Here is a 288,358-nt window from a genome sequence, read left to right as displayed (position 1 = left end):
GATTTTGAGCAGGGATACATTTCGTTGTTACAATGTATGAACCAAAGATTATATGTATGCACCAAATGGCATAATGGGTGAGCTGGCTGGATTTTCCCACCTCTGGGCCATGACCCAGACACATCAGACAGTGCGATGGCAACTGCCTACAATGTACTGGACAGCTTGGTTATGTAATTTAAAAGCCTGTTCAGGTTAATAAGAGGCTTGCTGGAAATTTTCAGTGTATCTGTCAGCCCCCACAGCATAGAGCCAAAGACACAGCAGACTGGGATGCAGCACCTGAGGATTGATTTGATGTCAACATATCTACTCGGCCACAGCTGGAGTATTGATTGAGCTCTACGAGCTGCACACATTTCTTATTAAAAAGCTTGTAAAGTGCAGAGATTACCTCTTCTCTCCCTTACTTGCAATGGCAGCTGCAATTCCTTTAGAGCCCACCAATTGGTGCCCACCAATCATCCCTAATCAACTGGCAAGCATGCTGACTGGTCACCATCTGTACCTTTGAATGTTGTGTCAGGTTTTTCAGATATGGTGCACGGATAATATCTAAATTTCAGCCTGAAGTCAGGATAACAACTCCAAAGGAAATTTCAACTGAAACTTTGGCATAAAGTTCAAACAATAATTTGAACTAAAAAACAGGATTCCAGTGTAAGGTAAAATAATACTGAAAACAGAGCCTTTTTAAAAACTAATGAAGTGATTTGAAATAGACATGCCTAATAATGGATGAAAGTGCCCAATATTGAAATTAAACATAGCTTACCAACTCTCTAAATTTAACTCAAGTAACAGGATGTACTAAATGAACAAAAAGGCAATGATTTCTCAGAGGAAAAATATCTCAAAGTTATTTGACAATACAAAGCAGTCCTTGCCTCCCCTCTTTTTCTCATTGGAGATTTCCCAGCGATGCAGTGGAGAGCTTTTTGTGATCTGGACCAGTCCTAACTTCCCATCACATGTTCCATACAGTAGGTCTTCTCCCATGTCCCCTAAGCATATTGAATAATTAGACAAATTGCAATTAACTGACCTTACACTAGATCACAATATCTACAAATAAAACATGTCTTTTCAATGAAACAATCAAAAGAGATGCTGTTGGAAAAAAGTGCATGTCAACTATTCTGGTCAAACAAGATGAGGTGAGCAATGATCATGCTACTACAAGGACTTATCATTGCTTGCCAATTTGATTTTTCCCCCCTATTTTCTTCAGAAAAACAGTTTACTGCTGATATTTATCACTTTACTTGAAGATTAAATGGTAACTAAAGCAACAGGAAGACAAATCATTTGCGCCCACACGGTATTCACATTGCTTTATTGCCAGCATGAATTTGGGAATTCTGTATTTAGTAACATTCAATACTGGAAATTACACAAATGCAAGTTGCTTCCTTACAGCATTACTTAGTTGAATGTGCTGTAGGGAAATATTATGGCTAAGATCATGGTTTTGCCTGTCCTCTCTTGTTAGCAAAGCAAAAGGATTTTGATAATAAAATGTGAATGATGAAGATGGTGCTGTAGCAGCACCATACACTGAATTTGCATGAAAACAAGCTGCCATCATTTCCTGCAACATGAAGTGTTTTGGAAATGATCATTTTACTCCGGATCATAGTTGATCTTTCAATGTACGACCAATTGTTGTTAAATAAATCACAGTAATAATCCTACATACAACACCAACTTCATACTTGCCTCCATTTCCATTGTGTAATGTTAGGACTTTAGGTGCTCCAGGAACCTCCACTTCGTACGACAGATCAGATCCCTGGTTAAAACACAGCAAAGCTGTCAAATATGCTAAACATGATATAAACAGAGACAACTTTAAATGTCAGAAATGCACCAACTTATATTTCCACTGACCAATTAAAAAAAAATTAATATGCCAATGTTTAAGAGGCAAAGAGATTAAAAACCTATTACTGGAAGATACTTAAATGAATCACTGGGCCATTAAGGTTTACATCACAAGGCCATTCAACCCATCATCTCTGAACATGATTTTTTTTTAAGTAACCTAAAACTAATCCTACAAACAAACCTTTTGCTATTTTCCAACTTCTTCCTCAACTCAAATATTCAGGGTTACTCCAGCTATTTTTCCCATTATGACTTATTCATTATTCATCCACATCCAAGCTAAGATCCTATCACTTACTTTAAACTATAGCGTTATGTAAAAGTCTTTAAACCAAATTTCTACAACAATAGTGTCACTCATTTCTACATTAACAATCTTATTTTACTCAGCTCAGACAGCCTGTTCATATACTGGAACATAATTTCTCTCTCTCTCTCTGCAGCTCAATAGCAATGAATCCATGAAGCTCTTTTGGCCATATCCAATTATGAATCCATTATATTTCACACTATTTACACTCTCATTACTAACTCATTAATTGACAAACAAATCATATCTTAACTTGTTTCTTCAAAGCCTAGTTCTCCGTTTTCCATGTTAAATTTGACTGTCCATCTCTATCTCGTTTATCATTCTGTGTTCATTGACAGAGGGAAGATCTGTGAGAATATCCTGCTGCGCCCAGAACTACAGATCTCTCAATATAGCAGACATAAAGAGCCTCTCATTCACAAAGGCATGCTAAACAATTGGTCATCATTTACAATCAATAGTTAAACAATATCAGAACTTAACTCATTATATTTTCCCAACTAGTCGCCTCAATTTTTTTTTCTAAATTTATGCAATATGTTTCACATCAAAACCAATGATCTTCCCAAATGTAATTTGTTGGTAAATAGTCAAAAAGTATACAATAACAAATCTGTTGCTTTACCTTCAAAACTCTGAGCACGCGATCTTGGCAGGCTAGTATTGGTGTAATGTGACCAATTTTTTCCACTGGTAAGCAGATTATATCATTGATCTTGTCACTGGAAAGGTAATAGTCCTGATCTTTACAGTCACAGTAGTGATTATAGATATAGTTTGCACACAAGAAAAGGTCTGCACCAGACACGTACCTATAAGGAATCAATATTCAGTGAGAATTTTCTGAATATATATGATGTAAGTGAAAAGGCTATTCAAAAACTCACAAGTACATTTTCAATGGAAATAATTAGAGAAAACATCATATTATGCTGCAAACTGGCAGCCTTTTGACTGGCCAGACGATAGTGTTGACCACCACAGCGCAAACTGTGTTCAGCATCAATTGGAGTGGTACTTGATCCCCACATGGAAGTTTGTACTGCATTTGCTTGGCAAAGATGCTGAAGAGTTTGCTGGTCTGCTTCTCTGAGCCTTTTCCTTAGTTGGTTTGAATTAACTTGGGATGCTGGTATCCCGTCACTAAGTCACCCTTTACTTACATGTGGAAAGTCCTTGATCCAGTTTCCTCAGAGCGACAGGATGTTTGATACTCCTATTTTTAATATGTCAGCCAGGGCTTCCTGATTGGACCAGATTAACAGCCCCAGTCAAGAAGCTCATATTGTAAGAAGTCCACCTGGCTGACCTTGTAACAATCACTACAGTTGATTTTTCAATTTCTACTTCTTCATCCAATTTCCCTCAAAATATTGTCCACCAGTCACAACTATCAGTGACGGTCTTCCAGTTGTCAGGTCAATGTCACCATATGGGGCAGAAGCAGGGACCTGAGTTCGATTCCATCCTCAGGCGACTGTCTGTGTGGGGTTTGCATGTTCTCCCCGTGTTTATGTGGAATTCCAGTGGGTGTTCTGGTTTCCTCCCACAGTCCAAAGATATGCAGGTTAGGTGGATTGGCCATACTACATTGATTTGATTTATTACTGTCATGTGTACTGAGGTACAGTGAAAAGTATTGTCTTATGTGCTTTACAGGCAAATTGTACTACACAAGTGCATCAGAGTAACAGAACAGTATACAGGATACAGGGTTACAACTGCCAAGAAGGTGCAGAGAGAGATCAACAGTAACATTTAAGAAGTCCATTCAAAAGTCTGAAACCTGCAAGGAAAAAGCTGTTCTTGAATCTGTTCATAAGTGTTTTCAACCTTTTATAAATCTGCCCAATGGGAGAGGGTGGACGAGAGTGGAAGAGGGTATATCCAGTGTGGGAGGGGTCTTTGATTATGTTGGTTGCTTTCCTGATTCAGCAGGAAGTACAGATGAAGTCAATGGACGGAGGCTGGTTTGCGTGATGGACTGGGCTGTGTTCACAACTCTCTATAGTTTCAAAGAAGAAAATATACAGCCCAGGAACAGGCCCTTCAGCCCTCCAAGCCTGTGCTGATCCAAATCCACTGTGTAAATCTATTGCCCAATTCCTAAAGATCTGTATCCCTCTGCTCCCCACCTACTCATGCATCTACCTAAACGCACCTTAAATGAAACTACCGTGCCTGCCTCTACCACCTCTGCTGGCAACTTGTTCCAGGCACCTACCACCCTCTGTATAAAGTACTTGCCGCATGTATCCCCCTTAAACCTTTCACCTCTCACCTTGAGCACGTGACCTCTCATTATTGAATTCCTTACCTAGGAAAAAGCTTATCTCTATCCACCCCGTCTATACCCTTCATGATTTTGTAGATTTCAATCACATCCCTGCTCAATCTCTATTTTTCGAATGAAAACAATCCTAACCTCTCTTCATAGCTACAACCTTGCATACCAGGCAACATCCTCATAAACCTTCTCTGCACCCTCTCCAAAGTATCCACATCCTTTTGGTAATGAGGTGACCAGAACTGTACACAGTATTCTAAATGTGGCCGAACCAAAGTAATGTACAATTTTAACATGACCTGCCAGCTCTTATTACTCAATACCACAACCGATGAAGGCAAGCATACCATATGCCTTCTTGACCACTCCATCCGCCTATGCGGCCACTTTCAGGTTACAATGGATCTGAACTCCCAGATCTCTCTGCTCATCAACTTTTTCCAAGGCTCTTCCATTTACAGTACAGTTCGCTCTAGTATTAGATCTTCCAAAATGCATCACCTCACATTTGCCTGGATTGAACTCCATCTGCCACTTCTCCGTCCAACTCTCCAGTCTATCTATATTCTCCTGTATTCTTTGATTCAAGATGGAGGATGGGGACAATTTCTGGCTGTAACAGCTGATCCTTTTTTTTTTTGAGGCATTTTAGGTGCTGGAGGTGATTTCCTCGAATTCCAGGAGGAGTAAATACTGTTTCATATGCTGTTGCATTGTTTTGAAACTTTGGGAAAAAAAAAGTCAAAACAACAGCATTTTTAAACGGGAGCAGAGCAGACAAAGGAAGCACATGGTGAGGCCATTGCAGGAGAGATAGAGAGCGAGAGAGAGAGAAACCTGCACACTTACTGTCTTTGTTGTTTGAATTCATGTATCACTGGACATCGGAGGGCATCTGGGAAAATTAACAAACAGCGAAATTCACAACTAATCTTGGAGGAACCTGTTTGGGTGAAGTTCACAGCACAGAATCAGATAAGTTAACCGTTGTTTTGAAGTGTGGCCTACAGAGAATTGGGAGTAGTGAGTAGAGTGGTTCTTTCTTGATTATATGTTTTTGGAGATATGTCTCTTGATTAAACTTAAAATATAAGTCACAACTATTAATTTAACCTGGTGCAGTGTTTGCAGAGGAATAAGACGGTGTTATTTTCTGGGTCTGTAGATTGTGAAGGAGCAAAAATGGCCTTTAATAGAGTGATATGTACTTCTTGTCGGATGTGGGAGTTTAAAAAGAGTTTAAGGGTTACTGCGGAATATATCTGCCATAAATGCTGTTAGCTACAAATCTTACCAGATCGAATGGATCGGTTGGAGAGGAAGTTAGAAGCAATGAGGAATTTACAACAGCAACATTGTGTGATGGATGGCAGTTATAGAAAGGGGGAAAGTCTCAGATACAGTCACATAGAAGGGTTAACTCCACGAAAGGTAAGAGAGATAGGCGGCTAATGCAGGAGTCTTTTGCAGATATACCCATTTCAAACAAGTATGCTGTTTTGGAAAATGTAGGGGGTGATGGATTCTCAGGGGAACGTAGCACGAACAGCCAAGTTTCTGGTATTGAGACTTGTTCTAATGCATTGAGGGATACGCTGGGTTCAAGAGATCAATTGTGTTAGGGGATTCTCTAGTCCGAGGTACAGAGACATTTCTGTGGCCAGCAGCGAAAAAGCGGAATGGTGTGTTGCTTACCTGGTGCCAGGATCAAGGATGTCTCAGAGAGGGTGCAGAAGGTTCTCAAGGGGGAGAGGGGCCAGGAAGAGGTCATTGTCCACATTGGAACCAATGACATTGGAAGGGAAAAGGTTGAGATTCTGAAGGGAGATTACAGAGAGTTAGCAGGAATTTAAAAAGGAGGTCCTCGAGAGTAGTAATAGCATTACAGCTGTGTTGAGGGAGGGTATTCCCGGAAATACATCCAGGGAAGTTATTTGGGTGGAACTGAGAAATAAGAAAGCAAATATCACATTATTGGAATTGTATTATAGACCCCCTAATAGTCAGAGTAAAATTGAGAAACAAACTTGTAAGGAGATCTCAGCTATCTGTAAGAATAATAGAGTGGTTATGGTAGGGGATTTTAACTTTCCAAACATAGACTGGGACTGCTATAGTGTTAAAGGTTTAGATGGAGAGGAATTTGGAGATGGAGAGTGTGTACAAGACAATTTTCAGATTCAGCATGTGGATGTACTTACGAGAGAAGGTGCAAAACTTAACCTACTCTTGGGAAATAAGGCAGGGCAGGTGACTGAGGTGTCATTGGGGGAGCACTTTGGGGCCAGCAACCATAATTCTATTGGATTTAAAATAATGATGGAAAAGGATAGACCAGACCTAAAAGTTGAAGTTCTAAATTGGAGAAAGGCCAATCTTGGCGGTATTAGGCAAGAATTTTCGAAAGCTGATTGGGGACAGATGTTCGAAGGTAAAAGACGACTGAAAAATGGGAAGCTTTCAGAAATGAATAACGAGAATCCAGAGAAAGTATATTCCTGTTCGGGTGAAAGGGAAGGCTGGTAGGTATAGGGAATGCTGGATGACTAAAGAAATTGGGGATTTGGTTAAGAAAAAGAAGGAAGCATATGTAAGGTATAGACAGGATAGATCGAGTGAATCCTTAGAAGAGTATAAAGAAAGTAGGAGTATACTTAAGAGGGAAGTCAGGAGGGCAAAACGGGGACATGAGATAGCTTTGGCAAATGGAATTAAGGAGAGTCCAAAGAGTTTTTACAAATACATGAAGGACAAAAGGGTAACTAGGGAGACAATAGGGCCCCTAAAAGATCAGCAAGACAGTCTTTGTGTCACGTTGCAGAAAATGGGGGAGATACTAAATGAGTATTTTGCATCAGTATTTATTGTGGAAAAGGATATGGATGATATAGACTGTAGGGAAATAGATGGTGACATCTTACAAAATATCCATATTACAGAGAAGGAAGTGCTGGATGTCTTGAAACGGGAAAAGGTAGATAAATCCCCGCGACCTGATCAGATGTTCCTTAGAATTCTGTGGGAAGCTAGAGAAGTGATTATTGGGCCTCTTGCTGAGATATTTGTATCATCAATAGTCACAGGTGAGGTACCGGAAGACTGGAGGTTGGCTAACGTGGTGCCACTGTTTAAGAAGGGTGGTAAGGACAAGCCAAGGAACTATAGACCAGTAAGCCTGACGTCGGTGGTGGGTAAGTTGTTGGAGGGAATCCTGAAGGACAGGATGTACATGTATTTGGAAAGGCAAGGACTGATTTGGGATAGTCAACATGGCTTTGTGCGTGGGAAATCATGTCTCACAAACTTGATTTGAGTTTTTTGAAGAAGTAACAAAGAGGATTGATGAGGGCAGAGCAGTAGATGTGACCTATATGGACTTCAGTAAGGCGTTCGACAAGGTTCCCCATGGGAGACTGATTAGCAAGGTTAGATCTCATGGAATACAGGGAGAATTAGCCATTTGGATACAGAACTGGCTCAAAGGTAGAAGACAGAGGGTGGCAGTGGAGGGTTGTTTTTCAGACTGGAGGCCTGTGACCAGTGGAGTGCCACAAGGATTGGTGCTGGGTCCTCTATTTTTTTGTCATTTACATAAATGATTTGCATGTGAGCAGAAGACGTAGAGTTAGTAAGTTTGCAGGTGACACCAAAATTGGAGGTATAGTGGACAGCGAAGAAGGTTACCTCAGATTACAACAGGATCTTGACCAGGTGGTCCAATGGGCTGAGAAGTGGCAGATGGAGTTTAATTCAGATATATGCGAGGTGCTGCATTTTGAGAAAGCAAATCTTTGCAGGACTTATACACTTAATGGTAAGGTCCTAGGGAGTGTTGCTGAACAAAGAGAACTTGGAGTGCAGGTTCATTGTTCCTTGAAAGTGGTGTCGCAGGTAGATAGGATAGTGAAGGCGGCATTTGGTATGCTTTCCTCTATTGGTCAGAATATTGAGTACAGAAGTTGGGAGGTCATGTTGCGGCTGTACAGGACACTGGTTAGGCCACTGTTGGAATATTGTATGCAATTCTGGTCTCCTGCCTATCGGAAAGATGTTGTGAAACTTGAAAGTGTTCAGAAAACATTCACAAGGATGTTGCCAGGGTTGGATGATTTGAGCTATAGGGAGAGGCTGAACAGGCTGGGGCTGTTTTCCCTGGAGCGTCGGAGGTTAAGGGGTGACCTTATAGAGGTTTATAAAATTATGAGGAGCATGGATATGGTAAATAGGCAAAGTCTTTTCCCTGGGGTCGGGGTGTCCAGAACTAGAGGGCATAGGTTCAGGGTGAGAGGGGAAAGATATTAAAGAGAACTACGGGGCAACTGTTTCACACAGAGAGTGGTACGTGTATGGAATGAGCCGCCAGAGGAAGTCGTGGCGGCTGGTACAATTGCAACATTTAAGAGGCATTTGGATGGGTATATGAATAGGAAGGGTTTGGAGGGATATGGGTCAGGTGCTGGCAGGTGGGACTAGATTGGGTTGGGATATCTGGTCAGCATGGACGGGTTGGACTGAAGGGTCTGTTTCCATGCTGTATATCTCTATGACTCTATCTATGACTATGACAGTCCCCTATGCTTTCTAATACTCCACCAATCTTCGTATCATCTGCAAACTTACTGATCAGACCAACAATGCCCACTTCCAGACTATTTATGTATATCACAAATAACAGTGGCCCCAGCACTGAGCCTTGTGGAACACCGCTGGTCACCTTTCTCCATTTTGAGAAACTCCTTTCAACTACCACTCTGTCTCCTGTTGCTTAACCAGTTCTTTATCCACCTAGCTAGAACACCCTGCAAAATGTGACTTCACTTTCTCTATTAGTTTACTATGGGGAACCTTATCAAATGCCTTACTAAAGTCCATGTATATGACATCTACAGCCCTTCCTTCATCTATCAACTTGGTCACTTCCTCAAAAATCTCTATTAAAGGCACGATCTACCCTGCACAAAACCATGTTGCCTACCACTAATAAGCCCATTCTTTTCCAAATATAAATAGATTTTATCCCTCAGTACCTCTCTAGCAACTTTCCCACCACTGATGTCAGGCTCACTGGTCTGTAGTTACCTGGAATATCCCTACTACCCTTCTTGTACGGGGGGGGGGGGGGGGGGGTGGAACAATATTAGCAACCCTCCAGTCTTCCGGCACTTCACCTGTGCTTAAGGATGCTACAAAGATATCTGTCAGGAACCCAGCTATTTCTTCTCTCACCTTCTTCAGCAACCTGGGATAGATCCCATCTGGTCCTAGAGATTTGTCCACCTTAATATCCATTAGCCTACCCAACACATCTTCCCTCCTTATGTGAACGTGATCCAGAGTAAACAAATTTCAATCCCTAATCTCAACATTCATCATGTCCCCCTCCTCAGTGAACACTGATGCAGAGTCACCTATTTTCTCAGGTTCAACACACAACCTTCCTTCCTTATCCTTTAGTGGACTACCTCTTTCTCTTGTTACCTTCTTGTTTCTTATATACGAATAAAAGGCCTTGAGATTCTCCACAATTCTGCTCAGTAAAGTTATTTCATGACCCCTTTTAGCCCACTTGATTCCTTGTTTAAGATTGATTGTACTCTCCCGATATTCCTGCAAGGCCCATTTGTTCTTAGCTGCCTGTACCTTATGTACGCTTCCTTTTTCCTCTTGGCTAGTTGTATGATTTCTCCTGTCATCCACGGTTCACCAGTCTTGCCTTTCCTACCCTTTGTTTTCAAAGGGACATGCCTACCCTGCACTATCTTCAACCTATCTTTGAAAGCCTCCCACATATCAAATGTGGACTTCCCTTTAAGTAGCTGCTCCCAATCCACATTTCCCAGTTCCTGCAGAATTTATTTATAATTGGCCTTGGCCCAGTTTAGTGCTCTTCCCTTAGGACCACTCTCATCTTTGTCTACGAGTATTCTAAAACTTACAGAATTGTGGTCACTATTCCCAAAGAAATCTCCCACTGCAACTTCTACCACCTGTCCTGGCTCATTCCCCAACACCAGGTGTAAATTGGCCCCTTCCTTCATTGGACTATTGATATAGAACATAGAACATAGAACATAGAACAATACAGCGCAGTACAGGCCCTTCGGCCCTCGATGTTGCGCCGATCAAAGCCCACCTAACCTACACTAACCCACTATCCTCCATATACCTATCCAATGCCCGCTTAAATACCCATAAAGAGGGAGAGTCCACTACTGCTACTGGCAGGGCATTCCATGATCCTACGACTCGCTGAGTGAAGAACCTACCCCTAACATCAGTCCTATATCTACCCCCCCTTAATTTAAAGCTATGCCCCCTTGTAATAGCTGACTCCATATGTGGAAAAAGGTTCTCACTGTCAACCCTATCTAACCCCCTAATCATCTTGTACACCTCTATCAAATCACCCCTAAACCTTCTTTTCTCCAAAGAAAACAACCCCAAGTGCCTCAGCCTTTCAAACTACTCTAGAAAACATTTCTAGATGCTCCTTACAAATTCTTCGCCATCCACGCCTCTGACACGAAGTGTATCCCAGTCAATATTGGGAAAATTAAAATTTTCCATCACCACCATCCAGTTGCCTCTACATCTTTCCATATTCTGTTTACCATGCTCACTGTTGGGAGGCCTGTCGTATAGCCCTAACAACATAACTGCACCCTTCTTATTTCTCAGCTTTACCCATTATGCCTCACTGCTCAAGTGTTCCATAGTGTCCTCCTTTAGCATAGCCATGATATCATCCCTAACTAGCAATGCAACTCCTCCCCCTTTTTACATCCCTCCCTGTCCTGTCTGAAGCGTTTATATCCTGGAACATTTAGTTGCCAATCATGCCCTTTGTTCAACCAAGTCTCTGTGATCGTAATAACGTCATATTCCCAGGCACCAATCTAAGCCCTAAGTTCATCTGCCTTACCCACTATACTCACTGCATTAAAAAGTATATGCACTTCAGGCCGTCAGTTCTTTTGTATTCATCTGCTCTCTGCCTACTCATCCCCTTGGCAATGCTAACTTTATGAGCCTTACAGTTTCTAGTTTCCACCTCACTGTCTAAAAGTCTTCTCTTCTGGTTCCCAGCCCCTTGCCATATTAGTTTAAAACCTCCTGTGGTCTTGGGAAGAGCAGTTGCCATACCAAACTGTGATACATCCAGATAGGATGTTTTCTGTTGTGCATCTATAATGATTTGTAAGAGTCTTTATGGATGTGCCAAATTTCCCTAGCCCCCTAAAGAGATGTGGAAAGTTCCAAGCCTGGAAAGCTCTTTCCGTAGAGGGTGGTGGATGTCTGGAATGTGTTGCCAGCAGAGGTGGTAGAGGCAGGCATGAAAGCGTCATTTAAAATGTAACTAGAAGATACATGAATGGGCATGGAGGAAAGAGATACAGATCCTTAGAAAGTAGGCAACAGGTTTAGATAGAGGATCTGGGTGGACATAGGCTTGGAGGGCTAAAGGGCCTGTATTTTGCTTCGTTAGGCGTTGTTGTGCTTTCTTCACTATCATGTCAACCTGGATGGATCAGGGCAGATTGTTGGTGATTGACACCCCCAGGACCTTGACGCTGTTGACCATAGGGTGGCACGGTGGCTCAGTGATTAACATTACTGCCTCACAGCACCAGGGTCCCAGGTTCAATTCCAGTGTTGGGTGACCGTCTGTGTGGAGTTTGCACATTCTCCCCATGTCCGCGTGGGTTTCCTCCGGGTGCTCCGGTTTCCTCCCACAGTCCAAAGATGTGTAGGTCAGGTGAATTGACCATGCTAAATTGTTCATAGTGTGAGGTGCATCAATCAGAGGGAAATGGGTCTGGGTGGGTTACTCTTCAGAGGGTCGGTGTGGACTTGTTGGGCCGAAGGGCTTGTTTCCACACTGTAGGGAATCTAATCTAATCTAATCTCCACCTCAGCACCACTGATGCAGACAGAGCATAAGATCCACCCTGCTTCCTGAAGTCAATGACTAGCTCCTTCATTTTGCTAAAATTGATGGAAAGATTGTAGTCTTTACACCACACTGCTAAGGACTCAATGTCTTTGCCCTGTAGTGTCCAGGATGTGCAGGCTAGCTGGATTAGACCTGGTAAATGTGGGGTTATGAGGAAGTAGGGTGTGGGGCTAGGTCTGGGTGGGATGCTGTTCAGAGAGTAGATCAGACTCAATAGTCAAATGGCCTCTTTCCGCACTGTAGGGATTCTAAGAATAGAATGGTCTCGTAATTTCAAGTTTGTAAGGTCTGGCTCTAACTTTTAGATAATTTTCATTAATTCTCCCTTCCCTCGACCCACCATGACCTCACCCTAAACTCCTCAGCCAACAGAAAAAGAAATGTGTCTGTCTCATGTCTATCCCCCAAAAATCTTGTAAACTTCAATAAAAGCATTCCTTAAATCTTCTAAATTTCAGGGAATCAACCCTAGATTGTATAATATCCCCCATGAATGCATTCCTTCTGGAGTCTAGATATAAAACTAAAAATCCACACTGCAGTTCTTGCAAAGCCAACATATCCTTCTGAGGGTGTTGTGCCCAGTATTACTCAGTTCTCCAAGTGTGGTCACAGGACTTTGTATAGCTGAAGCATGACTTCTATGCCCTTGTAGTCTTGATTTCCCCATGCGAAGATCAGAATTCCAATAATTTTCCAAACCTGTTCATGATGTGAAGGCAGCATGGTGGCTCAGTGTTTAGCACTGCTGCCCCACAGTACCAGGGACCCAGGTTCAATTCGAGCTATGCTAAATTGCCTGGTAATGTCCAAGGATGTGCAGTTTAGGTGGGTTAGCCATGATAAATGCAGGATTACACAGTTGGGGTGTGGGGATGGGTTTGGATAGGGTGCTTTTTGGAGGGTCAGAGCAGATCCAGTGGGCCAAATGGCCTCTTTCTGCACTGTAGAGATTCTATATCTCACTTATAAGTGTCCTTGCAGCAGAGGTATCGATGCCTAAGAGATTGGGAGCTGCTGGTCAGTTTGCTGCACAGAAGGTCTGGGTATACAACTACATCCATTTTATGAATATGGCTGATCCATCACAGACTTAGTTGGCTTAGCAATGAGCCTATACTGATGAGAGTTAACATGCTCCTGAACCTCCAAGTTGGTGACCTTATTGTGCCAAAAGATGCTGAAGTTACATCAAAGATAGTGAAGGTGGAAACTGTTCTACCTTTTCTTGTGACCTAATGTATACCATTCAGGTCTCATTACTGCTGAGGATTGACAGACAAGCAACTCAGTATCATCTGTCAGGTCGCAGATGTTCCATACACTTACTCAGCTTGGACTTAACAGTTGCAGATTTTGTGGTGGAAGTGTTGATTCAGTGTTAAACGACAACCTGTGATGACTGTAGAGCCTAAATATGCAAAGTTATCAACAAACACCATCATAACATTACAAAGTCAGGAGGCACTGGCTTAAAAGGCTCTTCTGCATGCATTTTTAAGAGTTCTGCTCCCTCTAAAACTTTCACACTATGACTAAACAGGTAATGCTGGAGAAGTTGAAATGCCCTACTCGTCATTACCCTATTACACTTCTCTGAAATACCGATAAGTGGGCATTTTTTAATACATACATTTATTAGAAATTTACATTTGAAAGTACACAAGCAAATCGTGGTTGTAAGATAAATATTCTATTACTCTTCTACCAAAATACAAATTTGAACTAAACCTGGCAAGTTGCTTTCCTGAGAAGCAACATATTGTGGAGATTTTCTTGGTTGAAGTATTGCAGTGGAGGGAAAAAGCACATTTTCCATTAACACTTGGGCACTGATCAGAGAAATGCTGTGTGAAACAGTAAGCAGCAAATCTGAAGGAAGGGCTTATTCCTGAATAAATAAAATGACAACTCAGATGACTTACATAGCTCGAATAATCTCGGTTAGGTTAGTTTCAAATGAAAGGAACTGCTTCCCCTTCTTAGTGAAGCCTCGCACTTCTGAACCGACACTTATAAAGATTTTCTCCTGTGGAGTACCAATGGCTCCTCCGAGCTCCAATCTGGAAACTTTATGTCCTGGCAAGGTCTTGAACACTGGCTGCATAACGAGAATAGAAATTACTTTTGCAGCTTACATTGAACCATATTAGCATATATTTGAGAATACAGTTGAAACAAAATTTACACTATAAATTGTTATTTCAGTGATACTATCCACAGTGAAAACACACTCGAAAATATGGCCTTCAAGAGCAATCAAATTACAGGGTATGCCGCTGAGTACAATCACTCATCAGGTTGAACTGAAGAAACGTTATTATTGTGTACAATTGAAGGAACTCAATATCAGAGGCTTTCATATTTCATCCAAAGCTGACTTCACTGATCCCTAATAACCAAAATGAAAGAATAATGGTCATGATTCAAACATCAACTAAATTGTCATAATCAGTTGCAATGGAGGGAATAAAAATCCCCCAAAAGATGTTGTTTTTTTTGAGACAGGTCAACGTTAAAGCATTGTATGTTTGAGTCCTGACCCAAACCACCAACCTCTAAATTTAAGGGAGACAGGTTGGCAATGTCAACATGGATACAAGTCAGCATTTTAAGCTTACCCTACCTGGCTTTATTTCTTCAGTCTTGGGAAAGCTACCAGCTGAAATGAGGCATAAGACTACTAATTCAGGACACAGGAAATTTCATTTCGTTTAAATGTTACATACAAGGTGTCTGCCTAACTAACCTTGAAAAGCAGCATCCCACCTCCCCCAACACAGACATTGTTCCAACCTTCAGCTCTAATCACCAGCAAAGCTCGTACTTTCCCATTTCTCCCATCAGAGATATGAACTGCCTTCCTCTCTCAAGGGCTCTAACCTCTGTACTCTCCCACTGTAGCCACCAACCCCTCCCCAGGGCTTCAATACTTAGCACACACGTCTAAAGATTCATAATAACCTCCCAATCACTCCTGACCAGTTAGATTTTCAATCTTACTCCAAAACTTTCCACGTCTCACCTCCTCAGTGTAATGTTGAAACATTAAATGGGAATCTCTCCCTGGACATTAATGCAATATTAAAGGGTTAAACTGCACTGTCTTTGGGTGGGGATGACAATCATGAATGAATGCGGATGACTATCCATTGTAATTTACATTTAATTTAGACAGTCATTTGCTATTACTCCCCTGCTATTGTCAAGTTAAACTATAATTCAATCTTGGCGAAAGTGAGGACTGAGATGCTGGAGATTAGAGTCAAGATTAGAGTCGTGCTAGAAAAGCACAGCAGGTCAGGCAGCAAAGCGAGGAGCAGGAAAATCGATGCTTCGGGCAGGAGTCATTCATCCCGATGAAGGGTTCCTGCCCAAAATGTTGATTTTCCTACTCCTTAGATGCTGCATGACCTGCTATAATTCAATCTCTTCCATTCAGAAATGCTTTCTGGCCAGTGGTATGTCACATCCGTATTGTCTTGGAGAATCACCAAGTCAGGAAATCATCTGCATAATAATTCCCCAGGATCAGGACATTAGCACTTGCATTATCTCAGAGGATGATCTCATCCTGCCATTGCACCTGGGGTAATATTTGACTGTGAGTGACTGGGAGGGGTTGTCATGAGAGGCATTTCATTGTGGGGGTAGTGGCCAGAGCATCTGTAGGCACGGCCAACTGACCTGTATAAAGGAGTTGTACTGTCTTTGTTCAGGGCCACACTTTGATTCAACCTCACACACCTACGGGGTTGGGGGGGCCAAAGGGGGTCACCTAGCTTGTACAAGCTTTCATAAACTTTAACTGTTTGCAGAGGTTGGTGTATGCAAATTGCATCTCATGCGTGAAACCTCAGGAAAAGAACCTAACACCAGGCCACCAGTTTCTCCAAAACACCTCCAGTCTCCAAGCATAAACAACACATTGTGGCAGAGGCATACAAGATCACAGCATCTCCTCTGACTGCTCCTCATTCCAATTAAAGTCGAGCCTGACGATTGTAAGTGGAGATTGTTACCTAGGCACTGTTTCAGGAGGCAGTCACAACCCTTAGATTAACTGCCTCAAATTCAGTCAGTCGTAAGGGACAGGACAATGTTACTTTGTGTGAGGCAGGGAGAGGAATCCAGAAGGTAATGCTGCAGGAGCCTCAGGCCTTGAGCTGTAGAAAAACTTGGACTGGAAGGAGAAAGATCCAGTTTCTCGGTCCTTGTAGGTACCAGCGATACAGATAGAATGAGGAATGAGGCTCTGCTGAGGAAATAAGAACACTAGAGGCTACATTAAAAAGCAGAACGAGAAAGGTAATAATCTCCAGACTACTACCTGAGCCACGAGTAGGAAAATTCAATTAGACAACAAAATTAAAAGCATTAATGCACAAAACATTTGGAGGAAGATAGGCAAACATACACCTCAAATCAAAGTAAAAGAATATGATTTCAAAGCCATTTCGGATACATGGTTACAAGGAGATCAAAACTGAGACATTCAGGGATATTTGATCTTTCAGAGAGACAGGAGGGATGGGACATGGTGGCTAGCACTGTTAATACGAAATGAAAGGAGGATCTTGAGAGAGACAATCTAGGCTCAGATGATGTAGAAACCATTTAGGTGGAAGCAAAAATAAACAGCAAAAGAAAGAAAACATTGGTAGCAGTAGTGTACAGTCCCTCAAACAGTAGGCACTATAGAAAAGGCTATAAATCAACAAATAATAGGAGCATGTAAAAATAATGCAGCAGTCATTATGGTGACTTTAATCCTCATGTTGTTTGGATTTATCAAATTGAGAAGATAGCTACAGCAACAAATTCATAGAACACATTAAGAATAGTTTCCTAAAGCAATACACCATGGAACCAACCAGGGAACAGGTTATCTTGGAGATGCGAATGCAGAATGAGGCAGGTTTAATAAGTCATCTTAGAGTAAAAAGATCCCCAAGGATGTGGTAATCACAGCATGAAAGTTTCAATATTCAGTTTGAGAGTGAGAAACTTAGGTTGGAAGCAACTATGTATAACTTAAATAAATGGAATTACAATAAGGATAGAATTGACTAAAGTGGCCTGGACTGATTAGCATGAATGGCAGTAAGTAAGCAGTTCGAGACAAAAAAAAACTGCAGATGCTGGAATCCAAAATAGACAGGCAGGAGGCTGGAAGAACACAGCAAGCCAGGCAGCATCAGGAGGTTTCAGGTGTAAGCCTTCTTCAGGACTGGGAGGGTAGGGGTGGGTGTGGGGGGAACTGCAGATAAGTGGGGTGGTGGGAGCAGGGTAGTGAAGTGGGGATAGGTGAAGACAGGTAGAGGGTACAACCTGGTTGGTCAATGGGAGGAATTGATCCGGTTGGTGGCAGGGGGCAGTGGAAGGGATGAGGAGGGGCTGGGAAGAGATTCAGGGGATGGGAAGGGAGGTTATTTGAAAATGGAGAACTCAATGTTGAGTCCTCCAGGTTGTAGGCTGCTCAGGCAGAAGATGAGGTGTTGTTCCTCCAGTTTGCAGTGTGGTTCATTGTGGCAGTGAAGGCAGCCAAGGATGGTCATGTCAGAAAGGGAGTGGTTAGGGGAATTGAAATGAGCGGTGACTGGAGCCCGGCTGTGATTCTCAGCAAACCATTCCCTAAGTTTACGTTCGCTCTCCCCAGTGTAAAGAAGACCACATCAGGAGCACCTGATGCAGTAAACTAGGTTGGAAGAGAGGTAGGTGAACCTCTTCTCACATGGATAGAGGTGAGGGGGGTGGTGTGCTAGCAGGTTTTGCATCTTTTCCAGTTGCAGAGAAAGGTACCTGTGGGTTCGGGGAGGGGTCGGTAGGAAGAGTGACGCAAATAAGGACCATCGAAGAGAACAGTCCTTGCGGAAGGCAGATAGGGATGGGGAGGGGAAGATGTTCTTCACTGTGTTATCAACATGCTTTTCCTCCCTCTGTCATCCAGGCAGCCCTCCGTCGCACCACCTCCATCCCCTGTTCCACTGCTCAAAATCCCTCCCCTCCCAACGCAATAAAGACAGAGTCTCCCTTGTCCTCACCTACCCCGCCACCAGTCTCCGCATCTAATGCATCATCCTTAAACGCTTCTGCCAACTCCAAGTAAAGTTAGTGAGTTACTTGTCACATGCAACTGAACATCAAAGCAAGGTTAGATTCTTTCTTGTTGGAAATGGTCATTCCCTGACACTTGTCAGTATGACTGCTACTTGCCAATTACCAGTTCATTGCTAGAATGATGTCCAACCAGGTCTTGCTGCATTTGCATATGGGCTGTTTCAGTATCTGAGGAATTGCAAATGGCACTGACATTCCCAATTCTGATCTTACGATGGAGTGAAGGTCATTAATAAAACAGCTGAAGATTATTGGGACTAAGGCACTAACCTGACAAACTAGGGGCTCTTGTGGTGCAGTAGTACTGTCTTGTTCCTTTGTGGCAGGCATCTGGTTCAAGTTCCATCTGCTCCAGAAGATTATAATAACATCTGAACAGTTTGATTGAGAATATTTTCCCTAAGGACCTCGTGCAGTGATGTCCTGGGGCTAAGATTATTGACTTCTAACAATCTCAACCACCTTCCTTTGTTCTAGGTATAACTCCAACCAGCAGTGTTTTCCCCTTGATTCCCACTGAATCCAGGTTTGTAGCAGAGAAGACTAAAAAGAGATTTGTTTGAAGCAAATAAAATCACAAAGGCTTTAGATAAAGCCAGTTTACTGTGCTTGCAGGTTTAATATCTAGACAGCACAGATAAAGGGAATTCAAAACAGAACCAGAAGCAACATATTTGTAATGACAGTTTAAGATTTGAAACATATTGACTGATGGTTGGTGGATACAGATTCAAAATTGGTTTCCAGAACAAACCAGACAGAGAAAGACAGAGAAATACCAAAAGAACAATGAAACAAATTGGAATGTTCTTCAAGACAGCCAATGCAGATTCAAATGAAATGGGATCACTGTACTAGTTTAATTTTGTGTAAAGGCAACTTTTGAGTTTACAGAACTTTACTGTATTTCCAATTTTTTGGTTTTCTATTACCAAGTTTTAAAAAAAAGATATTATATTTTATTCAGTCAGACTATATTTTGGAAGAATGTAATACTTGGCACTGGCACAAATGTGCATTCTACATAACATTTTAAGTCACAGTCATGAGTTGATACTTACAACTGCTTCTCCCTTTTTAATCCCAAAACATGTAACTACTCCATCATGATCTGCAATGACAACCTAAAAGTTCATAAGATAAAAATATTTAAAACATCAAAATTAAATCATATATGTTCAGTTTAGAAAAACAGTGCAGATTTTTAAAAACTTTACTCAGAAAATGTGAAATCAACTGGCGAGGTGAGCACTTATTGTCCATCACAAGTTGTCCTGTGGTGGTGATGATGAGCTGCCTTCTTGAACAGCTGAAGTCCTTGGTTTGTGAAGGAACTCTGCAATCCCACAGTGCTATAAGGAAGGGAGTTCTGGGATTTTGATGCAGCGACAGTGACTGAATGGCATTATGATTCTTAAGTCAGGTTGGTGCCTGGCTTGGAATGGAACTTGCAAATGGCAGCGTTCCTATGCATCTGCTGTTCCTGTTCCCAAAGGGTAGTAGTTGCTCTGCTGGAAGGGGCTTCAAAGAAGCCAGAGTGAGTTGCAGCAATGCATCTTGAATACGATACATGCTGCTGCCACTGTGTCAGCGGTTGAAGGTGGTGGATGGGAGTACCTATCAAGCAGGCAACTTAAGTGCTGTTGGAGCTACATTCAACCAATCAGTGGACAGTATTCCAGTAGACTCGTGCCTCAGAGATTGCAAATAGACACTGTGAAAACAAGTTCTGCTCTTGTGAACACAGGATTTATATGGCTAGACCAGTTTAGTTTCAGGTCAATAGTTACCCCAAGATGTTGATGGTAGCTGACAGTCATGAAGTCATTGAATACCAATAGGAGATGGTTTCTTGTTAGAGATGATCATTTCATTTCATAACATGTGTAACATGTTACCACTCATCAGTTTAAGCCCAGATCATGTCCAGGTCTTGTTGCATTTGGACATAGACTGTTTCAATATCTGAGGAGTTGTGAATAGTGCTAAATATTGTGCAGTCATCAGCAACATCCCAATTTTTGACATTATGATGGCAAGAAGTTTGTTGATATAGCTGAAGATCGTTGGAACTAGAACATTAACCTGAGGAACTAGGGGCTCTGGTGTTACAGAGGCTCTGTCTCTACCTCTCTGCCAAGAGATCTGGAATCAAATGCCACTTGCTCGAGAGGTGTGTAATAACATCTCTGAACAAGCTGATTGGAAAATATATTGCAGCTTAGGACCTCTGACTATTGCTTGCCGATATAAAATTAAAATGTCAGCTTCCAGTAAAGTACTTTCTAATAATGTCACAACATGCAATAAATAAATCCCTGCTGAGAAAGCTACATGATGCTAAGTCAAGGATAGGACATTCCTTTTCTTTTTCCCACACTTTTGCCTGGAACTGGAAAAACAGGTTATCATCTTCATATGTTAACTTAATGTGAACTTACCTTTTGGATTGCTCTGCGTCCTGATGTCGGTAGCAGCCTCATGGTCTTTTGGGAAGTCACTCCTACCTAGGATGAAAAGAAAGAAAAGCAATTTACAACACCATCACAACAAACCAGCATTGATTATTCTAGTCCCTGAACATGTACCTTACTATAACAGTACCAAAATTGGTGTGATTGTAACACTCTACTTAGGTCTCACAAGCCCATGAGAGATACAGAAGTCTTGATATCCCAGTCTTGTTCATTCAACTAAAAAGACTCACCCTTTATTAGGTCATACTAATTTCTGAACAAATTCCAAACTTTTTGCATCTTCATTGAATCTTTATGTTATATATTATTCCTCATGGGAAGAACTTTTTGACAAATACCCATTGCTGAGTTATCACCACAGTATTTACAACTTTTGGAGGTACAAAGTTACAATGGCCCATTTTTGAGATAGGATTTTTGACTGCCAGTGGAAAAATGTCTTTGTTAATACGTGTAGGTGGCTGATTTAATCACAACGTTGAAAACATAACAGCAGTATCAAATTTATATCAACTTAATGTTCTCAAATAGACACAATAATATGACAGAAATCAACTAGGAGAAAGTGAGGTCTGCAGATGCTGGAGGTCAGAGTCAAGAGTGTGTTGCTAGAAAAGCACAGCAGGTCAGCGAGCATCCGAGGAGCAGGAGAATCAATGTTTCGGGCCAGAGCCCTTCATCGGGAATGAGACTGGGAGCCTTGGGGTGGAGTGATAAGAGGGAGGGGGTGGGGGTGGGGCTGGGGAGAAGGTAGCTGAGAGTGCAATTGGTGGACGGAGGTGGGGGTGGTAATAGGTCGGAGACGAGGTTGGAGCGGATAGGTGGGAAGGAAGATTGACAGGTGGGACAGGTCACAAGGACGGTGCTGAGCTGGAAGGTTGGAATTGGGGTAAGGCGGGGGAAGGGGAAATGAAGAAACTGGAGAAGTCCACATTGATGCCCTGGGGTTGAAGGGTCCCATGGCGGAACATAAGGCATTCTTCCTCCAGGCGTCAGGCGATGAGGGAGTGGCGATGGAGGAGGCCCAGGACCAACTGTTTGCTCCCAATGCAGTCTCCTCTACATTGGACGCCTTCTTGCAGAGCACTTTAGAGAACATCTCCGGGACACCTGCACCAATCAACCCCACCGTCCCATGGCGCAACATTTCAACTCCCTCTCCCACTATGCAGAGGATACGCAGATCCTGGGCCTCCTCCATTGCCACTCCGGATGCTGCCTGACCTGCTGTGCTTTTCCAGCAGCGCACACTCGACAATAATAGGGCAAGTATACAATAAACGATTGTTAAGTTCAACAATCATATCTCTGAGCAATGGTCAACAAATATTGCTCAGGAACAGGAACTTCCACTTCCTTCCCAAGTCAGTGAGCTAATTCCAGTGACCTTGTCATCTACCTGCTCACGCAAACTGAAGATAAACTTTGGGAGCAGTATATTACATGGAACTCTTTTGCCCAAAGTAACTGGAGTCATGTTTTGGAGAAGCCGGTGTTGGACTGGGTTGTACAAAGTTAAAATTCACCTAACACCAGGTTATAACTGGAGTTCGCTTCATACAGACTTGTTAACCATTGGAGAACTGAAGTTCCAAACTTGAAGTTAATGTGTTGACAAAATCTTCAATTCTCATGAAATGCAGCTCCTGTTTGGGAATATCTTTATTAACTAATATCGTTACAATATCTTTACTAACGCCCCCAGCCCAAAACGGCGAAGGTATTCCCCATCTACCAGATTTAAAAAGCCATGAACGCCTGTGATATTCCAGCCCGGGTAATAACTGATTCACGTCTCCCACCTGCAGGTAGTCGACGCGGTTTAAATTTAACTCCATGGCCGCAGGAAGCTCTTATTCTGTGGAAGATTTCTGAGGCGAGGGCAGAGTCGGACTTTAAAAACGGTCAGGGACCAAGCGGCGGGAAGGAGAGTGAACGTCGCACACGGCCATCAAACTGGGCGAGAATCAGTCACCGACCGCCATCGGGTAAAGTAACTGCCCAGTCTGAACCGAATCCACATCAAGGGCCCAGCTCACTCACTCATCCCGTTACTATGGTGATCAGAGGCATCTCAGACACCGCACATCATTGGTGGCCGGTTATCGCACAGGCATTTAAACTCGCCGCTGATTGGCGGAGCTCTGCCCCTTCACTGAAGGGGATGCAGAGAGTTCCAGGTTGATGCCTCAGACTCAGGATTCCCTATTTTTTTTAAAAAAATACATTTCCATTTACTGTGTATTTTTGTTTTCATGACCACCAGATATCTCAAAATACTTTACAACCAATGAAGTACTTTTTGAAGTTCTGTCAGTGTTGCAATGTAGGAAACATAGAAGCCCAGTTTTCATCTTAAGATGCAAAAGTTCATTTGGGCAGAAGGCAGTTTGTTTTGGTCATCTCTTGTGAACCGAAACCTGTGTGCCAAACCACTCCACATAGCTCTACCTCATCCAACCCGAATACACAGAGAAAGTAGGGCTGAAAATGTGTTGCTGGAAAACCGCAGCAAGTCAGGCAGCATCCAAGAAACAGGCGAATCGACGTTTCGGGCATAAGCCCTTCAGGAATTCCCGTTGATTCTCCTGTTTCTTGGATGCTGCCTGACCTGCTGCGCTTTTCCAGCAACACATTTTCAGCCCTGATCTCCAGCATCTGCAGTCCTCACTTTCTCCACACAGAGAAAGTAGGCCTTCTGCAGTTAAACATGATTTGGAGATGCCGGTGTTGGACTGGGGTGTACAAAGTTAAAAATCACACAACACTAGGTTATAGTCCAACAGGTTTAATTGGAAGCACTAGCTTTTGGAGCGCTGCTCTTTCATTGGGTGGTTGATGAAGGAGCAGCACTTTAAAAGCTAATGCTTCCAATTAAACCTGTTGAACTACAACCTACTGTTGTGTGATTTTTAACTTTGCAGTTAAGCAGGTTGTGAATTTAGATTTTGTTTTGGTGCAGCCTTTAGAACAGGGCTCTCCAAGCGTTGTCTCAAGATGACCCCATTTTAAACCCTCTATGTATGACCCTTGTCTGGGGGTTACTTCCAGTTCCTTGGGCAGGGAGGTAGGTTGTGGAGAAGAAGTTTACAAGAATTGTAAGGAGATAAAACGCCCACAATTTGATCAGCATTTTATTTTGCAACAATCACACTTCAGATCTGTTTGACCACATGCATTAACCAGAAAAGTCTGAAGAATTCGTTATTTTAAAGATCAACTTATTCAGACATGTTCTGACACACCTCTTGGGTTGAGTCGGTCTTGAGCCTAGACTTTCTTGTCGAGAGGTACACGACAGCCATTATCACTGCTTTGTAAAATTCCTAAGTCTGAGAAGATATAGGGGCCTTTCAGCCTTTAGCATATAGTTCAAGCTCCATTCTGCCTTGGCGTTTATAACACAAACATTTTAGAAACCTGAGATGGAAAATATTGAAGAGCTGTGGTTACACTACTACCATATTAAATGGGTTGGATTTCCAACAGATCTAGCAATTCAGAACTGGTATTTATTGGAGTTGCCAACAGCTATCATCATCAGAATTGTGTTCAATCACAATCTATAACCTTATGGACTAAGACTTATCCACATTCTAGCATAACCATTAAGCGAAAAGTGCAAGACGACATGCAAGGAGTAGCATCTGGCATATCTAAAATTGAGCTTTCAGCCTGAGGAAGTTAAAATATATGCAAAACAGCAGAAGCAGCTGCAGTAGACCAAAGTTGTTCCCACAAACAGATCTAAAGTCTGCATTCCTGCTATTATTCCAGCTCTGAATAGTCAACAATTAAAGAACTAAAAAGAGAAGAAAGCTTCACAAGTACCCCCATCCTCAGTGTTGGAAGAGCCAGTGCAAAAGACAAGGCTGAATCATTTCCATCCATATTTGTCCAGCAGTGTCGATTGGATGGTCTATCTCAGTTCTTTCCAAGATCTTCATCATCACAAATACCAGCCTTCAGCTAAATTGATTCACTCAGTGACAGCTTTCGTCACCTTCCTGATGATCAAAGACAGATCAGGAAAGTAATTGGCCAGACTAGATTTGTCCTTTTTTTTCCCAATAGGTCAAAAGATATCCTAGTTAGGTGGATTGGCTGTGTTAAATTGCCCATATATAGTGTTCAGAAATAAACTGTTTGACAAAATGGAAATCCTAAAATCTTGGACTTGATTCTTCAGGGTCATCTAGTATTTGAGATATAGTACGAGTCATGTTCAATACAGATGTGAGTATAACCTAAACAGTATAGTATGCTGTCAGTATCAAGGAGGCAGCAATAGGACATGTAGACAATTACAATATAATAGAGCAGAGCCAACAAGATTTTGTGCATGGGATAGCATTGTTGGCAATTTTTAAAATTATTTGAAGATGTAACATGCAGGGTGGATAAAAGGGTATCATTAGATGTAATGTACTTAAATTTCCAAAAGGCATTTGACAAGTATTACACAAGGTAAAGGTTTTGTGGGTGATATATCAACATGGAATGAGGACTGGTTAACCAAAAAGAAAGTTTGGATAAATCGATTATTTTTAGGTTGGTAAACAGTAACTAGTGAAGTGCCATGGATCACTTCTGGGATCTTAACTACTTCATGAGTTACTATTTACCAACCTAAAAAGACTTAAAATACTGAATAATTAAAGGAATTAAATGTTCACACTGAAGCAAAATCCTCAACAATGTTATACAAAATGGAAATAAAAGTTTTATTTTGAAAAAAAATGGGACTCAGTTTGATGAACATTAATTTGATATTTGTGGCAGTAGAAACTTTACAGTTAGAGGGTCACAGAATTCAGCACATATCCAATATATAGTATGATTGCTTCAAAAGGATTTTGCTAAGTTAGCTTACCATAAATCAGTGTTACAGTAACTTAAATGTCAAAGCTGCACAAGGACTGTAGGTTTCATATCTCATATTGCAGAATATCACAATTATTATTACATTAAAATTAAACTTATTGCATTACTGTTTGATTTGAAGCAAAATAGCTAAACATTCTTTTCCCAACTTTTCAAAATGGAAGATAATTTTAAATAAACACAAAGTGGTGCAGTTTTTTCGAGCAAATATTTATTCACAAGGCATATTTTCTTCAATACAAATCATATTTAATGCAATTGTAGTTCACTGTGGTGCTGGTAAAGTTCAACCTGCATTATTTCATCCAAGTTAGCTTCCATCCTTCAAATTAATCCATTTCTTATTGGTCCAAACCTTTACACTGTAAAATAAGATGCATGAAATAAATTATATTTACAAATTGTAATTACATAGTTCCACAATATTGCTGTTCTTTATTAATCAAGTTGTCTTTGCAAGGGCAAGTCAGGAGTCTATCTGATGACAGTGTTCACCGCTGAATTTCATGGTATGGTTAGAAAAAGCCAGACACACTTCTATAAAACCTCTCCGTCAAGTCACAACAGTCCTGATTGTGTTGCTTTACAGAGTTCCTTTTCAACCAACAAACTATTACTACCCTGGGTCACAGTTGGACACCTTACCAGGTCACATGACCAACATTTCTTTTTTCAAGAAAATTACAGGTACAGAGGAACCTCAATTATCTGCATTTTTGATTATCCAAACAAGATCGCAAGGTTACGAAGCATAGTTTACCCATGCAATCCGGCATTCAATTAACCGAACGAAATATTCACCGCCCATGGCCTTCAGACAATTGAGGTTCCTTTGTAATCCCTTTACAATTTCCACAAACTAGGCAAAAACGAGGACTGCAAATGCTGGAGATTAGAGTTGAGAGTGGGGTACAGGCAAAGCACAGGTCAGGCAGCATCTGAGAAGCAAGAGAGTCAATGCTTCAGGCAAAAGCCCTTCATCAGGAATGCTGCTGAAGGGCAATTACCACAAACTGTTATACTTCATTTCCAAACATTCATAAAAACAAAATTACAGACTCCACAGACCTTAAGGAAATTGCAATGAACATAACTACAGGAGGTGAAAAGGATCTTGTTGAATGACTATTTTATTTTAAGGAATCACAGTCAAATAGATTAAAATCAATTAAGCTATGCATTACATATATAATACCATTTTCCACCACTATATTAAATGAAGTCCTTTTAATTCTAACTATGTAGTTCATTACCTATTGCAGTGTTGTGGCTATTCCAGCTTTTTGGGGTTATTTACAGCAACATAATGATATAAGACAACAAGGAGGAAAAGGGATACCCCCAACATATTGGCAAAGATTGCCAACTGCACATCTGTGATCATCCTGCAAAATAAAAAGACAATTACATTATAAATCAAGTCTAAGAATACAAAGCTTAAAGATAGCTCCTCTTCTGAGATTAATATATTGGTGTCAAAAAATTATTTCCACCAAATCTTTTCTGCCAATTAGATCATAAGCCATCGACATGTCAACTTCATTCATCCATCATCTTTTGCTCCACACAAGTATTTCATGGATTAAATTGTTTAAGAATTTACAAGGATGTTGCCAGGATTGGAGGATTTGAGCCTTAGGAAGATGCTGAATAGGCTGGGGCTGCTTTCACTGGAGCATCGGAGGCTGAGGGGTGACCTGATAGAGGTGAATAAAATCATGAGGGGCTTGGATAGGACAAAGAGACAAGGTCTTTTCCCTGGGGCGGGGGAGTCCAGAACTAGTGGGCATAGGTTCAGGGTGAGAAGGGAAAGATATAAAAGAGACCTAAGGGGCAACTTTTTCACACAGACAGTGGTATGTGAATGGAATGAGCTGCCAGAGGAAGTGGTGGAGGCTAGTACGATTGCAACATTTAAAAGGCATCTGGATGGATGTATAAATAGGAAGGGTTTAGTGGGATATGGGCCAAGTGGAACTAGATTAGGTTAAGATATCTGGTTGGCATGGACAAATTGGACCAAAGGGTCTGCTTCTGTGCTGTACATCTCTATGACTCTAATTGGCCCAGACATTTGAGTGAAGTGTTCCAAACCTCCATCACCTTTAGTGCTTTCTGATTTCACTCCCAATTGGTGTTCTTCCTATTTTAAAAATTATACCTCCCTGATGTTGTTTTGCCCACCAGAGGAAATACGTGATGTCAGTTAATCAAATCTTTTCATCAATATGCCACAGAACACAAATCAGGTTAATACATCCCGTGTTCATAGTTTATGACTAAACTCTTCGTTTTGGTGAATCTATAATAGACACCCTTCCAAAAGTCACATTAAGATACAATATCCCAAATTGAATGCAATACTCCAGATGGCATCTGCACAAGATTCTATACAACTCAAACATAAGCACATCTCAAACAGAAAAAATAGAAACTGCAGGAGAAACTCAGCAGGTTTGGCAGCATCTGTGAAGAGAAAACAGAGTTAATGTTTTTAGTGCAACAACCATCATCCAGATGGTTATATGAATAGGAAGGTTTTAGAGGGATATGGGCGAAATGCTGGAAAATGAGACTAGATTAATTTAGGATATCTGGTCAGCATGGACAAGTTGGACCAAAGGATGTGTTTTTGTGCTGTACATCTCTATGACTCTTCTTCAATAGACAATAGGTGCAGGAGTTGGCCATTCTGCTCTTCATGCCTGCACCACCATTCAATATGGTCATGACTGATCATCCTTAATCAGTATCCTGTTCCTGCCTTATCTCTATAACCTTCGAGGAGAAAGTGAGGGCTGCAGATGCTGGAGATCAGAGCTGAAAATGTGTTGCTGGAAAAGCGCAGGTCAGGCAGCATCTAAGGAACAGGAGAATCGACGAAGGGCTGATGCCCGAAACGTCAATTCTCCTTATCTCTATAACCCTTGATTCCACTATCCTTCAGGACTCTATCCAACTCTTTCTTAAATGAATCCAGAGACTGGGCCTCCACTGCGCTCTGGGGCAGAGCATTCCACACAGCCAACACTCTCTGGGTGAAGAAGTTTCTCCTTATCTCTGTCCTAAATGGTTTACCCTGTATTTTTAAGCTGTGTCCTCTGGTTCGGCACTCACCCATCAGCGGAAACATGTTTCCTGCCTCTAGAGTGTCCAATCCTTTAATAATCTTATATGTCTCAATCAGATCCCCTATCAGTCTTCTAAACTCAAGGGTATACAAGCCCAGTCGCTCCAGTCTTTCAGCATAAGTTAGTCCCGCCATTCCAGGAATTGACCTCGTGAACTTACACTGCACTCCCTCAATAGCCAGAATGTCTTTCCTCAAATTTAGAGACCAGAACTGCACACAATACTCCAGGTGTGGTCTCACCAGGGCCCAACGTCTTTGCTTCTATACTCAATCCCTCTTGTTATGAAGTCCAGCATGCTATTAGTCTTCTTCACTACCTGCTGTACCTGCATGCTTACCTTCATTGACTGGTGTACAAGAACACTCAGATCTCTCTGTACTGCCCCTTTACCTAAATTGATTCCATTTAGGTAGTAATCTGCCTTCCTGTTCTTGCCACCAAAGTGGGTAACAAAGTGGATACATTTATCCACATTAAACTGCATCTGCCATGCATCTGACCACACACCTAACTTGTCCAGGTCACCCTGTAATCTCCTAACATCCTCCTCACATTTCACCCTGCCACCCAGCTTAGTATCATCAGCAAATTTGCTAATGTTATTACTAATACCATGTTCTATATCATTAATATATATTGTAAAAAGCTGCAGTCCCAGCACTGGTCCCTGCGGTACCCCACTGGTCACTGCCTGCCATTCCAAAATGGAGCCATTTAGCAGTACTCCTTGTTTCCTGTCAGCCAACCAACTTTCAATCCAAGTTAGTACTTTGCCCCCAATTCAGAACTGGTAGCAGTTAGGAAAGGATGGTATTTATGCTGATGACAGGTAGGGGTGAGTGGATAGGTTGAGCATGAGCATAGAAGAGGAGAAACAAAAAAGTTAGGTAGATAGATTAAGATAGTAAGCCAGAGAAAAAAAGGATCTAGACAGGAGATAACAGGACTTTGAGGGTGAAATTGTTTGGCTGCACTTAAAGTAACCCACATGACAAAAACCTGTGGTGTGATGGTGGATAATCGACATGGAAGGAGGTGTTCATACTCTAAAATTATTAAAGTCAATATTGGGCAGTGAAAGCTGTAATATTAACCAGTAGAAGATGAAGCGTTTCTGTTTGCATCAAGTCTCGCAGAAGCACTGTGGCAGGCCTGACACAAATATTGAGAAGGGAACACAGTGGTGTATTGAAGTAGTAAACAAGTGAAAACTCAAGGTCATTTTTAGAGACAGAGTATAGTAATTCCATAATTCAACCAACCAGTCTGTGTCTCAGCTCCCTAATGTAGCGAATGTAGTGAAGACAGTAGACTAAATTGAGTGAATTGCAAGTAAGTCACTGCTTCACCTGGAAGATGTGTCTGGGGCCTCAGTTAGTGAGGAAGAAAGAGCTAGAATGTGGATAAAAAGTGGAGCTGGAAAAAGCACAGCCGGTCAAGCAGCAGAGGAGAAGGGGAAAATGAACATTTCAGGTCAGAACCTTTCAGGTCAGAATCTTTCATCCAGACATATCTACTCTGACTCTCCAGCAAATGCAGTTCTCACTATCTCTAGGTGAAAACAGGCAAGTGTTGCACCTTCTGCAATTACATAGGAAGTGCTACAGCTGTGAGAGGTGGTTTTGGGAGTAGTGGAGGAATGGACCAGGATGTCCCAGAGGGAACAATTCCAGCAGAATGCTGACAGGGAGATGAGGGGAGAGGAATTCTGGATTAGTGGTGCTGGAAGAACACAGCAGTTCAGGCAGTATCCGAGGAGCAGTAAAATTGACGTTTCGGGCAAAGTGTTGGAGGTGGCAGAAATGGCAGTCAATCATCCTTTGCAAGCAAATGCTAATGGGTGACAGGTGAGGACCAGAGAACCTTATCACTGCTGTGGAAGGGAAGGGGAGAAATGGGTCAGACACAACTCAGGCCCCGTCTACCACAGTGGCAGGGATTCCTTGCTTTTGAAAAAAAAAGCAGACTTTTCCAAGGCTTCCCAGAAAACCGAGAGAGTTGGTGGGCTTCTTTAATTTCTTCACTCTTATAGATTATCCGCACAGGGGGAAAAAAAAACACAATGAAGAACTTGCAAAATTATCAAGATTCAGTCTCTGAGCTCCACTGTTACAAATCTTAACAGCTCAAGTTAAACACAAACCTCATTCGGACAGTTTTTATTATTGATTATACGGTGAGCTACATATTTACACTGTCCATGGAGTGTTGGGGCAGCACTTCATAGTAGACCCTGACACCAATGTCAAGTGAGTAACAACCTGCTCACCGCCCAGGGAAACAGCAGCAGCTCCTATCAGCCCCAGTATTTACCCAGAGCACAGGGAAACTGTAACCACACACCAGCCGCTTCTCACAGTTTTATTACAAAAACATATTTAATTCAACTTGACACATCTCCTTCAATAACTACAACAATAAAAAGAGACCACACTCACCTCCCAGATGACTTTATAAATTAGATCACACCTCGGCCACGTCTCCCTCTCCCAACAGCAGCACGGCCGGTCGCTACGTGATGACACAAGCACGTTCGGCCACGTCTCCCACTCTCAGCAGCACGGCCGGACGCTACGTGATGACACAAGCACGTTCGGCCACGTCTCCCACTCTCAGTAGCACGGCCGGACGCTACGTGATGACACAAGCACGTTCGGCCACGTCTCCCACTCTCAGCAGCACGGCCGGACGCTACGTGATGACACAAGCACGTTCGGCCACGTCTCCCACTCTCAGCAGCACGGCCGGACGCTACGTGATGACACAAGCACGTTCGGCCACGTCTCCCACTCTCAGCAGCACGGCCGGACGCTACGTGATGACACAAGCACGTTCGGCCACGTGACTCGGATCACACGTCAGAGGCCTCCGCCCACCATCGGGAGGTCAGGTCATAAACAGAATGGTAACGGGGCGGGAGTAAACATACAATCAATTACGAGAGCAAAATCACTGTTAGTTTTATAAATTAAGGTCATCTGCTTATAACCGATTGAACCAAATCTATCTTAAGTTCTTAGAAATTAAAAATGATCAAATTCATTTTAAATAACTGTCAGCATTCTGATTATACAATGATATAAGGCTTCTGACAGTAAGTGTGCCTGTCACTTGCATTGGTGGTTCAGTGGTAGAATTCTCGCCTGCCACGCGGGAGGCCCGGGTTCGATTCCCGGCCAATGCAGACTCATTTTATCAGGTGTAGTTAAGAATATATTTCAAATGTAATAATACAGTCTGCACACTGAAATATACCCAGTAATATAATCTACTGTCAATATTATTAAGTCACAGAATAAAACTGCATTTTTGCTTTTTCATTTTCCCAGACCCTGAACACTTCAAACATTCAGTTTTACTCTACTACAAATATATACTCAGAGAAGAAGAAACATGCCCAAGTTCATAGACTATATAGTAAAGCTCAAGGTAAAACAAATAGCTGCTGATGCTGAAGATCCCAAACAAACAATAACAGAAATTACTGGAGAAACTCAGTGGGTTTAGCAGCATCTGTGGAGGGAAAATAAAGTTAATGTTTCAAATCCAGTGACCCTTCTTCTAAACAGATATGTTTTCAAGATAACAAACTTACTTCAGTATTCAACCACACAGGATAATTGTACTTACCCTGATCAATTATACTGTCTAGAATTAATAATTGTGGGTTGAAGATTGGTTAGTTTACAGGGTTTGAGATTAGGGAAAGGAAGTCATTTCCATGTTGGCAGCTTGTAACTCATTAGAGATGGAATTAGAGATGGTATCTGAATAATTCAAAATGTATGTCAATGACAGAAGTGTAAGTTATGAAGACGACATAAGGAATCTGCAAAGAGACATGGATAGTAGGCAAAACAAAAATGTTAGATAGAAAATGTCTATTTATTCAGTTTTAGCAGGATTTGAAATAAGTCCACAGAAGCCACTATCCTCTCAACAAATCACCCTTTATTTAAACATGAGCAATTCTTCATACTGCCTCATTCACTGTCAGTGTCTCTGACACTCAAAAGTTTTTAATGTCAAGATTAGAGTGGTGCTGGCAAAGCACAGCAGGTCAGGCAGCATTCGAGGAGCAGGAAAATCAACGTTTCGGGATGAAGGGCTTTTGCCCAAAACATTGATTCTCCTGCTCCTTGGATGTTGCCTGACCTGCTGTGCTTTTCCAGTGCCACTCTAATCTTGACTCTGATCTCCAGCATCTGCAGTCCTCATTTTCACCTTTTTTAATGTCAGCCAGGGCTCCCTGTCTGGAAGGTTTAACAGCTCTAAGTCAGAGAATTCATATTCTATGATGTCCAACTGGTCAACCTTGTTATATTCACTACAGATTAGTGGTAAAGCACTCCATTGTTTAAATGAAGAGAAATTTCACAGTTTATGGTACCAAGGGGTCTGCTATATGAATCACACAATGTTGTTATACAGGTACAGCAAGTAGTTAGGAAGTCAAATGGAATATTGTCATTTGTTGCAAGTGGAATGAAATATAAAAATGGGGAATTTCTGCTACAGTTGCACGGAGCTTTGGTGAGACCACATTTAGGGTATGGTGTCCACTCTTAGTCTCCTCAATTAGGAAAGAACATAATTGAAATAAAAACAGAAGAGTCAACTGTCTCTTGGGGTTTTGTTATGAGAAAAGGTTGGATAGATTGACCCAGTATCCATTGGAGTCGAGAAGATTGATTTGGGGTCTTATTGAAATATCAGATCCTGTGTAAATTTGACAATACAAATGTTATAAGAGAAAGAAGAAATAAAAGACAGATGAAAAATCTTCCATTTGACATGGAGATGAGGAGAAGTATTTTTCTCCAGTGACTCATTAACCTGTGAAATTTTCTTCTTTATAAAGCAGGGGATAGGGTCATTGAATATTTTTAAGATATATGAATAGGAAGAGTTTAGAGGGATATGGGCTAAGTGCTGGCAAATGGGACTAGATTAATTTAGGATATCTGGTCATCATGGACAGGTTGGACCGAAGGGTCTGTTTCCATGCTGTACATCTCTATGACTCTATAAAACTGTTAGATGGATTCTTGATTGACAAGGGTATATTGGCGAGGCAAAAAATAGTGTTAAGGCCACAATCAAATTAACCATGGTCCTATCAAATGGCAGAGATGGCTAGAAGGACTGAAACTACTCCTGCCAGTAATTCATGACTTTGTATCCATGCATAACTCAGTGCTTAAGTAGATAATCCATCTTTACACTCAACATTTTAGTATATCTACAGTGAATGATGTGATAAGCAACATTTTAATGGAGCTTTTCTTTAGCTTTTATCTATTCATTACAATGTTTTGCCACCAAAGCTTTAAATGAATCACTTGTGAAGAGAAAAGTAACAATACCAATACATTAACAAGACTCTGCTTCTTGAGAGCAAGACTAGTACATATGATTAGGAATAGCTATGCAAGTAAACAATTGTTATAAGTGAACAACTTATCTATCATAAGAAGAATTTGGGATTTGGGAAAGTTGTGGATTTGGTAGTTGATGCATGGTAGAAAGTAAATTGGTAGCATATTTTTGCAATTTTACATGTACAGCTACTTTCATTCAATATTGCTGCATATGGTAAACAAAGCATTAAGTTTTCAATATAAATAGGCTAAAATTTTACACCACTTTAATTGGAATATTTTTCTAATTTACAGTTGGGTTGCACTCATTAAATTCAGTATCAAATTTCTCTCAATCTGGAAACATCTGCTTCATCTAATTATTATACTTATCTTGCATAAAAATAACAAGCTGGTAGCAGAGCTGCAAAGTAGAGTGATATGATGTGAACCTTGCCACAGTACATTATCAATCTCAGTGGTGTCATCAGGAGAGGAGTGGTTCAGCAAGTTATGTTTTCCCACAGGAGTAAGTGTAATTTGGAAGGTTCAGCCTACACCAACCTGCTAGACCTCCTCTAATTACTTCAGCAAACAGCCTGGAGCAGGTTAACTGCCTGCCTCACCATCATCAATTTTATCCAGAAGTCAGAAATTTAAAAACAGTCGAAACAAAATATCTTGCACAAAATAGCAAACATACAAATAAATGGTTCCATGTAGAAACATATGCCTGTTCAGACAATGTGGATCAATTGTTAAAACTACATGTGCAATTTACACTGAAATAAAACTTTAAAAAACCTTAACTTAGAGTGGTGCTGGAAAAGTATAGAGATAAATAAGTTTAAAAAGAATTAAATTCCCAGTGACCAACTGAACAAAAATCACGTGATTTCAAAACTTAAGATTATTGTAGCAAATAAACTAAAATCAACATAGCTAAATATTATTTAGTTGACAACTAACACTCTAAACTATAGAAAGGATAACTCTTACAAACCATTATTACAGTTAGGTGAGAATTAGTACAACTACCCACAACAGAATTTGTTAAAAAGAATCAGAGTGGAGTCGTAATGGAGTGTGCTAGACAGGATAATGAAGAAGGTGTTTTGTAAGCTTGCCTTTATTGATTGATGTTTTGACTATAGGAGTTGGGAGATCATGTTGCAACTTTGGTTAGGCCACTTTTGGAATTACTGTGTTCAATTGGTCTCCCAGCTACAGGAAAGATGTTGTGAAACTTGAAAGGGTTCAGAAAAGATTTACAAGCATGTTACCAGGTTGGAGGATGTTGGAGGGTTTGAGTGGTAGGGAGGTGAGAATAGGTTGGGACTATTTTCCCTTGAACGTGGAGGCTGAAAGGTGACCTTATACAAGTTTATAAAATCATGAGAGGCATTGGATAGGGTGAATAGCCAAGGTCTTTTCTCCAGGGTATACGCCTCCAAAATGAGAGTGCAAAGGTTTAAGGTGAGGGACGAAAGACTTAGAAGGTACTGAAGAGCAACCTTTTCAAGCAAAGGATGCTGCCTGTGTCAAATGAACTGCCAGGGGAAGTGGTGGAGGCTGGTACAATTACAACATTTGAAAGGCATTTTGATGGGTATATGAATAGGAAAGGTTTAGAGGGATATGGGCCAAATGGGATCAGATTAATTTAGGATATATGGTCAGCATGGATGAGTTGGGCTGAAGCGTCTGTTTCTTTGCTTCTTTCTTTTTGTTCTTTGTTCGATGACTCTATAGCTATATTTAACTGCTTCAGTGCAAGAATATAATATGAAAGTTCCACACAGAAAGGTTTTCCTCAAAGTTTTAAAAGAACAGAAAATAACATTTATTGCGCCTAACTTCTGATCAAATAAAATAATAAAAAAAGCTCCAGATCTCATTCAAACATACATACAAGAGTTCACACACAAATATACACACTCACAAATCCACAAGTTAAAGTTAGCTACAAAGTGGGAATGTTGTTTAAGAGCAAAAAAGGCAACTGTATATGGTTCCTGTCGATTGAAGACTTAGATGGTTTTATCCTGGACTTTTCTGGACTTTTTTTAAGACAGTTTAAGGATATTGATTAACAATTTCAGTTCTTTTTCTTTTGGAATGAAGAGCTGCTTGGTAAATATTTTTAAAAGCTGCCTATAACTCTATTTTGACTATTTGATGAGGAATTTTTCAGGATGGCTGGACAGATAAAGTGTGCAAACTCAGGGTCTTTCTGATTTTACTTTGAGCAGCTTGGAAGATGCAGTATCTTAAAGCACAAAAAGGACTTGTATGCTCATTGTGTAATTCTGTATTTCAAACTGGCCAGTTACCTAAACAGGGTCATAGCAACCTGATTCTTGGCCCCTTGTTTTAAAATGCTTAGATTAGATTAGATTAGATTACTTACAGTGTGGAAACAGGCCCTTCGGCCCAACAAGTCCACACCACCCCGCCGAAGCGCAACCCACCCATACCCCTACATCTACCCCTTACCTAACACTACGGGCAATTTAGCATGGCCAATTCACCTGACCTGCACATCTTTGGAGTGTGGGAGGAAACCGGAGCACCCGGAGGAAACCCACGCAGACACGGGGAGAATGTGCAAACTCCACACAGTCAGTCGCCTGAGGCAGGAATTGAACCCAGGTCTCTGGCTTGTAACCAGTGGAGTTCCCTCTTCACCCAGGATTCGCTGTCAAAACTATTGAGTGTGATGGCTTCATCCATACACTGCTGAATGCCCAGGTTATGACTGGATATTTTGTGAATGGCTCAGGAGATGGGTCCACTCATCTCCGTTGATTTTCTCTGCTGGAGTCCTTTTGGCAGCACCACCTTTTGCTCAAAGTCTTGCAATTTGTTGGCCACAGCTATGTAAATGTTTGGCCATTGGACTTGGTTCAAGTCACTTGAAATGCTGTTATGTAGCAACATAGAAGATAGGAGCAGGAGGAGACCCTTTGAGCCTGCTCCACCATTCATCACAATCATGGCTGATCATCCAACTCAATATTTTTGGATTAGTGGTGCTGGAAGAGCACAGCAGTTCAGGCAGCATCCGAGGAGCCGCGAAATCGACGTTTCGGGCAAAAGCCCTTCATCAGGAATAAAGGCAGTGAGCCTGAAGCTTGGAGAGATAAGCTAGAGGAGGGTGGGGGTGGGGAGAGAGTAGCATGGAGTGCAGTGGGAGAGGGACTCCCTGAGATTTTTGTAGAGCGAGGAGGAAAACTACTTCAAGGCAGGCATCCTTGCAAGAGGATTCACAGTAGGGTTAAAATCAACGAGGTAAAAACAATGACTGCAGATGCTGGAAACCAGATTTTGGATTAGTGGTGCTGGAAGAGCACAGCAGTTCAGGCAGCATCCGAGGAGCAGCAAAATCGATATTTCGGGCAAAAGCCCTTCATCAGGAATAAAGGCAGAGAGCCTGAAGCGTGGAGAGATAAGCTAGATGAGGGTGGGGGTGGCCTAATCCTGCTTCCCCCCATAATCTTTGATGCCATTCGCTCCAAGTGCTATATCTAGCCACTTCTTGAATGCATTCAATGCTTTGGCAGCAACTACTTCCTGTGGCAATGAATTCCATAGGCTCACCACCCTTTGGGTGAAGAAATAGGGCAGCATGGTGGCTCAGTGGTTAGCACTGCTGCCTCACAGCAACTGTCTGTATGGAGTTTGCACATTCTCCCCATGTCTGCCTCCCACAATCCAAAAAATATGCAGGTTAGGTGAACTAGCCATGCTAAATTCCCCATAGTGTTCAGGGATGTGTAGGTTAGGTGCATTAGTCATGGATAAATGTAGACTAATGGGGAATGGGTTTGGGTGGGATACTTTCAGCGGGTCAGTGTGAGTTTGTTGGGCTGAAGGGCCTGTTTCCACACTGTGGGGATTCTATGAATTCTATAATACTGTGGCTATAATGTCAGGCCAGAGGCTAGGATGGGGTCTCTGCAACAAGTAGCTCACCTCCTGACTCCCAAAACCTGTTCATCATTAGATTAGATTAGATTAGATTAGATTACTTACAGTGTGGAAATATGCCCTTCGGCCCAACAAGTCCACACCGCCCCGCCGAAGCGCAAGCCACCCATACCCCTACATTTACCCCTTACCTAACATTACGGGCAATTTAGCATGGCCAATCACCTGGCTTGCACATCTTTGGACTGTGGGAGGAAACCAGAGCACCTGGAGGAAACCCACGCAGACAAGGGGAGAACGTGCAAACTCCACACAGTCAGTCGCCTGAGGCGGGAATTCATCTACAAAGCTCAATACAATTTAGTTTCGACAATACTCAAGATGTTTGGAAGAGTCCTAGAATTATACAGCATGGAAGCAAACCTTTTGGTCCAGTTCATCTATGCCAACTAGATATCCTAAACTGATCTAGTCCCATTTGCCAGCATTTGGCCCATATCCCTCTAATCCCTTCCAATTCATGTACCCATCCAGATGCTTTTTAAATGTTGTAATTGTATCAGCCTCCCACCTCCTCTGGCAACTCGTTCCATACATACACCACCCTCTATATGAAAAAGTTGCCCCTCAAGTCCCTTTTAAATCTTTCCTACTCATTTTAAACCTATGTCCTCCAGCTTCGGAATCTCCTGCTCTGAGAAAAAGATCTTGTCTGTTTATCCTATCCATGCCCTTCGTGATTTTATAAACCTCTATAAGGTCACCCCTCAGCCTCTGACATTCCAAGGAAAATATCCCCAGCCTATTCAGCCTCTACCTATAGCTCAAACCCTCCAACCCTGGCAATATCCTTGTACAGTGTGTTCTGGTATAACATGACAGTTGTGTTCCTCTGCAGCCTCGTACTATAGAAAATCGCACAATGGAAGACCTCCATAGAAAATTGCGCTGTAGAAGATCGCGGAGAAAATCACTATACCCATTCAGTGGAAAGTTCACATAATGCAAACAGCGTAATCAATTCATTGATTATATTATAACCAATTTGTATTAACGCAGTACACGTTTTACCAGAACAACTTGTATTCGTTCCTGAACCCTTTGAATTTTAACAACATCTTTCCTGTAGCAGGGAGACCCCACCACCTTAAATCATTCACCCAGTGCCATCAACACATTGGTTGCAGTGGGTACTGTATACAAGATAGACTGCAACAAACCATTAATGTTCCTTTGACAGCTTTCCAAACCTATGACACCCAGCATCTGTAAGAACAAGGGCAGCAGGTACATGGAAATACCACCATCCATAAGTTCCCCTCCATCCTGACTTTTTAATCATATCACTATTCATTGAATTGTTACTGAGTCAAAATCCTGGAATTACCTTGATAACTTCATTATTGCTGTATATCCTCCAAATGGACTGCAGCACTTCAAGAAAATTACCCACCATTACCTTTACAAAGGAAATTAAGGATAAACAACTGATTTTGGTCTTATGAGCAACACTGATATCTCATGAAAGCGTAAAGCAAAATCGCAAAACTTCCTAGCCTGTGTATATCAGCGATAGACTGGATAAATCTGCTGAGCTACTGACAAGCTGTTCACCAGTAAACAGTGATGTATTAAATCTCAATGCTTTACATTTTCTCTATGTGATCACATCATAAATATTGAAATCAAAGGATACTGTTATATTGCCATCTGTTCAAGAATCCAAAATTAAAGCAATGTTTTAGCATATCATAAATCATATCATGAAAGTACGTGCTAAAATTTTCAAGGAAGGAACTGTTCAATTAAAGAAATACAAAATTTATGAAAAAATGGCAAATCTTTTTTGTATCTGGAGATGTAATTTACAATTAGCCATGTCATGATATTAATTCATATCTTTATGACAGTTATTTTTAAGCAACTGATAATAGGATTTTCCGATTCTATAAGACTTATATCTTAATCATCCAGTTGTACATGACTCCACCTTGATCTCTGCCACTTTAGACCCTGCCAGCCACAGTATCTGTCTGCAACAACTGTCGCATAGTACAATATAATGATTCCACTCTAGTCCATCCAATTATAGTCACTGCACCCTCAGCAATTGGCCTTCCTTTTATTTCTGCACCGTTATGTTCAGTGTCCTTGACTCGTCCTTTTTTTGCATCCACATGGGCAATGATGCCCAACTCCCAGAATCACTGATGTTTACTGTAAGGAGTGGGATGAAATGATCTCCACTTGCTTGGATGAGTGTATTCCAACAACATTCAAGAAGTTTGACACCATCTAGGCACCATATCCACAAATATTCACTGCTGTCACCACTGCTGCTCAGTGTGTAACACATACAAAATGCATTGCACTAACTCACTAAGGCTCATCCAACACTACCTTCCAGCAAACCCACACTCTCTCTCACCTCGAAGGGCAAAGGCAGCATGGACATGAGATAACCAGCATCTGCACTTTCCCTTCCAAACCAGTTGCCATCCTGACTAGAAAATATATCAACATTCCTTCAGTGTCGTTCGGTTAAAACCAGGTATTTCCTTCCTACTGGCATTGTTGGGGTACATACACTAAATGGACTCAGGAGTTTACCCCCAGTTCACCACTACCTTCTCAAGGGCAGTTAAGGATGGAAAAGAAGTGCCGATCCAGCAAGCAAAGCCCACATCCCAGGAATAAATGATAAAAATTAAATGATTTGCATTGGAATTAGTGACATCCAAATTTGCAGATTATACTAAAATAGAAAGCCGTCTAATAATTCTGAGGGATAAAGGAAGCAAGAAGAGAATATTGGTACGATGCTAACATAGTGGCTGCTGGAATACTTTGGAGTGGGTACCAAGATCCATAAAATAGTACAACAAGCTTGTATCAACTTTTTAAAAGATATACAATTGGCCTTTTGCCCTAATTCTTTCCCCATATTCCTGCATTTTGTTTCTCCTTCAAATATTTAATCAATTCCCTTTTGAAAATTACAAACGAATCTGTTTTCATCTTCCTATCAGACAGTGCATTTGAAATTCCTCATTGCATAAAAATGAATTTTCTCAACAATGTTGAGCAATAGAGAGGTTACCACTGATTCATAGGAATCCTGCCTAGTTGAAAATACAGAAAGAAGTATTGAAAAGTTAGCCTGTTTGGAATAGACAATTAGAAATTTCTTTTTCCAAAGAAAAGCTTTCCATTCTGGAGCCTGCAAATATAGGTGAGGTGACTTGATAGTACTTAAAATTTGAAGTAATGGGACAGAGTAGATAGAAACAGATTGTTTCAAGTGAGAGGTCAAAAGCAAAGACACATTAGGACAACTCTATGACCCTCCACAACGCATTTGAAGGCAGGGGATAGGTAAACTATAGATAAAGACCAGCCGACCTCCTTCCTACTCTTAAATATAAGGGGTTAGTGAAGCATCAAGCAGCTGACTGCCCTTGGACCTATTGAGACCCTTGATTCTGCCTATGCCAGAATAATGTGTAGAAAGGAGATGGCCACTCCATCAAATTTGAAAGAACAGGTGAAGGTGGGAATGAAGGAACGGTATCTCCTTTGGGAAAATCTCTGTCATCAGGAGAACTCGCCTTGTGTACCTCCCAAACATCATCCTCTAAAACCTGAATCTCCTCATTCCCCTCACTAGGTCCTGAAACCCACCCTGACCAAAATCCTTGGTTTTACCTTTAAATTTGGGAGACTTCTTCCTTATTTATGGAATGGCCCTTGGTCCCAGTAATGGCCACTATTTGCTTCTGATGTGGCTGGAATTACAAGGTCTGCTAGTCAAATAACTTGAGATGGAACTTCCTGTTCCTGAGGGACATAAGTGACACCCACAAGTAATTGTGCAATCGCCAGTGTATTGGCACAGCAGGTCAGCCAGACCTGCTAACAAGTGATAACTAACTCTTAAACCAGAGGATGTGGGGAATAGATTGCCCCTATGACATTCACTCCATAGATAGAAAAATAAATGTAAAATATTTAGGACAGATTGAGGGAGAAATCTTTTCTCCACACAGGTTTTGTGTTTAGTAAGAGTATGATGTTGCACAGGAGCAACAGTCTGGAGCAAAGTTTTATTTAAAGTGTTGAATCATTGCATCTTTATAACAATTTATGATGATACTTCCAATACAGTCATGTAGCATGGCAACAGACCCTTCAGTCCAACCTGCCCATGACAACCAAGTTTCCAGAACTAAACCAGTCTGACTTCTTGTGTTTGGCTCCTATCTCCCTAAACCTTTCCTATTCATGTTCCTGTCCAAATACCTTTTAAATATTGTAACTGTTCCTACATCTACTACTTTTTCTGGCAATTCATTCCAGGTATGAACCTGCCTCTGTGCGAAAATGTTGCCCCTTAGGTCCCTTTTAAATCTTTCTCTTCTCACCTTAAAAATATGGTCTCTACTTTTGGACCACCCTACCCTAGGGAAAAGACCTTTGATATTCACCTTATCAATGCCCCTCATGATTTTATAAATGTCTTTAAGGTCACCCGTCAACCTCCTGTACTCCAGTGAAAGAAGTCCCAGCCTTTTGAGCCCCTCCTTAAACAGTCCAGTCCTGACAACATTCTTGTAAATCTTTTCTGAACCCTTTCCAATTTAGTTATTTACTTCCTACAGCAGGGTGACCAGATCTATACACAATACCTCAAAAGTGACCTCACCAACTTCCTGTACAACCTCAACATGATGTCCAACGATGACATGATGCTTTTCGCATCAGAGAGCGGCGGGAGCTGGGCGGAAGTGAAGGCAGAGCGCAAAGCCGGTCGGGAAGGTAAGTGATTGTTATTAGAGTGGGTGTGTTCTAGGCCCCAAAGTAGGGCCTCCCTCCCTCCCTCCTCCTCTAACCTAAATTAAAAGTCCACAGACTTGCCCCAAAAAGAGGGTCCAAGGAAGTTCCTGTGGATTGAAGAGTGAGGCTTTAGCTCAGGAGTCTTTGACAAGGAGGTTGAGTGAAGTAATTACGCCACAGTTGAAGAGGGTGAAGACATGACTGCCAAGCTGGCTCAGTGTGCTACATGCTTGATTTGGGAGGTCAATGACTCTGGTGTGTCTGGCTTGTATAAGTGTGGAAAGTGTGTGCACTTTCAGCTACTGACAGACATATTGCAGCACTGATGATGAAAGAACTTGAGGACCTGAGGCTCATCCGAGAGAACGAGACCTTTCTGGACAAGACCTTCAGCGAGGTTATTACACCAACTGTACCAGAAGAGAGCAGAAGAGAGCAGACGATGAGGAAGGCAGAGAGGAGACAGATGCAAGAGACCCCGGGGGAAGTACCTGTCAGGAACAAGTCGAATCTTTTGGAAACAGTAGAGACAGATGACACTGCCAGTCCGCAAGGCGGCCAGATCTGTCAATCAAAGGTTGGCGTGGAGACAGAGCGGAAGAGTCGGACGTCGCACAGAGCCGTGGTAATAGGGGACTCCATAGTGAGAAGAACTGACCGGGGTTTTTGTGGCAGCAGACGGGACTTAAGGATGGTGTGTTGCCTTCCTGGCGCCAGGGTTAAAGACATCACAGACAGAGTGCAGGAAATTCTCAAGGACGAAAGTGAAGAGCCAGGGGTGGTGGTACATGTCGGCACAAATGATGGCGGGAAGAAGAGGTGGAACATACTACAGCGGGACTTCGGAGAACTAGGAAGAAGGCTGAAAAGCAGGACGTCCAGGGTGGTTATCTCCAGTTTGCTTCCAGTTCCTCGGGCTGGTGAGGCCAGAAACAGGGAGATAATGGACTTGAACGTGTGGCTGGGGAACTGGAGCAGGAAGCAAGGATTTAAATTCTTGGATCACTGGGGTATGTTTTGTAGTGAGCATAAATTCTACAAGAGAGATGGTTTGCACCATAATAGGTTAGGGACCAGTTTTCTGGCAGGCAGGTTTGCTACTGCAACACAGCCATGTTTAAACTAAGTAGCGGGGGCGGGGGGGGGGGGGGTCAAACTGCATGTTTAAGAAGGAATTTGGAGGGAAAGTTAGAACAAGGGAAGTCAAGAAAGACAACTGTATCAATGAGGCAGAAAACTCAGAAAGGGATCATGCTGTAAGGTTGAGTGAAATAGGAGTTGATGGGAAGGGTGAGGGCAGTAACAAATTAAAAATACTATATGAATGCACGAAGCATTAGAAATAAGATGGATGAGCTTGAGGCTCTTTTGGAATTTGGCAGATACGATATTGTGGGGATAACTGAGACATGGCTTCAAGTGGACAGGGCCTGGGAAATGAATATTCAAGGCTACACGTGCTATCGTAAGGACAGACTGATGGGCAGAGGGGGTGGGGTGGCCATGTTGGTAAGGGATGATATTCAGTCCCTTGCGCAGGGGGACCTGGAATCAGGGGATGTAGAGTCAGTGTGGATAAAGCTGAGAAATACTAAGGGTAAAAAGACCCTCTTGGGAGTTATCTGCAGGCCCCCAAACAGTAGTCTGGATGTCGGATGTAAGTTAAATCAGGAGCTGAAATTGGCCTGTTGCAAAGATGTTACTACAGTTGTTATGGGGGATTTTAACATGCAGATAGACTGGGAGAAACAGGATGGTATTGGACCTCAAGAAAGAGACTTTGTGGAGTGCCTCAGAGATGGATTCTTAGAACAGCTGGTGCTGGAGCCGACCAGGGAGAAGGCAATTCTGGATCTGGTATTGTGCAACGAACCAGAATTGATCAGGGACCTCAAAATGAAGGAGCCATTGGGAAGTAGTGACCATAATAAAATAAGCTTCAATCTGCAATTTGAGAGGGAGAGGGTACAATCGGAAGTGACAATATTTCAGTTGAATAAAGGGAACTATGGAGCTTTTGGGAGGAGCTGGCCAAAGTTCAATGGTGCAATATCTTAGCAGGGATGACAGTGGAGGAACAATGGCGAATATTTCTGTGTATAATGCAGAAGTTGCAGGATCAGTTCATTCCAAAAAGGAAGAAAGATCCTAGGAGGAGGCATGGGTGGCCATGGCTGAAGAGGGAAGTTAAGAAACATATAAAGTTAAAAGAGAAAAAGTATAACATAGCAAAGATAAGTGGGAAAACCGAGGACTGGGAAGCTTTTAAAGAAGGAAATGAGGTAAGAAGGAAATACGCAGAGAAAAAATGAGGTACGAAGGTAAACTGGCCAAAAATATAAAGGAGGATAGTAAAAGTTTTTTTAGGTATGTGCAAGGCAAAAAAATGGTTAAGACTAAAATTGGGCCCTTGAAGACAGAAACAGGGGAATATATTACGGGGAACAAAGAAATGGCAGAAGAATTGAATGGGTACTTCAGATCTGTGTTCACTGGGGAAGACACGAGCAATCTCCCTGAGGTAACAGTGGCTGAAGGACCTGAACTTAAGGGAATTTATTTTTGCCAGGATTTGGTGTTGGAGAGACTGTTAGGTCTGAAGGTTGATAAGTCCCCGGGGTCTAATGGTCTACATCCCTGGGTACTGAAGGAAGTGGCTTGAGAAATCGTGGATGCGTTGGTGATTATTTTCCAGAGTTCGATAGATTAGGGATCAGTTCCTGAGGATTGGAGGGTGGCTAATGTTATACCATTTTTTAAGAAAGGTGGGAGAGAGAAAGCAGGAAATTATGGACCAGTTAGTCTGACCTCAGTTGTGGGAAAGATGCTGGAGTCTATTATAAAGGATGAAATTACGACACATCTGGATAGTAGTAACAGGATAGGTCAGAGTCAGCATGGATTTATGAAGGGGAAATCATGCTTGACTATTCTTCTGGAATTTTTTGAGGATGTAACTCTGAAGATGGCCGAGGGAGATCCAGTAGATGTAGTGTACCTGGACTTTCAGAAAGCTTTTGATAAAGTCCCACATAGGAGGTTAGTGAGCAAAATTAGGGCGCATGGTATTGGGGGCAAAGTACTAACTTGGATTGAAAGTTGGTTGGCTGATAGGAAACAAAGAGTAGTGATAAACGGCTCCATTTCGGAATGGCAGGCAGTGACCAGTGGGATACTGCAGGGATCAGTACTGGGACCGCAGCTTTTTACAATATATATTAATGATATAGAAGATGGTATTAGTAATAACATTAACAAATTTGCTGATGATACTAAGCTGGGTGGCAGGGTGAAATGTGAGGAGGATATTAAGAGATTACAGGGTGACCTGGACAAGTTAGGTGAGTGGTCAGATGCATGGCAGATGCAGTTTAATGTGGATAAATGTATGGTTATCCACTTTGGTGGCAAGAACAGGAAGGCAGATTACTACCTCAATGGAATCAATTTAGGTAAAGGGGCAGTACAGAGAGATCTGGGTGTTCTTGTACACCAGTCAATGAAGGTAAGCATGCAGGTACAGCAGGTAGTGAAGAAGGCTAATAGCATGCTGAACTTCATAACAAGAGGGAATGAGTATAGAAGCAAAGAGGTTCTTCTCCAGCTGTACAGGGCCCTGGTGAGACCACACCTGGAGTACTGTGTGCAGTTCTGGTCTCCAAATTTGAGGAAAGACATTCTGGCTATTGAGGGAGTACAGCGTAGGTTCACGAGGTCAATTCCTGGAATGACGGGATTACCTTACACTGAAAGACTGGAGCGACTGGGCTTGTATACCCTTGAGTTAAGAAGACTGAGAGGGGATCTGATTGAGACATATAAGATTATTAAAGGATTGGACACTCCGGAGGCAGGAAACATGTTTCCGCTGATGGGTGAGTGCCAAACCAGAGGAAACAGCTTAAAAATACAGGGTAGACCATTTAGGACAGAGATGAGGAGAAACTTCTTCACCCAGAGAGTGGTGGCTGTGTGGAATGCTCTGCCCCAGAGGGCAGTGGAGGCCCAGTCTCTGGATTCATTTAAAAAAGAGTTGGATAGAGCTCTCAAAAATTGTGGAATCAAGGGTTATGGAGATAAGGCAGGAACAGGATACTGATTAAGGATGATCAGCCATGATCATATTGAATGTTGGTAAGGCTCGAAGGGCAGAATGGCCTACTCCTGCACCTATTGTCTATTGTCTATTGTCAATTCATATATTCAGTGTTGCTAATGGTGTGTCTTGGGTTAGTACAATCTGAGTTTGATAACTCATAGAATCATTGAAGCCCTATAGTGTGGAAGCAGACCTTTGGCCCATCGAGTCCATGCTGACCTCCTGTAACCCTGCATTTCCAATAGCTAATTCACTTAGCTCATACAGCCCAGGACACTATGAGTAATTTAGCATGGACAATCCACCTAACTGTAACTTAACTTCACAGAAAAACAATTATTTTTCGCACTAATGCAACTATTTCACTCCCATTTGTTTCATTATGTTTCACTAGCCCAGTAGGGCACCATAATTACAGTATTAAACTTACTTTGACTGGCTTCCCTGTGAATGGTTCAATCTTTGGGCTTAATTTTTATCTTTGAGATGACGTGGAGGTGCTGGTGTTGGATTGGGGTGGGCAAGCTCCAGGTAAGTACTGGACGACAAAGGGTACCCTATCAGTGTGCTCTGACGAGGAGGAAAGCGACGGACACCTTAAGGTGTTGAAGGACGCCTTCAGAAGAATGTAATACGACGCTCAACTCATCGATTGCCAGTGCCAATGTGCCACAGCAAAAAAACCGCAACAACCTTCTTTTGTCCTGTTTTGATGGCATCACCTTCATAGATTGTTATGACCTTTTCGCCTTCATTAGTTTCTACAGTTTTGGTGAAAAGTTACATTCTCAAGTGAGAAAAACGTTTTGCGATTTACATATGAAAAAACTGAAACCAACATGGTCATTCTAAAAGATGAGAGACTTAACAAACAATCCAAGTCTTTTTCAATATATAATTTCAGTAACATCACATTGTCAACTCTTGCTATAAATTCTGTGTCTTACAATCTTATTCTTCACAACCACCTGATGAAGGAGCAGTGCTCTGAAAGCTAGTGTTTCTAAATAAACCTGTTGGATTGTAACCTGGTGTTGTGTGAGTTTTAACTCTCTCTCAAGCACATAGACACACACACACACACACATCTGTGGGGTGAATCATTTCATCCAAGATGTGGGTTTATTTGCAGGTACATTCTATTTTGTTCAAAAAACGCAATTAGTACTCACAGTCAGTTAACGTGGCATTTCACAAATTCCCGTTTTCAGAACAAGACCAGCCTGATTTAAAACTTGGACACAGACTCTGAAGGCCTCACACCTACAATGCAGTGTCTGACTTGACATGTCACATTTTGTATCTCTGCCTGACTGAAGTTTGGAAAGTTAGGCAACACTGATAAAACCTTTAATTATCTCGGGGCAGTGACTTGTAACAGATTCTGAATTCGCATCTTAGTCAATCAAAACTTGCATTTCCTTTCTAACAGAGTTCTCGAACAGCCATTTTAGGTTTGTTCACTGCATTACACCAGTTGTATGATGCTTTGATCTCTCTGCTTATAGGGAACATTGCTCTGAAAGCTTATGATCTCAAATAAACCTATTGGACTATAACCTAGTGTTGTATGATTTTTGACTTCATCTTTGGGATGGAATAAGGGGTCAGGAGTTTTTCCCAACATTGCATCCTGCCTCCAACCCGATGGTACCCACCAATGTCATTTTGATCCCGGAGATGCAGGTTCTATTCAAAGGTAGACATGGAATGTGAAGATTCTGGATTAGTGGTGCTTGAAGAGCACAGCAATTCAGGCAGCATCCAAGTAGCTTCGAAATCGACATTTCGGGCAAGGGCTTTTGCCCGAAACGTCGATTTCGAAGCTACTTGGATGCTGCCTGAACTGCTGTGCTCTTCCAGCACCACTAATCCAGAATCTGGTTTCCAGCATCTGCAGTCATTGTTTTTACCTCATGGAATGTGAAGACTCTAGTGTCTTAGTTATATTGCATTATGTTTTTCTCTCTCTCCATAGCTGCCACTGACCTGCTGAATCTTTCCAATGTTTTGTTTCTGTTTTTATTTCAGCTTTCCAACATCTGTAATGTTTTGGTTTTGATACTTAAATTTTTGGATTCAATCATATAACTCTCCCAGAGCGGAGAGTGGCAGGCAGATTGGAAGTAGAAGACCTGGCCACCTCTGGAGTATCCTGAGAGGAGATATCTGGAAGGACTGTTTGTGGCTGCCTCATGGCACCGCCCGATCTCCTTGTGAAAAAGAGGCGCTTGCAGTGCAGTCAAGATCCCTTGTTCATTTTTTACTTTCTGTGGAAAGGAGCTGTAACTGAAATGACATGGCACAGTCAGAGGCTCTGAGGCGTTTCACCTGCACAGTGCTACGCTAATCATCATGGCATGGCTTCCTATGTTAAAGATGCTATATAAATGCAGTTGTTGTTGTATGATTGCTATATTGTCTCTGCCCTTTATATATTGAGCTGTTCCTTTCACATTATTATCCCCTCTGTATCCCAACATGCTGCTTCCAATCCCCACAATTGAGTTCCCCAGCTTTCCTCCTGCAGCAGTGGATCCTAATAACACACCCTTGCCTTTTAATTAACACACCCCCAAGACTGACTCTGGCCCAGCTCCTTGTCTGACTTAGACAACCTCAAATGCCGACTGACCAGATCTCTAACCGCTCTCTGTGCAGCTCCCTGGCTGTCTTCCTGCAACTCCCCTTACTGGTAGCACTGGACCCAGAGATCTGACTATGGCCCAATTCTGGACTATAGTTGTACCGCCTCTGACCCTGACTGGCCCGACTGGCAGTGCCCATGCCCTTGGATTGACATTGATGGCTGCTGGGACCCCCTGCCTTAACTTGACTGAGGATTACTCCTCCCAGATTTTGAGACATGGCCATTTTGTGGAAACATATGCAATTGTGCACATTGAGTGAGCCAGTAAAGATTCTTGAGATGCACCCTGATCCAATCCAGGGGATGGGCTCCTGTCTCCAACCATAAAGTCTTCTAATCGCAGCATTCCGAAGATAATGCCCGGACACTCCAAGTGCAACATTGAAGTGTAGAACTGTACGTAAGTGGATTGAAGATGTTCCATGATAATGTGGTGGCTTTGGAGGCCAAAGTCCATGGATGGGGGTGTGCCGAGTCCCTGCCATGGAGCAGGTCTGAGATATTGGTGTGTGCTGTCCCAGATGAAGGCCTGGAGGAGCAAGAAACAAACTGGAAATGCTAGATAACAGGTCAGACTTCCACACTGAGAATTGTCACCATCTGGTTTCTATTTGGCAGTTAAGAAGATGGGGCACTGCCTATTACAGAGGTAAGATCAAGTAATAATCAGATGCTAATGTATACAATACTAATCAGCAGTGAGAATCTCATCCCATCATTCAACTTGGTTGGAAATGGAACCTTTTGCTCTTAATGTTGAAAAGCTCCTCGGTAACCATCTCACACAATTTTTCTAACTTACTCTCCAATGTTCTCATCATTCAGGGGCTGAGAAGATTCTGCCCATAATCCTATTTGAAAGGTTCATGCATCTGTCAAAATAAAACTACATTCCCCTTGATGTGGAGGTGTTGGTGTTGGTGTTGGACTGGGTTGGACATGATCAAAAATCACTGACACCAGGTCATAGTCCAATGGGTTTATTTGAAAACACTAGCTTTCAGAGCACTGCTCTTTCATCAGATGTTACTGAGAGAGGAAGACCCTAGATATACAACGTTGGCCGAGGTCACATGAGCACATGGCGGGTGATGTCCCCACATGTAATGGTAGTATCTGTGTCATTGCTCTGACATGTCTTGCAGAGGCTGCCCTGACAGGGTTGTGATGAAGGGCTTTTGCCCAAAACGTTGATTTTCCTGCTCCTCGGATGCTGCCTGACCTCCTGTGCTTTTCCTGACATTCTTGACTCTAATCTCCAGCATCTGCAGTGTTTGTTCACTTTCGTCCAGGGTTGTATGGTGTTGTGTTTGATACTGTTGTGAAGGCTGGGTATTTTGCTGCAAACAATAGTCTGTTTAAGGTTTGGCAGTTGTTTGAAGGCAAGACATGGAAGCATAGGGAAGATCTTGGCAAGCTGCTCATCATCATCAATGATGTGTTACAGGCTGAAAGGAACATGGTCTAGTCTTTCTGCTCCCAGGAAGTACTGGATGATGAAGAGTACTCTATCGGCTGTATCCCATGTCTGTCTTTTAAGTATGTCATTACAGTTTTTCGCTATGGTTTGTTGGAACTGGCAATCGATGACTTGAACATCGTATTCTGTTCTTATGAGGGTGTCCTTCAACACCTTCAGGTGTCCATTACGTTCCTCCTCATCTGAACAGATCCTGTGTATGCATTGCGCTTGTCCATAGGGGATGGCTTTTTTAATATGTTTATGGCGGAAGCTTGAGAAGTGCAGCATCTTAAAGTTATCCCTGGCCTTGCGGTAGAGTGAGGTATTGAGGTGTCCGTCCCTTGACGGAGGTGTGTGTGTCCAGGAATGAGACTGATTCCAAAGAATAGTCCATAGTAAGTCTGATGGTGGGATGAAATGTATTGATAGCGCTATGTAATTGTTTCAGTGGTTCCTCGCCATGAGTCCAAAGGAAGAAAAAGTCACTAATGTACCTGGTGTACAGCATTGGTCAGAGGTTCTGTGCAGCAAAGAAGTCTTGATTGAGTTTGTGCATGAAAATAGTGGCATATTGGGCACAAATGTGGTCCCCATGGCTGTTTTGTGTGTCTGGATGAAGAACTGGTTGTCAAAGGTGAAGACATTGTGGTCAAGAATGAAGTGGATGAATTGTAGGATGGTGTTTGGAGATTGGCAGCTGTTGGTATTGAGTACTGAGGCTGTTGCAGAAATGTCATCATTGTGGGGGACGCTGGCGTAGAGTGCCAAAATGTCCATTGTGACAAGGAATGTACCTGGTTTGATTAGTGTGTGGGTGTTGAGTTTCTTTAAGAAATCAGTAATGTGATGACAGAAGCTGGGGATTCCCTATACAATGGGCTTTAAGCTGCCCTCGACGAGGTTCTCACACAGGATTCCTTTGCCTGATACGATAAGACAACCAGGTATATTGGCTTCATGAATCTTTGGAAGGCAGTAGAAATCCCCTACAGGAGAAATATGTGGGATGAAAGAGTGTAGGGTACTCTGAAAGATTGGATCAAAAGTCTTGATCAGTCTGTTGAGGTCATGGGTGTGTTCTTTGGTTGGATCAGCAGGTAGTTTCCTGTAGTGTTCCTGGTTGTTCATTTGTCGGTGTGCTTCTTTGCAGAAGTCCATTCTATTCTGTAGGGCAATGGGTTCTCCTTTCTCAGCTGGCTTGATGACAATGTTGTGATTGGTCTTGAGAACATGGATGGCGTTACGTTGTGCTTGGGTGACAATTTTCATGGCCTTGTGAGAGCAGCTGATGAATCTGGTGTTTGCACGTTTCCTGACAGTTTGACTGAACATATCAAGCCCAGGACAACAGCCCTCTGGAGGGATTCAAATTGACTTTTTCTTTAGCAGCTCCACCGTGGATCTCACTGTCAACTGTTCCAGTTCATTGGTTGGCCCATTGGACTCACTGCTGATATCTTGGAAGTATGCCCAGAGACTCAATCATCCGGTGAATTCCTCTGTGTCTACCGTCAAACCAATGGGGCTGATTTTGTTCAAAAAGCACACAATTTGGAGACAGTCGGTCAATGTGGCATTTTATAAACTCCTATCTTGGAAATAAAATCAGTCTGAATCCAGGTTAAGACACCAAACAAGGTCTCATGCAGAAAATATTTTGTCTGACTGGAGGTGTCAACTGCATTATATTTTCTTTTATTTTTCTTATACCCCCACACTCCCGCCTAACTGCGGTAGTGCTTATTTTTTTCCCCAGCACCCATGGTGTGTGTGCGTGCAGATGTGAGACACAGTGAAAGACACAAAGTGCACAAATCTTTATTCAATTGCCACCACCAGGGAGATAGGAAAACACCCGAGTGGCCACTGACAAGCACTACCCTTCACATCAAAGGGCAATGCTGTGTGATCAAAACAGTGAAGGGGAGGGCAGGGACTTAATCAAAATAGAGTTGGAGGGGGAAATAACGCACTTCACTCCCTGCGGCGCCCACCTCTCCCTGAACAACTCCAGGGTGTTGGTGGAGACCTCGTGCTCCTTCTCCAAGGACACCCAGGCTCTAACGTAACCACGGAAGAGGGGCAGGCAGTCGGTCCTAACGACCCCCTCCACGACCCGCTGCCTGGACCTGTTGATGGCCAGTTTGGCCAGGCCCAGGAGCAGACCCACGAGGAGGTCTTCAGACCTGCCCTCCCTCCTCCATATCGGGTGCTCAAAGATAAGGAGTGTGGGACTGAAGTCCAACCAAAAGCAGAGGAGGAGGTTTTTGAGAAAATCAAAAAGGGAGTGCAAACGCCCACACCCAATATACACATGGTCCACGGACTCCACAGCACCACATAACAAGCAGTTGGGCTGGGAGTCTGTGAACCACCGCAATCTGCGGTTGCAGGGGACAACTGCATTATATTGATAACATCTTAAATTATCTTGGGGCAGTGACTTGAAAGAAATTCTGGGATTTGCATATTAATCAATCAGAACCTGCACTCCAAAAGCTAGTGTGTTCAAATAAACCCGTTGGACTCTACCTGGTGTGACGTGATTTGCATTGCCAGCAAACACAGGTGAGCAAAATCCACTAGTGGCTTACGTAGCAGTGAAGCTTCGTTAATGGGGTTCCCCATGGGAGATTGGTTGGCAAGGTTAGATCTCATGGAATACTGGGAGAAATAACCGTTTAGATACAGAACTGGCTCAAAGGTAGAAGACAGAGGGTGGTGGTGGAGGGTTGATTTTCAGACTGGAGGCCTGTGACCAGTGCAGTGCCACAAGGATCAGTGCTGGGATCTCTACTTTTCGTCATTTATGTACAGGGGAACCTCGATTATCTGAACGAGATGGGCAGACGCTATTTCGGTTAATCGATTAAATGCCTTTCTTCTGGGGCTCAGAGTTTTTAAAGTCTACTCCCCGCTCAGGAGACTGCAGCAGCAGCACGCGAACTCCCGCCCTGTCCAACACCACCCCCCACCCCATCCAACACCACCCCCCACCTCATCCAACACCACCCCCCAACCCCATCCAACACTACCCCCCAACCCCATCCAACACTACCCCCCGCCCTGTCCAACACCATCCCCCACCCCATCCAACACCACCCCCACCTCATCCAACACCACCCCCCAACCCCATCCAACACTACCCCCCGCCCTGTCCAACACCATCCCCCACCCCATCCAACACCACCCCCCACCCCATCCAACACCACCCCCCACCCCATCCAACACCACCCCCCCACCCCATCCAACACCACCCCCCCACCCCATCTAACACCACCCCCCAACCCCATCCAACACCACCCCCCACCCCATCCAACACCACCCCCACCCCATCCAACACCACCCCCCACCTCATCCAACACCACCCCCCAACCCATCCAACACCACCCCCCACCCCATCCAACACTGCCCCCCACCCCATCCAACACTACACCCCCCACCCCATCCAACACCACCCCCCACCCCATCCAACACCACCCCCCAACCCATCCAACACCACCCCCCACCCCATCCAACACTACACCCCCCACCCCATCCAACACCACCCTCCACCCCATCCAACACTGCCCCCCACCCCATCCAACACTACACCCCCCACCACATCCAACACTACCCCCGCCCCATCCAACACCACCCCCCCGCCCCATCCAACACCACCCCCCACCACATCCAACACCACCCCCCGCCCTGTCCAACACCACCCCCCACCCCATCCAACACCACCCCCCGCCCCATCCAACACTGCCCCCCACCCCATCCAACACCACCCCCCACCACATCCAACACCACCCCCCGCCCTGTCCAACACCACCCCCCACCCCATCCAACACCACCCCCCACCCCATCCAACACTGCCCCCCCCACCCCATCCAACACTACCCCCCGCCCTGTCCAACACCACCCCCCACCCCATCCAACACCGCCCCCACCTCATCCAACACTACCCCCCAACCCCATCCAACACCGCCCCCACCTCATCCAACACTACCCCCACCCCATCCAACACCACCCCCCACCCCATCCAACACCACCCCCCAACCCATCCAACACCACCCCCCACCCCATCCAACACTACACCCCCCGCCCCATCCAACACCGCCCCCACCTCATCCAACACTACCCCCTGCCCTGTCCAACACCACCCCCCAACCCCATCCAACACCACCCCCCACCCCATCCAACACCGCCCCCACCTCATCCAACACTACCCCCCGCCCCATCCAACACCGCCCCCACCTCATCCAACACTACCCCCTGCCCTGTCCAACACCACCCCCCAACCCCATCCAACACCACCCCCCACCCCATCCAACACCGCCCCCACCTCATCCAACACTACCCCCCGCCCCATCCAACACCGCCCCCACCTCATCCAACACTACCCCCTGCCCTGTCCAACACCACCCCCCAGCCCCATCCAACACCACCCCCCAACCCCATCCAACGCCACCCCCCAACCCCATCCAACACCACCCCCCACCCCATCCAACACTGCCCCCCCCACCACATCCAACACTGCCCCCCCCACCCCATCCAACACTACCCCCCGCCCTGTCCAACACCACCCCCCACCCCATCCAACACTGCCCCCCCCACCACATCCAACAAAACCCCCCACCCCATCCAACACCACCCCCCACCCCATCCAACACTGCCCCCCACCCCATCCAACACTACCCCCCACCCCATCCAACACCACCCCCCACCCCATCCAACACTGCCCCCCCACCACATCCAACACTACCTCCCGCCCTGTCCAACACCACCATCCCACCCCGTCCAATACCACCCCTCCGTCCCATCCAACACCACCCCCCAACCCCATCCAACACCACCCCCCAACCCCATCCAACACCACCCCCCAACCCCGTCCAATACCACCCCCCAACCCCATCCAACACCACCCCCCACTTCATCCAACACCACCCCCCACCTCATCCAACACTACCCCCCAACCCCATCCAACACCACCCCCACCCCATCCAACACCACCCCCCCAACCCCATCCAACACCACCCCCCACCCCATCCAACACCACCCCCCAACCCATCCAACACCACCCCCCACCCCATCCAACACTGCCCCCCACCCCATCCAACACTACACCCCCCACCCCATCCAACACCACCCCCCACCCCATCCAACACCGCCCCCACCTCATCCAACACTACCCCCCGCCCCATCCAACACCGCCCCCACCTCATCCAACACCACCCCCCACCCCATCCAACACCACCCCCCACCCCATCCAACACTGCCCCCCCACCACATCCAACACTGCCCCCCCCACCCCATCCAACACTACCCCCCGCCCTGTCCAACACCACCCCCCACCCCATCCAACACTGCCCCCCCACCACATCCAACAAAACCCCCCACCCCATCCAACACCACCCCCCACCCCATCCAACACTGCCCCCCACCCCATCCAACACTACCCCCCACCCCATCCAACACCACCCCCCACCCCATCCAACACTGCCCCCCCACCACATCCAACACTACCTCCCGCCCTGTCCAACACCACCATCCCACCCCGTCCAATACCACCCCTCCGTCCCATCCAACACCACCCCCCAACCCCATCCAACACCACCCCCGAACCCCGTCCAATACCACCCCCCCACCCCATCCAACACCACCCCCCAACCCCATCCAACACCACCCCCACCCCATCCAACACCACCCCCCCAACCCCATCCAACACCACCCCCCACCCCATCCAACACCACCCCCCAACCCATCCAACACCACCCCCCACCCCATCCAACACTACACCCCCCACCCCATCCAACACCACCCCCCACCCCATCCAACACCACCCCCCAACCCATCCAACACCACCCCCCACCCCATCCAACACTACACCCCCCACCCCATCCAACACCACCCTCCACCCCATCCAACACTGCCCCCCACCCCATCCAACACTACACCCCCCACCACATCCAACACTACCCCCGCCCCATCCAACACCACCCCCCCGCCCCATCCAACACCACCCCCCACCACATCCAACACCACCCCCCGCCCTGTCCAAGACCACCCCCCACCCCATCCAACACCACCCCCCGCCCCATCCAACACTGCCCCCCACCCCATCCAACACCACCCCCCACCACATCCAACACCACCCCCCGCCCTGTCCAACACCACCCCCCACCCCATCCAACACCACCCCCCACCCCATCCAACACTGCCCCCCCCACCACATCCAACACCACCCCCCAACCCCATCCAACACCACCCCCCACCCCATCCAACACTACCCCCCGCCCTGTCCAACACTACCCCCCGCCCTGTCCAACACCACCCCCCACCCCATCCAACACCGCCCCCACCTCATCCAACACTACCCCCCGCCCCATCCAACACCGCCCCCACCTCATCCAACACTACCCCCTGCCCTGTCCAACACCACCCCCCAACCCCATCCAACACCACCCCCCACCCCATCCAACACCGCCCCCACCTCATCCAACACTACCCCCCGCCCCATCCAACACCGCCCCCACCTCATCCAACACTACCCCCTGCCCTGTCCAACACCACCCCCCAACCCCATCCAACACCACCCCCCACCCCATCCAACACCGCCCCCACCTCATCCAACACTACCCCCCGCCCCATCCAACACCGCCCCCACCTCATCCAACACTACCCCCTGCCCTGTCCAACACCACCCCCCAACCCCATCCAACACCACCCCCCAACCCCATCCAACGCCACCCCCCAACCCCATCCAACACCACCCCCCACCCCATCCAACACTGCCCCCCCCACCACATCCAACACTGCCCACCCCACCCCATCCAACACTACCCCCCGCCCTGTCCAACACCACCCCCCACCCCATCCAACACTGCCCCCCCCACCACATCCAACAAAACCCCCCACCCCATCCAACACCACCCCCCACCCCATCCAACACTGCCCCCCACCCCATCCAACACTACCCCCCACCCCATCCAACACCACCCCCCACCCCATCCAACACTGCCCCCCCACCACATCCAACACTACCTCCCGCCCTGTCCAACACCACCATCCCACCCCGTCCAATACCACCCCTCCGTCCCATCCAACACCACCCCCCAACCCCATCCAACACCACCCCCCAACCCCGTCCAATACCACCCCCCCACCCCATCCAACACCACCCCCCACTTCATCCAACACCACCCCCCACCTCATCCAACACTACCCCCCAACCCCATCCAACACCACCCCCCACCCCATCCAACACCACCCCCCGCCCTGTCCAACACCACCCCCCACCCCATCCAACACTACACCCCCCACCACATCCAACACTACCCCCCGCCCCATCCAACACTACCCCCCAACCCCATCCAACACCACCCCCCACCCCATCCAACACCACCCCCCACCCCATCCAACACCACCCCCCGCCCTGTCCAACACCACCCCCCACCCCATCCAACACTACACCCCCCACCACATCCAACACTACCCCCCGCCCCATCCAACACTACCCCCCAACCCCATCCAACACCACCCCGCACCCCATCCAACACTGCCCCCCCCACCCCATCCAACACTGTCCCCCACCACATCCAACACTGCCCCCCCACCACATCCAACACTACCTCCCGCCCTGTCCAACACCACCACCCAACCCCATCCAACACCACACCCCCAGCCGATCCAACACTGCCCTCCCCACCCATCCAACACCCCTGCCCCGTCCAACATCACCACCCACCCCCCCAACACCGCCCCCCCACCCCATCCAACACCACGCCCCCCACCCCGTCCAATACCACCCCCACCCCATCCAACACCACCCCCCGCCCCGCCCCGCCCAACAACACCCCCCCACCTAGTCCAACACCAACTCCCGCCCCGTTCAACACCGCCCCCCCCACCCCGTCCAACACCGTGGCCCCACCCCATCCAACACCACCCCCCCCACCCCATCCAACACTGCCCCACCCCATCCAACACTGTCCCCCACTCCCGCCCAACACTGCCCCACCCCGTCCAAAACTGCCCCCCCCACCCCATTCAAAACCACCCCCCACCCGATCCAACACCGCCCCCCCCACCCCATCCAACACCACCCCCCTGCCCCGTCCAACACCGCTCCCCCACCCCATCCAACACCACCCCCTGTCCCATCCAACACCACCCCCACCCTGTCCAACACCGCCCCCACACCCCATCCAACACCGCTCTCCCACTCCGTCGAATACCGCCCCCCCCACCCCATCCAACACCGCACCCCCGCCCTGTCTAACAGCAACCCCCCCACCCATTCCAACACTGCCCTCAGTCCCCGCACACCGTCCAAAACCACCCCCCCCACCCCATCCAACACTGCCCCCCACCCCATCCAACACTGCGCTCCCGCCCCGTCCAACACCACCCCCCCACCCCATCCAACACTGCCCCCCGCCCCGTCCAACACCGCCCCCCACCCCATCCAACACTGCCCCCCACCCCATCCAACACTGCGCTCCCGCCCCGTCCAACACCACCCCCCCACCCCATCCAACACTGCCCCCCGCCCCGTCCAACACCACCCCCCCACCCCATCCAACACCACCCCCCCACCCCATCCAACACCGCCCCCCACCCCGTCCAACACTGCGCTCCCGCCCCGTCCAACACCACCCCCCCACCCCATCCAACACTGTGCCCCCACCCCATCCAACACAACCCCCCACTCAGTCCAACACTGTGCCCCGCCCCGTCCAACACCGTGTCCCCACCCCATCCAACACCGCCCCCCACCCCGTCAAACACCACCACCCCACCACATCCAACACTGCCACCCACCCCATCCAACACCACCCCCCCTGCCCCATCCAACACCGCCCCCCCCACCCCATCCAACACCACCCCCTGCCCCGTCCAACACCACCCCCCCACCCCATCCAACACTGTGCCCCCACCCCATCCAACACAACCCCCCACTCAGTCCAACACTGCGCTCCCGCCCCGTCCAACACCACCCCCCCACCCCATCCAACACTGCCCCCCGCCCCGTCCAACACCACCCCCCCACCCCATCCAACACTGTGCCCCCACCCCATCCAACACCGCCCCCCACCCCGTCCAACACCACCACCCCACCACATCCAACACTGCCACCCGCCCCATCCAACACCACCCCCCTGCCCCATCCAACACCGCCCCCCCCACCCCATCCAACACCACCCCCTGCCCCGTCCAACACTACACCCCCACCCAGTCCAACACCACTCCCTGCCACGTACAACACCACCTGCCTGCCCCGCCCAACACCACCATCCCACCTCATCCAACACCGCCCCCCCACACCATCCAACACAGCGCCCCCCGCCCTGTCCAACACTGCCCCCCGCCCCGTCCAACACCACCTTCCGCCAACTCCCCGTCCAACACTACCGCCCCGCCCCATTAAACACCAGCTTCCGCCCCGTCCAACACTGCCCATTGCCCCATCCAACATTCCCCTCCGCCCCGTCCAACACTGCCCATTGCCCCATCCAACATTCCCCTCCGCCCCGTCCAACACTGCCCCTGCGCCATCCAACACTGCCCCTGCCTCTTGCCCCATCGAACACCACCCTCCGCCCCGTCCAACACCACCTTCCGCCAACTCCCCGTCCAACACTACCGCCCCGCCCCATTAAACACCAGCTTCCGCCCCGTCCAACACTGCCCCTGCGCCATCCAACATTCCCCTCCGCGCCATCCAACACTGCCCCTGCCTCTTGCCCCATCGAACACCACCCTCCGCCCCGTCCAACACCACCCTCCGCTCAGTCCAACACCGCCCCCACCCCGTCCAACACTGCGCTCCCGCCCCGTCCAACACCAACCCCCCACCCCATCCAACACTGTGCCCCCACCCCATCCAACACTACCCCCACTCCGTCCAACATTGTGCCCCGCCCCGTCCAACACTACCACCCCACCCCATCCAACACCGCCCCCCTCCCCATCCAACACCACCCCTCTGCCCCATCCAACACCACGCCCTCACCCCATCCAACACCACCCCCTGCCCCGTCCAACACCACCTGCCCGCGCCTTCCAACACCACCCCCCACCTCATCCAACACTGTGCCCCCACCCCATCCAACACCACCCCCCGCCTCGTCCAACACCGCCCCGCCCCCGCCCCGTCCAACACTGCCCTATCCCATCGAACACTGCCCCCCTGCACCCGCCCCGTCCAACACTGCTCCGCCCCGTTCAAAACTGCCCTCCGCACACCCATCCAACACTGCCCCCGCCTCCTGCCCCATCGAACACCACCCTCCTCCCCGTCCAACACTGCCCCCCGCCCCGTCCAACACCACTCTACTCTCCGCCCTGTCCAACACTGCCCCCATCCCGTCCAACACCACCCTCCTCCCCGTCCAACACTGCCCCCATCCCGTCCAACACCACCCTCCGCCCTGTCCAACACTGCCCGCGTCCTGTCCAACAGCACCCTCTGCCCCGTCCAATACTGCCCCCCGCCCCGTCCAACACCACCCTCCGCCCCGTTCAACATTACCCTCCGCCCCGTCCAACACTGCCCCCCACCCTGTCCAATGCCACCCTCCGCCCCATCCAACACCACCCTCCGCCCCGTCCAAAAGCGCCCTCCACCCCATCTAACACCAACCTCCTACCCCATCCAACACTGCACCCCCGCCTCGTCCAACACCGACCCCGCCCCTTCCAACACCGCCCCCCACCCCATCCAACACCGCCCCCATCCCGTCCAACACTGTGCCCCCACCCCATCGAACACCACCCCCTCCCTGTCCAACACCGCTCCCCCACCCCATCCAACAGCACTCTCCCACCCTATCCACCACCCCCCCACCCTGTCCAAGACTGCCCCCCCATCCATCCAACACCGCCCCCCAGCCCATCCAACCCCGCCCTGTCCAACACCGCCCCCCCACCCCATCCAACACCACCCCCACACCCCATCCATCACCGCCCCCGCCCCGTCCAGCACCGCACCCCCACCCCATCCAACATCCTCCCACCCCATCCAACACCGTGCCCCCGCCCCGTCCTACACCGCACCCCCCACCCGATCCAACACCACCCACCGCCCCATCCAAAACCACCCCCACCCAATCCAACACCGCCCCACACCCCATCCAAAACCACCCCCACCCCATCCAACACTGCCTTCCACCCCATCCAACAACACCCCCCGCACCTTCCAACACCGACACCCCACCCCATCTAACACCACCCCCCCGCTGTGTCCAACACCGCTCCCCGCCCCCGCCCCGTTCAACACTGCCCCCCACCCCCCCGCCCCGTCCAACATTGCCCCACCACATCCAACACTGCCCCACCCCATTCAAAACTGCCGTCCGCACCCCCTGTCCAACACTGCCCCCCCGCCCCATCCAACACCACTCTCTGCCCCGTCCAACACTGCCCCCAGCCCCATCCTGTCCAACACCGCCCCCCCACCCTGCCCAACACCGTCCCCCCACCCCATCCAACACCACCCTCCGCCCCGTCCAACACCGTCCCCCCACCCCATCCAACACCGCCGCCGCCCCATCCAACACCACCCCCAACCCCATCCAACATCACGCCCCCACCCCGTCCAATAACGCACCCCCACCCCATCCAACACCACCCCCTGCCCCGTCCAACACTACACCCCCACCCAGTCCAACACCACTCCCTGCCATGTCCAACACCACCTGCCCGTGCCATCCAACACCACCCCCACCTCATCCAATACCAACCCCCCGCCTCATCCAACACCACCCCCTGCCCTGTCCAACACCACCACTCCACCCCATCCAACACCGCCCCCCCCACACCATCCAACACAGCGCCCCCGCCCTGTCCAACACCACCTCCACCCAATCCAACACCAGCCTCCGCCCAGTCCAACACCACCCTCCGCCTTGTCCAAACCCACCCTCCGTACCGTCCAACACCACCCCCCTGCCCCGTCCAACACCATGCCCCCACCCAATCCAACACCGCCCCACACCCCATCCAAAACCACCCCCACCCCATCCAACACTGCCTTCCACCCCATCCAACACCGCCCTCCGCCCAGTCCAACACCACCCTCCACCCTGTCCAACACCACCCTCCGCCCCATCCAACACCACCCTCCGCACTGTCCAACACTGCCCTCCACCCCGTCCAACACTACCCCCACTCCATCCAACGCCACCCTCCGCCCTGTCCAACATCACCCTCCTCCCTGTCCAACACCACCTTCCGCACTGTCCAACACCGCCCCCCCACCCGTCCAACATCACCCTCCGCCCCGTCCAACACCACCCTCCGCCCCATCTAACACACCCTCCGCCCAGTCCAACACCACCCTCCACCCTGTCCAACACCACCCTCCACCCTGTCCAACACCACCCTCCGCCCCATCCAACACCGCCCTCCACCCTGTCCAACACTACCCCCACTCCATCCAACGCCACCCTCCGCCCTGTCCAACATCACCCTCCTCCCTGTCCAACACCACCTCCCGCACTGTCCAACACCACCCCCCCACCCGTCCAACATCACCCTCCGCCCCGTCCAACACCACCCTCCGCCCCATCTAACACACCCTCCGCCCTGTCCAACACCGCCCCCCACCCGTCCAACACCGCCCTCTGCCCTGTCCAACACCATCCCCCCCACCCATCCAACACCGCCCCCACCCAGTCCAACACCACCCTCTGCCCCTTCCAACACTGTCCTGCCCAACCCAAAACCACCCCCCCGCTCATCCATGTCCAACACCATGCCCTCCCCACCCATGCGCCATACCCCCTCACACCCCCACCCGTCCACCCCTGCCCCCTCTCCGGGGCAGCCAGACTGTGCAACAACTACAAGGCTGCTGCCTTTGTGTCTCCAAATAGCGCACACACAGCCACAACCACACGCACAAGTTTTCATTGCAATCTTTTGACATGTTCCACATTTGCTCTGTTCAGGACAATGTTGGAGAGATTATCGGGGGAAGTGGGAGGGGGTTTAGGGTACATGCCTGTGTAGAACTCCAGGGAAAGTGTGGGGGGAGGGGCAGAGAAAGAGAGAGAGAGAGAGACATAGAGAGAGAGAGGGTGGGAGGTCAGTCATATGGAGATGATGCCTGTTTAGTCACTGTAAACAAAAGACACAATCACTGCTGGAAACAAGTCTTTGATGTAACGTTTCTATCGGGACCTTGAGATCTCCTTCAGATAATCTGATTTTCGGATAACTGGTATTTGGATAATTGAAGTTCCTCTGTAAATGATTTGGATGTGAGCAGAGGAGGTATAGTTAGTAAGTTTGCAGATTACACCAAAATTGGAAGTATAGTGGGCAGCGAAGAAGGTTACCTCAGAGTACAATGGGATCTTGATAAAATGGGTAAAAACAATGACTGCAGATGCTGGAAATCAGATTCTGGATTAGTGTTGCTGGAAGAGCACAGCAGTTCAGGCAGCATCCGAGGAGCAGTAAAATCGATATTTAAAGGGCTTCTGCCCGAAATGTCGATTTTACTGCTCCTCGGATGCTGCCTGAACTGCTGTGCTCTTCCAGCACCACTAATCCAGAATCTTGATAAAATGGGCTAATGGGCCAAGGAGTGGCAGATATAGTTTAATGTAGATAAATGCGAGGTGCTGCATTTTGGGAAAGCAAATCTTAGCAGGACTTATACATTTAATAGTAGGGTCCTGGGGAGTGTTGCTGAACAAAGAGACCTTGGAGTGCAGGTTCATTGTTCCTTGAAAGCAGAGTCGCAGGTAGATAGGTTAGTGAAGAAGGCATTTGGTATGCTTTCCTTTATTGGTCAGAGTATTGAGTACAGGAATTGGGAGGTCATGTTGCAGCTGTACAGGATATTGGTTAGGCCACTGTTGGAATATTGCATGCAATTCTGGTCTCCCTCCTATCAGAAGATATTGTGAAACTTGAAAGAGTTCAGAAAAGATTTTTAAAATGTTGCCAGGGTTTGTGGATTTGAACTATGGGGGGGAGGTTGAACAGGCTGGGGTTGTTTTCCCTGGAGCTTTGGAGGCTGAGGGGTGACCTTATAGAGGTTTATAAGATCATGAGGGGTATGGATAGGATAAATAGACAAGGTATTTTCCCTGAGTTGGGGGAGTCCAGAACTAGAGGGCATAGCTTTAGGGTGAGAGGGGACAGATATAAAAGAGACCTAAGGGGCAACCTTTTCATGCAGAGGGTAGTGCATGTATGGAATGAGCTGCTAGAGGAAGTAGTGGAGGCTGGTATAATTACATTTGGCTGGGCATATGAATAGCAAGGGTTTTGAGGGATATGGGCCAAGTGTTGGCAAATGGGACTAGATTAGATTAGGATATCTGGTCGGCGTGGACAAGTTGGACCAAAGAGTCTGTTTCTATGCTGTCCATCTCTATGACTCTATGACATTCCATTTATCAACTGTATCGACAAATCATGCTGAGCACAATGTCAGAGAACCTTTTCAGCCAGAAGCTCAGCAATTTATCAAATCTTTATATTAGGTAAACAGATGTCCAAGATGAACTTCGAAGAAAATGTAGAAGAGAAATAAATTGCAATTGTGGAAATTTCACACAATCAAACTTCAATGGTATACAATGGAGGATGGGAAAAATTTCTGGCTGTAAGAGCCGCTCCTTTTTTTGAGGTATTTTAGGTGCTGGAGGTGATTTCCTCGAATTCCAGGAGCAGTAATTACTGTTTTATATGTTGTTGCATTGTTTTGAAACTTTAGCATTTTTAAAAGGGAGAAGAGCAGACAATAGGAAACACATGGTGAGGACAGTGCAGGAGAGAGAGAGAGAGAGAGAGAGAGAACCTGAACAGTTACTGCCTTTGCTGTTTGATTTCATGTACGCTGGACATCGGAGTGCATCTGGGAAAATTAACAAAGTGAAATTCACAACTAATCTTGGAGCAACTGTTGGGCAAAGTTCACAGCCCAGAATCAGATAAGTTAAGCATTGCTTTAAGTGTGTCCAACAGAAAGGCTGCAGTAGTGAGTAGAGTGGGTTCTTTCTTGATTATATGTTTTTGGAGATATGTCTCTTGATTAAACTTAAAATATAAGCCATAGCTACTAATTTAACCTGGGGCAGTGTATGTAGAGGAACAAGACGGTGTTATTTTCTGGGTCTGTAGATTGTGAAGGAGCAAAATGGCCTTTGCAGCAATATTTCTTCTTGTCAGATGTGGGGGTTTAAAGAGATTTTAAGGGTTACTGCGGATTATATCTGCCATAAATGCTGTTTGATGCGAATCTTATCAGATCGAGTGGATCGGTTGGAGAGACAGATAGAAGCGATGAGGAATTTGTAACAGCAACAGTATGTGATGGATGTCAGTTATAGGAAGGGGGGAAAGTCTCAGATATAATCACATAGATGGGTTAACTCCAGGAAGGGTAAGAGAGGTAGGCAGCTAGTGCAGGAGTCTTTTGTGGATAGACCCATTTCAAACAGGTATGCTGTTTTGGAAAATATAAGGGGTGATGGATTCTCAGGGGAATGTAGCATGAACAGGCAAGTTTCTGGTATTGAGACTGGCTCTAATGCAACGAGGGGTACGTTGGCTTCCAAGAGATCGATTGTGTTGGGGGACTCTGTAGTCCGAGGTACAGACAGATGTTTCTGTGGCCAGCAGAGAAAAAGCAGAATGGTGTGTTGTTTCCCTGATGCCAGGATTAAAATTGTCACAGAGAGGGTGCAGAATGTTCTCATGGGGGAGACGGGCCAGCAGGAAGTCATTGTCCACATTGGAACCAACGACATTGGAAGGGAAAAGGTTGAGAGTCTGAAGGGAGATTACAGAGAGTTAGGCAGAAATTTAAAAAGGAGGTCCTCAAGGGTAGTAATATCTGGATTACTTCCAGTGCTATGAGCTAGTGAGGGCAGGAATAGGAGGATAGAGCAGATGAATGCATGGCTGAGGAGCTGGTGTATGGGAGAAGGATTAACACTTATGGATCATTGGAATCTCTTTTTGGGTAGAAGTGACCTGTACAAGAAGGACGGATTGCACCTAAATTGAAAGGAGACTAATATACTGACAGGGAAATTTGCTAGAACTGCTTGGGAGGATTTAAACTAGTAAGGTGGGGGGGGGGGGGGGGGGGGGGGGAGGGGGGGGAGGGGGGAGGGGAGGGGGCCGGGGGGCAGTGGTGGGACCCAGGGAGATAGTGAGGAAAGAGATCGGTCTGAGATGGGTACAGCTGAGAACAGAAGTGAGTCAAACAGTCAGGGCAGGCAGGGACAAGATAGAACTAATAAATTAAACTGCATTTATTTCAATGCAAGGGGCCTAACAGGGAAGGCAGATGAACTCAGGGCATGGTTAGCAACATGGGAATGGGATATCATAGCAGTTACAGAAACATGGCTCAGGGATGGGCAGGACTGGCAGCTTAATGTTCCAGGATACAAATGCTATAGGAAGGATAGAAAGGGACGCAAGAGGGGAGGGGGAGTGGCATTTTTGATAAGGGACAGCATTACAGCTGTGCTGAGGGAGGATATTCCCGGAAATACATCCAGGGAAGTTATTTGGGTGAAACTGAGAAATAAGAAAGGGATTATCACATTATTGGGATTGTTTTATAGACCCCCCAATAGTCAGAGGGAAATTGAGAAACAAACTTGTAAGGAGATCTCAGCTATCTGTAAGAATAATAGGGTGGTTATGGTAGGGGATTTTAACTTTCCAAACATAGACTGGGACTGCTATAGTGTTAACGGTATAGATGGAGAGGAATTTGTTAAGTGTGTACAAGACAATTTTCTGATTCAGTATGTGGATGTACCTACTAGAGAAGGTGCAAAACTTGACCTACTCTTGGGAAATAAGGCAGGGCAGGTGACTGAGGTGTCAGTGGGGGAGCACTTTGGGGCCAGCAACCATAATTCTATTTGTTTTAAAATAGTGATGAAAAAGGATAGACCAGATCTAAAAGTTGAAGTTCTACATTGGAGAAAGGCCAATTTTGACAGTATTAGGCAAGAACTTCTGAAAGCTGATTAGAGGCAGATGTTCGCAGGTAAAGGGACGGCTGGAAAATGGGAAGCCTTCAGAAATAAGATAACAAGATTCCAGAGAAAGAATATTCCTGTCAAGGTGAAAGGGAAGGCTGGTAGGTATAGGGAATGCTGAATGACTAAAGAAATTGAGGGTTTGGTTAAGAAAAAGAAGGAAGCATATGTAAGGTATAGACAGGGTAGATAGAGTGAATCCTTAGAAGAGTATGAAGAAAGTAGGAGTATACTTAAGAGGGAAATCAGGAGGGCAAAACAGGGACATGAGATAGCTTTGGCAAATAGAAGTAAGGAGAATCCAAAGGGTTTTTACAAATATATTAAGGACAAAAGGGTAACTAGGGACAGAATAGGGCCCCTCAAAGATCAGCAAGGCGGCCTTTGTGTGGAGCCACAGAAAATGGGGGAGATACTAAATGAATGTTTTGCATCAGTATTTACTGAGGAAAAGGATATGGAAGATATAGACTGTAGGGAAATAGATGGTGACATCTTGCAAAATATCCATATTACAGAGGAGGAAGTGCTGGATGTCTTGAAACGGTTAAAGGTGGATAAATCCACAGGACCTGATGAGGTAGATAGATAGAAGATAGAATAGATAGAAAAATACAGCGCAGTACAGGCCCTTCAGCCCTCGATGTTGCGCCGACCGAAGCCTACCTAACCTACACTAGCCCAATAACCTCCATATGCTTGTCCAATGCCCGCTTAAATGACCATAAAGAGGGAGAGTCCACCACTGCTACTGGCAAGGCATTCCATAAACTCACAACCCGCTGAGTAAAAAATCTACCCCTAACATCTGTCCTATACCTACCACCCCTTAATTTAAAGCTGTGTCCCCTAGTAACAGCTAACTCCATACGCGGAAAAAGGTTCTCACTGTCAACCCTATCTAAACCCCTAATCATCTTGTACACCTCTATCAAATCTCCCCTAAACCTTCTTTTCTCCAATGAGTACCCTAGAACTCTGTGGGCAGCTAGAGAAGTGATTGCTGGGCCTCTTGCTGAGATATTTGTATCATCGATAGTCACAGGTGAGGTACTGGAAGACTGGAGGTTGGCAAACGTGGTGGCACTGTTTAAGAAGGGCGGTAAAGACAAGCCAGAGAACTATCGACCGGTGAGCCTGACCTTGGTGGTGGCAAGTTGTTGGAGGGAATCCTAAGGGACAGGATGTACATGTATTTGGAAAGGCAAGGACTGATTTGGGATAGTCAACATGGCTTTGTGCATGGGCAATCATGTCTCACAAACTTGATTGAGTTTTTTTGAAGAAGTAACAAAGAAGATTGATGAGGGTAGAGCAGTAGATGTGATCTATATGGACTTCAGGAATGCGTTCGACAAGGTTCCCCATGGGAGACTGATTAGCAAGGTTAGATCTCATGGAATACAGGGAGAACTAGCCATTTGGATACAGAACTGGCTCAAAGGTAGAAGACAGAGGGTGGTGGTGGAGGGTTGTTTTTCAGACTGGAGGCCTGTGACCAGTGGAGTGCCACAAGGATCGGTGCTGGGCCCTCTACTTTTTGACATTTACATAAATGATTTGGATGCGAGCATAAGAGGTACAGTTAGTAAGTTTGCAGATGACACCAAAATTGAAGGTGTAGTGGACAGTGAAGAGGGTTACCTCAGATTACAACAGGATCTGGACCAGATGAGCCAATGGGTTGAGAAGTGGCAGATGGAGTTTAATTCAGATAAATGCGAGGTGCTGCATTTTGGGAAAGCAAATCTTAGCAGGACTTATACACTTAATGATAAGGTCCTAGGGAGTGTTGCTGAACAAAGAGACCTTGGAGTGCAGGTTCATAGCTCCTTGAAAGTGGAGTCGCAGGTAGGTAGGAAAGTGAAGAAGGCGTTTAGTATGCGTTCCTTTATTGGTCAGAGTATTGAATACAGGAGTGGGGAGGTCATGTTGCAGCTGCACAGGACATTGGTAAGGCCACTGCTGAAATATTGGGTGCAATTCAGGTCTCCTTCCTATCAGAAAGATTTTGTGAAACTTGAAAGGGTTCAGAAAAGATTTACAAGGATGTTGCCAGGGTTGGAGGATCTGAGCTACAGGGAGAGGCTGAACAGGCTGGGGCTGTTTTCCCTGGAGTGTCGGAGGCTGAGGGGTGACCTTATAGATGTTTACAAAATTATGAGGGGCATGGATAGGATAAATAGACAAATTTTTTTCCCTGGGGTTGGGGAGTCCAGAACTGAAGGGCATAGGTTAAGGATGAGAGTGGAAAGATATAAAAGAGACCTAAGGGGCAATGTTTTCACGCAGAGGGTGGTACGTGTATAGAATGAGCTGCCAGAGGATGTGGTGGAGGCTGGTACAATTGCAACATTTAAGAGGCATTTGGATGGGTATATGAATAGGAAGGGTTTGGAGGGATATGGGCCGGGTGCTGGCAGGTGGGACTAGATTGGGTTGGGATATCTGGTCGGTTGGACCGAAGGGTCTGTTTCCATGCTGTACATCTCTATGACTCTATGACTCTAATTCAGAAGAGTACTTTATCCAGTGGATAATGTATAACAATTAATCTCAAGACTTTTCAAATTCACAAAGCCTGTTCTTTTCTTTGACAGCTTGCCAGTTTTCAGAAGCAACAACCCGGCAAACACACTATTTAATTTCAAACCAAATTCCACAGTGGTGACGAGGGTAGCTTGCAGCATCTCAGGCTGTTCCCCTATCACACACCAATGAAAGTTACCAATGCCAAGAATGAGGTCAGGAATCTCAGATTTGGATGTGAACCAGCATTTTTGAAGTCCATTCAATGCACTTCTACCTACATATTTTATAAAATCATTAAAATAAATGTGTCACTGTCATAATTGATAACACTGTGCAAGAGGAATAGTTTTATTTCAGTAGGACTTCCTTTTTTCTGGTCAGTCCTTTATGGCAGATTATTTTCCTATTTTCAGTCATTACAATAATGACTGTCACTGGAATTTGTTTCCACCATCTGTTCAGCGTTAACTTTAATTTAATGGACAATTAGATAGGTTAAATAATAGGTTAATAAATATCAAATCTGTTACTGACCTTTAACATTTTTGAAGCATTTCCTAATGTCATTAATGCCAAATTTATGAGGTAAATCTCAATTGTAGAAGATAGCTAGTGTGCTGTGAATAGCTGAAGTAAATACAAAATGTACATCCAATAACTGCTTTGGAAATTGAGAAACAGTTTTTTCTCCTTTGTTGTCAATCCAGTTCATTGATATTTTCCTCATATTTTTACATATTGTCAAGAGCATTTGACTGATTATGAACTGCAAGGAAACTGAGTTCTGTAACACAAGAGATATCCATTGTATCCATAGCTGACCACAAGAGGGAAGATGGGTATGCGTGATAGCCACACTGCCACCAGAAGCATGCTGGAACAGACCATCAGCATCTTTAAACAATGATTCCTGATGATGTTTGTCAGTGTTCCTCTTGGTGTTCTGTTTAAAATGGTGTCTCATAATCTATTATATAAATCGAATTTAAGATAGCTGCCATGTTAAATTTGATGAATCACTGTTCCACAAAGTGAAGCAAATTTAGGGTTGAGTTATCGAAGGGTTAATTAAAGCTTAAATGAATCCCTTTAAGTTGGATTCTGGGCTCACAGTGTGAGAAACTTGTATGAACCTGAAGCTACATAAAGTAACACAGAGCCCTGTTCTTTGCAGCAGAAAGTATAAGTATGTGCACTGAGTCTATATCAAATCAACAATATAGGTGTTTTCCTTTCTCTGGTTCATCCCAGAGGATAATGCCCTGATCAATTGTCATTACCTGCCTGATTTAGAATTTAAACAATTTAGTGTTCCATCAATTAAAATTGGCTACTTTGTATATAGTATAATGTTATGGGTGTCAGTTAGCTGGACAGTCCGCTTGCAATGAAGAATGACCCCAACAGCATGGCAGCAACTCCTGTCTTTCTCAACCTGAACATGGAGACCTTCAGGTTAAACTCCATCAGTCATCTCTCTCTGCAATGAAAGAGCAGCTCTCTGGTCCTCTGGGACTAATACCCATAATATTACAATTATACAATTGCGACAACTTCAATAAGGAACTTTTTCAAGGCAACTTAACTGGCATGTTATCCATCTTAAGAAGATGTAAACATATTTAGTACGTATGAGAAAGCAACATGATGATTTTTGTAGCCTAATGATGAAGTCACCAAATGAGTTTGATTTCCAGAGCCTGATTATTAACTCATTCAAAGGTCATGCAAATACATGGAGTTCAAATGAGACAATGCCATGGAGATTTTAAAATAATTATCCACTTTTGTATTTCAGGCTACCATGTATCAAAATTTGTTTCCTTAAATTTACACCATCATCTCAATTATCCAACTAAACTGTCCATTTACAAAGCAATAAAAGGTGAAAGTTGAAATCCTCTTGTGGTGCAATAGTAGTGTCCCTACTCCAAAAACATGTTATAACATCTCTGAAAAGGTGGTTAGAAAATGTCTAGACCATCTTGTCCTAAATTTTCATTCCATTAGCGTCATAGAGTCATAGAGATATACAGCACGGAAACAAACCCTTCAGTCCAACATGTTCAGACATCTTATATAAATCAAGTCCCATTTGCCAGCATTTGGCCCATTTCCCCCTAAACCCCTCCTATTCGTATACCTATCTAGATATCTTTTAAATATTGTAATTGTTTGAGCCTCCACCACCTGTTCTGGCAGCTCGCTCCATACACCACCTCCCTCTACGTTAAAAAAGTCACCCCTTAGATCCCTTTTATATGTTTCCCCTCTCACTTTAAACCTAGGTCCTCTAGTTTTGGACTCCCACACCTGGGATAAAGACCTTGTCTAGTTACCCTATCTATGCCCCTCATGATTTTATTAACCTCTATAAGGTCACCCCTCAGTCTCCAACGCTCCAGGGAAAATAGCCCCAATCTAAGTCAGCCTCTCCCTATAGCTCAAACCCTCCAATCCTGGTAGCACCCTTGTAAATCTTTTCTGAACCCTTTCAAGTTTCACAACATCCTTTCTATTGGAGGGAGACGTGGCTGCAAAGGGATCAGGACTGAGATCGAAATATCCAAGGACATGTATCCTATCGAAAAGACAGGCAGGTGGACAGAGGGGGTGGATTGCCTTATAAAATCAGTAACAATAAATAAAGTTGGGTCAGATCATGTAGAATCTGTGTGAGTGGAGTAGAGAAACTGCAAAGGTAAAAAGAAATCATAAAGGGAGTTAGCTACAGGCCTCCAAACAATCATCAAGATTTGGGGCATCAGATACACCAAGAGATAGAAAAGGTGTGTAAGAAAGGCAAGATTACAGTGATCAAAGGGGATTTAACTATGCAGGGTGGGGTGGGGGGTTGGGGCGGGGGGGCGGGGGGAGAGGTGAGTGTGGATGCTGGTAATGTCAGGTTGGTAGTGGATTGCAAGGAAAGGAATTTGTGGAATGTCTACAAAATGGCTTTCTGCAGCAGCTTGTGATGGAGCCCACTAGGAAACATCCAAGGAGCAGCGAAATCAACGTTTCGGGCAAAAGCCCTTCATCAGGAATAAAGCTTTTGCCCGAAACGTTGATTTCGCTGCTCCTTGGATGCTGCCTGAACTGCTGTGCTCTTCCAGCACCACTAATCCAGAATCTGGTTTCCAGCATCTGCAGTCATTGTTTTTACCCCACTAGGGAACAGGCAGTACTGGATTTAGTGTTGTGCAATGAGGCAGACTTGATCAGAGAGCTTAAGGTGGAGGAACCCTTAGGAGACAGTGATCATAGTATGATTGAATTTACTCTGCAGTTTGAGAGGGAGGGGTGGAATCAGAGGTAATGGTATGACAGCTGAATAAAGGTAACGACACAGGCATGAGGGAGGAGCTGGGTAGGATTAACTGACTGGAGCCGAGCAGGAAAGACAGTGGAACAGCAATGGCAGGAGTTTCTGGGAGTAATTCAGGAGACACAGCAGAGACTCATCCCGAGGAAAAAGAAGCATGGTACAGGGAGGGTGAGACAACCATGGCTGACTAGGGGAATAAGGGACAGCATAAAAGCAAAAGAGAAATCATGTAACGTGTCAGCGGGGAGCTTACAAAGACTAATAGAGGGCAATGAAGAAAGAAATAAGGAGGGAGAAAGATTAGATATGAGGTTAAGATAGCTGGTAATATTAGTAAATATGGCAAGAGTTTCTTTAGATATATAAAGGGCAAAAGTGGACTTGGATCACTGGAAAATGATGCTGGAGAAGTGGTAATGGGGAACAAGAAAATGGTTGAGGGTCTGAATACGTACTTTGTGTCAGTCTTCACAGTGGAAGACATGAATAATATCCCAACGGTTCAAGAGAGTGAGGGTGCAGAGATGAATATGGTGGCCATCACCAAGGAGAAAGTGCTAGAAAAGCTGAAAGGTCTGAAAGTGAATAAATCATGTGAACCAGATGGGCTACACTCTAGAGTTCTAAGTGAGATAGCTGAAGAGATAATGGAGGCTTTAGTAGTGATCTTTGAGTATGGTTGGAGTCAGGGAGGATCCCAGTGGATTGGAAAATCACTAATGTAACCCTCCTGTTTAAGAGGGAGCAAGGCAAAAGAGGGGAAATTGTGGGCCTATGAGCCTGATCTCAGTCTTTGGTAAGATTTTGGAGTGTATAGTGAATAATAAGATTTTTGAATACTTGGAGGTGTATGGTAAAATAAGGCAAAGTCAGCATGGTTTCATCAAATGGAGGCCAGGCCTGACAAATCTGTTAGAATTCTTTGAGGAGGTAATGAGCAGGTTAGATCGATGAGAGCCAATGGATATTATCAATCTGGACTTCCATAAGGCCTTTGATAAGGTGCTGCAAAGGAAGCTGCCGAATAAGTTAAGGGGCCATGGTGTTAGAGGCAAGGTGCTTTCATGGGTAGAAACTTGGCTGTCTGGCAGAAAGCAGAGAGTGGAGCAAAAAGGGTCCTTCTCAGGTTGGAAGCCAGTGACAAGTGGTGTTCCACAAGGGTCAGTGTTGGGACCACAACTTTTCACTTTATATATTAATGATCTAGATGAAAGAACTGAGGGCATTCTGGCTAAGTTTGCAAATGATAGAATGATAGGTAGAAGGGCAAGTGATATTGAGGAGGAGAGGAGGTTGCAGAAGGGTTTAGACAGGCTAGGAGAGTGGGCAAAGAAGTGGTGGATGAAAGACAATGTGGAAAAGTTTAAGGCCGTGCACTTTGGTAGGAAGCATAGAGGCATGAATTATTTTCTAAATGTGGAGAAAATTCAGAAATCTGAAGTGCAAAGGGACTTGGAAGTCCTCGTCCATGTTTTTCTTAAGGTAGACTTGCAGGTTGAGCCAATAGTTAGGAAGGCAAATACAATGTTGTCATTCATCTCAAGAGGACTAGAATATAAAATCAGGGATATAATTCTGAGGCTTTATAAGCCTCTGGTCAGACCACATTTAGAGTTTTGTTATCACTTTTGGGCCCTATTCCTCAGGATAGATGTATTGGCCTTGGAGGAGGTCTAGAACGGATCCAGAGGAGGTTCACTAAATGATCCCAGGAATTAAAGGCTTAACATATGAAGACCATTTGAGGACTCTTGGTTTATAATCGATGAAGTTTAGAAGAATGAGAGAGGATCTGATTGAAATTGTAGAATACTGAATGGCCTGGACAGAGTGGATGTTGGGAAGATATTTCCATTGGCAGGAGAGACAGGGATCCAAGGGTGCAGCTTTAGCGTAAAGAAAAGACCTTTTAGAACAGAGATAAGGAGAAACTTCATTAGCCAGAGAGTGGTGAATCTGTGGAATTCATTGTCACAGAAGGCTGTGGAGACCAGGTCATTGAGTACATTTAGAACTGAGATAGATAAGTTCTTGCTGGCCAAGGGGCTCAAAGGTTACAGGGAGAAAGTGGGAAAATGGAGTTGAAAAAATCTATCAGCCATGATTGAATGGCAGAGCAGACTCAATGGGCTGAATGGCCTAATTACTGCTCCAATGATTTATGGTCTTATGATCTAACTGCAGGCAATACTCAAAAAGTGGCCGAACCAATGTCCTGTACAGCTGCAAAATGACCTCCCAACCCCTATACTTAGTGCACTGACCAATAAAGACAAGCATACCAAACGCCTTCCTCCCTATCCTCTCTACCTGTGACTCCACTTTCACGGAACTATGAACCTGTGCTCCAATGTCTCTTTGTTCATCAGCACTCCTCAGGACCTTACCCATTACTTTTAACATTTGTTTACATTCTGAAGGATTTTGGAATTAAAGAATGTTTGCTGAGCAGTAAGAGACCTTTTGATTTGTTTTATTCAAAGGAGCTACACAACAAAAGTAACGACTTCTCCCTTGCCCTGAACCGCTGCAATTTGTTTTTCTTTAGTTGCTTTTCCACAGTTCCCCTTTGAAGGTCACAATTAAATTTGCTCTACCATGTCTTATTGCATTCCAGCATAACTATATTCCTGTCTCTCCTTTACCCTTTCATTGGGTGTGGTTTTTCAGAAAGGGCATTAGTTAACCAGATGGGATTTTACAATAACCAATAATAATTTCACCAATACTGAGATCAGCTTTAAATTTCAGCTTTATTAATGCCATTTAAATTCCACTACAATATAATTGATTTGGTGAGATTTGAACGCACATCCCTAGAGCATTAGGCTTTTTAGTTACTAGATTCTGGATTAGTGGTGCTGGAAGAGCACAGCAATTCAGGCAGCATCCAAGTAGCTTCGAAATTGACGTTTTGGGCAAAAGCCCTTCATCAGGAACTAGTCTAGTGACATTCACAATGACACTAACCTATGCCTGTTGGCTTCTTTGCCAGTTACTGTCTTCTTGTTCTCAATTTTTATTTAAGCTTTAAGGTGGAGATTATTACCTTCAAAGTCCTACATGCTAATATCCTTCCACACCTGTAAAATTTACCTGCAAATATATCATTTCTCTAGCGTTCTCCACCACCCTCCTCCCTGCCCCCAATTAGTTGATATAGCGTCAGAGAGTTTTACAGCACGGAAACAGACCCTTCGGTCCAACCTGTCCATGCTGACCAGATATTCTAACCCAATCTAGTCCCATGTGCCAGCACTTGGCCCATCTCTTTCTAAACCCTTCCTATTCATATATTCATCCAGATGCCTTTTAAATGTTGTAATTGTAGTCTCCACCACATCCTCTGGCAACTTGTTCCATATGCGCACCACCGTTTTAAATCTTTCCCCTCTCACCTTAAACCTATGCCCTCTAGTTTTGGACTCCTCCATCCCCAGGGAAAAGACCTTGGCCATTCACTTTATCCATGCCCTTCAGGATTTTATAAACCTCTATAAGGTAACCCCTCAGTCTCCAAGGCTCCAGGGAAAATAGCACGGGGATATTCACACAACCTTAAATTTAAAGCTTTTAAAAAAAGCAAAAATGTTTGCAAACATCCATCCACCCAGAGGGGATTTTCAGCTGCAAAGATTAGCAAGTTACCTGTTAGTGTGTATGTTTTTGGCCATGGTGAAAATATAAAATATCTAATTTGATTTGGAAAGATCAAACAAACCTTGACCCCAAAACAGCCTTCCAAAACATGGGCTGCTTCTCAGCAGATGCTTAAAAAGGCCCACATCTCCAACGTTTCATATCAACTTTAACTATAACTGTCAAAGGTTGTTAAATGGAACAAGGAAAATAAAACTTGGCAGTAACAGTAGAAATCCAGTCTGGATTGTGGAAATTGCATTAGTTCTACAGAGACAGAAGCATAATAATGTATCATTGACTTACTGATTACACAATATATCTGACTATGAGCAAGCATGAAATGCCAGAACCTGGGGCATGCACATGTGTGTGTTTGTTTAAACTGTATGTGCATTTGCATCAAATGAACACGCGGCATAGACAGATTAGATTAGATTAGATTACTTACAGTGTGGAAACAGGCCCTTCGGCCCAACAAGTCCACACCGCCCCGCCGAAGCGCAACCCACCCATACCCCTACCCTAACACTACGGGCAATTTAGCATGGCCAATTCACCTGACCTGCACATCTTTGGACTGTGGGAGGAAACCGGAGCACCCGGAGGAAACCCACGCAGACACGGGGAGAACGTGCAAACTCCACACAGTCAGTCACCTGAGGTGGGAATTGAACCCAGGTCTCTGGTGCTGTGAGGCAGCAGTGCTAACCACTGTGCCACCGTGCCACCGTGCCGCCAAACAGAATGTGGTTTAATCTCTCCCTGTACTTGCACAGGCAAAACTGAAAGGGGGAAAATTACCTGAGGAGAAAAAGAGTTTGATTTAAACAAGCATTAGTTTGTGAAGTAAGCATTGTTTTAAAGATGTGCGTAACAGAAATGATATATTGTTTTGTGTTTGGGATAATTTGATGAAGGTCTTTAGAGCACATTTGTAAAATTCTAACGTGTGCCTTAGGAAATAATCAGTTTATTTTCCTCTCTCCTTTTCATATCACACTTTGATATTCCAAGAAGCTTTGGACGCATATTTTATTCTTGGCTCCGTTCCAGGACAATGGGACAGACTTTACACCTCAAACAGGGTGGACTGCATCCACACTCATGTTCACGTAAAACATGATGACGTAGGGTTAACAATCCAAGGTTATTACAACAATCTCCAATATTATGGAAGGTGAGCTGGCATGGAACCTGCCCAACTGCTAATTTTGTTCTAGGAATACTTATAGTCAAGACCCCTGGATTTTTTAAAATGCAATGTGCAGGTGATTTGTTACATTGCACAACTTCTTTCAATGTATTTTGTAAAGTCACTCAGTTTCATTTTCACTTGGTAGAGCACTGAAGTGTTTCACATCTCTAGAGTGAGGAATAACCCAAGGTTATTGCTATTAAATGTTAAAAACTGTTAATTTAATGACAGCATGATTGGTGAGCATAGAGAGGAAATTGTGGGCAAAAACTCCTCTCTAACAAACCTCTTTACCTCCCTCATTCTGATCTCCAGCAATTTCTAGACTTTCCAATCACAGACTTCTCCTTTCCCAGCTCCTCACCTTAATTGTCAGCCTTAAGCCACCGGTAATGGTTGTCAGGAGTTGTCGCCAAGATGCGGTTTCAGTCACTGGTGTTCCTTCCCTCCTACCACCCAGGCTATCTACCCCCTGGTCAGTTGTAGGCTGAGAAATGGAGTTACAAGAGCTTAATGAGGTTCGATCATTAAGATAAGCAAGATCTCCTCCTCTCTGACCTTGCTGCCTAAATATTAGAATGATAATAACCTAATTTGCTAATGCAAAAATGTTGAATACTTTTGTTACAAGTTTCTGTGTTGACCATCTCTTTGAAGCTGATAACTGTATAACTGGTTAATGTTCCAGTATAACTTTAGAGCCATATGATTAATACAGCCAGTCCCTGTTCCTGAGGACATTTATAACTTGATTTCTCCATGAGTCAGAATATGATACAGTCCAATATATAATAGTTGTTCGTGTGTACAAGCCAACATTCGCATCTTTGTTCCTTAATGTTAATAATAGCATAGGATCTTGTTCATAAGTATGAGCTTTATTAAGTTGGAAGTTCATACATTGGAAACTGCCTGTAAAGTAGACAACAGACTCATTTTTTTTTCAATTTATTCATTTTTGTGGGATGTGTGTGTCACAGGCTGGGCCAGCATTTTATTGCCTGTCCTTAGTTGCCCTTGAGAAGGCAGTAGTGAGCTGCCTTCTTGAACTACTGCAGTCCACCTGTGGAAGGTTGACCCACAATATCATTAGGGAGGGAATTCCTGGATTTTGAACCAAAGGCAGTGAAGGATATTTCTAAGTCAGGATGGTGAGTGGTTTGGAGGGAACCTTGAAGATGACGGTGTTCCCATATATCTGCTGCCCTTGTCTTTCTGATGGAAGTGGTTGTGGGTTTGGAAGGTGCTGTCTAGGGATCTTTATTAAAGCTTTGCAGTGTCTCTTGTACATAGTACACACTGCTACTACTGAGAGTCAGTGGTGGAGGGAGTGAATGCTTGTGGATGTGGTGCCAATCAAGCGGGCTACTTTGTCCTGGATGATGTCAAGCTTCTTCAGTGTTGTTGGAGCTGCACCTATCCAGGTAAATGGGGAGTATTCCATCACACTCCTGACTTGCGCCTTGTGGATGCTGGACGGGCTTTGAGGAATCAGGAACTGAATGACTTGTTGCAGTATTCCTAGCCTCTGACCTGCCCTTGTGGCCACTGTGTTTATGTGGTGAGTCCATTTGAGTTTCTGATCAATGATAACTCCCAGGATGTTGATAGTGGAAGATTCAGTGATGGTAACACCATTGAATGTCAAAGAGCATTGTCTTTTGTTGGTGATGGTCATAGTCTGGCATTTGGGGTGGCAAGGTGGCACAGTGGTTAGCACTGCTGCCTCACAGCGCCAGGGACCCGGGTTCAATTCCTGCCTCGGGCAACTGTCTGTGTGGAGTTTGCACATTCTCCCTGTGTCTGCGTGGTTTCCTCCTGGTGCTCCAGTTTCTTCCCACAGTCCAAAGATGTGCAAATTAGGTGAATTGGCCATGCTAAATTGCCCGTAGTGTTAGGTGGGTTACTCTTCGGCGGGGCGGTGTGGACTTGTTGGGCTGAAGAGCCTGTTTCCACACTGTAAGTAATCTAAATTTGTGTGATATGAATGTTACTTGCAACTTGTCAGCCCAAGCCTGGATATCGTCCAGATCTTGTTGCATTCAGACACGGAGGTCTTCAGTGTCTGAGGAGTTGTGAATGGTGCTGAACAGTGTGCAATCATCAGTGAACAGTACAAGATAAATGACTAGTTAATCCGATTGAGTTTGGCTTTATTTTATTGTGCTGTTGGTTGAGCAATAAATGTTGACCAGGACAAATGCCTTGTTTTTCAACTAATCCTGTGGAATATTTTACCTCCAATAAACAAGCAATGGGAGTCTTTTTTACATTTGTTAAACAAGTTCTAACAGTGCGATTGTTCTTACTTGGTAAAGTATTGAATTATCTCAAGTCTCAAGAATGAGGCATAACCCAAGGTTAAGCATTAAAAACTGTTGATTCAGTGACAGCCTGGTTAGTGAGCAAAGTAGACTGTGGACACAATATTGGCACACACAATCCTGCAATAATACATTTTAGTTCTATCACTAATTTGTATTTACATCATGATAGTCACTTCAGCAATCACTATTGTTCATTAATATTTGTTTTCATGTATCTAAAAAGTACCAATGCTGTGGAGTAAGGATTTCTGGAATGTGTTTGAGATGGTTTTCTGAAGCAACATGTTGAGAAATCAACTAGGGTGCAGGCTATTTAGATTTAATATCATGGAATGAGAAAAGACTAATTAATAATCTTGTTTTACAAATATCTTTAGGGTGAGGTGATCATCTCCTGATCATTAATTTGAAGAGGCTATGTTTCAATCTTAAATTAGAGTCTTAAATCTAATTGCTTTCCATTCTAATTTCTTGGTTGCTTGCCGCTCTAATACATCATCCTGCTGTCATGCTAACATGTCTGTCCAGGCCTACTGCAATGTTCTGTGGAATCCCAATGTTCCCTTTTGGTATGTTACAGCCTTCTGGGCTAAACATTTGAGTTGAATAACGTCAGGCCATTAACTCTGTCCACCTTTTTAATACTTTCTTCCCTCCTCTTCCCTCCACCACTTCAGAGTCTATATCATACTCTATCATGGTTTTACTTTGAATCACAATTCACCTTTATTTTGTTATTGGCACCTACTCTGGGATTATGCCTTGCCTTCTCTACAACCATTACCACTTTCTTTTTCTTTCATTCTATGACATCTTTGATTTTCAATTTTCTTTAACCATTCTGACGTGCCCTTCTGCCCACTTTCCCTACCTTTTTCTCAACAGCATAAAACTTTTCCACCTCTCTTCATCTCTGTAGAAAAGCTATTGACAAGAAAAGTTAACTCTGTTTCTCACTTGGTAGATGCCGTCGGACCTCCTGAGTTTCTGCAGCGTTCACTTTTTTATGCTAAGTAAAAGTGTCCAACTTGTTTCCATAATTCACCAGTAAACAATCTGTCTTTGTCTTTGATGCTATTACAAGGTTTAACCCACCACATCCAATCCTACGTGACAATTAGGATTCAAAGTTAAGTTTATATGGATTTTTAGAATTCTAATTTTCTGCTGAATGAGAGTTATTTTACTCATTGGTGGTTTCATTTTCTGTCATTTATTATGGCAACTCTCCTCCCTCATTTCATGTCAGTTTTACTGTTTTTCCTTATCCCATGTTAGAAAATTGTACACTTAGAATGATCTTTATCAAGAATAATATTGTTATCACTGTGTTGGACATATAATACAATCTCAACAACACTGTATAGGTTTTAAGTCTGAATCTGTATTCTCTTTAATGCCTACAGTTATCTTAATGCCCAAGTCTGAAAAGGAAATTTCAGTCAGCCACTTGCCTGAATTAGGCTCCTCCTCTTTAAATGCAGAATTACTTCAGTTTTATGCGTTTACTCATGATTTAAATTTTCAGTGTTATGATGCAGGTTTAACATTGCCTCATTAGCTGTGTAAGCAGTTAATTCTTCTCCCGAGTAAAATCCTCCTTAGCTATTTTTAGAAAATTGTTCAAGTAGCAATTTGGGTCAGCATGGTGGCTCAGTGGTTAGCACTGCTGACTTACAGCACCAGGGTCCCAGGTTTGATTCCAGGTGATTGTCTGTGTGGAGTTTGCATGTTCTGCCTGTGTCTGTGTGGGTTTCCTCCCACAGTCCAAAGGTCAGGTGAATTGGCCATGTTAAATTGCCCATAGTGTTAGGTGCATCATTCAGAGGGAAATGGGTCTGGGTGGGTTACTCTCCAGAGGGTCGGTGTGGACGGGTTGGGCCGAAGGGCCTGTTTCCACACTGTAGGGAATCAAATCTATCCAACAACTTTTTTTAATTCTCCTAATTTAGTTTTCTTTAATTCTTTTAGTTTCTCATTTTCTCCATAATACAAAACTGTTTCAATTACTTTCCTTGCCACAGTAATAATTCATTATTTTGAAGTTTACATTTACATTCAATAACACAAATCCTTTCTTGAAGATCAATGGCATCAGACAGAGTAATTTAGTTTCAAAGCCTTGCTTTTTTTGTTCATTGTTGACTGGTACTGATGTCTGTTCTGACACCTCTGCTTTAGGCTGTGCAAACACATTTAATTCAAGCTGCATTCATTCATTTTGACCTATTATAAACTGTTTTCTTCATCAGTGTGATTTTCAGTATCTCTTCAACATCAGAACAGTTGACACTTTGGACAGATCCTTAATTGAAACAATGATTTTCACAGGCTTATAAATAGCTACTGATATCAGCATGAAATAGGAGTATCCAAGGGCCAAAACAGTCTTTCCAGGTGGAAGATGAGGCGTTCTTCCTCCAGATGCTGGCTGGTTAGGATTTGGTGGCGGAGGAGGCCCAGGACTTGCACATCCCTGGCGGAGTGGGAGGGGGATTTGAAGTGGTCGGCCACAGGGTGGAGGGGTTGTTTGGTGCATATGTCCTGGAGGTGTTCCCTGGAACATTCCACGTTCTCCAATGTGGAGTGGACCACATTGGGTGCAGCAAATACAATACACAAGACTGGAGGAGGTGCATTTCACCTGTACCTCCTCCAGTCTTGTGTATTGTAGTCGCTGCACTCAATGTGGTCCACTGCACATTGGAGAACGTGGAATGTTCCAGGGAACACCTCCAGGACATATGCACCAAACAACCCCCACACCCTGTGGCTGACCACTTCAAATCCCCCTCCCACTCCGCCAGGGACATGCAAGTCCTGGGCCTCCTCCGCTGCCAAATCCTAACCAGCCAGCATCTGGAGGAAGAACGCCTCATCTTCCACCTTGAGACCCTTCAACCACACTGCATTACTGTTGATTTCACAAGCTTCCTCATCTTCCCTCCCCTCACCTCATCCCAGATCTAACCCTCCAACCTGATACTGCTCTTTTGAACTGTCCCACCTGTTAATCTTTCTTCCCATCTATCCGTTCCACCCTCCCCTCTAACCTAACACCATCACCCCCACCTGCATTTACCTATCGTCTTCCCTGCTATCTCACCCCCAGCTCCACTTTCAACCTCCTATTTATCTCTCAGCATTCACCACCAATGGCGCATCCCCCCCCACATTCCTGATGAAGGGCTTATGCCCAAAACATCAATTCTCCTGCCCCTCAGATGCTTCCTGACTTGCTGTGCTATAGCAGTGCCACACTTTTCAACTCTGATCTCCAGCAGTCCTCATTTTCTCCTAGAAACTAAATGCAGACTGTGTGACCGCTTTGTAGAACACCTCCAGTCCGTCTGCAAGCATGACCCCGACCTTCCTGTAGCGGGTCATTTTAACACAGCGTCTTGCTCGCATACCCACTTGTCTGTCCTTGGCATAATGCAATGCTCCAGCGATTCAATGCTTCAAACTGGGCAGTTTACAACCTTCTGGGCTCAGTATTGCATTCAACACCTTCAAAGTGTGAACCCAATCCTTCCCTTTCTTTGAATTTTGCTTGTTACATTCTCTGCCACGCTTCTCTTCCCTTGCCCCACCCCAGTGGGACTGTCTGTTCTTTCCATTCTGGATTAGTGGTGCTGGAAGAGCACAGCAGTTCAGGCAGCATCCAAGTAGCTTCCTGAACTGCTGTGCTCTTCCAGCACCATTAATCCAGAATCTGGTTTCCAGCATCTGCAGTCATTGCTTTTACCGTGATCTTTCCATTCTGACAGTTAGACACACCATTGTTCTGACATCCTTGCATTCCGATCACTTAATCTGAATTATCAACATCCTTTCTCCCCCAGCGCCCCAACCACTGCTACCCCCTCCCATGTTGCATAGGTGCTGCCCCCTCCACACATCAGCTCTCAAATCAAAACGTTAGCTTGCTTTCTCTCCACAGATGCTGCCTGGCCCACTGTGATCTCCAGCATTCTTTGATTTCAGCATGATATTTGATTTCTTTTGTATATTTTGCATTTTGAACAATTTTATTGGACTTGATGACATCCCTGGAGATGACAAAACAGGAGCTGTTGTTATTCCATTGTTGGAGTTCCACATGGGGACCCGAGGCAATCCCATCATAACACACTCTGAAGAAATTGCCTGGGAAATTGAAGATTCTGCTGGGCAATTCCCCTATGCCTGGAACCGTCAGAGTGTCTCAATTTAAATTGGTGACTTAGTCAATGAAATTAAACTAATACAGAGGAACCTTGATTATCCGAATGACACAGATGAGGAGTATTTTGTTGGATAATTAAATGTTTGGATAATTGAATGCTGGATAACATAGTTTAGCCAAGCATCAGGACCTTGTGATCTTGCCGGGTACTCTGAAATTCAGATAATCGAGGTTCCTCCGCAGTTAACTCAGGAAAAGTTAGACTATTAAATATATAATCTAACTCCTGAGTAACTGTTAAACTGAACCCATATGTACGTATATCATACAGTCCAAAGATATACAGATTAGGTGGTTTGGCCTTGCTAAGTTGCCCATAGTGTTCAGGGATGTGCAGACTAGGTGCATTAGTCAGGGGGAAATGTAGAGTAATTGGGTAGGGGAATGGGTCTGGGTGGGTTATTCTTTGGAGGATTGGTGTAGACTTGTTGGGCCAAAATGGCCTGTTTCCACACTGTAGGGATTCTATCATTCTATGACCCCACATCATCTCCTGGTAGCCTACAGACTCTGAAACAACAACCCCTGGCATCTAACCAACTTGATGTTCCACCAGACCTGACTATGTCCCCCTTCCCCTTCTGTCAGATCCAACCTTACCTCTCTCTGTCAGAGCTGAACTGACCCCACAGCCACCAGGCTTGACCCAGCCCCTCCAGCGGACCCTAACCTAACAGCAGTTCAACACTGTTCCCACCCCACCCCACCCCACCAACCCATAGAGGCTGACTAGAATACACCCACCCTTTCTGCCCTCCCACCACTCCATCCCCACTCCCATGTGAGAATGTCACTCCTCAGAAAATCTAACCCTTAATCTGCAGTGGAGTCATGTCATGGTATAAAATTGACATTTTTAATAATCACAGTTCCCACAACTGTATATTTTATGTTAACTTTGTGCAATAGAGCTGTTAAAATCCCATCACCATCCACCCTTTCTCAGTTCATTCCTAAATATTATACCTTCTATATGAATTTACCTCTCACCTATCACCATCACAATTCAGTTGACCCTAATTTGCCTAAAACATTAATTTCTTTGCCTATGATCCGGGGCAGAAACATGGAACTTTCCCTCCCCCAGAAGGAAAGTCCTTATAATTCTCCATTTCCAATTATGAATACACTTGAAGTTATCGGTTTGTCACAAGAACCTCCTTCTGCTATAGATTCCATGCATAACTGCAAATACTAGCTTTTAATTTCCAATAACCTGCCTTCAGATGTCCTTCCTTAAAACAAAATTAATGCTTTGTCCTCATTGAATCATTCTTGACCTTTACATCTCATTTTTACTGCTCTGAAAACATTCTATCTTTTCATTCCTGCTATCTTCCTCATGGCAATCAGTGCTCTACTCGTTATCAGATCTCTTATCTCTTCAGTTTCTGTGTGGGTTTGCAAACAATGGTCCACTACAACTTGCATGTTTGTGAGTCAATTCATAGTTATCAGCCATAATTGCTGTGAAGATATTACGGTCTTCTGGCAGGGATCTCATCCTTAAAGGGACACTATTTTTACATTCTTCCATTAACTCTATACAATGCATGGTATTGGCAAGTTATGTTGACGGTGTCAGACTCAAAATCTCCTCACTGTATTACAGTTGATGCTGACTTCTCAAATAAGACCTGGAATTGTATTTGGATTCCTCACATTGAAGTTGACAATAGTCCAAACTTTCTGCTAGTTGCAATGTGCTGTGACGTTTCATGGCTCAGGGGAATACAACACCTCATACACACAGATGGAGTTAACTTGCTGTCAAACACTTTAGATCATCCCACTATCTCAGATTGAAGTGAATGCATTGCAGTGGTTTTGGTGCTCTTGCCTTCTTATCCAAGGGATAAGCAGTGAGAAATGGCCCAGACTGTCCCACCCTCTCAACCAGAGACATACTATGATGAGGGTCTGGGTTTGGAAGAGATAAAAGAAAAACATACCTTTACTTTCTTTTCATCCCAGCTCTAGTTGAACAGTATCTGCAATACCGTAATCCTTACCCTGGAATTTCCTTCCATTCAAAAATACTATCCTAATGGTGGTCCCACTTTGCTGTTTCAGCTTTGAGACTGAAGGTGGCATTTTTTATTTTTTGGCCACTTGCTGATCTAAGCATTTCCCACATGTCATTCCCCAGTTCACGATACTACTCAATTGAGAGGAAAGGAAAAGACCTGTTTCAACAAAACTGTAGATTATTTGAACAGCCCATTGGAATGTACAAAGGTTACCGAACCTGTGCACTTCCAGCTCCAAATGCTCACTCCTACCATAAGACATCACAGTAGGACGAGTCTGATCCTCATCAAATCTGCCTTAGACCACAGGAAATTGAAAGGAGGTTTAGTAGAGGTTTACAAAATTGTGAAAAGTTTAAAATACTGCAGACAAAGAGAAACTGCTCCCATTAGCTAATGATACATGACTTGGGGGCACAGATTTAATGTTTTGATTGAGAGATGCAGGAAGCACAGTGAGTAGTGATGATTGAAAATTCACTGCCTATGAGGAAGCAGAGGTGATAAACAATTGCAAAAGAACATTTGCGAGGGATGAGTATATTTCTACCAGTTTTCCCAAGAACACATTGAACTAATGTGGACGTGATGGTGTTGGACTGGGGTGGACAAAGTTAAAAATCACCCAGCACCAGGTTATAGTCCAACAGGTTGATTTGAAAGTACAAGTTTTCGGAGCGACGCTCCTTCATCAGGTAGGTAGTGGGGCAAAATCAGTGAACGCAGAATTTATAGTAAAAGATCAAAGTGCCATACAACTGAAGCAATGTATTGAACAAACCTAGGTTGCTGTTAAGTCTTTAATCACTTAGAATGGAAATGCAGGTTTCCATTGATTAAAATGCTAATCCCAGAACTTCTTTCAAGTCACAGTCCTGAGACAACTTAAAATTTTGTCAGTATATATAAACAAAAGGTGACACCTCAACTCAGACAATGCATTAAAGGTGCGAGGTTAGAGACTGTCTGTATTCCAACCTTGAGTCAGACTGGTTCTGTTTCCAGCTTAGGAATTTATAAAATGTTACATGGACTGAATGTTGACAGATCATGTGCTTTTTGAACAAAATAGAATGTATCTGCAAATACGAATCTGCAAATGCAAATTCACCCCATAGACATGTGCATGTATGTGTGTGAAAGAGGGGGGGGGGTGTGGGGAGGAAGAGTGTGTGTGTATGTGTCAGATAGAGAGATTGTGTGTGTGCACACTTCGTAGAGTGTGTGCATGAGTGTGACGGAGTATATGCCTGTGAGTGGGTGTGAGAGAGAGAGAGAGCGTGAGAGAAGCTCTGTGTATGAATGTGACCATGTGTGAGAGTGTGAGTGTGTATCGCGTAGTGGGGTCACCTGTAGTGTGACATGAACCCAAGGTCCCAGTTGAGGCTGTCCTCATGGGTACCGAGCTTGGTTATCAGCCTCTGCTCAGAGACTCAGCGCTGTTGTGTATCCTGAAGTCCACCTTGGAGGACGGTCACCTGAGAATCTGAGGCTGAATGTCCTTGACCCCAACTGGGAGGGAATATCCCTGTCTGGCAGTTATTGCACAGTGTCCAATCATCCGTTGTTGTAGTGTCTGCTTGGTTTCACCAATGTAAAATGCCTTGGGGCATCCTTGCCTGCAGCGTATGAGATAGACAATGCTGGCCAAGTCACATGAGTACCTGCTGGGCACATGGTGAGTGGTATTCCCAGCTGTAATGGTAGTATCCATGTCGACACTCTGACACATTTGCAGTGGTTGCCATGACATGGTTGTACGGTGTTGTGGTTGATGTTGTCCTGAAGGCTGGGCAGTTTGCTGTGAACAATGGTGTATTTAAGGTTTGTTGGTTGTTTAAAGGTGAGAAGTGGATATTTAGGGAGGGTCCTGGTGATGTGCTCATCCTCATCAATAATGTGTTGCAGGGGAAGTACTGGATGATGAAGGGTATTCTTTGGTCTTTTCCCATGTCTGCATCTCACTCTACCACAATCCCACAGACACCTCAGTACCTCAATCTACCCCAAGCCATTGGATAACCTCACAATGCTGCACTTCTCTTGCTTTCACCCTAAACATATTAAAACAGCCATCCCCTATGGACAAGCCCTACACATACACAGGATCTGTTCAGATGAGGAGGAATGTGATGGACACCTGAAGATGCTACAGGTCATCCCATGAGAACAAGATACGACGCTCAACTCATTGATCGCCAATTCCAACGTGCCACAGCAAGAAACTGTAATGATCTGCTCAGGAGACAGATACAGGATACGACCAATTGCATTGCCTAAGCTGAGAATTCTTTTTTGTAATATATACTGATAAAACTTAACTTGTCTTGGGACTGTGACTTGAAAGAAATTCTTACATTTGCCTATTAATCAACTGAAACCTGCGTTTCCATTCTAAGTGATTAATGCCTTTACAGCAATCTAGGTTTGTTCAGCACGTCACATCAGTTGTATGACACTTTGATCCTTTAGTACAAATTCTGTGTCCTATGATCCTGCCTCATGAGTTACCTGACAAAGGAGCTTGTACTTTCAAATAAACGTGTTGGACTATAACCTGGTGTTGTGTGACTTTTAACAATATTTAAGTAAGACTGCACAGTTTACTGTAACTTTTGTCATAATCTTGTCAAATGAGACAAATTAATTTTCTACCCCATCGTCACTGAATTTTGGCACTAGTCAACTATTCCTTGTCAAATCAAAACTTGGAGTTACATTTGACTCATTGTGAAGTTTTCTTGCTACTCCTCATCTGTTTCCATGCTGTATCACTCCATGATTCTATAACCTAGGCTTTTCTTTGCCAAGATCAAACCTCCTTGCTTCTTTTTATGTCAGGATATTCAAGATTTTCCCTTTCTTGTCCTCCTTGAAATTCTAATTCAAATTTTGAAATTTTGCTTCCTCCTTTCAGTTTAATCACTTTCCCTTTGGAATTCAAGCTTTAATAATTTTTTTTCTAATTATTGTTTAATTTGCAGCTGAATTCGAGCCTATGTGCTATCTAGATTATTCTTTCCTTTCTCAAGGTTCACATGTTGAGTCAATGCCTCAACATTCTCTGCCTTTTTGCACCCACTTTTAAATCTATTTCGAATTTTTCGACCAATTACTTCAAATTAATTATTGATAATAATTATAAGGCATTCCTAGATATGTTTAGAAAAAATATTTTAACATTAGATATAGACATGTTAATGTTTAAACTAATACAATGCCAGTGTGAAATCTTAATATTTTTAAACTCTACCAAGTTCCAATGTACTCATTTATAGTCAATGAATTCATATCCTACAAGGCCTCTAATTTTGTCAGGATATCTATAAAGACTGATAACTTTGAAAAAGATACTTGAATTCTCCATGATGGACTTAAAGGAATTGCACACAAGATTGAGCGTTTTCGGTCACTTACTGCAACAAACAAACTAAAAGTAATATTGACTAAACATTAGCCATCTGGCAATCAGGACTCTAACCTACTGGATAACTTTTCAACTTTTTAACATGACCAAAAAAGTCTCATAATACAATTAAACTTCATCATCCACTTTCCACAGAACTGCAGTTTTTACAGGAACCAGTTCAAAATCACCCACAACTTCCAAGGGTCTACTTCTTTCTGTTGTGATGAGTGATAATATTGAATAACCATCAAAAAGCTCTTTTCATGGAATTTCTGAATTGTTTACCATCAGTAAAATCTACTGTGTTTTCTGTCCCTTCCCACAGCAAGACGAATCTTAGAATTTTTAAATTGCCACAAAATGCCAGAAACAGAGTTACCAAACATTATGCCATTTAGCCCATAGAAAGGCAGAACATTTGACCTATTGACCGCGAAAGCAGCAGCATTCTGTATTTCTCTCTTTCTGTCCAAAGCTTTGAGTTAGAAACTCAATCCACAGTTAGTCGAGCTGCTCTTGCCATTGTATCAAGTGAAATATTTTCATCTTGGTCTCAGTACATCTCACCCACAACCAACGGCTCCATGGCAACCAAGCCACTTAGGCTTATTTTGGGGTAAGAATTAGATTCTCAACAGCATGGAAACAGGCTCATCGACCCTCCGAAGAGTAACCCACCCAGCACCATTTCCCTCTGACTAATACACCTAACACTACAGGCAATTTAGCATGGCCAATTCACCTGACCTGCACATCTTTGGACTGTGGGAGGAAACTGGAGTATGCAGAGGAAACCCACACAGACACAGAGAGAATGTGCAAACTCCACACAGACAGTCGCCCGAGGCTGGAATGCAAACCTAGAGAGCCTGGTGCTGTGAGACAGCAGTGCTAACCACTGAGCCACTGTGCCGCCCAGAGCAAAACAGAACAAATGTCTCTCTTCACTCCCCATTCTACCTTAAATTAGAAAGATGGTCCCAGAGCATAAAACCTCATGTTTATTACGCCTCCAAATCAGGTGTAGGATTTAGATCTGAGTGATTAGAGTAGTGAATGAACACTGAATTGACATCCAGCATGATTTTTTTGTTCTGTGGGAGTAGGCCTTCACAATAAGATCATAAGAAATGAGATTGATTAGGCCTTTGAGCTGTTCCCTCATTTAATATCATAACTAATATTGATTGGGGGCTTTGCGAGATTCAGTAGAAGCCCACAGAACAAGGGTTAAATTGGACTTAATCAGATCAGGGAAAACACAATGGGACATGATTAGATCAGGGATGAGTTCTTAGCAGCTACTTACAGGGCAGGAATAATGGTTTTGTAATGCTAAATGGGGAACTGATTATAGAGGGAATGCGCAATCTTTAAAGTGATTGTCATAATTTGGAGGAGCCTGTGTTGGACTGGGGTGTACAAAGGTAAGAATCACAGAATACCAGGTTATAGTCCAACAGGTTTATTTGGAAGCACTAGCTTTCGGAGCGCTGCTCTGGTGGTTGTCAATGCCTGATGAAGGAGCAGCGCTCCGAATGTTAATGATTGAAGTACTTAAGTGAACAGCAGGTGGTAACCACAAGATTAGTTTCACGTAATATGAAGTACTTCACTGAACAATCGCTGTTAACCACAGAGATTAGTTTCAAGTGCCATTGCAGACAGCATCCGAGGAGCAGGAAAGTCGAAGTTTCAAGCATAAGCTCTTCATCAGGAATGTGGGGGGCTTAAGGGGGTTGATAGATAAATGGGAGGGTGTTAGGCTGGGGGGAAGGTAGATAGGCAGATGATGGTGGGAATGATGGTGATAGGTGGAAGTGAAGGGTGGCCGATAGGTGGGAAAGAAGATAGACAGGTAGGACAGTTCAAGTGGGTGGTGCCGAGTTGGAGGGTTGGATCTGGGATAAGGTGGGGGGGGGGAGGAGATGAGGAAACTGGTGAAATCAACATTGATCCCATATGGTTGGAGGATTCCAAGGCAGAAGATGAGGCGTTCTTCCTTTCAAGTGGTTTGTCAGTGGAGGAGGCTCAGGACTTGCATGTCCTTGGCAGAGTTGGGGGGGGGGGGGGGGGGGGGTGAAGTGTTTGGCCACAGGATGGTGGGTTTGTTTAGTGTGTGTGTCCCAGAGTGCCCATGGCTACGCCTTTGATCTGGAGGAAGTGGGAGGATTCAAAGGAAAAATTGTGGAGGGTGAGGACCAGTTTAGCCAATTGAATGAGTGTATCAGTGGAAGGGTACTGGTTGGGTCGGCCGGAGAGAAAGAAAGGGAGGGTTTGGAGACTTTCATCTTGGTGGATGGATGTGCATAGGGACTGAATGTCCATGATGAAAATGAGGCACTGGGGGCCGTGGAACCAAACGTCACCGAGGTGGAGGGTGTGGGTGATGTCTCAAACGTATGTGGGGAGATCCTGGACAAAGGGGGACAGGACAGTATCAAGGTATGCAGAGATAAGTTCGGTGGGGCAGGAGCAGGCTGAGACAACAGGTTGACAGGGGCAGTCAGGTTTGTGAATTGTGGGTAAGAGGTAGAACTGGACGGTGCAGACTGAGGTTGGAGGCTGTTGGTGGGAGGTCCCCAGAGGTAATGAGGTTGTGGATGGTCTGGGAGATGATATTTTGGTGATGGGAGGTGAAGTTATGGTCGAGGGGGCAGTAGGAGGAGGTGTCCATGAGTTGGTGGTGTAGATGTTGTAAAGGCCTAAAAGAAATTCCCACTTGTGACTTCCTCCTTTTTTGTTTCATATCATCATCCAATTGTTTCTGAATCTTGATCTTAACGGGTATTAATGAATCAATATCCAGTTTTGGATCTTTCCCCATTTTTATTTCTATTGAAATTAATGGAAGGAGGCAACTGATGAACCCCTTCTGCTGTACAGGACTAATCATCCGATTAGCTGGTATAAAGGCAGCTACAACTTTGAATGGCGAGAGTGTGATGGAATGTCAATCAACCTGCAAATATTTCCACTACTTCACATATTCCATAATTCTCGGAACAATAACAACTTCTCTCATTCTTCCTTTCCTATCCTGGTCACCAGGTATTGCTTTACCTAATAAAAGCAATATTCAGAAAACTAATCCATCACTTGGTTTCTGGTTTTGTTCTCTATCTCCATATTCTGCACAATGACTACATAACTCGCAGAACATAAAGCAACTGTTTACACTACCCCAAAACACCTTCCTCAACCTTTAACAGCTTCAGACATATTTCCACTTCTATTGCCTTTTCTGTATAATGCTACTTGTCGCAAAGTCCTTAAATGCCAGCCTTATCGTTGTTTATTTATGTCTTTGCAAGACTTGTCAAATGGTGAGTAGCAAAGCAAATCACCACAGATGGCAGTCCCATCTTCAGAGTGGGTGTACCCCCCAACTCTCACTGTAGGACTTATTAAGGTCAGTGAAATCTTGCCAGGGCCAGTTTGTGTCAGAATGATTTTTTTCAGTGGAGGTTTAGGATGGACTATTAGGAGTCTGATGTCTACCATTCTGCATAAAGATACAGATACCTTCAGACAAAATGCAAAAATAAACTTCAGTGTTTTCTCCCTGTATAAATCTTCAGGTAGAGATCCACAACCTCCTCTACTAGAAGGTCTCCTCAGATCCATCTCTACACTTGATCCTCGGAACTACTTTGCCTCATGTCAACAAGTATACTCCAGATTAAGCACAGGAACAGGAGTAGGCCATTCAGCATGTCAAGACTGACCTGCCATCCAATACAATCATGGCTGACTGAACACATCAATGCCTTTTATCCATCCCATCCTCATAGCCTTGAACCCCTCAATTAGATTCCAGGCTGTAACTCACCTTCACTGTGTATGAAGTCTCAAAGAGAAGGGTTTTTAGTAGTCTATTAACAAATTTAGTTGACATTTGATTGAGTTTTTTTAATGAAGTGTCAAAGAAGATTGATGAAGGCAGAGCAGTAGACATTGTCTATATGGACTTTAGCAAGGTGTTCAGCATGGTTCTGCATGGTAGACTGGTTAGCAAGGTTAGATCACTTGGAACCGGGGGAGCTAGTCAATTCGATACAAAATTGTCTTGAATATGGAGATAGAGGGTAATGGTAGCTGGTTGTTTTTTTGACTGGAGGTCTGTGACCAGTTGTGTGTCACACGATACAAGTTGGGTCCACTGCTTTTTATCATTTATATAAATTATTTGGAGATGAATTTAGGAGGTATGGTTATTAAGTTTGCAGATGACACCAAAATTGATGGCGTAGTGGACAGTGAAAAAGGTTATCTCAGAGTACAATGAGACCTTGATCAGATGAGGCAGTGGGCCGAAAAGTGGCAGATGGAGTTTTATTTTGATAAATGTGAGGTGTTGCATTTTGATAAGGCAAATCAGGGCAAGACTTACACAACTAATGGAAGGTTCCATGTTGCTGAACCAAAGCCCGAGGGGTCCAGGTTCCTTGAAAGTGGAGTTGTAGGTAGACAGGGTGGGGACGGAGAAAGTGAAGGCTGCAGGTGCTGGAGATCAGAGATCAAACCCTGATGAAGGGTTTATGTCTGAGACGTCGATTCTCCTGCTCCTCGGATGCTGCTAGACCTGCTGTGCTTTTCCAGCACCACACCTTCGACTCGAGGGTGATGAAGGAGGCATTTGGCACCGCTTGTCTTCATTGATCAGTGCATCAAGGAGTTGGGAGGTCATGTTGCTGCTCTATAGGACATTGGTGAGGCCACTTTTGGAATACTGCATTCAATTCTGGTCTCCCTGCTATAGGAAAGATGTCGTTAACCTTGAAAGGATTCAGAAAAGATTTACAAGGATGCTGCTGGGATTGAAATGCCTGGGCTACAGAGAAAAGCTAAATTGGCTGGGGCTGTTTTCCCTGGAGCACTGGAGGCTGAGAGGTGATCTTATAGAGATTTATAAAATCATGAGGGGCATGGATAGGAGTAGGGGAGTCCAAAACTAGAGGGCATAGGCTTCAGGTGAGACGGGAAAGAGTTAAAAGGGATCTATGGAGCAATCTTTTCATTCAAAGGGTGGTGCATGTTTGGAATGAGCTGCCAGAGGAAGTGGTGGAGGCTGGTACAATTACGATATTTAAAAGTATTTGAGTGGTTTCATGAACGGGAAGCATTTAGAGGGACCGGAGTCAAATGCTGGCAAATGAGACTAGATTAGTGGTCGGCATGTACACGTTGGACTAAAGGGTCTGTGTCTGTGCTATACAGCTCACTGGCTGAATTTGATAAATCACTGCTTAGGACTCAGTTGGAGTACCATGTCCAATGATGGACATCATACTTTACAATCAATATCAAAGCTTTGGACAGTGAGCACAAGGACATTTAATTAAATAGTATGGTGGTACAAGGGGTCTTCATTTATGTGGAGATATGGGAGAAGTTCTTAGTATAGCAGAGAGGATTAAGGGAGATTTAATTGAGATATTCAAATTGAAAGGTATAGATAATATGAAAAAGGGAAAACTGTTTTGATTGACAGGAGCATTGGTAACCACAAAATTGATTGAAGGCAATTTGCAAAAGAACCTGAAGATAATTTTTTTTAATGCAGTGAGTTATGATGATCTGGAATTGATTGTCTGAAATAATTGTGAAAGGAAATTTTACAGTAACTTTCAAAATGGAACTGGATATACAATTGAAAAGGAAACATCGCCTAGCTATGGGGAAGGGTCAGGGAGTGGGAGTGTTTGAGTGGAATTTTCACAAAGTCAGCGCAGGCACTATGAGCCAAATAGTATGCTTTGTGATTCACCTTCAGGAGTTTTGCATGACTTGAGTATTAGATTAAATGGTTCTGAATCATTGTTAATAACAAATATTAGTCAGTGATTAGTGTAAAAATTTAGCTTGCCTGTAATATCAAAACAGTAAATAGCAGACCATGACAAGTTCTTGCAGTAAGTACTGATCTATTTGTATTTCAGTTCAGTGACTGCCACATGTTTGGTAGAGAACATCATAAAAGAGACTAAGCTAAGCTATGTTGATTTGCACATAGCTAAATCTAGTATGCAATTTTAGTATTAATAAAGTAACTCATAATTTCTGATGTGATCACAAAATAGTCAACATGACCTTCAAAGAGCTAGAAGTTAGAATACTGTTTGCTTTGTACTTTAGTTCCTTAGTAATGATAGCAACGTCTTATAAAATGCTACAAAGTGAATTTTAGGCAATCCAAAATTGTAAATCTAGGGTATTTCTCACTGCTCTACATGAATTACAAGTTTATTACAGTAATTATCTATTGTGGACAAGAGATACTAAATGCTTTATTATACTGTCTCTCAAATTTATAATTTATAAACATTATTGCATTAAATTGTGCTGTTTCTTGTTCCTATACATTGATAAATAGAAAGTCCATTTCCAAGTTAAGTCACTGGTGTTTTTGTTTCGTCAGACAGGTATTCAGTTTTTCACCAAGCTTTTGAATGAGGAAAGCCAGCTCCTCAGTTGCTTGAGATTTGTCTTCTAGAAGTTCATATCGAAGGCTTGAGATATCCTGTTTAATTTCTTTCAGTTCACCTAGGAAAGAAAATTGAAATATCAGTGAAGACATTAAGTCTATGGGAAATAATTACTGAACTAATATTGATTTAAGGCATATGAAATACAATTTAAAAACAACATGATTTAACACAATAAATAATATCTGGAAGAAAATTCATTTTGCAGTTATGAGAAGCAAATTGTTGACACTACTGTTGTAGTTGGCAGAATTGGATTTTTCATCTTATTTATTCCTTATTTTAATCCCATCGCATCTCATTGTCATTGGAAATCTCTTGGTAATAGTATATGTTTGTTCACCTAGGAGATTCCATGTCACTGGTCATGGGATTGGTGGGTCCTTGTGGGTCTGATGATCCCTTTCCAAAAGCATATTTGGCAGTTGCTTTCAGGAAGTGGAATTGGGTTTGAAATCATCGGTGTTCCTTTTCCATACTTCATGCTGATGGCTGTTCTCAATGAATTGTGTCCCTTCAGACAGGAACTTCCTCCTAGTCAATTTCTTTGGAATGAGGGTCTTCCATGCTTTCATGTCTATGTTACATTTCATTGTGGAAGACTTCAGGAAGCCTTTGAAACACTTCCTTTGTTCTCCTCTCGTTCGTGTGTTTTCCTTGTGCTGGGCAAAGATGATTTGCTTTGACAATCGAAACTCAGGCATCCTAAACACATGGTTGGGCCAAAGGAAGTGGTTTCAGATGACCATGGCCTCAGTGATGATGCTCTTGACCCATCACAATTAAACTTAATTTAAGTTAAAGAGTAACTTTGTCCATACATCTGAACACATCTTTAATTTGTGTCATCAACACTGAACATCACAAAGATACTTACATTTTGAGAGAGCTCCTTTAACCAAAATGAAATGAAGTTGGCTTTGGGAGAAGTTGAAGTGTCTCCTGGCAATGTTGCAATTTGACTTATGAGAAATGTTGCATGGCTCAAGTAGCAATGGAAATAAGAAATAGCTAAAGAAAAGGCAAGCAGGCAACTAATTGGGATATCAGCTTACAGCTGGGGTTCTGCAAGGTTTGTGAAGGTTTGTAGCTCAGGTTGAGGTTTAGGGTGTAGCTTTGCTCGCTGAGCTGTAGGTTTGATATCCAGACGTTTCATTACCTGGCTGGGTAACATCATCAATGGTGACCTCCAAGTGAAGTGAAGCTGTTGTCTCCTGCTTTCTATTTATATGTTTGTCCTGGATGGGGTTCCTGGGGTTTGTGGTGATGTCATTTCCTGTTCGTTTTCTGAGGGGTTGATAGATGGTATCTAGATCTATGTGTGTGTTTATGGTGTTGTGGTTGGAGTGCCAGGCCTCTAGGAATTCTCTGGCATGTCTTTGCTTAGCCTGTCCCAGTTGAACTGGTATTTTTTTTCATCTGTGTGTACGGAGAGAGGGTCATGTCTTTTTGTGGCTAGCTGGTGTTCGTGTATCCTGGTGGATAACTTTCTTCCTGTTTGTCCTACGTAGTGTTTGTGGCAGTCCTTGCATGGAATTTTGTAGATGACGTTGGTTTTGTCCATGGGTTGTACTGGGTCTTTTACGTTTGTTAGTTTTTGTTTGAGAGTATTGTTGGGTTTGTGTGCTACTAGGATTCCGAGGGGTCATAGTAGTCTGGCTGCAATTTCTGAAACTTCTTTGATGTATGGTAAGGTGGTTAGGGTTTCTGGCTGTGTTTGATCTGCTTGTCGTGGTTTGTTCTTGAGGAATCTGCGGACTGTATTTTTTGAGTATCTGTTCTTCTTGAATATGTTGTATAGGTGGTTCTCCTCTGTTTTCCGAAGTTCATCTGTGCTGCAGTGTGTGGTGGCTCGTTGGAATAGTGTTCTGATACAGCTTCATTTGTGTGTGTTGGGATGGTTGCTGGTGTAGTTCAGTATTTGGTCAGTGTTTGTCGGTTTTCTGTATACGAGGTTTGTAGTTCTCCGTTGTCCTTTCTTTTGACTGTGACGTCCAGGAATGCGCGGTTGTTGTCGTTTCTTCCTCCTTAGTGAACTTTATGCCTGGGAGGGTGTTGTTGATGTTAAATGTCTCTTCTATCTTGTTTCTAAGACCCCTCGGAATCCTAGTAGCACACAAACGCACCAACACTCTCAAACAAAAACTAACAAACTTAATGGACCCAGTACATCCCATGGACAAAACCAACGTCATCTACAAAATTCCATGCAAGGACTGCCACAAACACTACGTAGGACAAACAGGAAGAAAGTTAGCCACCAGGATGCACGAACACCAGCTAGCCACAAAAAGACACGACCCTCTCTCTCTCGTAGACCTACACACGGATGAAAAAACCACCAATTCGACCGGGACAACACATCTATCCTGGGACAGGCTAAGCAAAGACATGCCAGAGAATTCCTAGAGGCCTGGCACTCCAACCACAACACCATAAACAAACACATAGATCTAGATACCATCTATCAATCCCTCAGAAAACGAACAGGAAATGACATCACCACAAACCCCAGGAACCCCATCCAGGACAAACATATAAATAGAAAGCAGGAGACAACAGCTTCGCTTCACTTGGAGGTCACCACTGATGATGTTACCCAGCCAGGTAATGAAACGTCTGGACATCAAACCTACAGCTCAGTGAACAAACCTACACCCTAAGCTGGGAGTTCTACTGCATGTAAAATACTCTTGCGGTAAATGAAATTATTCCTGCCTAGGAAAAGGTCTTTTAATTTCAGTAGAAGAGCAGATTGTGAGAAGAAACACAACTCTCCACAGAAAAGTAAGTTTTACCAGAGCTGACTAGACTATCTATTAAGGCTTATTCAAGAGGTCAGGTAAGAGATCTGTGGGAGTTTGTGCTGTTAGGATTGAGGTGACTGAAGGATCATCATAATCATATGCAGAAAATGTGTTTAGACTGGAGAAGGTACTGAAGACTCAAAAATTTGACTCAGTGTGGCAAGGAGGAAAGTTGGGAAGACCAAGTCTGCCTTTGTTCAGTAATGTTTGTGATAGAAGTTTAAAGTGAAATTTACATATTTCCTTGAAGTATCCTTTGTTTTAATGAATGTTTGAATTACTTTGATTTATAGCTGAAAATGTGTTGCTGGAAAAGCGCAGCAGGTCAGGCAGCATCCAAGGAGCAGGATAATCGACGTTTCGGGCATAAGCCCTTCTTCAGGAATCAATCTTTGATTTATACTTTGATTTAGACACTAACAAACAAATTCAAAAAGCTTCAAAAAGTGAAATCTTGTCCATCATTTTATCCCATTGGATCACTTGGTTACCATAGGCTTCATTACATTTCCTTACTTGTGAAATCCTCTTGCAAGGCCACTCACTATATCATATAATGGTAAGATGAAGGAGTCTTGGATGAAAAGAGCAGAGGAGCTCCTTGTCAAAAGGAAGAAGGAAGCTTACTCAAGGTTGAGGAAGCACGGATCTGGCACAGCTTTAGAGGATTATAGGGTGGCAAGGAAAGAACTCAAAAATGGACTGAGGAGAGCTAGGAGGTGGCACAAAAAAGCATTGGTGGGAAGGATTAGGGAAAACCCAAAGGCATTCTACACCTACAGGAGGAATATGAGAATGATCAGAGAGAGGGTAGAGCTGATCAGGGATAGTGGAGGGAACTTGTGGATCAGTAGTGTCCTGCAGGGATCTGTTCTTGGGCATCTGCTCTTTGCAGTTTTTATAAATGACTTGGATGAAGAAGTGGAAGGGTAGGTTGGTAAGTTTGCTGATGACACAAAGGTCAGGGTGTTGTTGATATGGTCAAGGGCTGTTGCAGGCTACAACATGACAGAGCTGGGCTGAGAAGTGGCAGATTGAGTTCAACCTGGATAAATGTGAAGTGATTCATTTTGGAAGGTTGAATACAGGTTAAAGACAGGATTCTTGGCAGTGTGGAGAAACAGCGAGATCTTGGGGTCCATGTACATAGATCCCTCAAAGTTGCAACTCAGGGTGAGAGGGTTGTTAAGAAGACATATGGTGTTTTGGCTTTCATTAACGGGGATTGAGTTTAAGAGTCGTGAGATTTTGCTGCAGCTCCATAAAACCCTGGTCAGACACGCTTGGAATATTGTGTCCCGTTCTAATTGCCGGATTATAGGAAGGATGTAGATGTTTTAGACAGGGTGCAGAGGCAATTTATCAGGATGCTTCCTGGATCGGAGGATGTGTCTAATGAAAAGAGGTTGAATGAGCTAGGGCTTTTCACAGTGGAGAGAAGAAGGAAGAGAGGTGACTTGATAGAGGTGTACAAGATAATGAAAGGCAGAGATAGAGTAGATAGCCAGACACTTTTCCCCAGGCCATAAGAGGCTGTCATGAGGGGTCATAATTTTAAGGTTAAGATTGGTGAAAGGGTTAGGGGAGATGTCAGAGGTAGGTTCTTTACCCAGAGAGTGGTGGGTACATGGAATGCACTGCCAGCGGTGGTAGGAGAGTCTGAGACTTTAGGGACATGCTGGACAAGCACATGAACGGCAGTAAATTGAGGGGTGCGTAGGTTAGGCTGTTCTTAGATTAGGATAAATGTTAGACACAAGATCGAGGGCTGAAGGGCCTGCACTGTGCAGTACTGGCTTTTGCCTGAAATGTTGATTTTCCTGCTCCTCGGATGCTGCCTGACCTGCTGTGCCTTTGCAGCACCACTCTGATCTTGACTCTGATCTCCAGCATCTGCAGTCCTCACTTTTGCCCTGTACTGTTTTACATTCTATAATGACAACCTTGCACTGGGCTGGTATGTATTGCTTATCCTGGGGGAGAAATAAGTCCCATATTTCTGCCCATCTGAAGGAACAAAAAGACAGTGCCTGCAAAGGAGGGCACTGATTTCCCCCTTTCTGGGCAAAGGTCAGCAACTATACAGGGCAGCTAACTCTAGACTGATAGTTCTTGTCCAGGAGCTCAAGTGTGGTGCAGGCACAAGGGATGGTGATGAATTCTGGGATATCTAGTGAGTGGTGCATTGTTCCAGGAACTGTGAGCGGTGAGATGGAGTGGAAATCGTATGTAACAGCTGTCACAAGGGCATGGTAGGTAATTAATGACGCTTGGTGAGATATGGCAAGAGAATCCACTAGGCCTTGTGGCAAAATACCCTCCAGAAAACATAATGGACCTCCGACTTAACCAAAAATCTTAACCAAAAAGTCTTACAAACTTGCCGCTTTTTTTTCAGGAATATGTTGCCCAAAATATTTACTTCAAAGACTTTTAAAGTGTATCTACATATTGCAACACCAATTCTATTTTATACTTAGAAGGTGACTGACCACTCTGTTGTCCAGTTCTTTCATTGTCTCTTTGTGTCTGCAGTTTAGAGAATGTAGTATGTGTATTTTATAGCCATACTTGTTTATTGGGAGTTCTTTTCTTGAGTGATATAGTTCAAGAGATATGTTTCTTTACAATCTACGCAAATGTGGTTGATCCTTACCTTCATTAACTTCATCATTTTCTTTGTCAACTTGAGCTTTCAAGACATATCGTTTGATCAGTCGTTTCATTATTTGCTGTGAAAAACAAGAAAACAACAAAACCAAGAATATCAAAGAACAGTCAGAAAAATAGAAATGTTAAGGTTGAATTCTGACTAACAATGAATGCCCTGAATTAGATGTTAATAGAACTCTAAAAATACTGCTCATGGATTACCTATTTATACTGAAGCAATTCACAAAGAACAGATTGTGAACATTCTGCTCTCGTGAACATTTTTCAGTCAGCACTCTGGAATAGCCATTAATTCTCTTTTCCCCTCAGGTCAGCTCAGTCCACCTCCAGATTATCTCAGGGTCAGAACAAGACAGCAGAAAATAACTGGGTTTCTTTCTTTCTGTTGACTTTTCAAACTTTTGTGAGATGTAGGTATTTTGTACAATATGTAGCATTTGAAGTATGAGAGAGAACCACTAAATTCAAGCTCATTTTATAGGAACAGGGTACTGAGTTAGATGATCAGATATGATCAAATTGCATGGCAGAGGAGGCTCAATGGGCAGAGTGGCTTACCTGTGCTTCTATTTTCTATGTTTCTATGTATTTTACTACGTTTCCCCAATGCCCCGTGGCCACTCTATCTTGTCACTGTCATCACAGAGCATCACATATAGACAAGGCAACAATATTTATTGACACCCAACAGAAGGGAATGCAAAGGAAACAAATACAGGCTGCAGTTTACTACCAAAAGGCAGACCAAACGCTGGGATCTTGACTATGGCAGTCTACGCTCGTATTCCATATGCAGTTAGTATCTACTGGGACTGGGTATCAACCAGATAAGCACTAAGTGAATGATCATTAAGTGAGCAGCCCTGAGGTGCAGCCTGTTGTAGTCTATGAGCTGGATACTGTCCATGCATACAACGCCCTGAAGCCTTTCAATACTAGTTGGCAGTGGGCCCTGCATTGCAAATCTGTGCTTCATGAAGGTCTGGAAATTAATTAGAGAGATGCCAGGTGCCAATGTTCCCAAGGTGTTGTTGAGTCCTAAGCAATATAGAGGTCATTCAGAGCAAGCAGTCAGCTGAACCCGCCAGGTACCGGCTCTGATTTCCATGTCAAGTTTTCTCGACATCTACCTTGTTCGGCAAGCTTGGTAAGGTAGGAAGCTGAATATTAATGAGGTGAGTTGGACCATTAACAAGGCGTTAGATAAAAAATAATCCCACTTAACTGGCAACTTGCCTCACCACTCAGCAAAAGCACAAGACTATAAGACATAGGGGCAGAAATTAGGCCATTCAGCCCATTGAGTCTGCTCCACCGCTCAATCATGGCAGATAGGTTTCTCAACCCCATTTCTCCCCATAACCCTTGATCCTTTTGATACTCAAGTACCTATGTAACTCAGTCTTAAATATACTCAATGACCCGGCCTCCATAGCCTTCTGTAGCAATGAATTCCATAGCTTCACCGCTCTCTGGCTGAAGCTTGTCCTTATCTCCATTCTAAAAGGTCTCTTACTAATGGAAACATCTTCCCAACATCTACTCTGTCCAGGCCATTCAATATTCTGTATGTTTCAATTAGATGCCCCTGATACTTCTAAACTCCATCGAGTACAGTCCCAGAATCCTCAAACGTTCCTCATATATTAAGCCTGTAATTCCTAGGATCATTCTTGTGAACCTCCACCAAACACAATCCAGGGCTAATACATCTGTCCTGAGGTATGAAGCCCAGAATTGCTCACAATATTCCAAATATGGTCTCACCAAAGCCTTATAGAGCCTCAGACCTCTCAAAATAAATGCCATCATTGCATTTGCCTTCCTAACCACTCACTCAATGTGCAAGATTACTGAGAGAACCCTGGACTAGAACACCCCATACTCTTTGCACTTCAGACTTCTGAATTTTCTACTCATTTAGAAAATAGTCTATGCCTCTATTCCTCCTAACAAAGTGCATGACCTCACACTTTCCCATGTTGTACTCCATCTGCCACTTCTTTGGCATTCTCCTAACCTGTCCAAATCCTTCTACAGCCTTCCTGCCTCCTCAATGCTACCTGTCCCTCTACCTACCTTTGTATCATCTGCAAACTTAGCCAGAATGCCCTCAGTTCATTCATCTAGATCGTTAATGTATAAAGTGAAACGTTATGGCCCTAACTCTGAGCCGTGCAGAACACTACTTGTCATCGGCTGCCATCCTGAGAAGGACCCTTTTCTCCCCACTCTGCTTTCTACCAGAAAGCCAATCTTTTATCCATGCTAGTACCCTGCCTCTGGACCCTGATCTTACTCAGTAGCCTTCTGTGTGGCACCTTGTCAAAGGCCTTCTTGAAATCTAGGTAGATAACATCCATTTGCTCTCCTTTGTCTAACCTGCTTGTTACTTCCTCAAAGAGTTCTAGCAGATTTGTCAGGCATGACCTCCACTTGATGAAACCATGCTGACTTTGCCCTATTTTACCATACATTTCCAAATACCTGAATTCAGAAATCTCATCCTTCACGGAAGATTCCAAGATCTTACCCACAACCGATCAATCGGTCTGTAATTTTCTGCCTTTTTAAACAGGGGTGCCATGTTAGCGATTTTCCAGTCCTCTGTACCCTCCCTGATTCTAGTGATTCCTGAAAGATCACCACTACTGCCTCCCCTATCACCCTTATGACTCTGGGGTATAGTCCATCTGGTCCAGGTGATTTATCCACCTTCAGGCCATTTAGTTTATTTTGCATCTTCTCCTTGGTGATGGCCACCATACTCAGCTCTGTCCCTAACTCTCTTGAATCTTTGGGATATTACTCGCGTCTTCCACTGTGAAGACTGACGCAAAGTAATTATTCAGTACCTCAGCCATTTCCTTGTTCCCCACTACTACCCTCCAGCGTCATTTTCCAGTGGCCCAATGTTCACGTTTCTCTCTCTTTTGCCCTTTACACATCTAAAGAAATTCTGACAATCTTCCTTTATATTACTGGCTAGCTTACCCTCATATTTAATCTACTCCCTCCTTACTTCTTTCTTTGTTGCCATCTCTTAGTTTTTGTAAGCTTCCCAATCCTCTGGCTCCTCACTGCCTTTCGCCACATTCCATATTTTCTCTTTTGTTTTTATGTTATCTCTAACTTCCCTAGTCAGCCACGGTTGCCTCATCCTCCCTGTACCATGCTTCTTTTTGCCTCGGGATGAATCTCTGCTGTGTCTCCTGAATTACTCCCAGAAATTCCTGCCATTGCTGTTCCACTGTCTTTCCTGCTATGCTCCTCTCCCGGTCAATTCTACCCAGCGCCTCCCTCATGCCTGTGTAGTTGCCTTTATTCAGCTATAATACCGTCTTCTTCCTCTCAAATTACAGAGTAAGTTCAGCCATATCATGATTACTGCCTCCTAAGGGTTCCTTCACCTGAAGTTCTCTTATGAAGTCTGCCTCATTACACAACACTAAATCCAGTTTTGCCTGTTCCCTGATAGACTTCACCACAGCTGCTCCAAACAGCCATCTCCTCGACATTCTATAAAAACCTTTTCTTGCGATCCACTACCAACCTGATTTTCCCAGCCCACCTGCATATTGAAATCCCCTTTGATCACTGTAACTTTGCTTTTCCTACACATCTTTTCTATCTCCTGGTGTATCTTGCGCCCCAGCTCCTGACTACCTTTTGGAGGCCTGTACATAACTCCAACTATGGATTTTTTTTAACCTTTGCAGTTCCTCAATTCAAATTCTACACTATCTGACCCTATTTTGTTTATTATTATTGATTTAGTTTCATTTCTTACTAATAAGGCAACCCCACCCCCTCTGTCCACATGCCTATCTTTTCGATAGGATGTATATCCTTGAAAATTCAGCTCCAACTCTGATCCCCTTGCAGCCACGTCTCCCTGATGCCTACCACGTCATACCTGTCAATTTCAATCTGCACCACAAGCTCATTTACCTTATTCTTTATACTGTGTACATTCAGATATAACCCCTTCAGTCCTGTATTAATTGTCCCTCTTCTCATTATCATTTGTTTGTCCAATGTGCTTGAAGTTTGATTGCTGACCCTTTCCATACACTCTGTCCTATATGTGTCTGTCTTGGAGACTTTAATAACCTCTCATGCGTTCTGCAGTCTTACCTCCTCCTTTCATTCGGGTTTTCTAATTTCCCCTGTAACTGAACTCTCCTTCCCCCTAATGGGCAAGTTGCTCCTGACGTTGAGTTTGGGTTCAGACTTATCATCTGATTCAAATCATACCACAGTCTACATTGTTCAGACCCCTTTAAGATTTCATCCAGTCTATTTAGATACAATTAGCTCGCCTTCTCTCATACTCTGCTTTTTGGGTCTTTTTATTTTCATAGCTTCATCTTAAAGTTTGCCCAATTTTCTGCCCTCAACTAAACTTTGCTGACTTGTGTCTTTTCCACCCTAATACTAAACTTAATTTCTGATTTAATTATGGATGATATTTTTCCCAGAGCCTTTTTTTTCCCTCGAGGGAAAACCTTAGCTTTTAAAATAATACACGAACTGTGGATGCTGAAGATCTGAATGAAAACAAATTACGGAAGAAACTCAGTAGGTCTGGCAGCACATGTGGAGAGAAAGCAGAGTTAATGTTTTGAATCATTGATCCTTCACCAGAGATTGACACTAAGTAATAAAATTTAGCTCAGCCATGATAGGCTGAATGGCTTCCTTGTACACTTTAACAATTCTGTTATTCCATGAATTCATTCCATTGCTGTTTTCCATTTTTAAAATGAGGTTGAGAATCATATAGGCTTCCTGCTTTGGAATGAATATCAGCTGATTCTGGATAACAACTTTGTATGCCTTTGTGTTTTAATTTAACCTAAAGCTGACCTTTGACTTTGAGGCTGTTCTTCCTTGGTCATGTGATTTGACAGATGAAGTCTACAGGCCAAGTTTTGAAGTAATTTAAATCCTACCAACCTGAAAAAGACCATATTCCTTCTTTCTACTTCTTAGGAGCAAGCCAGTTTTCTATCCATGCCAACATGTGACTCTCTACACCGTGAGTTTTTATTTTCCACAATAACCTTTAATGTGGCCCCTTACCACATATCTTCTGGAAGTCTAAATATATTTTCTGATTCCTCTTTTTCTACAGCACCAGTTACTTCTTCTAACAATGTCATAAATGAGTTAAATATTTTCTGACAAAATATGTTGGTTATCCCTAATTGCCTTGAACTCATCTAACTGCCTTGTTATAAAATCTTTAATAATGTTAATGTTTAACAATGTTAATCTTTAATAATGTTAATCTTTTTAAAATATATTTTTATTAAAAAGATTTTTTTCTTTTGAATATAACAAATACAAAACCAAACAATTCAAAATACAAAATGAATATCAAAAAAACAAAACCACTAATTACATAAATAAATACTAAGCTAAAAAAGGAAAATCTTCACAATAATAATGATGATAACCATAATATAGCTTAGCAGAACAAAGCAATAGCCCTTGATCATCGAGTGCATAAGTTTATACGTATTTGTATGTTTATAATTCCTCCCCTCTGGATATCAAACCCATTACTTAGAATTTCCATGGCTATATAAAGGCTCTTATTAGTATGGCATACAAATCTGTACCCAGGTAATCCAAATAGGGCTGCCACACCTTATAGAAATTCTCAGTTTTATAGTGCACCATACTTGTCACGAAGTCCAAGAGGATGTGCTCCATGACTAGATTACGCCAGCCTGCCAGCCAGCCCCAGGGGATTTTCCAACACTCACCCTAATACAATGTTCTTTCTGGCACAAAAAGTGAGGATACTGAAAAGTCATTTTTGCATGCACCTAATGAAAGAGAATTAACAAAGCCAAGAAGAAGAGATACTAGGTCCATCTCCAACTCCATCCTCAAGGTCTTCGATATTTCGCCTGCCACAGTGCTCCAATATGTCCACAGTCTGTGACAGGACTAAAAGATGATGAGTAAGTGTGCCCACACTCACTTTACGTTTAGGACACATTAGAGATGCTCCTGCTTTAAATTTAGAGAGGCAGTCTGGGGCTAGATGGACCCTGTGGAGAATCTTCAATTGTAAAGGCGTGGATCCTGTTGCAAATCGAGATCCTACTTGCATTTTCCCAGATATCCTCCCATATTTCAGAAGAGATCTCAACGTCCAACTCCCATTCCCATACCTTACAGAGCCGTTCAGTCTCGCCCGAGGTCCCTCTCCCAGTAGATGATGAGCTTTGCTAACAGGCAATGTACCTTCAGCACTCAACACCCTCTTCTCCATGTCAGAGCTATAAGGATCAGTTACAAGTGTGCTCTCTTTTTGTATGAAGTTTATTATTTGAAAGAAACAAAAGAAGTCCCTACTGGGCAATTCATATTTCCGAGCCAACTGGTCAAAAGACATCAGTATGTCCCCTTTCAATAAATCACCCGACAAGACATGCCCTTAGCTGCCCACTGTTTAAACCCAGAGTCCATCATCCCTGGCTGAAAGCCCGGCACACCATCTAAGGGTGTCAAAAATGATGTTTTGGCAACATTGCTCTCACCCTGACACATTGCCCTCCATGCCTTGACAGCATTGATGACTATCGGGCTATGGCAATATTCCTTAACTGTTCTCATTTTCTCCACGAACAGCAGACTAATAAGAGGGCAGCTTTTCTGAGATGCTTTGATGTCCAACCAAAGTGAGTGAGGGTCCCCCTGGGCCCAATCATTCACATAAGATAATAACAAGATTAAGTGATAGTTTTTGTGATCTGGGAGACCCACTTCTCCCAGTCTGTAAGGTAACTGCAATTTACTCAATTTAATTAGGGGCTGCTCGCAATACCAGATAAAAGTACGAAACCAGCCATTCAGTCTTCTAAATGTTTGCTTAGTAAAAAGCAAAGGAAGAATTCACATATGATACAACAGACAGGGCAGAATGTTCATTTTAATGAGGGCTATCTGACCTAACCAAGAGGTCTACAAAGATCCTGCTTGATTCTGTGGAATAAATGGCCAAAATTAGCTTTAAATAGCTGATCAAAAATGGGAGTAATAAACATACCTAAGTTGAGAAAGCGCTCCTGTGAGCATCTAAAAGGGAACCAAGATCCGCCCTCAGGATTAGGCACTCTGGAGACCCCCATGGGCATGGCCTCTGACTTCGCAAAATTGATCTTATAACAATAATGCTAATCTTTAACAATGTTAAGCCATCTAGCCTGTAGTTTCTTGCTTTCTGCCTCCACCTTTGAATAAAGAAATAACATTAGCTCTTAGTCAATCTAAAGGAACCTTCCATGAATCTAATGGGTTTTGGAAAGTTAAAACCAATCATCAACTATTTCACCAGCTACTTCTTTTAAGTCCATCAGGACTTGGGGATTCGTCAACTTGCAATTCCAACAAATTACTTCGTACGACTTCCTTGGTCATTGTAATTTTCTTGAATTCCTTCCTCCCTTTCAATTCCTGATTTCTGGGATACAATTTTTCTCCTCTCTTTTGGAGACTGAAGCAAAATATCTGTTCAAGTTAAATGCTAGCTCTTTATCTCTTTAATCATCTGAAGAAAGATTTTCAATCTGTGTTTTTATATTTTTAAGCTCAGTTTATCGTATGCCTTTTCCTCCATCTGATAATTCCATTCGATATGCAGGCTAAAATCCCCCATTGACAATTAGAGACATAGAGATGTACAGCATGGAAACAGACCCTTCGGTCCAACTTGTCCATGCCAACCAGATATCCCAACCCAATCTAGTCCCACCTGCCAGCACCCAGCCCATATCCCTCCAAACCCTTCTTATTCATTTACCCATCCAGATGCATTTTAAATGTTGCAATTGTACAAGCCTCTACCACTTCCTCTGGCAGCTCATTCCATACACGTACCACCCTGTGTGAAAAAGTTGCCCCTTAGGTCTCTTTTATATCTTTCCCCTCTCACCCCAAACCTGCCCTCTAGTTCTGGACATCCCTACCCCAGGGAAAAGACCTTGTCTATTTACCCTATCCATGCCCCTCATGATTTTATAAACATCTATAATGTCACCACTCAGCCTCTGATGCTCCAAGGAAAACAGCTCTAGCCTATTCAAACTCTCCCTGTAGCTCAAATCAATGAATGCTGGCAATATCCTTGTGAATCTTTTCTGAACCCTTTCAAGTTTCACAATATCCTTCTGATAAGAAGGAGACCAGAAATTGCATGCAATATTCCAAAAGTGGCCTAACAAATGTCCTGTACAGCCGCAACATGACCCCCCCCAACTCCTATACTCAATACTCTGACCAATAAAAGAAAGCATACCAAAATGCCTTCTTCACTATCCTATCTACCTGTGACTCTACTTTCAAGGAGCTATGAACCTGCACTCCAAGGTCTCCTTGTTCAGCAACACTCCCTAGGACCTGACCATTAAGTGTACAAATCCTGCTAAGATTTGCTTTCCAAAATGCAGCACCTTACATTTATCTAAATTAAACACCATCTGCCATTCCTCATCTGATCAAGATCCTGTTGTAATCTGAGGTAACCTTCCTCACTGTCCACTACACCTCCAATTTTGGTGTAATCTGCAAACTTACTAACTATCCCTCCTACATTCACATCCAAATCATTTATATAAATGATGAAAAGCAGAGGACCCAGCACCGATCCTTGTGGCATACCACTGGTCACAGGCCTCCAGTCTGAAAAACAACCCTCCACCACCACCCTCTGTCTTCTACCTTCAAGCCAGTTCTGCATCCAAATGGCTAGTACTCCCTGTATTCCAAGAGATCTTAACTTGCTAACTAGTCTCCCATGGTTCCCAATCCAGGTAATTCCACAGCCATATCTCAAGTGTGGCTGCAAGATCAGACTTATTTATCTCAATTTGTACTACTTGTTCATCTGCTCTGTTGTGAATGCTACACTCATTCAAATACAATGCCTTAGGTTTTGTCCCTTTATTATTTTTGTAATCTCTAGTCCTCTCTGTTGCACCTGTCCCTTGGTATTGACCTGTTTAAGTTCAGGGGAACAGGTTTCTTTTATCCTTCTGGATTGAGGTCCAAAATATAAATTAATCTACTTTTGAAGCTATTATAGCCTCTCTGAAGATGAGATTTTCCACCCATGGAATCCTGCACCATAATAGCCTTCATTTGGATTTTTCCACATTATAAAATCACCCAGGTATCCTCAAGACAACAGTGAGGTTAAATGAAGGAAAATACCATAATATGCCTCATGTGAAAGAATAAATAATCTATTTTGCCCTAGTCAACCAATGCTTACACATTACAGAATGGCTTCACTCCTACACTAGCTCCTCCATTTTCCACACATTAAGCCAAGTATTACAGTGCAGGGCTATGAACAAGCAGAACAAAAACATTGCTGAGCAGGCCAAGACATAGTGCGCAATAATTTCAAGTTGTTTTCGTCAGAACCCTCCTAGGGCAGGTTTTCCTGCTTGATAGCCAATTAGCTCCTCAATACTATATTGGCTGCTCACAATATAGTCTGTTCTGCATTTACCAAATGCAGACTGCGTAACTGCTTTGCAGAAAACAGCCCCTCAGTCTTAAGCATGACCTCTGCCTTCAATGACTTGCCATTTTAACACATCATCATACCCTCATGGTTTAATTCCTGTCCTCGGTATGGTGCAGTATCAGTAAAACCCAGTGCAAGTTGTATGAATAGATCTCATTCTCTGTTTTGGCACTTTACAGTCTTCTGAATTCACCACTGAGTTCAAAAATGTCAGGCAATGAACTCTTGTCATTTTATTTTCCCCACCTTTTCCACAACCCAGAATCCGATCACCTCCAAAACCTTTTGTCTTTTGCTTTCAGCACAGCTGGCCTATGTTCTGCCATTAACATTTTATATTAACTCCTGCATTGTACCCATTTCTGTTTTCTTTATCTGTTACCACTGCCTTTGCCATTCATTCTGTGACATCTGTGATCTCTAATCTTTAATTATCTATGGCCTTTCCCCCATCACTTCTGTTCTTACTGTTCCTCCCTTGTTTTTCTACACGGTAACACTCGTCACTTTTCCACTTTGCTGTCCTTGAAGAAAGGATTCAACGATGATATGCCATGATTTAAAACAGACCAGAGTTCCTGCAGCCCAGGTGGTGACATTATGTGACTTCCCCAATTTATTCATTAATTAGTGACTATTTATAGAAAGTAGATGACAGTGTATTTTTACATAAACTCATTAATGTAAGTCACATTCCTGAACAGACCTGTGAAAGTACCTAACCTTGTGATGGATACGCAAGCATCTTGTCACTGGCAGTCTGAGTGAAAGAGGGCAATAACATATTTGATTATTAGATTTAATAATTGAGGATGAGAGAAACTAGTTGTGAAGCTTTGGAATTCACTTCCAGGATTAGAACTTCAGGCAAAAACTTGCAATATTCAAGATTAAAGCAGATGCATTGACAGACTAGTAGTTTAAAGGATGTGGGAACAGGGTAGATAATTAAGATTAGTATTGTTGACTTGCAGTTAGAGTAAACACTAACAAGAACTGTTTTGGCCAAACAGCCTATTTCAGTGTTGTAATTTGGTGAGAAGTGGAGCGACTGATTGTGATGAAACTTCGATGAACTATCTATTAAAGAGGGACTATATTAGAAAAATAGGTTAAAGAGAGACTATTAATCATATAAAGTTTGAGGGGTGCCAGTCTACAAGTGTGGGGCAAGATGAGGAATCAAGTCTCTGTGAACAGGGATTAATCTGTGCAACTTAATTGAGTTTACAAATCTTTTTGATCCATTAGCCTATTAGTGAGTAAGCTGAAACTGATGACTATATTTTGTAAGGTTACAATAGGATAGAAATGGATTGGTTAATTGGGCAGATCAATGGTAAATGGACTTTAACCCTGACAAATGTGAGGTGATGCACTTTGGAAGAAGAAACAAGGCAAGGGAGTACTCAATGAATGGTAAGACACTAGGAAGCTCAAAGGAACAGAGGGATCTTGGAGTGGTTGTCCATAGATCCCTGAAGGTGGAAGGACAGGATAATAGGGTAGTTAAGGAGGCATACAGGATGCTGCCTTTAGCAGCTGTCACAGATTATAAGAGTGGAGGGTCATGTTGGAGCAGTACAGGACTTTGGCGGTTCTGGTTAGCAAACTTTAGGGAGGATGTGATTGCACTGGAGTGAGTACAAAGGCAATTCACCAGAATGTTATCTGGGATAGAGCATTTCAGCTTTGAAGAGAGGCTGGATTAGCTCAGGTTGTTCTTTGGAGCAGAGAAGATTGAGGTGTGTAAGATAATGAGAGGCGTGGACAGGGTGGATAGAAAGAAGCTGTTCCCCTTATTGAAGGATCAATAACAAAGGGGCATATAGTTTTAAAGTGAAAGGAGGTTTTGAGGGGATGTGAGGAATAATGTTTTCATTCAGAGTGTGGTAGAAGTCTGGAATACTTTGTTTGGGGGAGTAGTTGAGATAGGAAACACCACAACCTTTAAAAGTACTTGGATGAACACTTGAAGTGTCATAACATTTGAGGATATGGTCTTAGTAGGTGAAAGTAGGACTAGGGTAGGGAGTCTATTTTTGGTGATACAGACCTGATGGAATTATCTTCTTCTGTACTGTATGATTCTATGATAATGATATTTGACCAATCCTTGTTGTCAAGCGAGATTTATCCAATTCAACCAAATATTATTCCATGCTTAAAAACCTATCTGCAATAGATTTTTATTCGGGAGATTCTGTGCAGGGATAGCAGTAAGATTTCCTGTGTTCAGTACTTGTAATCAAATCAGAAGCTGAATCTTTGTATACATTTGCTATATTGTTACAAGTAAGGTAAAGTTGCCATGGTGAGGGCCAGAAGTTGAGAAAGAGGTTCTTTCATTGTAACCTCTGCCATTGCAGAAATTGAACCCACGCTGTTGACATCATTTTGTTTTGTAAACCAATCATCCAGCCAAACGAGGTGGATGAACTAATCACTACAATTTGGTTACATTGGAAATTTTTCTTAGAGGTGACAAAGTAAATGCAAGAAAGCATAGCTTTTAAAATTTCTCATCTAGTTCAATCCTCATACCCATCAATAATATTTGACATTCAACAGATTTGAAAAGTCGAAGATGACAGCACAGAAAATATTTCTATTCCATACCTGATATCTTGTTGGTTGATTCATAATGCTGTTGAAACTTTGAGTTTCTGAAATCCTTAGATTTGACTGTGCAAAAAGATTCAGCTATGAAAATGGAATACACGTCTTTAATATGACAGATTCTTATTGCATAGAAGAACAACAATTAACCCATCATTCAACACTTTCTGGCTTTTTGAAAGGGCCATCCAATGAATTCCATTACCCCACTCTCTGCCCATCCCTGCAGTTGTATTTTAGCTCCTTTTTCAGGTATCCCACCATTTGAAAATTACTATTCAACTTACTTCCATTGCCCTTTCAGATAATGCATTCATGGTCATGTAACATTACATTAATAAATTCTTCACATCATTCCCATTCTGCTCTGAAGTTGTAACATTTATGTATCTGTGCAAGAGGTTTATGTATTCAATTACCTCTTCAGGGACTTGACTGCATTATATAGTGTAATACTGTAACCATCCAGAATGTGACCTGCATGGTTGGAGTTGTCACATGCATCATATGAAGTGTTAAACTGAAGCCCCATATGCTCTCTTAAGTGGAGGTAAAATATCTCATTGCACAATTATACCCATTTGTGGAACAGAGCCCAAGATGGCGGTGCCGAAGTAGGCAGCATCCAGGCTCAGCCCGGGGTTTGTCCTTCCCATCCTCTTCCTTTCTCTTCCCTCGCTCTTCTTTTTAAAAGTTTAAAAAATTTTTTTTTCAAACTTACCCTGTGGAGAGAGCAATGGTGGCAACGACACTGGAGCATTGGAGCAACTGAGGGCCCAGTGCAGTTGGTCAGCAGGCCCAGAGCAGGGCGGGACGGTCAGCAGGCCCAGTGCAGGGCGGGACGGTCAGCAGGACCAGTGCAGGGCGGGACGGTCAGCAGGACCAGTGCAGGGCGGGACGGTCAGCAGGACCAGTGCAGGGCGGGATGGTCAGCAGGCCCAGAGCGGAGTGGGATGGTCAGCAGGACCAGTGCAGGGCGGGACGGTCAGCAGGCCCAGAGCAGGATGGTCAGCAGGCCCAGAGCGGGATGGTCAGCAGGCCCAGAGCGGAGCAGGATGGTCAGCAGGCCCAGAGCGCAGCGGGACGGTCAGCAGGCCCAGAGCGCAGCGGGACGGTCAGCAGGCCCAGAGCGGGATGGTCAGCAGGCTCAGTGCAGGGCGGGATGGTCAGCAGGCCCAGAGCGGGATGGTCAGCAGGCCCAGAGCGGAGCGGGATGGTCAGCAGGCCCAGAGCGGAGCGGGATGGTCAGCAGGCCCAGAGCGCAGCGGGATGGTCAGCAGGCCCAGAGCGCAGCGGGATGGTCAGCAGGCCCAGAGCGGAGCGGGATGGTCAGCAGGCGCAGAGCGGGATGGTCAGCAGGCCCAGAGCGGAGCGGGACGGTCAGCAGGCCCAGAGCGGAGCGGGACGGTCAGCAGGCCCAGAGCGGAGCGGGATGGTCAGCAGGCCCAGAGCGGGATGGTCAGCAGGCCCAGAGCGGAGCGGGATGGTCAGCAGGCCCAGAGCGGAGCGGGATGGTCAGCAGGCCCAGAGCAGGGCGGGACGGTCAGCAGGCCCAGAGCGGGATGGTCAGCAGGCCCAGAGCGGGATGGTCAGCAGGCCCAGAGCGCAGCGGGATGGTCAGCAGGCCCAGAGCGCAGCGGGATGGTCAGCAGGCCCAGTGCGGGATGGTCAGCAGGCCCAGTGCGGGACGGTCAGCAGGCCCAGAGCGGAGCGGGATGGTCAGCAGGCCCAGAGCGCAGCGGGATGGTCAGCAGGCCCAGAGCGCAGCGGGATGGTCAGCAGGCCCAGAGCAGGGCGGGACGGTCAGCAGGCCCAGAGCAGGATGGTCAGCAGGCCCAGAGCGGAGCGGGACGGTCAGCAGGCCCAGAGCAGGATGGTCAGCAGGCCCAGAGCGGAGCGGGACGGTCAGCAGGCCCAGAGCAGGGCAGGACGGTCAGCAGGCCCAGAGCAGGATGGTCAGCAGGCCCAGAGCGCAGCGGGACGGTCAGCAGGCCCAGAGCGGAGTAGGATGGTCAGCAGGCCCAGAGCGCAGCGGGACGGTCAGCAGGCCCAGAGCGGAGTAGGATGGTCAGCAGGCCCAGAGTGCAGCGGGACGGTCAGCAGGCCCAGAGCGCAGCGGGACGGTCAGCAGGCCCAGAGCGCAGCGGGACGGTCAGCAGGCCCAGAGCGGAGTGGGATTTCCACCAGTTGGCGGGCCCAGAATGGAATAGAGCAGCTGGCAGGCTGGGGGACTGGTCTAGATGCAATCAATGTGCTGGGAGCCCAGGAGCAGGACAGCAGTGTGGTCAGCCTGTCACAGACAGCGGTCAGTGGGTTGAGAGTCCGGTTGGGGTCAGCCCAGCAAGGGGCAGAGTGAGACCACATGTGGAAAGGCCTGACCATGAAGCTACTGGAGGTTATAGAAGGACTGTAATGTTTATCTTTTGACTTTATTTCTTTATTTTCCTAATTTATACCATGAAGAATTTGAATATAAAACCTTTAGCTTTTTTCTTTATTTCCCTACTGTGTGTAATCTATTTTAGCACCTAAGATTTGTACCGAGGTACTTTGTACCTAAGATGATGCCATGTGTTGCGACATTGTACACTTTTCAATGTACTCCTGTACTTTTTTACTTGAGTACATATGACAACAAAACCTAGTTATAGAGTCATACAGCATGGAAACAGACCCTTCAGTCCAGCCAATCCATGCCGACATAATCCCAAACTAAACTAGTCCCACCTGTCTTCACTCAGTCCACGTCCCTCCAAATATTTCTTATTCATGCCCTTATCCAAATGTCTTTTAAATGTTGTAACTGTACCCATATCCACCACTTCCTCTGGAAGTTTATTCTACACATGAACTACTCTCTTTCTAACACTAATTTGTTTCCCTGTGTGTTGTGATTATGATTTATCCTAAAGCTAATAACTAGAATACTGATTACTTCATTATCCATTGTTGTTTGTGGAAGCTTCCTCAGCACAAATTTTCTGCCATATTTCTTACACCTCAATAGTGATGACATTTTATCAGCACTTAATTAGTTGTCAAGCACTTTAGAACATTAGAAGGTAATCAAAGATGCGATATAAATACAAGTCTTTTTAAACTATTGACATGCATACCCTAGACTTTGAATTCAACATTCCAATCTCTACATCTCTCTTCAATCGTTTCCTTCTGCATTTGAATAGATTAATGAGACAGTTTTTGATTTTTAGTATTAAACTAATGCACGATTTTGGAGTAGGCACAAGACTGAATGGAGGGGGCAAGGTTTTCCCATGGTCAAAGTAGAAAAGCCATAGCTTTGATCGAGCAAATTTCCATTCCACATCTGCATCATCCTAAGAGAAAAAAGAGACATAAAAGACACAGTCAGATTGGCAGTAATAACAAAATGCTGATAACAAGGTCAATAAAAAATCATTTTAAAAGTTCAGATGTCCTATTAGAACAAATAAATTTACTTGGTGAAATTATTTAAAAATAAAATTGTTGGCATTTTAAATTAAACTTTCCTCTACAATAAAACTTAGTCATAGAGTCGTACAGCTTGGAAACAGAGCCTTCAGTCCAACCAGTCCATGCCAACCATAATCCCAAACTAACCTAGTCCTACCTGTCTTAACTCAACCCATGTCCCTCCAAACATTTCTTATTCGTGCCCTTACCCAAATATCATCACACTGCTTGATGACCACTACTGTGTAATTCTGATTCATTCTCCTCTCAAATGCGACTTTTTCTCCCCATTTGCCACCACTACTCTTCCTCATCATCACTGGTTCTTTCCATACCCAACTGTTGCAACTCCATTGCCCCAATCCTTACCACTTTATCTCCCCATTGTCAAATCTCCACTATGACCACCACTTCAGCGCATGCAATTCTGATCTCCTTCCTATCAGAAGGATATTGTGAAACTTGTAAATCTTTTCTGAACTCTTTCAAGGATGCTGCCAGGGTTGGAGGATTTGAGCTGTAGGGAGAGGCTGAATAGGATGAGGCTGTTTTCCCTGGAGCATCGGAAGCTGACAGTTGACCTTATAGAGGCTTATAAAATCATGAGGGGCATGGATAGGATAAATAGACAAAGTCTTTTCCCTGGGGTGGGGGAGTCCAGAACTAGAGGGCATAGGTTTAAGGTAAGAGGGGAAAGATATAAAAGAGACTTAAGTGGCAGCTTTTTTATGCAGAGGGTGGTACATGTATGGAATGAGCTGCCAGAGGAAATGGTGGAGGCTGGTACAATTGCAACATTTAAAAGGCATCTGGATGGGTATATGAATAGGAAGGGTTTGGAGGGATATGGGCCAGCTGCTGGCAAGTGGGACTAGATTGGGTTGGAATATCTGGTCAGCATGGACAAATTGGATCAAAGGGTGTATTTCCGTGCTTACATCTCGATGACTCTACAACTCTAATCACTTTAGTTTCCATGGTTACATACACCCAACCCCCAATCACCATTGTTTATGTCTCCAATATTTACATCTCTATCGCCTAGCAACTGTCACCACTCTCCAAGATCACCACCACTTCATTTCCTAAATATCATTGTTTTCTTTGATTGGTACCATCCTACGTCCGATTTTCCTGCTCCTTGGATGCTGCCTGACCTGCTGTGCTTTTCCAACACCACTCTGATCTAAACTCTGGTTTCCAGCATCTGCAGTCCTCACTTTTGCCTACCATCCTACATCCAGTCAGTTGCAAATGCAGTTTCCAGACACCCTGTCAATCATTGCATAGCAATATCCCAATTCCTGGAACTTCACTCCCTCCGATTACTACTTCTTCCTTCCCCAGTCACCACACTCCAATCTCATAATTCCCAAACACTGCTCTAACAACCACTATTTCCTTTTCCAATTGCTTGTTCTTTAATTCATGATAATTGTTATGAGCCCAGCTGATGTTACTGAACGAATCAGATTCCAGACTGAATTCTGACTTGATAGATCATATTTTGCTTTTTTGTTTAAATTTAAAAAGGTGATCTTTCACTGAAACATAAACATACAATGCTCAGATTTGATTTTAACAATAAAATAAAAGTTTATTACACAAAAAGTAGAATATCATACTATTTATATAAGATAATTTGGAAAATTTCAAAACAGAATAAAAATAAAACTTTCAGTATTGAAACACTGGAGAGAATTCTCTTTTTTATTCTATCTTTAGGATCAACTTAACTGTTTCTTTCAATTCCTTGTCTTGAGAGTTTGATAGCCTATTCCATGATTATTTATGTAACTAAGCCTAGACTTTCTCAACTTTGAATAACCCCTTTATGATTCCAGCCTAAACATATAGGTGAGATACTTCCAAACTAAAATTCTTAAACTGAGCTGACCTTTTTGTTAACTGTTCCGTATTTTCTCCTTTCTTCAGGAAAACTTGTTGCTTACATCTAACTTCAAGTAGACATTCTGTGAAAAAAACTAAAAGCTTTTCAAGCTATGGCTGTTTTCTAAGCAAAAAAAACTAAATTCACAATTTTTCTCACTGAAAACAAGTTATTGCTCTTTCCTACTTATTCTGTCTGCTCATAACACTTTCCCAAGGCAAATATATCTCCATTTTCATCCAGCCTCTCCAGCTTATCTGGTTTTTAAAACAAAAATCATGGGTCCTGAAATAAGTTAAACATTCCTCATACACACAGTCCAAAGTACACATGCCATTAGATCAAAATCCAAACCTAGAATCAATAATATTTACAGATGTATGTAAATCATTCACCCTACATCACATCATCACTAGCTCCCTGATCAATGCCAGTTTCTCACTTCCATTGGATCTACTTCCTTTTTGTCTAACTGTCTGATATTGAGGTTGTCTGAATGCAGTAGTATCCAAATGAGACACAGTCTCAGTTTGAACTGCACTACCATTAACATAATCAGGCAGATTTGCACGCACTTCTTTGATTTGTTTAAAACCAGCGGACATGTTGCTGGTTTTGAGATGGCTGTAAATTAAACAAATCAAAGTGTGGGGTGAGGGGAATTAGACCACTTGATTCAGTTCATAATGTGCATCAAACTGAATCATACAATTTACTGTAATAGGTGGTGCTTGTCAGAAGAAGTGGGTGAATACACATTGTTGACTGCATCTTTCAATGCAGTTAGGTCTGAGAATATGTTACGATGAAGGGCTTTTGCCCGAAACATAGATTTTCCTGCTCCTTGGATGCTACCTGACCTGCTGTGCTTTTCCAGCACCACTCTAATCTTGACTCTAATCTCCAGCATCTGCAGTACCCACTTCTGCCTGCCTGAGAATATGTTGTATTGACTTTGTGTAAGTTAGGGACAGAATTCCCATCTATACTGACTCAGATATACAAATGGTGCTTCAAGGATGATGAATATAATTGCTCTGATGTTAACAGGGAATGTGGAGTTTGGACAGGAAACCCAAATAGCTGAAGAAACCACAAGGCCATAGATGTGGAGACTATTCCAATGTTAAATAGAGGCCTCATTAACATATTATATGGCTGCCATAGTCTTGGAAACTGGTAGGCCAGTGGACATTGGGACAACAGCCAGGAATCATTGGGGCAATTCTCTGCTTTACGAAAGGAGCATCAGTAATTGGGTAGTTGGGGTGGTCAACATTTTGAAAGTAAATGTGGGAGGCTTAAAGATTACTTGTAGGCCATGCAAGCAAATGTAGGCCTACAAGGAAATGTAATTATTTAACTTAATTATTTAACCTACCTTGTTACCTAATCAACAATTTGTATAAAAAGAGCTCTTTGTTTTGGGGAGCTGTCAGGTTCCACTTTTACCAACTGATGGGAGACATATAACTTAGACTTCCTACAGTTCAGTTTAAATACAAGTCACAGCACCTATTATATCACCATTTGCTTTCGTATGTAAATTAAAATATGCCTTGAGAGAGTTTTGTTCATGACCTGATTTCTGTAGTCTAAAATCTAAAAGAGTGGGCAGAATGACATGTTGCCCAAACCTGATATTTCAATATTACTCCAGCAAATCTTCTCCATCTTGTCACAGTGGTTAAAACAGAGGCTAATATTTGCATAGTATCTAAAGTATTAAAGCACACAGTACATCCTACCTCAATTTCTTGATATGAGCTATTGATCATGGCAATCAGCATGTTGAGCAAGACCACCACCATAGTGACGTTGTATATTCCATATAAAACATATCCAATATTCTCAATGAATTTGTGGTCATATTTGAGGACAACAGAAGATACTTCAGACAAACCAAAGATTGACCAGAATAGTGTCTTGAAACTTTCTTCAACTCTGAGGAAGGCAATAGTTTTAAATTTATGATATTCACATGTAACAGCATACTTTGTTAAACTATTAATAATTTAAAATACTTCTGTAAAGGTAAAATCTGATTGTAACACTACATTATTGGCTGAGAGGAATATTTTTAAATAAAATTAATTAATGTATAGCTTCTATTAAAATTGTTTACAATTTAGCTTTTTGATCAATTTATTTTTGTTTTCTATCCTTATGTAATCCCTAAAAGTTTATTTCCCTCAAGTACAATTCAATTTCCTTTTGAAATCATTGATTTTCCCCACTTCCACCACCCTTGTAGGCAGTAAGTTCTAGTCACTTACACACAGTGTAAAAAAATGTTCCTCCTCACATTCACTTGCATGACTTGTCTGAAACCTTATATCTGTATGCTATTCCTTACAGCATCAGTTACTGGAAACTGCTGTTCACTGGGCAGGTTATCTAAACATGTAGTAATCACGTGCACCTCTATCAAAGCTCTTCTCAATTTTCCCTAGTCTAACATTTGTAATCATTTCCCACAAAACTGTATAAATTCCCTTTGTTATACATTTGCATACTCCTACGTTTGTTTTCTCATTATCATGCTTTAACTTTGTCCAAAAAGATTCAATACATTTCCAGCATCTAGTTCCATTGTAACAAGTCCCTCATTTGCAAAAAATGTCACTCCACTTTCTGCCTTAACTATCTGATTCTTCTTAAAACATACAAAACCTTACAGGTTAACTCCATTATCTTTATTTGATTTTAGGAGATTTCTATCACTTACATAAATGTTTATTTCCTCCCAGGATTTCTTGCTCATCAACTTTATTCTTAAAACTGTGCGTATTCATATAAGAAAAATGTTAATATTTAATATCCTGTTCTCTGTTTGTTAATGATTTTTAAGTGTGTAACATTGAATACATTTGAATGTGCTTTGGAATGTCCATTAGTTATGTCTAAATGCAAGTTTTGTTTTAATCCAGTCTATTTTTGCCTTCTGTACACCTCTATGTTATTTTCTTCTCTTCTTTTCAGATTCAATATGGAAATTATATTTCACTTAGAAGACAGAATGTAAATTCTCTCAGAGATCACCCATGATGTCTTTATGAAATGAATAACAAGGAGGCGCACAAGAATGAATCAGGTTCATTTGTTCTGTTATCCTTTTTTCTCCATAACTGGTTTCTGTTCAGTACCATGTTGTGATAACAAAACTGAGAACATAAGTTTTCATTGTGGGGAACCAACATGTTAAATATCAAATATATATGTTGAATGCTGGGATCTAGGGATATTACGATAACTTTTCTCTCAAGCAAGTTTCCATGTACATAAATCAGTCAATATTAGTCCACAGGTACAAAAAGTAATCTTAAAGGCTAATGAAATGTTAGCATTTATTTTAAGAACGTGTGCACTAAAAGACACTTATGTTTTAGTTGTGCATAGTTTTGGTCAGACCCCATCTGGAGACCATGCTTAGTTTTGGGCACTGAACTACAGAAAATATATATTGGTTTTAATAATACAACACAGATTCACCAAACTGATACCAGATTTTAAAGGACTATATGAGGACTCTCTGCATAAACCTATCTTAGAAATGGCTGGTAATTTTTCTCTTTCTTGCTTTTCCCAGGTGATTATATTGTTGTTAGTGGACTGGGGATACAGAGTGATGGATGAGCAATAAGGGAGAGGTCATCATGTTGAATTGCAGCTTCCAGAATCCGAGAAATTGCATAAGAGTCTGAAAGGGTTAATACTTGATTAGGTTCAGGGACCAACATGCATTGCAATGAGGTAATGGTGTTTTGGTCAGAGTAAAGAAGGAGCTTATGGGAGACACACCGGAAACTGATATATTTCTAACATTCTTTGGAGCAATATAGACCATATTCATGTGACCTGTAAATAGACCAAAATGTGGCTATCCTCATCCATGCTGTACCACTTTAGGTTTGAAGATGGAGCCCAGACACACACAGACACACGGTAATAGTGGGGGTGAGATACTTTGTGGCAGTAACAGTTAATATTATTCTAGTGGAGGCAAAAGGAGCACTCCAATTCTTTTGGTTCTCAAAAAAGTAATTTTTCATTTAACTTTTTGTCTGTTTCTTTCCTTTGACCTTCAGGTTTTACTGAGTGGAGCAGCAATGACCCATGAGCTGCACAGTGGGGAAACAAAATTTGCACTCTGTCATCTGCGTTAATAAATGAGGCTGCTATGCAAGTTAAAATAGGATAAAGTAGGAACAGACAATGTAAAGTTCAATGCCACAGGTATAAGACTATTTCCACCAAGCAGGAGGAGTGAAATTTATCTCATTCTGCATCTCTAAATGTCCTTGGAATGCAGACACTGATGTCATTAACACTGTTATCTGTCATTTTGCTGAGCAACAGAAACATTATGTTATAAAATTTTCCCTTTTAAGTAATCAGATTTATCAGAAGGTCAAGAATTTGGCAGTACCACAAGAAATACATTGGTGTAGCATTTTAAAGCACCTGCAGATTGCACCATAAAGTATTAAGAAGTGTAATCGATTTCTGAACCCCAGTACGTTTTCCACTTATAATCTGCATCCCTGTACATGTGTAGCAAGTAGATGCTCAGTCCAACTTCATTTGAAAATCAGAGTGAAATTCACCTTTCCCCCTAATATTTCTATTGAACTTGAAGCAACTGATTTCGAGTGACATTGATGGTTTGCTAAAAACAGTTCCTGCGCCTGTCTTCTCAAACACAATTAGTGTGTGGTCCTGGGAAACAAAGGAAGGGGAGAAAGCTAGCAGGAATATTATTATGTTCTAAAATATTTAATAAATTAACAAAGTTTGTACTCACGTTGTGAAGGCCGGATTTACTTTTGCACCAAGATAGTAGGAATACAGGATAAACATCCCAATCATGAAAGCAAGAAATACCATAATAAAAATGACCATGAATTTGAATATGTCTTTCACTGTCCTTCCAAGGGAAATTTGTAATGGACCAAAACTTTCATTTGCAGGCAGAATATAAGCGATTCGTGAAAAACTAAGAACAACAGCTATTGCATAGAGGCCTTCCGATATGATCTGAGGATCAGAAGGCACCCATCTATCTCTGGCTAAAAAGACAAGAGAAAAATTGTTAGCAGAAGAATTATTATATGTTGTTTCCCTGTTTGAAATAATTGCAAAATTTATCCCTTTAAAGAAACTAGAATAACTACTGCATCCCATTCCAAATATCATATGCATATACAAAGTAAAGAATTGATAAAACCTGGTGTGTGGTCAAATAGAGAAAAATAACAAAAAATACTGGGAATAGAAACAGAGTTAGTGTTTCAAGTGAATGAACTTTCATCAGTTCTGGCCAGGCCATCAATGTAAAATGTCAACCTTTTCATTCTTTCTCCACAGATGCTGACTGACTGAGTATTTAAAATATTTTCTTTCTTTAATTTCATTTTTATGTTTGAGAGAATAATGGTTATGTAAAAACAGGGAACAAACAGCCAGACAAAACAGGGGAAACTAACCAGTATCTCTTTAATTTGAAGAGCTATACAAAGAGGGAAAATATATGAAGAGTAACAGGGAGATTAATATGATGGTTTTAGTAAGGTCACTGATTGCTCCCATAAATGGACCTTTGAACTGAAGTACCTCCAACAACTCAATCTCTAGATAAATCTAGTGAACCCTTATCAATGTGCTCAGCTTTTCTGGAATATATCTTGTTCTGCCCCTGGTTTCCTCAGCTTTGAGGAACAAAATAATATACAATGTCAGACTGCAACTAATCAGATCAATGGGAATCAGTACGGACAGTAATGCTCCATGGTCCATGGTCTTAATAGTCCATGGTCTATGGTCTTAAAAATGTCAAAGTATAAAAGGTGTTTTTTATGGCCCTAACGTCAGCATAAAATACATTCATGAAAAATACTTGCTCTCTTTTTCCATGATGAAATGCTATTACAGATCTTCAGATTTGTACCTCAGAATGGCTTCAGCAATAACTAGTGAAGAGAAGAAAGCAAATCTCTGTTCAAAATCATTTGAGGATAAATTGGATCAAAGGACAGTCTTCCCATGTTTAAATTGCCCATATGGTCCAGGAATGTGCAGGCTAAATGGTTTAACCTTGGAAAATGCAGGGTTACAGGAATAGGGTAGTGGTGTGGGTCTGGGTGGGATGCTTTTCGGATGGTCGGTGTGGTCTCAATGGGTTGAATGGCTTGCTTGCACTCTAAAGGGATTCTATGATTCTGATGACAAATGTGCCCAGGTTAAAATATAGTCTAAACGCAAGAGAGTGTTTGAGCTCTTAGCTTGGACCTTATTGTGCTTCTTTAATGAATGTTGCATTTAACTACAGTTGCAAGAGTTATAATTATGGTGTGAAATTTACAAGTTAGGTCTCACTGGGTGCTGAACTTTGCTTGGAAGTTGGTTATGGATCCTCATAAATTGACTCTTTAAGACTCAGAGGTCAATTGTCCAATTTTTATTCCTCTTGAGTGAAACTGCACATTGGGATTGGTCACCTTTTAAAGCAATGATTTCAGAGATGGGAGACAGATCTTGCTATAAAGCTTATTCATACACTATTCATGTTCTTGCCAATATTTTGTATTTCCATTTGTCGTATTTAGAAGGACGTTTGCACTTCAATTTTCTACGTAACCACAAGGAATTTCCTGAAATCATTACCAGATTCAAAGTAGATCACAGTAAGTGCAAAATACTGCAGATGCTGGAATAAAAGCAAAAAGTGCTATAGAAACTCAGTAGGTCTGGCAGCATTTTTGGAGAAAAATACAGAGTTAACATTTTGAGTCCAGTATGAGTCTTCATCAGAACTTGAAGTAGGTTATTCTCCCTTTCTCTTCTCAGCACGTGTGACTATTTTTCTGTGGCTGCAAAGTATACTTTCATTTCCAGTCCCAGGATCAATTGCTGAAGGTGGCCAAAGGTTATTCACTCCATCTTATTAAAGCAGCTATTTTTAAAGTGTGTTTAGAACACAAAGTGATTTGAGAACAGAATATTGCACCATTTACATTCTAATTTGTAATATTTTCTCTATAATAGATTTCCATAATTCATGCTCAACACTTGTGATTTCTCCATTCATGACTCTTTGAATACATGTCAGATATCTGCCAAATTGAATTTCCTTTATCTAAATTTTATCTCTTTAAAAGCATATTAAGCTTATTTTAGAAACTTATTGTTGTTTCCTAATTATAAAGCAAGCAGATTACATAGAGATTGACTGACTGATTTCTGAATTGGTTAACTTGAAACTGACAAGCAGGTAATTGAAACAGTGAAGCAGCAGCTTTGAGAGGCCCCATAATATACATTCACCGATTGTGTAACGGTGAAGAAATACTCCGTTCATGCGGTTATTTTCAATGAATCTTGAAGAAAACGAAAGAGTTACATTTATACAGCACTGTTCTAGACGATCAGATGTCCCTTACAGTCAATAAGATATTTGTAAGGTTTCCCATGATTGTGATGCAAGAATTGTAGCAGTTAAATTGTACAAATCAAGTGTCCCCTGACAGCGTAGTGATCAGAAATTGTTGGAGTGACTGTAATAAGGTGAGCCAGGTGGACCTCATATTATGAGTTCCCTGATTGGGGCTACTAACTACAATAATTGGGAATCCTCAGTTGAGGAAGAAGACGGACATTTCTGAGGCCCTGCTGTGGAAGGTGGCATTGTCAGAACAGATGTGATGAGAGGGAGAAACTGGGAAAATGGGAAAATGGAATGAAACAGAGTGTAAGAATGTAGAGTTGAGGTAACTGTGGGAGTTGGTAGGTTTGCAGTGGATACTGACTGTCAGCCTATCGCCAGAAATGGAAACAGAGTTGTTGAGAAGGGTAGGGAGAAGTCAGAGATGGATCAGGTAAGTGTGTGAGAGGGGGGTGGAAATTGAAAGTGAAATTGATAAATGTTTCCAGTTCAGATTGAGAGTGGGAAGCAGCATCAATGAGATTATCAATCTACCAGATGAAGAGTGTGGGGACAGGCCTGAATAAGATTGGAACAAGGAAAGAGATGGGAATAACTGGGGCACATGAAGAAAATGAGAGAAGTTAAAGGACAAGTCGATCAAAGTGAAGACAAGCAGAGGTGGTGGTTGGGGGTGGTTCAGGAAGAGGTGGAGGTGCCTGAGACTATCCTGATAGTGGATGGATGAGTTAAGGGACAGCACGATCATAGCAAAGAAGAGGCAGCTCCGGTGAACTGAAAACTTTGAAACTTGCGTAAAGTGTCAGAAAAATTTGATGTAAGTAAGGAGTGTCTTGACAAGGGGAGAACAAATAGAGTGGTGGGGTAGTATTGTTAATAAGCAGTGGAATGAAGGCAGTTGTGAGAGACGAAGTCGTACCTGAGGACTGGAGAGAGATGAAAATGTAATTCCTCTCTTCAAGAAAGGAAATAGGGAAATCCCCGACAATTACAGACCAGTAAGTCTCACGTCTGTCGTCTGCAAGGTGTTAGAAAGAATTCTGAGGGATAGGATTTATGACCATCTGGAAAAGCATGGCTTGATTAAATGCAGTCAACACGGCTTTGTGAGGGGCAGGTCATGCCTCACAAACCATATCGAGTTCTTTGAGGATGTGACTAGAAAAGTTGATGAGGGTCAAGCTGTGGATGTGGTGTATATGGACTTCAGCAAGGCATTTGATAAGGTTCCCCATGGTAGGCTCATTCAGAAGGTCAGGAGGAATGGGATACAGGGGAACTTAGCTGCCTGGATACAGAATTAGCTGGCCAACAGAAGACAGCGAGTGGTAGTAGAAGGAAAATATTCTGCCTGGAAGTCTGTGGTGAGTGGTGTTCCACAGGGCTCTGTCCTTGGGCGTCTACTGTTTGTAATTTTTATTAATGACTTGGATGAGGGGATTGAAAGATGGGTCAGCAAGTTTGCAGATGACACAAAGGTTGGAGGTATCGTTGACAGTATAGAGGGCTGTTGTAGGCTGCAGCGGGACATTGACAGGATGCAGAGATGGGCTGAGAGGTGGCAGATGGAGTTCAACCTGGATAAATATGAGGTGATGCATTTTGGAAGGTCGAATTTGAAAGCTGAGTACAGGATTAAGGATAGGATTCTTGGCAGTGTGGAGGAACAGAGGGATCTTGGTGTGCATGTACACAGATCCCTTAAAATGGCCACCCAAGTGGACAGGGTTGTTAAGAAAGCATATGGTGTTTTGGCTTTCATTAACAGGGGGATTGAATTTAAGAGTCATGAGATCTTGTTGTAGCTCTGTAAAACTTTGGTTAGACTGCACCTGGAATACTGCGTCCAGTTCTGGTTGCCCTATTATAGGAAAGATGTGGATGCTTTGGCGAGGGTTCAGAGGAGGTTTACCAGGATGCTGCCTGGACTGGAGGGCTTACTTATGAAGAGAGGTTGACTAAACTCGGACTTTTTTCATTGGAGAAAAGGAGGAGGAGAGGGGACCTAATTGAGGTATACAAGATAATAAGAGGCATAGATAGAGTCGATAGCCAGAGACTATTTCCCAGGGCAGAAATGGCTAACACGAGGGGTCATAGTTCTAAGCTGGTTGGAGGAAAGTATAGAGAGGATGTTAGAGGTGGGTTCTTTACACAGAGTTGAGAGAGCATGGAATGCGTTGCCAGCAGCATTTGTGGAAGCAAGGTCATTGGGGATATTTAAGAGACTGCTGGACATGCATATGGTCACAGAAATTTGAGGGTGCCATCATGAGGATCAATGGTCAGCACAACATCATGGGCTGAAGGGCCTGTTCTGTGCTGTACTGTTCTATGTTCTAGATGTTGATGAAACAGAGTCCGTTTCGGTGGAGGTGGAAAACAGCAGGGGAAAGAATATGTCGGTAAGAGCATTGTACAGACCCTCAAAGAGTAGCCACTCATTGGGAAAAGCTATTCATCAATAAATAATAGGAGAGTGTTTAAAAAAAACAATAATTATGAATGACTTTAATTATCAAGTTGACTGGGTCAATCAGATTGGAAAGGATCGCTACAACGATGAATTGATAGAATGCATTCAGTATAGTTTCCAAGAGTAATATGTCATGGAGCCAACTAAAGAGCAGGCTGTCTTGGATCTGATAATGGGTCATGAGTCAGGTTTAATAAATAACCTCTCCTAGGAAATAGTGATCATAACATGATAGAATTTAATAGTCAGTTTGAGAGTGAAAAACTTGGATCGGACACAATTGTGTTTTAAATAAAGGAAATTATAATGAGGAGAGAGAGTTAACTAAACTGAACTGGGCATATATATTAGCAGAAATGACAAGTAGTGGCAAACATTGAAGGATCTAATTCATGATTCTCAGCAAAAATACATCCCAGTAAGGAGGAAAGATTCTAAGAGGATTAAATCAATAATGACTAACCAAGAAAGTTAAAGACAGCATTAAGTTGAAAGAAAATGTACATAGGAAGTTAAAACCAGTGATAGTCCCAAAGACTCAAATACATTCAGAATCCAGCAAAGGAGGACTAAAAGGGCAAAAAGGACAGAGAAAATAAACTACAAGGGCAAACTAGTGAGGAATATAAAAACTGATAATAACAATTTTAAATATATAAAAAGGGAGAAGTCAAAGTGGACATAGGCCTCTTAGAAAATGAATGGTGAGGCAGTTTGGAGGAACTAAGGAAATGGTAAAGAAATTAAAATAGATATTTTGCATCAGTCATTATGGTGGAAAATACTTTGAACATTCATACTACAAACATACTAAACAATATGGCGGAGGAATTAAATACCATCACCATCACTAAAGAAGTAGTATAAACAAACTAATGGAGCTAAAGGCAGAAATGTCCCCTGGTCCTGATGGCCTGTATCCTAGGATCCTAAAAGAGATAGCGACTGAGATGGTGGATCATTTGTGGGTGTGGGCATCATTGGCTAGCCAGAGTTTATTGCCTATCCCAAGTTGCTCTTGAGAAGGTGCTGGTGAGTTTCTTTCTTGAACTGCTGCAGTCCACCTGCTATGGGTTGACCCATAACGCCATTAGGAAGGGAATTTCAGGATTTTGACTCAGTGACAGTGAAGGAATGATATATTTCTAAGTCAGGATAGTGAGTGATTTGGAGGCGAACTTGAAGATAGTGGTGTTCTCATGTATCTGCTGTCCTTGTCCTTCTAGATGGACGTGGTCATGGGTTTGGAAGGTGATGCATTGGTTGTAATTTTTCAAAGTTCCTTGGATTCTGGAGAGGTATTGGAATTGGATTGGAAACCTGCTAATGTGAACTCCCACCCCCAATCAAAACGGGAAAGAAAGGAAAAAGCAGTTAACTATAGGTTGATTAGCCTAACATCTATTGTTGGAAAAGTATTGGTTTCAATTATTAAGCAAGCAATAGCAGAACATTTGGAAAATCATAATCCAATCAATCAGAATCAGTTTCATGAAAGGGAAATCATGTCTGACTAACTTATTAGAATTTTTCAAGCAAGTCTCAACCAGAGTGGATAGAGGGGAACCAGTAGATGTGTTGTATTTGGACTTCAACAAGGTACCTCACAAAAGGTTAACTCATAAGGTAGGAGGTCATATATTTGCATGGATAGAAACTTGGCACATGACCAGGAAACAGTTAGTGGGGATAAGGGGTTCTTTTTCACAATGGCAACTTGTAACCAGTGAGTATTTACTGTGGAAAAGGATATGGAAGACATAGAAAGTGGCGAAATAGATGGTGACACCTTGCAAAATGTCCAGATTACAGAGGAGGAAGTGCTGGATGTCTTGAAATGCATAAAGGTGAATAAATCCCCAGGACCTGATCAGGTGTACCCTAGAACTCTGTGGGAAGCTAGAAAAGTGATTGCTGGGCTGCTTGCTGAGATATTTGTATCATCGATAGTCACAGGTGAAGTGCCGGAAGACTGGAGGTTGGCAAACATGGTGCCACTGTTTAAGAAGGGTGGTAAGGTCAAGCCAGGGAACTATAGACCAGTGAGCCTGATGTCAGTGGTGGGCAAGTTGTTGGAGAGAATCCTGAGGGACAGGATGTACATGTATTTGGAAAGGCAAGGACTGACAAGGGATAGTCAACATGGCTTTGTGCATGGGAAATCATGTCTCACAAACTCAATTGAGTTTTTTGAAGAAGTAACAAAGAAGATTGATGAGGGCAGAGTGGTAGATGTAATCTATATGGACTTCAGTAAGGCGTTCAACAAGGTTCCCCATGGGAGACCGGTTAGCAAGGTTAGATCTCACGGAATAAAGGGAGAACAAGCCATTTGGATACAGAACTGGCTCAAAGGAAGACAGAGGGTGGTGGTGGAGGGTTGTTTTTCAGACTGGAGGCCTGTGACCAGTGGAGTGCCAGAAGGATCGGTGCTGGGTCCACTACTTTTCATCTTTTACATAAATGATTTGAATGTGAGCATAAGAGGTACAGTTTCGTAAGTTTGCAGATGATACCAAAATCGGAGGTGTAGTGTAGAGCGAAAGAGGTTACTTCAGATTACAACTGGATCTTGAGCAGATGGGCCAATGGGCCGAGAAGTGAAGGCGGCGTTTGGTATGCTTTATTTTATTGGTCAGAGTATTGAGTATAGGAGCTGGGAGGTCATGTTGCGGCTGTACAGGACATTGGTTAGGCCACTGTTGGAATATCACATACAATTCTGGTCTCCTTCCTATCGGAAAGATGTTGTGAAACTTGAAAGGGTTCAGAAAATATTTTGAAGAATGTTGCCAGGGTTGGAGGATTTGATCTATGGGGAGATGCTGAGCAGGTTGGGGCTGTTTTCCCAGGAGCGTCAGATGCTGAGGGGTGACCTTATAGGAGGTTTACAAAATTATGAGGGGCATGGATAGGGTAAATAGACACAGTCTTTTTCTTGGGGTGGAGGAGTCCAGAACTAGAGGGCATATGTTTAGGATGAGAGGGGAAAGATATAAAAGAGACCAAAGGAGCAACATTTTCACACAGAGGGTGGTACGTGTATGGAATGAGCTGGCAGAGGATGTGGTGGGGGCCAGTACACTTGCAATATTTGAAAGGCATCTGGATGGGTATATGAACAGGAAGAGTTTGGAGGGATATGGGCCAGGTGCTGGCAGGTGGGACTAGATTGGGTTGGGATATCTGGTCGGCATGGATGAGTTGGACTGAAGGGTCTGTTTCCATGCTGTACATCTCTATGACTCTATGAGATTCTATAGGGATCAGGGCTGGGGAGGCAACTTTTTACAATATACCTGAATAACGTAGAGGAAGGAAGTGAAAGTACTGTAGCCAAATTAGCAGAAGACACTAAAATTCATGGAAAGGCAGGTTATGAGATGGATACAATAAAATTACAGAGATATTAATTGGTTAAATAAGTGGACAAAAATTGACAAATGGAACATAATGTGGGATAATGTGATGTTGTTTATTTTGGGGAAGGGAAAACAAATGAACAGAGTATTATTTAAATGGAGAGAAACTTATAGAAAGCTGCAGCACAAAGGGACTTGGAGTACTTGTACATGAAACACAGACAACTAGCATAAAGGTGCAGCAAGTAATCAGGAAGGTATTGGAATGTTGGTCCTTATTTCAAGGGATTTGGGAAAAATGAGTAGGAATGAATTATTGCACAAAGCCCAGGTTAAACCACATCTGGAGTAACATTAGCTGTTTTGGAACTTTTTTAAAGGAACTATTTCATTGGAGGCAGTTCAGAGAGTGTTCACTAAGATGATCCCTGGTAAGGGATTAGCAAAGGCTAAACAGATTGGGACTTTACTCACTGGAGTTTAAAACAATGAGAGGTGACCCCATGAAAACAAAAGAGGATTCTTGAGGGGCTTGACAGGGTAAATGCTGAGGGGATGCTCCCCCTTCTGGGAAAATCTAGGACCAGAGGGCATAATCTTAGAATTAAGGGGTGCTAACGTAAGACTGAGATGAGGAGGAATTTCTTCTCAGCAGTTTAGGAGTCTTTGGAACGCGTTGCCACAGAGACCTTGGGCACAAAGTCCTTCTATATATTTAAGGCTGAAATAGATTCTTGATCAGTCGAGGAATCAAGGGTTATGGGGCGAGGGCAGGAAAGTGGACCTGAGGAAGGTTGGATCAGCCATGATCCTATTGAATGGTGGAACAGACTGGGGGGTTGAATGGCCTAATCCCGTTCCTATTTCTTATGGTCTACATCGGACCCAAAGGCAAAAGTGCTACTAAGTGACCCATAGCTGACATACAATATTTTAAAATGACCAGGTTACTTACCTACTCAGAACTGGATTCTCTCCGCTATCTCCAACTTGAACCTAATTTAAGCATGAATGTCATGAACTTTTGAAAAGTGGAGGTTTGTGTCATTTTAGTTGAGGCAGGAGAAGAAAACCTGCCAGAACTTACCTCCAGGCTGAAGCAGGTCAGCAGTTAGAAAGACAAAGAGGTGATAGAGTCATACAACATGGAAACAGACCGTTCCGTCCAACTAGTCCACACCGACCATGTTCCTAAACTAAACCAATCCCACCTATGATTGGCCCATATTCCTCCAAACATTTCCTATTCATGTACACATCCAAATGTCTTCTAAATGTTGGAATTGTGCCAGCATCCACCACTTCCTCTCGCAATTCAGTCTGCACATGAATCACCCTGTGTAAAAAAAGTTGCCCCTCTTGTCCTTTTTATAACTTTCTCCTCTCACTTTAAAGTTATGCCCTCTAGTTTTGAACTCTGAGGGAAAAGGCCCTCGCTATTCACCTTATCCATGTCCTCATAATTTTCACATTTTTTTAAACTGTGCAAGTTTCAAACAGAAAAAAAATCCCTCTCCAGACTGACACTCAACAAATACATGGAGGCCTCTGTGTGAATAAAAATCTCTCCTTCTTTGCCTATGTGTATTTTCTTTCGGACTATAAAGTTCCAAAACATGATTTAAAATAAAAAGTTTCTACTTCTAATATATAATAACCATAAGAAATCCCTGAAAATGTTTTAAGAAGGTAGCCCAGACCCTAACTTTTATTTTGTTTTCGGCAGATGTGATGTGTACATTGCAGAAGTGATGCAGCTGATCAAACCATTTAGCTTTAAATTTATTCAAACATTACATATGAAACACGAACAAAGGTAAACAGAATTTAGAATAACTTAACTTATTTGATAACCCAACCGACATGATATTGCACCTTAACAAAGCTGTTTCAAACCCCGCAACATCCCATAAACACATCCCTTGACAAAAGGTAAATTCAAACACTGGTTCTTACAGGCAGGTGTTTTCAGTCAGAAAGTCCAGGCAAGACCTTATTAAAACATGGAACCTCTTTTCACTGTAGCTGCTTCTCTAGGTCCCTAGCAGTTTTTGCCTGCCTGCTAAAACTAAACCGAACTGGAAGAAAAACCTGAACTGGGAGAACTGGCCACTCTCCTGCCATAGTTCAAAGTAACCATTTCTAGACAAATATGCACTTGTGCCTTGGATATTTCCCCTCTTGGAAAATATCCAAGGATAACATGAACTTGTTACTGGGACAGCATCATCACAATATACAAAACTCTCCATTATGGATCAGAATTCCCCATTTAGTATTTAGTTTCCACATCATACACCTGAAAGCTTGCAACTGCTCCTATACTCATCTTGTCTGGTCTGGGGGATTTGGATTTGTGGCAGTGACATGAGGAATTTGCATATATTTATTCTAAAACACCTTTATGATTAGATTACTTACAGTGTGGAAACAGGCTGTTCGGCCCAACAAGTCCACACTTACCTCCGAACAGCAACCCACCCAGACCCATTTACCCCTTCCCATAACACTATGGGCAATTTAGCATGGCCAATTCACCTGACCTGCACATTTTTGGACTGTGGGAGGAAACCGGAGCACCCAGAGGAAACCCACGCAGACACGGGGAGAATATGCAAACTTGACACAGACAGCCTGTGGCAGGAATTGAACCCGGGTCTCTGGCGCTGTGAGGCAGCAGTGCTAACCACTGTGCCACCGTGCCAACAAAACATCAGAAGGAGCTTCAGTGGAATGATTATCAAACAAACGTTTGCATCAAGCCCAGACATTGAATGCACGGCTGAAAAGATGGTTCAGGAGTAAGGGTTTTAGATTCTGGGGACGGTGGGAAGGCTTGGGGGAAGTGAGAGAGGTGTGGTAAGGAAATGGCTCCTGTAAAGCCAGGCACAATGTACCTCAACAAAGCTGGGACTGAGTTCCTTGCAGGGCATATTGCTTAGGCTATTGGGAAGGCTTTAAAGTAACATGGCAGAAATGTGGGTACCAAGGGGGAATGGCAAAGGAGAAGACCAGGATTCACAAAATACTTAAAGAGACAACTGGCACAAGCATAAACAACAACAAGTTAGTAGGTGAAATCAAAGTAAGGAAGGTAAAAAAATGAAGTCGAAATCAGGGTTGCTCTGCATGTTTGTGAATTTATGGAGCATAGTAAATAAGACTGGGCAGTTGCAGGTACAGATTGATTTGTGGAATTTTGATGTTATGATGACAAGAAACCTGGCTCCAGATGGGCAAGACCATGTGTTAAATATTCCTGGGTACAGAAATTCTAGAAAGATAGAATAGGAAGGAAATGAAGAGGAGTAGTACTAGTTATGGAGAGCTGGAGAAACAGGATGTCTGAGACGATCCAAGCGCAGAGTCAATTTGGCTAGAACTAACAGACAAAAAGGGGACAAGCACTTGTGGGAATGCTATGAAATAATCCATAGAAATGTAAGTACACAAATTAAACGATTTACCAAAATTTACTTACGGGTGACACGGTGGCTCAGTGGTTAGCACTGCTGCTCACAGCACCAGGGACCCGGGTTCGATTCCAGCCTTGGAAATGACTGCCAGACTACTTAGACCCCTTGGCATCATGGTAGCCCGCAAACCCACTAACACACTAAAACAGCAGCTAATGAACTTGAAAGACCCAATACAGACAATGAGCAAAACTAACGTCATTTACAAAATACCTTGCAATGACTATAACAAACACTACATTGGACAAATAGGCAGAAAACTAGCCACCAGGATACATGAACACCAACTAGCCACAAAAAGACATGACCCTCTTTCACTAGTATCCTCACATATGGATGAGGAAGGACACCACTTCGACTGGGACAACACATCCATCCTAGGACAAGCCAAAAAAAGACACACACGAGAATTCCTAGAAGCTTGGCATTCCAACCGGCATTCTATCAACAACATCAAGTTAGACACCATCTCCCACCCCTTGAGAAAGGGAACAGGGAGTGACTTCACCACAGGAAATAACATCACTACAGGAAATGACATCACCAACCCAAAGAAACCCAAACATATAAATAGAAAGCAGGAATTTTCAACATTGCTTTGTAGGAGGTCCACTGAAGATGCTACCTCGTAAGGTAATGAAATGTCTGGAAATGAACCTTTTAGCTCAGCAAGCAAACTTACATCCAAAACCTCAACCTGAGCTACAAATCTTCTCAAAACTCTGCCCTACTGTATAGGGTACTGTTTCAATGTCAGTCCTGCCATTTAACAATCAGTAAAATGGCAATGACAGTGTACCTGCAGTTCAGAGGCACAGACTAATGCTCTGGTGATATGTGCTCAAATTCAACCAAAGTAACAGTGGAATTTAAATTCAATTAATTAGTCTTAGCAATAGTAACCAAGAAACTATTGGTAATTGTTTCAAAAACCCATCTAGTTCATTAATATTCTTGACAGAAGTAAACTGTCATCTTTATCTGTCCTGGCCTACCGATTCACAGTAATCTTAACCGCTTTCTGGACTGACCAAATAAGTTGCCCACATCCCATGAAGGTATTAAAAATGTAACTATGAACTTAGTATACATTAGAAATGTGGCAAATACTGACAATTTCATCATCAGTATTACCACAAAATAGAGTCCAATGTATTGTCATAGAGTCATAGAGATAGAGAGCACAGAAACAGACCCTTCAGTCCAACTCATTCATGCTATCCAGACATTCTAACCTAATCTAGACCTTATCCCTCTAAACCCTTCCTATTCATATGCCCATCCAGATGCCTTTTAAATACTGTAACTGTATCAGCCTCCACCACTTCCTTTGGCAGCTCATTCAATACCCATACCACCTCCTGCATGAAAATATTGCCCCTTAGGTCCCTTTTATATCTTTCCCCTCTCACCCTGAACCTATGCCCTCTAGTTCTGGACTCCGCCACCTCAGAGAAAAGACCTTGTTCCTTTACACTATCCATGTCCCTCGTGATTTTATAACCTCTATAAGGTGACCCCTCAACTTCCGATGCTCCAGGGAAAACACTCCTGGCATATTCAGCCTCTCCCAGTAGCTCAAATCCTCCAAACCTGGCAACATCCTTGTAAATCTTTTCTGAACCCTTTCAAGTTTCACAACATCCTTCCAATAGGAAGGAGACCAGAATTGCACCCAGTATTCCAAAAGTGGCCTAACCAATGTCCTGTACAGCTGCAACATGACCTTCCAACTCCTGTACTCAATACTCTGACTAATAAGGGAAAGCATACCAAATGCTTTCTTCACTATCCGGCAGAGTGTTGTTCAGCAACACTCCACTGGACCTTACCATTAAGTGTAGAAGTCCTGCTAAGATTTGCTTTTCCAAAATGCAGAATCTCACATTTATCTAAATTAAACTCCATCTGCCACTCCTCAGCCCACTGGCCCATCTGATCAAAATCCTGTTGTAATCTGAGGTGACCTTCTTCGCTGTCCACTACACCTTCAATTTTGATGTCATCTGCAAACTTACCAATTATACCTCCTATGTTCATTTATATCAAGGGTTATGGAGATAAGGCAGGAACAGTATACTGATTAAGGATGGTCAGCCATGATCATATTGAATGGTGGTGCAGGCTCGAAGGGCAGAATGGCCTACTCCTGCACCGATTGTCTATTGTCTATTGTCATATAAATGACGAAAAGTAGTGGACCCACCACTGATCATTGTGGTACACCACTGGTCATAGGCCTTCAGTCTGAAAAGCAACCATCCACCACCACCCTCTGTTCTTCTATCTGTGAGCGAGTTCTGTAGCCAAATGGCTAGTTTTCCTTGTATTCCATGAGATCTAACCTTGCTAACCAGACTACCATGAGGACCCTTGTTGAATGCCTTACTGAAGTCCATATAGATCATGTCTGCTGCTATTATTCACCTATATAGCTATATGGTTTGTGCTCAGTAAAGTGCGTCATAACTAACCTGTACTATCCCTAGCACAAACATCAATCCTCAGCTCACTCAACATTTAATTAAAGGATTTTAATTGAATGCCATAAAATAGTGAAAATAAATATAAGTTATTCCTGCTCCTTGTAGCTCACTATTATATATAAATTCTACTCCTGGTTGTTTAAACTGTATCCCAGACATTAAATCCAAATCATTGGTGAAAATGAGAAGATGTGGTGGTCACTGCCCAACCCCACCCTGTCTGAAACATCAATGAGGAGCCTGGGGGAAGAACCAATTGACTATGAATAGACTGGAAGTTAGATTTCTAGCCCTCATGAACAGGATTTCCCAATTCAAACAGCTGGCATCCAATCAAAAGCTGGCCGCTCTCTAATACTGGTAGTGAGCATGAGCATTGGCCACTATAAGTATTGCACTTGAGGCTTGAGAACACGTTCAGTGTTAGACTGGAACAGTTTGGGCATTTTGAGATTGGTAAAGGGTTCAGAGAGGCAGGGGTGAGGGGTAGGGTTTGAGAGGGGAAACCCGGTAGGTAGCTAGTAGGGAACCCTTTGATGCACTTGTCCCAGCCCAACATCAGCCTGTGCAGGGAAGCTGCATGTCTGGCCACTTGGCATTGGTCTCTCCTGCCAGTAGTGGTGGATTGAGGCTGTAAATCACCTCAATTTGCTCGCTGGTGGCAGGCCTCTGCCTCATTCCCCTCCCAAGAAAACTGAGGCGGAGACATGGTCGGACGGTTTGGCAGTTGGCAGGTTATCCTTTAGATTTAACCTGCTTCCCCCATTCCCCCTCCTTCTAATCCACTGGCAGGAGAATGTAAAAGCTAGTCCCAAGTCTGATTTCACTTTCCCAGGTAAGATTTTCATTACTGGGACTGGTGTCAATCTCAAGCACCAGGGAGGGCAGTAGAACAGAATAAGCAATAATACATTACGCATGTATCTGTGTGGTTAACCATTGTAATGTCATTTCTGCATTCTTGTAAATGGCAAATCCATCTCCAGCTCCCGTTCCTCACCAAAGTTCATGAAACCCACAAATCTGTGTCCATTTTATTCCCAGAACCTTTTGCTTGAATGAATCCCTGTTTCCATCCCTGTCACATAGTTCTATCAAATTTACAAATGACATCTGATGTAACTGCGATAATGGTAATCTGTCATCATTTTTTCTCTGATATCTGCAATCTCTGACAAGATCAATTGTATTTTCCTCCTCCAATGTCTCTTCACCAACGTCCAACCGGGTGGGACTACACTTGCTTAATTCCATTTTTATTTATCAAATTGTAGCCGAGTGACTCACCTGTAATGGCTCCAATTGCAATATCACCTTCAGCCTCCCCCAACTGTCTATTCTTGGTCCTCTCCAGCTTCTCACCTAAATGGTACCCTTAGTAATATCATCCGAAAGCGTCCATTTCTAGGTGCACATTGATGGCACACAACTCTACCTCATCATTACTATCTTGCTCAACCCCTCCTGTGCATCTAAATTGCTGAACTGCTTGACAACTAAGATCCAGTACAGAACAAACATTTCCTCCAAGTCAATATTAGAAAACCAAAAGCTATTGTCTTTGATTCTCACCACATTGTGCTCTCGCTACCAATTCCATTTAAAGTTTTTTTGTCAACAACAGCTTATATTTAAATACCACCTTTAATAAGGTGATTCACAGCAGCGTTATTTTATAAAATTGTACACTGAACCACATAGGTCATATCAAAGCTCAAAAGTTAAAGAAACAGAAAGATAGAGGCAGGATTTGGAATGGACATCCACAGTTTAAGTCTACGCAGCTGAAATCATGACCATCCTTAAAATCAGGGACTCTCAAGAGGCCAGAATTAAATGAGCACAAATATCTTGGAGAGATGTGAGACTGCAGCTAGTGAGATAGGGAGAAGTCAAGCCATGGAGGGATTTGAAAACAAGAATGCAAATGTTAATCAAAGCATTGGAGGTCAGTGAAAATTGATGACAGGTGAACATGACTTATTGCAAATATGGAGTTAAAAATGACACAACACCAGGTTATAGTCCAACAGGTTTAATTGGAAGCACACTAGCTTTCAGAGCGACGCTCCTTCATCAGGTGATAGTGGAGGGCTCGATCGTAACACAGAATTTATAGCAAAAATTTGCAGTGTAACTGCAAAGATGGACACAGGCAGTGCAGTTTTGATTACTGCGAGTTTATAGAGAGTTGACTATGGATTCAAGTGCAGTCAAGAGTGCATTGGAACAATAGAATTTAGAAGTAGCAAGGCATGGATAAGGGTTTCAGCAAAAGTGAGCTTGGGTGGAACTGGTTGCAATAGACATTTTTAGTGATGATGTAGATATCTACTTTAATGCTCACCTTGGGGCAAATATAAAACCAAGGTTTCAAGGAGACAGATGGTATTGGTAACTAGGAAATAGATGGGGACCAAAGATAATAACTTTAATCTTCTCTATATATACTTAGAGGGAACTTCTATTCATTCAGTACTGGGAGATAGACAAGCAGTCCGACAATACAGTGAACATGGTGGTAACAAAACTTGCTTTTGCTATTATGTTGCTGAGGGGGCAGCATTTAGATGAGAGGGCCACTGAAGAAAGATCCTTATCATTACCATAAATAAGGGTGACAGAGCAGAAAGAGAAGTCATTGAAAGTGATACTGTGGCTAAAATTAGGGAGCTGGAAATGGTACCACGTAAGTACAGCCTTACCCATCCAGACAGTAGAAAGGAAAATGTAGTCAACTGCCTTATCGACTGCAAACTCAGGAAGAAGAGATAGTTTATCTTTGTTGCTATCATAGAATATTGCATAGACATAATAAAAATCATGTTATAATCATCATTGATACATCTTTAATTTCAGTTGAGTTAAAAATAAAAATATCAGTTGGAATCAGTTTGAAAAATAATTAAATTCTTATGATATGCCTTAATTAAATCCAGTCATCTGGTTGCTTTTCTGTCAGTGTTTATATGATCTTTGTTAATCTTTATTTCAACAAATCAATATGTTAAGATGCTTCCTTCAGCCAATGAAATGAACTTTAGCCAAGCCTCTTGATTACAGATTGCAAAATTACCCATTATTTATCATCTGCTGTAAAATTAGAATGCATTCAAATTTAACGTTTAACAAATGTTTATTATTGAGCAATCTTTATATTCATTCCAGGAAAATGAAAGTGATAGGATGCTTATCTGTTCCTTCAAATAAACTATAATGTTGACTGGAAATGAAAAATATGATGAGGTAGATGATGATATAAGAGATATTATTGATTCTTTCAATGACTCAGGAACTTCAAACTGACCCACATCTTCATCTTGGGAGCTGAGAGTTGTTCAATGTCTTTCCTCCATTACTGATTCCAACACATTTTCAACAATATATGCCATGTTAATCAGCCTGTAGTAATCCACTTTTTGCCTTCTTCCCTTTTGAACAGCAGTCTCACATTAGCAGTTTTCCAATCCTCTGTTACTTCTTCAGAATCAAAGGAATTTTGGAAAATTACAATAACTGCATCCAACAAACTGCCAGAGGAAGCGGTAGATGCAGGTACAGTTACATTTGGACAGGTACACGAATAGGAAAAGTTTAGAGGGATATGGACCAAACACAGACAAGTGGGACTAGTTTAGTTTGGGAAACTTGGTTGGCACGGTCAAGTTGGACCAAAACGTCTGTTTCTGTTCTGTATGACTCTATGCCACTATCACTCTAGCTACCTCTTTTAGGATCTTAGGATGCAATCCATCAGGACCAAGGGACCTATTTGCCTTTAGCCCCATTTAGTTTGTCTAATACTATTTCTCTAGTGATGGTATTTAATTCCTGCTCCATATTCTTTAGCATTAATGGAATGTTCAAAGAATCTTCCACTGTAAAGACTGATGAGAAAATTATCCACTGGTGAAAGTCGCCAAATGCATCTGAATACGTTCACAATGTTGGTCAATTAATCGTCACTTACCTTCTAAGACCAAAGCCCCATTATAAATCACTACATTCAAAATAAACTTAAATTACTGTACAACTTCTAATTATGATATGTGATAGCAACACCAAAGTTAATTGTCATTAAGTTCCCAACTTCAGAATGGGCTTAAATCCTCTCTGACCTGACATGCTTCACATAAGCTTCAGAAATTCCCAAGTTAGCTAAAAATCTCAAAAACAATTTAATGCAAAAATCGAGGTTGGCAGTGATAGGGAGCCCTGATGTCAGTTTTCTTATATATTGGCTCCTTAACCACCATATTTTCTGCACTAATGAAAATTGGGGTTGGCAGAAAAGAAGTCACAAGTTCAGATTTCCAGTCTCTTCTGCCTCAATTTGCATCCACCTTACGTGGGTTTGCCTTATGTCCTAGTCTCTTCACACTCTGGGACAAATAGGATAAGTAGATAACAGGAATACAAAGCAAACTACTGTCAATGCTGGAAATCTGAAATAAAAACACAATGAGATGGAAATGCTCAGCAGCTCTGGCAACATGTGTGAAGAAAGGAGTGGATTTAGCATTTTAGGTTGATGACCTTTCACATTCTCCAGGAATGTACTGTTTTAAAGGGGTAATTTATCTAAGGTTTCTATCTATTTTATAGTGAAGTTCTGAATTTTGTCTTCCCAAATTCTGGGTGTGTTTTCTCTTGTTCATTGAATAGAATATTTACAGTTTTCTTTTCAGTTTCTTTTCAGGCCTGTTTCCACCTTTGTTCTCATCTCTTCTCTGACACTCAACTTACTACAATTAGGTTGTTTATTAAGTCTTTTTGAATTTAAGTGACTTCAACTTGATCTGACTGTTACTCTTAACAAATATACAATTGCAGTAATTCTGGTCATTAACTTTGAGAGACCAGCTGCTAACCCGTGCTCCTGGGAATAAACCAGCAAACCTGATACATTGATCTGATGGGTTTTTCCTTTGGTGGTGAGTACAGAAAATATTTTCTTAATCGACATGTTTTCTTTGTTTTGCATTATTGAAAAATATGTTAAATTATTTCCATTTGAGCAAACCTATCACAATTTGAAGTGTGAGCAGGCAGATTGTCAGGGAAATAAAGCAAATTATTTTAGAGAAGCCTACAACAGTTCACATGTCAATGCTGCATTTTGGTTCTTGTACAGAATATTATTACATTTGTTGATCTTTCTGGGTGTCAATGATACCCATGAAATGTCAATGATCATGTCAAAATATCTGCATGATGTTCATGTAGAAGGAAGTCAAAATGCAAGTACTGTATGATGAATCTCACTTCTTTAAATCAATCTTGGCAGCAGATATCCTTGAACCCTTCTTCCATTGTTTTCAGAAGAAATCCTGCACCTGATTGTCTGTCAAAGTAATAGCAAGGCTAATGATGCTCTCTATTTCTTATGTGTAAATGATGCAATAATTTCAGGAAGGGTTGATGCATGGTTAAACTGAAATAACGACAAGCTGCATTGTATACACAAACGTATATACATAGGAATTACAAGGAGTAGGCCATTCAGATCCCATTTGCTGTTTTCTTCTGTTAGCTTCATGAATATCACTGTTTCCCTAACAATTGAAATGTATTGAATGCCATTAAGTTGTTCCACGAGAACTCTGACCTCTCGAGTCAGAAGGTTATGAGTTCTAGATTCACTTCAGGACTTGGACAGAAATAAAATAAGGCTGACATCCTAGCGCAATACTGAAGAAATGTTTCATTGTCAAAAATGTTGTGTTTCAGGTGAGACATTAAACTGAGGCATTGTTTTCCTTCTCAGTAGGTCAATGTCCTGTCATGTTTTTGTGGAACAGCATGAGAGTTATTCTTTGGTGTCCAGGCCAGTAATTATTCAATGTCACAAAAAAACCCGTCAAATTATCTAATCATTAACAGATTACTGTTGAAGGGAGTTTGTTGTGAGCAGACTGGCTGCTACAATTTCTTTTTTGCAAGTGCCTAAACTTTAAAATTACTGAATTGGCTGCAAAGCACTTGGAGACATCTGGTGGCTGTGAAAGACACTATGTAAGTGTCTCATTTAAATGCAAACTAAACATGCAAAGAAAGTTAAGCTTTGTCCATTCCAGTGTAAGTACATGTTTACTGACATAGTAGGTATTAATTAGTGCCAAACATTGGACCAGGTTTTCTTGTGAGTGGCAATCCCATGTGAATCACCACCTGCCCTTCTTTTTTTAACAAAGAATGGTGCTCCACATTTCTGAGGAGATGTTTGCTCAGGGCCTCTCACAAATGCGGAGGCCTAATTCCATTCTGACAGTTCTTATCTAGTGTAGAACTGACAGACGAAGGGAAGCTATGCCCTGTTTCACAGCAATCAGCTGCTATTTTCTGAAATTTAATGGTGCTAACAACCACTTGGGCAACGGCTGTCAAACCATATGACATCAGTGTGTTGGGAGTGTTTGCTGCCAGATGGGTAGAAGGGTGTCAGGCAAGTAGGATGTAGGATGTCAAGTGTTCAGAGATACGGTGCTAGGATGCCAAACAGGGAGGGTGTAGGGTATCAGTGTGCAAGGTGGCAAAGAGGCAGGTAAATATTAAGGGTAAGTCATGTTGGCTTGAAGAAATCAGATCCGAGGAGGGGAAGACAGTAGGTGTCAGGTCTCCAAGATTTGGGTCCAGCAAATTGGGGGTGTTGGGTCAGGTGGGGGTAGGGTTGGATCTGGTGCAACAGGCAGAGGGGCTGGCAACAGGTATATTGGGTCAGGTTGTGTTGTTAGTGATAGTGGGAATGGGACAGGGAATTGAGTCTCATGGAAATGGTGCTGATGTTCAAGGGTTGGGTCAGGTCTGGCAATGGTGGGGTTTCTGTTGTAGACTGGGGCAGGGATGTTGACTTTGGAGGGTGGGGTTGGTTCCCATGCTTACAGGGAATGTTTTCCAGTTCCAGAGTGGTGTTGGATTTTGGCAGGGGGTTGGGCATGTGTCAGGTCCCAAAGCAAGGCCAGGGTCCCCAAGTAGGGAGTGGGGAACAGGTTGTCAGTTCCTAACCAATGGGGTGAGAGCGCAATGTTGGTACATAGGCGTTTGGGGTAGTGTGTCCCGGGGTTGTCAGTTCAGGGTCTGGTGGATATAAGGGATCTGGGGTTTGTGAATAAGGTAAGTGTAATAATTTACTCAGGAGTTAGTTGAATATTTTTATGTGTAACAATTTTACTTCATTCAATGGAACCATCTGAAATCTCCAATTTTTATGAAGATGTTTGGAGAATTCCAGGTGTAGCTGAACTTCCCAGTGGAAAACTCAATTTCCTAAGCAATTCCTTCAGATTGTGCTACAATAAAGATTCTGCAGGATTGAACTAGTAACAGGTACCTAAAGTCACTTCTACAGTAAGATTTGGTGAAATATTCAAGCATGTGGTTGGGGTTTCTGTCAAACTACTGTTAAAGCAATTCAGCAGGAAAGGTCTAGATTAAATCTTTATGTAACAACATCAAATTAGTGGTGTACTCCATTAACATCCATATATCGCTTCATACAACTGACATGGTTAATTCAGAGATTTCATATTACTAGCTTACCTTAATATGAGTGTACAGATAAATAAAAGGACACAGTTTTATTAATGTTACTTGTACAATGTTACCTTACCATAAGTGTAATATTCAACTTCTGGTGGAAGTGTTACAAGTGATAGATCGTTCTCCTCAACATGTTCATCTACATACTGCTGTGCTTTAGAAGCTTCCAGAAATGCCAGGAATCTTGCTGTAAATGCAGCAATAAAAATGGATAACATTCCAAAATCTAAAAGATTCCACATTTGGAAAATGTATTCCCGTGGTCCTTCTGTCCAGATTTCTTTACACTCAGTCCACATCATTCCTACAAAGGAATTTTGGAATACTTAATGTATACAAGGTTCTTTAAAAAAGTGAGAAATATTTCGATATTAATAGCTCAGATATAATACTACTTACCCAGTATCCACACCATAATTAGCATTTCCGTCCAGGTAAACATAGTAGTTTTCATTCTGAAGACTTGTTTAGGGTAATCGATAACAGTGACATTGGGTAAGGTTTTGATGCCTTCAAATCTGTCAGAGGCATTAAATACTAGTAAACACAGAAAGATGATGAAGGATGCTGCATGCATCACAAACTTCATGAAGGGACTTCTTAGCATCTTCCCCAGCTAGAAGGAAAAATTAAGATATATATCTATCCTGTAGATGTAAACTGAGCATCAGTCATTTCATCTCATGGATACTCGGTTTCCACTTTAATCACATGGTGTAAATCTTTTTCTGCTGTTGAATTTCACACTAGTGAAGCTATATACAAGCCATATTTCTTTCAATTCCAACTTTATCCTTTGCTCTCCTGACGGTATTGATGCACCTTGGATACAGCTCCATAGGTTCTAGACATCCTACGCTAACCATGAACTGTTCCCCTTTGATGTCCACACAACTTTTCCACTAGAAGTCACATAATCAGTGATCTGAACCAGAAATCTATTTTTTTCTATCCCTAACTCAAGCAGCATTGTGGTCAGTGTTAACATTCTTAATGTTGTCCTGAAATTGACTGACTCAGTATAGACTGGAAGTTGAAGCTGGGACTTTGCTGATCTGTGTAACACCAGATGCCAAACTTGAGAGCGCGTTACCTTTGTAAGACTTTAGTCATTACAATACTGAATATCAGTATCCACCTGCCTTTTTATAAACTGGTAAAACTTGTTTTCGGAGGAACAAATTGTCCTTTTTATAAAAACAATTTCAATAGATGCCATGATCTTTGGACTTCAGCAGCAGCTAATAGTTATATATCGTAAAAAATTGAGTTCAATTTTTTCCAGTCTATATCTTTGTACTTTTGCAACAAAAATCTATTTAATTAAAACATTGTATTTTAAAACTAACACCTACAAAATAATTAACATCATTTATAAACTGAATATATTCATTATTGTTTGCAGAACAAAAGCCTTCCTAAAAGAAAAAATATATTAGGGGCCCATGTTTTTTGTCATGACCAAAATATCAAAATTGTTCAAGTAAACTTTGACACAGCCATGGTTATACCAAATGTAACAAATTGCAAACTTAGTGAGAACAATCCTTTGAAGAAAAGCAATTATAGAAGATAATGCACTTGGGAATACAACATGCTTGAGCCATGAATGAGTTTGAAGTCAGAATATAAACCTGTGTGTTGATGCATTTCTGTTAAACACCATAACATGGAAATGACAGTCTAATCTTACGGCTCTGGTACAGGACACTTTAAATCAACTGATACTGGAACATATATCTTAATTTCCTATCATGGTACTTTATTGATGAAACAATTATTTCTGATTCAATAGTTCAGATTAAGGCCAGGTGGTGAAGGAGGCCAAGGCTGAGGTTGTGGGTAGAGATGAATGGGCCAATGAAAGAGTATTGAATAACTGCCCTTGGTTTCAATCTCTAGCAGTGAAGGATTAAAGAGAAAATCTAATTTTACTCCCGTAAATATTTTCTACAGGATAAAAAAAGCCACCTGGAGTAAATTGATTATTTTCTGGATCATTCCATGATAACCTTTGCAAACAGCATTTCAGCATTATGTTCATACAACTCCCAGAACATTTCAGTAATTTTCAAATTATGATAATTAAATCATGTTCAGCAGGATTCTTCAATAAGAAGTATGTGTTAAGAGTGCATTTTTCACCACTATCCTCCCAAATACAATTCCAGCAAAGTTTCAAACCTTGCGACTTTTTTTTTACTCAGCGATGTAATCAAGATATTTTTGAATTATCATTACAATGCCTTGTGAGTGGCAGTTCTGTGCTAACATTATTAGTAGGCAACTCCTATCATCAGTTCAAAATAATTCTAACATATGATAACTTGTGAATAGGTCAAAATGGGTAGTAAATTCTAACTTTCCTGTTAGTAATTTGTTGGTAATAAAAGCCCTGAATTTCCTCTGACTCTGCTCTATCAGTGGAATGAATGAAATTGTAACTTTCCACTGTTTCTTCTTCCCATCGCCCACTCACTTCTTAGGCTCAAGGAAATTTAAATATTTTTTGACAAATGTTCAGGCTCAGAGGCATCCAATTCAGGTGGTGACATGTGGGGGAATTAATTGTAATGTGTTGCTTCTTACAATTTAATATATAATGGAGCAGAGTGGGTGTGGTATACTTTCCAGCCAGTTTTACTGGCAGAACAGCAGTACAGGCACCAAAAAGGCAAGTTTTAACTTACTTCTGTAAAGTTAGGAGGTACAAGATGCAGTCACTTCATTCCCAGCACAAGCAACTGACCACCACATTTTGCTAGTTGACCATCATAAAAGTGGTCATCTTTGTCACTGAGGCACATTAATAAAATAGGGGTAAAATTTAACTTCAGCAATGCAGGCAGTGGCAGATTGGCTGACATTTTATACATGCAGCCTGATTTACCTTTCTAATATCTTCAGTAAAAAGGAGAACTATAAAGGGACAAAAAAAGGGTGTCAATCTAATAATGCTTTTGATGAGCTCCAACATTGAAATTTAACCCTAAATATTTATCAGACCAGTGTGCCATACTAACTACACTGCCCAAGTAATCAGCTTACAATTATTTTACAGTTTAAAATTTATTCCCAGGATAAACAGTCAGTACAACTGAAGTTCCGTTTCCCTAAATGATTTGTGTTTTCCTTAATTTGAATTATAGCCTAACCCTCGGTATCCATTGTAATTATCAAATTGATATAAAAGATCATGATTAATATTGGCATCCTTTTCTTTAATTGAATGATTGAGTGTGGATAGTATGGTCACTGGCTAATGGATTGAATGAGAGGCTGAGCCTGACTCCTAATAAACTGAATTGTCATCAGTACAGCCATAAAGAATGAGTCGGTGTCACTATTTGCAATTATTCAAAAACTCTTCCAGGAGCATCCACCAAGAGATGTTATCAGTCCTAACTATTCAAACAAACCCAATAAAAATAGGTGACGTAACAAAAATTTTCAGAATTGTACAAACATGATTCTTAAAAGAAGACATGCTTTTCCAAATCAATATGCATTTTATGAAAAAGAAAATTGAAAGTTTGTTGGAGTGATTATGATTGTAGCAATGGGATCCTCTTCAAAGGGTTGGGCCGAATGGCCTGTTTCCACACTAATGCAGAATTTTGGAAGTTTAATTTGGAGACTATGAGTTCAATTACCATCAGTTTGAGAATTTCAATTAATTAAGAAAAATAGAAAATATGGAAACAGAAATAGTTCAAACTGATATAAAAATCATGAAGAATTCCTGTTTTATTTTAGCTTTCCAACATAATCAGTGTTTCTTTATTTTCAAATCAACTTTGCTTTCACTATTCATCCATACAGACACCATCGGGACAGCATGGTGACTCAATAGTTAACAGTGCTGCCTCACACCATTAGGTAACCAGGTTTGATTTCAACCTTGGGAGACTGCCTGTGTAGAGTTTTCATGTTCTCCACGCGTCTGCATGGGTTTCCGCCAGGTGCTCCAGTTTCTTCCAACAGTCCAAAGATGTGCAGGTTAGATGGATTGGCCAAGCTAATTTGCCCTGTAGTGTACAGGGATGTGCAACTTATGTGGATTAGCCATGAAAAATGCAGGGTTACAGGATATGGGTGGGATACTCTTCGGAGAGTCAGTGCAGACCTGATATGCCAGGGGTCCTTGTTCCACACTGTAGGAATTCTACCACAATTTGTACATGACCAGGCGACCTGTTCTAGGCCTCTTTCTGTGCTATTCAATAACCATATCCGAGGAGCTACCCAAGAGTGCCCCAGGGTGATATGATCTGTGTTGTCCCTATTACGTGTGGAGAAACTCTTGACAAATATCCAAAGCAAAAAGATTTCTTACAAAGCAGGTCTGCAAACAGGAGAAAATTACTTTAGCAAAGAAAAGGAAATAATTCTCATCCATAATAATCAATGTTCCATTTTCCTTCTGACACGATGCCAGGAAACCTATTTGCGGCACAACAATTTTATCTTAAATGGTGATTGCAGTTGAAACATGAAAATAATTTAAAAGCCACAACTATCAGGGGAGGTGATGGTGTAATGGCGATGTCACTGGGCTAGTAATCCAAATCCCCAGGCTAATGTTCTGAGAAAATGGCTTCCAATCCCACTGTGGCAGATGGTGATAATTGAATTTTTAAAAATCTGAATAAACAGTTAGTCTAAAGCAGTGGCAACCACTTTCAGTTATTGTAAAAACTCATCTTGATCCTTTAGGAAGGAAATCTGACATCCTTACCTGGTCTGGCCTACCCCTCAACAATTAGGGATGGGTAATAAATTCTGGCCTAGCCAGTGTTGACCAAATCAGTGATGAATGAATAAAACTACTGTATTCCTGATGAAGGGCTTTTGCCCGAAACATCGATTTTGCTGCTCGTTGGATGCTGCCTGAACTGCTGTGCTCTTCCAGCACCACGAATCCAGTATTTTTACCTTACTGTATGTAAAGTCTGACTGTTTACAAAAGATTAAATGAACTGCAAAATAATTCCCTTAGATTATAATTTATTCTTCTAAATGCATAATATTTCTCTACAATATTTAATATAGTGACTACACCACCCATCTCAATCACCTTTCCTTTGGTAACCAGCTCTGTATGACTGCACTTGGGAGTGGGACAATGGTGGTCCATTGCTATATTTTGGAGTACATCAAATGAAGGACCAGCAAGCATCTGTTAGTACTCTGCACTGTTACCTTGACTTCCACAGGAGTTGATCATAAACTTTAACTTCTCCCAGATGCAAATATCAGTTGACCCTCACTATAACATCCTCACTGGCCTACATGTTGTTTCCTGTTTTAAAATATTAAGTTTAGGATCTTTTCCTCGTCTTTAGTTCTACCTATGCCCGCACACCATTGATTAATTTTTTTCTAGACTGTTCAGTTATCTAACAGTGTTTTTGTGTGTGCGTGTCTCTCTCTCTCTCTCTCGTCCACTCTTAGATTAATCAATCTTAGCCTCTCTCTCTTTAACACCTTAAATAAAATCCACTGCAACTTTAAACACTCTTTCAAAATCATATTTTTAACAGAACTTCCAGTCACCTGTCTTTTCTTTCCTGTCATGGTTTGAATTATTCCATTAATTTTTCCATTGTAAAGCAAATTTTATGTATTAATAGTGTTATATAAATCTAAGTAACTGTTGAGGAGATAGTCAGTGTAGAATTCTGTTGGAATGTAACAATTGTCAGCAGCAACAATAAAGTAGAGATAAAAGAAGGACTTACTGTAATCTAACAGACTAGGAAGGTCCCACATGTGATCTCTCAGTCAGGGGCACTAAGATCAATCATGATTATGATACCTCAATTGTGCATAACCACAATTTAGGGCATGATTGACCTTATTGTCTCTGGTCTGGGACTGAACAAATTAAACAGGACTCCTTTCTCAAATTGTTATCAATTGAAAATTGGATGTTCCTGGCTATGAGATATGATCAAATTGGACTTGGCTGTGTTCTTCTCCAGATGAAATAGCCTTCAGATTCTTACTGGATTAGTGGTGCTGGAAGAGCACAGCAGTTCAGGCAGCATCCAACGAGCAGCGAAATCAACGTTTCGGGCAAAAGCCCTTCATCAGGAATAAAAGCTTTTATTCCTGATGAAGGGCTTTTGCCCGAAACGTTGATTTCGCTGCTCGTTGGATGCTGCCTGAACTGCTGTGCTCTTCCAGCACCACTAATCCAGTATTTGATTTTCAGCATCTGCAGTCATTGTTTTTACCTCTTCAGATTCTTACTGCCCAGTTTCACACATGAACAGCAATTGCTAAGATTATGTTTAGGCTCCCATCAGCTGAAAGGACCCCTTCAAAGGTTGTCATTATCAAGACAATAATAAGATGTGGGTTGAGGGCAGAGGAGGTTGGAATGCTATGAAATGAGAATCATATCCTCAATGATTATCAAGTCCTCTTGTTGAAAAGAAGTTTGGAATGAAAACTAATTCTAAGAAAATAACTTAGAGCATGATGAGATTAACTTGCTGTTTGCTGAACCAGAACAGAAACTTAAGCAAAGCCAAGGCTCTGCATCCGGTTTGAATACAATTAAACATAGCAGCTAACACTGTAGAGTGGTGCAGTTTTTCATTCCCTAATCTATTTGACACAGAGATTCTACTGATGTTTGTGCCATTTAAGAAGGATATTTTCTGATTATCATCTACATATAAAGAAAATCATTTGAAACCTTTTGCTGTGTGATGTGGTTTCTCACAGACAATTTTCAAAAATGAAGTATAAAAAATACATTACTGTGATGAATGAGGTTCTGAAAACTAATCTGCACAATATTTGAATTTAGGTTTTATTATGGATGCCCTTTGAAAAATTACTGTTACACTTCATAAGAGATGCAGTATTTCAAAAAAATTCAAATTGATTCTAGCATCTTAGCTTTAATTTGTTTCAGAAATGAATAATAGGCGTGTTAGTTCTTTAAACTCAGGTCATAGATTCTACACAAGTTGAAATCAACATTGGGAAGTACCAGAACAATTACACATTTCAGAGAATGCAACACAGGAAGTAATGCAGAGCGAGTTGATGCATTAAGGAGAAGCAAGTGGTGATGGTGATGGTAGAGGAGTAGCTTGACCTATTGTTGAACCTGAATGTAATTAGTGATTCTTGTACTTTTTGGGAAATTTGGTGACATTGAGAAATTAGTAGCTATTCAATAGGGAAAGCAAAGGTTTGTCTGCATTGATGTCTGAAGGAGTCAAAGGGTGAAAAGGTGGGGCTGATGTTGGTTTGACGGCCTTGATAGAACTGTCCTATGCTTCCAGTATATGGAATAGATTTGCCTATTACTAAGGTGTGCTAAATTCATAAATACATAAGTTTCTATAGTATTGGTATAGTAGTAAAGGTCACTGCACCAGTAATATAGAGACTCAGTCTAATGCTCTGATGACACAGTTTTGAACCCAAAACAGCAGGTAGTGAAATGTGAATTATATTAACAAATCTTGAATTAACACCATTGTCATGAAATAAAATCTGGTTCACTAGTGCTGTTTAGGGAAGTCAATCTGGCATCCTTACCTGGTCTGGCCTGATGTGACACAAGATCCACTGTAATATGGTTGCCCTTGAATGGTCTCTGAAATGGCCGAGCGAATGACTCAGTTGTACCAAACTTAGCTATGTTTAAGAAAAGGAATGGAATTGATGGACAACATCGAATCACCTGAGGCACTGGACATCATAATTACACATACAAATCTGTGGACACTACCATAGACAATAAAGTCAAGGAGCAGAATTAGATCATTCAGCCCATAGAGACTGCTCCACCATTCAACCAAGGTGATGTGCTTCTCAACCCTATTCTCCTGCTTTCTCCCACAATCCTTGATCGCCTTACCGATCAAGAACCTATCTCTATCTTAAATACACTCAATGACTTGGCTTCCACAGTCTACTGCGGCAATGAGTTCCATAGATTAACCACCTTCTGACTGAAGAAATTCCTCCTCTCTGTTCTAAGGGGTCGTCTCTTCATGCTGACTCTGTGTTCTTGGGTCAAAATCTCTCCGATTACTGGAAACATCTTTGTCACGTCCACTTTATCCAGGCCTCTCAGTACTCTGTAAGTTTCAATCAGATTCATCCTCATCCATCAAGTACAGACCCAAAGTTGTCAACTAGATTCATAGAATCCCTACAGTGTAGAAACAGGCCATTAGGCCCAGCAAGTCCACACCAATATTCCGAAGAGTAACCCACCTAGACCCATTCCCCTATCCTATTACTCTACGTTTACCACTGATTAATGTGTCTAACCTAAACATCCTTGAACACTATGGGCAATTTAGCATCATCAATTCACCTAAACTGCACATCCTTGGATTCTGGGAAGAAACTGGACCACCCGGAGGAAACCCACACAGCCACATGGAGAATGTGCAAACTCCACACAGCCTGAGGTTGAAATCAAACCTGGATCCCCTGTGCTGTGAGGCAGCAGTGCTAACCACTGAGCTAGCATGCCATGCCATGCAAACTGCTCTCATATAACAAGCCGGTCATCCTCCGGAATCCCTCCAAGACCGGCACATCCTTCCTTAGACACAGGGCACAAAACTGTTCACAATATTCAAAATTCAATCTGTCCAGAGCTTTATACATCCCCAGCAATACATCTCTGCTCTTATAGTCTAGCCCTCTTGAAATGAATGCTAACATCGCATTTGCCTTCTTAAATGCCAACTGAACCTGCATGTTAACCTTAAGAGAATCCTGAACCAGGACTCCAAAGTCCCTTTCAGTCTTCCAAAGCCTTTACCCATTTAGAAAATAGTCCCCACCTCTATACACCCTGATGTAAGTATAACTTCACACACTGTACTCTTTCTGACACATAATTTGCTCATTCTCCTAACCTGTCCAAGTCCTTCTGCAGCCTCCCCATTTCCTCAATACTACCTGGTCCCTCCGCCTATCTTTCTGTCATCTGCAAACTAAGCAACAATGCCCTCAGTTCATTGTCCAGATCATGAATGTATAACATGAACAGTTGTTGCCCAAAACAGATCCCTGCAGAACTCCACTAGTCACTAACTTCCATCCTGAAAAATATTCCTACACTCTGCCTTCTGCCAGTTAGCCAATCCTCTATCCATGCAAGTACCTTACCCCTAACACCATGGATTCTAATCTTTTTGAAGTCCTCCTGTGCAGCACATTGTCAAAGACCTTCTGGAAATCCAGACAGATCATGTCCACTGGCTCTCCTTTGTCTAACTTGCTCATTATCTCCTCAACAAACTCTAACAGATTTGTCAGGCATGACCTCTCCTTGACAAAGTTGTGCTGACTCAGTTCCATTTTATTACATACTTCAAAGTACACCACAATCTCTTCCTCAATAATGGACTCTAAAATCTTACAAACAACTGAGGTCCCCATTACTACTTCTCCAACATCATGTCCACGCTTGACTGTTGCTTACTTTTTAGATATGTAAAAAACTCTTGCAATCTTCTTTTATATTATTGACTAGCTTACTATGATACTTCATCCTTTTCCCACTTATTGCATTTTTAGCTATTCTCTGCTGATTTTTTAAAGGCCAGATGGACTACACTCCAGAGTTCTGAAGGAGATAACTGAGGAGATTGCGGAGGCATTGTGGTGATTTTTAAGGAATCACTGGAGTCAGAGAGGGTCTCCGGGGACTGGAAAATGGCTGATGTAACATCTCTTTTTAAGAAGGGAGGGCGGCAGAAGACAGGAAGCTATTGGCTGGTTGGTCTGACCTCAGTTGTTTTAAAAACAAGGGTTGCAGATGCTGGAAACCACAGTCTAGATTAGAGTGGTGCTGGAAAAGCACAGCAGGTCAAACAGCATCCGAGGAGCAGGGAAATTGACATTTCGGGCAAAAGCCCTTCATCAGGAATAAAGGCAGGGTGCCTGCAGAGTGGAGAGATAAATGAGAGGGGGGTGGGGGTGGGGAGAAAGTAGCATAGAGTACAATAGGTGAATGGGGGTAGGGATGGAGGTGATAGGTCAGAGAGGAAGGTGGGGGAAGGTAGCAAAGAGTACAATGGGTGAATGGGGCTGGGGATGAAGGTAATTCAGTAAAATTTTAGAGTCCATTAAAGACTTCCCAATTCTCTTCACCACACTGTATGCTTTTTCTTTTGTTTTTCTGCTGTTCCTAACTTCCTTTACCAGCTATGGTGACCTCATTCTCCTCTTAGTATGCTTCTTCCTCATTGGGATGAATTTCTGTTGTGTTTCCCAAATTAATCCCAGAAACCCCTGCCATTGCTATTCCACCAATTCATCCAATCAATTCTGGCCAGCTCTTCTCTGCTGTCTCTTCTGTCTACCTTTACTGCTTCTCCCTCTCAAGCTGCAGACTGAGTTCTGATATATCATGGTAACTGCTCCCTATTAGTTCCTTCACTTTAAGCTCTGTAATCAAGTCTGCCTCAAACACACATCACCAAATCAGAATTGCCTGTTCCCTCATGACTTCTACCAAAAGCTGCTCCAAAATAAATCTCATAGACCTTCTTCAGATTCCTTTCTTCAGATCTGCTACCAACCTGATTTTCCCAGTTCACCTACATATTGAAGTCCCACATGATTATTTTGAAAGTGCCTTTCTTACATCTTTTTTCTATATCTTGATTTATTTTCTTCCCCACTTCCTAACTACTGCTGGGTGGGCTGTACATAATTCCCATCAGGGTTTTGCAAGGTTTGTGAAGGTTTGTAATCAATGATGCCCACCACAGACTCCGAAAATACAACCGGGAAATTGCGCGCCAAAAACCGTTATTCAAACAAGCAACAAATCAAGAATGGCCAGACGCGGTAGAACGAGCCATAAACACCAAACAACGACAAACACAGATAAAGAAAAATCGGGACCTGAATACAAACCATCCCATCAGGGTTTTTGTCATTTGCGCCTCCTCAACTCTATCCACACAGATTCTATGGCTTCCATTTCTATATTATTTCTTGCTATGATCTAGTTTCATTTCTTACTGATAAGGTAACCCCGACCTCTCTGTCTATCTGCCTGTCCTTTCAATAGAACATGTATCATGGGATATTTAGTTCCCAGGCCTGAGCCCCTTAAAGCTACATCTCTGTATTGCACACAACATTATATGTACCAGGCTCTGGTCCCAGCATTACTCAGGTGGAGCCCATCCCATCCTTCCCCAGTACTGGTGCTAATTTCCTATGAATTCTAATCTGTTTCTTCAACAGCAATCTTTGAGCCACCCATTTACCTCTTTAATCTTGTTGACATTGTACCAATTTGCTCATGGGTCAGGACGTGATCCAGAGATTATTACCTTTCTGATTCTGCTTTGTAAGTTAGCCCTTAGCTGCTCATATTCAGTCAGCAGAACCTCTTTTCTCTGTCTAATTATATCATTAGTTCCTACATGGACCACGACAACTGGATCTTTCCCCTCTCACCCCAAGTTCTTCTGCAGCCCAAATGAGAAATCCTTCATTTGGCAGGCAACACAACCTTCGGGACTCTTGATCCTGGCCACAAAGACCAGTGTCTATTCCTCTGACTTTACTATCCACAATTACAATTACGTTTCTACTTCCTCCCAACAAATGGCTCCCTGGACCACAGTGCGGTGGTCAGTTTGGTCATCCTCCCTACAGCCCCCAATCTCGTCCACACAGGGAGCGAGAATCTCAAACCTATTAGACAAGCCCATGGGCTGAGGCTCCTTCAGCATGATCTCCTGGATCCCTCTGCCTGCCTCGCTGGTAGTCACATCCTCATGTCACTGACCACTGACCAAATTTGAAGTAATTAATTTAGGCGGTGTGACTGCCTTCTTAAACTCACTGTCAAGGTAACTTTCCCCCTCCCTGATGTGTGGCAGTGTTCGAAACTCATAGCACCAGTATCTGATCTTCCTGGCATGCTTCCTTAAATCTTGTACCAGTTCAACAGTTAAATGCAATTTGGGATGTGTTACAAGTAATTATCATTATTAATTTTAAATTGACTTGCCAAATGTTACGGGATGCTGTAGTTTGAAGTTAGATGCCCTCTTGCTGATGGAGTCTGAAAGAAAACTAATGTTCCAGGAGCCCCATTACTCAAGTTCTTTATTCTTTGAACTCTTGTAAGTGCTTCATTTATAGTCAGCTTTCCTGTGGTTTTGCAGATAATATTCAATGGCTTTTGTGCTAACATTAGTATGTCCTGCTTGCTTTGATCAAACAAGGACTAAAGATATAGCAGACCTAAAGCCAGACAAAGAACTGAGGAAAATACAACTGCCTCATTAAAAGTCAACCTGCTTATGAAACAAATAAACTTAAAGAACAGGAAATTGAGTGAGGAATACTTAAATGTAATTTAAAATAGAATTTATTATTTTAATGAAGCCCTTGCACATTACACTGTCTTAAGCAGCTACCAGAAAACAAGATGATGTGGGATCCGTCAAAATCAATTTCCATGCAATTTCTCAGAGGCTGAAAAGAAAATTTGCTTCCATGTCTTCTGCATTTTCATTTCCCCAAGGAAAAATCTTCCTGTATTATAAGAGAAATCCAGGAATTTTATTGTACTATAGAATGGGCTAACATTTTGTGTTGGGAGAATCCTGTGCATCAACATTTCTGTTCTTTTTTTCCAGTCTGTCTTTTCACAGCCCTTTGAATAGTACAAACCACAAGCTTCATCACCTCCAAGAATATTCACATGCTGACTGATTTGCATAAGGGTGAATTGGATGTTATTAGAATTTCAACATTTTTAGAAGAGCAGTATAATTACTTAATGTGTGGGGTCATGCTTTTACATACATTTTTTTAAAACTGACTCACATTGTAGTTTAGCCATTGTTTCTTATAAGTTTTTTTACTGAAAATAAATAAACGTGCTTGGGGAACGGGAGGGCACTAAACTGTCAAAATATATATTTTCAGGGGTTCAAAACAACAAATGTATAATTAATTAGATCTGCTAATTTAATTCCAGACATAAATTGAGCATTGTAATATTGGCAGGAATGACAGACACATACTGTTCTATAGAGTAACAATCCCATTTTAGGGCTCCAGATTTTAAAAAAAATCGATTGATTTAGATTAGATTAGATTAGATTAGATTAGATTAGATTAGATTAGATTACTTACAGTGTGGAAACAGGCCCTTCGGCCCAACAAGTCCACACCGCCCCGCCGAAGCGTAACCCACCCATACCCCTACATCTGCATCTACATCTACATCTACCCCTTACCTAACACTACGGGCAATTTAGCATGGCCAATTCACCTGACCTGCACATCTTTGGACTGTGGGAGGAAACCGGAGCACCCGGAGGAAACCCACGCAGACACGGGGAGAACGTGCAAACTCCACACAGTTAGTCGCCTGAGGCGGGAATTGAACCCGGGTCTCCGGCGCTGCGAGGCATGGTGATCACTCATGGTGATCTAGATAACACTTGTGTCAAAGATTAACTGAGAACATTAAGAAGTCTAAAGTAGAGATCAGTGCTTTTGCCAAATAGTGATTTGATCTGGTCATTCCTTATTTTATAAAGTTAAAATAAATTAAAAGAAAATAGTTAGTCCACAAATTTACTTCTAGGTAATGTACTCACCGTACAAATCCAGTGATATGTAATTCTGTTGAATATTACAAAGTTTCATGGTGTAAATCATGTATATTTTAACATGGGGGAATATTTATTAATCATATCACTATAATCCAAATGAAAGACAATTCAACATAATTTGTTTCCTTGTCAGGAAAAGTAATGCATACTTTTCATTGCAGGATCGGAATATTACATTACAAACAATGTAGAGAGTATTATTGAGCTGTAATCATGTAAATTTTATGATGTCCACAGAATAGAAATACAGATTGGTTACAGCACAGAACAAAATACTGCTGCAAATTAAAATGTCATTCATAATGACACTGTGATTTAAAGAACAGCTCCAAACCTCCAATAAACACTATTTTATTTAGGTATAGTAACTAATGAAGTATTTCCAGACATATTGTCTCTCCCTATCTGCTTTGGTCTCCATTTCATCATCAATGTCATAAGATTCATTTCCGTGACATGAAAAATGTTCGCACTTGAACCAATACTCATCAGTTCATCACTTTGTCAGCCCGTGACACACAGACTGTTCTTGATTACATTTTCTTATCCTTGCATGACACTGCATAATGCAACAGTTATATTTAAGACTGGAGAAGTTTGTAATGTTTTCCTTGGAGAGGAGAAGGCTAAGGGAAGGTTTGATTGATGTTTTCAAAATCAGGAGGAGTCTGTAAATGTTCGATAAGGAGAAACTGTTCTTGGTCATAAAAAGATTGAGAACCAAAGGGCATAGCTTTAAAGGGTTTTGCAAAAGGGAAGTAAATGCATAGTGAGAAAATAATTTTTTTTACATAGTGAGTGATTTGGGTTTGGAATGGCCTGGTGGTATGGTGAAGATAGGTTCAACTAAGCATTCAAGAGGGCATCAGATGGTGATTTGAAGAGAAATACTGTGTAGAGTTATGGTGAAAAGTCTGGAGTTTAGCACAAAGTCAAATTGCATTGAAAGCCAGTGTAGGCATGATGGGCAGAATGGTCTCCTAACACATCGTAATAATTCTGCTATTCTGTGATCATGCATTGCAAACACTTTCATTTTTCCATAGCTACATATTGTGCTAAATTGTGTATGTTACCTCCTTTTGGAGATAGCCGTGTCTAGATCAAAAATGCAAGAGAATATTTTAAAATGTACAATATTATTTAATTATATGTCAACCTATTAGGACACTAGAGAGGCGAGCGCTATAGTAAGGCTACGCAGCCTTGAAAACTTTATTTTCAGATGTAAATGTATAATTACATTCATATGAAATGGTTTTCATTTTGCTCAAAGTGTCAAAACAAGCAGATTATGCACTTTTTCAAAGAAAGGGCCCCATCAGTCAGCCAATTTTAAAGAGCCTGATTTCACGATATATATTACTGAAGTCAGTTTTAAGGAGGACAGATGGACTAGTCATGAAGTCAAGAGTGCTCCTTTCAGTAATAATGACATCCAAGCAATTGCATAGCAAGTATGCAGATCAAGATGCTAGCTACCAAGTAAAAGTATCAATTTAGGTCTCCGCTAAACTATGCCAGCAATCTCCCTATTAAATCTATTTTAAAAGGATTTGGTTTTAATCTTTCCACGGGATACTGGTGTAGCTGGCTAGGTCAGCATTTATTACCCATCACTAATTGCCCTGGACAAGGTTCTGTGATCTGACTTCTTGGACCATCTGTCTTTGGGGTGTAAAGTCACTAACAGTGCTTTTAGGAAGGGAGTTCCAGGACCCAGCAACAGTGAAGGAACAGCAATATATTTACACATTAGGTTGGTTGTGTAGCTTGGAGGGGAACTTGTAAGTATAATTTTCTTAAGTATTTTCTGTCCTTGTCTTTATCAATCGCAGAGGTTGTGCGTTTGGATGGTGTTGTCAAAGGAACCTTGGTGAGTTACAGCAGTGAATCTTGTAAATGATACCTACGTGTGTGTTGGTAGTGAGGGAATCAATGTTGAAAATCATGGCGAGTGTGCAAATTGAATAGTCTGTTTTGTCCTGGATGGTGTCAACTCTTTCCAAGCCAAGGACAGTCAACTTATCTCTGGCAAGAAGACACTCAGCATGTCTGGTTGGTCTAGATACATGCACTGCTGGGATCACTCCCTCCACCACACCCCGCCCCAAACATCTGGGGCCAATAGACTCCACATCAGAAAGGCTACCTTCTCCCATCTGTGGAACCAGGGAATACACTGAGATGTAATGGGAGAGAGACAAAGAAGAAAAGTGTATCAAGAGCACTTTTGTGGCACAGGCCAAGAAAATTTTCTTTGTAAATAAAACTGTGTACATAAATGTTGATGACTTTGACTTTCATGCATCGGCTTTTGAGTCTCTCTGTGTAGGTGCACAATGTATTTTCCTATCGGTCAGTAGTATAGTTCATGGCAACACGAGTTGTAATTGATGGAGGTCTGTGCTGATAGCCTACTGTGCCACCTGCACAGTATGGAACAATATGAACACACAGCATTGGGTGCTGCTGGTACTTTTAGCCCTCTTAGTTCAGCAACTGTAATACTTAGTTCCTTCTTTGCATAAATATGTAAATGTGAGAGATTTGTCCAGCAGTGGATGTGCCATGGAGGTGCGATTTCCAGAGATAGCCACTGCTGTAGGGTGGCCAGTTGCTACACCTGGCTTTTGCACAGGTAGTGTGTTTGCTCTGTAAGCTGCTGGCACATTGGAGTGGGATGAGATTGACATGGCACACTGTTATACAACAAAACGTGTACCCTCCTAGACTGAGGGCTGCTTAGCAGCAAGGCTGTTTCTGTGACTGCCCTAATTGGCAAAACAAGGCAAGACAAGACAAGACAAGACAAGGATGCAAGCAGGTATGTTAAATGAGTGAATACTAAGAGAGTGAGTGAACAGTTCTGAGATGCAGTTAGTCCAGTTTGTGAGCTGGGGGCCTGTCCCTGTGTGCTAAACAGCCTTTCAGTGTTTTTGCTGGTGCACCTGGCTGTGCAAGTCTGTGCTTCCTGAGGGCACTGCTGCTGCATAAAATAAGTATCAAAATGGTCATGGTGGGTTCGCAGTGGCAGATGCAAACGACCATGGAGGAGGACTGCATTCAGTTGGTGCCCATGTATCATGCCCTGAGATGTTGTTGCCTTGTGTCGAACATGGAGGTGGCTCAGTGCCAGCAGCAAACCGAATCCACCAGGTAGGAGAAAGTGAGGACTGCAGATGCTGGCGATCAGAGCTGAAAAATGTGTGGCTGGAAAAGCGTAGCAGGTCAGGCAGCGTCCAAGGAGCAGGAGAATCGACTTTTCGGCCATAAGCCTTTCCTGAAGAAGGGCTTATGCCCGAAACGTTGATTCTCCTGCTCCTTGGATGCTGCTTGACCTGCTGCGCTTTTCCAGCATCATATTTTTTATCTCTGAATCCACTAGGTACCCACTCTGGTTATTTTGTTGAGCTTTTCTGACATCTAACTTGTTTGGTAAAATGGGAGGTTGAATACTATTGAAGAAAGTTGTGGCATTCACACAGTATTTAACAATAAACAATAACCATCAATTGGCAACTCTCCAATATCTAGCAAGAATCTGCCCACCATGAAAAGCATAAAAGTTGGAAAAGAGTTACTTTGGCATCAAGATAGGCCTCGCCATATGTGGACTCCTAATTATGCCACAGTCAATGTTGCTCAGATCCCTGTAAGATTCTACCCTTTATCTTATCTTCAGCACTTGCCTTCTCACCTATTTTCATGTCATCTGCAACTTGGCATGAGTACACTCACTTCAGTCCTCCAAGTCACTCAGACATTGATTGAAAGTAATTGTGACACTCTTGTAGTCACAAATTACCATCCTGAAAATGCACCTTTTATCCCAAAGTCCTTTTTAGCATTAGCAATAAACTCTTCCTGCCCCTTTTTTCAGTTTCCATGGTTTTTAATGTAAATCTGATCCTTGAGGATGGTGGAGGTTTTAACTGTAAATAAAACATAGATTTTAACATGCTTTTCCACAATTCTAACAGATGTGGAATAAATCTCAGGTAATAAATCTATATTGTCAACTGTAGGCCAGCACTTGTAACATTAAACTGAAATCAAGGCTAAATGCTGAAAAATAGCAAAATGAAACTATATTTGATAACATTTCAACAATTGACAAAGGTTCATGATGTGTTCTATTGCATGATTTAAAGACATTATTAATTTCCATTCTGAAATAAAATATTGCTTACCTTGCTGCAAGGTGCAATCCAATAGCCAATTGCAAGAAATGGGAGCCCAAGCGCAATAACGAGCACCACAAGGCATTTCATAGCTATGGGCTGCTCCCGCAACCCTGAAAGGTTTTCATACCATATTGTGAGTAGTTGCTGTTGGCAATTTGGGTGTGCAACAAACTGTAAGGAGCAAATAATCATTCATTAAAGCAAATCATGTTAAATATCGGTTACTGAATTGAGCAACATTTTCTCACTCTTGCATTGTTTTGTTCTTATTTGTTTAGTGTATATGGATATTTTTTATGTAAAACAGAGATCAATAATGCATAATAGTCAAGTGTGGAAGGAGGCCATTTGGCCCATCGAGTCCACACTGACCATCCGAAGGGCACCCCACCCAAACCCACTCCCCTACCTTATCTCCATAACTCCATATTTACCATAGCTAATCCATCCAGCCTGCACATCCCTAAACACTATGGGCATTTTAGCATGCTCAATCCACCTAACCTGCACATCTATGGACTGTGGGAGGAAACTGAAGCACACAGAGGAAACCCACACAGCCACAGGGAGAATGTGCAAACTCCGGTCACTGGTGCTGTGAGGCAGCAATGCCAACCACTGAGCCACCTGCTACTCTTTAGGCAAGCAACAGGTGTTTTTCTATCAAATGGGAAAAGTATATTGTACATGTTGAAGTTCTGGAATTACACAATGAGATACCAATATCCAGTTCTTTTAAGGGTTATTAGAAATTCCTTTTTGCTATTTTAGTACAGCTTGAACAAAATTGCTAATGTAGTGGAAAGATGAACCATAGAATCCCTATAGTGTGGAAACAGGCCCTTTGGCCCAACAAGTCCTCACTGACACTCGGAAGAGTAACCCACCCAGACCCATTCCCCTATCCTACCTAATATCCCTGACTAATGCACCTCACCTACACATCCCTGAACACTATGGGCAATTTAGCATGGCCAATTCACCTAACCTGCACATCTTTGGATTGTGGGAGGAATCAGGAGCACCCGGAGGATACCCACACAGACAAGGGGGGAATGTGCAGACTCTTCACAGACAGTTGCCCGAGGCTGGAATTGAACCCTGGTCTCTGGCGTTGTGAGGTAGTAGTGCTAACCACTGAGCCACTGTTCCGCTCCAATTTCAAGTCCAGCGTCTGGTGCTGGAAAAGCACATCAGGTCAGGCAGCATCTGAGGAGCAGGAGAATCGAGGTTTCAGGCATAAGCCCTTATGTCTGAAACGTCAATTTTCCTGCTTCTCGGATGCTGCCTGACCTGCTGTGCTTTTCCAGCAACACACCTCGACTCTGATCTCCAGCATCTGCAGTCCTCACTTTCTCCCTGCCCCAATTTCAAGTATCAGATGCATACTTTATCCCACAACAGACAGATTGGTTGGTTTGAAATTTAACCATCCACCAGAAACCAAGCAATTGAGCAATTAAAATTAAGCAATTTACTTACCCACTTAGGTCCTAATTCTGTGTCACGTTAACCTGCAGGTTCTTGCAGGCAGATGGGATAGCCGACTTATTCAGGTGGAAGTCTCATCTAATAAGCAAATTGCCGCCCTCTTACATCAAAAGGATTCCAATGCAGTTTTAACCAGCCTGAGTGGGGGGTAATCATCAGTGTTTACCCTTTGCAGCTGATTTGCTTCTGTTAAGTCTTAAGTTATGACTTCTCTTGCCTACACCCACATCTTCCTTTCTGTAAAACCCTTTTAAGAACCTCTCTTCCTGCCAATTATCGAGAAGTTAGCTGTCCGTCAAGAATCCTGGATGGAGAAACTAGTGACTCAGCATTTCAAACCATGCGGTCAGTGCAAACAAAACTCACTGTTCAATCTAGAACAAACTCAAAATTTTGCATGTAATTTCGTGGGCCACGTTGTTAGTTATAATGAAGAATATTTCTAAATGCCAAGACTTTAAAAGAAATTGTACCTTTTTGACTTCATACTTAATGGCCAGTTTGACACGTGTTAATCCTGCTCTTTGACTGTGGTGTCCTTCATCCTGCTCAGCCTCCATGTCACCATTCAGAATGGCTTCAACTTCTTCACTGTCTCGGCACAGGTCAAGAACACCAACAACAAAGTCTTTGCATTGCATAGATAACTTCCGATAGTCATTCTAAACAAAAACAGTAAGAATACACTTCTTAGAAAAGTGGCTTCACAAAATACATGGTTATTTTGTTTTTGGGGAGTGTGAAAAGCCAAATTTGCTTTAAAAAGTTATATTTTTCCTCTCATTTTGAAAAATATATTTCACTCTTTTGGTTCCTCCATGCCACAAACCAAGAACTGATTAAAAATCTTGTAATGGAAACACTAAACTCTTCTTCGTCAACTCATCCAAAGAAGTTTCCCTTACAATAAAAAGAAATGTCTCCTATACATTCAACACATGTTTTTAATAGCCTGACTATGATGGGCAATTTATTGTAAGCAATAAGATTAAAGGCATAAAGTCACACTCATATGAAGTAGGAGTATTGCCTGTCAATATACTACACCAGATATTACAATCTAGTTTGTGACATCGACCCAATTGCAGGGAAAAAGCAACAGTATAATTGCATATGGTATGTATGCACCATTCCGGAAACAGGTGAGAATTTTATTTATCAGATGATAGTCAGTTTTGCTTATTTGTGCAAAACATTTATTTCTCATGTTGAAATGTCAAATGTAAGTTGGATGCTGTGAGAAAACTGAGTTAAGAACTGAGAATATATTTAGAAATGCCTCACTCTTGGTTTGCTTTATTCCAGAATTGTCACCTATGAACTCAGCATGCAGTCAAATTCAAATCACTTCTTAAAGTCTGATCACCAATTTTTTTTCTTTTTTGATAATCTAGATTTGTTTCAATCATTTTCGATGATTCAAAGTTGTTTAACCATTGCAGTATGAATAGCAGCAAGATATAACAAAACAAGCTGTTCAATTAATGTTATAAAGTAGATAACACAAAATTTACAAAATATTCAGCAACTTTAGAGCTCTGTTGTGACTACTTCTCATGTGATTTATGTACTTTACTTTCATGCTCAGATTGTTTTCAAGGTATCACTTTTCAGTAATGTCCCCACTGAGAGTATTATGAGAGTATTTTTGCTCCTAGTAACAGGTTGGCTAGTGAGCAGCGTAAATCTACAATTTATTCAATTTCACTTTTTCCAATAAACCACCATGATTCTGGTCAGTATTTTGCTAAACAGTGCAGTTAGCATGGATCAATGAACTTGCATATCTTTATTGTATAGTATTACTTGTTTTATCTCTGACATTCAATGCTGGATTTTACAATCTTGCTTTAGGAAGGAAATAGAAAATGCTGGACACTGAGTAGTGAAAGTGTTAATCCCATCTTCATTTCCAACAAAGGGTCTTTTCCAATGGCAAAAGAAAAGGGTGGGGCAGGAACCCCACAAGTTGCTGCTTAGAAGTTGCTGACAGTGCTCTGAAAATGAGCATTATAGAAACTGTAACTTTCAGCAACACAGTCTTCCTCAATCACACTTGCAGAGTGCAGCCATAGACTGGGGGCAGAAAGTGCATAAACAGTAGAAAAACTGGTGACATCACCTTTACAATAAATCTGCAGCCTGGTTTATATCTATGCTTACTAAAGTAAATGATGGGAGTGCTGTGATTGAATAATATGGTTTCCAAGATGTTCCGCCTGGCAACTGGCAAACTGTCAAGTGAAAATGCAGCATTGTAAAAGTAAAAAAAAATGTCTTCATATAAATTATCCACTTAATAAAATGTTATTTTGCATTGTACAAAGGTTGTCAATGAAAGGCTAGTCCGATGTGAAATCCTGAACTCTTACAGATCAACTTTGCCATTTTTTGGCTGTCATCAAAAGCACCAATGGATTCTATACAGCAGAGCTATCATGGAGAATGCCAGTTTAACAGTTTGATTACCTTTTAAAATTCTAATGAATTCCATACTGGAGGGCCTGTGTAGAAAGCTATCATGGAGAACGTGAGCTTCCTTAACTTGAACAGGTGTTAACAAATAAGTGAGCATCTCAACAAGTTCAAAGTTCTGTTTTAAGGCTTTTGGGTTCTATTTTGAAGTGGATTTTGGGTGAGTGAATTAGAGATGGTGAGAGAGGTGAAGTATAGTGAAATAGGATGAAGGGTGGTGAAAGTAGTAGGGTGGGTGAGGGAGGCCTTGTTTGATGAGGAGGTCAAAAGGGTAAGGAGAATAAAGTAGGGATGAAGGAGACAAAGGGTCAAGGGATAAGGAGGATTTCATTAACCTAGTTTTCAAATCAACTTGTTCAGAGACACTATTACACAACTATTGTGTTCAGTTTTGGTCAACTTGCTGGAGGAAGAATGTTATTAAAATGGAAACAGTGCAGAAGAAATTTACAAAGATGTTGCGAGGATGCAAGGGACTAGGTTATAGGGGGAGGGGTTGAACAAGCTAGGACTTTTTTCTTTAGAGAATAGGAAACTGAGGGGAGTGTATAACATCATGAGAAGCATGGATAGGGCGTATGTACTCATTTGTTTTTGCAGTGTTGGGGAATCGAAGGCTGGAGGGTATCAGTTTAAGGTAAGGGGGAAAGAATAAATAGGAACCAGAGGGGCATCTTTTTTACACAAAGGGTGGTAAACATATGGAATAAGCTGCCAGCGGAAGTTGTTGAAGCATGCACATTAACAATATTTAAAAGGCATTTGGACAAATACATGGATAGGAAAGGTTTAGAAGGATATGGGCCAAATGAAGAGAAATGGGATTAACAGGGATGGACATTTTGGTCAGCATGGAGCAGTTTGGGCCAAAGGGCCTGTCTCCATGCTGCAGGATTCTATGACTATGACCTTTGGAGCATGTGGACTTGAACCCGGGCATCCAGACCATGGTTAAGAGCAAGAGGGCCCATTTTATGAGGGCTTTACAATAATCTGAACTGCACAATGTCTCTGTTAATGGAGGTGGCTCTTCTGACGTGGCCACCTTGGCATCAGCCTGTCTCTGTCACAGAGGTGGGTTCTCAACTCTAGGCTGTTCCATTCTCCAGCAGATAAAAACTCTACCTGTCCACTCTGCTTGGATGGAGTCAGCGTCATGAGCTGCAGAAACATCTTGGGTGCTGATTCACTCTTCCATGATGAAAATCCAGCCCTCAGCCTTGAGGTATCACCTGCAAAACCACTTCATTGCCAGGGTCATAACTATTTCATGGTGGATAAGAGCCATGGAACAGTACACAAGATTGGAATGTATCATAATTATATAATGCACAAGTGGCACAGTAAATTAAATCACCCACACTGACGCTGGCAAAGAGGTAACATTAATAAACTAAGTTTTAGTTGATGATACCTTTGTAAAGGGCATGAGAAAAATGTTCATTTGGAACATAAACCTAAGAAGGAAAGCTAACTAAATTGCTTCAAAGGAATATAACTTAATAAAGAATCTATAAATAATACCTCAGTATTGCTGGGTGATTCAGCAATAACGAATAATACCCATTGAGGTTTATAAAATCATGAGGGGCATGGATAGGATAAATAGACAAAGTCTTTTCCCTGAGGCAGGGGAGTCCAGAACTAGACAGCATAGGTTTAGGGTGAGAGGGGAAAGATATAAAAGAGACTCAAGGGGCAACTTTTTCACACAGAGGGTGATATGTGTATGGAATGAGCTGCCAGAGGAAGTGGTGAAGGCGAGTACAATTGCAATATTTAAAAGGCATCTGGATGGGTATATGAGTGGGAAGGGTTTGGAGGGATGTGGGCGGGGTGGTGGCAGATGGGTCTGGATTGGGTTGGGATATCTGGTCGGCATGGACAGGTTGGACCAAAAGGTATGTTTCCATGCTGTACATCTCTATGACTCTGTGACTCTATGAGTGGGCACAAGTATGATTTATGTCAGTTGCATTCCCAATTGTAGCCAAATTACAGTGGCACATCTTCAATGGGACAGAGGAAGGTTCGGAGCTTTGTCATTGGTCCCTTTCCTCCACCAGAGTTGAACAGCAACATACTAAATCTCACTTCAAATTCCAATTGACTGTTAGAGCAGTGTTGCCAGAAAGAAAATAATATGCAAAAAAAATTTCAGGTTAATAAATAACAATGATACAGCACATTAACAATGATATCACAATGCCTAGCATACCACAGCTCCCAACATCCTTCTTCTGATCTACATGCCGCCCCTTGGCAACATCATTTAAACACACAATGTTAGTTTTCATATCTACACTGATAACAGCCAACTCTACCGCATCACCGTCTCTCTTAAAACCTCAAATTTGCAAAATTAGCAGATTCCTCATCTGGCATCCTGTGTTGAATGAGCAGAAATTTCCTCCAAATGAATATTGGGAAGATTAAAGCCTTTGGTTAAAGCTCCAAACTCTAGCAATCAATTCTATCTCTTTCCCTGGCACATCATCCAACTTTGACTCAGCTCACCCCTGCTGAAAACCTCATTCCTGCTTTTATTACCCCTAGCCCTGACTGCTTTAATACACTCCTGCTTGGTTTTTACTCTCCATACACTTAAGGTCATCCAAATGCTGCCACCCATATTTTAACTCACAAGTTCCATTCAACTGTTATGTCCATGCTCACTGACCTTTGCTGGCTCCTGGTTAAGAAATGTCTTGTTTTTAAAATTTTCATCCACTTTCAAAATCCTTCATGACTTGGTCTCTCCCTGTCTCTGTAATCTGCTCCAGTTCCACAACCCTGTGGGATGTCAGAACTCATGTAATGTTGGCCTCATGCTCCAATAATGGTGGCCACAGCTTCACTTGCAGTGCTAAATCTTCCTCCCAAAGCTCCTCTACCTCACTAGCTTGCTTTCTCCTTTAATACGCAGTTTAACACCCATCTTATTGACCAAGCTTTTGATCATTTAACCAACTATGATTTTGTGTCATTTTTTGTTTTATGAACCATTTGGGTATGTCGTAGGACATCAACTGGTCTTCATAGTTATTATTGTAGACTGCCTTTTCAATATTGAATAATTTCAAATCCTACAATCCCATTTTTACATCTGTTTGAGGTGATTCACAATCCTCTAAACATGAAGTTCCCTGAAAAGAATTTGTCTTTAGGATCCTTCCAATATCTGAATTGTATACACGAGACAGCAATTGTGCTACGGAACACTTTTCCAATTGTGCCTGCCGTTTTTAAGAGTAAATTGTTTTAAAAATCTCATGATGAAATGTGGCTTTGTGCAACATGAATTCCAGAACTGAACTAAGGAGACCTGTGAAGTCCTGTCACCAGCCTAATTGATGTCAGTGGGAGTTAGTGCCACGGCCAGTCACGTTTGCTTATCTCCTGGCAGTCAGTTGCTGAGGGGTCTGAGACCAGATCATCAGTCTACTCTTTCCTGGATTGTGACATGGAGTGACCTAAAAGAGGGGATGGAGAAAGAATATAACATAACTTCAAAAAAAATTAACGCTCACCGATGATGTCACGCTGTGTGGACACTTTACCAATTCATTTTTCTTGTTTTTAAGCTAGAAAAAAGATAATGAAAAGGCTTTAACATCCTAATGAAAGCCCAATGACATGAATAGGTGTAGTTACAGTGTTAATAGTTTATTATATTTTTAAATAGTAAATTTTTGTCACCCCAATGTAATATCCAAGATCCTGCTGGGAATGTGTGAGAACGTAACTCAACTAGAAGACAAAAATAATGAAACTGCAATTTATGAAAATTGAAATAGCATCACTAAGAAAAAGGCAAAGAAAAAATCTACACAGGCCTGCAGTTAGAAAAATTCTCTGTAAAACCTAACCTCAAACTCACAAACATAAATAAAATGCATACCTGAATAAATAAGCTATTTATCAAGCCTATGCCCCTATGTTTTAGGAAACATAAATCAGACTTGGAAGTATCAAAAGTGCAAAACATCTGTCATGCGGAGTTTTCAAATAATTATCTGTTAATTTGTTTAAATTACAGAAAGGGAAATCCATCAGCTACAAATAGAGGCGGATCAGGAAAATCCACCAATTGAAAACTACCAACTAACACAGATTTGCGCCACACCATTATGTTATAGCAATATAAGTAATCCTCCACCTTCTGAAGCCATATTCATTGAACATAGGAACTTAACAAATTGTGCAATCCATTTCAGATTGAGTGACACTATCTACGTCCAAGCAGCTGGTGCAGGCCTAGCTTTCACTGACATTTTTGCCAGTTTCCATGAGGATTTTGTTTTAGGAATGTGTCCTAACTTCCCATACATAATTCTGATACGTAGATGATACATTCATGATCTTTGTGTCTGCGGCCATGTGTGATGAATCATTTAATTAACTCCGTTCCACACTTACTCACTTTTGTGATAAATTATCTAACATACTCTTTTTCAACTATCCTAGTTGGCAAATCTGTTCACTGATAGCTGCAATAGGCATAACTTTACCAGTCAATCTACACACTGGAATTCTTTTAGATCTATGAGAAGGAAGATTGGGATGACAGAAACCTGGGTGGGAGGGTTAGCTGTGAGGCCAACATAGAGATTATTCAGTCTGATTTGAACAAGCTGAGTAAATGTGCAAATGCATGGCAGATGCAGTATAATGTAGATAAATGCTCGGATATCCACTTTTGTAGCAACAATAAGAAGGCAGATTATTATCTGAATGGTTATAAATTGAGAGACGGGAATGTGCAATGAGATTTTGATATTCTCATACACCAGACGTTAAAGGTAAGCATGCAGGTGCAGTAGATGGTAAAGGCAAATGGTATGTTGGCCTTCATAGTGAGAGTATTGAAGTACGGGAGCACGGATGTCTTGCTGCAATTATACAGGGCCTTGGTGTGACCACAACTGCTATATTTGAACAAAGAACATAGAACAGTACAGCACAATACAGGCCTTTTGGCCATCTATGTTGTACCAACCTTTTACCCTACTCTAAGATCAAACTAACTTACATACCCTTCATTTTACTATCATCCATATGCCTATGCAAGAGTTACTTAAATGTCCTTAATGTATCTGACTCTACTACCACCACTGGCAGTGCATTCCACACACCCACCACTCTCTGTGTAAAGAACCGATCTCTGACATCTCCCCTAAACCTTCCTCCAATCATTTTAAAATCATGCCCCCTTGTTTTAGCCATTTCTACTCTTAGGAAAACGTCTCTGACTATTCACTCTATCTATGCCTCTCATCATCTTGTACACCTCTATCAAGTCACCTCTCATCCTTCTTCAGTCCCATGAGAAACTCCCTCAACCTTTCTTCATAAGACATGCCCTCCAGGCCAGGCAGCATCCTGGTAGATCTCCTCTGCACTCTCTCTAAACCTTCCACATCCTTCCTATAATGAGGCACCCAGAACTGAACACAATATTCCAAGTGTGGTCTAACTAGGGCTCTATAGAACTGCAGCATAACCTCGCGGCTCTTAAACTCAATCCCCCTGTTAATGAAAGCCAACACATTATGGGGGACTTTAACTTCCCCAGCATTGACTGGAAATGCTACAACTCTAGTACATTGGATGGATCAGTTCTTGTCCAAGGTGTACAGGAGGGTTTCCTGACACAGTGTGTCAAAGGGCCAAGAGGGGAGGCCACATTGGATCTGGTGCTTGGTAATGAACCAAGCCAGGTGTTTGATTTAGTTGTAGGTGAGCACTTTGGAGAGAGTGACCATAATTCAGTTACATTTAGTTAAGTGCTGGAAAGCAATAGCTACAGGTCAAGAGTTATCAATGGGGCAAGGGCAATTATAATGCGGCTAGCTAGAATTAGGATGCATAGAATAGGGTAGCAAAATGCAGGGGATGCAGACAATGGAAATGTGGGGCTGGTTTAAGGAACAGATATTGCGTGTCCTTGATAGTATGTCCCTATCAGGCAGGGAGGAAGTGATAAGGTAAGGGAAACGTGGTTTACTACAGAAATTGCATCTCTTGTTAAGAAGAAGGAGGCTTATGTGTTGATGAGCAAGATGGTTCAGATGAGGTGATGAAGAGTTACAGATCAGCTAGGAAGCATTTAAAGAGAGAGTTAAGAAGAGCAAAGAGAGGACACAAGCAGTCTTTAGCAAATAGAATAAAGGAGAACCCTAAAGCTATAGGAATGTGAGGAATAAAAGGATGATGAGGGTAGGAACAGGACCAGTCAAAGATAGAAGTAGGAAGTTGAGTGTGAACCCTGTGGAGGTCGGAGAGGTGCTAAACAAACATTTCTCATCGGTTTTTCACTCAGGAAAAGGAGAATATTGTAGAGGAGAAGAATGAGGTACGAGATATTAGACTAGAAAGGATCGAGGTTAGTTATGAACAGGTGTTATCAATTCTAGAAGGAGTGAAAGTAGACAAGTCCCCTGGGCCGGCTGGGATTTATCTGCAGATTCTCTGGGAAGCTAGGGAGGAGATAGCAGAGCCCTTGGCTTTGATATTTAGATCAGATTAGATTAGATTACTTACAGTGTGGAAACAGGCCCTTCGGCCCAACAAGTCCACACCGCCCTGCCGAAGCGTAACCCACCCATACCCCTACATCTATATCTACCCCTTACCTAACACTACGGGCAATTTAGCATGGCCAATTCACCTGACCTGCACATCTTTGGAGTGTGGAAGGAAACCGGAGCACCCGGAGGAAACCCACGCAGACATGGGGAGAACGTGCAAACTCCACACAGTCAGTCGCCTGAGGCAGGAATTAAACCCGGGTCTCTGGCGCTGTGAGGCAGCAGTGCTAGACCACTGTGCCACCGTGCCACCCACAACCCCACGTTTAGTACCAGAGGACTGGAGGATTGCAAATGTTGTGCCCTTGTTCAAGAAGGGCAGTACAGATAATTATAGACTGGTGAGCCTTACTTCTATTGTAGGAAAGGTTTTGGAAAAGATTATAAGAGATAAGATTTATAATCATCCAGCAAGCAACAATTTGATTTCAGGTCGTCAACATGGTTTCATCAAGGGCAGGTTGTGTCTCACAAACCTAATTGAGTTTTTTGAGAAGGTGACCAAGCATGTAGATGGGGGTAGGGCAGTTGACGTGGTATACATGGACTTCAGTAAAGTCTTTGATAAGGTTCCACATGGTAGGCTATTGGAGGAAATGCAGAGGCATGGAATTGAGGGTGATTTAGCAGTTTGGATTAGAAACTGGCTTTCTGAAAGAAGGCAGCGAGTGGTGGTTGATGGAAAATATTCAGCCTGGAGTCCGGTTACTAGTGGTGTGCCACAAGGATCTGTTTTGGGACCACTGCTGTTTGTCATTTTTATAAATGACTTAGATGCAGGCATAGATGGATGGATTAGTAAATTTGCAGATGACACTAAAGTCGGTGGAGTAGTGGACAGTTCGGAAGAATGTTACAGGTTGAGGGGGACTTGGATAAACTGCAGAATTGGGCTGAGAGGTGGTAAATGGAGTTCAATGCAACTAAATGTGAGGCGATGCACTTTGGGAAGAATAACAGGAAGACAGAGTACTGGGCCAATGGAAAGATTCTTGATAGTTTGGGCATGCAGAGGGATCTTGGAGTCCATGTACGTAGATCCCTGAAAGTTGCCATCCAGGTGGACACTGCTGTGAAGAAGGCATATGGTGTGTTAGGTTTCATTCGTAAAGGGATTGAGTTCCAGAGCCGCAATATCATGCTGCAACTATATAAAATGCAGGTGCAGCCACACTTGGAATATTGTGTACAGTTCTGGTCCCCATATTTCAGGAAAGATGTGGAAGCATTGGAAAAGGTGCAGAGGAGACTTACCAGGATGTTGCCTGGTCTGGAAGGAAGGTCTAATGAGGAAAGGCTGAGAGACTTGGGTCTGTTGTCATTGGAAAGAAGAAGGCTAAGAGGGGATTTGATAGAGACATACAAGATGATCAGAGGATTAGATAGACTAGACAATGAAAGTCTTTTTCCTAGGATGATGACGTCAGCTTGTACGAGAGGGCACAACTACAAATCGAGGGGTGATAGATTTAAGACAGATGTCAGAGGCAGGTTGTTTATGGAGAGAGTGGTAAGGGCGTGGAATGCCCTACCTGCTAAGGTAGTCAACTCAGCCACATTAGGGAGATTTAAACAATCCTTAGATAAGCACATGGATGATTTTGGGATAATGTAGGGGACGAGCTGAGAATAGTTCACAGGTCAGCGCAACATCGAGGACTGAAGGGCCTGTTCTGCACTGTATTGTTCTATGTTCTACACCATATGCCTTCTTAACAACCCTATCAACTTGGGTGGAAACTTTGAGGGATCTATGGACATACACACTAAAATCTGTTCGTCTACACTACCAAGAATCTTGCCTTTAACCCTGTATTCTGCAATCAGATTCAACCTTCCAAAATGAATCACTTCACACTTTTCCAGATTGAACTCCATCTGCCACTCCTCAGTCCAGTCCTGGATCCTAGCAATGTCCTGTTGCAACCTACAACAGCCCTTCTACACTATCCACCACTCCACTAGCCATTATATCATCAGAAAACTTAATAGCCCACCCTTCCACTTCTTCATCCAAGTCATTTAGAAAAATCATAAAGAGCAGAGGTCCCAGAACAGTTCCCTGCAGAACACCACTGGTCACCGAGCTCCAGGCTGAATACTTTCCATCTACCTTCACCCTCTGTCTTCTATGGGCCAGCCAATTCTGTATCCAGACAGCCAAATTTCCCTGAATGAGCCTACTGTGGGAAACCTTATCAAATGCCTTGCTAAAATCCATGCCCATCCACTGCTCTACCTTCATCAATGTGTTTTGTCACATCCTCAAAGATTTAATAACGCTTGAGGCATGACCTGCCCCTCACAAAGCCATGCTGACTATCTCTAATCAAACCATGGCTTTCCAAGTATCATAAATGCTCTCAGACTTAAGACTGACTGGTCTGTAATTCCCAAGATTATCTCTATTTCCTTTCTTGAACAAGGGAATAACATTGCCAACCTCCAATCATCTGGCATTCCTCTAATGGACAGTGAGGATGCAAAGATCATCGCCAAAGACACAGCAATCTCTTCCCTCACTTCCAGTAGTAACCTTGGTTATATCCTGTCTAGTCCAGGGAACTTATCTATCCTCAAGTTTTTCAAACTTTTCAGCATATCCTCCTTCTTAACATCAACATATTTGAGCTTATCAGCCTGTTTCACGCTGTCCTCACAAACATTCAGTGGTGAATACTGAAGCAAAGTATTCACGAAGAACCTCCCCTACCTCGTCAACTCCAGTGACAAATTCCCTCCATTATCCCTGATTGGCTCTACTCTCACTCTGGCCTCCTTTGTTCCTCACATAAGTGTAGAATGCCTTAGGGTTTTCCTTAATCCTACCCGTTAAAGCTTTCTCATGCTCCTATTTAGCTCTCCCTCCATTCTTCAGATCCTACCTGTTAAAGCTTTCTCATGTCCCTATCTAGCTCTCCTGTCCATTCTTCAGATCCTTTCTGGCTACCTTAGAACCCTTTAGAGCCCTATCTGATCCTTGCCTTCTCAACCTTAAGAAGCTTCCTTCCTCCTCTTGACTAGATGTTCCACACCTCTTGTCACCAAGGTTCCTTCACCCTACCATCCCTTCCTTGCCTCAGTGGGACAAACCGAACCAGCACTATCAGCAAGCACTCCCTAAACAACCTCCACACTTCTGTTATGCAATTCCCTAAGAACCAATTTAGGTGCCCCAGTTCCTGCCTAATAGCATTGTAATTCCCCCTCCCCCAATTAAATACTTTACAATACCGTCTGCTCCTATCCCTCTCTATGATAGTAAAGTTCAAGGATTTGTGATCACGACCACCAAAGTGCTCTCCCACCTGGCCTAGTTCGTTGCCAAGCACCAAATCCAATATGGCCTCCCCCCTAGTTGGCCTATCTACATACTGAGTCAGGAATCCTTCCTGGACACATTTTACAAAAAATTGCTTCATCCAAACTATTTGAACTAAGGAGGTTCCAGTCAATTTTAGCGAAGTTAAAGTCACCCATGACAATAACCCTGTTACTTCTGCACGTTTCCAAAATCTGCCTCCCAATCTGCTCTTCTGTGTCTCTGTTTCTACTGGGTTGCCTGTAGAAAACTCCCAATAAAGTGACTGCTCCTGTCCTGTTTCTGACTCTGTAGACAAGCCCTCCTCGATGACCTCCCTTTCTGCAACTGTGATACTACCCCTGATTAGCAATGGCACTCCCTCCCCCTCTTTTACCTCCCCCTTTTCTTTTCGAAACATCCAACAACCACTCCTGCTCCTGTGATTTCCGAGTCTCTGTAACGGCCACAACATCATAGTTCCAAGCACTGATCCATGCTCTAAGTTCATCACCTTTATTCTTGATACTTCTTGTATTAAAATAGGCACATTTCAACCCAATACACTGATTGAAACTTTGCCCTATCAACTGTCTATCTTCCTCATAGAACCTCTGCAAGCTGTGTCTGGCTGTTCACTTGCTACACCATCCTCAGATCCATTGCCCCAGTTCCCACCCTTCTGCCAAACTAGTTTAAACCCTCCCAACGAGCTTTAGGAAACCTCCTGCCCAGGATATTGGTGCCCCTCCATTTCATGCCCAATCCGTCCTTCTTGTACAATCCGTCCTTCTAGAAGATATCCCAATGATCCACATATCGTGGGCAGCACGGTGGCACAGTGGTTAGCACTGCTGCCTCACAGCGCCTGAGACCTGGGTTCAATTCCTGCCTCAGGTGACCAACTGTGTGGAGCTTGCACGTTCTCCCCGTGTCTGCGTGGGTTTCCTCCGGGTGCTCTGGTTTCCTCCCACAGTCCAAAGATGTGCAGATCAGGTGAATTGGCCATGCTAAACTGCCCGTAGTGTTAGGTAAGGGGTAAATGTAGGGGTATGGGTGGGTTGCGCTTCGGTGGGTTGGTGTGGACTTGTTGGGCCGAAGGGCCTGTTTCCACACTGTAATCTAATCTAATCTAAAGCCTTCCCTTCTACATCAACCCTGCAGGCAGGTGTTAATCTGTACTCGTTCTCTGTCCCTAGTACCAATTATGAGATTATTAGTCTGTCTGTCCAGCCTTTAAGCTTTCAACCTAACTCTCTATATTCCCTTTTCAGATCCTCATCCCTTTTCCTAGCTATATCATTGGTACCAATATGTACCATGACCTCTGGCTGCTCTGCCTCCCCCTTAACAATCCTGTAGACCCGATCAGAGACATCCCTGACCCTGGCACGCAGGAGGCAACATACCATCTGGGAGTTCAGTTGCAATCACAGAATCTCCAACCTGTTCCTCTCACCATTGAATCTCCTGTCAATATTGTGTGCAGTTTTGGTCTCCTTATCTGAGGAAGGATGTTCTTGCTCTCAAGTTAGGGCAGTGAATGTTTATGAAATGTTTCCTGGGGTGGCGGAACTGATGTATAAGCAGAGGTTGAATTAGATAGGTTTATACTCACTGGAGTTTAGAAGAATGGGGGGGGGGACAGGTGATTGAGTTGGCTAATCAGCCATGATCAGAATGAATGGTGGACCAGACTCGAATGGCCAAATAGCATATTCCTGCTCCTTTTTACTATGTTTCTGTTTATTAGCAATATTGTAAAACCAGCCCCAGCTATTTGCCCACTTGTAAGTCTGGCACAGAACTAGAGCATATCAAAGCTATTATTCATGGTATACTCCACAAATTCACAAATGAGCCAAAGATTGACACTTTCTGTCCTGAAGTATACTTCAATAATATGGAAGGACAAGTATCTCAAGAATTTGAACAACAAGTTAAGCAGGTTGTTTCATACTGCTACAATGCAATGGAGCCATGAGTGGTATTTACACTAACAGTCCAAAAACACATCCTACTTACCTCAAAATTAAGCAAAGTTACACTGAAATTTCAGTTGGCTGATTATATTTCAATGAAATCTTTATTTGTATTGATTTTTGGACTAAGCAAGCCAGCAATCTATGACTAGTAATATTTAGGAACTGACAATTCCAAAACTTGCTAGATGGTAACACTAAATTCATTCTAGCAAAAGGGGAGGAGCTTATTATAGATGTCACAGAGGGTTGTGGAGGAGATTACAGAGACAGAAAGAGCTCAAGCCATGGAGGAATTTGAAAATGGATGAGAATGTCAAAATCAAGACATTGCTTGACCAGGGGGCAACACATCAACTCAGAACAGTTTGGGGTCACTGAAGAATTGTTCGAAAGATACAGTTGAGTTGGCGACAGAGATAGAATCCACATGACACAATGCTGCTGTTAGCTGTCCTGTTGAAAAGGCAACTGAACTACACTGAGTCTGTGTAATTGGGGACTTAGTGAAAAGTCAAGAGCAGGGGATTGGCTGCCTGTTGTTAAAAGTCAGGAAGAAATTGTCAGGAAATTGGATAAATGTTTACAACAGGGCTCATGAAACGTGTTGGAGGTTGTGAAGCTCAGAAAGAGCTGTGTACCAATAATAGTTTAGTACAGCTGAGAGTTGAAAGTTGTAAGGCCCTTGAGCATTATCTCTCATTGCAATTGGCTTAGTTTGAAGCACAGGGGAGAAAACAGAGGTAGTTTTAGCTTGGTGAAACTAGGAGCAGTGTAGTGCAGCTTTGGCATTCAGGAGAGAGCAAATCCATGAAAAGATGGCAATCAACCGAAATAGAAACAACCGTTGAGGCAATGATAGAATGGTCCTTGAGAAGGATTTTCAAGGCCAGATCAACTGAAATGAGGAATTGTGATGCCTTGTGAAGTTTAATGAGATTTGATGATCTACTCTGTAATTAACATCTGGGAATGGATGGGGAGGCGCAATTGCTGAGAAATCTATGGGAACTATCTTGATCACATTTGATATTTGCTGAAAATGTGTTGCTGGAAAAGCGCAGCAGGTCAGGCAGCATCCAAGGAGCAGGAGAATTTATTGTGCACTGTTTGGTGTTTGATCACAGTCTAATACTCACATCTACCCCTGCGTGTTAATAATAAGTTGTACATGTATTGTAGATTGTATTACTATTCAAATGCTGCTTAGAAATGTTTCTTCTTTTCTGTTCTTCTGGCTTTATCCTCCTAGTAGGTCCCCTGGATCTCATACTTTGTCTACTTTAAAAATGGAGGTATCTGGTCCCTAGCCAGATTGTAGCATAAACTTTGACCGTCTGGTTCAGGATCATTACATAATCAAATAGTGCATTCCTCTGATTATTGTAATAGGCTGTTTGCAAGTATATTTGACCAGCTTCTGCTTGCAAAATGTCTACTGTTAGATCTGATTCCACAATTGGGCAGTACCCGTTGACCAATTATAGTGTGTTAATAACTCCACGAGCAACCAATTTAAGATATACAGTCAAGTCATAACATGTCTCATTTATACTTGTTAGAAATTCCATTCATTCATACATGAACTTGTTTTCTGCAAACAAAAGGGATGTATTCAAGACTGAAGACTTTTTTGAGTTAACCAGGATGTGGAGAGCCTATAAGTACCCTTTACTTTCAGTACAGCAATATCCTGACCAATCAGAATCCTTCCCTCCTATAGTTTTTAACTTTTGAAATTTGACATTCTTGCATGTATCCTGACAAGTGAAGAACAAAAAGCTCAGACCAACATGTCTCTCTTTTCAGCAATATTCAAACATTTAAAGCTTTGCTATCCACCACTAAAATCCATAATTTAGAGATCATCCAGGTATGCAAAGATAATCTTAATTTGAAACCATCTTCTTGAAAGCTCTCTTCACCTACCTCCACTGCCCACACCTCTAAGAAGTGTAAAAAGTTCAGGGACATGTTTTGCTGTGAAGATTGAGACCTGAAACCTGAGACCATCTGAAGTGCAACTACCTCTGCTGTTCCCCCTCCCCTTCCCAAGTCAGTCAGGCCAAATGCTTTCCACTGCAATAAACCTGAACTCATGTCGTTCACTAGATTTTTGTCCCATCTTTAGCTTTTCTCTCTCTGAGCCCCATATGGCCCAACACTGCTCCCTTGGCTATATTCTGACCAAACTGTTGATCACATAACTTCCTTTCCTGGGCCATGTAATGTGATAATGGCTCCAGTCCTCAGATGCTGTCCCCCAGCAACCTCAAATCTGTCATCACCCTTACAAACCTCAAAATAACCACCCTTAACTTCACTATCCTTGCAAATTATTGCCTGATCTTAAATTTCCCTTTCCTTTCCAAAGCCATTGAACAGTTTGTCAACTCCCAAATCTGTGCCTATTGTTCTCATTATTCCGTTTTTGAATTAGATTAAATGCTTTGTGACATTACTGTAATAAACTAATTCTCATCATTCTTTTTGACTTATCAACAGTTACTGCAAGTTAACCACACCATCCTCCTGCAATGCCTGTCTGGCGTCATTCAGCTGGATAGAAATAGCCTCGCTTGTTATATACTTATCAGTTGAATCATGACTGAGGTTCAATGCTACTGCCTTGTTAGTCCTGGATTTCTCTAAGAATCTATCCATGGCCCCCTTTCATTAAGTTAAAAATCACACAACACCAGGTTATAGTCCAACAGGTTTAATTGGAAGCACTAGCTTTCGGAGTGCCACTCTTTCATCAGGTGGTTGAAGGAGCAGTGGTCTGAACGTTAGTGCTTCCAATTAAATCTGTTGGACTATAACCTGGTGTTGTGCGATTTTTAACTTTGTACACCCCAGTCCAACACCAGCATCTCCAAATTATGACCCCTTTTATGAAGTATCCACACACTACTCCTCTGAAAACATACATCATGTTCCAGAGTTCTGACAGGATTCCACCACTGTTTCTGGGAACTACTGTACAAGCAGAATACTGCTTGTCTAGGAACCATCATTATTTGCACAATATTTGTTTTCAACTTAATATTTGGAAAACTTCAATATCTTTGGTTGTCACAGTCAACATTTTTTTTCTGTCCATCATTTACATCTCTAGCAATTATCTCAAGCTGAACTGGCCTGCTCACAACCTTGGAGTTGTAGTAAGCCCAAGGTGAACTTCTAACAGGGTGGCACAGTGGTTAGCACTGCTGCCTCACAGCGCCAGAGACCTGGGTTCAATTCCCACCTCAGGAGACTGATTGTGTGGAGTTTGCACATTCTCCCCGTGTCTGTGTGGGTTTCCTCCGGGTACTCTGGTTTCATCCTGCAGGTCAGGTGAATTGGCTATGCTAAGTTGCCTGTAGTGTTAGGTGAAGGGGTAAATGTACTGGTGGGTCGGTGTGGACTTGTTGGGTCAAAGAGCCTGTTTCCACACTGAGTAATCTAATCCAATAACCTATTTTCTACTATATCATCAAGATTTCCTATTTGTGTCATCATTTGACTTTAACATATCTTCACCCCATTGACTGCTGAAACTCTCATCCATGCTTTTGTTACCTTTAGGTTTGGCTATTCCAATGTTCTCCTGCCAACCTTCCATCTTCCACCTTACATAAACCTCTGTCTGTCCAAATCTTGAATAAAAGCAAACTACTGCAAATGTTGGAAATCTTAAAAAACACCGAGAATGCTGGAGAAACTCTGTAGATCTAGTAGCATCTATGAGAACAGAAACAGAGTTAACATTTCAAATCTGATGTGACTCTTCTGAAAGGTGTTGGAAAACGATTTTTTTCAATAGTTTTAACAGAGCCAGAGGAGGAGCAAGGGGGCAGAGGGTGTAGGGGGCCTGATGGTGTAGGGGCCCAGTGCAAAAGACAAAGCGATTGAATGTTTTGAAGGAGGCGGTAGATGTAGATCATAGGACTAAAGGGATCAAAGGGTATACATCGAAAGCATGAATAGAGAACAGAGTACGATGATCAGCCATGACTATATTGAATGGCAGAACAGACTTGCAGGGCCAACTCGTCTACTTCTGTTCCTATTTTCTATGTTTCTATGACTGTTAATGGCAATCAAAGAACAAAAGAGATGCAAAATAAAGATAAAGGTGAAAGGGAGAGAAAAAGCAGCTCTGTTTCTCTCTCTACAGATGCTACCAGACCTGTTGAGTTTCTCCAGCATCTCTTGCATTATTACATCCAAATCTGTGCTGCCTATATCTTAACTGGCACCAAATCTAATCTATCCATCACCCCTGTGTTTGGAGATCTAAACCGAATCCTGGTCAAGTAACATCTCAGTTTTAAAATACTCATGGTGGATTTCAAATCTCTTGATGGCTTCAAACTTCTTTATTTCTGTTACCTCCTCCAGTTCTACCAGACATTGAAATTTCTGCACTCCTCTATTTCTGTTCTGTTCTGTTAACATCCCTATTTTAATCTCTCTACCACTGGTTACATGCCTTCAGCCACAATGGCCCTGGACATTGGAATTCCCTCCATAAATTCTGCTTTAGTCAAAATCTCTTCCCTTGTTAAAAATATTCCTCTTTGAGCAAATTTTTGATCATTTGTTTTGATATCTTCTTCTGTGGCTTGATATTTTTTAAAAAATTCTTGATATTCTACAGGTTATGTGCCTTGAGATGTTTTGTTACATTAAATGTGGTATATAAGTGTAAGTTGCTGGGGTTTTCCATTTATGGCACCTTTCAGTAGCCACTGAGACATTTACGGAAGTAAGGACTGCAGATGCTGAAGATCAGAATCAAAAAGTGTGATGCTGGTAAAGCATAGCAGGTCAGGCAGCATCTGAGGAGCAGGAGAATCGGCCTTTCGGGCATAAGGCCATCATCAAGATTCTCCTGCTCCTCGGATGCTGCCTGGCCTACTGTGTATTTCCAGCGCCACACTTTTCGACACTGAGACATTGTGCTCTTTTTTATTCGAACAAAATTAGCCTTGATTTTTCAAGAAACAGCAGGAACGTTTTCAAGAATCAGCAGGTATTGAAAGACTTTGAAAATTACTCTGATCACAAAAGTATTAAAATTCATGAAAGAGCAAGAATTGAGAGAAGTGTCCAGCATTCAAGGCAGTAAATGATTTCATTAATGATCTCTACACATTAGCGGAGAAAAGCAACTATGGTGACTTCAGGGCAGAATTCATAAGAGACTGAATATCTGTAGGAATTATTGATGAATCTCTGTCAGAGTTACCACAGCCCCAAACAGTCCTGGCTGTCGAGAAAGCCACTCAAATAGTGAGTAAAGCAAAAATCTGAAAGCAACACAGATCAATCCACAGATGGGAAGATCAGCATTGGCCCAGGGGAACAGCAGAATTCATTGAATTCTCAAGGCCCAAACCCCAAAACCAAAACCATGGATCAGTACATGGAATAATGATGGTGCACCATTACAGAGACCTGAATATCACAGGGGCAGCAATAGCTGTGAGATGTTCCAGGGTTTAGATGTTTCAAAAGGAATAGGGAGGGAGGTAAAAGAGGTGGGGAAGTGGCATTTGTAAGGTGAAGGGAGAGCAGCCAGAAGTTGTGGTATGGGAAAGCATTTAATTAGGGGAGGGAGAATTACAATGCTGTGAGACAAGAACTGGGGCACCTAAATTGGGAACAGATATTTTCAGGAAAATGCAGAACAGAAGTGTGAAAGTTGTTTAGGGAGTACTTGCTGATAGTGCTGGATAGTTGCCCGACTGAGGCAAGAAGGGATGGTAGGGTGAAGGAACCTTGGTGACAAGAGATTTGGAACCTCAAGTCAAGAGGAGAAAGTAAGCTTCTTAAAGCTGAGAAGGCAAGGATCAGACAGGGCTCTAAAGGATTCTAAGGTAGTCAGGAAGGATCTGAAGAATGGACAGGAGAGCTAGATAGGAACATGAGAAAGTTTCAACAGGTAGGATCTGAAGAATGGAGGGAGAGCTAAATAGGAGCATGAGAAAGCTTTAACGGGTAGGATTAAGGAAAACCCTAAGGCATTCTACACTTATGTGAGGAACAAGAGGATGGGCAGAGTGAGGGTAGAGCTGATCAGGGATAATGGAGGGAACTTGTGCCTGGAGTTGGAGGAGGTAGTGAAGGTCCTTAATGATTACTTGGCTTCAGTGTTCACTACTGATAGGGACCTTGTCGTTTGTGAGGACTGAGTGAAACAGGCTGATATGCTCATACAGTTTGACGTTAAAAAGGAGTAGGCTCTGAAAATTTTGAAAAACGTAAGGACAGCTAAGTCCCCTGGACCACAGGGATATAACCAAGGTTACTACAGGAAGCGAAGGAAGAGATTACTGCACGTTTAGCGATGATGTTTGCATCCCCACTGTCCACTGGAGTAGTGCTAGATGATTGGAGAGTGGCAAATGTTATTCCCTTGTTCAAGAAAGGGAATAGGGACACTCCTGGGAATTACTAACCAGTCAGACTTATGTCTGTGGTGGGCAAAGTTTTGGAGAGGATTCTGAGGTACAGGATTAATGATAACTTGGAAAACCATAGTTTGATTAGAAATAGTCAGCATGGCTTTGTGAGGGGCAGGTCATGCCTCACAAGCCTTATTGAATTCTTTGAGGATGTGACAAAACATGTTGGTGAAGATAGAGCAGTGGATGTGGTATACAGGGATCTTAGTAAGGCTCATTTACAAAGTAAGGAGGCATGGTATACAGGGAAATTTGGCAGTCTGGATGCAGAATTGGCTGGCCCATAAAAGACAGAGGGTTGAGGTGGAATGAAAGTATTCAGCCTCGGGCATAGTGACCAGTGGTGCTCTGCAGGGAGCTGTTCTGGGACCTCTGCTCTTTGTGATTTTTATAAATGACTTGGATGAGGAAGTGGAAGGGAGGGTTAGTATGTTTGTCAATGGCATGAAGGTTGGTGGAATGGTCGATAGTATGGAGGACTGATGTCGGTTGCAAAGGGACATTGACAGGATGCAGAACTGGGCTGAGAAGTGGCAGATGGAGTTCAATCTGGAAAAGTGTGAAGTGATTCATTTTGGGGGGTCAAATTTGAATGCAGAGTATAGGGTTAAAGACAGGATTCTTGGCAGTTTGAAGAAGCAGAGGGATCTTGGGATCCATATCCATAGATCCCTCAAAGTTTCCACCCAAGTTCATAGTGGGGTGCTGGAAAAGCACAGCAGGTCAGGCAGCATCCCAGGAGCAGGAGAATCGATGTTTTGGGCAAGAGCCCTTCATCAGGAATGAGATTCATGAAGGGCTTTTGCCTAAAACGTTGGTGTTCCTGCTCCTTGGATGCTGCCTGACCTGCTGTGCTTTTCCAGCACCCTATTCTCAACTATGATCTCCAGCATCTGCAGTCCTCACTTGCTCCTACCCAATTTGATAGGCTTGTTAAGAATGTGTATGGTGTGTTGGCTTTCATTAGCAGGGGGATTGAGTTTAAGAGCTTCAAAGTTATGCTGCAGATCTGTAGAGCACTGGTTAGACCGCACTTGGAATATGGTGTTCAGTTCTGATCGTCTCATTATGGGAAAGATGTGGAAGGTTTAGAGAGGATGCAGAGAAGATTTACCTGGATGCTACATGGCCTGGAGGGCATGTCTTATGAAGAAAGGTTGAGGTGGAGAGGTCCAGGAAGGTAAACAAGATGGTCCAGGTGGAAGATGTTAGTGAAGTTGATGAACTGTTTAACCTCCTTGTGGGAGCACAAGGTGGCACAAATGCAGTCATCAATGTAGCAGACGAGAAGATGTGGGATGGTGTCAATGTAACTATGGAAGATGGACTGTTCCACATATCCTACAAAGAGGCAGGCATAGCTGGGGCCCATGTGGGTGCCGATGTCTATGCCTTTGGTCTGAAGGAAATGGAAGGATTCACAGGAGTTGTTGTTGAGGGTGAGGACCAGTTCCGCAAATCGAATGAGTGTGTCAGTGGAGGGAGACTGATAGGGTCAGTGGGAGAAGAAGAAACAAAGGGCTTGGAGGCCTTCACCATGGCGGAGAGATGTGTACAGGGACTGGATGTCCATGAAGAAGATGAGGCTTTGGGGCCAGGGAAACACGAGTCATGGAGGAGGTGGAGGGCATGGATGGTGTCTCAAATGTATGTGGGGATTTCCTGGACCAAGTGGAACAGGATGGTGTCTTATGAGGAGATAGGTTTGGTGGGGCAGGAGCAGACAGAGAAAACAGGTCAACTGGGGCAGTCATTTTGTGGATTTTGGGTACCCACACAAAGAAATTAATGAGGCTAATCTACAACAGAGGCGAAATAGCCGGTTAACACATCATTTTTGGCAAACCCTTGTTCATGCCTAAAGCTATCTCCTAACTTTTTTTTTAAATATCATGGCATATTTCAGATAATGAACTATAGTTACAAAAAACTCCACAGCTGACAAACAGTGTAACTACAAAGTCAATGAAGCATACAACTTAGATTAAAGGTATGCTGCATGGAACTGTTCAATATGCCTCCCTAGTCAAGGATGTAATTGAACAGAGTGCACCACTTTAACCATTCACTTCCTTCACAACTGATACATAGAGGCAGTGCAGTGTCCTATCCACAAAATTCACTGCAGCAACTTACCATGTCTCCTTTGACAATGCCTTCCAATCCTACAACCTCTGTTATCTAAACGAACCACATCTGCAGTACATGGAAACACCAAATTACCCTCCAAGCCACATATCATTTAATTGAGAATGACATGAGTCTTCCTTAATGGTCACTGGGTTAAAACCGTGGAACTCCCTTTCTAACAATACTGTGGATGTATCTACATCAGATGGACTGTGGCAGTACTGACATTGCTGGTGGTGCTTAAATCCTATAAGTTACTTTGAAAAAGTCATGATCTCACAGTCTCTAATATGGCTCACTCTCTAAGGCAGGTACATTTTATCTATCACTACTGGTTGTGATAGATACTCAGCACTCGTATCTACTCAGCACTCATTTCTGAGATTCATTTTAATACATGTTTTGCAAGTACTCATCATGAGCGTGAGATTGCCTATTTACATTATGATCCTCATATTTATGGGAAGTGGAGAGGGAGCAGGGAAACCTGAAAATATGTAGAACAATGAAGTGCCACTGAATTTAATGACAGGATCTCCTTATTATTTCTTTATTCATTCTTCACTCATGTTGCTTCAGGATCACAGGAGCGTAACAGAAAGTATTTAAGTATACGAGCTTTGCTGTTCTTGACTCCCTTTAGCTCCTAGATTTCCTTCGAAAGCCAACTTGGCAGTAGTAAAGTTGAATGCTATCAAAATATCAGGAATGGAGCTGATTGTTTGGTTGATATAATGATGCAGTTGCTTCTTTAGAATGGATCGCCTGAACAACCTCAAAAATATTGCGGTTATAACAACACTAAGCTGATTTGAGAAAGGTCAAGGTTACAAAAGTGGAAGAAAACAAAGAACTGCAGATGCTGGTGATCTGAAACAAACAAAAATAGAAATTGCTGGAAAAACTCAAAGGCTCTGGCAGCATTCGTGGAGAGAGACAAACAGAGTTAATGTTTCATGTCTTACATGACTCCTCAGAACTAGCCCATCATTACCTGTTTTTATCTCCTGCTAGTTTCTTAAATGGTGGATCACTTCTGCTAATTTCCAATCTACTAGGAATGTTCCATTAGGAACATAGACTAAAAATTCAAATGAAATTGTGTGAGAAAACAAGTGCCTCTAATATCAAAACAAATGTTTTGCAAATCAGAAACATGTGCCTCTGATAGTGTAAACATAGTTTAACCATAATTTCCATATTTCCATTTGCTTCTGAACATTTTCTAACACAAATTCTTGCCTAACTTTGATCTTTCACTGAAAAAAAGAATCTCCTCAACATCTTTGCAAAACAAAGTGATGCTATGTACAAAGACTGCTTTTAACTTGCTTCAATTTGGAAGTTTCAACATTCTTTTACCCATTTCTCCACATCAAAATTTAAGTTTTTCTTCTTGAATTGCTACTTTTCAGCCTTATTATACCTCAAGCTCCAACAGTACGTATTCTGTTAATACAAATTATTTTTACTTTGTACTGACAGGCAGCTATTTTATATATTCCCTACCAGTTACAGGATTTCTAGGATTTCTGCCAAGTGTGCATTCTTTAATCAACGTGTGTCCAGAAATTCTAGTCAGGGTCTGAACTCCTGTTTCTGGCCCTGTTCAGATAAAGGAATACCCACTTACCTTTTGGTTAATCTGTGTTGGAGATTCCTGGACAGATGCCTTCAGTTACAAACCTTGTCCAGGAATCCTTGAATCCAGCAGTGGACAAAGTCATCATCAAACCATGTCTATTTACAACACTGGACACTGTGTTCTGAAGTTTAATTGAACAGCAGACGTGAATGACATGGCAAGAAGGTGAGGGATTAGGTTGTGTAGTGGGTGAGGTGCGTAGGGTTCCAGGTGGATGAGGTAAGGTGCCAGGTAGATGTAAAACGTAACTTAGTAAGTGGTGGGGGTGATCATGTGTCAGGTGAGTAAAGGTAGGGTTCCAGGGTGCCAAGCAAGTGGATGAGTGTTTAGAGTAAGTTAGGGGTGGTACCTCTTAGATGAGTCTGGGTCAGATTGGGAGGTGAGTGGTAGTGTTGGGTCTGGTGGGGTTGATGGAAGGGTGCTGGTTTTGCAGGGTCTAGTTGGGTAGTTTTGACATATTTGGTAGAGTTACCGGATTTCAGTCTGGCAGGTGTGTGGTGCAGTTGGTTCAGAGGGTGTGAATTGGGATTGTCAGATTCATATGGCGAAAGTGAGGACTGCAGATGCTGGAGATCAGAGCTGAAAAATGGAAAAGTGCAGCAGGTCAGGCAGCATCCAAGGAACAGGAGAATCGACATTTTGGGCATAATTCCTGAAGAAGGGCTAATGCCCAAAACATCGATTCTCCTGCTCCTTGGATGCTGCCTGACCTGCTGTGCTTTTCCAGCAACACATTTTTCAGATTCATATGGCATCAGGGTCAAGGAGTGTTAGGCGATATAATTGGTAGTGGCGACTGATGGGAACAATGGTGAGTCAGGGGCTCAGTTTAGTAGCTACCCAGGAGTTACAGTAAGTCTTTAACTCTAATAAGTGAATTGAAATACTCTGAAATCTCTGATTTCAATGGGCTTTCTTGAAGCATCCAGTTGCAAGAGAAATGCCCGTTGGAATTTTAAATTTCTCATGGCATTCCTTTCGAGTCAATTCATGAGGATTTCTGGGTGATCCCAATATGCTACTCCACTAAAACTGCTGCAATGATTATCTATCCATCAGAATATAGTATAATCCTCAGTTGCATCTGAAGATCAGATCCTATAAATCATCTAGTGCAAAGAATATTGTAGTCATTTTTCAACTCATTACTATTTCCTATATAGTTATTTGCTGCAAAGCACCAGTGACGCACCAAATAAAAACTTCAATTATTTTTAATCACAATAATAATTAGTTTTATATGCTCTGTAGTTCAAAGTCTCCAGAGAGGCGAATGTGCTTGGAAACAAGATCTGTTCAGTACAGAATTGCATTTGTTTTAACATATTTTCAACTATCATTCTCTTCATACCTCAAACCCTTGAAAGAACTCAGTTTAGATGGGTGTGCAACATGGGCAATATCAGGTCATGAGCTTATTGTACACTTCATTCAATTTTCTTTAACATTTTTAGCACCACACTTTCCCACCCACCACCACTAAGGTTTCAAATTCCTCTTCCTTTGATTGCTTTTTTCTTGTAATTTATCTCCTATTTAACACAATCAATGTACATTGCAATCTAAGTTGGTCTTTCTAAAGTGCAGATTCTGCATATTCCATTGAATTGGAATAAGATATTTGCAGGGTGAAATTCAACTTTGGCAGTATACACACTATCATTCTATAAGTCTTAATCAATATAAGAAAGTGATGACTAATTTCTATGCCTTATTTCCTTTTCCAGTAAAAACATCGGAAATGGCCCATTTTTTGACAAAATACAAGATTTCTGCACCTCATTAAAACTGAATTTATCTTTGATAAGGTGCAGATAAAATTGACCAGACTAATATAGGGACTTAAGGATGAGGGCATTTGGATGACCTCATTTCCCATTCTCTCAAAGTGTTCAAACCAACGAAAGAGATCAAAAGCCTAGAAAAAAATTTAAATAGTTTCTTTGCTGGGCAAACAAGGGGACAAATGTTAAAGTCAGAGCAAAGCTAATTCTGAATGAAATCAGGAAATAATATTTCACAAAAAGGATAGTGTAAATATGGAATTTTCTCCTGCATAAGGTTGTGGATTTTGGGTCACCTGATAGATTTAGGATTGATATTAATAGGTATTTGTTAGGCAAGAATATCATGGAACATGGAACAAGGCAGATATTTAGAACTGGCGCAGAGATAAGCTATGATGTAACTGTATTGTTGAGCTCAAGTTCATGAATGGCCAACTCCTGTTTCTTTGTTCCCTCGAACAGCGATTGAGTTCAACTGTTGGAACAGTTGACCTTGAGAAAACTAAATTCAGAAACAGAAAGTCTGCAGGTCTGGCAGCAGCAGTGGAGAGAAAAACAAGTCCAGTGTTTTTGGCTGTGGCTTGTTGGGCCAGTGGAGACTGGCTCTCCTCTGAACTTTCAGCCAATGGGTGAGGCCACTGTCTCCATAAAGTTCCAGCTAATATTTCAACAATAAAGCTTTCCCTGATACGTAACCAGTTCCATTACTGTTATAATCATGCTGACACAAATCTTCTGGGATAGATTTTATTAACAAAAGAATTAAGCATCAGGATAAAAGAAAGTACACCCGCAGATTGTCTATCTTCTTTTACACTTTGATAATAAAGTCAAAATCCATCTGACCACAAGTTGTACTAAAAAGAGAATACTGGAGACACACAGTAGGTCTGGCAGTACTTGTGAAGAGAAAAACGTAATTAACATTTCAAGTCCAAAGTTTCTTCCACGGAACAACAAATGTTTTCCGAGGAAAGAAAAACACATTTAGATTGTGTGCTGTATCTGAATACTCTTAATAAGATCAGCTAGAAAGAAGTTCCATGTATGAATGCTTGGACAATGCAATGTGACTCATTTTCAATATGTCAAAGGGTAGCTTGGAGTAGTTCTGTCATAACAGCAACAACATTTCATTCAAAGTATTTTTTATTTGTACTGCTCTTTTGATTTTGCTAATTAATGCACACCATAGTCATAATGTTCAGTGATCTTACTTATCATAAAAGACTATCATGATGAATAAACTTTACTGAGTAGTTGGGTTTTGGAAGACAAGGACGACAGAATCCAGATTGTGACGTTGACACTAATATGTTTTATTGATACCTGTTTGGGTTTTATTGTATCTTTGATCATTACCCTGCTGGGGTGGGCACAACTGAACTACTGTTGCTGTTGAGATGCTAATCTGGAAGCAACGATTTCAAAAAATATCTCCTTGCTTAGATTCAAACTGTACATGATTTTCTCAGTTTAGGATTTTTCTAAGTATTTTTACAAAAAGTTTTCATTTGGCTACTGACCACATACCCATTTTTCATTTGCAGTTTGACATTGGGCATGATCTACACTGCAACTGTTTCAAATGTGCTGATGTGTTTTAGCCTCCTTATGGCAGAATTCTGCACTGGAGTGTGTTCATCCACCATGTTTAGATGAGAACTTGACATTCCAGGTTTGCAGTCACTTTCATGTTGATTAATTCACAAAATCACTTGACAGTAACAATGTCAATATATTACAGACTTTGTTTTAACATTACAAGGCATAGGCTGACAGACCAAAAATGCTGCTCCGAGGAGACTGTAATTTTCCAGATCCATTGGCAGACTGCAGCTTAATTATCTCAATATCTTTGTTCTCTCAATTAATCTATGTAACTTTTATAAAACTGAAGTAAAATTTACCTGCTTGGATATACATTTAAGAACTCATAAAACTTACCTTAAATTCTTTTTCAATATTTGCCAACTTGGCTAATTCATTACTAAGTTCCAGTGCAGTGTGTACTGGATCTTCACTAGACAAAGACAAATAGGCAGGGCTTGCTAATCCTTTGTACGCATTGATCCTTGATCTGGAGTGACTAAATGAATCATGCTTTTGTTTCTCCACACATTCATTGCATTTACAGAAATAATCGTGAGGTTTCTCAATTCGTGCTCCTTTCATCAACAACATATGAACCACCTCGTATTTTTGGCAATGGGCAGCCAGAATGATTGGAGTGATATCTGGAGAAAATCTAGTGCCATCTTCATCATAAGCATAAAAATCATCATCTTGCATTTCTTGCTCACAAGGGCTGAGGGCCAGTCGATTACTGGGCTCAAATCCAGAATGATTCAAAATTGCTTCCACAATTCGTATATATCCCTTACTGATAGCAAGCAATAATGCATCACCAATTCGAGCCAAATTATCCCTCTTTAGAAGGAGCTCAGTTACTTCCAAATGTTCATTTCCAACTGCTAGCTGAAGGGCATTCTGCCCCATGTAATCAACACAATTAACATTCAGTGACTTGCTCTCCTCCAGCATTCGCCGAACAACAGGTATGTTCCCATATTCAGCTGCGTCCAGAAAACGTTCTTCTTCTGGAGTAAGGCTTGTGCCCCTGTCATTGAACATGAATGCTGGACCACGGACGGCCTGTCTCCTTCCTTTCTCCCGTAGCACTGTCATTCTCCGCTGCATTACAGATGGGTTACTTACACTTTGCCTAAGAGAGAGAGAGCACAGTAAACTAAGGTAAAATGGGAAACAGTTCTGTAGTTAGTTATCTTTGCTAAATTCAGAGTTTCTGAATATTGTCTATTCATTTCAATCAATTTTTATTAGTTTTCAAGTTTTTTCCAAGAGATCAACCAAAGCCTATTCTTGCTGATATACCAATGGTTTTCTTGTGCGGAAAACTATCTTTGGAGTTATAAGAAAAGCTGGGGGATGTTTAAATTACCAAAAGGTGAATCAGTAATGAGGCAATTACAATTGACGATAATTGACCAAAATGCCAGAGAAACGATTAACATGTTTCTGTGCAGCCAATTTTTAATGCACGGTTGAAAGGATGGTACAAGGAAATTCAAGCATAACGCCCAGAAGGAATTGGATATATACTTAAAAGAAAAAATGCAGTACAAGAGGGAAAGGAGTTAGATTAATCAGATGGCTCTTTTAAAGATCCAGCATAGGGGAAATAAACTGAATGATCTCTTTCTGGATGATCCTATAATCCTAGAGTTAGGATTGTTACAATGTATTATAAATAGCTGATACACAGCATGGTAAAACTTAACAAGGTATGCTTCATAGGCGAGGAGGAGATCTTCTTGTGTTAAATGCACCAATTGGAAAAAATATTTGAATTTTTAAATTTATCAATTATGTAAGTGAGCTTCATTTGACAACATCTTTCAGGTAATTAAGGTTAATGCAAGCCAAATTCAGTGATGCAATGAGATTTTATTATTCTGAAGTTAATGTATGCTGTATCGAAGTGAACAATGGCTTTGCTTTAGCAACACTGAACTTAGAATGATACAGCTCGGGAAGAGGCCCTTGACTCCACCATGTTTACGCCAACCAAGATGCTATCCTGAACTAATTGCCTCTGCCTGTACATCGTCCATATCCCTTGACACTGGGCTCAGCACTGCTGCCTCACAGCGCCAGGGACCTCGGTTCAATTCCAGCCTCGGGCGAACTGGCTATGTGGGGTTTGCACATTCTTCCTGTGACTGCATGAGGTTCCTCTGGATTTCAGATTTTCTCCCACAGTCCAAAGGCATACAGCTTAGATGGATTGGCCATGCTAAATTGCCCATAGTGTCCAGGCATGTGCAGGCTAGGTGGATTGCCATGGGAAGTGCAGGGTTATAGGGATAGGGTAGGGGGTAGGATGCTCTTCGGAAGGTCGGTATGGACTCGATGGGCCAAATGGCCTGCTTCCACACTGTTTATGATTCTCTGCCTCGTAATCTGTCTAAGTGGCTCTAAAACTTTGTATCCACTTCTACTACCTCCTCTGGCAGCACATTCCAGGCACCTACCAACAGTTTTGTTTGTGCTGAAATGACTTATTCTTTGTATCACATATATTGCAGACATATTCTGAATATTGCAGAAAAACTCTGAAAAACTGATTTGTTTTGAACAGTAGTGGAAACAAAGTAAGTAAACTATTTCTAATTTTGCAGTCACACATTAAGTCACTGTGGCCTAGAAATTTGGGGACAGATATCTTTCCCTGCATTTAAACAGTGATTTACACCTAAGATTGAGTGTCACGCCTTTTCACCAGACAGCTAGTCACTACAGATACTAAGAAACAATTGAACAAGTGAAATGGATGACAAGGTTGCTGCAATGCCAGCAGTAGACATTTGTTAAATTTACATCCTGCACATCATATTTAAGGTTTTGAAGGTCAGTTAGCATCTGAAGACTGGGTGCTATGCAATTACATTTTGAGGCAAAGATCTCTGCAGAATGAACTTTGGTCTTGAAAGCCTCTTATTTCTATTAGTATTCTGTTATTTTGGACAATGACCCTTAATGCACAGAATTGGAAAATGCAGCCACATTGGTAGTGAATGGCCTAAGTTAGATTGTTGTGCTTCTTGCTCCTACACTAGTCAATATGCTGCATAATTTTCAGGAAAAATATTAGTGATACATCACAAGAAGCACAACAACAGATCAGAAGTAGATAATTACAAATTAATTTTGCTTATTGATTTCTGCAAGGACATCAAACTAATTAATTTCTAAACTTATTTATATCAAGCAGCAAATCACTCCAAGGTTTGAAGAGGAATCCATTGAGAATTATTTAAGATGACAAATTCAAAACTGATAAAATATGAGCCATATCTTTCCAGTTAATATTTATACATCTTGAGTGGAATCTTCAAAGCTCCTGAATTATGTGGGCAATAGCAACAAAGTTGGGATAATCCCATGAGATGGCTGTGAAGAATTTTCAACATTGAGAGCAAAAAGTCCTGTTTTCCAACCGTGTTGAATGGCAAATTAAGTTTTTTTATGAGTGAGTGGCAAGAGGCTTATTTGCATGTACTTGCATGCATAATCATCCTTATTATGATGTCATCTTGTTTCATTGATATACAGGATCCCATTCTCTGATCCACCAGCAGGAACTAGATGGTGACAATTCCCAATGTTAAAGTCAGCGAGCTAACCTAACCATTCCACTGACTGTTTGCGCATCAATCACCAACATCTTAGGGCACAGTCCATGGGCAGCGACCTCATTCCCTCCCCTCGAACAGCATGTCTTGAGTACTTGATAGAAACCATGCAGGGCAAGTTTGACTAGGAACACAAACAGGCTTTAGAGATGAGTCCAGCATCAGGAATCCCAGGAGATCCCAGTAATGGCCAGTGTAGCAAGTGGAAAAATATGACCCACAGGGGACCAGAGGGGCATGATATAAGTTTAATAAGGTGAGTTTGGGAAGATAGCCTTACAGAGTGAAACTCATAAGAACTACCATTTCTGATAGAGTCCAGCCCATTGTTACAAATATGGGGTTTCGTAAGATTGTTTTGAATGTAAAAAAAAAGGAGCAGGAAAGAGACACATACAACATCCTATTACTTCTGTTCAGTGATAGATCTATGTGCCCTGATTAGCAGTGGAACAGGAGCCCAGTACAATCCCCAATAAAATCAGGGTACGAATCTTTAATACCGGAAGGCGAAGAAGAAAGGCAGCGATGTACTGCTGCTGACTCTTCCAGGGATTCTCAGAAGATTGAGGGATGAAAATTTCAAGTGACGCTGACATTATGATTCCAAAAACTATGAAATGCAAACTGGGAGTAACTTTGGACTGGTACCTATAATGACTACAATAAGCTGAGGTTGCGTTTTAATGTATAAACACAATTTAGTGTTGTTGATTGTCTTTAGAGGTTGAGGGAGTAACTTTTCTGTAGTTTAGTGGATTAGGTGATGTTACTTTGAGTGTGTTTGTTTAAGTAATTGTGTTACTTTTAATTCACCTGCACCACCACTAACAGCTGTGCCATCCACTTTAATCCCTCAATCCCTCCCGTTTTCTCATTGCAGGAGAAAATGGCCTGTAAAAGAACTGAAAGAGCCAGTTAGTTGGAGGATGTCGGATATTACTCTCCTCACCATCCTAAGAGGAGAGGAGTTTGGCCCTTGTCAGTAAAGACTGCAACCAGTCCTGTGAAAATATGAAAACCACCATGTCTTAGCATCCAAATAATTGCTGTGCGATTGTTCCATTACTCCCACAATGAATGTATACTCGAACATCTACTTTTTGCTGACAATGCATTCTCTCTTTTGTCTCTTGCAGGTACCAAGACAGTGGCACTGCAAGACATCACTTTGTCTACCTCTGAAGAAGAAAGCACAGCTGCTTCATAGGAACCACTAACAAGGCTGCCTCCTGCACCTCCACCAATTCAGCTCCTAACACCATTGTGGATACATTTGGTAGATTAGAGTTGGGTGAACTAGCTGGTGAACATATCATTGTCACGTCTGTGCAGCAGACTGAGGAAAAAATGCCCCAGGTCACCAGCAATTAGAGGACTGGCAGAGACAAGGTATCTGCTCAGCCCCAGGCAGGACAGGACAGCACCCCATGGTGTCAGCAATTTGTGACTTAATTGACATAGAAAAGCAGACACAGGAGCAGATGGGTTTGTTAGGGGCATTAAGTAACCGGATACAAATATTGTAAGTCTGCAGCAATGATGTTAGGACCCTGCTGCCTCAGGGTCTCAGAAAATCTTGTGTTTCTTCAGGACAGGTGGCTGCCAGGGAGAGACAGGTCTACCAGTCATTGGATCCATACTGCTGGATTTACATACATCACTTTGCATCAATGATAAGATGACAGGGGTCTAGGGACCTTGACCCCATTCCAGATGCCCCTTCCTGAAGGGGACAGGAATGTGCCAATCACCCAGCTGATGAAGAACCACTTATAGGGCCCCCCCGAAGGCTCCTCTCAGGATGCTCCAGATGTAGCTGCATCTTTGGCCTCCACTCTGCCTGTCACCCTCAGCCCTACGGGAGATGAAGCCAAGGAGGATGCATCTGCCTCTGGGAAGGACACACTCAGAATGACTGGGCCTTCTGGACTCAAACATATCCGGGGTCACCCGACCAAACTCCAAGTCCAACGGGCTCCACTGTAGGGCAACTGAGAAAGCCATGATTCGACTGAGTTGTGGTGTTTGGGAAAGAAAGAGGTCTTCTAAGGGCACATTGATTGTACAGGTAACACTGTAAATACTGTATATACATTCTCACATTTGTAAATACATGTTCATTTTTCTTCATCAGCTGTTTATGTGAATGTCTTTCTAGACACAACAACATGAAGGTACATGCCTCGACATCCTTCACATTACATAATGCTTAATAATCCAAGGTGTGAACTGAACAGCTTTTGCACCAAGTGCAGGCTCTGGAAAATTGGCTGATGATTGTTAATTTGACAACCAAGGTGAATCTTTACATGCCAAAAAACATTGCATAACAGCCATTGATAGGATTGATTTGTAATGATGCACGGTATGATCAAGAGGCCTTGAGGCAAGGATTTGGGCTGCACACAGTAGGCCAGAAGTTTTCAACTGCTGTGCCATGGGAAGGTTTGAGGTTTGCTGCAAAATCCTCAGGAAGCAGCATCGCTTTGCGTAGTTTTTGACATCATGCATGTGTGGATATTTGTCATTGTGCATATGCAGGAGAAGGGAAATCTGCTCAGGTATGGTGCAGGAGGGAGGGTTTCAGTTACCTAGGTAATTGGGGCTCATCCTGGGGTAGGTTGGACCTCTACAAGCAGATGGTCTATACCTGTACCAGAGGGGTACCAATATTCTGGGGTGGGGGGGGGGGGGGGGTTTGCTAATGCTCTTTGGGAGGGTTTAAATGAACTCAGCAGGGGATGAGAAACTAAATTGTAGTTCCAGTGTGCAGGTGGCTAAGGGTAGGTCAGAAATATAGTTCCAAGTTGGCAAGAGTGCAGCAGCAAGCAGGAAGGTGGTTTGAAGTATGTCTACTTCAATGCCAGGAGCATCTGGAATAAGGTGGGTGAACTTGCAGCATGGGTTGGCACCTGGACTTTGATGTTGTGGCCATTTAGAACACCTGGATAGAGCAGGGACAGGAATGGTTGTTGCAGGTTCTGGAGTTCAGATGTTTCAGTAAGAACAGAGAAGATGGTAAAAGAGGGGGAGGTGTGGCATTGTTAGTCAAGGACAGTATTATGGTGGCAGACAGAACATTTGAGGAGTAATCTACTGATGTAATATGGGCTAAGATTAGAAACAGGAAAGGAGAGGTCACCCTGTTGGAAGTTTTCTAAAGGCCTCTGAATAGTTCCAGAGATGTAGAGGAAAGGATAGCAAAGATGATTCTGGATAGGAGTGAGAGTAACAGGTTAATTGTTATGGGGGTCTTTAACTTTCCAAATATTGATTGGAAATACTATAGTTCGAGTACTTTAGATGGGTCAGTTTTTGTCCAATGTGTGTAGGAGGGTTTCCTGACACAGTATGTAGACAGGCCAACAAGGGGCTGGGTAATGAACCCAGCCAGGTGTTAGATTTGGAGATAGGTGAGCACTTCGGTGATAGTGACCACAATTTGGTTATGTTTACTTTAGTGATGGAAAGGGATAGGTATATACTGCAGGGCACAAGTTATAGCTGGGGGAAATGATATGATTAGGCAAGATTTATGATGCATAGGATGGGGAAGGAACCTCCAGGGGATGGGCACAATTGAAATGTGGAGCTTATTCAAAGAAGAGCTACTGCGTGTCCTTAATAAGTATGTACCTGTCAGGCAGGGAGGAAGTGGTCAAGCGAGGGAGCCATAGTTTACTAAAGAAGTTAAATCTCTTATCAAGAGGAAGAAGGAGGCTTATGTTAGGATGAGATGTGAAAGTTCAGTTACGGAGCTTGAGTTACAAGCTAGCAAGGAAAGACCTAAAGAAAGATCTAAGAAGAGCCAGAGGGGACATGACAATTGTTGGCAGATAGGATCAAGGAAAACCCTAGGTATATCAGGAATAAGAGAATGACTAGAGTAAGATTAGGGCCAATCAAGGAGAATAGTGGAAAGTTGCATGTGGAGTCTTTGAAGATAGAAGGAGCGCTATATGAATATTTTTTGTCAGTATTCACACTGGAAAAAGACAATGTTGTCGAGGAGAATACTGAGACACAGGCTACTAGACTAGATGGGATTGAAGTTCACAAGATGTTACCAATTCTAGAAAGTGTGAAAATAGATAAATCCCCTGGGCCAGATGAGATTTATCCTAGGATTCTCTGGGAAGTCAGGGAGGAGATTGCAAAGCATTTGGCTTTGATCTTTATGTCGACATTGTCTCACAGGAATAGTGCCAGAAGACTGGAGGATAGCAAATGTCCCTTTGTTCAAGAAGGGGAGTAGAGACAACTCTGGTAATTATAGACCAGCGAGCCTGACTTCAGTTGCGGGTAAAATGTGGAAAAGTTAGAACAGATAGGATTTATAATCATCTAGAAAGGAATAAGTTGATTATGAATAGTCAACACAGTTTTATGAAGAGTCAGTCGTGCTTCACAAACCTTATTGAGTTCTTTGAGAAGGTGACCAAACAGGTGGATGAGGGTAAAATGGTTGATGTGGTGTACATGAATTTCAGTAAGGCATTGGATAAGATTCCCCATGGTAGGTTATTGCACAAAATATGGAGGCATGGGTTTGAAGGTGATTTAGTGATTTGGATCAGAAATTAGCTAGCTGAAAGAAGACAGAGGGTGGTGGTTAATGGGAAATGTTCATTCTGGAATTCAGTTACTAGTGGTGTACCACAAGGATCTGTTTTGGGTCCACTGCTTTTTGTCATTTTTATAAATGACCTGGATGAGGGCGTAGAAGGATGGGTTAGTAAATTTGGGGATGACACTAAGGTCGGTGGAGTTGTGGATAGTGCCGGAGGATGTTGCAGGCTACAGAGGGACATAGATAAGCTGCAGAACTGGGCTGAGAGGTAACAAATGGAGTTTAATGTGGAAAAGTGTGAGGTCATTTACTTTGGAAAGAGCAACAGGAATAAAGGGTACTAGAATGGTAAGATTCTTGGCAGTGTAGATGAGCAGAGAGATCTCGGTGTCCATGCACATAGATCCCTGAAAGTTGCCACCCAGATTGATAGGGTTGTTAAGAAGGCATATGGTATGTTAGCTTTTATTGGGTTTGAGTTTCAGAGCCATGAGGCACAAAACTCTATACAAAACTCTGGTGTGGCCACACTTGGAGTATTGCATACAGTTCTGGTCACTGCATTATAGGAAGGATGTGGAAGATTTGGAAAGAGTTCAGAGGTGATATATTATGATGTTGCTCGGTTTGGAAATAAGGTCTTATGAGGAAAGACTGAGGGACTTGAGGCTGTTTTTGTTAGAGGAAAGAAGGTTTAGAGGTGAGATAATTGAGACATATAAGATAATCAGAGGGTTAGATAGGGTGCACAGGGAGAGCCTTTTTCCTCAGATGGTGATGGCGAGCACAAGGGGACATAGCTTTAAATTGAGGGGTGATAGATATAGGCCAGACATCAGAGGTAGTTTCTTTACTGAGAGTAGTAAAGGTATGGAACGCCATGCCTGCAACAGTGGTAGACTCGCCAACTTTAAGGGCATTTAAATGGTCATTGGATAAACATATGGATGAAAATGGAAGGATAGATCAACTTCAGATTGGTTCCACAGGTTGGTGCAACATCGAGGGCTGAAGGGTCTGTACTGTGCTGTAACATTCCTTATTCTATATTCTATGCAGCCTGCTCACACATGCACAGGACAAAACATTCAGTATGAGCTTGGTGATTATGTATTGTATTTCTAGTATGAGAAGAAATTGCACGTGCACAGAAAAAGGGCACGCAATTTGAACAGTGTTGAAACAGGTATGCCTTCCTGTTTTCACTTTAGCAGAGTTTGAAATGAACATTTTTGAACTTTTTTCAGTTATACCATTGATCTAAGTCTTAAATTCTAATAAGAAATAGATAAGTGAAAGAGGCAATTCCTCCACTAATTCTGTAGATGAAACATCTGAACCTGAAGGAAAAAAGCAAAAACTCTTCACATATAGTATAATGACAGCGATCTGGCATTTGGATTTTCACTGACAGGAAGTGCTGCTGGTCCCTTGCCTGAATATCTCACCTGCAGAGAGAAGTGGGAAAACCATGCAGTGGTACCAAGTAAGTTAAAACATCATTTGCAGACAAAACATGCACCTCTTGCAAACAAGCACATTCAGTACTTCAAGACCTTGAGAGAACAAAACATTAAGCAGACACAAAATCTGATGAAATCTGTCTGCAGGTATTGGGCACAGCTCAAAAGTCTAGTTACCTCATGGCTGAGATGGTGGCAAAATCAAGGAAGCCCCAAATCATTGCTGAGATCTTAATCATGTCTGCATGCAAAGAAATTTGGAGCTGTGATGTCATGAGTTGATGCTACAAAAGATATCGACAAAATTCCACTCCTTGATAATACAGCGGAATGGTGATTTGATGACCTATCAATTGATATCAAGAAGATGCTGAAGGAGAAGTAGCTAATAGTAGGAATTTTGCTTTGTAGATAAATAAATCCACCAATATAAGTGGACACCACCAGCTACTGGGAAATGTTCAGTCTGTTGCTGAGAACTCTAGTCAGAAGAAGAAGTTTTTCTTTTGTAGGGTGTTTCCACATCATGAGACCAGTGGAGAAATGTTTCGGCTAACAGATACCTACTTAAAAGAAAACAAACTTACCTGGACTTTGTGTTGGAGTATTTACACTGATGGAGCAGCCTCCATGACAGATTTGTCAGTAAAGTGAAAGAGCAAAATCCTGACATTTAGATCACTCATTGCAGCCTCTACCATGAAGCTCTTTTAGCCAAAATAATGTCACCAGAGTTGGCTACAACATTCGAGTAAGCCAGGAAAATCATGAATTACATTTAAATTATGACCATTGAAATCACATTTGTTCATTATTTTGTGTGCAGAGATTGCAGCAGAGAATCAGAGTTCACCAGTACGGAGGAAGGTTCTCTCCTGTATTCTTGAGCTCTTGAAAGAACAGTTTTCAACAATGCAAGAACTAGCTTATAAAGAGTAGCTATCTGATAGAATCCCTATTTGAACCAAGAAGTCCACACCAACTCTCCGAAGTGCATCCCACCCAAACCCATCACCCTATCCTATTTCACATGGCCATGCCATCTAATGTACACATTCTTGAACACTATGGACAATCTGATGATTACTTATGTGCTAAACCAGCATAATTTGCAGACATTTGCAGCAATCTGAACAAGCTGAGTACTAAAAGGCAGGGGAAGAATGAGACACATATAAATACAGATAAACATCAAGGTTTCAGGTCAAAACTGGGCCTCTGATAAGGGGATTCATTTTGAGTTGTGTCCACTAGGATTCTCAGCAGGAGATGCAGCTGTCAAGATGCACAGTCTTAATTCAAATATCTCAAACTACTGCAAGGAAAATTTGATTTGGCGGTGTCGGTGTTGGACTGGAGTGTACAAAGTTAAAAATCACAAAACCAACACTAAACAAATGATCTATTTAGTTCACTTCACTGTCGCCTGATTCATCACAAATATTGATGTTAAAAGAAAAAAACAAATATTCAGAGCTACAGATGGATCATACAGTGAAGCTGAAGTTTGGAGAAGAGTCTTTCTGTGTTTGAGGTGACTGTAGTACATGAATCTGGATTAGTGGTGCTGGAAGAGCACAGCAGTTCAGGCAGCATCCAAGTAGCTTCGAAATTGACGTTTCGGGCAAAAGCCCTTCATCAGGAATAAAGGCAGTGAGCCTGAAGCGTGGAGAGATAAGCTAGAGGAGGGTGGGGGTGGGGAGAAATGAATATCCGACAATTTCTGATCATGCTATTTCTGTACCCTTGCCGTTGGCGACAATGTATCTTTGCAAGCTCGCAACTTCAACACTGGCATACATGAAAAATAACAGGAGGTAGCACTTGTTAGTGCGGCAAGATTTGCGGGTAGCCCTCTCATCACTTCCTTCCTGGATCAAAAGGCTCTGTGCACACCAGCAGGCCCAGGTTTCCCACTAACCTGATAAACTGCAATTTACTTTACTTTGCATTTTGCTCTGATCCATTGTTCATAATAGTTAGGAACAATTGAGTAGATTTTGAAACTGTGTCTGGGCTCGGAGTCAAAAACAGTGGTATTTTAACTGGTGAGTTTGAAACATTAATGCTTCTTTAGCTGCTTTATGCACTATGTTGCAAACATTTTGAATAAGACTGTAACCATAGTAAATACAATGTAAATGGGATGCTGAAGACCAATTCAGTTGGAAAAAGTGGGTGTGCCATGGAATTGTTTGCCATGTTGAAATGTGCTTTGAAACTGAAAAAGTAGGCTAATGCAGCCTACTTAATGCAGTTAAGACACAGCATGTAGTGCTTACAGGTGTGATTCATCTTAAGTATATGAGTGTCTGTGTAATATTGTTGCACTTTGAAGTTCATCACATTTCTCAAAAGCAAAGACCCTTTCTCAGATACTGAAAGACTTACCCTGCCCACTCTGGGTGTGGTTGCAGCCATTTTCAGCTCCACCGTGTACTTATTATTTGGAAGGAAACAGTGGTCACTCCTATAACAGTGAGTCTCAGCCTTACTATTGATGATCCCAAATAAATACATTCCCTTTTTGATAGCCCTGCCCCTTACCTCAAAAGGCTTTGAAATTCCCCAAGTCCCCATCCAACCCGTCAATCTAAATCTTCATCTTTTTACTTTATCCAACTAGCATTGAGTAACCATGCCAGATATATTAACACACTGACTCCTATGAAAGCTGCTGACTCAATGACTGCCTCCCTCCCACATTGCCCTTTTCCCTTAAAAGCTGTATCATCCTCTCCCCCTTATACATTTAGTTGCTCACCTTCACAATTGTGATCTCCTCTGATTCCCAGAATGCTATGTCCAATCCCACAATAAAGTTCTCCAGCCTCCTTCCTGAAGTATGAGCCCCTAAGAGCCTCCATCACACCTGGATCATTAGCGGCTGATTTCCAGGACTAACTATGGCCAAACGTCTTGGCCAACTTAGGCAGCCCCAAACAATGAATGACTAGATCCCTGACCAATGCTTTAATTATTGCACAACAATCTTCTTGTGACTCCCCTGACTGGTTGCACTGGACTCTGAATGCTGACTGTGGCCCTCTCTTTGGATTGTTGAGGATGGGCCCCCAGAAAGCAACCATTCAAGTGATCAACTGAGCATGCCCAAGTCGTTGGAGTGCTGTCAGAGACTGCCCTTAAATTAACATGTTGGGAACCCCTGCCTGAAGCACATCTCCTCTAACTTGGCTGAGGTTGCCCTTAGATTTTGAGACATGGCCATTTGCTTGAAGACTGTAGAGTGTATTTGGTATGTACATGGCTGGCACATGGTACAGGTATGAGATTGACATAGCATTGTGATATACAGTTACATGTCTTCTCCCCTCCCCCCACCCCCTTAACTGATGATTGCTGACAACCATCTGTGACTGTGCTAAAAGGCAATGCAAGCAAGATAGAACTACAATGACTCTGTTACTTCTAGCTGAGGAGCCAAAGTGCAAAAAAAAGGCAAGGTAAGACAGAGATGCAGTCAGTATCCTGGTAGGCACAAAGTAAATGAACATTAAGAGAACAAGCAGTGGTCCCTTAGATACAACCTGGTTCAAACCATAAAGTTGATGCCTATTCTGTGCACAGTGTTCTTGCACCAGCATTACAGTGAAATGTGCCAATGCATTCCAAAGTGCAGCACTGAACTGCAAAGCCGCACCGTAAGTGGATCAAAGACAGGGCTCAAGAGTGCAGTGAGGCTGACATGTATCAAATGCCAAGGTTTGTGGACATGTAGTGCAAAAGGACACTGCCCATGAGAGTGCCCTGAGATCTTGGAGAAGATTGTTCATAGAGTCATACAGCGTGGAAACAGATCCTTCGTTCCAACCAGTCCATGCTGAACATAATCCCAAACTAAACTCGTCCCATCTGCCTGCTCTAGGCCCATATTCTTTGAAACCTTTCCTGTTCATGTATCTATCCAAATGTCTTTTTTCATGATGGATGTCCTGAAGAGCAGGCAACAACAACTAGGTAACTGCTGTGTCTTTCAGGTTAAGAATTCTTAGTGCCAATTTCTAAGCAGTGAGTAGGAGAATGGAAAAATACATATTAATAAAGTGAGATTAAGTAATAATGAAGATGATAACGAATGCTCTAGCATGCTAATTGGCCTCTCACTGCTCACTAGTGAGAATCTCGTCTCGCTGTTCAACACTTGGTTGGATAATGTGACTTTTTGGTTTTGATGCCAAGAAGTTCCTCACTTATCACCAGATTTTTTCCAACTTTCTTTCCGCAGTCCACATTGTTCAGGGACTGGGAAGATTCTGTTCTTAGTCAGAAGAATTTGTAATTTTTTTGCCTGTGTTCTCTTATTTCCTTTCAAATTCTTTCTATCGCTTTCTGAGGGCAGAATCAGCATAGTTTCACCAAGGAACAGTCATGCCTGATAAATCTGTTAGAATTCTTTGAGGAATAATGAATAAGTTAGACGAAAGTGAGCCAGTTGATGCGATTGACTTGGATTTTCAGAAGGCCTTTAACATGATGCCACATAGGAGGCTGCTAAATAGGGCAGCAGCCCATGTTGTTAGGGACAAAGTACTGGCATGGGTAGAAGATTGGCTAACTGGCAGAAGACAGAAAGTAGGGATAAATGGGTCTTTTTCAGGATGGCAGCTAGTGACTAGTAGAGTTCTTCAAGGGTCTGTGTTGGGACCATAACGGCTCACATTCCACATTAACAGTCTGGTCGAAGGAATTGGGGGCATTGTTGCGAAGTTTGCAGATGATATTAAGATAGGTGGAGGGACAGGTAGTGTTGAAGAAATGGGGAGGCTGCAGAAGGAGTTGGACATGCTAGCCAACTGGGCAAAGAAATGGCAGATTGAACGCAAAGTGGCCGAGTGTGAGGTTATAAATATAGTTGGGAAGAATAGAGGTATAGACTAGGCTTCTGAAATCTGAAACACAAAGGCACTTGAGAGTCCTCGTTCTGGATTCTCTCAAGGTTAACATGTAGGTTCAGTTGGCAGTTAGGAAGGAAAATGCAATGTTGGCATACATTTCAAGAGGGCAAGAAATCAAGAGCAGAGACGTACTGCTCAGGCTGCATAAGGCTCTGGCCAGACCGCATTTGGAATATTTTGAGCAGATTTGGGTCTCATATGGAGTCATAGAGTCATACAGCATGGAAACAGACTGGTCTACCAGTCCACACTGACCATGTTCCCAAACTAAACTAGTCCCACCTGCCTGCACTTGGCCCATATCCCTCCAAACCTTTCCTATTCATGAACATATCCAGATGTCTTTTAAACGTTGTAACTGTACCTGCATCCAAGGTTTTCTCTGGCAGTTCATTTCACACATGAACCACTCTCTGGATAAAAATGGTTCCCTTTGTCCTTTTTAAATTTTTCTTCTCTCACCTTAAAAATATGCCCCCTAGTTTTGAAATCCCTCACCTTAAAGAAAAGACCCTTGTCATTCACCTTATCCATCCCCTTCATGATTTTATAAACCTCAGTAAGGTGACCCCTCAACCTCCTAGCTCCTTTGAAAAACGTTCCAGTCTTTCCAGCCTATGTTTATATCTCAAATCCTTCAGTTCTGGCAACATCCTGGTCAATCTTTTCTGAACCTTCTCCAGTTTAATAATATCCTTCCTATAACAGGATGATTAGAATTAAACACTGTACCCCAGAAGAGGCCTCACCAACGTCCTCTTTAATCTCAGCATGACATCCCAACTCCTACACTCAAAGATCTGAGCAATGAATGTAAACATGCTAAATGCCTTCTTAATTATGCAAATTTCAAAGAATTATGTACCTGAACCCCTAGGTCTCTCTGTTCTGCAACACTATCCAAGGCCCTATCATGAATTGTATAAGTCCTATCCTTGTATTACCAAAATATCATACCTCACATTTATCCAAATTAAACTCCATCTGCCACACCTCAGCCTATTACTCCATTGATCAAGATCTCTTTGTAATCTTAGATAACTATCTTCACTATCTACTATACTACCAATGTTGGTGTCATCTGCAAACTTAGTAACCATGCCTCCTATATTCTCATCCAAACTATTGATATAAATGACAAACAAAAGTGGATCCAGTACTAATCCCTGATTACAGGCCTCCAGTCAGAGAAACAACTCTCAACCAACACCCTTTGTCTCCTAACATAAAGCCAATTTTGTATCCAACTGGCAAATCTAACATGTGGAACCTTGTCAGATGCTTTACTAAAGTCCAAGTCAACAATATCTACCACTTTGTTCTCAATCTTTTTGGTTACTTCATTAAAAAACTCAATCAAGTTTGTGAGACACAATTTTCCTCACACAAAACTATGCTGACTATCCCTAATCAATGCTTGCCTCTCCAAATGCATCCAAAGAAAGATCTGCTGGCATTGGAAGTGGTTCAAAGTTTACACAAATGAGCCCAGGGATGAAGAGCATGTCATATGAGGATTGGTTGAGGACAGTGGCTCTGACATTGATGGAAATTAGGATGGGGGTGGGATGGTGGCGGGAGCGGGGGGCTAGGATCTGATTGAAACTTACAGAATACAGAGAGGCCTGGATAGAGTGGACATGGAGAAGATATTTCCAAAAGTAGGAGAGACTTGAACCTGAAGGCATAGCCATGGAGTGCAAGGACAACCCTTTAGAACTGAGTTGAAGAGGAATTTCTTCAGCAGAGGGTGGTGGCACTGTGGAACTCATTGCTGTACAGGACAGTATAAGCCAAGTCATTGAGTGTATTTAAGACAGAGTTAGATAGGTTCTTTTGATTAAGGGGATAAGGGTTACAGGGAGAAGGCAAGAAAATTGAGTTGAGGAACATATCAGATTTGATCAAATGGTGGAGCAGACTTGATGGGCTGAATGGCCTAATTCTCCACCTGTGTCTTATTGTCATATGTCTTTTATCTGTTTCTTGTATTTAATTAGATTTGCAGGTAATTAGTCCTGGTTTGCTGCTTTTGGTTCATTTATTTTGTGAATCTTAGACAGGACAATGTGTTTCCATTTTTGTGGTGTATTGTCTTACAATAGAAACAGTGGAATTTAAGAGGAATGTGAAATTACAATCAATATTTAAATTAGAAAGTCTTTCAATAAGCTTGTGATCACCATTATTGCAGAAGAGGATGTTGCTAGAAAAATTAGTTGCTCAATTTTCTAGAGACAGAAATATCAGTGGGAAATAAAGTTCCAGCAAATTATGATCTTAGAGGAAGTAGCAGGGAAATTCTCTTAAATTACAATTACCTTGGACTTTTGTGCCATAAACAGGTCATGCAATGTAGATGTGCCAGTACCATGACTTAGGTTTTGAATAAATTCTAGGTCAATGTAATTCTTTAGTTAATACGTCTGATCTATGAAAAGGAGCTGAACTGCACCACATAGACCTTCTTTGTTTCTGAGCAAGACTTTTGCTGCTAAAATTTATTTGGACAATTCAAAAGAATAGTCATTACCTCTAACACTGAAAGAATCTTGACTGTTATTAGCATTGGATTAATTAATTTGGAGATCCAATGAAGCAAAAGGCTGTAGCAAACTTAATACACTATCAAACTGATGTTGCAAATTCTTACCATTAACATGTTCATGAAGTTTCCTAACATTATCAAGTGCAGTGACTGAGCTCAAACACAAGTATCAAACAAGAAAACCAAGAACACTAATGCAGTGGCTGTAATGAGGTAAGCCAGGTTGACCTCATAGAATATGAGTTCCCTGATTGGTCCAAGTTAACAGCCGCAATCAGGAAGCCCGGGCTGACAAATACAAAGTGTCGCAGATTGTGCTGACTCTGAGAGCTGGCACTGAGGAAGCCAGACCAATGTCAAGTATTATGCACATGTAACTAAAAGGTGACTTGGTGATGGAATACTGTGGAGTTAACTCAGTGATGATGAGAGTAAAAAAATACACTCCTGAAGAAATTTGCTCGCAACAGTCGTCTTTGAGTTAGTGTAAGCATTTCTTGCATCATATCGTTATTTGGGAAACTTGACTCCTTCAACCCTGCCATTTAAGACTGGGCCCATTATGTGGAAAGAATGTGTTATTTTTTCTGGGCAAATGATATTGGGGCAGATGAAGAGCAATAAGTAATCTCCAGACAGCTTGTGGACCTGCAGCTTTTTGGGTTATTCAGAGCCTGTTTCCTGAGGCACTAGATATTAAAACCTTTCAAAACTCTTCAGATTTGACGTAGTCCACGTGTTTGTTCAGGACCAACTCGCAGACTTTGTATGTCAAGGGACCTGACCTCATGTCGAATATGTCTTTTACTCATGCAGGGCCATTTCCATAGTTTTGGCACCAACCTTTGCTCCCTGAAGTAAACTGTCTGTCTCACTTAGAGGAGTCTTGTGTCCAGCAATGGCGTTCCTGATGCCATTTCAGCCTTCTCCCCCAGGCCTAGGCAAATCAGATTTAACTTGGTACGGAGTGTTCTCCCCATGAGCAAGTCTGCTGGAGCTATCCCTGTGGTTGCATGAGGAGTGTTTCAATAATCAAATAGTAACCGGGACAGTTTGGTATCAAGTGAAGCTGTCAGTTGCTTTTGTAAGGGTGCCTTCAAAGTTTGGACTGCTCTTTCCATCAGATCATTGGACAATGGAGCTGTTCTTATATGCTGAATGCCATTCAACTTTAGGAAATACTCAAATTCCCTGCTGGTAAATGATGGCCTGTTGTCTGCAACCAACACTTCTGGGAGCCTGTGTACTGCAAAAGCTGCTCACGGCTTTTCTATCGTCATCCCTATGTTTGATGAATGAACTCTATGCACGTCCAACTACTTTGAGTGAGCGTCCACAATAACTAAGAGCCCAAAAAAGGGCCAGAATAATCGACTGAGTCCAGGCCATTTATCTGGCCATTCCCACATTCCTACAGGCTGAGCTCCACCAGGGTCATTTAATGTGTCCAAAATAAAGATGTTGCCGTGAAGTTATGTCTTTTGACCAGGACTGGATGCCCGAAATCGCTGCATTGGTGGAGCAGTGCTCAGAATACCAACAAGTTACTGCCAGCAGCTTTCCCAAATAGAAAAAAAGAGAAAATCATTACAAATCACTGAATAGGTCTCAATATTGTGTAAAGAACATCAAACAATTTTGTACAAAAGTCATGTGTTGCTATTTTGTTCAAGTATAAATTTCGATTGATAGTTTGCTTATAGAAACATAGGAATGGGATCTTAAATAGGTCATTTAGTCCCTTGAGCTTGTTCTGCCCACAACTGATCCATGAGCTAGTTCCATTTACCCACCTTTGCTTCATATACCTTTGTACCTTTGGTTAATAGAATGCTAGGAGAAAGTGAGGACTGCAGATGCTGGGGATCAGAGCTTAAAAATGTGTTGCTGGAAAAGTGCAGCAGGTCAGGCAGCATCAAAGGAGAAGGAGAATCGACGTTTCGGGCATAAGCCCTTCTTTTCTATCAATCTCAGTTTTAAATCCATTGTAATCTAACATCATTTTCACTTTGCAAAACAGTGTTTGAAACTTTTACTACTCATTGATTACAGAAATTGCATCCATATATATCTAGCTGTAGTTCTTCTACTATGCCCCTGAATCTAGACTCTCCACCAGCAGGAATAGTTTCTTTATGTCTGCTCAGTTTCCTTTAATGTCTTGTGAATTACAATCATATCATCCCTTAATCATTAGTCATCCACCCTCCAGGGAATATAATACTGATTTGGGTAATCTCTCCTCAATTTAATCTTTGCAGTCCAGGTGTCATTCTGCAAAATCTACATTAAAATTCTTTAAATAGTTGGTATCCGTAACTGCTCACAATACTCAAGATGTTGTTTAATTTTGTCTTTGTACATTTGAAGAATGCATTCTAATGGCTTGTACTCTTGATCTACAGAAAATAAAGGCTAGCATTCCATTATTTTAAAATTATTTTTCATAGCTATTCATGATATTTCGATTGATGTAGGTTGTGTTTGAAGTGGAATTGGGAAGGAAAGAGGAAAGATCCACATGGGGTCAGCAACCCAATAGATTCCCACTAATAGGCAATCTTGCCAATGACAAGGTCACATTTGAAATGGTTAGGGGCACGTAGCAGATAGTTAGAAATTGCAAGTCTAATTATGGGACAGAGAGGACTCTTCTAAGATTTTTCCAATGCTGAAAAGGCCTCCTGCTGATTATAAGTTGTTGGAAAAAGGCCCCTACCAGCAGCCCTGGTCGTCAGCACCGAAGACGAGGCCTTCGGCAGGGACAGCTACAACTGTGGCCTAACGTCCTTTGTACAGAGCTAAAAGGTTCAGTTGTCAACATTATAAAATTTTAGGCATGGTGCATGGTGCCATCATACCACTGCAGGTAGATAGGATAATGATGATGGCATTTGATATGCTTTCCTTTATTGGGCAGAGCATTGAGTATAGGAGGTCATGTTGCAGCTGTACAGGACATTGATTAGGCCACTTTTGGATTATTGTGTGCATTTCTGGTCTCCTTTCTATCATAAGGATGTTGTGAAACTTGAAAGGGTTCAGAAAAGATTTACAAGGATGTTCCAGGGTTGGAGGATTTGAGCTATAGGGAGAGACTGAACAGGCTGGGGCTGTTTTCCCTGGAGCATTGGAGGATGAGGGGGTGACCTTAGAGTTTTATAAAATCATGAGGGGCATGGATAGAGTAAATAGACAAGGTCTTTTCCCTGGAGTGGGAGAGTTCAAAAGTACAGGGCATAGGTTTAGGGTGAGGGGGAAAAATTTAAAAGGGACCTAAGAGGCAACTTTTTCCCACCCTCTATCTTCTGCCACTCAGCCAATTTCCTGACAGGTTCACTACTTGCCTTCAAACTCATGTGCTCAATCTTAGTCTCTTGTGAGGGATTTTATCAAATGACGTCTGAAAATCCATTTTAATGAATTCCATAGACATATCCATATCCACTACTGTAGTCAACTCTTCAAACAAAATCCATCAAGTTTATATATAAATTCCTTTATATGAATACATACTGAGTTTCTGTGAGCAGATGAAAAACTCATTTCTCTCTTATACACGCTAGTAGTTTGCGGGCAACAGTTGTTAGGCTAATGCAGTATATAATTCTCTGTTTATTGTTTCTCTCTTATCTTTCTTAAGCATAGAATTTTCCAAACTATAGGAATAACTCAAATCATGAGAATTGAATGATTATGGTTTGAGCATCTCTAATGTTCTTAACTACCTCCTTTCAACCTCTGGGATTGTGCGCTTTGTTGGTCATTGAATCATAGAATTCTACAATGCAGATACAGGCTATTTGACCCATTGAGTCTGTACCAACTCTCCAAAGAGCATCCCACCTAGATCTACCCATCCTCCCTATATATACCTGTAGCCCCTATTTTACCAAGAGTAATCCACCTAACCTACACATCTTTGGACTGTGGGAAGAAAAAGAGGCATTCAGAGAAACCCACGCAGACACAGGGAGAAGGTGAAAACTCCACAAATATAGTAACGCAAGGCTGGAATTTAACCCAGGTCCCTGGTGCACTGAAGCAGCAGTGCTAACCACTGTGCCACCATGCCACTCCTGTGACTTAGTGATTTAGAGACTTATCTAATCTCCAACTCGGCAAATCTATTTCCAAACAACAACAGCATTACATCCATAAATGCTTGAAAAGAAACATTTTAAAAATTATCCCCAGACTTAAAAGTGGAGGAAGAGCGGGAGGAGGGAACTGAATAGAGATGGCAAAATTGTAATGGATAATTCAAGGACCATCAGTAATGGAACAAAGAAGTGAAAAACAACAAGAAGCTTCATGTTAAGGAGTGGAGGGAGCATGCAGGAATTTGAAAAGTTGGTCAAAAATTTGTCAAGCTTCAAACTGCAGCACATTTAGATTAAATGAAAGAAGGGAAAGTAAATGAAGCCATGGATTGAGACTCTGATTGAATTTAATCCTGTGAATGGATGCTGAAAAGTGGCTGGCTAGGAATCAGAGGGGCAGATTTTCCCCTTGAGGGTGGGAAGTGGGAGGAGAGAAAATTCTAGGCTTTGTATGCCCGCCAGGTAATTCCTGGTTCCAGATTTATGATTATCATTGGTGAGGTATGAGTGCTCAAGGTAATAATGCCTGGTGACCCTGAAAATAAGGTTTGGAGGGAATCACAGGTCTGAGCCCTGCCAAAGCCTCATTTGTATGAATCAACTGCCATGAAAACATAAAAAGGCTGTGGCTTCAGTCACAACATGCTGCGGGTGGCTAAATGAGGAGATAATCCCAGCCTCGAGAGGTGCCTGTCAATCAAACTGGCTGGCAACTCTAGTTGTCCTGGCACCACCAGAGCTCAATAGTTGATGCTGCCAGGATTGCAAGCAGGCCCATGAAGAGGTTGCATGCTGGAACTAGATACGTGCTGGGCTTTTAGGTCAGGCAGGGATCCAACAGTCCACGCAGGAAGTGGATAACAGGAAATATGGACCAGGCTTTGGAGGGCAGATAGTGAGAAACAAATGTGCAGGTGACATCTTGGGAAGGACAACTCTTAGAATACACAGGGGATCCATGAATAATGCGTCCCCACCCTTATCTTCATACTTGCCTTTTAAGTAGGCTGGTATTTTAAAAAGAAATGGACTGCTCACTCCTACCCGCCTAGTCATACCTAACCATGTTATGGCACAGGGTCGTGACAGGCCCAATTAACCTTTAAGTTTTTACTTAAATACATTGGTCCAGCTATCAATTTTGGTGGCCGCCTACCCTACCATGTTATTGGGAACAAGTCTGGCTGATTGGAAACATAATAGGATAACTACTTGTCCTACTTTATGTGTCTCCTGTCAGAAACATGTCTGGTGGAGAGGAAGGAATTGTAAAATCCAGCCCTATACTCTAGATGGGAAAACCAATCAGTTCATGTTTACTAATTCGCCTACCACAATCTGACTTTGAAGCATTAAATTATTTATTAAATCAGTCTTTTGCCAGAACCACTCTGTCCTGGAGCCAATCTAAAGTACTGATCATTCTCTGCACAAGGATTAGGGTCCCATTCACTTGAAAGCTGTTTTAAATTTATGCATTTTTGTCTTACTCCCATTGTTTAATTTGAAGTAATATTCCAATTAACCTTTTTATTACCTTAGATACCTTGACAGGATTACTTTTGAGATGCATCTTTTCCAGGCTGCAAAATTCAATTTCCCCCCAAACAGTAAGGTAGACCAGTCTCTGCATTATCATCCATCAGACCATGTCTCTGTCATGTTTCATTGATGAGGATTATAAATAACATTCAAGGTGAGATCTGACCAGAGTCATGCAATGCGAACATGATTTCCTTTGATTTGTCCTCTACTGTTCTGAGTGTAGAGTTCAATATTCAATGGTATTGTTAATTGCTGCTCTGTATTGGTTGGACATGTGGAGCACCGAGAGTAACAAGGCTCCTGGGTCTCTTAACGTCAGCCTTAGCTATTTCAATACCATTAATAAAGTGTGTATTCCCATTTGCAGTACTTTACACATGGATACATTAAGTTTCATCTGCCATTATTTCACTAAGTCAGCCTGTTTTAATGAGGGCAAAGGGAGAGGAAAGGTGCCCATTAATCCTGAAGCAGGCGTGCAATTGAAATAATGGGATTAATAGAAATGTTAATTCAATTCAATCTAATTTCCAATTAAATCTGGTTATATCTATTATATGACTTAAAAGAAGGAGGTGGAATTTAGGAGGCTGGAACTGAGATATGAGGGAACCATAAGTTAGTAGTGGAGATGATGAAGCCAGGCATAGACTTATCAGAATCAGGGAAGCTTGGCCACTTCAACAAACTATGTATTAAAATAATATGATGTAAGTTTCTTCTCTTATTTTAATGGCCATGCCCTGTTTCATCCTGGTAGGGAGCATTAAAGTCAGAACCTATCTGTGAGTTGAAGATATGAATTGAACTTTGAACAGCAGCTTGTTTTCAAAGAGAAGAGAACAAAGTCAGATGTTTTCTGTTTGAAACTGCCTTGGAAAATAATGCAACCTAATTGCTGATCTAAGGACATTGTAGATGAATTGCCATGCTCAGGGCTGGCAGCTATTTGGATGTTGAACTGATCAATCAAGGGAGGACCAATGCTAACCACAGAGAATGTTGATTGATAAGTGAAAAAATAGAGAACTAGTTCTGACTGGGTTTAGTCGGAGGCTGTGTGATACTTGGAGACTTCCAGAGACAGTGCTGCTTGGTTTTGCTCACTCTCTACTTATTGAGTTCTTGAATATTCTGAGAAAAAAATTCCACTCTATAAGAAATACGTACATAGTTCTAGAAATCTGATGAAACTGTTTTCATTAACCAGTGACTTTGGAATTCAAGCAAGATACACAGTTCTATATGTCTGTTAACAGCCTGTTGTCCAAGAATTTCACAAAGGCCTGGTATCAAGCAATTTACTGAACTAGCAAATTATGACTTTTTTAATTTCTGTATGTCAGAGGAGGTTATGATCAAAAATGATTGTGCTTTAGGTTATAGAAATTAATTGCATTGTTCATCTGTGTTCTGCTAAATGTACATTAGTAAGTATAAATTGTTAATTTCTTTTTAAGTTATAAGCATGGTGTCCAAGATCTGTTATTCGTAAGGTCTGGTTTGGACCAATTAAGTAATTTTGAGGTCATTGAATGTTTTAATTCCACTGTTGCAAATCCAGTGATAGTGAGACTGATTTGGTTTTGCTTGGTACTCATGTGCCAGAACAACTGCATCATTATTATGCTAATTCTATCGTTTCTAATTGATGCCTTGAAAAGAAGTGCCCCTCCAGGTTTGATATCATTCTCAAATCCGATCAATTTACAATGAGTTTCTGGACAAAAGCTATAGATGTTACGGGTCTGAGAAGGGATCAAAAGTCTTGGAAGCTAGAATGCCTTAGGTGGAATAGAGTAAACAGCGGTCATTGGAGTGGAAAAAGCTGCTGGAGGGAATATCCAATACTTCAAACAAGATAGCCAAGGAGGGAGAGGGATCAGTGAATAGAGGTCTGATTATGGAATCACAAGGCTTGTGGAAAGATGGGCTGGGAAAGGTCAAAGTGGGTTTGGAGTGCCCAATCACGGAGGCTTCTCAGACTGGCAACATGGTTTTTCGCCTTGGTCTGCTACACTGTTCCAATGGAACGCCACACACACTTGGAGAATTGTACCTCATCTTTGAACTCCGCACTTGACAGTCTTCTAGGCTCAACACTGAGTTCAATAAGTTACAAGCATAACCTCAGCCTCCATTTTGTTTATTTGTTTTTGCTGGTTTAATGTTTCTCATTTCTTTCTATATATTATTTCTTAATTTTTTCATTTAGAAGCCACCATCATACTGTCAGGCCTCATGTGGACTGTTCTTTTTTTACTTTTTGCCACAAAAACCTTTTTGGCTTGGTGTTTTCTGCTCTTTGTCTATTAGAGATCTTCCCTTTTTGTTCTTTCTTCCTCTATTTCTTCTTTTCCCTTGCATGAAATACCAATTACATCAATATCTTTCCCCAGTGGATGAAGTGACAGCATTGATCTAAATTGTTAAGTCTGTTTTTCCTCTCCACAGACTTGACCTGCTGAGTATTTCCAGCATTTTCTGCTTTTATACTTGTATCTGGGGCAGGTGTGAAGACATTTACTTTCTTAATCCATCAATTCTCACCTCAATGAAGGTGCCAGATTTCCCAATGCTCGTGATGACAAGGTGAAAATCTAAGTGACAATGAAAGTCACAGCATCATTATCATGTTTAAAGTTTTAACTCTACTCCTTGGAGAGAGTTGGCTCCCAGCCTAACTCCCTACCACATTTAAAACCAGAAATAGGTTGGAGATAGGTTTGGATTGGGAATACATTTCTCAAAATTTTAAATCCCCACACAATATCTAGACATGCCTAGTTTTAACGTAAAACTTCAGTCCAATGTTCCAGCAAGATCTATTTTAAATGTACTTATACATTGATAGTCCACATATGCTTAATCTGATATCTTAGATGCTGGGGTTTTAGAGATACAGTATTAACATATTTTCTTAAAAGTGGAGATGCAGGGAACTTTACTAAATGTACAAACCAATTTATTACATATAGCATAGAAAAGGTTCTCATCATCAAGTAGTAAAAGCTCATGATTAAACTGTTGTGCAGTTAATGTATATGATAGCATCTGGTTAACATAGTAGCATAATCCAAAACGTTTTCCTAAAAGCTATCTATATTGACTACTTATGTTTCTATTATTTTTCTACAATGTCTTTCTTCCCTTATTGAAGATGTTGAACAGTTCTATAAATGTGGCCAGTGCATATAAGCCTGAGTATTGAGTATAGGTAACTTACTTATTCATAAAGGGATCACATCAGAACTAAATTCTGTTCTCAGCTAACATTCAAATGCACATTTTCAACAGGCATCACTTAAAGGAATCAGAAGGAAGGAAATGTCCTGATTTTCCCAAGTAAGAGTGCTGAGTGCAATTGAAGCTCCTTTAACAGCTGATGGTGCAACTAACCAGTTCAGCGCAGTCACAGATTGAGCCTGGAACATTTCTCATCAATTGCACTTTGGCTAGCACATTTATTCATTTGAATGTGGGAGAAGAATTATTAGCATTTTGTGTTAAACTTATTATTTAACCAAGCAGATAAACGTTCAGTTGCACGGAAAACATAATCTGGCTTAATAAAAAGATTGTTAGTGAAGAATTTGAATTTTAAAAATCTGCACATTAAATGTTAAATTATTACGTGTGATATTAGTTTTGATATATTAGTGAAAAATCTCGAGAATCTCAATCCTAGATCTCCATAAATGCTGTCATTTAATAGTAAGCCACGAATTTAATTTTCTTCCAATTGGACAGTCTGGGCATATTTCAATACAATAATGATCTTCTGGTTTAACTGCAACAGTATAATATATATATAAAATAAGATAATGTTTGCTTCAGAATAGTCATGCATTGAACAGGTACGCACCATTGACGGGGTGGGCCGGGGGGGGGGGGAAGTGATTTAGTAGCTCTTGAAAGCAATGTGTGAATTACAATGAGAGATTAACACATATCCCTGGTTTTGGTTGAGGCAGCACACAACTTCATAATGTCTATCTGTTTTAAAGGATAGTAATGACCAGTCCAGTGCTATTCAATACATGCATAGATCAACAAAATGTCCAAGTTCATTAAAGGGTGGCACCTCTTAAAGCTAGCCTGCAAAGTCCGCCTACATTTGTTAAAGAGGAATTGTATTCTGCATGGGGCAGATGCTGCGTGTATCTGTGGAAGAAAAATTGAGTTGCATTAAGAATAGTGGTGTAATACATGAAAAAGCATCCCCCAAGCTTCTCAGATATAACACAGCAATCTGAAGCCATCTAAGCTCCAGGTCTTCCCCCAGGCTATTGCCAGTTTCCCCCCACTGATCCAAATGGTTTTCAAAAGTTGCAATTGTACCAGCCACCATAACTTCCTCTGGTAGCTTATTCCATACACACACCGCTCTGCATGAAAAAGTTGCCCCTTAGGTCCCTTTTAAATCTTTCCCCTCTCACCCTAAATCTATGCTCTCTGGTTTTGGACACTCCCATTCCAGGGAAAATACCTTATTTATTTACCCTATCCATGCTGCTCATGATTTTATAAACCTCTATAAGGTCAACCCTAAGCCTCCGACCCTCCAGGGAATACAGCTCCAGCCTATTTAGACTCTCCCTATAGCTCAAACCCACCAACCCTGGCAACATCCTTGTAAATCTTTTCTTAACCCTTTCAAGTTTCACAACATATTTCCAATAGGAGGGAGACCAGAATTGCACAAAGTATTCCAAAAGTGGTGTAAACAATGTCTTGTACAGTCACAACATGACCTCCCAACTCCTATACTCAGTGCTCTGACCAAGAAAGGAAAGCATACCAAACACCTTTTTCACTATTCTATCTTCCTGCGACTCTACTTTCAAGGAGCTATGAACCTACTCTCCAAGGTCTCTTTGTTCAGCAACACTCCCCACAACCTCATGAAGTGTATAAGTCCTGCTCTGATTTGCCTTTCGAAAATGCAGCACCTCACATTTATCTAATTTAAACTCATTAGCTCATCTGATCAAGATCCCATTGTATTCTGAGGTAAGCTTCGCTTACCACTACACCTCCGATTTTGGTGTAATCTGCAAGCTTATTAACTATACCTCCTATGTTCACATCCAAATCATTTATATAACCGACAAAAACAGTGGACCCAGCACCGATCCTTGTGGCGCACCACTGGTCACAGGCATCCAGTCTGAAAAGCAATCTCCACCACCACCCTCTGTCTTCTAGCTTCAAGACAGTACTAAATCCAAATGGCTAGTTCTCCCTGTATTCCATGTGATCGAACTTTGCTAACCAGTCTGCCATGAGGAACCTTGTTGAACGCCTTACTGAAGTCCATATAGATCATGTCCACCACTCTTCCCTCATCAATCCTCTTCATTACTTCAAAAAACTCAATCAAGTTAGTGAGACATGATTTCCCAGGCACAAAGCCATGTTGACTATTCCTAATCAATCTTTGCCTTTCCAAATATTTGTAAATCCTGTCCCTCGGGATTCCTTCCAACAGCTTGCCCATCACCAATGCCAGGTTCACCAGTTCATAGTTCCCTGGCTTTTCCTTACCACCTTTCTTAAATAGTGCACCATGCTAGTCAATCTCCAGTCTTCTGGCACCTCACCTGTGACTATCGCTGACACAAATATCTCAGCAAGGGGCCCAGGAATCACTTCCCAGCTTCCCACAGCGTTCTAGGGTACACCTGATCAGGTCGTGTTGATTTATCCTCCGTTAGATTTATCCACCTTGGAGAACTGTGACCAGTGGTGTTCCACAGGGATTGTGCTAGGACCATTGTTGTTTGTGATACACATAAATGATTTGGAGGAAGGTGTAGGTGATCTGATTAGCAAGTTTGCAGATGAAACTAAGATTTGTGGAGTAGCAAATAGTGAAAGGGACTGTCAAAGAATGCAGCAGCTTGGACAGTTGGACAGAAAAATGGCAGATGGAGCTCAATCCGGGCAAATGTTAGGCGATGCATTTCACAAGATGCAATTCTAGAGCGAACTACATGGTAAATGGAAAAGCCCTGGGGAAAATTGATTGTACCTTGAAGGTGGCAACACAGGTTGATTCAGTGGTGAAGAAGACATATGTCATGCTTTCCTTCATCGGATGGGGTATTGAGTACAAGAGTTGGCAGATCATGTTACAGATCTATAGGACTTTGCCTTGACTTTGGAATCTGTGTTCAGTTCTGGTTGCCACATTACTAGAAGGATGTGGATGCATTGGAGAGGGTGCAGAGGAGCTTCATCAGGATGTTGCCTGGCATGGAGGGTGGTAGCTATGAAGAGTGGTTGAGTAGATTAGGATTATTTTCATTTGAAAGACGGAGGTTGTGAGGGTACCTGACTGAGGTCTACAAAATCAAGAGATGTATAGACCGGGTGCATAGCAAGAAGCTTTTTCCCAGAGTGGGGCATTCAAATACTAGGGGGTCATGAGTTCAACGTGAGAGGGGAAATGTTTAAGGGAAACATGCATGCAAAGTTCTTTATGCAGAGGGTGGTGGGTACCTGGAATGCATAACCAGCAGAGGTGATGGGGCAGGCATGATAGCATGATTTAAGATGTATCTAGACAGATACACGAATGGGCAGAGAGCAGAGGGATACAGGTCCTTAGAAAATAGGTGACAGGTTTTGATAGAGGATGTGATTGGTGCAGGCTTGTAGGGCTGAAGGGCCTGTTCCTGTGCTGTAATTTTCTTTGTTCTTTAAGCCTTTTAAGACCTCCAGTACGTCCTCCTCTGTAACATGGACATTTTTCAAGATGTCACCATCTATTTTCCCACATTCTATATCTTCCATGTCTTTCTCCACAGTAAACACGGATGCAAAATATTCGTTTAGTATCTCCCTCATCTCCTGCGGTTCCACAAGGACTGCCATGCTCATCTTTGAGAAGTCCTATTCTTTCCCAAGTTATCCTTTGCCCTTAATGCATTTATCAAATCCCTTTGGATTCTCCTTCACCCTCTTTGCCAAAGCTATTTCATGTTCTCTTTTTGCCCACCTGATTTCCCTCAAGAATACTCCTGCTGCCTTTATACTCTCGATCTCTGCTGTCTCGATCTCTACCTGACATATGCTTCCATCTTTTTCTTGACCAAAACCTTAATTTCTCTAGTCATCCAGCATTTCCTATACCTACCAGCCTTTCACCCTAACAGGAACATACTGTTTCTGGACTCACGTTATCTCATTTTTTAGGCTTCCCATTTTCCAGCCATCCCTTTATCCATGAACATCCACCCCCAATCAACTTTTGAAAGTTTTTGCCTAATATTGTTAAAATTGGCCTTCCTCCGACTTAGAACTTTAACTTTAGATCTGGTCTATCCTTTTCCAACATTATTTTAAAACTACTAGAATTATGTTCATTGGTCCCAAAGTGCTCCTCCACTAACATCTCAGTCACCTGACCTGCCTTAATTCCCAAGGGGCGGTCAAGGTTTTCACCTTTTCCGGGAGATACATCCACATGCTGAATCAGAAAAGTTTCTTGTGCACACTTAACAAATTCCTCTCCGTCTAAACCCTATACACTATAGCGGTCCCAGTCTATGTTTGGAAAGTTAAAATCCCCTATCACAACCACCCTATTATTCTTATAGATAACTGAGAGCTCTTGACAAATTTGCTTCTCAATTTCCCTCTGACTATACAATCCTAATTTCTTATTTCTCAGTTCCACCCAAATAACTTCCCTGGATGTATCCCCAGGAATTTCCTCCCTAAGGACAGCTGGGAGAAGGTGAGGACAGCAGATGCTGGAGATCAGAGTTGAGAGTGTGGTGCTGGAAAAGCACAGCAGGTCAGGCAGCATCTGAGGAACAGGAGAATCGACGTTTCAGGCATAAGCCCTTCATCAAGGCCCTCTCATTCCTGATTAAGGGTTTATGCCTGAAACGTCAATTCTCCTGCTCCTCGGATGCTGCCTGACCTGCTGTGCTTTTTCAGCACCACGCTCTCAACACCAAATACAACTTAATGCTATCCCTTATCAAAAACACTACTCCCCCTCCTCTCATGCCCTCCCTTTCTATCCTTCCTATATCCTGGAACATTAATCTGCTAGTCCTGTCCATTTCTGAGCCATGAAATACATTGAGTACATTGAAATAAACACTGTTTAATTTATCAGTCCTATCTTGTTCCCTGCTTTGTTCCTGCCTGCCCTGACTATTTAACTTGCTCTTTTTCCCAATTGTACCAGTTTCAAATTGATCTCTTTCCTCACTATCTTCCTGGGTCCCAAATCGCAAACCTCCCCACCCCCCTCCCCCCCCCCTCCCACAACTAGTTTAAGTCCTCCCGGGCAGCTCTAGCTAATCTCTTTGCCAGTTTATTAGTCTCCTTCCAATTCAGGTGCAATCCATCCTTTTCATACAGGTCACTTCTACCCCAGAAGAAATTCGTAACAGAGGGAAGGGAGGTTCTAGAACTCTTCACTAATGGAAATTGCATTTACTAATGTCACAGTCAAGTAAGTCAATCAAGAGTTTTCCATTCAGAAAGATCTTTTGTTGATTAGTTCCTCCCTATCAACTCCTTTTCCTTTTGCTCCTCCACCTTTTCCACTTCTTTCTTCTCAGTTGGTCACCATGTAGCTGAGAGCTAAGAGCTAAGCCCTTGTGATGGCAAAGTTGCGTAGGATGCAGCAGATCATCATAAATCTTGACCTATACTCTGTCAAGTATTATAAAGCTCCTTCACACATCACAGATAGTAGAAGTGCTGTTTAAACAGTGGTCTCTTCCATTACATATTGTGTGAAGCATGACCACATGCTTTTTGTCTGCTGCCCACTTGTGTTCACCAAAACTGTTCACCAAAGCCTTGAGGGACATTATTCATAGAAAGTCACAGTCATCTAATTGCAACTCAGAATTGCAATTCATAGGATATGGATGTCTCTGGCTCAGCCAGCATTTACTGACCATCCCAAATTGTCCTTGTGAAGGTGTGGTCAAAGCAGGTAGCAATGGAATGATGCAGTAAAAGGGCATAATGACTACTGCTGTATGATTTTAAGCACACCAACCAGACAGTTAGAGAATAGAATCCCTTTTGCAAAATCTTCAGTCTTGAACTACATATCATCAATAACTTCTCTTATGCAACAGGGAATGACAAATAGAGAGATGTTCTAAATATCGCTTGTTCCAGCCTTGGAGGAATCAGATGGGTAAAGACTGCAGATATCAGTGAGGCTTCCCTAAGTAAAACTAAGACGTCTGATACATTGTGCTGGCTTTTATGTAGGGTAGGACAGAATTTGGCTGGCAGTTGATATACCAGAGGGAAGCCAAACCTGCAGCTGTAACATGCTGCAGGAGTGCGAAACAAGGTGAGAACACAACTCACATTACGCTTCTCCCACTTAGTAGGACAACGTCCCACCTTCTAGCGCTGCCAGGCAACTGATTGAATGTTATCTCCAGCAGACACAACAGAGTCAGAGTTCAATAAAGTGCACTGACAGGACTGGAAGGAGGAAGTTACTGAAGACAGTTAAGTCCTGGTTTCTTGAGTAGGGAGGGAGGAGATGGAATTGAGGAGGGTAGTGTTTTGGAGGACAGGTAGTGAGAAACAAAATGCTTTGGGGCGTAGTTACTTAATGTGGGGATGGGGTAAAGGGTGTCTCTAATTTACAACAAACAGCTTGACAATAAAATGTGTATGAGAATTGTGTTATTGCATACATTCTAAATTTTAACTGGACAGTACTCATTAAGTAAGCATTAAAATAAAACAAAGAACTGTGGATGCTGGAAATCTGAAACAAGAACAGAAAATGCTGCAGAAACTCAGCAGGTGTGGTAGCATCTGTGGAGAGAAAGCATGTTAATGCCTGAGTCCCTTCATGGGCCACTGTTTTTGTTTCAAATAAGCAATCTGTCATAAATATAATTTAGTTAAGATATTTTTAATTAAAGTTATGCTTATGTATACATATTCTAGAAATATGGTCCATTTCTGTAGGGACATTAAGTTCAATCTTTTAATACCAAAATATTAGTTGCTTCAAGGCTGTATTAAATGCATAATTTGATAGCATGAGTTCCTTTTTTTTAAATAGAGCAAATTAACCACAGATTGCCACAACAAAATAAATTCTTACCAAATGATTGTTTTTTAAAAAGAATCATAATAGATTATTCAGGCTGCCTTTGGAGCTCAAATTCTAAAATTCTTTGAAACTTAAATAAAGAGTATATAAAGATAAATATTGCAATAACTGATTATTTAACTACAGACAAACTACATTATTTAATAGATCTTAATATATTTTTCAAGAACATCATTCCAGTTTAAATTTGCATTTCAATTTCCTGTGTTATTGTGTTTTTCTTTGTAATTATTTTACCACTGTTATCATCTGTTATTGTTCACCCATTGTGAAGAAAGCTGTGTAAATTAATCTTGAGACTGACACCACCAGTATTGAAAAAATGCTGACATAGAATTACGGAGTTATTAGAGTCATACAAAACAGAACAGGCCCTTTGGCCAGCACTGACTTATCTATGCTAATCACACTTTCCAGCACTTGGGTCATAGACTTGAATGTTATGACATTTCAAGTGCTCATTCATGTACTTTTGAAAGGTTGCGAGGTTTCCCGCTTCTACTGCTCTCCCAAGCAGTTCATTCCAGATTCCCGCAGTTTTTCTCAAATCCTCTCTAACCCTCCTGCCTTCAATTTAAAATTATGTCCCCTCATTACTGACCTTTCAACTAAAGGGAAGGATTGTCTCCTGCCCACCTCAATCAGGTCCCCCCCTTCTCTACTCTAAAGAAAACAACCCTTGCCTATCTAGCCTTTCTGCATAGCTGAAATGCTCCAACCCAGGCAACAACCTACTGAATCCCCTCAGTATCTCCTCCAGTACAATGACATCCTTCCTATAATGTGGAAACCAGAACTGCACACACTACTCCAGTTGTGGTCTAACTAAAGTTTTGCACAGCTCCAACATAACCTCCTTGCTCTGATAATCTATGCCACAACTGATAAAAGCAAGTGACCTTCTTAACTATCCTATTAACCTGTCCTGCCACCTTCAGGGATCTTGGACAAGCATTCCAAGATCCCTCTGTTCTTCTGAGCTTCCTAGTATCATGCCATTCACTGAATGTACTCCCTGATCTTGTTTCTGGGTCCATAGTGGATCACTTGATAATTTCCAGGGCCAAATTCCATCCGCCACTGATTTGCCCAACAAAATTCAAATTTTACTACCTGCTGTGATGGAATTTAAACGTGGATCCCGAGAACATTACGTTAGGTATGGGGATAACTAGTCCAGCAATAAAACCAATACACCATCACCCACCCACTGTGCGGATCTCTTGCCAAAAAGTAATGTGATTTCATTTTCATTCTTAATTAATTATAAGATTAGTTTTGCCATGCTGAGTTTCATTCTACTTACTTATTTTCTGTATATCTCTAAATATACTAGACAGCAATACTTAGGATCAGGAGTAAGGCATTCAGCCCATTGAGCCTGCTCTGCCATTCATTTAGATTTTTGTTGATTATCTATCTCAAAGCCACTTTCTCACACTATACTCATATCTCTGGTGACATTAATGTCCAGAAATCTACTGAGTTCTGCCTTGACTATGCTCTTCAATACTGACCCTCTGCAATCTCTTTAGGGTACCACTCGCTGAGTGAAGTAAATCCTCTTTCATCTCAGTCTGAAATGGCCAACCCCTGATTCAGAAACTATCATCAGCCAGGGTAAACATCCCAATGATAGCCACCTTGTCATTGCCCTGTAAGAATTTTTAAGTTTCAATACAATTGCCTCTCATTCTTTGAAATTCCAGAGAATACAGATCCAGTTCCCTCAAATCTCTCTTCATAAATTGACTCCACCACTGCAGGAAGTAATCTGGTAAATTAATCTCTGTTGCACTCCCTCCTGTGGTTAGTATAAATTTCCACAGATAAGGAGACCAAAAAAGCACACAAAAATACAGTTTCACCAAAGCTGTATGCAATTGAAGCTCTGTGGTGAAATCTCTGCAAGATAAAGGCTAACATGCCATTTTCCTTTCTAACTGATTGCTGAACCTGCAGGTTTAGAATTTTTATAAGTATAGATTGACATGTATATTTTATTGTCAGGCTGCTTGTCTGACATCCAGTATTTAATGAGCAGAAATTTCCTCCAATTAAATATTGGGAAAACTGAAGCTATTTTCTTCAGTTCTTGCCTTGAACTCCATTTTCTCACTGACCTTCTCTGCTCCTCATTGTTTCTTTAAAACTTGCTAAAATCCCATTCCTCTTTTGGTGCAATCCTCTAATATCTCTTTGTGGTCAGTGTCAACCAAGAATACTCCCTTTGGGCATCAATACTTTCCAGCCTCTGAACACTTAATACTCTTGCATTAGTCTTTTTTTCTTATTGGTAGCTTCACAGTTGGTCATATTATATGCCATTTTCTTGTCTACATATTAGGCCTATCCATTTAGCTTCTAAATAAATGCTTCTTTACATTCTCCTTGCAACTTATATTCCCAACTAGTTTTGTGTCATCAGCAAATTTGGAGGTATTATATCGAGTCAATACATAAAAATATTTTCTACAGGTTATGAATAGGTGTGGTCCTGACGGTGATCCTTGAAGTACCACACTAATCTTGTTTATCAACCTCTTGTTTGGGAATTTATCAAACTCCTTCCAAAAATCCAAATACAGCACATCCACTGGTTTTCATTTATCTGGAACATCATCAAAAACTCTAAACAGTTTGTAAAACATAATTTTCCTTTTATAAATCTATGCTGACTGCCCAACCATATCATTATTTTGTAAGTATCTGGTTATCACATCCTTCATAATAGATTCTAATATTAGATGTCAAATGTCCTGCCTTCATATCAAATAATGTATTACTAATTAGACAAAATTTATATTTCATTATTTCCTTATATAATGATTGCACTGAATAGGAGGAAGAAGTACTATTTTATGCAGAGCTGAAAATACAATTGTTTTTTGAACATGATGGAATTGATAATTAAAGTATTGAATCATAGAATGTTTATCATGTCTGTGCTGTATATGCAAGAACAGCACTGTTAATCCACTATCCTACCCTTTACTCATAACCCAGCAATTTTTCTTGCATTTTGCTGAATAATGAAACATGCTGTTGAAGCTCTTCTCACTCATCAGGACCGACATAAGAATACCAAGTTTCACAGACAGCAACAATTTATACTGCATGAGAAGACTTCTGATTGTTTGGCAAATGAACTCCAATTGCTCAAGGCATTGCCATGGAGAATGCACCTGGGAACAGTTGTTTCCTCAAGCTTTTGTTTACATATAAAAAGGTGCAAGGCCTTTCTTTTTCTAAAAGACATGGCCTTGTATATGAATATATCTAGCTTCCAGGAAGCATTTTTTCTTCTCTATGGGTAATTATCCAACTTCCTTTTGAAAGCCAAATTTGAATTGTCCAATCCCCTTGCTCAGGCAGTTCATTTCAAATCCTAATCACTGCTCCATAAAATAATTTTTACTCAGATCACCATTGTCTCTTTTGCCAAATTGCCTTCAATTGCTTCTGTGTTATTCTCAACCCTGCCCCAGAGAGGAACAGTTTCTTCCCATCTACTCTGAACAGACCCCTCATGATTTTCAACATTCTTTCTCTTCTAGAAGCTTTTCCAATCTGTTCTCTTGGTGAAGCCTCTTATTCATGGAATTATTCTCCTAATTCCTTTCTGCAACCTCTCTAAAGGCTTTAAATGTCTCCACAATTACTGAATTATAGACAAAATGGTCCAGTTGAGGCCAAACTATTGTTCTATAAGATAAATTATAACTTCCAGAATGTTTTCTTTATGCCACTATTTATAAAGCTCAGGATTTCATTTTCCTTTTATAAACACTTGACCTGCAACAAATTGTGTATAAATATGCCAGGTTTCTCTGTTCATGCACGAGCTGAAAAATATGTTGCTAGAAAAGCGCAGCTGATCAGGCAGCATCAAAGGAGCAGGAGAATCGACGTTTCGGGCCTAAGCCCTTCTTCAGGAATGAGGAGGGTGTGCCAAGCAGGCTAAGATAAAAGGTAGGGAGGAGGGACTTGGGGGAGGGGCGTTGGGAATGCGATAGGTGGAAGGAGGTTAAGGTGAGGGTGATAGGCCGGAGAGGGGGTGGGGGCGGAGAGGTCAGGAAGAAGATCGCAGGTCAAGAAGGCGGTACTGAGTCTGAGGGTTGGGACTGAGATAAGTTTGGGGGGAGGGGAAATGAGAAAGCTGGAGAAATCTGCATTCATCCCTTGTGGTTGGAGGGTTCCTCGGTGGAAGATGAGGCGCTCTTCCTCCAGGCATCAAGTTGCCATGGTCAGGCAATGGAGGCGGCCAAGGACCTGCATGTCCTTGGCAGAGTGGGAGGGGGAGTTAAATTGTTCAGCCACGGGGCGGTTGGGTTGGTTGGTGCGGGTGTCCCTCATGCACCCTTTTAAAAATTGTACTTTTGGATTATATTACTTGCCCTCATTCTTCCCGGCTAGAAGGTACTGATGGAATAGTGACAAAAAAAAACGTCATTGGGCAGCAGTCTTATCTCAGAATCAGAAAGTTGTGGGTTGAAGCCCAATTCTAGGATCTGAGCATAAAAATTATTTCAGACACACAACGCTACGCTATGGAGCTGTTGAAACACCGTCAGCTTTCAAGGACATGTTAAACTGAGGTCCTGTCTATTCTTTACGGTGGATGGAAAAAGCCAAGGCACTTATTTCTTTTTCTCGGAACAGATCTGAATTTACCATGCTGCAGACAAACAGACCTGACATAAATAGTCCCTTTAAGATGTGAGCACTTGTGGCTAGACAGCAAAAGGAAATGAGAGAGCACATTGATTCACTGCATGCTAGTCAATATCTAGCCCTTGATCAATATTACAAAAAAAAGATTCTCTGGTGATTGTCACATTGCTCTCTGTTGGAGCTCCTTGGGCACAAGTTGCTTACCACAATTCCAACCCAGTGAATATATTTCAAAATACTTTATTGGCCTAAAGTACTCTTGAAAAACACGATATAAATGTAAGCTTTTTTTTTCAAAAATCCTGTTGTACAACTGAAAATCATTCTTTCCTATGAAAGCAATCAAATAAGCATGCCTTAACAAGAATAACACTCCATAGAATTTGTCTCCAGTGCCATCTGGAAGACTTCATGGAGACAGATAATTTTTGAAAGAAAAGAAAAGCTCTGGACAATATTTCATTTTGTATTACTTTATCAAACAAGCTAAAAATCAACATTATTCAAATATTAATTAACAGGTGATCGGTATTTCAAAATTAAAAGTTAAGTTCCACTTCAAATAGTAGACTCAATAAATATATGTTGCAAGTAGTTACAAACATTTGCATTTCATCCTGCATGAGTATAACACCATGTGCAATTTTGAACAAAAGCAAAAGTTGCTCGAAAAGCTCAGCAGATCTGGCAGCATTTGTGAAGAAAAATAAGCAAAGTCTGAGTCTCTAATCTGTAAGCAAGGTTAAATTTTGTCATATTTAGCTTTTGAATGAGTGTTTGAAATTCCTTTTATACACAGTCAATGCTTTATCTGAAAAGGAAGGGCTCAAACCAACTCCTAGTACTAGCCTTGAAAAGGCAGATGCCATATGTATTCTAGCTTGAGGAGATATTCTTGTAAAACTGAAGTTATACCCATTAATTTCATAGGGTACCATAGGGAGATGTGAATTCTTACACTGTCTAGGGAAGGAAGGGTATAAAAGTAGAGATATTAGAGTAGATATTGCAGAATTTGATAACTTGTTTCTGTTTGTATACGTTCATTTGTAGAATATAGGTATTGCTTGCTAGGACAGCATTTATTGTCCATCCTTGGTACACCTTTGGGGTGGGATGGGGGAAGTGTTAGGAGCTGGGTTTTAGAACTTGTCATGGACAATAACAAAAAAAAATTGATCGTGGGATTAAACTTCTGAATTTGTTCTCCCTTCAGGGAGCATTATCTACTGGGACCAAATGTTTAAGGACATGTTATGCAATTTTACAGCAATTGATTTTCTGATGACTGTACTTAAATTATTCACAGTGCTCTTCCAAATGACCAAACTATGCACACAGTTAGCACAGGTCTCCACAAATAGTCCCAAGCCATAAAATTATCCCATCTTTCGTCACTGGACCTGAAACGTTAAGTCTGATTTTTCTTCACAAATACTGCCAGATCTGCTGAGCTTTTTGAGCAACTTCTGCTTTTGTTCAAGATTGCATATGGTTTTATACTCATGCAGGATGAAATGCAAATGTATATAACTACTTGCAACATATATTTATTGAGTCTACTATTCGAAGTGGAACTTAACTTTTAATTTTGAAATACTGATCATCTGTTAATTAATATTTGAATAATGTTGATTTTTAGCTTGTTTGATAAAGTATTACAAAATGAAATATTGTCCAGAGCTTTTCTTTCAAAAATTGTTTGTCTCCATGAGGTTTACGACACTGTCCCCAGATATCCTGTTAAGTTCGTAATGGGTCTTCTCTGTGAACAGCTGCAACATGAGAGGAGCTATTGAAATAACCTTGCACAATGACTCTGATATATATTGTAAAGTGAATGTTGGGTAGCCACAGTTCACTTGAGTTGGTGAAGGGGCATATAGTGAGTCCAATGAAAGAAACATCAATTCTGCAAACTGCTCTTTTTGAAAAGGTGTTGAGGTTCCTCAGTATTTCTGTGGCTACATCCATCTAATACTTCATCACATTCCTCAATGGAATTTGTGGGTGGTAGAAATACTTAGAACGAAAGTACGGTTCTTGAAAATAATAATATAAAATAGCTAACGTATGAAATATCTGATATAATATGAATCATGATGTTCATCTTAGTTAGAAATCCAAATAAGCACTTGCAGATAGGTTGCTGAAGCAATACCATCAGAACACTCAGATATTAAGGGAGAGCATTACTTGCCTGTCATTAATATCAGTTTAAATAAGACTTTGTAACAGAATAGATTGCACAATAATACGTGATGCTTAAAACTAGAGGAAGCAACATAATTAGAAGTGTAGAGATTACTGCTTGGTACAAATGACAGATATATCATAAAGGTTCCAGCAGTTTTTATTTGTTAGTTTGCTGTCAAAATCATTGTGCATAAACAGAGTCACTGACAAAAAAAATGCTTTAAGGGCAAAAAATGTTTAGACAATAAAATAAAAAACACAAAAATTGCTTTGGAACTAATATACAAAATACTTTAAAACTATGCTTTGCCTTAATATCAAGTCTGAATTTTGTTTAATTGTCAAGTAATATGATACCAAAATGTCTACTGGGTCACTTGCCTGCTTGGTCCCCATTAACTTTTTTTGATCTTGTCTAACTTAGGTTCATCCAATGCTACTTTTGTTCGTCTGGGCAAAGGAGGGGTTATCTGCTGAACTGAGTCTATAGCAGATAGTGACAGAACAAACAAGAATAAAAGAAACTAATTGATTGTCTTCATCAATCTATCTTTTGCAGTTGCATCTTTTCCCAATGTTTCCAAGACCAATGCATGGCCCATATGAAGACAAAGTCTTGTATTCACATTGAATATACCCTCTGTGGATGCCCATTTGGACAGAAATTGATTATACAACCAGAGAGATATATGGAAGAGTATATAGCAGGCTAGGAGGTTAATGTATGGTGATTTTGACTGAAGCTGAAAGGGTTAAAACATATTGAATGTAAACTTTGGAAGTTTTCTACAGTGACAACTGGCACAAAATAACTGTTCAATGTTTTTGCCATTTCTTTGTTTTGTATTACTAACTCACCAGACTCATTCTCTCGAAGACAAACACTCATATTAGTTACTTTTTTTTAGTATCTGTAGAAACTTTTACTAATTTTTTCTATTTCCAGCAAGCCTTCTCTCACACTTTTAAATTCTCAATTTTTTTTATTCTCCATTGCTGGTTGTCAACCCACTGACCTACCATTTCCCTTTATAGATTAATACAGAATTGCTTTCAATTTGATACAATCTTTATATTTCTTACTTAGCTACAGATGATGTATCTACCTCCTAGATTTTCTCTCTCTCACTGGAACAAAACTGTGCTGAGAGTTATTAAATGTCTCCTTAAGTCACTGAACCTTACTTTTTAAACCTAGTTTCCCAGTTCATTTCAGCAAAACAGTTTGGTAGGAGGTCTAAAATGAGATGAACACCTGGAGTTTGGTGCAGAGCTCATGCATACATTACAGGAAATTCTTCAATGACCTCCTAAGTTCCAGCAGGTGAATGGCATGCAAATTTCAGATTGTAACCATCTGTCACTTCTGTAGTCTCCAATACACATAGCCTTTTAAGCATCTATTAGTAACCACATATAAATGTCAGTCCTGGCAGCATCTACATCTCAACAGACAACAAAGACACTTTCTCCTTGTTTACTGACCTCACCCTCCTTCTCTTCCACAATGATCCCCTTCAAATTTTGTGCCTACATCTCAAGCATGACCTCATAAGAGTCCCTAATGTCTATATTTTGTTACTGAAGAAGAGAGCATACAGTTCCTCAGAGAGGTGGAAAAGCAGAGCATCTCTGATAATCCTGATGCAAATGAAGGAATAAAGAATAAGTATGTCATAGCAGTTCACTGGAAACTTTGTATAAATCTGTAGGATCTTCTCACATACGAGCTGCATGTTGAACTAGTGGAAATATTTAGTATGAAAAAATATACTTGACTTGTCCATCGATCACCTTATGAATGTAGTCAATTACCTCTGTATCTGAGGGAATCCTGCCATCAAGACTAAGCTCTTAGACCACTGCATTTATTTATTGAATTAGTGTCAAACCAGATGTACCAGATGCAATTCAAATTATTCAGCACCTCACGCTATATTTGTGAACTGCAGTTTGCGAACACCAATAAATGTCTGTGGTTTTGTCCTTGAATGATCCAGGTGCATAAATGTTAAAGCTACAGTCACCTTGACTTTTAAAAGCAATAGTGACCTCCTGTTTCAAATGAGGTCACTCTCCATTAGAGTGCGTAGGTCACCAACTGCCTGACTGGACAGCTGAAGCTTTCAGAAGTGCTAGCTGATCTTGCTACTGTGGAGGTTGAGCTGCTAAGAACTGCAGGTCTTCCACAGTGGACTACCCCAATTCAGAGTGCACCAACACAAACAATGCAAAATTCTCTCAGTTCGGCATGATTTGTCAGACTAGGGTATAAACTCAAACCTTTCTGATTCATTACAAGAGTATTATGAACCTTTTGACATTGAGTAAAAACTTGTATAAAGACTTCAATCAAAGAACCTGCATGTGCTTTATGATATTTGGGTTTATTTCATTGACTGATGTAAGGGAATACAGTAAATTAATTTTGTTATATCACAGCCTGTATTGAACTGGATTCTCTTGCATCTATCTCTAGATCTCTCATCATACCTGAGATTAAAACTGAACCTTTTTCTAATTTGTGTTCTTTGCAAAGCCATAATTGATAGTAAAAGCTTTCAGAAATGCTGTACCATTCAAGGAAAGGCATATATAATACAATTATAATGTCTGTAATCGATTCCATTAGTTTTCTGAAACATTTTAATTAAATAAGCCCTTTCACTCAAATCATGGGCCAAGTGCTGGCAAATGGGACTAGATTGATTAAGGATATGTGGTCGGCATGGACGAGTTGGACCGAAGGATCTGTTTCCATGCTGCACATCTCTATGACTCTTGACTCCATTCAGATCATGCTTTGTTGAAATTAGTATGTTTTGAATCTTATGTAAATCATGTATTCTAGGCTCTATTGCTTTGTTTAATTATTTTTCACCTGCCAATATTCTCTCCTTTTTTTCTGAAACAGCAAATGATTTTGAATAATGCTTCCTCAGATGCTCCTTCACTAGTGTCTTCCAAGTGTATCTCCCGTGTTCCTACTTTCCATAACTTTGAGGAGATCCAAAAACACTGTTCCCTCTGTATTTGCTGACACAAATTCACATTCACTCCTGTGTCTGCTGATCTATATTGTCTACCAGTTATCAATGTCTCAATTTTAAAGTTCTCCCCTTTTGTTTTCAAATCCCTCAATGACCTTAGCCCTGTCTCCAGCTCTACAAGCCTTTGGGATGGATGTAAGTTTGCTTGCTGAGCTGGAAGGTTCATTTTCAGACATTTTGACCCCATACAAGGTAACATCATCAGTGAGCTTTTGGTGAAGCACTGGTGGTATGGCCCATTTTTTATTTATGTGTTTAGGTTTCTTGGGTTGGTGATGTCATTTCTCATGGTGATGTCATTTCCTGTTCTTTTTCTCAGGGGATGGTAAATGTGATCCAAGTCAATGTGTTTGTTGATAAAGTTCTGGTTGGACTGCCATGCTTCTAGGAATTCTCCACCCTGTCTCTGTTTGGCTTGTCCTAGGATGGATGTGTTGTCCCAGTCAAAATGGTGTTAACTTTCTGCCTGTTTGTCACCTATACAGTGTATTCAAAAAGAACGGGTACCCAATGAACACAGTCCACTAATTTCTCAGCAACAAACCCAAACAAGCAGACAAAATGCGTTCAGAAACCCTTGCCACTCTACCCTACATCAAAGACATCTTGGAAATGACTGCCAGTCTGTTCAGACCCCTTGGTATCATGATAGTCTACAAACCCACCAACACACTAAAACAGCAGCTAATGAACTTGAAAGACCCTATAAAGACAATAAGCAAAACAAATGCTATTTACAAAATACCTTGCGAAAACTGTAACAAACACTACATTGGACAAACAGGCAGGAAACTAGCCACCAGGATATATGAACATCAACTAGCCACAAAAAGACATGACCCTCTCTCACTAGTATCTTTACAAACAGAGGAGGAAGGACACCACTTCAACTGGGACAACACACCCATTCTAGTACAAGCCAAACAGAGACACGGGTGAGAATTCCTAGAAGCATGGAATTCCAACTGGAACTCTATCAACAAACACATTCACTTGGATCCCATTTACCAACCCCTGAGAAAAAGAACAGGAAATGACATTACCAACCCAAGGAAACCTAAACACATAGATAAAAAGCAGGCCATACCACCAGTGCTTCACTGGAGACTCACTGATGATGTTACCTAGTATGGTGACAAAATGTCTGAAAACGAACCTCCCAGCTCAGTGAGCAAACTTACATCCAGAACCTCAACTTGAGCTACAAATCTTATCAAAACTCACTAAGCCTTTGGAATGTTTGCACTTGTCCACTTCTGGCCCCTTGAACATTTCTGGTTTTAATGCTTCACTGTGGATGGCTGTGGAATGCCTTCCCTAAAATTCTTCACCATCCTCCCTCTTTTTTTCTTATTTAGAATGGCCCTTAAACTCTACTTTCTCAGCCAAAGTTTTGTTAATCTTCTGGTTTTGTGTCTCTTTATACAGAGCAGTGTCAAAATTTGATTGATAACATGTCTATGAAATGCCTTGGGTTATTTTACGAGGTTAAAAACCCTCCTTAAATACAGGTGCTTGTACTTCTTGTTGTTGCAAAAGTGTGAGAAATTGAAACACGGCAGAAATACTTTGGCATTTTTTTTAACATTGGTAACAGCTCATCCTGTGGGCCATCCTATGTTTGGACAAACTGAACTCCAAACTTAATAATGAATACATGATCACTTGAGAGCCTGTTCACCTAGTTTTCTAAACAAAGAGATTGAAACAACAATAACAGGAAGACTTTCATGTATGTAGCAAATGGGCATTATTCCCTTCATGAGTGGTGTAAAAATACAGGAAGGCTAATGATGTCCACCATTGTTTATGTAATGCCACATGACTAGTAGATCAACTTGCAATTAGGAACAAATGTGTGTGAAGCACGAGACCCTTGAGGAAAAATTTATACAGAAGAAAGGCCTTTGACCACAAGTCTATCAGGTCAGCACATAACGTCCTCAAGACCCTACAAGAAAGGATGAGAACCATCCTGTTGAACGGTTCCCTGAGAAAACAGTTGAAGCCATTTGGGACAATGCTTCACCACCAGAACTTTCCAATAAGGACCAAAATGTAGCTTGATTGGTGGTGAAAAGAACATTACTCACCAGTTCTTTCATACTCTGGCTTTCTGCCCTTGAGAAGGTTGCAGTGTTGAAGAGACTGTTGCACATCTCATTCTGGAATGTGCTTTTGCAAAAGATTCTGGAGAGACATGCAGTGCTTTTTGTCAAGGTTTGTCCTGAGCAGTTCTGTGATCAGGACTCTGTGCTCTTATAGGCTGTTCCTAATATGTATAATGAGACAAATATCAACTGCGCCTTGAGAGCAATCACCTCTGTGAATGATGCACTTTGAACTGCCTAAGACTTATATACTTTCAAGTGCAAAGAGCTGTCCGCAATCAAGTATTGCAGACTGTCGCAATTCATAGTTCCAGGACTAAGTGTTAAGGAACACACCAAAGTCTGGGGCAGTCGCTAGCATGATGCAATGGGGAAAGGCCACTGTCGTAGGCTTTTTCTGCTATGACATTCTAAGGGTCTGTTAACCTATCCAGGTCTATGGAGCTTGTACTGGAATGTGAATTGACACATCATATTTAACAAATGCTTCAATTTTGCATTTAGATCAAAGTACCTAAACGTTCAGTGCACAAATGAGAAATGTGATACATTTTATTGTATTTTCTGTAAATTCTAACTTAAATTGTTTTGTAATCTACTTGCAGATAAGTTAAAAAGAAAGTAAATTTTTGCAACAATAAATAAGCCGTTGAAAAGGTTATGTCTGTCCACCATTGGTCAGATGACAATGACATTCTACCTCACCACTGAATATCAACGAATTGCACTAAAAATCATGGATTTGCGTTATTTGTGCAATAAATAAACATTAACGAGCTATAATTACTTTGAGTGATAAATTCTCTGTCATTGGAAACTAATTGTTGCAAATGTGGAATCTTATTCCTTCAGGATTTAATAGTTGGTGAAGATTGTAAAATGTCATTTTTCAAAAAGTTTTTTCTTCCTTTCTCGTCGTCTTTTTAGTTCTTCCTAAAGCTGATTTTAAGTTACACTTTCCTCGCAATTCTCGCACCCATTTCTAATCCGCCAATCTGATTAATTCGGGGTCTTCTAGTTGCTTGCTCGGTCCACTCAGGATCAATACGTTCAATTTTCCTCACTGCTTGCACCTCCAACAACTTGCCACGCAAAAGAGTTCAAGTCTCAACTTGCGGGGTAAATAAATCTAGTTAATGGCTACACCATTGCATTTCCAGTTACAACACAATTTTTTTGTATTTATTTATCATTAAGTCTGAACTAATTTCACCAGAAATTTCACGTTCAGTTACGACGTGTCTAAATATACTGGACAATAATGTTCTTCAGGGATGAAACAAAGTTTGAATCCAGAAAGAAAAACATCTGGAAATTCGTCAGTGTCTGTGAAGCGATTGGGCAGGATGCAAACCCAGAATTCATTCCTCTGTCCACAGCCATTAACTGGCTTGATGAGCAGAGTTAGCATTTTGCATTTCAGCTAGGTACCACTCCTGGTATGGGATGCAAAGAACTTGGGCCAGTTCTGAGGTAATGTTTAAGTCATGACTGTTTCATCCACCCAGTATCTACTTGCATTTGTGCCTCTCAGTGTTCTCGTACGATTATGCCTAACGACTATTAATGTTCATAAATTGATACATAACGGTCGAAACTCTGTTACTTACCTGCTGCTTCACTTGGTGGCGCTGATTTTCTAGGAAGGGCAAAAAATAACCGAGATCCCAATTTTAATTCATTAATTGAGTTCTTTTTGCGAAATTGGTGTTTACTGAGATGCTTGTTTGATGTTTAGTTTAACGGTCCAACCTGAAGATTTCAATATTGCATCTACTTCAACGATTTTTAAACCACTAAATTAAACAAATAAATGTGGAATGAAATATTAGGTTTGTAAAATGTTTCCGTAACCTTCCCCATGCATCAAAGTAAGGTTATTTCTAGTGCCTTTCACAATTAAAAATAAATTACGTTTAAAAGAAAAACAGATTTTGTAACACTGCCGTTATGACAATGCCATTTTGATTTCTACCTGTGTTGTACATAGTTCCCGAACCTTGCGTTAAATGATCAGCTGTCCGTTTTCCCAATCTCATTTATTTTAAAAGTTGCATTGCGTTTGAATAAAAGTGAAACACCATTCTGCGGCAAAATCAATATGGAAAATCTTATACGAGGCACCTTATATAGTTTATCCATCTTTACTATCATTTCCTTCATCGTATTTACACGAAAATAACAAACAAAAAGCAGAATGGCTGGATTAAATGTATTAATTAATCCACTAAACGAATGAAAAGACTTACATGGTATCGGAGTATCCATGTGTTTTCCTGTCTTCTGCGATTGGGTTGGAATATTGTGAACTCAAATCCCCATTCTTCTCTTTCCAGTTCCGCCGGTTTTCCTCTTCATAAAAGGAGACTGTTATCTGAGCCTGACACCTTCTATCTTCCTCTGACATTCGGGCTGAGTTCTTCACACCAATGTATATATAGAAAGTAGAATTAATCACGTTTCAGTGGCCAGCAGCGCTGATTTTCCTCTGCGGCAGCGGGATTTCTCCTTGTGCTGGTGGGACTGGCGCAGATTCACGAGGGAACAGTGATACTGGCCAGCCTGCTCCAGTACTCCCAGCTTCCCCCCCCCACCCCTTCCTCCGTGAAAGCGGAGTGAGAGAGAGAGAGAGAGAAAGAGAGATGGGGTGATACTGATCACCAGCAAAGCGAGCCGGTTTGACACCAATTCAACATGAGCCCAAAGCAGTTAACCCACACAGTGGACAACGCAAATGAGATCGTATGGGTCAAAAAAACACAGAAAGGTTACCACCAAAGTGCAGTAAACTCGGGATTGCGAGAATTGTTCATCTCGGAGCAGTGCAAAGCGAACCCGCGGCATCGAAGAAAACTCTCATTTTCCCGACAAGCGGCCATTCACCGTCCGGGAGACAGGCAGATAAGGGCACGAAGGTCAGTGGGTGATCAGTCATTTGGAGAGGGCTCAGAGAAGTTTGGGATCCGCCACTAGAAGTGGTTATTGGCTGTGCTAACATGCCTCGTAATTAAACATCAAGCCGGGAGAGCAGATGGATTAGTAATGGTTCGGGGGCAGAGAGTACGGGAAGATTACAGTGAAAGGAATCACCAAACACAATGAATTATTGAAGGGTCTATGTGCCCGTGAAGGGGAAAGGTACGGAATATAGGAACATTTATCATGATGAAAAGAGAGGCAGATCATTCGTTTTCAATATCAAGAGACCAATCACTTTAGATGTATGTTGGCGTTTTCATACGACGAGATTTGGCTGCAACAGAGTGAGGCTTGTATGGGCAATATTGTATGAGTAATTCCGAAATCACAGATAATACATGTCAAGTTAACTTCAGGCACAACGAAGATTAAACGATTAGAACAAAGATGACACAATTCACAAACGAGAGATAGTTCATACGTTTCCTTATGGAACAACAGGACCAAAACAATTGCAAATGTCTTAAATTTCACAAAGGAACATTTGACTTTAGTAAATCCCTTAAGCTCGTCGTTCTGGTCATTGGCTTCGAGAATACATAGCTTTCAAAAGATTGGATTTTGAGACTGGTTCATATATTTTCAAATTGAAAATCAGAACCTCAATTTTTGTTTCCTGTACTTTTTAAACTTGTGCTTCTATCTTGAATTTAGTTTTCTTTAAATATGTTATTACAATCTAGCATGGCTCACATATAGCTTGGAATCAATGCAGAGCGCAATGTTGTTTGCTTGTTGGTCACTACAAAGTTTTGCTGGGGCTCTGATCATAGCTTCAATTTTAGACTTTCATTTAAATAATTGCTAAATGTAAAAAAAAAGCAGAAGCATAAAAAGCCACCAAATATGTTCTTTGAATCCTTTCTTCTTTCCTGAGTATTAGAAGATGTCAAAAATAAAGTTTTAAATGTTATAAAAGCAATGCGGAACTTATATATTTTCAATAAAATGAAAGAGAAACATACATTCAAAATTGTCTTTGGAGTGACTTTCATAGTCTAACGTGAAATCTTACTTTAAAAGCCTGGAATAATATTATGTCTTGACCTTATGTTTGCCTTGGTTACAAGGCAGCATTAGTCTTCCCTTTTTGAGTCCTGAGATTGTAGGTTTACCAGAAACTTAAGCACATTCTCTTAGCTAACATATGACCACAATGTTGAAAGAGTTCTCCACTGTAAGAAGTTCTGACCTTCTCACGATGTGTCTGATTCTATTTGCCCTCCTCAGTTGGAGACCTAAAATCCCACAGGATTGCTCCTTTGATTCATCTCCTCCTTCAAGCATGTCACTTGGCACCACTATTAAAGTATCGCCTTGAAAATCATGCTCTCTTTCACTAATCTAATCACCATCTCAAGTTTCCCATAAGATATCCAAGAAGGTTGTCAATGTCCATTAGTGCCAAAACTTTATTAGATAACTCCTGGAGCTTTTGCACGGAACTACCCCTTGATGACTGCAATTTTAATTTCAACTTTTCACACACTTTTCTGAATTTATTGATGTTCTGATTTTCTCCATGTAAATTTGTCAAATTTACAACTACTCAGTCAATTTAACTGTCTCCTGCACCTGGTCCAGCCATGAGGAGATGACCTCATACCTTCATTATCCCATAATGACACCGGTGCAAAGCAATTTTAAGCAAAATATCTTAAGCAGATCAAGCTAACACTGAATTTTATACTTAAAATAAACTATAGACTGGGCTGAGTACTTTACAGTTTGTTGGGAAGAAGTACACGATGGAACACCTCTCCTGTCCTGTCCAGTGCTAAGAGACCCAAATTGTCCCCAGATTGTGGGACGTTTTCCCCATTTCTATCTGATTCAGAAGCACATTTTAAACAATAACAATTCTTGTAACTCCTTCAAACTCCCATCGCGGACAGTTACACATGTCTCTGATGCTAGGAGCCCCAGGTTCATCCTCCACAGTACCACCATATCTTGGAGCTATGCAACAATGCTATCAATTTTTAGCTAACTGCTGCTAAACTCCTACACTATTGGTCACATTTTTAACTTCCAAGTATCAGTGATCTAATCTGCCAGCTATGTCTCATTGAGAATAAGAGACATCAATACATAATCTCACAATTCAAAGTATATTTCTAGAACTTTACTATGGATGTAAAACATTAATTAAACTGGAATTCACTTGTCTGTATTTACTTAATTACTAGGCTCTTTGACCTTAAAATGAAAGGACATCTATATCTACCTGAACATCCTGTGTTTTCTATAACATTCACTCTTTGCCACTGAATTTTGTTATTCATTATTAACTTCCATTTGCTAGTCACAGTTCAAGGCAGACCCAGATTATGAACAACCTCGCTGATGTATTTGACCAAGATTGATTTTCCAACTGTATACCCCTTCATCATCAAAACCACCTAGTTCCACTGCCAGCACATTACCCATGAGTGCCTATTTTAGCTCATCTGTTGCAAAAGTCTTCATTCAATCCAGTCAATCCTGTACTGGATAATTTTAAAACTTCATTCACAGGGCCTGTATACCACTAGCTGAGCCAACATTCAATGCTTATATGGCAGTAAAGAGTCAACCACATTGCTGCAGATCTGGAGTCACATGTGGACAACACCAGGTAAAGGCGGAAGATTTCCTTCTCTAAAAGATATTAGTGAACCAGATTAATTTTTATGAGAATCCATAGTAGTTACATGGTCTTCATTAAGCTGTCCTTTTATTCCAGATTTATATTCAATTCAAATTTTAGCAGCTATTATGATGGGATTCAAACCCATATCTCAGAAATATTAGCCTGGGTACCATTACATGGCCACTTTCCTTTGTTTGGAATATACTGTATTGTGAGCACCAACACAATTGTGTTTATTAATGGGATTTCAGATGCTAGAGAGTCAGAATGAAAAAGCATGGCCCTGGAAAAGCACAGCAGGTCAGACAGTATCTGAGGAGCAGGAGAGTCAGCGTAATGAAGGGCTTATGCCTGGAATGTTAACTCACCTGCTCTTTGGGTGCTACTTGACCAGCTGTGCTTTTTTCAGCACCATACTTTTTGACTTGTTTATTAATGAAAAATGTGCCACTGTATTCATTGTATTGGAATGAACCTCAGCATGTTTGCCATTATTTTGTACAGATTGGTATGTAAGAATAGGAAAGTTTTGTGAAAATCATACAAAGCACTAGCAGAAAAATGTGTTGCTGGAAAAGCACAGCAGGTCAGACAGCATCAAAGGAGAAGGAGAATTGACGTTTCGGGCATAAGCCTTTCTTCAGGAATGAGGAAGGTGTGCCAAGCAGGCTAAGGTAAAAGGTAGGGAGGAGGGACTTGGGGGACGGGCGTTGGGAATGCGATAGGTGGAAGGAGATTAAGGTGAGGGTGATAGGCCGGAGAGGGGGTGGGGGCGGAGAGGTCAGGAAGAAGATTGCAGGTCAAGAAGGTGGTGCTGAGTCTGAGGTTTGGGATTGAGAAAAGGTTGGGGGGAGGGGAAATGAGGAAGCTGGCGAAATCTGCATTCATCCCTTGTGGTTGGAGGGTTCCTAGGCGGAAGATGAGGCGCTCTTCCTCCAGGCATCGTGTTGACATGGTCTGGCGATGGAGGAGGCCAACATGTCCTTGGCAGAGTGGAAGGGGGAGTTAAAGTGTTCCGCCACAGGGCGGTTGGGTTGGTTGGTGCGGGTGTCCCAGAGATGTTCTCTGAAACGTTCCGCAAGTAGGCGGCCTGTCTCCCCAATGTAGAGGAGGCCACATCGGGTGTAGCGGATGTAGTAAATGATGTGTATGGAGGTGCAGGTGAATTTGTGACGGATATGGAAGGATCCCTTGGGGCCTTGGAGGGAAGTGAGGGGGAAGGTGTGGGCGCAAGTTTTGCATTTCTTGTGGTTGCAGGGGAAGGTGCCGGGAGTGGAGGTTGGGTTGGTGGTGGGTGTGGACCTGACAAGGGAGTCACGGAGGGAGTGGTCTTTCCGGAACGCTGATAGGGGAGGGGAGGGAAAGATATCCTTGGTGGTGGGGTCTGTCTGGAGGTGGCGGAAATGACGACGGATGATACGATATATCCGGAGGTTGGTGGGGTGGTAGGTGAGGACCAATGAGGTTCTGTCCTGGTGGCGATTGGAGGGGCGGGGTTCAAGGGCGGAGGAGCGGGAAGTGGAGAAGATGCCGTGGAGAGCATCGTCAACCACATCTGAGGGGAAATTGCGGTCTTTGAAGAAGGAGGCCATCTGGGTTGTTCAGTATTGGAATTGGTCCTCCTGGGAGCAGGTGAGGCGGAGGCAGAGGAATTGGGAATATGGGATGGCGTTTTTACAGGGGGCACGGTGGGAGGAGGTGTAATCTAGGCAGCTGTGGGAGTCGGTCAATTTATAGTAAATGTCCGTGTTGAGTCGATCGCCCGAGATAGAAACGGAGAGGTCTAGGAAGGTGAGGGAGGAGTCTGAGACAGTCCAGGTAAATTTGAGGTTGGGGTGGAAGGTGTTAGTAAAGTGGATGAACTGTTCAACCTCTTCGTGGGAGCATGAGGTAGCGCCGATACAGTCATCAATGTAGCAGAGGGAAAGGTGGGGGGTGGTGCCAGTGTAGCTGCTGAACATGGACTGTTCCACATATCAGACGAAGAGGCAGACATAGCTGGGGCTCATGCGAGTGCCCATGGCTACTCCTTTGGTTTGGCAGGAGCAGGCTGAGACAATGGGTAGGCCGGGGCAGTCAGGTTTGTGGATTTTGGGCAGGAGGTAGAAACGGTCGGTGCGGGGTTGTGGGACTATGAGATTGGAGGCGGTGGATGGGAGATCCCCTGAGGTGATGAGGTTATGGATGGTCTGGGAGATGATGGTTTGGTGGTGGGAGGTGAGGTCATGATCAAGGGGGCAGTAGGAGGAGTTGTCCGTGAGCTGGCATTTAGCTTCAGCCCGTTTCTACCTCCTGCCCAAAATCCACAAACCTGACTGCCCCGGCCGACCCATTGTCTCAGCCTGCTGCTGCCCCACTGAACTCATCCCTGCATACCTCGACACATAGAACATAGAACATAGAATAATACAGCACAGAACTGGCCCTTCGGCCCATGATGTTGTGCCAAACATTTGTCCTAGCTTAAGCAACTATCCATGTACCTATCCAATTGCCGCTTAAAGGTCACCAATGATTCTGACTCTGCCACTCCCACAGGCAGTGCATTCCATGCCCCCACCACTCTGGGTAAAGAACCTACCCCTGACATCCCCCCATACCTTCCACCCTTCACCTTAAATTTATGTCTCTTTGATGCTATTTATGTCCTCTTGATGCTACTCCAAGATGCTATTTGACAGCGACTCCAGGATTTCAATCTAATCAAGATAAAATAATGAACAGAGTCAGCCTGCCTGGATTAAAGATCAATGAAATCGTGGTAGTTAGCTGTCAATTAGCATTTATATGTGCATTCCTGACGGCCACACCTATTCTAAACAAGAATCAGTACTTTCCTGCCCTGTAATAAAAATATTGGTTTTCCTTGAATCAGTTTTCTTGCCAACTATCCTGATGAGTGGAAGACAAAAAGCTTTTGACAGGATGTGGCCCTTTTTAGCAATTCTCAAGATGTGGCAATATATTTACAATTCAGAATGCTGTGTGACTTGGAGGGGAACGTAAGGTGATGGAATTCCCATGTACTTACTGCCCTTAGTGGTAGAGAGTGCTAGTTTGGGTTGGCTTATTGCAGAGGAATAGTTAAATTTTTTGTAGTATATTTCATGGACAGTACGCAGTGCACCCACAGTGCACAATCCATGTATGACAATGAAGTTTTAAGGTGATGAATGGGACTCCGATTAAGGAAACTCCTTTATCCTGGATGTTGTTGATGGTTTGAGTGTTGTTAAAGCTGCATGCGTCCAAGTAATAGTGAGTATTGTATCATATTTTTAACGTCAGAAAGGAGTGAAGATAACATGATCCCAGGTACATCAACAAGCTGAAGCTGAAAGGGTGGAGAATCAAATTCCTAGGAACGATAACCAGACACAGTTCTGTCCCCCTTAGTCCAAGAAGTCCCCACCAACGTTCGGGACACCACCCACGCCCTCCACCTCCTCCATGATTTTCGCTTCCCCGGCCCACAACGCCTTATCTTCACCATGGACATCCAGTCCCTATACACCTCCATCCCCCATCACGAAGGCTTCAAAGCCCTCCGCTTCTTCCTTTCCTGCCGACCCAACCAGTACCCTTCCACTGACACCCTCCTTCGACTGACTGAACTGGTCCTCACTCTGAACAACTTCTCTTTCTAATCCTCCCACTTCCGTCAATTCAAAGGAGTAGCCATGGGCACTTGCATGGGCCCCGGCTATGCCTGCCTCTTCGTAGGATATGTGGAACAGTCCATCTTCCACAGCTACACTGGCACCACCCCCACCTTTTCCTCTGCTACATTGATGACTGTATCGGCGCTACCTCGTGCTCTCATGAGGAGGTTGAACAGTTCATCCACTTTACCAACACCTTCCACCCCAACCTCAAATTTACCTGGACTGTCTCAGACTCCTCCCTCACCTTCCTAGACCTCTCCGTTTCTATCTCGGGCGACCGACCCAACACGGACATTTACTATAAATTGACTGACTCCCACAGCTGCCTAGATTATACCTCTTCCCACCCTGCCCCCTGTAAAAATGCTATCCCATATTCCCAATTCCTCTGCCTCCGCCTCACCTGCTCCCAGGAGGACCAATTCCAATACCGAAGAACCCAGATGGCCTCCTTCTTCAAAGACAGCAATTTCCCCTCAGACGTGGTTGACGATGCTCTCCACCGCATCTCCTCCACTTCCCGCTTCTCTGCCCTTGAACCCCACCCCTCCAGTCGCCACCAGGACAGAACCCCACTGGTCCTCACCTACCACCCCACCAACCTCCGGATACATCGTATCATCCGTCGTCATTTCCGCCACCTCCAGACAGACCCCACCACCAAGGATATCTTTCCCTCCCCTCCCCTATCAGCGTTCCAGAAAGACCACTCCCTCCGCGACTCCCTCATCAGGTCCACACCCACCACCAACCCAACCTCCACTCCCGGCACCTTCCCCTGTAACCGCAAGAAATGCAAAACTTGCGCCTACACCTCCCTCCTCACTTCCCTCCAAGGCCCCAAGGGATCCTTCCATATGAGTCACAAATTCACCTGCACCTCCATACACATCATTTACTGCATCCGCTGCACCCGATGTGGCCTCCTCTACATTGGGGAAACAGGCCGCCTACTTGCGGAACATTTCAGAGAACACCTCTGGGACACCCGCACCACCCAACCCAACCGCCCCGTGGCGGAACACTTTAACTCCCCCTTCCACTCCGCCAAGGACATGTTGGCCTCCTCCATCGCCAGACCATGTCAACACGATGCCTGGAGGAAGAGCGCCTCATCTTCCGCCTAGGAACCCTCCAACCACAAGGGATGAATGCAGATTTCTCCAGCTTCCTCATTTCCCCTCCCCCCACCTTATCTCAATCCTAAACCTCAGACTCAGCACCGCCTTCTTGACCTGCAATCTTCATCCCGACCTCTCCGCCCCCACCCCCCTCTCCGGCCTATCACCCTCACCTTAATCTCCTTCCACATATCGCATTCCCAACGCCCGTCCCCCAAGTCCCTCCTCCCTACCTTTTATCTTAGCCTGCTTGGCACACCTTCCTCATTCCTGAAGAAGGGCTTATGCCCGAGACGTCGATTCTCCTGCTTCTTGGATGCTGGCTGACCTGCTGCGCTTTTCCAGGAACACATTTTTCAGCTCTGATCTCCAGCATCTGCAGTCCTCATTTTCTACTAGTTCATAGCAGAACTGATGTGAAGAGTTTTGGGGGCCTGAACGAATGGAAAGATATACTGGCATTGGATGCATCCAAAGAATGTTCAGTAGATTGATCCCAGGTATTAAGAGATGCTCCTATGAGCAGAATTTGATTATGTTGGACTGATACTCTTTGGAATTTAGAAGAATTAGACGACACCTTGTTGAAACATATAAGACTCTTAGGGGACTTGATACGGTAGAGAGTCAAGGACCAGAGGCACTAATTTGAGAATAACTGTTCACACATTTAATGAAGAGGTGAGGAGGAATTTCTTCTCTCAGTGGGTAGTCAGTCTGTGGAATTCTTTACCACAGAGGACTATTGAGAATGGGTCATTTAGCATATTCAAGGCTGAGATAAACAGATTATTAAATCCGTAGGGGACTCAAAGATTATAGGGAGAAAGCAGGAAAGTGGAATTGAAAATTAACAGATCAGCCGTGCTTTCATTGAATGATGGAACATTGAATAGAATGAATGGCTTCCGCTCCTGTGTGTTGTGGTCTTATGGCACACATCACCTGTAACTGGCAGTTCTAGCAGACAATTTAAATGTGTCATGTATTCATACAAAATTTTAGTTTGTCAAGTTAAAGAAAAACACAAGATTGCACTGTGTAATATATCTCTCGTTTGGACTTTTTGTCAGCTAAAATGGAACCTAATGTTTAGAGCAATAATTTTCTCATAATCAAGATATTAACAGGAAAAGGGTGGATAAATATTTCTACTGTTTGGGCATTCTAGAACTAGGGGGAATAATCTGAGAATTAAGAATAGACAATTCAGGAAAGATGTTAGGAAGCACTTATGCACGAAGAGTCATAGAATTCCTACAGTGTGGAAGCAGACCATTCGACCCATCAAGTCTATACTGACTGTCCAAGGAGCATCCCACTCAGTCACTATCGGCCCCCACTAATCCACACACTCTTGCATTTCCCATGGCTAATCCACCTAGCCTGGACATCCCTGGACACTATATGCAAATTTAATATGGCCAATCTGCCTAAATTGCACATCTTTGGACTGTCGGAGGAAACTGGAGCACTCGGTGGAGAGCCGTGCAGACATGGAGAGAATGTGCAAACTCCACACCAATAGTTGCCTGAGGGTGGAATTAAACCCGGGTTCCTGGTGCTGCAAGGCAGCATTGCTAGCCATTGAGCCACCCAAAGGATGGTAGATGTTTGGAACCCTCTTCCACAAATGGCAGTGGATGCTAGATCTTTGTTACTTTTTAACCTGAGATAGATAATTTTTTTTTCTTATGCAAAGGTTTCAAGGGATATGGCAAATAAACAACTATGTGTTAGGCCAAACATTAGCCATGATTTTGTTGAATGGTGGAACAAGCTGGAGGGGCTAAATGACCTACGCCTGTTCCTATTCCTATGATCCACATCAATGTGATCTTCACAATACAGCAGCAACTAGGGAAATGCCATGAACAGTGGAGACTGCTGTATATCGCCTTCATCAACCTCATTCACATGCACAGAGGCAATTTATTTAACTGCTGCAGGAAATTGGCTAACTACTGAAGCTGCTCGGTGTGATCTCTATTCATGACAACATGAGGTGTAAGGTCAGCTATGATTGGCAGGACCCTTTGAGATTCACAGTGGGGTCAAACAGGGTCACGGTCTGAAGACAACACAGTTTGGCATATCTAAGTTCTCACTGCTGTCATATATTTTCAGTTCATCTACACTGGATGCCTAATTGTACAACAAAAAAAACCATGGAAAGCCATTACATTTTACCTGCCTCTGTGCACAAACTCCTGATCAGGGAGTTGCTCTATATCACACTAAGTCAGTGGTACTGCATTAGCAGTGTGCCATGTCCATCGACATACAATTTTTACAAAGCCAATGATGTTTGTGATTGCTCTGCTAAATTCATCCATATCCAAAGCCTTTCACAATGGCGAACTGATCACTGAGTCACAACATGCTGGATAGCCATAACTTTGCTCCACAAAAATCTGCAACAAAGGTAAGAGGATGATAATTATCAACTGGGAAGCGACAAGGACTCTGGCTGTTCAGAGGGACAAGGGATGAGGAGAAACAGAATGCTTAGCTGGTGGAGAAGAGGGAGGAAAATATTGCAGCCAGTATGGCATCTGCAGAAAGTACGGCAGAGAATGGGATGGAGTGGGATTCCTGAGGCAAAGCATATGATGGAGAAAATGAGGACTGCAGATGCTGGTGGTCAGAGTCGACGAGTGTGATGCTGGAAAAGCACAGCAGGTCAGGCAGCATCCAAGGAGCAGGAGTGTCGATGTTTCAGGCATAAGCCCTTCATAAGTCCTGATGAAGGGCTTATGCCCAAAATGTCAATTCTCCTGCTCCTTGGATACTGCCTGACCAGCTATGCTTTACCAGCACCACACTCTATGGCAAAGCTGATTATGTTTAACACAAAATTGGCCACTGAAGTTAATTTCAAGAAAGAAGGGTGCCTTGGAATTAAAAAGCATATGTTTACAATTTCACAATATCTGAAACTGACCAGAAGAAATTCTACTCATTTCTTTAAAATATATAACCAGCAGAAATCTTTCCCAAAGGAGAGAATTATTATAAAGCATAGGGTCAGATTTAAAAACAATGAATGAAAGTATTTAAGGCTTCTCAAGATATGCAAGGTGATACTATATGATGATAAACTTGATGGGTTTAACAATACTATGTGTAAACCATGATCATACAACATTTGACAAATCATACGAAAAAGGGGAGTGCCTGAAAACAATTAGATGTCGTTTTGTCCAAGTATGACTAGAAAGTGTGGAAACTACTACATACCTACACCGAAAGTTGTTTGGTTTTCTTCATGTGCTGTTAAGTATGCTCATTGGACTGCCATTTTATATGATTGTTTTGTGCACAGAGCTACATCACATCATTTGAGACAGCACAGATATAAAATGTTATGTTCCCATGTGAAATGTTCTTCAGCTTGGTTGACAGAAAACACAGAATTTGATTTCATAATTTTTGTGTATTTATGTCAAGTGACTCTCACCTCAGCTATGATATTTCAGTGACCAACTGTAAACAGCCACTACTCTAATAATTGAATGTTTTGAAGACTTGTCACAAAGGTATAATGGATCATAGTTTGCTGTCAAATATTGGTAAGGTTAACAGTACTCTGTTATTTTTGCCCTACAACTTTAGGTAAGAGTAGATGTCCGATTAAATGACGAAATCCAAAAGTTAGTGTCAGAAATGCATGCACCAGACCCTGTTAACATCTCAGTGCTTCAACTAAAGATTCGAAACCAAGATTCAAAGTAAAATTGCCACATAAAATGGCAGGAGTGGGGGAAGTCTTAAATAAAACATAGAGGCATGTGAAATTTTGTGCAGATTTAATGAGCCTAGATTAGCTATCATATCTTTAATGGTATGCTAAATCTTAACAGTAATTGACCTCTCTGATACAGAAAACTAACAGAATCATTATTTGGTTCTAATTGTTGGCAGCAGCACATGCATGCCACGTGCTACTTTGGTTCACATCTATGCATTTAAACAGGCTTAGTGGATGTGGTCTGTGACCCAGGAGAGGGTTTGAGGGCAAGGGCTAGGGTTCATGGTGTGGAGCCGGGCCTACGGGGTCCCTTGCCCACAAACCTCCACTCCCGTCTTTTCTCTCTCCCACTCGCTATCATCACTCTCTACCCCACATCACACCTCAGCCCATCCGTATCCTCAGACCCAGTCCCATGTCCTCATCCCCTGTTCCATGTCCTCACTCTCCCCTTTATCCCTATTGCCTCTACCCGAATAATGTCTCCACTCCTCCCCTTCCAGTGTCCACACCCCCATCCTGCATCCTCACCACCCACCTGTCTTGCCTCCTCACTCCCCGTCTTGTGTACTCACCCCAGTCCCTTGTCCTTTACCACACCCTGTCCCGTGTCCTCACACCCTCAATCCATATTCTATGTCCTCATCCCCGCCATTGAACCCGATTTCAATATCACACTGCTTCTCTGCGCCTGTGCAATATGATCTTTATGCATAACATCACAGACAAATTCCATGTGACGATGTTTTGGGTTTAGAATTATGTGCATTTGCAATTGAGGATTAGCGTGCATGCACAGTTAGCCGAAGTTGTGGGTGTCAGCAGGCATAGCCTTTTTAAAAAAGTCATATTTAAAACTGATAGGTTATTCTTTCTCTTGCGTTCTCTCCTGTTTCGGAATTTAATTTTTCTTTCCTGCTTTTTATTACTTTCTCAAATTGATGTGACATTGAATTCATCCACTCTGATTTATAGCTCCTTCTTTGTCTTGCACTGTTAAGTTAACAATCCTTCATTCATATTAGCTGGGGATAAAAACAGCTGCCTGCTCTGTTCACTCAGGTCTCAAATGTTGTGTTGCCCTCTCTTTGCCATTATCAACTCAAACTTTCAAAACCTTTTTATTTGATCATGTGATGTGGGCATTGCTATAACAACCAGATTTTTTTTGCCATTTCCTAATTGACTGTCAAAAGGTGATAGTGAGCTGTCTCCTTAATGAACTGTAGGCTGTGGTGTGCAGGACACGTACAGTATTCCTAGGCAAGGGGTTCCAATATTTTGACTCAGGCCAATGAAATAACAGTGATATAACTCCAAATCAACAGTACATGTGACTTGGATTCAAACATGGGTTGACTGCAATATTCCCATGATTGCCATTTATTTTGTTCTTGATGGTAGGGGGTGTATGTTTGGAAAGTGTTGTTGAAGAAACAGCAACTTGACAACTTGCTTCAATGCATTTTGTAGATATTACATATTGATCTAGATCTCACTGCACACAAGAATGAATTGCTTCATTAATTTAGGAATTGAAAATGGAACTGAACACAATACAAAATCATCAAACATTCTCACTTCTGACCTTATGAAGCATATTGATGAAACAGCTAAAAATGTTTGGGCTGAGGAGACTGCCAAAAATCCTTCAGTAGCAATGTTCTGGGGCTGAGATGATTGAACTCCAACAAAGTGGACACTTTCTTCTGCTCCAAACAATGAAGAACCTTTGTACAAGATCTAGAGCTTTGATCCAGTTGTGATGATTCTGTTAAGACTTCAAATTCCAACTGCTGACTTCAACTTTTAGTCAATTCCACGGCTGCTACCACATTGTATTATCTGAGGTCTTAGACTAATGCAAACACAGTTAAAAGAGTGGCATATAAGTCGAACCATAGTTTTATTAGAAGACCTCTTGCTTCTTGCTTTTACATGGTGCTGGTATTTATTGCATCACTTCCTGTGATGACATCTAAAATTACACAAACATGAAACTCAAAAGATTACATTTTATCCAACATGTTATTTTAACATACTACTGTCTATGCCATCTCAACAGAATAGGATAAACACATGCAGACTACAAACCTGCAGCATAATGAATAGAATTAGTGGCTAGTTATTCTGTATTCTTGCTTCTGCTAAGTAGCATGGTGAGGTGAGAAACTTTATCTTTAGACTTACCAGAGTTCCTTGTTGCTACACTCAATCAAATATTGACTTGATGTCAAGGGCAAAGACACTCATTTGACAATGCAACAGCAAATTGTACGTCATATTACTGCCATAGAGTCATCAGGTTACAGTAGGAAGTCATTCATTCCATTGAGTCCAGTCCAGCTTTCTGTAGAGCCATCCAGTCAGTCCCATTCTGCTGCTTTATTTCCAACTGTAAGTGCAAAAGCACACCAACTAGAAGTAAACACAGTCAAGATACCTCTACACATTACCACAAGGAGCAGCCCATCCATGAAATGGAAATACACCCGATGAAAGCTGATGAGGTGGAAATATGAAGTTACTATTAATGACCTGCTGTTTCACAGAATCTCCTGAGCAGAAAAGGTTAACTCACTAACCAAAATGCAAGCCTGTGTAACACTGCAGATTATTTGACCAAATAATGCTGAAATACATCAATTGTGAGTAAAGACAGTCAGAGATGCACGTGCCAATAGTCTACCTTTCCATATTTTCAAGGCTATGATGTGAGACATAGGATAAGGACTGATAGTTCAAACAGCAAGAGTAAATTTCATGGCCTATAAAGAATATTGTCTAGTTAGCTTAAAACTGGACTTAATACACAACTACAAATCTGGTCTGGGCAATTATCTTACATAGTAGATATATCAGGACCGGCTGGAGCCAACAGACACAAATATGGTCACTATCCAGTCAAAATACCAGAGCAATCATACACACACGTAGAAACAATCCAAAATCTCCAAAGGTTATAACTGGAGACATTTGACAAGTTTAATGACTTCCATGATGATTCACTTTTGGGAAGATTCAACACCATCTATTGAATCATCATGGAAATATGGAGTGCACATTCAGGACAGACTGAATTGAAGAACATGAAGAGACATGAGTACAATGGTCAAGAAGGAAAGCTCCATTGGAATATTTTAGATTCAAGATGGTTGAATAAAGTTTTGAAAAGATGCATGCAATTTATGTGGACAATCCATTGAGAAAGGTGCCATAAACCAAGCCTAAATCTTCCATATTCTGATTCATAGAAAATGATATCACTAGAAGTAGATATATCACAGACGTATCTTGGTGCATGCATCCTTCAGGATGGCAAACCTGTTGCTTTTGGATCAAGAAGTCTGTTGTCCATGCAGGCAAATTATTTGAATATGACTCTCACACTTATCTTTGCAATAGTCAGGTTCCAGACACACTAATAGAGAAATTGTTCATGGCTGAGACAGACCACAAGTACTTGTACCATTTAATTGTGTATCCCATTGACTCCAGAGATGACTCATTAAGATTCAAAGTTATAACTGCAATGTCAGGTACAAAACCGCTAATCAGATGATCTTCATTGAAAGAGAAATTTTAGGCTAAGAAGCTAAAGGACTCAAATCACTAAATTTAGCAAACAAGCAATTTTGACAATCACCAGAAAAAGCTACAAAGCAAGAATTTGGGGAAAAAGAAGATTTGTGAAGGAAACAGAAGTATAATAAACAAATAAGAATGAGAAAACCAGCGACAAAAGAAGAATTTATTATAAATCTTATTTGAAGCAAAAACAAACTTTTATTTTGCAGCTGAAAATGTTCTTAAAGATGTGTCAGCAGCATGATGCCATTTTTTTCAATCTAAATGACACAACGATTGTGCAGACGAAGCAGAAATGACACATTTCATTCATATTATCAAACCATGCATTTGTGGGTGGCACGGTGGCACAGTGGTTAGCACTGCTGCCTCACAGCGCAAGAGACCTGGGTTCAATTCCTGCCTCACGTGAATGTCTGTGTGGAATTTGCATGTTCTCCCTGTGTCTGCATGGGTTTCCTCCGGGTGCTCCGGTTTCCTTCCACAGTCCAAAAATGTGCAGGCTAGGTGAATTGGCCATGCTAAATTGCCCGTAGCGTTAGGTGAACTGGTAAATGTAGGGGAATGGGTTTGCGTGGGTTGCGCTTTGGCGGGTTGGTGTGGACTTGTTGCACCGAAGAGCCTGTTTCCACACTGTAAGTAATCTAATCTAATCAAACCATAAAGAAGAAAGGGAAAACAGCACAAAATCCCAAGCCTTTCCTCCAACTTGGGAGAAAAAAAACTGAGAATATTTTTTTCAACGCAAGTTGGAGGATAATTCCTAAACATTTAGATGTTCCTCAATTTACCTTATTTAAATACTGTTAATTAATGAAAAAGAAAATAAGATAGAGCCAAAAATCTTCCAAAAACAACAAAGTTTCATTAGCAATTTACCTTCATTTCAATACAAATTAAAGGATAATTCCTGAACATTTAGAAATTCTTCAATTTAAGTTATTAAATACTGCTAATTAATGAAAAGGAGAATAAGACAGAGCTAAAAATCTTCCAAAAACAACAAAGTTTCATTAGCAATTTACCTTCATTATCAAATGAAGAAATAATTCAAATATTTTTTTAAAACTTACCAGAGAAGGCAACATTAATGCAATTGAAGTGGTTATATAATTTTGATGCTGAACAACAAAACCTGTTGCATCTACAAAAATATTAAGTCCTGTAACAGCTTTCAAGTAAATTGTTTAAACAAGTGAAAAATAGTAGTAATAATAGTAATAAATACAATGACTTTGGAGAAAGGTATTACATCTACATGCAGATTTATAATCATAAATTTTTCAGATATGGAATTAAACTGAGTCATATGGAAGAAGCAAGTTTCTTGATAAAGTTTCTGGATTACAGAAGAACCTCAGAGAAGAAGTGAACACATTTATTCTGTAGGTCTGCAGATCATGTCTTAAAGTAACAAAATACAACAGAAGGAGTATCTAACAATATTGTGAAAGCATCTGACAATTACTTTACATTAAGTATCAATCATAGATGGGGAGAGCAAAATTTAATTGAAGAATACTACTTCTCAGAGAATCTGTTGACAACTTCATTAATAGACTTTATACAATTTAGGAAATATCTGATTTTGATTATTTACATCCAGAAATACTTTGAGATAGATTGTTGTTGGAATTTCTGAAGATTTCACATCAGAAAGAATTATTTGTGGAAAGGAAAAAGCTGAAATCCAAAAACACCACAAGAGAATAATGACAACAGAAAGCTAAATTCAAGAGATTAATCAGAATTCGGCAATTTTCTAAGGTACAAAATCACCAATCACCACATGGTAGACCAAGACAAACATTTTAATTCTTGGCTGGAAGTTACTGTTCCAGATGTGGAGTTAAAATACTTCACAAATAGAAACAATGTTCAGCTTTATCTTGCCAATCAAACAGTGGTACAATTCCAAGGAACATACAAAAGTCAAAAACAGCATTTAAATTACAGAACCAATAATGCTATATTGCACAAAATCTTAAAGCCAGCACCTTTGGAAGAAAACCCAGAATGCCAAGACATACTCTCATTAGAACTTGATAACTCACCTTTCACAAGATACGAATCAACCTTTTGTAGGGGTAATAAGTGACTCACCTGAACTAGGTATGACACAGATCAAGCAAGCTAATGGTCATCCAACTCATTTCAAATTTGACACAAGTACAAGTACGGCTAGAGTATGTGAAAGAATTCTGAAATTGAAGACAATTAATTTGCAACCCCCTAATTGTAATGTCACAAGGAGCAGGTAGAACAATCCCCAGACTGAAAAGGATGTCAAAGGTAACCTTAAGGTTACTGCTATATAAAAAAATTAGCAGAGATCATTGTTGAATAAGAACCCATGATTGACTTTGACCCTTTCTTACCAGGTACAAGAACCCATGGAGAGAAGGATAACTCTCAGAAAAGAAATTCCAATTATTCACAGGTTTAAGTAAATTTAACAATAAATTTAGCTTCATGGTAAGAAAAGGTGCTAAACTGTTCCATCTGTACATACCAAAGAAGATTCCTCAGTCTTTAAAGCAAGTAAGAAATAACAGGGGATTATTAAAATGGGTCTCATTTCTCAGGTAACAAAGTAAAACGATTGGTGTGTGAGCACGGTCGTTGTACCAAATTCTAACTGTTCCATTAGAATCTATGTTGATGTCTTGAAACAGGTAAAAGATAAATCCCCAGGACCCGATCAGGTGCACCCTAGAATTCTGTGGGAAGCTAGAGAAGTGATTGCTGTGCCTCTTGCTGAGATATTTGTATCATCGATAGTCACAGGTGAGGTGCCGGAAGACTGGAGGTTGGCAAACGTGGTGTCACTGTTTAAGAAGGGTGGTAAAGACAAGCCAGAAAACTATAGACCAGTGAGCCTGACCTCAGTGGTGGGTACGTTGTTGGAGGAAATCCTGAAGGACAGGATGTACATGTATTTGGAAAGGCAAGGACTGATTAGGGATAGTCAACATGGCTTTGTGCATGGGAAATCATGTCTCACAAACTTGATTGAGTTTTTTGATGAAGTAACAAAGAAGATTGATGAGGGCAGAGCAGTAGATGTGAACAATATGGACTTCAGTAAGGCATTTGACAAGGTTCCCCATGGGAGACTGACTAGCAAGATTAGATCCCATGGAATAAAGGGAGAACTAGCCATTTGGATACAGAACTGGCTCAAAGGTAGAAGACAGAGGGTGATGGTGGAGGGTTGTTTTTCAGACTGGAGGACTGTGACCAGTGGAGTGCCACAAGGATCGGTGCTGGGTCCTCTACGTTTTGTCATTTACATAAATGATTTGGATACAAGCATAAAAGATACAGTTAGTCAGTTTGCAGATGACACCAAAATTGGAGGTGAAGAAGGTTACCTCAGATTACAACAGGATCTTGATCAGATGGGCCAATGGGCTGAGAAGTGGCAGATGGAGTTTAATTTAGATAAATGTGAGGTGCTACATTTTGGGAAAGCAAATCTTAGCAGGACTTATACACTTAATGGTAAGGTCCTAGGGAGTGTTGCTGAACAAAGAGACCTTGGAGTACAGGTTCATAGCTCCTTGAAAGTGGAGTTGCAGGTAGATAGGGTAGTGAAGAAGGTGTTTGGTATGCTTTCCTTTATTGGTCAGAGTACTGAGTACAGGAGTTGGGAGGTCATGTTGCAGCTGTACAGGACATTGGTTAGGCCACTGTTGGAATATTGCGTGCAATTCTGGTCTCTTTCCTATCAGAAAGATGTTGTGAGACTTGAAAGGTTCAGAAAAGAATTACAAGGATGCTGCCAGCGTTGGAGGATTTGAGCTATAGGGAGAGGCTGAACAGGCTGGGGCAGTTTTCCCTAGAGCATCGGAGGCTGAGGGGTGACCTTAGAGAAGTTTACAAAATTATGAAGGGCATGGATAGGGTAAATAGGCAAAGTCTTTTCTCCGGGGTGGGGGAGTCCAGAAGTAGAGGGCATAGGTTTAGGGTGAGAGGGGAAAGATATAAAAGAGACCTAAGGGGCAAATTTTTCACACAGAGGGTGGTATAGGTATGGAATGAGCTGAGCTGCCAGAGGAAGTGGTGGAGGCTGGTACAGTCACAACATTTAAGAGGCATTTGGATGGATATACGAATAGGGAGGGTTTGGAGGGATATGTGCCGGGTGATAGCAGGTGGGACTAGATTGGGTTGGGATATCTGGCCAGCATGGACGGGTTGGACCAAAGGGTCTGTTTCCACGCTATACATATCTATGACTCTATAACTCAATAAGGCAATGGTTAAGAAAGTCATCCAGTAGCCACTGTCAATTCAGGGCTTATCCAGAATTTTTAAAAGTAATATTTTCACTAAACCTAAAGCCAATAGAGGTTATTGGCAGATTCCATTAGGTATAGTATCCAGACTGTTTATCACATTTAACACTCTGGGAAATACAATTTCAACAGTTTGTATTTTGGAATTGCCTCAGCTCCAGAGACCTTCCAAATGTAAAATGCTTGACATTCTACTAGTTTTGGAGGGTATTATAATCATATGAATGAAGTCTGTTGCATGTAAAAACAGAACTTCATGACCAAGCATTACCTGAAGGTGAAAAAAAATTGCAATGCTAAATGAATGAGAAATGTGACTTCTCCAAGGACACCATTTAATTTCTGGGATATTGACAAATATACCAAGAAGCCAGGCCCCAGAACTCAAGGGCAGTAAAATAATTCTTGCTCCAAAGTCAGTACGTGACTTACTGAGATTTCTGGGAATGGTAAATGGGTTAGCAGAAGCCATGGCAACTACCATTGGACCTTTGAGACACTCACTCATAAAGTGTCAAGGACAGTGCTCGGACATACATCAAGGAGAAAATCAAAGACATACTGACTTCTGCAGAAGCCATGGCCCATCTCAGTCTGACTGTTATTATTGTGAATGCCTCAGCCACACATATTGGAACAGTTCTCTTCCAAGAACAGCCAGAAAGATGCAGAAAACCACTATGTTATGGATCCAAAATACTATCTAATTCAATTATAGAAAGGGAAGGCCTTGCAGTTTTGTAGGACTGTGAAAAGTTTTCAGATTATATATTGGGTCTCACGCTTCTTTTAGAAATGAATCAGAAATGATTGGTCCTGTTATTAGATGAAAACACATTGGCATTTGCCTCCACAGATAGAATGGTTTCATCTTTGTCTCATGAACTTTCCATTTAAGACTAAATGCATTCAGATGCACTCTCCAGAGTAACTATTGACCATGCCAGCTGATGTTAAATTTGCTGGTGAACTCAGTTCATGTACTCTAGCAACAAAAATGTTGTGGCCAATAGAGTTACAAAATTTAACCTCACTAGAGAGGAACATAAAAAGGATCTGGAATGTTATGGCATAAGTTGAAACACGCTGAGATATGATTTGGAAGGCTGGCCAGAAAATAAACGTAGTGGCTTAATTATTGAAAGCTATTTTGAACACACATTTCAGTACTTTTGATGACAGACCTGTTATCCCTCTTTACGAAGAAATTACATCCCTGACGAGGCAAATCAAGAACTCCTGGACATCACTAGTAGACAGCGAAGAAGGTTACCTCAGATTACAACAGGCTCTTGACCAGATGGGCCAATGGGCTGAGAAGTGGCAGATGGAGTTTAATTCAGATAAATGCGTGGTGCTGCATTTTGGGAGAGCAAATCTTAGCAGGACTTATACACTTAATGAAAAGGTCCTCAGGAGTGTTGCTGAACAAAGAGACCTTGGAGTGCAGGTTTATAGCTCCTTGAAAATGGAGTCACAGGTAGATAGGATAGTGAAGAAGGCGTTTGGTATGCTTTCCTTTATTGGTCAGAGTATTGAATACAGGAGTTGAGAGGTCATGTTGCAGCTGTACAGGACATTGGTTAGGCCACTATTGGAATATTGCGTGCAATTCTGGTCTCCTTCCTATCAGAAAGATGTTGTGAAACTTGAAAGGGTTCAGAAAAGATTTAAAAGGATTGTTGCCAGAGTTGGAGGATTTGAGCTATAGGGAGAGGCTGAACAGGCTGGAGCTGTTTTCACTGGAGCGTCGGAGGCTGAGGGGTGACCTTATAGAGGTTTACAAAATTCTGAGGGGCATGAATAGGATATATCAAAAAAGTCTTTTCCCTTTTGAGGGTGGGAAGTCCAGAACAAGAGGGCATAGGTTTAGGGTGAGAGGGGAAAGGTATAAAAGAGACCTAAGGGGCAACTTTTTCACACATAGGGTGGTACAGGTATGGAATGAGCTGCCAGAGGAAGTGGTGGAGGCTGGTACAATTGCAACATTTAAAAGGCATTTGGATGGGTATATGAATAGGAAGAGTTTGGAGGGATATGGGCCAGGTGCTGGCAGGTGGGACTAGATTGCGTTAGGATATCTGGTCGGCATGGATGGGTTGGACCGAAGGGTCTGTTTCCATTCTGTACATCTCTATGATACTATGACTCTCTGTAGAACTAGAACTTGTGCTTCTGTCAGGAGGTCAGGAATTCCCAAAGACAGAAGATCTCAAAACTGTCAGACATTTGCCAAACATAGCCACAAAAAAGGGCCATTTATTCATATTGCTTTTCCCACCTGACCATGGGAATATGTAAGGACAAAGCTGTCTGTGTTTTCAATATAGAAACATAGAAGATAAGTGCAGGAGTAGGCCATTTGACCCCTCAAGCCTGCTGCACCATTCATTATAAACATGGCTGATCATTGAGCTTGATACCCCAATCTCACCCTCTTCCCACATCCCTTGATACTTTTAGTCACAATAGCTATAGCTATCATCTTTTTGAAAACATAAAGTTTTGGCCTCAAACATTTTCTGTGATAGTGAATTTCATATGGTTATCATTCTTGGGATGATTTTTTCCATATCTCAGTTCAAAAGGATTTACCCCTATATCTTTAAAATGTGACCCCTGGTTCTGCACTCACCCACTTACTTTCAGCATCTGGTGTAAGAGGATACCCAGATCTCATTGAACATACCTCTTGCTTAATTTATAGCCATAGTACTCTGCCAGTAGTTTTTACTACCAAAGTGGATAACCACACATTTACCAATATTGTGCTTTATCTGCCATGCATTCATGTAGCTTGTTCAAATTACACTATAAAATCTCTGTTCACCTCACAGCTCACCTTTCCACTCAGCTTTTTGTCATCAGCAAATTTTGAGATATTACATTTCGTTGTCTCATCTAAATCATCACCATATATTGTAAATAGCTAGACATCTAGTACCAATCTCTGCAGTACCCCACTAGTCATCTCCTACCATTCAGAAAAAGGCACATGTATACCTACTTCTTGTTTCCTGTCTGATAACCAATTGCCTACCCTTCTCAGTACACTAACCCCACTTCCATGTGCTTTAATTTTACACATTATTCTCTTATGTGGGACGTTTGTCAAAAGTGTTCTGAAAGTTCAAATAAATCACATTCACCGGTTCACCTGATCAATTCTATGTGTTACATCTTCAAAGAATCCCAGTAGATTTGTCAAGCACGATTGCCCTTTTGTAAGTCCATGTTGACTGTACCTGATTCTATCACTGCTTTCTAAGTGCTCTGTTATAAAATCCTTGATGATGGTCTGTGACATCTTTTCCACTAGTTACATTAGACAGTAGTCTATAATTCCATGTTTTCTATCTCCTTATTTAAATTGTGGGGTTAGGTTAACTATCCTCCAATCTGTAGAAACCGTACTGAATCTAAAGATTCTTGGAAGATGACAACAAATGCATCTAGTAGTTCTAGGTTCACTTCCTTAAGAACTTTGGGATGTAAACTATCAGGTCCTGGGGATTTATCAGCTTTCAATCCCATCAACTTCTCCAATTCCATTTCTCTATAAATACGTCTTTGTTTTAATTCCTCCCTCTCACTAAAGCTTGTGTTCCCCAAGCAAAGTATGGCATTAGTTTATCAGCCATTTGTGTGACCCCATTATAAATTCACCCATTTCTGCTTGTAAGGGACCTACATTAGTTTTCAACAATCTTTTTCTCCTTATTTATCAATAGAAACTTTCATAGTCAGTTTTTATGTTCCAGCAAACTTACTCCCATACTCTATTTTTCCATTCTTAATCAATCCCTTGATCCTCCTTTGCTAACTTCTAAACTGTCCCCAGTCATCAGATCTATTGCTTATTCTTGCCAATTTGTATGTCTTTTTTGTATCTCCTACTATCTCTAACTTCTCTTGTAAGCCATAGTTTGGCTACTGTTCTCTTTGCACTGTTGTGCCACACAGGAATTAACAATTTTTGTAGTTTACCCTTTCCCTCTTTGTATATTTGTATTGCCTCTCCATTATCATTCCTTTCAGTAACATTTCCTAATCCACCACAGCCAACTCATGCCTCATATCATCGTAGTTTTGCTTAATAAGACTCAGGACCCTCGCTTCAGAATCAACTACCTCACTCTCTATCTTCAGTAAGAATTCTATCATAATAGTGATTGACTACGACTCTCAATAAATTGAAGTAAAGAAATTATATTCCACAGGAGCAGGTCCTACATGAAATATTTGCCACACATGGAATCTTAAATGTGGTTATAACTGAGAATTACCTAATTTGTCAATGAGGTGTTAGAGAAATTTACAACAATGTTTCAGTTTCCAACACATCTCATTACAGAAAAAAACAACTGGTGATCGCTTTACCCTGAGGGTCACCACACCTCTGGCAAGGGACACAGTCAAGAAGGCAGGGCCTTCATGCTGAGCTTAGCTGATATGGAAATTGAATCCATGCAATTGGTGTCACACTGCATTGCAAACCAACTATCCAGCAACCAACTTCCCTGGTTCAACCAATGAGTACACTCAGTTAAAAGCCGAATGTGCAGTTCAAAAGTCAAAAGCCTCAATAAAAAGAACAGAGACATCTCACAACTCTACAAAAGTACTATTCCATTGCACTCCAATGTGGTTTCTTACCATCAGAGCTACTAATGGAGAGGAAACTAAAATCTCAGCATCCCATCCTTTCAAAATAGTTGACTCCACGAATGAATCCCATGAGTTTAAGATCAGAAATTTAATCAGCAGTAAGCGACTAACTACAACAGATGATTTTACACCAAAGCCTTGCCATTACTGGAATAAGGTCAATTCGTATTGAAAATGGATTGCAACAGAAATAACACTGCCATGCAACACATAACAAATCAACAATTCATACCTCATTAGCACTAGAAGCAGTAATGATTACTTACTCTTTATTTGAGCATGATGTCTTTCGAGAGACAATTACTTAACAGGTTGAGTAATATGTAATAAACCTTTGAAGATTATCCAGACCGTATCGATATTCTGCCGAAGATTTTCACTGGGTATCCTTCCTTAATTGCTATCAATAGTTTAGACTAATGCTGATAAAAAGAATCAATGGCACAAATCTACCTAAGACATTCCAGATAGCTGATCCACACAAGAACAAAAGATTGTGAACAGTGGTGGGGATTTTCCAGTATTATAGTAGGTTCTTCGGGAACTTGCAGTGATAGTGATTCCCATGCATCGGATGCACATGTCCTGTGTGTAGAGACCATGAATTTGGAAGGTGCTACTGAGAATAAAAAAGTTGTTCCTTAAAACCCCCATAAGTCTATTTCATCAACGCTATGAATAATTCCCTGATATTCCCTTCAGCATCCTATTATAGACACACAAAGGCTCCTTACTTTGCAGTCATACACATGATTTCTCCACCTCCATCTTCCTTCTTATACTTCTTTAGCCATGCCCTCTGTCACTTGTTTTCTTGAGAACATTTCTTGCTGCAGTGCTCCACTCCCTCTGGTACCTTTTCCTGAACTCACTAAATATCATTCCAAATGACAAGATCTCAGACTTCATTGGATTCCAACTATTCCAGGAATATCAATACATTTTGATTAGGCTATTCATTATACTTTCCTTTAATCACTGGACACAAGCCTGTATACATTCCTTCAGTTCTACTCTACCTTCTAAGTTAAATGCTATTTATATTTGCAGGGTCAGTGAATCATAAAAATATAAATTTAGACAATGCTTGACAAAGCATTAAAAGATTCTGTTTAGGCAGTGACTGATTTAGTTCTGGGAACAAACTGAAATGTAATAAAGTAGTCTTAGCTGCCAACACTGAATCAATATATGCAAATGAGAGGCCTGAAGATAACAAAAAACAGTGATGCACATGCATGCCATGAGGAGTATACACTGCTGATGGATATCAGTGAACTGTTATAATCAATTGCATGTCATTTCTGAACTAGATCACATAAATAATATATGCAATAACACAATAATACATACAAAGGTCACAATGGTACAAACTTCATAGACCAAAGAGGGACCAAGTGGCACAATGGGTTTACAACATTCATAGAATTCATACAGTGTGGAACCAGGCCATTCACACCATGTAGTCCAACATCCCTCGAAAGAGCATCCCACCCTGACCCACTCCCCTGACACTATCCCTGTAACCTTGCATTTCTCAGGGCTAATCCACCCAACCTGGACTGTGTGAGGAAACCAGAGCACCCAGAGGAAAGCCACATAGATATAGGGAAAATGTGTAATCTCCACATAGATAGTTGCCCAAGGGCGGAAACGAACCAGGTTCCCTGGTGTTGTGAGGTAGCAGTTCTAACCACTAAACCACCAAATACTACCCGTTTGTTTCAGGGATTGAAGTACAAATGTATATCTCCTAGATCGGGAGCTTTTAAGATCCTAATTCAGGACTTAATCAATTTCAGTCAGGCTTCAATAGATTAAAACGACACATATGTCCAGAATAATACACACTAACTTTCCAGTGTCTGAGGGAAGGGCTGGTTTTTGTGAGAAAACAATACATCATGAGTGCAGTATATGGTGGCTTTTTGGCATTGAGGTTGAATTTTAATTGTCTCGTCACATATACTATTGGTTATCAGAAAATGGTTGATGCAAGCACTGGTGTCTTGGTTTTAACTCAAAACTTTTTTTTGTATGGTACAGTAGTGGGATGGAATTAAAATTAATTTGCTGCTTCTGGGAACAGTCCATGACCTTATTATGATATGATTGAAAGGTTTCCTACTGAAAAGGTTTCCCACTGAAGTTCAACACATCCACACCTGGCTTAAAATTTCTGACTGTCAGTCAGGGGTTTTATTAAACAGGAAAGCATCTCTTGAGATGGGGTTGAATTCCTTATGGCGTTTTTTTGTTTGCTATGTTGTGGAGGAAGAACTTGCTAAAAAAAAAGATAGTTGAGGACAGGTGCCAATGTTCACAGAAGCTTTCTTGCAAGTGATGATGAGGGAAGGTCTGTTTCTAAACAGTGCCAGGAAGGGTGCCAATCACTTGATTCATCAGAAGTGGAGCGAGACTGTCAGATCTATAAAGGTAATATCCAGATTTGGAATACAGTGCAGGAAGCATTTAATTATCTTTCCAGAGTAGCAATATCAAGTTCTACTCTTTATTCATTCCTCTCTCACTTTACAACATGTAGCTACTGTACTTCCTCCTGGATTTTCAACAATCTTTTTCATGAGTTCCTTCACCATTCAGCACAAGGCCACAGTTGACCACCATTTTCATTTCTATCACACCCTTTCTTGCAACCTTCACACCAATCTTTGGCAGCATTCTATTCTCACATATTAGCTTCAGCAAAATCACCAACTACAGTAAGACTCTTTCCTCAATTCAAATTCGAGATACCTATTCCTCATTCACTACCTCTTTATCATGTTTGCATTTTGCTTCTTCTCCCTCTCAGCATATGCATTACTTGAACAATTACCTTACTTTTCAGTAACTTTTCTCTTCTGTATTCTTCCCTATGAAAGAAATAATGCATTTCAGCCCTACAAGAGAGATGGTCGCACTACAGGATGGTCATGTCTTTCCTTCTCTCGGGATATCAGCACATATTTTTCCTCTCCAACCCTTTAAACAACATCTACTAACCAACCTGGACATAACTAGCACAGCAGAAATTGAAATGCAGCAACCCTCAGACTCTGCAGTCTGGCTCCCTTCAGGCCCAAATACCCTCTGACCATGGACATTTCAAAGGAGGTCAACAGCAGATCTTCATTAGCTCTTCTGGAGGCAGAAGAGCAGCCCCTCATATTGAAAATAGAGTCTAGTAACCAGTTAACATTTGGAAAAAAATCTTTTTGTTTCAGTACTAAGACAAATAATATTTCTGGGAAGATATTACTTCTTTGATAGCATCAGTATTGCAGATTTATAATTTCCTTTCAATGTTGTAATAAGATTTGAATCAAGATTTTAAAACAAATTATACAATAAGACTCTTTCAATGAAATCTAGAAATCTGTAAAGATTAACTAGTTGTAAAACTTTGTGCTCAGTAGTTAAGTGCATTTAACTGATAAGACTTAATGAATATTATTTATGACAGTCTACTCTTCATAACAGAAGATTTCCAGGAAGTAAATCAGGGACAGCTTTGTACTCCCTGCAAACACCCTCCAAATCATGGATTTTCTACAAAAAGCACTTTTAGCAAGATGTAACACCATAAAATATGGTGAGGAAACAATGTCATCATTTTAATTTATCAAGGCAGAGTCAATCATCTCAATGGGAGCACAGACACCACAATTGAAGTGTGTCTAATTAAATAAGTTGAGGATTGAAATTCCAAGCTAAAACCTCCATGAACTACCATGCTTCAAGCAGAAGGTCCAACACCACTTTCTCAGGGCAATTAAAGAAGGCAATAAATATGCTCTTACCAGCTTTATTTATATATTCTGAGACCAAATAGAAAAGTGCTTTGAAATTAATGGATGATATTTGGGAGACATTGCTCTAACTTCCACTTCTTCCTTCCATTGTTGCCCATTATTGTAAGGTCAATCAATTACAATCTATGTAATTACAAGCTGGAAGTTACATTCTCTAAATAATTCAATTAACTTTCTGATCAGTTTTTTTTAATGAATGGTTACTTGAAAATGATCAGGTTCAAACATTTTTCAAAAATGAATGATTGGGTTGAAATTTAACATGCAAGTCTGCAATGGTTGGGACATTATAAGTGAAAAGATTGACAGACACGAGGAAGCCGTCTCCAACTCAACAATTTCCGAATTTCTAATTTTCCAATACATTGCAGTGTGTCAGACTGTGTGTGAATAATATCCTCAGAGCATGTAAGTTATCAACTTGAGTGATTGTTAATCATCCAATTACAGCAATGCTAACAAGACTTTTAAATTTAATCGTGAGTCCATGAGTCTCAGAGATTTCCTGGGGCTTGTCAATGAAATCAGAGTGAGAATATAGCAGCAGTTGAGGGGGCTGAAGATAGATGGAACAGGAAAATATGCCAAATGTACTATAAACCTCACAGCTGCTCTTTTATCTGCTTTTTGAAATATATGGGCCGAGAGTGTGGTGCTGGGAAAGCACAGCCGGTCACGCAAAATCCGAGGAACAGGAGAATCAACGTTTCAGGCATAAGCCCTTCATCAGGAAGGGTTTATGCCTGAAATGTCAATTCTCTTGCTGCTCGGATGCTGCCTGACCAGCTGTGTTTTTCCACCACTACACTCTCGACTCTGATCTCCAGCATCGGCAGTCCTCACGTTCTCTTTTTTTGAGAAAGGTTACTTTCACAATTTTGAAGGTTATAATGAAACTTTTGGAGGATGGATGCCTAAACTCCAAGAAGTTCAAAATTATCAAATCAGAATGGACTATGTTATTATATTTCAAACCTTGAGTGAGAACCAGCAACATCAACAGGATCAACAGATATAAGAAAGTCAGGAGGTGCACCAACAAGAACACCAGGGTCTGGTGAGTCTCCAGCAGGAGCACCAGTATTCTGTACTTCACAGATCTGGACTTCCACAGAGGAGGAGAGATGAATAGGAAGATCCAGTTTTCATTTTTTACAATAGCCGATGTGCAGGTAAAGGATAAACCTCTTCAACATATGTCAGAATACCAGGGGATTCAATTTGTGGCAGACATTTGCAGCCTGTTGGAACATGACTGCTGCCAAGTGAATCTGATGACCATATTTTACCAATGACTCTCAAGGTCATCACCTTTCTCGAAGTCTTTGTGCCCGGGTCCTGACCAGAGACATATGCTGGATTGCTTGTTGTTAGCTCATTGATAACTTATTCCTCAGAACTCATAATTATATCAACTTTGCTACTGATGTCACAGGCAGAAACTCATGTTGTAGCTCTAGTTGGTTTCCTACAGGTGCAGCAAATCACTGACTACACACATGAAAGAATTAAGACATCGCATGTGCAGTTAGTATACAACAACAAAAAGATCTTCATACAGGCACGCTCCAGATTTCTTGGCATTTGCCTCAATGCTTCCATCCTGCAGCATACCACCTCCATGATTTCTTCATGGCATGAAGCAGAGTTACCACCAGGTTGCTCAGAGCCAAAACATACCTACTTCAAATCTGGCTGGTGATACGCATTACATCAATGAAGTACAAAAGTAATACATTGAAGGCTATTGGACAACCAGAAATGTCACTGAGCAAATCATCAGCATGTTGAATATAGCTTCGACAGCACTCTAGGAAACCTCATGATACATCAGTCAGGGTCTCCAGAGTGGTTCTGGTGCTGGACATGGAACAATATTGCAAAGCTGCAAGGTTTGGGCTTGCATATCGAATAAGGCATAGAGCACAGAATCTCTTCAAGTGTTTCTGAGTAGGTTGAGGATGAGGTAGATGTATTCCTTACATTACAACACTTCATTGGTTGTAAAGCATTTTGTGATCATGGTGAAACACACTACGTAAATGAAATATTTCTTTTCATTTATCAGAAGTGAAAGGCCAGGCAGCAACCAAAGATTGGCAAAATAAGAAAAAGTCGTGGAAATAAATAGTATTTCCTTTCAACAGTAAAACTTAAAAACTTAATAATCTAACTGTGTAACACATTAATGTGCTTAGCTTTCAGGCAACTACAATCTTTTGGCTTTTTTCTCCTCACATGCTGCAACTCCTGTGGCTTCAGAAAAGGTTAAGGTAGGTTGCATATACCCCTGTTCTGTCTGCTGAGGCACTTTTGGCTGATGTTCTGTGGGTTTTGGTTTCTCTGAGGGCTCTGCCAAAGGTTACTCCATCTGTATCTCCAGAGGCAGGCTTGGCAATCGGGACCCAAGGTAGCATATGAGTTAATGACTTGTGCTGTGGTGTCATGCTGGGGAAGGTGATAAAAAGAAATGGGCTGAGAAAAGGCTGCATTTTATGCTGGAGTCCCAAATTCTATGTCTTGATCACCTGCACCATCACATGTGAAATTTTGGAATCCCCATAGGAGATAGGAACAGAAGAACAGGAGTGTGCCATTCAGTCTCTTGAGTATGCCCTGCCCTTAAATATGACCATGGCTAAGCAAATACTTTATGCCTTTGAACTATTCCATCTTTATAACTTTGTATGCCATTGATAATTTAAAAATCTATCAATCTCTACCTTAAATATATTCAAAGACTGAGCTTTCGCTGACTTCTGTGGTAGACAATTACAAAGATTCACAAACCTCTGAATTAAAAATAAACTCTTCTGATCTCTGTGTTAAAGTACCTATTCGAGACGGCTCAGGGAATCCCTGATGGGACTCGACCTGTAAGCCTCTCTTGATTTGTCCAGGAAATTGTACTCTGTGGTAGTCTGGAATATAAAACTCTTACAGACAGTTTAGTTTAAATTATTACCTTTATTTACCAATAGCATCAATGTAACACTATAACATAGATACCTACAACCCAAGCTTGAGCTAAGGTTCTAAAACCATTAACAGAGTAGCAGCGCTAGCTTTTACCCCTAAGAGCTCTCTCAGGCTATTCCCGTTATTGCTGCAAACATGCTTTCTTTATACAGAATTTGGTATTAAAATTACAAAAACGCCACATGTCCTTGATCAGATAAGCAGCAATAAAATGGCAAAAGTTTGCCAAGGAAGAGAAACTCATTGACAGGTCTGAGTAGGGTTGACTAATTAAGCTACATGCACGTTAAAGTGGGAAACCTTGATTGAGCCAGGCCCAATGGTCAATTCCTTTGGCTAGTACATCATGACAGACCAGTCTAAAATACGTGGAAAAGGTCATGAAGTAAACTCACTCGACTAACATGCCTAGTATCACTGACCTCTAAAAAGGCTTTTACTTTTAAAATCATCTTAGATTCCCAGAATGCAAAATAAATTCATAACATTCCTGGATCTCAAGCTCCAGGGAACAACACACAAACATTCAATTCATGACAAGCCAGTGTTCACGCAAATCAGACCACAGAGTTAATCTTTCCACCAGTTTCTGTGTGTGTGTGTGTGTGTGTCTTGAAACCTTCAGTCAGTGAATATAATTTACAGGAGAATGTTTTCTCTCTCTCACTCACACATGAACATCGTTCGACTTTTTTCCATCTCAGTTTCAGCCTTCATGTTTTCCTAACTTGTACGGGTAATGAGACATTCACCTTTCAGAACAGTCAAGATGAGGGAGCTGAACTTCATAAATTCAAATCTGTTCAGTGTGGTATACATGAAGATATATCATGATTATTCTATTACATGCATATCCACTCAGCTTATTAAATTACAAGTTCTTTCCCTATTGAGTATGAGTTTTGTTAAGAGTCTTCCACATAAACCAGAAAGTTAGTTATTTGACATCCAACTGTGAAATATGCGAGCCTCCAGCCCCCGGGGTGAGAAGGAAGTACTGCCACACATTCCACAAGTGAACAAATGTTTTCACCTTATTTACAGCAATCCATTGACACTAATAACAGATGTGCTTAATTCTTCTGAACAAATGGCAACCCGCACCCCCCCAAAACAAGCGCTTTCCCGCATATCCTGTACCCAATGTGTCACATGTAAGGTTACAAGCTTTCTCATCTGCCTTGTGCTATACTCCCCAACCAGGGGAAACACCTTAATTCCATCTATCCTGTCTATCATTTTATATCACTTAGTAAGTTTCAAGGAGATTACCTCATTTCCTTTGCATCTTCAGAGAATACAGACTTAGTTTGCTCAATCTCTCTTCATAAGACTGGTGAAATTTGATGCACTCCCTCTATGGCAATAATATCTTTCCTGAGATAAGGAGACCACAATTTTAAAACAGTACTCTAGGAGCACAGTCTAATCACGATCCTATGTCAAACATAATTTGCAATTCACAAATCTACGCCAATATATCCAGGTATCAACCAGGAATCTATTTATCCTATCTTTATAATAGATTGTAGCATTTTCCCTACGACTAATGAAAGGCTAAAAGATCTGTAGTTCCCTGTTTTCTCTCTTCTTTCATCTTAAATAGTTTGTGACCTTTAAATAGTTAAATAATTTGTGACCTTCCAGTCCACAGGTGCTGCTCCAGAATCTATAGAATTAAGATTAAATCTATTGATTAAAGACATGTATTAAAACTGTCAAGTTAAGAATGCTTTATGTGATCACAATGCAGACGATTTTATTTCATCCATGCTGTGAGTAAGTCAGCATGTGTGAGTGTTGTGTGATGTGTTGCTTGTGTAATATTTAATTCTGTCACCCGTTATTTGAATGGCTCCTATTTCTCTCCTTCCAATGACCAAGCATAATAAGACTGTGCTAATGTCTCCTACTCTTTTGCAAGATGACTGGAAAAGTTAGATGTGAGGAGTTGGTGTGAGGGACTTGGTGAATGTACTTGAATGAGCCACTGTAATTATCTTTCCTAGCAAGCTTATGACATTAATCTTCCTTTGGAACTGATTCCATCAGCATGGTACCATATTCATGTTGTTGATCTTCTGGGAAACTTCCGTTACAACCTTATTGTTTTCCTGCAGACTTCACCCTTCCATCAGCAGGAAGCAGAACCTCTTTACAGTGTTTATAGCCTCTGGTCTAAGGGGAATATAACTAAAACTAGACACAGCCTTTGAATCTGTGCATTCCACTCTGTCAACTCATTCTGTTCTATTTTCAGTTCCAGAATCCATCAAATTTCATAGCTCAAGTGCTCTCTTTGATTTGCCAAGCCATTAAAAAAACCAAAAAACTAAAAACCGCTGAAGGGGTGAACAAATAGAAGCCTTTAAAATAAAGTTAGGTTTTGATAGGATGGGAATATGTCCATTTGTGTGAACAAACATAACTTAGAAGCCATCAATATAAGATGGTAACCAAGAAAACCAAAAGGAAAATTCAAAAGAATTTTTTTTTCACAAAAGAGTGATGAGAATATGGGATTCATTACAAAAGGGATTGATTGTAGTAGATTGTAATGATGAATTCAGGGGAAAGCTAGACAATCATGTGAAGGAGAAGGGAATAGAGGTACAGGATGAACTTGGATGAGGAAAGGTGGAGGATGCTTGACTGAAGCATAAAAGCCAGCATGAAACTGGCTTGGCCTGTTTCATTATCGTATATCCTATTTAATCCTGTGTAGATACTGAAGTTGAAATCATGTTGTGTCAGTTGTCATCCTCCACATTCATGTTAATGGGTCAGGAAATCCAGAAATGATAATGGTAATGCAGTAGCTTAAAAAATCATTGCCAAATGCACTGCACATATTTCCAGATTTCTCACTAACTCCCAAACTGCAAAGTAGAAACATAAAATCCAAGTCATAGCATTTGAAATTCAGAGCAAGAACTTTGTCTAAGTATGTACTACAGAATGTGATTGAGATCAATAATAATAGCTTCAGTTTGTCAAGGAAGCCTACTGTAATATTTCACATTCAGTGATTTTTAAAATCTCTCTTCAGTTTAGCAGTTATTTTGGCAAACTTTAATGAACGTTCTTCTAGTTTTATAGAAACAATCACTAACTAAATTACAGCTTCTACTAACATGGCAAAAAAGGATTTAGAGAAAATTTAACAAATCAAGTACTGTAAAAATTAACTGCTGCAAACATTCAAAGTCAGTCAGATAATCAAAACTAGAGATGCCAGTGCAACGGAAGTTCATAAGTGTCAGAAAATACCATGCACTGGCAACTCTAGTTTTGATTATCTGACTGACTTTGAATGTTTGCAGCAGTTAATTTTTACAGTACTCGATTTGCATGGTATTTTCAGCCACTTCCCTCACAGCTTGCCATGCAGATCCACTGAACGCCTAGACAAATCACTCACAGCAAGAGTGTTTAACTGCATTTTATCTGCCATCAGAGCTATTTAAAGGGCTAATACTCCAACTTGCTGATCTGGTGCTGTTCTGCATAGACATATTTCTGTTGCTGCAAAGTTTGTGGCAATATTTTTGTGGAGTGTTTCACAGATGTTGCGGTGAATTGCTGGATTTGACAGGGATGTGACTGCATTATCACAAAGAGGGTAGTGGATTTGATTTCACTTTGCAGGTATAATTCTGGGCTTGCAAATTAACAGGAAAATGCAACAGTGGCTACAGAGAACATAAGTTCTGCAGAAAGGAAGGATGAAGAAGGCTTTATATAGAAGACTCTACACATTTCAGGGAACACTTCTTCCATGTTAATACATCCCAGTAAGATCATCCAATGCAGTACCAAAAAGGTGAAACCTGAAGTAGGTCCCAAATGACAGGTCCCAAATGAAAACAGAAAAAGTTGCTGTAGTTGTGGGCATGTTCACTTGGGAAGTTGATTTACAGATGTTTTGTCCCCTGTCTCGGTGACATCTTCAGTGCTTTAGAGCCTCCTTTGAAGTGCTACTGTACTGTGTCTTCTGGAATTTGTTTATTTCCGTTCCTGCTGCTTCTGGTTGCCTGATTGTAGTGGCTGGGATATTGGGTCCAGGTCCATGTATTTGTTGATGGAGTCCATGGATAAGTGCCATGCTTTTAGAAATTCTCTGGCTGTCCTCTGTTTAGCTTGTGCTATGATCGTTGTGTTGTCCCAGTCGAATTTGTGGACATTGTCATCTGTGTATGTGGCTATTGGGAACAGCTGGTCGTGGATTTTGGTGGCTAGTTGATGTTCATGGATGCGGATTGCTAGTTGTCTGCCTGTTTGTCCTATATAGTATTTCATGCAGTCTTTGCATGGAATCGTGTAAATTACATTTGTCTTGTATATGATGAATACAGGATCCTTTGCTCTGGTGAGGTGTTGTCTGAGCATGGCTGTCGGTTTATGAGCTTCTGGATTAGTGGTGCTGGAAGAGCACAGCAGTTCAGGCAGCATCCAAGGAGCAGCGAAATCGACGTTTCGGGCAAAAGCACTTCATCAGGAATGGGCTGTCATGAATCAGAGTGGTCTGAGGTGTTGCCTGTCAGTTCCATGATGTTTTTTATATAAGGTAGAATGATTAGTGTGTTGGGTCAGGGCATGTCCTCGGTGTTTGTCTGTTAGATATCTGTGATTAAAGTTGCGGAGATATCTATTCTTGGCGAAGCCTCTGTCAAGGTGTTGAGGTGTTTTTCTGCTTCTCTTTGCAGGTCAGGAGTGCTGCAATGTGTTGTAGCCCTTTTTAACAGGATCCTAATGCAACTTCTCTTGTATGTGTTTAGGTGGTTGCTTTTGTAGTTCAGGATCTAGTCCATGTGTGTGGCTTTTCTGTACAATTTTGTGGTGCATTCACCATTCTGTATTCTTTCTACCCTCACATCCAGGAATGGGAGTTGATTGTTGGTTTCCTCTTCTCTCAGAAATCTGATCCCTGTGAGCATGGTGTTGATAATCCAATGCGTGTTCTTGATTTCTGTTTTCTTAATAATTACAAAAGTATCGTCCACGTATCTGGTCCAGAGTTTGGCTCCAATTTGTGGGAGGGCTGTTTGTTCCAGTCTTTGCATCACAGCTTCTGCAATGAGCCTGGAGATGGGTGGGCCCATAGGTGTCCTACTGATCTGTTCATATATTTAGTTGTTGAAGTTGAAGTGTGTTGTCAAGCACAGTTTTAGTAGTTTGAATAAGCAGTCTTTGTTGATAGGTTCCCTGTCATGTCATCTGTTTTGTTTGTCTAAGAGGTTGTCTCTTTGGCTAAAGTTTTGTCAATTGAAGTGAACAGTGCTGTTACATCAAATGAGACCATTGCTTTGACCTTGTCTATGTTTATGTTCTTGATGTTATCTAGGAATTCATGCAATGATTGTATGGAGTGTTTGGATCTGCTGATAAGGTGTTTCAGTTCTTTTGCCAGTTTATGTGATGGAGTTCCTGGAAGTGCAACAATGGATCTAAGTGGTATATCTGGTTTGTGTATCTTGGGTAATCCGTAAAATCTTGGGACATTGTTGCTTTCTGGTCTCATCCATTACAGGTAAATTCTGGTTATCAGTCCATTTTTTCCGAGGTTCCGTAGTGTATTGTTTATTCTATTGGTTAGCTGAGAGTCACACTCACTCTCTAGGTAGGTGTCGGTATCCTCAACAAGTTTCTCTGCTTTCTGAATATATTCGGTCTTGTTCATAATAACTGTCATTCTGCCTTTATCCCCTGGTATTATGATTATGGTCTTGTCATTTTTGAGTGGGTTTAGGGCTTCTCTGTCTTTGGTGTTGAAGTTGTTCATTTGTCTTTTCTTTGTAAGTAAGCTTTACAATGGTTTGTCTGACAGCTTGCTGTGTCTCCTTGCTTACCCAGTTAATTCTGAGCATACATTCTAGTGCAGCTAGGAAGTTAATTGTTTTTGCGTCCCTGTGGTTGTAATTGCGTGCCTTGGCTAGAATGGCTTCCCACACCAGGATTCCTAGCTCCAGCACTCGCAGCAAGTGCTCACTAAACGACCTCCACATTTCTGTCATGCATTTCCCTGAGAATATCTGTTCCCAATTTATGCTCCACAGTTCCAGCCGACGAGCTTTATAATTCCCCCTCCCTCAATTAAATACTTACCCATAATGTCTGCTCCTATCCCTTTCTATGACGATAGTAAAGATTAGCAGTTGTGATCACAATTACTGAAATACTCTCCCAACAAGAGATCTGACACCTGACCTGTTTCATTGCCAAGCTTCAAATCCAATATGGTCTATCGACACATAGAGTCAGGAATCCTTCCTGGACGCAACTGCCAAAATTTGTTCCATCCAAACTATTTGCATTAAGGAGATAGATACTAAATAAATATTTTGCATCAATATTTACTGTGGAAAAGATATGGAAGATATAGACTGTAGGCAAATAGATGGTGATATCTTGCAAAATATCAAGATTACAGAGGAGGAAGTGCTGGATGTCTTGAAATGGTTAAAGGTGGATAAACCCCCAGGACCTGATCAGGTGTACCTGAGAGCTCTGTGGGAAGCTAGAGAAGTGATTGTTGGGCCTCTTGCTGAGATATTTGTATCATCGATAGTCACAGGTGAGATGCCGGAAGACTGGAGGTTGGCAAACGTGGTGCCACTGTTTGAGAAGGGCGGTAAAGACAAGCCATGGAACAATAGCCTGGTGAGCCTGACCGCGGTGGTGGGCAAGTTGTTGGAGGGAATCTTGAGGGACAGGATGTACATGTATTTGGAAAGGCAAGGACTGATTTGGGATAGTCAACATGGCTTTGTGCGTGGGAAATCATGTCTCACAAACTTGATTGAGTTTTTTGATGAAGTAACAAAGAAGATTGATGAGGGCAGAGCAGTAGATGTGATCAATATGGACTTCAGTAAGGCGTTCGACAAGGTTCCCCATGGGAGACTGATTAGCAAGGTTAGATCTCATGGAATACAGGGAGAACTAGCCATTTGGATACAGAACTGGCTCAAAGGTAGAAGACAGAGGGTGGTGGTGGAGGGTTGTTTTTCAGACTGGAGGCCTGTGACCAGTGGAGTGCCACAAGGATCGGTGCTGGGTCCTTTACTTTTTGTCATTTACATAAATGATTTGGATGAGAGCATAAGAGGTAAGTTTGCAGATGACACCAAAATTGGACGTGCAATGGACAGCAAAGAAGGTTACCTCAGATTACAACAGGATCTTGATCAGATGGGCCAATGGGCTGAGAAGTGGCAGATGGAGTTTAATTCAGATAAACTGCTGCATTTTGGGAAAGCAAATCTTAGCAGGACTTATACACATAATGGTAAGGTCCTAGGGAGTGTTGCTGAACAAAGAGACCTTGGAGTGCAGGTTCATAGCTCCTTGAAAGTGGAGTCACAGGTAGATAGGATAGTGAAGAAGGCGTTTGGTATGCTTTCCTTTATTGGTCAGAGTATTGAGTACAGGAGTTGGGAGGTCATGTTGCGGCTGTACAGGACATTGATTAGGCCATTGTTGGAATATTGCGTGCAATTCTGGTCTCCTGCCTATCGGAAAGATGTTGTGAAACTTGAAAGGGTTCAGAAAAGATTTACAAGGATGTTGTCAGGGTTGGAGGATTTGAGCTATAGGGAGAGGCTGAATAGGCTGGGGCTGTTTTCCCTGGAGCGTCGGAGGCCGAGGCGCGACCTTATAGAGGTTTACAAAATTATGAGGGGCATGGATAGGGTAAATAGGCAAAGTCTTTTCCCTGGGGTCGGGGAGTCCAGAACTAGAGGGCATAGGTTTAGGGTGAGAGGGGAAATGTATAAAAGAGACCTAAGGGGCAACCTTTTCACACAGAGGGTGGTACGTGTATGGAATGAGCTGCCAGAGGATGTGGTGGAGCCTGGTACAATTGCAACATTTAAAGTGAAAGGCAAGAGGTTTACAGGGTATTTGAGGAAAACCGTTTTCACTTAGGATGGTGTTGGTTCGCCTGGGAGGGTACTTGAGGTGGGAAAATGGACAACCTTTAAAATGTACTTGGATAAGCATTTGAAATGTCATAACATTCAAAACTCCAGGCCTAGTGTGGGAAAGTGGGGCTAGTGTAGACATTTTTGGCAATACAGAACGGCTTCTTCTGTACTTTATGATTCTCTAAGACCATAAGATGAAAAATTCTTAATCTATAAATATTCATTCATCATTTCACACAAATATTTTCATTGTAAAAATTTTTATCTGCAGCTACCACAAAAAGCATGATAATTAATAGCTATTTATTCGCAGGTGTACTCTATTAGATATTGGAGTAAGGAAAGTAAAGTGATGCAAATTAAGGTAGGGTGATGCATCTGTATCATCATATCTGTTTAATTAATTTTTATGGGAAAAGAGAATGAAATTATCTTTTCATATCTAATTTGTTGTTTACATTTCCACTAAGTACAATCTTGATATATGAAATAAATAACTGTGCTTCCTAATGCTTTAGAACATTTTCCTGATTGCATATATAATTTGTTTTAGTTTTGCCCACTCAACAAATAACCTGAAATGCTAATGTATAAATAATGAAACATTAAAGAACAATTACTTAATTCAACAAAAGAATAAGCCACATATGAAGCAGTTGGAGAAAATACTGTTGTCTAACCAGAAAGCATTGGAGTGTCTCAGTGGACTGAATTTTCTCTGATTCTGAACTGTTACTTACTAATCATTGTAACATTGTATCCAAGTCTACCTTTTAGCCTCTTGGTTCTTGCTCCAAAGTTGTTGATGAATTCAGTAGCCTTCTATCAGTCATGCTTCATTGACCAAGACCACACTGCATACACTAGTACAGACAGAGGCAAATGGGCACTAAGGGAAAGAATAATAGTGATTAGCTGACTTTTGTTGGCTGACACGGTTTGATTTCTAAATTTGATTTGTTTTGTAGTTAACTTTATTTTGATTTTGTGGTCAAGATGTCAATTACTGAGGCAAGGATTGAAATAGGGTATTGAGATTGCATGTTTCTTAAGAATGCCAGTGGTTGGTTCCATGATATTTCTGATGGTAGCTTGTTTCTTATTGTGCATGTGTTGTTCTCATATCATCAAGTGGCAGACATGTATCATCAGCCAAGTGGAGAAGGGTAGCCATTATCTCTGAACAGCCAGCTTCTGGTTCTTTGTGGTGATTTGAAGATGATATATTAGCAGATAGCAGTAGAAGAAGATATTATGCCTACTATTAGGATAATAGAGATTCACTACGGTTTGGCTTTTACCAAAAGAGTATGAATAGACTGGGATCCCCTGTGGTTCCTACAACTCTTTCTTTTCAAGATTTGCATAAAGATTTGTAGCTTGGCTGTCAGTTGCTGTATGTTCACTGACCTGGGAAGTTGACATGCAGATGTTTCGTCCCCTGTCTAGGTGACCTCTTCAGGGCTTTGAAGCCTCCTGCGAAGCGCTGCTGTATTGCATCGTCTGGAATTTATTTGGTTCCGTTCTTGCTGCTTCCAGTTGCTGGTTCTGATAGAAGCCGATATATTGGCTCTAGGTCCATGTGTTTGTTGATGCAGTCAGTGGATGAGTGCCTTGCTTCTAGAAATTCTCTGGCTGTCCTCTGTTTAGCTTGTCCTATGATCGTTCTGTTGTCCCAGTCAAATTTGTGGCCCCTGTCATCTGTATGAATGGCTACTAGATATAGCTGGTCCTGGTGCTTAGTGGCTAGTTGATGTTCATGGATGCGGATTGCTAGTTGTCTGCCTGTTTGTCCTATATAGTGTTTCATGCAGTGTTTGCATGGAATCTTGTAAATTATGTTTATCTTGCATGTGATGATTATAGGGTCTTTTGTCCTAGTGAGTTGTCTGAGCGTGGCTGACGGTTTATGGGCTGTCATGAATCAGAGTGGTTGGAGAGGTCTGGCTGTCAGTTCTGAGACATTTTTTATATAATGCAGAGTGGTTAGTGTGTTGGGTCATGACATGTCCTCATCGCGGCATTTGTCTGTAAGGAGCTTGAAGTTGTATTTGCAGGGTTTTCCATTCTTGGCGAAGACTCTGTAGAGGAGTTCTCCTTCTCTTCGCAGGTCGGAAGTGCTGCAGTGTGTTGTAGTCCTTTTGAACAAGGTCCTACTGCAGCTTCTCTTATGTGTGTTTGGGTGGCTACTGTTGTAGTTAAGGATCTAATCCATATGTCGCTTTTCTGTACATTTTTGTGGTGCATTCACTGTTCTGTGTTTTTTCAACCATCACATGCAGGTTAGGAGTTGATTGTTGGTTTCCTCCTCTCTCATAAGTCTGATACCTGTGAGCAGGGTGTTGATAATGCAGTGTGTGTTCTTGATTTGTGTTCTCTTAATAATTACAAAAGTGTCACCCGTGTATCTGGTCCAGAGTTTGGGTCAGATATGTGGAAGGGCTATTTGTTTGCCTTTGCATCACTGCTTCTGCTATGAGCCAGATGTTTGTCACACTAAGGCAAGGAAGGGATGGTAGGGTGAAGGAACCTTGGATGACAAGAGATGTGGAATATCTAGTCAAGAGGAAGAAGGAAGTTTACTTAAGGTTGAGGAAGCAAGGATCAGACAGTGCTCTAGAGGGTTACAAGGTAGCCAAGAAGGAACTGAAGAATGGATTTAGGAGAGCTAGAAGAGGGCATGAAAAAGCTTTAGTGGGTAGGACTAAGGAAAACCCCAGGGCATTCTACACTTATGCGAGGTACAAGAGAAAGGCCAGAGTGAGGGTAGGGCCAATCAGGGACATTGGAGGGAACTTGTGCCTGGAATTGGAGGAGGTGGGAAGGTCCTTAATGAATACTTTGCTTTAGATTAGATTAGGTTCCCTACAGTGTGGAAACAGGCCACACTAACCCGCCGAAGAGTAACCTACCCAGACCCATTCTCCTCTGACTAATGCACCTGACACTATGGGCAATTTAGTATGGCCAATCCACCTGACCTGCACATCTTTGAACTATGGGAGGAAACCAGAGCACCCGAAAGAAACCCATGCAGACACGGTGAGAATGAGCAAACTCCACACAGGCAGTCGCCCAAGGCTGGAATCGAACCCAGGTCCCTAGTGCTACGAGATTATAGTGTTAACAACTGATCCACCGTGCCACCTCGTGCTTCAGTATACATTAGTGAGAAAGACCTTTTCATTTGGATGGCATGAAACAGGCTGAGATGCTTAAACAGGTTGATGATAAGGAGGATCATGTACTGGAAATTTTGAAAAACACGAGGATAGATAAATCCCCTGGGCCAGACGGGACAACCTTGCGTTATTATGGGAAGCGAGAGAAGAGATTGCTGCACCTTTGGTGATGATCTTTGCATCCTCACTGTACACTGGAGTAGTACCAGATGATTGGAGGGTGGCAAATGTTATTCTCTTATTTAAGAAAGGGAATAGGGATAACCCTGGGAATTATAGACCAATCGGTTTTACATCAGTGGTGGGCAAATTATTGGAGAGGATTCCGAGAGATAGAACTTATGATTATTTGGAAAAGCATAGCTTGATTAAAGATAGTCAGCATGGCTTTGTGAGGGGCAGGTCATGCCTCACAAGTCTCATCGAATTATTTTGAGGATGTGACAAAACACATTGATGAAGGTAGAGCAGTGGATGTGACGTATATGGGTTTTAGCAAGGCATTTGATAAGGTTATCCATGGTAGGCTCATTCAGAAAGTAAAAAGATATGGGTTACATGGAAATGTGGCTGTCTGGATACAACATCAGCTAGCCATAGAAGACATAGGGTGGTACTAGATGTAAAGTATTCACCTTGGAGCTCGGTGACCAGTGGTGTTTTGCAGGGATCTGTTCTGGGATTTCTGCTCTTTGTGATTTTGAAAAATGACTTGGATGAGGAGGTGGAAGTGTAGGTTAGTAAGTTTGCTGATGACACAAAAGTTGGTGGAGTTGTGGATAGTGTGGAGGGCAGTTATAGTTGCAATGGGACATTGACATGATGCAGAGCTAGGCTGAGAGGTGGTAGATGGAATTCGATCTGTAAAAGTGTGAAGTGATTCATTTTGGAAGTTCGAATGTGAAAGCAGATTACAGATTAAAGACAAGGTTCTTGGCATTGTAAAGGAACAGAGGGATCTTGGGGTCCATGTCCATAAATCCCTCAAAGTTGCCACCCAAGTTGATAGAGTTGTTAAGAAGGCTTATTGTGTGTTGGCTTTTATTGGCAGGGGGGATTGAGTTTAAGAGCCGCAAGGTTATGGTGCAGCTCTATAAAGCCCTGGTTAGATCACATTTGGAATATTGTGTTCAGTTCTGGTTGCCTCATTATAGGAAGGATGTGGAAGCTTTAGAAATGACGCAGAGGAGATTTACCAGGATGCTGCCTGGACTGGAGAGCATGTCTTATGACGAAAGGTTGAGAAAGCTAGGGCTTTTCTCATTGGAGCAAAGAAGGGTGAGAGATGACTTGATAGAGGTGTGCAAGATGATGAGAGATATAGTTAGAGTGGATAGCCTGAGACGTTTTCCCAGGGTGGATATAGCTATGACAAGGGGGCATAATTTTAAGGTGAATGGAGGAAGGTGGAGGGGAGATGTCAGAGATCAGTTCTTTACACAGAGAATGGTGGGTACGTGGAATGCACTGCCAGCAATGATAGTAGAGTCAGATACATTAGGGACATTTAAGTGACTCTTGGATAGGCATATGGATGATCATAAAATGAAGGATGTGTAGGTTAGTTTAATCTTAGAGTGGGATAAAAGGTCGGCACAACATCAAGGGCGAAGAGCCTGTACTGTGCTGTACTATTCTACATACTATGTTCTAATTGCTCCTGACAGCAGTCAAACATGAACTATATCATCTTGGATCAGAGTCATACGTAGGCCTGACAGGTAGGAATGGAAGTTTTCCTTCCCTAAAGGATATTAGTGAAACATGTGATTTTTATAACAATTGATGATGGTTTCATGGTTATCATAACAGAGACAAAGCATTCAGTTCCAGAAACAAACAGAGAATGGTCAGAGTAACTGTGATTTAGCAGTATCTGTGAAGTGAGAAACAGAGTTAATGTTTTGAGTCCGGTATGACTTTTGTGTTCTAAAGAAGAATCATATTTGATACGATACATGAACTATGTTTCTCTCTACAGATTCTGCCAGACCGGTTGAGTTTCTCCAGCATTTGACGTGTTTGTTTTGGATTTTCATTATCTGCAGTATTTCACTTTAATTCAATTCCAGAGGCATGTAAATAAAGTAGTTGTAAATAAAACTAAAGTAACATTTGGATGGGAGGTAACTTCATTGTTAAATTTTTAGATAAATTTTAAAATTGAAATAAATCTACATCTTACACATATATTACATGCCTATATTTTGTCTTATTAATTTAGAGGTCTTTAGGAATGTATGAGATTTCATCGGAAGAAATATTGGTGCTTAAAACAAAGAGGAAAGATGATAATAAGATGGATTTGGCTATTCTGCTAAGTTACTTAGTCCACTGAGAGGAAATATGTACAATAGTAAGAATGTTTATTTATTACTGCTGCTTAAACATGGGCTAGTATCTAGTATAAATGAGTAAATCTATGGCACTGGATACACAAACTCTACCTGGAAATCTTTTATCAGCTGTAATATGCTCACTCATGCTCAATTTGGGTTCCACCAGATCTACTCAGTTCAAGATCACAGTCTTGCTTTGGTTCAAACATGGACAAAAAAGCTGAACTCAAGAGGTGAGAAGAGTATGACTGCCTTTCACATCAAAGCAGCTTTTGACCAAGTGTGGCATCAAAAAGCCTTAGCAAACTGAAGTCAATGCAAATTGGGAGAAACTCTTCACTGGTTGTGGTCATACTTAACATAAAGAGAGATGCTTGTGGTTGTTGAAAGGCAATCATTTCAACTCCAAGGCATCATTGCAGGAGTTCTCCAAAGTCCTTTCCTAAACCCAACCAACATCAATTGCCTGAATTTCCCTCCATCATAAAATGAGAAGCAGGCATGTCCACCGTCAGTTTCCCAGACCATCACAGAAGCCAACCTTCCATTCATCGTCTCCATGTTACACAGCTCACTGCTGTGGAAAGGCTGCCAATATAATCAAAGATCCCTTACACCCTGATAATGATCTCCTACAACCTCTTCCATAAAGGTATAGAAGCCTGAACACAATAATCACCAGGTTCAGGAACAGTTTCTTCCTGGCCATTATTAAACTGATGATTGGACTCTCTAGTTTCAAATAATAATCTTCCTAACACTGACCTAGCCTAGCGCACACTCTGTGCAATGTAACCTGTATGCCTCTCTGTAAATGTTTGTGATCCATACATCTTTACTTACTATATCTGCTTGTAAAGCTCATAAACACAGCTTTTCACTGTACCTCGGTACATGTGACAATAAATCAATCAACCAATCAGTGATCATTGTAATTTGTAATGTCTCAGGTGATGAAGCAGTCTGTGCCAGCTTGCAGCAGCACCTGGGCAAAGTTCAAGCTTAGCCTGATTAGTGGCAAATAGCATTAATTCTATGTAAGTGCTGGTAATGGCTATCTCTAGTAAGACAGGATCTAACTGTTGCCCTTTGACATTATCAACACTAAATTCTCCACTATTAAAGTTCTTGGGGATTACTGATGACCAGAAATGGAACCAAACCAGCCACATAGATACTATGGCTACAAGAACAGGTCAGAGGCTGGGAATCTTGTGACATGTATCTCATCTCCTGATTCCTGGTCTAGCCACAAGTTAAAAATAACATATCAGAAGTATGATTGAATACTCACCATTTGCCCAAGTGTATGGAATTCCAACAACAATTCTCGACATCCAGGACAAAGCAACCCACTTGACTGACATGTTGTCCAGCACATTGGACATTTACTCCCTCCAGCGCTTTTGTGCTATGGCAGCAGTGTAGACAATTTACAGGGCACACTGCAATCACTCTCAGAGCGTTCTCCAGCAGTACCTTCCATAACTGAAACCACTATCATGTAAAATGCGACAGCAGACCTGTGGAAACATTGTAACACAAATTTCCTTCTAAGTCACACATGATCCTGATTTGGAAGTACAGGTTAGATTTCACAGTTATGTCCTGCTGGCATATTGAAGGTGGGAGATCTCATAAAACAAAATGCATTGTCTTCCCACTGTCTTCATGCCCACCCATACCTGTCTCCCATTGTACAATGGGTGGAGAAGGCACAAATAACCTGCCTGCCCTTTGACTGAGTCAGGACCTTAACTGGCCATGTAGGGGCCTCATTCCACCTCCAATGATATTTTATGTCTAACAGTGAAGGCAGAGTCAAGACAGGCAGGCCAGCAGTTTTTGCAACATGGCC

General features: G+C 42.0%; 3 protein-coding genes and 1 non-coding gene across 9 annotated transcripts in view; 1 reads left to right on the top strand and 3 right to left on the bottom strand.

Annotated features, from left to right (window-relative positions):
- Positions 1–23,083, bottom strand: part of bbs7 (Bardet-Biedl syndrome 7) — an 81,003-nt gene extending 57,920 nt beyond the window's left edge. The window contains exons 1-7 of one of the 4 annotated variants that reach the window (XM_072584217.1): positions 22,841–23,083; positions 21,003–21,068; positions 19,623–19,685; positions 14,367–14,542; positions 2,826–3,012; positions 1,720–1,792; positions 888–1,004 (exon numbers count right to left, since the gene is read on the bottom strand). In XM_072584217.1, coding sequence (XP_072440318.1) covers positions 888–1,004; positions 1,720–1,792; positions 2,826–3,012; positions 14,367–14,542; positions 19,623–19,685; positions 21,003–21,068; positions 22,841–22,876 — 718 coding nt within the window. In that variant the 5' untranslated portion in view covers positions 22,877–23,083. Of the gene's footprint in view, positions 1–887; positions 1,005–1,719; positions 1,793–2,825; positions 3,013–14,366; positions 14,543–15,067; positions 15,184–18,831; positions 18,911–19,622; positions 19,686–21,002; positions 21,069–22,840 lie in introns of those variants that run through there. The other 3 variants (XM_072584218.1, XM_072584219.1, XM_072584220.1) reach the window with 3 other exon arrangements.
- A 3,030-nt stretch (positions 23,084–26,113) lies between these two features.
- Positions 26,114–27,307, bottom strand: ost4 (oligosaccharyltransferase complex subunit 4 (non-catalytic)). The gene is made up of 2 exons (XM_072584216.1): positions 27,176–27,307; positions 26,114–26,284 (listed from the first exon to the last, which is right to left on the bottom strand). Exon 1 carries the CDS (start codon positions 27,304–27,306, stop codon positions 27,193–27,195), a length of 114 nt encoding a protein of 37 aa, XP_072440317.1. The 5' UTR covers position 27,307; the 3' UTR covers positions 26,114–26,284; positions 27,176–27,192.
- Positions 27,308–32,169: 4,862 nt separating this feature from the next.
- trnag-gcc (transfer RNA glycine (anticodon GCC)) lies at positions 32,170–32,240 on the top strand. Its single transcript has one exon. It is a non-coding gene; the product is annotated as a tRNA-Gly (tRNA).
- Positions 32,241–97,042: 64,802 nt separating this feature from the next.
- LOC140485736 (short transient receptor potential channel 3-like) lies at positions 97,043–287,862 on the bottom strand. Of its 3 annotated transcripts, none has more exons than XM_072584215.1 (13): positions 287,795–287,862; positions 194,985–195,762; positions 172,678–172,731; positions 167,146–167,334; positions 165,188–165,352; positions 147,748–147,964; positions 147,419–147,652; positions 125,373–125,637; positions 122,317–122,512; positions 118,338–118,559; positions 115,222–115,305; positions 103,036–103,111; positions 97,043–97,630 (listed from the first exon to the last, which is right to left on the bottom strand). In XM_072584215.1, exons 2-13 carry the CDS (start codon positions 195,735–195,737, stop codon positions 97,482–97,484), a joined length of 2,604 nt encoding a protein of 867 aa, XP_072440316.1. In that variant the 5' UTR covers positions 195,738–195,762; positions 287,795–287,862; the 3' UTR covers positions 97,043–97,481. The 3 variants fall into 3 exon arrangements, with proteins under 3 accessions (XP_072440316.1, XP_072440314.1, XP_072440315.1); XM_072584213.1 differs by lacking the exon at positions 287,795–287,862 and adding an exon at positions 241,805–242,112; XM_072584214.1 differs by lacking the exons at positions 172,678–172,731; positions 287,795–287,862 and adding an exon at positions 241,805–242,112.
- Between the last annotated feature and the right edge of the window lie 496 nt (positions 287,863–288,358).

Source organism: Chiloscyllium punctatum, chromosome 14, assembly GCF_047496795.1.
Source record: "Chiloscyllium punctatum isolate Juve2018m chromosome 14, sChiPun1.3, whole genome shotgun sequence".
Taxonomy (NCBI): Eukaryota; Metazoa; Chordata; class Chondrichthyes; order Orectolobiformes; family Hemiscylliidae; genus Chiloscyllium; species Chiloscyllium punctatum.
This window is presented reverse-complemented; position numbering and strand designations above follow the sequence as displayed.

What these genes read in the sequence shown, in the direction of transcription:
- ost4 (XM_072584216.1), bottom strand. Translation starts at nt 27,306, where the DNA reads ATGATCACAGATGTGCAGTTGGCAATCTTTGCCAATATGTTGGGGGTA.
- LOC140485736 (XM_072584213.1), bottom strand. Translation starts at nt 241,962, where the DNA reads ATGTCAGAGGAAGATAGAAGGTGTCAGGCTCAGATAACAGTCTCCTTT. An exon ending in TTAAGTATGAAGTCAAAAAG is followed by an intron (nt 165,353 to 167,145) that starts GTACAATTTCTT and finishes TGCTCCTTACAG; the next exon opens with TTTGTTGCACACCCAAATTG. An exon ending in ATCAACCAACAAGATATCAG is followed by an intron (nt 103,112 to 115,221) that starts GTATGGAATAGA and finishes TGTTTTTCACAG; the next exon opens with CAAATAATGAAACGACTGAT.